The 288,358-nt window shown below is 40.8% G+C and overlaps 9 protein-coding genes and 1 pseudogene across 10 annotated transcripts; 5 read left to right on the forward strand and 5 right to left on the reverse strand.

Moving 5' to 3' along the window:
* Window positions 1–440: 440 nt before the first annotated feature.
* LOC124275579 lies at window positions 441–38,279 on the reverse strand. Its single transcript, XM_046711171.1, has 23 exons — window positions 38,096–38,279; window positions 36,910–36,992; window positions 35,534–35,685; window positions 33,849–33,979; window positions 33,555–33,690; window positions 22,362–22,492; window positions 19,551–19,690; window positions 18,900–19,071; window positions 17,662–17,846; window positions 16,827–16,937; window positions 16,422–16,493; window positions 14,426–14,476; window positions 14,180–14,244; window positions 13,211–13,357; window positions 12,252–12,453; window positions 11,787–11,833; window positions 11,640–11,681; window positions 10,475–10,661; window positions 9,943–10,078; window positions 8,300–8,406; window positions 6,800–6,924; window positions 6,078–6,197; window positions 441–1,150 (listed from the first exon to the last, which is right to left on the reverse strand). Exons 1-23 carry the CDS (start codon window positions 38,190–38,192, stop codon window positions 976–978), a joined length of 2,814 nt encoding a protein of 937 aa, XP_046567127.1. The 5' UTR covers window positions 38,193–38,279; the 3' UTR covers window positions 441–975.
* A 206-nt stretch (window positions 38,280–38,485) lies between these two features.
* LOC124275580 (glutaredoxin-related protein 5, mitochondrial-like) lies at window positions 38,486–40,065 on the forward strand. The gene is made up of 2 exons (XM_046711172.1): window positions 38,486–38,823; window positions 39,660–40,065. The coding sequence occupies exons 1-2, from the start codon at window positions 38,559–38,561 to the stop codon at window positions 39,830–39,832; spliced, it is 438 nt and encodes a 145-aa protein (XP_046567128.1). The 5' UTR covers window positions 38,486–38,558; the 3' UTR covers window positions 39,833–40,065.
* Window positions 40,066–54,538: 14,473 nt separating this feature from the next.
* On the reverse strand, window positions 54,539–125,595 carry LOC124275581 (cyclic nucleotide-gated cation channel alpha-3-like). Its single transcript, XM_046711173.1, is given in 26 exon segments — window positions 54,539–56,811; window positions 57,946–57,978; window positions 58,380–58,438; window positions 61,218–61,354; window positions 61,940–61,995; window positions 64,209–64,278; window positions 65,518–65,627; window positions 68,884–68,921; window positions 69,876–69,909; window positions 69,911–69,985; window positions 70,478–70,574; window positions 74,312–74,404; window positions 74,549–74,667; window positions 76,760–76,838; window positions 78,567–78,631; window positions 81,613–81,712; window positions 85,098–85,179; window positions 86,414–86,458; window positions 87,556–87,661; window positions 90,282–90,389; window positions 91,369–91,446; window positions 92,459–92,542; window positions 94,044–94,191; window positions 98,322–98,365; window positions 124,248–124,275; window positions 125,079–125,595. Coding segments are annotated over 26 exon segments (2,619 nt in total). The 5' UTR covers window positions 125,138–125,595; the 3' UTR covers window positions 54,539–56,139.
* A 40,849-nt stretch (window positions 125,596–166,444) lies between these two features.
* LOC124275585 (plasminogen-like) lies at window positions 166,445–185,934 on the forward strand. Its single transcript, XM_046711175.1, has 4 exons — window positions 166,445–166,992; window positions 179,182–179,266; window positions 184,140–184,449; window positions 184,727–185,934. Exons 1-3 carry the CDS (start codon window positions 166,684–166,686, stop codon window positions 184,412–184,414), a joined length of 669 nt encoding a protein of 222 aa, XP_046567131.1. The 5' UTR covers window positions 166,445–166,683; the 3' UTR covers window positions 184,415–184,449; window positions 184,727–185,934.
* Window positions 185,935–212,768: 26,834 nt separating this feature from the next.
* Window positions 212,769–221,403, forward strand: LOC124275520. The gene is made up of 3 exons (XM_046711099.1): window positions 212,769–213,032; window positions 220,627–220,747; window positions 221,147–221,403. Exons 1-3 carry the CDS (start codon window positions 212,769–212,771, stop codon window positions 221,401–221,403), a joined length of 642 nt encoding a protein of 213 aa, XP_046567055.1.
* Window positions 221,404–229,884: 8,481 nt separating this feature from the next.
* On the forward strand, window positions 229,885–253,553 carry LOC124275586 (apolipoprotein(a)-like). Its single transcript, XM_046711176.1, has 3 exons — window positions 229,885–230,665; window positions 251,288–251,366; window positions 253,281–253,553. Exons 1-3 carry the CDS (start codon window positions 230,345–230,347, stop codon window positions 253,547–253,549), a joined length of 669 nt encoding a protein of 222 aa, XP_046567132.1. The 5' UTR covers window positions 229,885–230,344; the 3' UTR covers window positions 253,550–253,553.
* Window positions 244,305–246,768, forward strand: LOC124275582 (annotated as a pseudogene).
* LOC124275583 (myb/SANT-like DNA-binding domain-containing protein 4) lies at window positions 246,741–250,245 on the reverse strand. The gene is made up of 6 exons (XM_046711174.1): window positions 249,793–250,245; window positions 248,763–248,830; window positions 248,392–248,544; window positions 247,925–247,966; window positions 247,576–247,638; window positions 246,741–247,001 (listed from the first exon to the last, which is right to left on the reverse strand). The coding sequence occupies exons 1-6, from the start codon at window positions 250,005–250,007 to the stop codon at window positions 246,757–246,759; spliced, it is 786 nt and encodes a 261-aa protein (XP_046567130.1). The 5' UTR covers window positions 250,008–250,245; the 3' UTR covers window positions 246,741–246,756.
* Window positions 253,554–258,355: 4,802 nt separating the features above from the next.
* LOC124275590 (actin-related protein 10-like) lies at window positions 258,356–272,632 on the reverse strand. Its single transcript, XM_046711186.1, has 13 exons — window positions 272,484–272,632; window positions 271,013–271,085; window positions 269,961–270,040; window positions 268,730–268,838; window positions 268,339–268,446; window positions 267,702–267,769; window positions 265,416–265,495; window positions 264,984–265,019; window positions 264,484–264,563; window positions 262,377–262,450; window positions 261,869–261,950; window positions 260,144–260,345; window positions 258,356–259,000 (listed from the first exon to the last, which is right to left on the reverse strand). The coding sequence occupies exons 1-13, from the start codon at window positions 272,558–272,560 to the stop codon at window positions 258,858–258,860; spliced, it is 1,212 nt and encodes a 403-aa protein (XP_046567142.1). The 5' UTR covers window positions 272,561–272,632; the 3' UTR covers window positions 258,356–258,857.
* Window positions 272,633–275,171: 2,539 nt separating this feature from the next.
* LOC124275588 (serine/threonine-protein kinase VRK1-like) lies at window positions 275,172–287,101 on the reverse strand. 2 transcript variants are annotated; one of them, XM_046711181.1, is made up of 11 exons: window positions 286,994–287,101; window positions 284,217–284,290; window positions 283,694–283,825; window positions 282,979–283,028; window positions 281,826–281,895; window positions 280,753–280,946; window positions 279,912–280,019; window positions 279,043–279,172; window positions 278,010–278,130; window positions 277,665–277,735; window positions 275,172–276,982 (listed from the first exon to the last, which is right to left on the reverse strand). In XM_046711181.1, exons 2-11 carry the CDS (start codon window positions 284,248–284,250, stop codon window positions 276,240–276,242), a joined length of 1,653 nt encoding a protein of 550 aa, XP_046567137.1. In that variant the 5' UTR covers window positions 284,251–284,290; window positions 286,994–287,101; the 3' UTR covers window positions 275,172–276,239. The 2 variants fall into 2 exon arrangements, with proteins under 2 accessions (XP_046567137.1, XP_046567136.1); XM_046711180.1 differs by lacking the exon at window positions 286,994–287,101 and adding an exon at window positions 284,827–284,964.
* Between the last annotated feature and the right edge of the window lie 1,257 nt (window positions 287,102–288,358).

Here is a 288,358-nt window from a genome sequence, read left to right on the forward strand (position 1 = left end):
ACATATATTATAATTTTGTACAGAAGGCATACGTTAATGACGAATCTCAACACTCGTTTTCAGAAACAGCAAAATCAAAAACCAAAATGTCCATGATGCTGAAAAGATATGCTATGTAAAGGATGAAGGGCAAGACATCACTGAACTATCGTCCTCAAGTCCATAACACATTGTGTTATATGTATATACGTCCCTTGGTGTATATTGGTCCCTTGGTGTATAATGATGACTGACTGACTGAGTTTAGTTTTACAGCAATATTCCAACAATATCATGTGACACCAGAAATGGGCCTCACACATTGCACCCATGTGCTTTTACCGTGGTGAATAGCGCTTTAACCACTAGGCTACCCCGCCCTCATGCAATGATGATTTGTGTGAAGATGAGCATGTGGATGTAAGAATGAGGTGAGTGAATTAGGTTTTACGCAGCTTTTAGCAATATTCAAGCAATATCACGGCGGGGGAAATCAGAATATAGATAATGAGGGATGGCAGTTATGTTAAGCTTTGATTTATGAACATTTTCTTTATATAAGCACATTTAACTTAAATTACACATATTTAGGTTTTCAGTGATACTCATAGGTTGTTGGTTTTGTTGCAGGACCCCAGATATATTTTTGAGAATTTATGGTATTTAGAAAAGCAATCAGATGACAGATTATGAGCAATTTGATAAAGAGAAATTCTCTTTCTACCCAGATCACAATAAAATGAATGCGTAAACTTGGTATATCTGGAGCTCTGCAGTTGCCTCCAATGTGAAAATTAGTTGGCAAGAATCTACATGTTCAGCTTTGATTTCAATGTTAGTAGAAATGTCAATGCATGGAGGATGTTGTCCCCAAGCTACAATAGCGATGTCCAATATTGTAGAAAGTGAGGATCTTGGGTCCAGTCCATGGTTAGCATGATTGAGTCTACTGTTTCTGACTGAGTGGGTATTAGATGACCAGGAAGGATGACCAGCCTATGACTGTGGTAGTTCCTGAGTGTTAGTGAGGTGGTCCAGCTCCTCCTTGCTCTTGTCTGGCACCAGCTGTCGGAGGAGACTCGACAGCATCAGCAGCGAGTCATGCTGACCCAGCTCAGGCAGGTAGCGCTTGTTCCACACCATCTTGTAGATCTCCATCAACTCCAGGAGCCTACACACAGAGAAGATGATACTGACACAACTGTAACACCATCAGGTTATGAAGGGAATATGGTTCTCAAATGGAGCAGGGGAATGGAGGTTGTTGTGGCTTTTCCTTTTTAACTACAGCCAAGCACCGTAGTCGCGATATTCATGGGGACAAGAAAAAATATCGAGTTTTCCGAACTTTGAGACATCTGACCAGGGCATATCACCACATATCACTATGAAAGAAAACAAAACGCTTCTCAGTATGTTTTGATTTGCAACTATAATCCGTTATCAGTAGTGTTTAGTCATAACAGTGAGTACTTCCTAATTAATTCTTTATTAATTAATCCTTCTTAAATAACAAACAACTCAATTAACCCTAATTAGTTTGCACGACCACATCTCTTTGATTCATACCGCACCGTGTGTAAACGTGTGTAAACAACCTCCGTTCAGAGGGATACTTGCCCATATCGAATTTCTTTGCAAATATCGAGTTAAAAAGGTAATTTTGCTTGTTGGGACCATGACATTATATCGAGATATCCGAAATATCGAGACATCTGTATCGAGTTAAAAGAGCTAGAATAATGATAAATTGTGAAGAATTTTCCATGGACCGAGATGTTATATCGAGTTATCAGAGTTCAACACAACGGTGCTCGACTGTTTATAAAGTGGAGTAAGCTGTATTTGTGAGGTGTAGGTATGGATTGGTGTGGTGGTGTGGATTGGAGAGTGGATTGGTGATGGTTTGAAAGAAGCATGGGATGGACTGAGGTGTAATGGGACATGATGTGGATGTGAGTTGTGTGGGATGTATGATGTTAGGTATGTGTTTGGATGTACTGTCACATGGATATGGTGGGTAGGTGCTGTGTGGTGTGGTGTGGTGCAGAGAGTGGTGTGGTGCAGAGTGTGGTGTGGTGTGGTATGGTGCAGTGTGGTGTGATGTGGTATGGTGCAGAGTGTGGTGTGGTATGGTGCAGAGTGTGGTGTGGTGTGGTGTGGTGTGGTGCAGAGTGTGGTGTGGTGTGGTGTGGTGCAGAGTGTGGTGTGGTGTGGTGCAGAGAGTGGTGTGGTGCAGAGTGTTGTGTGGTGTGGTGCAGAGTGTGGTGTGGTGTGGTGTGGTGTGGTGGTGCAAGTGAGTGTGGTGTGGTGTGGTGTGGGTGTGGTGTGGTGCAGAGTGTGGTGTGGTGTGGTGTGGTGCAGAGTGTGGTGTGGTGTGGTGCAGAGCGTGGTGTGGTGTGGTGCAGAGCGTGGTGTGGTGTGGTGCAGAGTGTGTTGTGGTGTGGTGCAGAGTGTGGTGTGGTGTGGTGTGGTGCAGAGTGTGGTGTGGTGTGGTGCAGAGTGTGGTGTGGTGTGGTGTGGTGCAGAGTGTGGTGTGGTGTGGTGCAGAGAGTGGTGTGGTGCAGTGTTGTGTGGTGTGGTGCAGAGCGTTGTGTGGTGTGGTGTGGTGCAGAGTGTGGTGTGGTGTGGTGTGGTGCAGAGCGTGGCGTGGTGTGGTGCAGAGTGTGGTGTGGTATGGTGCAGAGTGTGGTGTGGTGTGGTGCAGTGTGAGTGTGGTGTGGTGTGATGTGGTATGGTGCAGAGTGTGGTGTGGTAATGTGAGGTGCAGTGGTGTGTGTGGTGTGGTGTGGTGTGTGTGTGCAGAGTGTGGTGTGGTGTGGTGTGGTGCAGAGTGTGGTGTGGTGTGGTGCAGAAAGTGGTGTGGTGCAGAGTGTTGTGTGGTGTGGTGCAGAGTGTGGTGTGGTGTGGTGTGGTGTGGTGTGGTGCAGAGTGTGGTGTGGTGTGTGGTGTGGTGTGGTGCAGAGTGTGGTGTGGTGTGGTGTGGTGCAGAGTGTGGTGTGGTGTGGTGCAAGAGAGCATGGTGTGGTGTGTGCAGAGCGTGGTGTGGTGTGGTGCAGTGGTGTGTTGTGGTGTGGTGCAGAGTGTGGTGTGGTGTGGTGTGGTGCAGAGTGTGGTGTGGTGTGGGTGCAGGAGTGTGGTGTGGTGTGGTGTGGTGCAGAGTGTGGTGTGGTGTGGTGCAGAAGTGGTGTGGTGCAGTGTTGTGTGGTGTGGTGCAGAGCGTTGTGTGGTGTGGTGTGGTGTGTGGTGCAGAGTGTGGTGTGGTGTGGTGTGGTGCAGAAGCGTGGCGTGGTGTGGTGTGGTGCAGAGTGTGGTGTGGTATGGTGCAGAGTGTGGTGTGGTGTGGTGCAGAGTGTGGTGTGGTGTGATGTGGTATGGTGCAGAGTGTGGTGTGGTATGGTGCAAGAGTGTGGTGGTGTGGTGTGAAGTGCAGAAGTGGTGTGGTGTGGTGCAGAAGTGGTGTGGTGCACAGAGTGTGGTGTGGTGTGGTGCAAGCGTGGTGTGGTGTGGTGCAGAAAGAGTGGTGTGGTGCAGAAGTGTGGTGTGGTGTGGTGTGGTGTGGTGTGGTGTGGTGCAGAGTGTGGTGTGGTGTGGTGTGGTGTGGTGCAGAGAGTGTGGTGGTGGTGTGGTGTGGTGCAGGAGTGTGGTGTGGTGTGGTGCAGGCGTGGTGTGGTGTGGTGCAGAAGCGTGGTGTGGTGTGGTGCAGAGTGTGTTGTGGTGTGGTGCAGAGTGTGGTGTGGTGTGGTGTGGTGCAGGGTGTGGTGTGGTGTGGTGCAGAGTGTGGTGTGGTGTGGTGTGGTGCAGGTGTGGTGTGGTGTGGTGCAGAGGAGTGGTGTGGTGCAGAGTGTTGTGTGGTGTGGTGCAGAGCGTTGTGTGGTGTGGTGTGGTGCAGAGTGTGGCGTGGTGTGGTGTGGTGCAGAGCGTGGCGTGGTGTGGTGTGGTGCAGAGTGTGGTGTGGTATGGTGCAGAGTGTGGTGTGGTGTGGTGCAGAGTGTGGTGTGGTGTGGTGCAGAGTGTGTTGTGGTGTGGTGCAGAGTGTGGTGTGGTGTGGTGTGAAGCATGAAGTATGTGTGGTGTGGTGCAAGCGTGGTGTGGTGTGGTGCAGGCGTTGTGTGGTGTGGTGTGGTGCAGAAGCGTTGTGTGGTGTGGTGCAGAGAGAGTGGTGTGGTGCAGAGTGTGGTGTGGTGTGGTGTGGTGCAGAGGTGTGGTGTGGTGTGGTGTGGTGCAGGTGTGGTGTGGTGTGGTGCAGAGAGGTATGGTGTGGTGCAGAGTGTGGCGTGGCGTGGTGCAGGCGTGGTGTGGTGTGGTGCAGAGTGTGGTGTGGTGTGGTGTGGTGCAGAGTGTGGTGTGGTGTGGTGTGGTGCAGAGTGTGGTGTGGTGTGGTGCAGAGAGTGGTGTGGTGCAGAGTGTGGTGTGGTGCAGAGTGTGGTGTGGTGTGGTGTGGTGCAGAGTGTGGTGTGGTGTGGTGCAGAGAGTGGTGTGGTGCAGGTGTGGTGTGAGTGAGTGTGGTGGTGCAGTGTGGTGTGGTGTGGTGTGGTGCAGAGTGTGGTGTGGTGTGGTGTGGTGCAGAGTGTGGTGTGGTGTGGTGTGGTGCAGAGTGTGGTGTGGTGTGGTGCAGAGAGTGGTGTGGTGCAGAAGCGTGGTGTGGTGTGGTGTGGTGCAGAGTGTGGCGTGGTGTGGTGTGGTGCAGAGTGTGGCGTGGTGTGGTGTGGTGCAGAGAGTGGTGTGGTATGGTGCAGAGTGTGGTGGTGTGGTGTGGTGCAGAGTGTGGTGTGGTGTGGTGTGGTGTGGTGCAAGTGTGTGTGTGGTGTGGTGTGGTGTGGTGCAGAGTGTGGTGTGGTGTGGTGCAGAAAGTTGTGTGGTGCAGTGTGGTGTGGTGTGGTGCAGAAGCGTGGTGTGGTGTGGTGGTGTAGTGTGGAGTGTGGTGTGGTGGTGTGGTGTGTGGTGCAGAGTGTGTGGTGTGGTATGGTGCAGTGTGGTGTGATGTGGTATGGTGCAGAGTGTGTGGTGTGGTATGGTGCAGAGTGTGGTGTGGTGGTGCAGAGAGAAGTGGTGTGGTGCAGAAAGCGTGGTGTGGTGTGGTGCAGAGAGCGTGGTGTGGTGTGGTGCAGAGTGTGGTGTGGTGTGGTGTGGTGTGGTGCAGAGTGTGGTGTGGTGTGGTGCAGAGTGTGGTGTGGTGTGGTGCAGAGTGTGGCATGGTGTGGTGTGGTGCAGAGTGTGGTGTGTGTGTGTGGTGTGGTGCAGAGTGTGGTGTGGTGTGGTGTGGTGCAGAGAGTGGTGTGGTGTGGTGCAGAGTGGTGTGGTGTGGTGCAGCGTGATGGTGTGGTGCAGAGCGGTGTGGTGCAGTGTGTGGTGTGGTGTGGTGCAGAGTGGTGTGGTGTGGTGTGGCGTGGTGCAGCTTGGTGTGGTGCAGAAGAGTGGTGTGGTGCAATGTGTGGTGTGGTGTGGTGTGGCGTGGTGTAGAGTATGGTGTGGTGCAGAGCGTGGTGTGGTGCAGAGCGTGGTGTGGTGCAGAGCATGGTGTGGTGCAGAGTATGGTGTGGTGCAGAGCGTGGTGTGGTGCAGAGCATGGTGTGGTGCAGAGTGTGGTGTGGTGCAGTGTGGTGTGGTGTGGTGCAGAACGTGGTGAGGTGTAGTGTGTGGTGTAGAGCGTGGTGTGGTGTGGTGCAGAGTGTGGTGTGGTGTGGTGTGGTGCAGTGTGTGGTGTGGCATTTACAGGGTGTAGAGTGTTGATGTGATGTGGTGTTTGATGAGGGTTTGAGGTGCAGCGCAGTGAGGTGTGGTGTGGGGATTTGCGGTGCAGAACTTTTCGGTGTGGTGTCTACAAGGTGTAGTGTGTTAAATAGATGTTTAGTTAATATATGTCATGTTTGATGAGGTTTAAAGGTGCGGTGTGGTGTGATGTGATGTGTGGTTATTGTATGAGTTACTATATGAGGGTCTGTAGAGTGGTACGGTGCAGCGTTGTGAGTCTTCAAGCTCTTTCTGAATTAGATCTGCAGTGTTTATATGCAGTGTTTGGTGAGGATTTGTGGAGTGTTGTAGGGTTTCATTACTGCCTACTTGAAGTGAATACAGTAATGTAATATAAGTCCTACCTGTTTGCCAAATCTGTTTTGTTTGTGGGTGTAAGCATATTGATCCCAAAGTTGACAACATTGTAGCCAGACTCCTTGGAGTTGGGCTTCTTGCCTGAGAGGACCAAGGCACGTCCAACCCTACAGGAAGAAAAGACACATGAGACAGTAGTTGATGAATGACGTCCTTTAATAACAAACAAACTTTACATGATATAACTAAAACAAATATACTCATGACCTACTCAATCGCATTTTCTTTAACATGACTGCTATTTTGAAATGTAATTTAACATTTGGCATGTTGGGTATGTTTTTTATTTTTGAATGCCATACTCAAAAATATTCCAGCTATATGATGGCAACCTGTAAATAAGACAGTCAGGTCCAGTGAGTGAGTGAGCTTTTAGTTTTAAGCCGCTTTTAGCAATATTCCAGCAATATCATGGCGGGGGACACCAGAAATGGGCTTCACACATTGTACCCATGTGGGGAATCGAACCCGGGCCTGTGGCATTTCAAGCGGACGCTTTAATCACTAGGCTACCCCAGCGCCCCCAGTCAGGTCCAGACAATCCAGTGACCAACAGTATGAGCAATGATATGTGAGGACACACGTCAACATGTGAGCGAACCCACCAGATCTATTTGGTAACCTCTTATGACTGGCATAGACAGCTGGACTGAAGTACTACTCACTGATTCTCATGGATTTGTGTTTAACAGCTAAACAAATGACTTACTTTGCTGCTAACATCATGAAGTCACAGGTAAGGTTGATTTCTTCTATAATCTCGACAGCCTGTGCACAGGCTAGTCTTGCATTAGGTAGGATTGCTTGGCACTTCTTGATGTGACGAATGGCTCTCTGAGACAACAGATAGAAACAAGGTATAACACTGGCTGTGAGTGAGTGAGTGAGTTTAGTTTTACACTGCACTCAGCAATATTCCAGCTATATGGCGGCGGTCTGTAAATAATTGAGTCTGGACCAGACAATCCAGTGATCAACAGCATGAGCATTGATCTGCGCAATTGGGAACCGATGACATGTGTCAACCAAGTCAGTGAGCCTGATCCGTTAGTCGCCTCTTACGACAAGCATAGTCACCTTTGTGGCAAGCATGGGTTGGTAAAGACCTATTCCACCCCGGATCTTCATGGGTCACACCGGCTGTGTGCGCCTAACGGTCTGACTCATCAGTGACACTCCTCCAAGAAGCTTGAGGTCAGAAAACAAACAACTGCTAACAGTGCTGACAGAGGAACTCAGATCCTTTTGAAATGATTACACACTAAGAACTTGCACAGAGGCATTTGCTCCCCATAGCCATTAAGCAATTTCAGCATAATTATTATCATGAAAAAAATCATGATTCTTAGATTGACCAAATTCACTGAGGATCAGGTCACATTGTTTTAAACTGAGCTGGCATTGTCAAGTCTGCAATCGCCTTTAAGTTTTGTGTTTGTCGTTCAACAGATCACACTCGGCAGCAAAATTCCAGATACATGAGCGTGGATTGTCAACAATCAAGACTGGACCAGACCATCCACTGATTGAGATCACTCTAAGTAATTGGAATATGACTAGCATCAATCATATCAGTGACTCCAAACTCCTCATCCAGTTAGTCACCCCTTTTGACAAGCATAGGTTGCTGAAGACCAATTTTAACCTTAATCTTCACCGCAATGTAACAGTCAATCATTTGATAAGGTGAGGTGAGGTGAGGTGACGTGAAATGGGGTTTAACATCGTACTTAAGAATATTTCAACGGCTCATATGACGACATGCATGCATGTGTATGTGTGGCTGCTTGTACTAGCCCAGACTTAAGCTGGTTCCATAGTGCTAGCTCACTGAGAAACTATGCAGCAATCAAGCATGAATACCCCACTCAGACACATTATACTGACTCCGAGCCGACCAGTTTTTGTTGTACCCATTTATGCCGAGGGCCAGGCAGGGACCAACAAGTACCAGATGTTAACATCTATTGGTATGATGCGGCCAAGGATTAAACCAGCGACCTTCTGCTCTCTGGGAGGACGCTCTAACCACTACACCACGGAGGCGGCTATTTCCTAAGACTGTTATGACAGTGAATGATAATTTCATAGCCATATCACCTGAAACTGGCTTTGCACAGTTTATATCGAACCTTTTATATGAACACTTTAAACACAAGGCTTCCCTACTAGCCCATGACAGCCAGGTGTTAACAAAGCCTGTATTTACCTGTATGACATCAGGAGCCAGGTATTCCAGGGGGACACCATCAGGGGAAGACAGAAACTGGAACAGGACAGATCCGTGCTCATCCGGCAAGTCCCTCACATCATTGCCTGGGGACAAACAAGAGGCATCAGTTAACATGAACAGATCATTTTCATGAAGCGTAATACAGATGACACTGTGATACATAAACATACCTCAACCAACACTGTGATATCAAAATGTACCCTCAAACAAACTACCATGCAGATATGTACCCTATCTGATGATTTAATGCTGAAATGTACCCTCAAACAAATGGTAATTAAAATATGTACCCTCAACTAAACTGTAATACAGAAATGAGGGAATCCCACAGTTCTAAGACGAACTTATTCTGCTCCACCCATAACAGATGACCAAAGGTTTAGTCAGATGATTGGCCAAAGTACCCCACTGTCCATCACATCATTAACCATGGAAAGTCAATAATGTCATTCACCACAGAACGTCAATAATGTCATTTACCATGGAAAGTCAATAATGTCATTCACCACAGAAAGTCAATAATGTCATATACCATGGAAAGCCAATACCTGCATTTACCATGGAGTGAGTGAGTGAGTGAGTTGGTTTTTACGCTGCGATCAGCAATATTCCAGCACTATCACGGCAGGGGGACACCAGAAATGGGTTTCACACATTGTACCCATGTGGGGAATTGAACCCAGGTCTTTGGCGTGACGAGCGAATGCTTTAACCACTAGGCTACCTCAACGCCCCCATTCACCCTGGAATGTCAAACTTGTTCATATCATGTGAATCTGCCTCTATTCTCAAGACAAACACGGTTTCAATGATGCATCAGCATCAATAGCTTCATGGACATGAACTGTTGCACTCAACAGGCTAATTGTATACACATGAGGTAAGTCTCGTGCCTTTCCTAGCTCGACCAGAGCATGTCCCAACACCATCATCTGTCTATATACCTGAACCATGGTACTCACCTGGCTGATTACGTGCACAACGCATGAGGTATGTCTCTGCCCTTCTTAGCTCTACCAGAGCATGTCCCAACACCATCATCTGTCTATATACCTGAACCATTGTTCTCACCTGGCTGATTGCGTGCACAACGCATGAGGTATGTCTCTGCCCTTCTTAGCTCTACCAGAGCATGTCCCAACACCATCATCTGTCTATATACCTGAACCATTGTTCTCACCTGGCTGATTACGTGCACAACGCATGAGGTAAGTCTCTGCCCTTCCTAGCTCTACCAGAGCTTGTCCCAACACCATCATCTGTATATATACCTGAACCATTGTACTCACCTGGCTGATTAGCGTGCACAACGCATGAGGTAAGTCTCTCTGCCCTTCCTAGCTCTACTAGAGCTTGTCCCAACACCATCATCTGTATATATACCTGAACCATTGTACTCACCTGGCTGATTGCGTGCACAACGCATGAGGTAAGTCTCTGCCCTTCCTAGCTCTACCAGAGCTTGTCCCAACACCATCATCTGTATATATACCTGAACCATTGTACTCACCTGGCTGATTGCGTGCACAACGCATGAGGTAAGTCTCTGCCCTTCCTAGCTCTACCAGAGCTTGTCCCAACACCATCATCTGTATATATACCTGAACCATTGTACTCACCTGGCTGATTGCGCGCACAACGCATGAGGTAAGTCTCTGCCCTTCCTAGCTCTACCAGAGCATGTCCCAACACCATCGCTCTGTCTTTATACACATGTTGGTTCAACAAGTCAGCTAGGTTGCCAAGGATGAAATCCTATTGAAAAAGTAACAGATAAAATGTCAAAACATGCTTATAGACAAGCATGAGAATCTATTAATATAGAATTACCTTCTGCACATTGTGCAATAATTGTGCTCAATCAGGCTTAAAACCAGTCTTGCTATAGATATTGAGCACTGTTTTTGATGACATTATGACTTCATGTTCCAAAGAGAGAAGTGACCATGTCTTGTGCATTGAATCCAAGCTCATGTTTTTTCTTCCTAACAGGCAGCCGACCAACACAACAATACACACATAAACTTCTTGGAAGTAGAAACAAAGGGAGGTAACTGAGCTATCCAGAGTTGTGTACCACACACTCTGACAAGAGAATAAGGCTATAATTACAAATTTTATAAATTGAGTTTTTCAAATCATGGACCTTACCCAGTGTACATCAGTGCCCCAGCTCAATCCAGCAGCCATCAGTAGACCTGCCCAGGAGAAGGGGAGGTGGGTGAGGTGTCCTTTCCCTGTCCAGTTGCATACAACCATCCCCATAGCTCCCTGTGACGTTGCACACTTCATGGCGTTGAAGATGTTACATAGAGCTGCTTCAGGACATCCTGCCAAGCTGAACAGAGGGAAGTGAGGATGGTCACCAGACAGAAGATAACACATACTTGGTGAAAACACTAAATTTGCAAACTCGCAGATTTCCCCTAACATTAAACTGACCACTCTGCCAATCCTCTCACATCAATCACAGAGTATGTCTGGTGTCCACAACCCAGAGTCAGCTGACTGTTTCATACATCCTTCTTGTATTACATGAGAGTCCGTTCTTGAGGTGGGATTAAAGACCAAAGTGATCCATATGATGTTTACAAAAGAAGAATCAACATGATTCTGAGATTTCAACCCACACAGACTCAGAAATGTTTATGATCCAATCCTTAGAGTTATGGGAAATATCTCTTCACAAGTGAGTTGTGATCTATTACAGCAATGTTCCAACAACAACTATACCACCAATAGACTAAATGCACCCATATATGGAAGTGAACCCCGATTCTGTTTGACCCACCAGGTGACCTTATTATCCCTCTTTATGAGAACATTGCACGACTTTTCACAATGTAAAACTGATGAATTATCATCCCAAACTGGCTACCACAGTAGATAGCACTTTGAGTGAGTGAGTGAGTTTAGTTTTACGCTGCACTCAGCAATATTCCAGCTTTATGGCAGCGGTCTGTAAATAATCGAGTCTGGACCAGACAATCCAGTCATCAACAGCATGAGCATCGATCTGCGCAATTGGAAACCGATGACATGTGTCAACCAAGTCAGCCAGCCTGACCACCCGATCCCGTTAGTCGCCTCTTACGACAAGCATAGTCGCCTTTTATGGCAAGCATGGGTTGCTGAAGACCTATTCTATATCGTATCCTCATGGGTCAGATAGCACTTTGAAGTACCAGCACTTGTCCATAAAACCCCTTAGCAAGTCTTGGAATCTAAACATCTAATGTCGTGCTGATATAACTGATATTGGGACGCTCATGCCACATAAAGCTGTGATGTGCCATGACACATTTGTCCAACTCACCTGTTCCATGCTGCAGTGCCGGGACAGGCCATGAAGCTGATCCTGCAACACACAGGAACACACAATATTTTCTTTAATCACATTCAAACAATAGGTGTAAACTGGTACTCAGGCCATTCTCGGTTTGATAATATGAGAACTACTTACCCAAGATCAGCAAGTGGACCACAGAAACTGTTAAAGTCATGATCTGCCTGCAAGAGAAGGAGACACTTGTAACAATTTTCAGAATTGAAGGCCTTTTCAGGGTTTTTTCAAGACATTTTCATTCCAATTCCATGCAAAATATAACACAAATATGATTCAGTGCTATGATGTAATATCAAGGAAAGTAACTTATCCCTGACTGCAATCATTCAATGCAATCATCATGTAAATGAGGTTTGTATTGTTGTAAGTAATGAGATACATAATGTTGGCATCGGTGTTTCACTATCAGCCATAGTTATGTACATTATGAAAGGTGCAAGTTCAGAAAGCTAAGGATCCATACCATAATGTTACGGTTGAAGCTGATTGCTTAGTGAACCATTTAAAAGAGTGTTGCTTAAACGGGCACTGAGCTACTGACCCATAAGAGTGAATAGCTAGGGAGTATAGGAGGTAGCTCACCTTGACGCCAAACTCATTAAAGACAATATGTGGAGGCAGCTGCTGAAGTAGGGATGTGCTGAGGCCGTGGAGGGGATAGCCACACAGCTGCAGGGTCTGGTCTCGACTCAAAGGCAAGAACCGACTCGCATCATTCACGTTCAGATAATCTTCTGTCACGTCCAAAAGGAAACTGCTCAGACGAGGTCCAGCACTGACAAACCTGTACACAGATGACACAACATCTAAGGTGGACAGTTTGGATGGTATGGATTGGGTTGTGTTGCATCAGTAATATGTTAATTCAAGATTACTATCAATTGTTTGAGACAAATCGCACATCATGATAGCTAAAATCTGATGCCATGAATGCCTCAAGTTGTTCTATCTGTTTTGTTCTGGGGAAGGAGTGACTTACACATCATTCCCCTCAGTTCACAGAATAAGTCAGATATAGTAAGTGAGTAAGTTTAGTTTTACGCCACATTCAGCAATATTCCAGCCATATGGCTGCGCTCTGTAAATAATCGAGTTTGGACCAGACAATCCAGTGATCAACACCATGATCATCGATCTACACAATTAAGACATGTGTCAAGCAAGTTAGCGAACCTGACCACCCGATCCCGTTAGTCGCCTCTTACGTCAAACATGAGTTACTGAAGATCAATTCTTACCCGGATCTTCACGGGTTAAGTTAGATATAGAATCTTGAAAACACTGAGAGGGGACACCTGCCTATAACATATTTAACAGTTAGACTCAATATTATAATACTAAACTAGTCCTCACATACTACTAAATGATGAGCAGTGTAGTACAAAACCAGGTTCCCTTTGGTTAACACTGCTCTGATATCCATCATCAGCTCAAGTCTGGGACTGACTCACAAGATATTCTCTTTTGATAAGATGCAATTAAATGTTAATCCATTAATTGAGTTGTCAGACTGACACTTTGACCTCTGAGAGTATTCTTACTCTGAATGTGAGCAGCATGTCACAAAGTCCTGGAATGCTGTGTAGAGAAGAGGGAGATCTTCAAACTGGACCTTGGGACCGACCTCCAGGACCGGCACAAGCTGCAAGGCCCGGGCCGAACACATCATGTCCAGATGCAGCAGGTCACTGCACAAATAGTCAGAAACTTTCACCATCATAAAACTTTAACAGGATTCGGCAAGGAATGAGTGAGTGAGTATTAGCAATATTCCAGCAATATCACGGCAGGGGACACCAGAAATGGGCTTCACACATTGAACCCATGTGGGGAATCAAAAGCTTCAACCACTAGGGTACCCAACCGCCCTACTCGGCAAGAAAACCAAGTGGGTCTCACAATGCTATTTGCAATATGGAAGGTGTTACCAGATAACACAAGGATGAGGAACTACTGACACATTCTACCCAGAAATCCCACACTAGTAATGTTCATATCACAACACGCTAATCATGTGTAACATGTCTAAGTGTGCAGCAATACTTGTCACGCACTATACATGATCATGTGAGAACCACTAAAGTGATCTTGCTTGGGTATAGACACTCAATTCATTCTTGCCAATCTTGCTGCTCTCCAATCTACATACTTTCTTTCTCTGGGTCCATTTGGACCACCCACTCCTCATCTAAGACACCTTAACACATCATATGAGTGAGTGAGTTTAGTTTACGCCACCTTTAGCATATATTCCAGCAATATCACAGCAGGGGACATCAGAAATGGGCTTCATACATTGTACCCAAATAAGGAATCGAACCCAGGTCTTCAACTTGATGAGCAAACACTTTAACCACTGGGCTACCCTACTGTCCTAATAATACCTCATATGAAAAGCAGGGGTAACCTGTAAGTATGAACAGTATTTCAGCCATATGGTAAGGATAGGCTTGTTAGGGCCCCTTACACATGAATGATGAAAGTTAAAATCAGACAATGTCTAGTCGTACCTTCTGGAGTAACACAGCTGCCACTCTGTTGGGTTTTTGCTTCTAAATCTTGAATAAAGATAAATCTGAAAATATGACAGCTGACATCAGAACAAATGCTGAATTGGACAACGTTCAGTTAATGGACAATCTATTTCCAACAAATACCCGTATGTTGTTTAAACAAAATCTGGCTTCTCTTCTGATTGACATGGATGGATAGAACAACCAAGAATGCACTGTGACCCTATACGTCAAGAAACTTACTTGATTCATCTTCAGTAAGGACAATGTATTCAGTAGTTCCTGGAGTGTTTCCTGTAAAATTCAAGAAAACCAATAAATGTTAAACAAATAACAATGTTGATACTATGAATACACAATGCCATTTAGAAAGTGGACAAATGTAACATATTATATTTGGGATTAAACTTTCTCAGTGAAGAACTGATTCTAGTAATTTTTGGGCAGAGTCCCATCCTGGAATCGAACCTAATCGCCAGTGGTAATACTGGTTGGTTGTTTGTTGTTTAATGCTTCACTCAGCAATATTCCAGCTATATCACTTCAGGTTGTAAGTAATAAAGGCCGAACCAGAAATGGATGCTGTGAGCAAACACCCATGCCATTCGGATACAATGACACGCCATCAATCAATTTATCGAATCAACAACACTTGTTAATAAACAGCAGTTTATCTTCCGGATGTGTCCCCAAGTGTCTGAAGATCGCTGTTGTTAAGCCACTCCTGAAAAAGCCTGGCTTAGACGCTGACACACTATCGAACTATAGGCCTGTCTCTAATTTATCCTTCATATCAAAATTGCTTGAGAAGGCAATCAAGGTACGCCTTGTTGATCACTTGACCGTGAATGATCTCTATGACGTGCATCAGTCTGCATATCGCTCCGATCATTCCACAGAGACTGTACTTCTGCATGTGATGGAGAGACTTCTTGCTGCAGCTGATGCGGGCTATGTTACAGTTTTAACGCTGCTTGATTTATCAGCGCTTTTGATACCATTGACCATGTTCAATTAACTGAGTGTCTGAAAACAGAATTTGGTATTCATGGCACAGCTCTTGGATGGTTTGTCTCATACCCTCAATAATAGGACACAATCTGTGGTCATTCAAGACGGAAATCGTAATGCGCATCAGCTTACATACGGAGTGCCACAAGGTTCCGCTCTTGGGCCCATTCTCTTTTCACTCTATATGAAGAATCTCGGCAATATCATTCGCATCATGTTGTGATGTACGAGTCATATGCTGATGACACCCAGCTGTTATGCGTTCCACTAAACCGACTCACTTCCAGCCGATATGTCTATAATCGAAGACTGTATCCTTGACTCCAAAGCATGGATGATACAAAGGAAGCTGAGATTAAATGACAGTAAGACCGAGGTTTTGCTGTGTGGATCACCCAGTAGCACTGCTAAGGTGGATGTGTCTTCGTTGGTAGTGGGTAATGAGAAAGTTCCTTTCAGTGATTCCGTGAAAAGACCTTGGTGTTTTTCTAGACTCAAATTTATCCATGGAAACACACGTAAACTCTGTTTGTAAGTCATGCTATTTTCATCTCAGAAATATTGCTTCCATTCGTGATATTCTGACATTTGATGCAGCTCACCACCTAGTTCGCTCACTTGTTCTCTCACGCGCTGGATTATTGCTGCAGTCTTCTTGTAAATATCCGCCAAGATCTATTGTCCAAGCTCCAGAGGATTCAGAACTCTCATGGGGCGCTGATTGATTTGCCGAGTCAACAAGCGCAGTCACATTACACCATTGCTGATACGCTTACATTGGCTGCCCAATGAAACAGAGAATAGAATATAAAATCCTCACTCGCTTTCAAGTGCCTCCATGACAAAGCTCCAATCTATCTGAAAGATCTCCTCAGTGAATATGTCCCACCACGGCTTTTAAGATCAAGTTCTAATTGTCAGTTGAATGTCCCCAAGGTCAGATTAAAGTCATATGGATATAGACAGTTCTCTTACACAGCTCCCCTTTTCTGGAACTCACTGCCTCTTCACATCCGACAAGCCGCGTCCGTGGAATCTTTCCAGTCCCAACTGAAAACTTTCCTTTTTAAACAAGCTTATGAACTTTAATCCTTTCTTCAGATCACTCTATCTTTTAGCGCCTAGAGAAATTGCCTTGCAGTTTGATTTGTGCGCTATACAAGAACACTTATTATTATTATTAATACTGGCTAAAAACATCTACTCCCCCAAATCTGACTGTACGTACCATATTAGGTACTCGTCCTTGTGACACATCCAACAACACTCCTCGATAATGCAGTGTTGGCCAGTCATCGATCTGCAGAGATATTTTCGCATTAAGATACATGAAAACAATGTGATAATCTGCTTAAATGAACATCCAGAATTCTATAGACAAAATTGCAAAGTTTGTTTACTTGTTAATTAATGCCCAATCAGCTTTATGACAACTGTTAATAAACATGAAACATAACTGAATCTGGACCAGACAATCCGATGATTGATTGTGAGTGGTGATCCATGCTGTGTACAGTGATACACAGGAGACAGTTACAGGGTTTATCTCCCAATCCAGTAAGTTGCCCCAAACAACCAGCAATTCTATCATTCCCTCAGGGTTCTAAACATGTGATAGGTGTGGCATCAGTACCAGTAATGTCGGGATGGAGATTCCCTCCGCGGTCCTGTAGAGCTCCAGCAGCTGCAGCACTGTACACAGAGCATAGTTGAGGCTCTCCAGGCTCCCACACACAATCTTCAACTGAAAACAAGGAAATGTAAAGTCTGATTCACAACAAAACACTTACACACTTTTGGGATGCCTAGTGGAAAGCTAGCATATCTCATTAAAATCAGATCTCGCTACAGTTAAATACAGATACAAGGACATCTCATGAGGACAGATCACTTTAGAACAACCTTTCACAAACCTTGAAGTCCATTTAAATGACTAACAATGACACTTGCCAATCAGAAAGCAGGTTACTCAAGTTTCATGGTAACTTCCATTCCAGACAAATAAGAGCTAATCAGAATATGAGAACTGAATAAAAGAACATTCTAGAATGTCTAAAATATAGCCAGTATTGTATGGCCATATTTCTCATGGGTATTCTTAGAGCTTCAGAAATAGTAATTGCCAAAAAACTTGTCCAAACTTACGGTATAATTAATGAAACAATTTATATACACAGATTATGTATCACGAACTGTAATGACATCTTCAAGAGTACATCAGATCTACTTGAAACATTCATTATAGTTTTCCAACTATTATAATGATGAATAGCTGCTCCCCGGTAAGTACCAGGGTCCCGATTCACAAAGCGTTCATAGCATTATGAGCTATCATTACTATATAGTTCATCATCGGACTATGAATGATGTAATGCTACGAACACTTTGTGGAGCCAGCCCCCCTCCTTCAACAGTTACCTTACCTATCCACTGACAGACACCCCTCCCACACCACACTTCCTGCCTACCTGTTTGGGAGAGATGGTAATCTTGTAAGAGCCCTTGTTCTGGCACAGCCTGTGGTTGACATGACACAGGACATGGGGCATGTCACATATATTTAGAGGTGACAACATCTCCAAACCAAACTTTACACCCACTGCCTCAAACTGGCCTTTGTGTGACTCCCACACTGAGATGATTCTTGTGTGACCTGTGAGACACAGAGGAATGGTACCAAACAGTCATGGTGAGGTGAAATTGGGTTTAAAGTCGTGCTTGAGAATATTTCGCTCATATGACGACGTGCGTGCGTGTGTTGGTGTATGTGCGGCTGCTTGTACTAGCCCAGACTTAAGCTGGGTTTTTTATAGTGCTAGCCCACTGAGATACCATGCTGCAGTGAAGCATGAATACCCCACTCAGACACAATATACTGACTCCATATTTTAATGTCTTTTTGGTATGACGCAGTCGGGGATCGAACCCGCGACCTTCCGCTCTCCGGGCGGACGCCTAACCACGGAGGCGGTCCAACAGTCATGGTAAATCTGTCACACATACAGTTACTTTTCTGTGATGACTGGATCATGTCTACACACATTGTGTAATATATACACAACAAATTTAGTAAAGCACCTCCTGACATATCTCATGATTGAATTAGTGAGTGAGTGAGAGAGTTTAGTTTTACGCTGCACTCAGCAATATTCCAGCTATATGGCATCGGTCTGTAAATAATCGAGTCTGGACCAGACAATCCAGTGATCAACAGCATGAGCATCGATCTGCGCAATTGGGAACCGATGACATGTGTCAACCAAGTCTGTTAGTCACCTCTTACGACAAGCATAGTCGCCTTTTGTGGCAAGCATGGGTTGCTGAAGACCTATTCTACCCTGGATCTTCACGGGTCCATGATTGAATGAGACCCAATCATAACCCTTTGGAGCATATCTGGGACATGATCAGTCGTCGTGTGCAACAAAGGGATCCTCCTGTACAGAACCTTAATTAAGGCACTTAATTAAGTTCTTTGTGTATATTTGCCTCCAAGACTGAGATTAATATTACTATGATTATTGGTAACTATTAATCAATCTTTTAAAGACATGGTCCTTTTCCACAAACTGAGTTTCAGGCTATGACTGATGTAGGTCTATGTTAAAGTATTGGAGTAATAGGTGCATAGATAACTTCATGGAATCAGCCTTGGGTGACAAAACTCAAACTTCTCAACTAATAACACAATTATCTACAAACTTACTACAGATGGGGCCTCCAGCTACCATGACTGGTAGATGGTCTTGAATAACAAATGGCTGACCACCACCCTGGACAATACTCTGTGGCTGTGGCCACAACAGGTTCAGCTTCTCCTCCGTCACCACGGCTCGGAGCGGCGACATCATCAGGTCATCATACACATGGGGCTTTGGCTGGAGAACAAGCATTTTGTTTGTTTAACACAGCACTCCGTTATTTCCCAGCTTCAAGTCACTTCTCCTGACCAGGCTGCTGGGTCTATGTCTAATCCCCATGTAGTGGGTAGCAAGTAAACCACAGGTATTGGCTTTCAGTACAAGAGAGTGCTCAACAGTAATGACAACTTCAACAAGGCGTTCAGAAGTGGACTGACTGACTGACTGAGCCAAAGCTTTAACCACTAGGCTACCCCACCGCCCCTCAGAAGTGGAGTTCAAATATAATGATTTCTCTCATTTAAACATTGTCATAACTGATACATAATTTCTCTGTAATTTTTCAGAGATGACTTACAATTGCATCGTAAAGAATTCAGTGCATCAGTGAATTCTTGGCTCAGAATATCCTTATAATGTTTTAACAATTGTTATTTATCCCCAATATCTATTTCAGGGGAAAGCAAAAAGTCAAAATTCAAGATGATTTTGTATACCTTAAACGATGGCGAAGCGAGCTGTGGGACTGGGGACTCAACACCATTCGCGGCAGTACCGTTGACCATACCCCCATCTCCTGCACCCACACCACTCTCCACTGATGCCGAACTGTCCAATCTGGACAGTGGACTCTTCTCTGATAAATACAAGCACATCAGTTACAACCAATATGCTATACTTGCATGTGTGCCGATTTTTGTAAACAACACAAGTCTGCCTGTTAAAGACTTGGCAGATTCAAGAAGCACTCATCCTTGAGGACTATCATTGTTACAATAAGGTAGATGGCAAATTTGCAGTGGCTAAGGAAAATCAAAATTAACTTTTAAAGGGCCACTGATCCAGAGCAATTTCCGTGGACTGGTTGTTGCTTTTGTTATTGTTTTTCTCCCGCGAGTACCCGGATGAAATCCCAGAATTCATGACTGGTTCGTTACCTCTGCCGCGCAACCCTCATGTGCAATTAATAGTATAAGTATAGACTGATCAACAAAGATGAAATCTTTTTTACTTGTTGATCTTGATTTTCTTGAAAAATAATGTAGCCTGTGATGAATAATTTGGTTTCTTATAAAAAAGAAATTCACTTTGTTAAAATGTTGATTTTGATGTTAAATTTTGATTTCATAGTAATGTTGACTTTATAAAAATGTTACCGTAAATGGATGTAGAACTTGATTTAAGAAACAGTTTGACCTTGAATTTGGTGAGAAGACTGATATAATAGCATTGTTTGAAAGTAAGGCTAACTAAGTACATGGGGAGTCTTGGGGAGAGTAGTGAGGTTGGGTTCACTACTAGTCAATCTGAATGTTGTATTAAATGGCATTATTTTGATAACAAATGAAAACAATTTAAGTTTAACCATCTGCCAGTGGAAAAAAATGTTAGGACTGAAATAATGAAGTCAATATGTCTTTATATTTTGTCTTATAATCCTAATTAGTTTATTATCATATTTGTATGCATTTGGAAACTTAATAAAATGCACACCATCTGCTTATACTTAGTGAATTTATAACATGACTGTAATATCTAGACATCTTGTAGATTGCCGACGTGTATCATAAGTGCGACCTAGTGTATGTTGTCTGTCTCATTACACTTCACGGCCTAAAAAATGATTCTGTTGAATGTCATAACAAATAAGTAAAAATAAAATGCAAATATTAAACTTAAAACAGACTAAAGTTAGCAACAATATTAGGCTGTTACCTTGTTCGGGGAATGTATCCATCAATATCCACATAAAGGAATGAGATGCCATTCATCTGCAGCTGACAAAGAATCCTTTTCCATGTCATGTGTCTTTTAACAGTCTAATATGCGAAAAAGTGAACTACCGTTTCAGGTTTTTCACATTGGTGTATCCCATTGGTCACCCAAGATAGCACACCTGGCAATTAATTGCATGATGTCCGCAATCGTTTCAGGGTTTTCACATTGGTGTATCCCATTGGTCACCCAAGATAGCACACCTGGCAACTAATTGCATGATGTCCACCATTCTTTAAAAAAGTAATTAGCCAATAATTAGCAATCAATCGATGTATTGTCGGCTAATCCTTTGAAGGAAGGACGTTGTTTTTACAAAGAGACTTTACGACAGGGTGTATTCAGTATAGATTAGTAAATCTACATGCATAAACACTACCTTTTGACAAATCCGCTGTGCAGGATAAAAGCAATTAATCAATCAGCGTGTTATCAGTTAATCCTTTGACAGGGGTGGAAATAACTTTAAAATTGATAGTGTACTCCGGTACAGTGGCACATGTAAAGTCACTTGCCCTGATAATTTTCCCACTATACCGACCGTTTTCTTGCTGATTTTTTAAATAAACAACATAATTAACATTGGAAAGTCAACTGGACACCGGTACAGTGTGATATACAAATTTGCTTGCCCGACAGAAAAAAACACTGGACTCAGACGTCGGGCAATGGGTCATTTCCACCCGTTTGATCGATGTTTGTTTATTTATTATGATGAGTATTTACTCCAGACACAAGAAATGCCAAATGGGAACCTTCGTCGGGTAATCTGAGTGGTGTTATCACTAACTATACCTGTTATAGATTCATTAACTGACCACCAAGTGAATGATGACAAATAACATGTGCAGGTTTACCACCAAACAAGGGTTACAGCAAGAGAGTAGTAATCGCTGTATTGCATGCAAGTTGGATTGTCTGAAAAAGACCTTATGGGACGACACTGTTTTGAGGATACGAACGGATCGAACTTCATTGTTACATAAGAAATATATCTAAGCATTTGCTGTGTACTTAGTTAAAAACTGTATATGCCTAAGTAAAATTTCAGATTTTTTTAGCAATGGCAAAGTGGGGTTGTTTAGTTTATGGATTCAAATATATCAAATGTGTGTTTTTGACATCATAGCATACGAAATAGACATGATATTTTTACATGATTAAATATCGAGGTAAAAAAACACAGAAATAGGATCATATTGGATCAGTCACTATACCATCCAAACATTTGAAAATCTGAAAAAGCCTACACTGCTGGGATACTTTATTACAATCAGACAAGAACTACCGGGGATATTTTCAAATAACTGCATCTACCCTTCCTAATGTCCCACTGATTAGGTTGAAGAAATTCTGCCAAGGTGGACAGTAGCCCAGTCCCCGTGTCCGTCACGGTCGAGGGAGCAGGGGATGACCAGTTTGCAGCTAGGTTTCGTAACTAGACTGTTGGCTGGAAACATTAATCGCTCTGGATCAGTGGCCCTTTAACCCTATTACTTATATAGATCTGTCTGCTGTATCGATGTCTCTACCTATATGGTTGTTGAGCTCCTGCTGAGCAGCCTCGGATGATAGGGTACGTTTTCTGGGAGGCGTATTCATCAGCTGTTCAACCTTCTCAAGCCCTGAGGCCAACTCAAAAGCAGTCTTCCCAACATCAGGGCTGTAACAAACAGTGCAAGATGGCAATTTCACTCAAGGGAGGCAACTGGCAAATCAAACACATTGTCAACTGTCAAAGCATGAAAACAAATGCAGTCCATTTCCAAGTTTCAGTACCGTATATTACCGTAGATAAGCCGACCCCATAGATAAGCCGACCCCCTAGCTTGACCCTTGAAATGAGTGTCAAAATGGTATGTTTCGTATATAAGCCGACCCCCCGCGATGAGTCGCGGCCAACTCACACCACTAGACATCTGGCAGTCGGATGTAAAACGTACACAAGCCGACCCCACGCTATGGCCAGCTCACACCACAAGACATCTGGCAGTTGGATGTAAAACGTAAGTATGTTTGGTGAAAATAGTATCTAATAAAGATTATACTGACCATTATTCTAGAAACCTGTATTTGTTTTCTTTCTTATAATCCCAACGATCACTGTAAAACGTACACAAGCCGACCCTACACTATGGCCAGCTCACAACACAAGACATCTGGCAGTTGGATGTAAAACGTAAGTTCTTTCTTATAATCCCAACGATCACTGTTTGTATGCATCAACAACAAGACGCCATTTTGTGAAGTCAGTGCATGTAGAAATATGAACCCATGAGAAAACTTACCCACGGTAAATAAAACTGAAGTCATTTTTCATTCAAAACACTATATTACTGTTTCTGTGTTATATTTGTTGTAAGTCGACAATAATACAGAATGAATACAGTGATGAAAATAATTTGTACATTCATTGAACATTCACATCTACCGGTAATTTAGAAATCGTCCGCTGTGAAACCATCAAACTCTGTGTCGCTGTCTTCTCCAGCCAGTGCCTGCCAGGCCAATTCATCTGTGTTGTCATCATAATAGTCATCTAAGTTTTCACATCCAAGGACGTCATCTTCATCAGCTCTAGGATCATAGGTGATAAAATCTTCAAACAGCCTCGTCCTGTGATCCATCCATTGCATTCGAAATGCCACACTTTAGGAATGATTTTACAACCATGTCCTTTGGGATCTCATCCCAGGATTCCTTCACCAATTTGGCAACTTCAGGTAGAGGCTCTCTCCTCATGGCGTTTGATTTCGTGAAGGTATGATCCCCATCCACCATCCATTCAGCCCACTTCTTGCGAATGTTCAACTTAAAGGGTTTATTAAGTGACACGTCTAGTGGCTGTAAGAGAGACGTGCAGCCCCCAGGTATAACGGCCTGGTGTGTTTTATTCTCTACCAATTTCTTTTTCACAGACGCGCACAAATGGGCCCGGAACATGTCCCATACCAGGAGCGACTTGCATCCTCTGAGGCTACCTGGTTTCCAATTTGTGATAGATCATAGTTGATCGCCTTCCGTTCTTTAATCACGGATGCGTGGAATAAATCCACCTTAGTATTCACCTGATCCGGAAGTTTCTGGGCAATATGTGTCCTCTGCCTTAGTACCCGATTTCTCCTGTTCATGAAACGTGAACACCATGTTGAATACGCTTTAAATGACGAAGGCAAACTGAATTCTTCTATCTTGGCCTTGTATATTCTGCTCATATGCAAATGAGGCAGTGAACTACGCATGTAGTAAACAATAGTGCCCCACCCCCATCCCAAGTTTCATAAATACCTAGGGAGGGAGAGACATCAAATCCCATGAAACCACAGCAAAGCCTAGACTTCTAAGGAATAATGTGCAAAATTTAACCAAACCTGAAGAGGTTTTCAATTCTTTGAAGAGAGTCGTCCTTGGGGTACATATTATGCATTTTCTGGCTGAAAAATGTCCTGTGACAGTTGTATCAATGTTTTTTGAATAAAAAGATTGAACAATAAATAAACTCTTTTATTTATTATACGGCCCCTACCTCACGGAGTTACCTCCCTTAGCGCATGCGCACCAACTGGGTAGGCTCCTAGACCCGTATCATCATTCCTTCTGCTGAATATATCAGTGAACAGAATTGCGGGAGGCGGGAGGTTCTATTCTACCCAGGATCGACTCTCTTCAAAGAATTGAAAACCTCTTCAGGTTTGGTTAATTCTTTTCAGAGAGATCGCCCTTGGGGTACATATTATGCATAAACACAGACTCCCAAAGACCGAGGCCAGGGTGGAGGGAATTCTGTCCAAGCACACACAAATATAGCGATCGTATCATGGAAAAAAAATTGAACAGACGCCATAACACTCACCTGTCACTTGACCCAGTTTCGCCTCGCCGAGAGGCATGCTGGGAGGGGAACTGACAGGGAGGAAGTGTACTCAAAGACGACCTCCATTTAGCATAGGGAGACAACGACGGGTGCGAATGTCAACAAAGCCCCACCCACCATGTGTCTTAGTGAGCACCGTGGGGGAAATGTAAATACCGCCACATTCGACAAATAACTCCTGAGAGAATCGAAAGGGGGTACATGTAGTTAGCTCACAGTAGCAGATATGTCAATAATACGCAATTATTGTACAGCAGCGTCAATAAACAAACCAATAAACCAAGACTCACTCGGTCAGGGTGGCAGGACACTGTCCACTGGAGAGAACCGTACGGCCAAAGCTCGCACGATTACGGGAATGTGTATCGAGCTGGTAATGCCGTATAAACGTGCTTGGCCGGCTCCAAATAGCAGCAGAGCAGATCTCTTCAATGGGGAGTGCCGATGCAAAAGCTTTTGATGCGGCTACTGCCCTGACCGAAAGTGAGCCTTCAACCCCTCAGGGGAGGCTTGCCCTTAGCCTGATAAGCGCACAAATATATTTAAACTAGCCAGCGAGAAAGTCTGCTTGCTCGCTGGCACACCAGCCTTCCCGCCACCGTAACAACAGAACAGCTGGGTACCCGTGCACGGATTCCCTGCGCTTAGCTTGATATAGACTTTGAGCGCCTTAACGGACATCCAACGGGTGAGTGCTCGTGGAGTGGTCCCCGGCGTGCAAGGCTGGGTAAGAGTAGGAAGTTAGATAGGAGCTGTCACATGGAAGCGTGGATCGACCTTCGGGTCGGTAAGTATCTTGGAGGCTTAATACTGACACGATCCGCGGTGAAACACAGTCAGCACCGGTCGGACGACATAGCATGTAAATCGCCCGACCCTACGTCCAGATGTTACCGCCACCAGAAAACAGCTTTCCAAGTTAACAACTGAATGGAAATAGCCAATAGGTGTGAGAAAGTTGGACCGACAGCCAATCTAGCACAATTGACAAATCCTAAGGTGGACTGGTTCGCCTGAGCGCAGGTCGAATCCGTTCAGCGCCAGCAAGAAAGCGCCAGTACGAGAGGGTGCTGCCCCAGAAGAGCACCATCGACAGGGGTGTGAAAAGTGGAAATAGCGGTGGAGTAGCCACGCAATGGTCGGGCCGCCAGGCCTTCTTCCAAACGAGCTTGCAAAAACTCCAATACTGACTAAATCCGCAGAAAAGGGATCTGCAATGCCCCTATCTGAACACCAGCGCCGCATAGCGGGACCACCTATCCTCGTACTGAACGCTTGTCGAATCCCACCGAAGCCAGAATTGTGTCTGCAACTGCTGCAGGAATTCCAGCGTGCCTCGAGGTTAGACCTGACAGAGGCCAAGCCACCCACTGAATCCGTGGATTTGGTTGGGGCACTCTGCTCTGAGTAAAGGTAATAGAACAGGAGGCTGAGCCAGAAACCTGAGAATTACCGGAAACCAGCTCTGTGGACGGCCAAAGCGGTGCCAGTAGCACAAGCAGCCGAGCTGGCTGGGTGGACAGCTGTGAAAGGACACGGGAATGAGTGGTAACGGGGAACGCCCAGAGCACTTTGCCCGTCCAATCCAGCAGGAAGGCGTCGGCAGCCAACGCCCTGGGTCCGGTATCCGAGAGCAGAACACGGGTGTCTGATGCAAACAGATCCACCTGGAACGACCCGTACAACTGGGAGATTACTCTGAAAATCTGCCTGTCAAGCATCCACTGCAAGGGCCAGGATCCGCGAGAGAGCGCGATCTGCTCGCGACGCTCTCCAGCCCCGGAGATAAACAGGGAGTACCTGACAGTCGCACTGATCGCACCAGAGGAGAAAGTCCCACGCCTCCCGGAGGAGCTCTGGGGACACCGTGCCTCCCTGCTTCAGGATGTACGACATGGCCGTCTGGTTGTCCAACTGAAGACGGACTACCTGGCCACGGACATGCTCTCTGAAGCCGAATACCAACCGCACAGCTCTCAGTTCCAACACGCTGATGTGAAGGTGGGCTTCGCTTTGGACCAGAGTCCGGACGACAGACTGCCCAGAACACCCCCAGCCCGTGAGGGACGATCGGTCTGAACTGTGAGAGCTGGCGTCGGGATTTCCAAGGGGATCCCCCTGGTGAGATTCCCGACATTTGTCCACCACTGAAGGTGAGGTGTCAACCACTCGGGGACTGTGAGACTGCGCTCCAGATCCTCCACAGCCGAGCCAAAGCTTGCTGTATAGGACGCATCCTCAACCGCGCCCGCCACACTACAGAGATCGTCGCCGCCATATGGCCCAGTAGACGGAGCCAAGTCCGTGCTGGTGCCTGGGGCTGGGAGAGGAACGAAGATACCATCTCCCAACTCTGGTGATCCGGGTCGGGCGACAAGGAAACGAGATCCTTGTTCGCTTGAATCGCGCCCAAGAAAACCAAGTCCTGGGTGGGTACCAGGTCGGATTTCTTGAGGTTGATGATCCACCCCAGTCGAAGTTAGAATGTCTATCACTGTGTGAGTAGCATCTTGACTCGCTGGCTGAGTTAGTGATCCGAGCAACCAGTCGCCTAGGTAAGGGTAATAACGCCTTCCTTGCTAACAAAGCTAGGGTAGCTGGGACTAACATGAGCTTGGTGAACACCCTTGGGGCAGTCGATGTGCCGAAGGGGAGCACCCTGAATTGGTAATACATCCCGTCGTAAGAGAACCGAAGGTACTACTTGAACGATGGATGTATTGGTACATGCAGACACGCATCCTTTAGGTCGATTGACGTGAGCCAATCGCCGGGCTGAACAGATGAGATCACCGAGCGCAGTGTCTCCATCTTGAAGAATGGTACTTCTAGCATGCGATTCAACCCCTTGAGGTTGAGAATCGGACGGAACCCGCCGTCTTTCTTCGGGATGAGGAAGTACGTGGAGTAAAATCCCGCCTGTTCCTCTCCCAGTGGAATGCGCTCGATTGCGGACTTGTCCAGCAGAGCCTGAACTTCGTCGCTCAATATGTCCGCCCTGGCTTGACATGACGGCACCGGAGTGCGACGTATGCCGGCGAAGTCGGGCGGACCTCGCCTCCACAGTGGTAAATGGCCTATGCTGACCGTGGCCAGCACCCAAGCGTTGTTGGTAGCCTTCTCCCATTCCGGCAGGAATAGAGAGAGGCGGCCTCCCACTGGGATATGGGGTAGGAGCTGCGTCGCGGACCCTAGTAGCGAGCTGACTGGGTGTGACACACGGCTTGAGCGGCAGCCTGATGGGTTAACGGGAGGTCGGGCAGACCTCCCGCCGCTGGTGGCTGGGAGCTAGTCGAGGACTGCTCCTTGCCCCTACCCTTGGCGGACCTGCTCCTCCGCCGCACTCCCTACCAGCGGCCGGCCAGCCGGCAGACTCGGGTGTAGGCTGCACCCGGGCGGAGGAAGGTGGAACGGAGCTGGGCGAGACACCAGCTGGTGCTCAACAAGGCCTTAGAATCCTTGAAGGAGGTCGCTGCAGCTGCAGCCTCCCGTATGACCTGCTGGGCCCCTGGAAAGAGGGTCGCTCCCAGACGGAAAGGGAGGGCCAGCAAGGTCTGCTGCGTCGCTGCCGAGTACCTAGACGTCGACAGCCACAGCTTGCGCATCCCCATGACTGCGCACATCACCGTCGACGCTGCAGACCGCAAAGAGTCGCTGCGCAGGTGTGCCTGAACTTCCGAGAGCTGACGGAGCAGCACGACATGCGGCGAAACGTCGCCAGCATGCCCCTCCGCCTCCAGGGCCGACCTCTGAATCGAGGAGAGGTAGGCCTCGTGGACCACCACCCGCACCTGCTGCATCGCGTTCCGGTAGACCTCCTCGTAGGGCCGGTACGCGTGCAGCAGGGGGGGGCCCGCGAGGGCAAAAGGTGGAGTGAGGCGCCTTGCCAAGCAGCCGGAGCTGCTCCGAGGAAGCCGAGCCTCCCCAGGGCGCACGGAAGTGAACACGCACTCGTCAACGATGGGAACTACGAACAGGGAGTCCTCCCTAAGCTGGTAGCGCCGCACGAGATCCGGCAAGTCGAACCGGACTCGGGCACCAGACAAGAGGGGATCAACCACGTCCGAGACCAACGAAGGCAAAATGCGGAGCTGCATCTGCGAGGGTTGCCGAGGGGCAAACGCCTCGCCAGGCAAGCGGAACTCAGCCGAGTCCACGCAACCCACAGGCACCGCGGCTTGGGGTAGGCCCTCGGCAATTCTTTGCCGGACCTCCCGCAGAGCCGAAGCAAAACGGAAGCCTCCGTCATGCTCCTCAACCTCCCCAAGCTCCATCGCCTTGGCGCCCGAGCCCGAGTCAGAGGCTGGGTCTCCTCCGAAAGAGGACCCTAACCCCGACCCGGTGGGCTGCCTAACGCTAGGAAGCACAGAAAGGGAAGAGCAGACAGACTGCTCCACGTCGGTCCCGAGACGCTGGAGGCAGGCCAGGCAGAACTGGTGCCTCCGCTCTCATGGGGCGGGAGGGCGCAGGGACCGGAACACCAGGAATACTCAACGGTCCCTGCGCCAACTCCGAGAGGGGGACTGGGAGCACCTCCCCCTCCGGGGCAGCCGAGAGGCGCCCAGACCCGAAGCCAGAGGCAACGGGTCTACAGATGGCTCAAGGCTGAGGGATCGAGCCGAGCCCGGCGATCCCACCCCCTGACTCTCCGCCCCCCGTCCGGAGTGAGCGAGGAACTCCTGGCGGAGACCTCCAACAGACTCACGAACGAGGGACTTCACAGAGTCCATATGCTGCTGAAACAATTTGTCCATTAGTGTCATATCAAAACCACCAGTACTAGCGGGAGAGGGGGTTTGGCCTCGGAATTTTTTTCCCTTACGCTTAGACTTAGACGGGGGAACCTGCGTCAGTTCCCCACCCGCCTCTCGCATTTCTTTATAGAATAGCGTGTCCACCGCCCTCCGCTTTTGGGCCCGGGGGGAAAACCCAAGACATATTGTACATGTGTCCGCGTCATGGCCAGTCTTCTCTAGACAGGCGACGCACATGTCATGCCCGTCGGCCCGTGGAATACTCTGTCCACAGACCGAACAGGATGAAAAGGCCTGAAAGCAAACACGCAAGCATGTAGCTAACGGCGGACAGCAGCATATATACACGTAGAAAACATTGAAAAATACGTGAAGGCTACCACGGAAAGTAATAGTTGGTTCAATACGCAATATTACGACCACATGGCACGCTAAACTTCCCGCCATGGCAGAGCAACACATGCGTAAACCACGGGAAAGTTCGCGTATTAGAATTAATACAAAGTCACAATTATGAAACAACCAACTGTAAAGCTTTACTGTTCCTTTCATGAGCAAATAAAGACCATACATACAGGTGGTGTCTGAGACATATTCAATTTCTGGTTCGTCAGAAAGTTCAGCTGCGTCCGGCTCATGAAGTATTCAACATACGTCTGTTCATGGCAGTGACAGCAGAAGGAATGATGATACGGGTCTAGGAGCCTACCCAGTTGGTGCGCATGCGCTAAGGGAGGTAACTCCGTGAGGTAGGGGCGGTATAATAAATAAAAGAGTTTATTTATTGTTCAATCTTTTTATTCAAAAAACATTGATACAACTGTCACAGGACATTTTTCAGCCGGAAAATGCATAATATGTACCCCAAGGACGATCTCTCTGAAAAAGAATGATATATGGGGGGAACAAACCATCACCATAAAAAAACCAACACCAAGTAAGGGTAAAAAGGGAAGGAAAGTTGACCGCAAACCTGCCACGACCTGTTACGACTCTGCCCACTGGAGAGAACTGACTGACTGAACCGAGCACGCTCACTGGAGTGTCTGTCAAGTTGATAATGCCGGATGAACGTACTCGGCCGACTCCAGATAGCCACAGAGCAGATCTCCTCAATAGGCAGAGCCACAGCATAAGCCTTAGATGTGGCTACTGCTCTAACCGAATGAGTTTTAAGCCAGTAGCTGGTGTTAACCCTTTCTGTGTATAGCTTGTACAAAAGGTAGAGACAAGCCACCTAGATATGGTCTGCTTGTTCGCCAGAATACCAGCCTTACCTCCACCGTAACAGCAAAACAATTGGTTATCTCTCTGGATAGCCAATGTCTGCTTGTTATAAGCCTTGAGGGTCCTACACACATCTAAGACGAGAGCATGCCGAAGAGAGGTACCCGGTGGGGACGGCTGAGGGAAGGCTGGAAACTCAATAGGCGTCGTGACATGAAAGGCGCTGTCTCTCTTAGGACAGTAAGTATCCGGCAACCTAATGCTAACTCTGTCTTTATGGAAAACAGTTAGCTGGGGGTCGGCCGACATTGCATGAATGTCGCCTACTCGCCTGCCGGAGGTTACCGCCACAAGAAAAGCTGCCATCCACGTCAACAGCAGGAGGGAAAGAGCCGACCGATCGTAAAAGAGAGAACGATTGACAAGTCCAACAGGGGACTGATCCGCCGACCAGCCGGACGGATTCTGTCCAAACCTGCTAAAAAACGCTGTACAAGAGGGTGCTGCTCCAAGAGTGCAGCGTCGACAGTTATATGAAACGCTGAAATAGCCGTTGAGTAACCTGGAACAGTTGAAGCGGCTAGCCCTGCTTCCAACCGAGACTGGAGGAACTCAAGCACCGTGACTAGATCTGCAGAAAAGGGATCAAGAATCCCCCTGCCGACACACCAGCCATATAGCAGGCCCATTTATCCTCATATTGCACGTTTGTCGAATCCCTCCGTGAAGCCAAAATTGTGTTTGCAACTGATGCAGGAATTCTGCTCGCATGGAGGCGATTCCGGACAGTGGCCATGCCACCCACTGAATCCAGGGATTCAGGTGTGGTGCTCCGTTCTGGGATAGAAGGTCCGGTTGAAAGGGTAATAGTACAGGAGGCTGAGCCAGAAACCTGAGAATTACCGTCCACCACCGCAAGTGAGGGGTTAACCAGTCGGGCCTCACGAGAACCTTCTCTTAGCTCTCTGAATTGGACCACAGCTGAACCACTGCCTGCTGTAGGTCTCATCCTCAGACGTGCACGCCACACCACATCCACAGTCACGCTATGTTGCCTAGCAACTGGAGCCACGCCCGAGCTGAAGCCGTGGGAGTCCCAAGAAACTGTAAAACAGTTCTCTGAACTTTGGCACTGCGGTCCTGAGACAGGGAAACAATCCCCGTCTCTGTATTGAATCTCGCTCCCAAACAAACCAGATCCTGTGTTGGAACGAGTTCTGATTTCTTGAGATTCATGATCCATCCCAGCCGTATGAGAATATCCATCACGTGATGTGTGGTATTCCTGCTCAACTGCTTGCCTAACGCCCGGAGCAGCCAGTCGTCGAGGTACGGGTGACAAAACCTGCCCTCTGACCTGGCTAACTGAGCTAGGATTAACATGAGTTTGGCGAACACCCTTGGCACCATGGAGATGCCGAAGGGGAGCACACAAAACTGGTAGCACTTCCCGTCGAAGGAGAAACAAAGGTACTTCTTGAAGTTGGGGTGCATTGGTACATGTAGGTAAGCATCTTTGAGATCGATTGACGCGAGCCAATCCCCTGTCTCGATGGAGGTAATCACTGAGCGCAGTGTCTCCATCCTGAAAGACGTCACTTCTATCATTTTGTTCAGCCCTTTTAGATTGAGTATGGCTCTGAACCCCCCGTCCTTCTTGGTCACTATGAAATACGTGGAGTAAAATCCCTCGTTGTCGTGACCTTCCGGAACCACCTCGATGGCTGCCTTGTCCAGAAGAGACTGGACCTCGGCACGGAGAATGTCCGCTTTTTCCCGGGAGATGGGCACAGGAGTGTGCCGCACCCCGGTGAATGGTGGCGGACCTCACTTCCACTGTGGCATATGGCCATCCCTGAGTGTGGACAGGACTTTCACACATTCCGGGAGGAAGAGTGTAAGCCGGCCGCCTACAGGGACGTGTGGCATGAGGCAGTGCACTCCCACAGTCGGCAAGTCTCCTCTTGCGTGTGTTGGGAGGCAACAAGGGCGTCCGAGGGAGATTTAACGGGAAGCTGGGGCTGGCTTCCCCTTTCCCCGAAAAGACTACTGCGCAGCTGCAGCCTTTCCCTTGCCTCCTGCTCTTCTTAACCTGCAGTGGACCAGTCCACTTTGCAGGCTCCTTCTCCGACGCAGTGTGAGGGGTTGCTCTAGTAAGGGCTTAGAGTCCTTAAAAGTGCTTAACGCCTCGGCAGCCTCGCGCACTACTTTCAATGCCCCAGGGAAAAGGGTGGAACCCGTAGTGTAAGGCAGAGAAAGTAGCGCCTGCCGACTGGCTGGCGAATAGCGCGCAACCGACAGCCACAAATGGCGCAGGCCCACGACAGTGCCTATCATCATGCTAGCACAACAGCGGATACTGTCACATGCAAGATGTGAATGGACGTCTGTCAACTGCTTCGCCAACGAGGGGGATGACGCGTCATCCCCACATGCTCCCTGATCTACCAGTTCCCCCTGCAATGCAGATAGGTATGCTGAGTAGACTGCCACCCGTAACTGCTGAGCTGCCGTCCTATACTGCTCTATATAGAGAGCGATAGGCCGACTTCAGAGCTGGGGCGTTGGCAGGGAATGGTGGCAGCATACCGATACAGACGAACGACACCATGGAAAGTGAGGTACGAGGTTAGCACCTAGAGTTACCTGTTCTTGGCGGACGGGTCCATTCTGGGTTACGTAGGGGTGGTCGAACAAGACAAAAACATTGTTTTTTGTTTTGTAAATATTTTATTCAAAATATAGCTACAAGTGTCATAGGGATTAAAAATGGACATTTTAATGCTTATATGTACCCCAAGGAGGATCTCTCATGAAAAAGAATGATAAATATAACTGCCTGTCAATGTTGTATGTAACCTACAGCTTACCCTTTTTTCACTGTGAGGGATGGGTCAGCCCCATAGCTGAGAAGCACAGATATGATGGATATGTCTCCTCTCCTCACTGCTTCATGGAGTGGGGAGCGGCCTTCTGCATTTACAGAATTGGGGTTAGCTCCACGGGCTGTAAGAAAACGAAATTCATTAGAAGACAACCAACTCCTCCTACCTAGTGTGCAAAGGTGTGTAGGAAAGCTTCAATTCAACACACAAAATTACAAAGAAATGTCAAACTGCTCAGCTTGACTTAAAAAGTATTTGACAAAAGCCTTTGTTTCTCACTTGAAAGACACTGCACCATGTCGACGGTGCTGTATGTGACGGCCCAGTGCAGCGGCGTGTTCTGCGTGGTAGCTGTGTCATTCAAGTTCACGTCCACTCCTCCAGCCAAAAGTTGGCATACTCTCCCCAGGCTAAAACGATACATCAGAAAATCTGCTCATAACTCAAACTCAGTTAGCATGGTTAGTGGGGGAGTTAAGTTTCATCAACAATATGTTTTAAGCTTAAGAAATATGAGCAACATATAAGAAATACTTCGGCCACATTAAAGAAATATTTCAGCAACATATGACCAGTGACATTATTCTAACACTCCTCATGTGCAGAATCGACCTCTCTCTCAGATGTTTAAGACTACACCCTGGCACATTTTGTGGTCAAAATTCCATCCTAGATCAGTTTGTACCCTTGGTTACTCATACAAACTTTAAAAGACATGAAGTAGTGCTAAACATTCTGTAGAGGGTAATGTCCGAGTAACTCTCCATTCCTTAAAAATAATGGAGCCGAGGCCCTGGAGGGGCCGGGGCACATTATTTTTAAGGAATGGAGAGTTATGAGGATATTACCCTACTTAAATTACATTCAAAGTATTGGGAATATTTCTATTATCAAAATTAAATGTGAAAACGACAAAATGAAGGCTTTAATTTAAAACTGGTACACATCGCTCCATTTCTGAAAAGTAATGGAGCGAGCAACAATGGAATGACATCACAAATGTAATTTAATAACAGTAAAGAAACTTTGCACTAATTTACTTTGGAGACAAATATATGGAATTAGATTTGTTGAGGCAAACAGAGAAAGCTTCATTTTTGAAGAAATAATATTAAGTGAGCATCATTAAACATTGTATGCTAAAAACTCCTATACCACCCAAAATTAAGAATGGATGTAAACAGTGTCTACTGCAAGTCCCATTGGATGAAAATGATGTCAACTACTTTCATTGAAACATGTGACTTGGGCATATATCTGTGAAATATATATCTGTTCTAATATAATACAATCTAACTATCTATTTTGCATTATTAATGTTCACTTTACTGAAGGACTTTGGGTGTTTCCCCTTCAGACTTTACCAAACGGTAACACACAGACATTATACTTGTTTTGCTGTTGGTACAGTCACTATGAGACCTCTTTAATGCCAGGGACTCCAAACATTTGTAGGTACAGAGGCCTGTGGTCCATTGCACATAGCAATCTTAGCACTAAGACAATCACAACTACTGTAAACGTATTATGTTTCGCGCAGGTTTTATTTTATTTTTAGAAGTTAATTCGTCAGATCGTCAGAATTCGGAACATAAGACTGATGTGTTTTTCATCTCTTCCGTGAGTAAACGGATTACTGTGTACTAGTATATCGCACAGATAGGGATTTCCTGTGAGTAAGCAATAAACGCCGCCTGACAGGTTAAGCCACTCTGTTTGTTTTCACTGCTATTAGTGGCGGCCAAAGAGACAGCTGGCAGTTCCAGCAATTACTGATTGCGCGAATAATTGACCGTGCGATGTAGTCTAAACTGTCAATTCCGCGAAAATTGCACCACGCGAAAATAAGTACGTTTACAGTATTACCGGTATACCTGTATTTAAGATCGTCTTATGAGTCACATCTGTAAAATCACTTTTTGAAAATGTAAATCCCTAGTGTGCTGTGGTTTTACGAGACTTACTTTGACTGAGCTGTTGACTGCAGTAACTCTTCATTGTACACCAACTTTATCTGGTCATTAGCGAGGTCCAGTGGTAGTTTGCCTTCACTGTTCTGTATACCGGGATCGGCGCCATTTGACAGCAGGGCACGGACTATGTCAGCTTTGTTAGCCTGGGGAACATCAACCAAGTGCCAATCATCTCAACCGAACATATCAAATGTTGCTGATGTAGCTCAATTTCTGAGCCCTGTGCTGGGATTCGAACCACGGACCTTCTGATCTGAAGTCTGCCGCCTTGTCCACATGACCAAAGAGGTTAACCCATGTCAGCAAGCTGACAAGGTAAGGATGTCACATATTGGATGACTCCTAGCCCTGCTACACTAGCTAAACATACATTAGACAAAGAGATGGAATATAAGACTTTTGAGCACTGAAAACAACCAATAGGTAGGAATGAGAATTGTAAATTAAAACTACTGCGCAAATTATTGGAGTACACAGCCTCTGCATTGCAGTAAGTAACAGTATATATTGCAAACAAGAAGCTGGTACCTGACAAGACGTTCCTCTACGTGACATTTAGTACCAAGGATTGGGAAAAAACAGGGGCCATGGGCCATTTTGCACATTTGAAAAAAAAATGGCCCCTTAAATTTTGAAGTTTACTATTGATACAAGGGCAGTGGCCCATTCTAAATTCAAAAAATGGCTAATAATCCTGAAAATGGCCCATTGTCAAAGTTCTCTTTCCCAATCCCTGCAGTACCCTTCTGTACAAGCAGTTAGGCTACATCCTACCAAATTATCAGCTCTGTTTTACTTAGTATGAATGTTTCAGTGTCAGAGAAGAACATGCCTACATATTTTCTTCAAATGAAGAATAGTTTTTTTTCAATTAAACACCACCTCCCAGTCCCATTCCATGAACATCTAAGTCAAACCTTGATTAAAGACATCTTTAGTTTCAGTTTGGTACTTTGGTTTCTGAGGTTATTCTCAAATAGAAAGTCTGTGCATTTGTTAATGCCAATCTATTCAATCACTTAACCATAGTAAAACTTTGTTCCTTTAGGGTTACCATAGCTCTTCCCCCTCATACATATGATGACTTGTCACATGTTCTACTACAAACACTGGATATATCCAGCAGCCCAACTTCTGACATGCTGTTCTGCAGAAGTTAACAGCTTATGAATGGAGACAAGCAAAACCACTGCTTGGTTTGCATCTAAATTTTATCACTTGAAATCAGTGTTAATTCAGGCATCCATTGAAGATTAATTCTGAAATATATTACTGTCATGTATTTGTTGATTACTCAATATCATTTAAACTGCTGTTGGCTAGAAACCGTTTAGACAAAGGATTACAAAATTCCCATGGTGGTTTACCTTGGTAGCATAGTGAAGTAAGGTCCCACTCTCCAGTTGAGGCTCATTGAGTACATGCTGCAGTAAGTCTTCATCAGATGGGCCTATAAATACATATAACATGAACTTACAGGGATTTTACTGGACTTGCTTGGAGGCCTTATTTCAGACAGAAGTCTGCAGCAAATGCAAAAACATAATTCCAAATTGTCATTAAAGGCACTATATCACACCACACTTCTCTAAAAATATATCATGTATTTCTCTCAATAATACTATCAGCCCTCAGGGAAGCTACCATATAATTTATTCACAAAAGAAACACAGATTTAGCATACAATATTAAATTAAAATGTTCAACGAATTAATGCAATTTTAATAAACCTGCCGAACATTATTTCAAACGAACCCCATAGTTATGTCTCTTTATGAATATCCTATGCACAACTTGCGATTGAAACCAGTTTGGCAAACACTGATAACACTGTGTGCGACAGTTTTCTATGTACGGAGCAACTGTTTACAAATTACATATATGGCAAGTGTTCCCTGTTTGGTAGCTGTCTGCCTCGAAAATTCAAATATCGTTTTCAGGCAAGTCGTAAGTTGTTGCATCAATAGGAAGCTAAAGTGAAGTGCATATGCCCCAATATATATAATATAGGCCAAAATATTGTCGAAAATTGTGACATTGTGTCTTGAAATTACCTGTTCATGAAAACACCATTTTCATAATCCCACTGGAAAATGGAGTGGGCAGTAAGTTTGTTTTTACAGGACCATGAACGTGGATGTTAAAGCCCATAGAAAGAGTGCTCAACATTTTTTTAATGGCTACTCTAAGTTTATGTGTATGTTGATATTGTTACATGGTTCATTGTAGCTAGTGGCAAAAGGCAGGATTGCAGTTGTTTATGCATTCGAAAGTTTTCGCTTCTGTGAAATAATTCACCACTAATGTTAATTCTACCGTCAACAGCTCTGATCCTTCACGTAAGCTATCTGTATGGCAACAGTTTGTCACAGCAAATAATCATTAGCATTTAGCTTTCAAGACGGCACTCCAATGTCTTTATCAAATTTAGATCTTCGTAGTTATATATTAAAAGTTAAAAGTATGAAGACGCATTGATGTGTCACTAACACCAGTAAGCATAATGATTATTGACAAGCCGGCGAATGACAGAAAAGTTAGCCAAACTTTTACTTTTTTTCCACGTTGATATGACCGTGCAGATAACGTCAGTCCGGTTGGAGTCGATAGCTGTCTTCAGCTGTTCGACCATGTCAGCTACTGAAGACATCCTAATTTTTTTAAGATCGAATTAATTCATGCCACACAACTTTAGTTCGGCCCTCGACCGTGACTGCCACAAAAGCGGAAGCGATTTAACGGAAGTGCACATTTCTGACATGCGTGTTAAAATACGCGTAGTAATATATTTAATATGTATTTGTAATATGTCGTGATATTTTTGTACCCGGCTCATACGAAGTTTATTCATTTCACATGTAGATAATATTGTATGCAGTGACGATATAAAATACACGCTTTAAATTCCCTACATTAAAACTCTTTTTCGTTGTTCACACTTCCCGGAAGTTGTTGTTAGGCTCACGTTTTCACCCTTGATTTATTTACATCATTTGCGTGTTACAGACAGCTAAGGATGAATCGATTGCTGTCCAAGTCAGTCTTGTCAAGAGCTCACAATACATTTTGCCGCTTGGCAGCAGCTAGATACGCATCAGATGCCGGCAGTAAGGAGAATCTTGAAAAACTGGTGCAAAACAACAAAGTGGTGGTGTTCATGAAGGGCACACCTGATGCTCCAAGATGCGGATTTAGCAATGCTGTCGTACAAATCCTGAATTTCCACGGCGTTGATAATTACGACGCACACAATGTACTCGCTGACGAAGATCTCAGACAAGGTAAAACTTCAGAATTTGATAAAATGGCAGTGGTAAACACATATATTATAATGGCTAAGCAAGGAAAATATTCTTTAATCAGCTATCATTGCATCAGTTTTTAATGTAAAATCACTTCTTTGAGTGGCATTTTTGGAAAGATTTCCGCCCGTAATTCCCGGGGTTTTTTTTATCATACTATGCCTAAGAATAGATGTTTTTTTCCAGAAAGCCTACCCTAACCCTAAATCTAACCCTAAACCTCACATACCTAACAAACCTTACATAAGCCGTTGTCATGTAAATATTTCATGAATAAAATACGTTTATACCTAACATAATGCTAAATCTGATCGCTTAACCTAAACACTAACCACTAAAAATAATCATAATAAATAGAATACATTTTAAGCGTGGGTTGCGGGCGGAACTCTTACCACATTTTTTAAGTTGGGAAGTACAATATTGACAGACTGTATGGATAACAACTTCTTTTATCATGTTTATTTGGTGACATTTCGATAGGAATTCTTGTACCGTTGTCAAGCAGGAATGCATTATCACATTATCCTCCTCAGCAGCAATAGTTGATGATAAAATACTGTTACATTTTTATCCACCTTATACCTTGACTTTGGGGTTGTGTTGACCATGTTCGCAACATGTACATTTTCTTTATATATCTGTCATGTACATGATGTAGTTCTTGAATAAATACCACCATATTGCTGTTAAACAACAAACAAACAAAACGTTAATCATGTGATGTGTATTTTTCAATAACTAACTTCTTGTCATATTTGCCTGTAGTGTTTATGATAACACAACTTAACAAATTGTTGATGTTTCACTTTCAGGTGTGAAGGATTTCAGTAACTGGCCAACTATTCCCCAGGTGTATTTGAATGGAGAGTTTATTGGAGGCTGTGATATTCTACTGGACATGCACAAAAATGGAGAACTAATTGAGGAATTACAAAAAATTGGAATAAGATCACAACTTCTTGACCATCCGGACAAGCAAGCCTAGTGCTAACGTGTGTAGGTATGATGTGGCCGAGAGTGCAGAAAACATATGGATATTGTCTAAAATATATTAATGCTGTACCCAGGTTAAAGATTGTGTCTTGAATATTCAGATCTGTGTTCTCCATGATATTGTTCATAGTTGTGCATTATAACAGAAATGTTTCTGGATGGATCTGAACAATTGTTTTAGTTGTCTTAAGAAAAGGGTTTGCTAATAAAAATAGTTCAACACTTTCTTAGTAGTTGACACTTTCATTTAACTGATGGGAGCATTTGTCCACTGGTCCCAAACTTTATGTCTATATGCATCATGATGTATAAGCATGATCTGTTTGATCGTGAGTGCAGTTTGTGTTTACTAATATTTCTATCCTGCATCACGGGACAGCACATCTGTCTGTCCATCATAAAATGTCATGTATAAAATATATCATAACATATCTTTGGTATATTGTATATTGAAGTTAAATGATTCCCTAATAACCTCATTTTGAAATGTGACTGATTGATATGATGTTATTATTTTTTTATGCCCCCGCCATATATGGCTGGGGGCATATAGGGTTACCCTCCGTGTCCGTCCGTACATCCGTACGAAACAGGGAATGTACTCTATCCACTTCTCCACAAAAAATTCTCTGTGGACTTCAATGAACTTATACATGGGCTTTCTTGGGACTCTAATGGTGTGCATCTCATATTTTGTTTTTGTATTTTATTGTTTTTTTGTAAGTTTAGAGACATTTGATCTTATGTACATTTTGCTGAATTTCTCTATGATGATAGTGTAATAGGGGATGAAGTCTATCCACTTCTCCACAAAAACTGCTCAACGGAATTGAATGAACTTCTACATGTCTTTCGTAGGGACTCTAAAGGTGTGCATTTCATAATTTTTTATGCAATTTCTTAATTTTGTCACTTTTACAGATGTTTGAACTTAGCTCAAGTTTGTTCTATTCAGCCTGTTCATTCCATCCAACAGGGGGTGTACTTTATCCACTTCTCCTCAAAAACCACTGCACAAAACTCATTTAGCTTACATATGTGTTTTATAGACTCTAAAGGTGTGCATCTCATATTTTGTTTTTGTATTTTATAGTTTTTTGTATGTTTAGAGACATTTGAACTTAGATAAATTTTGTTGAATTTCTCTCTGATGACAGGGGATTAAGTCTATCCTCTTCTCCACAAAAACTGCTCAAGCTTATATTGATTAAGCTTATACATGTGTTTCATTGGGACTCGAAAGGTGTGCATCTCATAGTTGCATAGATTGAACTTGTTCGTGAATTTTGTACAATTATTGATCTTTATATGATAATAGGTTGTGTTATCTAACCCCTCAACACATTGTTTTAGTGTTTTCAAGTACTTAAGTGGGACCCTGAATGTGTGATAATTTATTTATGGTTCCATTCATGTATACAATTTTCGAGACTTTGTCTGAAATTAAGGACTTACCACTTTAGCTTCTACAGCAATCTATTGCTTTCACTTGCCTCCACAGTGATATTGCTATTGCTAGTTTATTTACCCTTGTACCATGAACCTTCATGATATAGGCTTAATTGTACTGTGGTAAGTTCATTGTGACATACGTCATGCCGAAGACCCGGGTTCGATTCCCCACATTGGTACAATGTGTGAAGCTCATTTCTGGTGTCCCCCGCCGTGATATTGCTGGAATATTGCTAAAAGCGGCGTAAAACCAAACTCACTCAGTCACTCATTGTGACATACATTTACAATAAGTATTTACCTTGGACACTTTGGATATATTTATTTTATAATCAACCATGGTATGTATTTAGTAGAAATTAATCACCAGAGCACACTCAGTGTAGGGAACTCTTCCTACAGCAGCGGGAGCATCCGTGTCTTTGGACACAATTTTTTCTTGTTTACATTTATTTTTTTCACTTTCTGAGTGTTTGGACGGAAGTTGTATGGTTTCAAATTATCAGTGTAATCAGCAATGCTTAGTCGAGATCCTTGAATAGAATAAGAGTATAAAGTAAAATTTTGTTTCAAGTTTGGTCAAAGAGAAGTCATCGTCAATATTACAGTAATTATTGCTGTAGTCAGTAAGGGGCTAAAACAGCAAGACACCTGACACTGTACTGATGACTCAACAAAAGGTTGAGAATTCAGCTTTTTTTACATTCCACAGAGTTTTACATTTGGTCAGTCAATTCCATATTTCATCTAGTAGACGATACTGTCATTTAAGTGGAAGATACTTTCATCTCAACAGAGGATACTTACATCTATGTGGATGATACTTAAACTTACATATATGATATTAACAATCTACTTAGAAAGTATAATCTAGTATTGAATTACATGTATCAACTTGGTAGCCATATTTTCTCGAGTAATCAACAATAGTTAAGTGTCAGTTTTACGTAACTTCTGGCTTAATAATTACTGACTTTCAAACATGACGTGTCTTTATTGGCATACCATCGGAATATTCAACATGTTCAGTTAACTAACTCTTGATACGAATGTGGATCTTTAAACGATACACTCCTATATATTTAAATGTTTGGCCCGCATGTTTTGGGTTTAGTATCAGTTGTCTTTTTCTATATTTTGACAACTCAACCCTTTAAACATCTCAGCGTTAGAGGGGCGGTGGGGTAGCCTAATGGTTAAAGTGTTGGCTCGTCATGCCGAAGACCTGGGTTCGAATCCCCACATGGGCACAATGTGTGAAGCCCATTTCTGGTGTTCCCCGCCGTGATGTTGCTGGAATATTGCTAAAAGCAGCGTAAAACCAAACTCAGTCAGTCTCAGCGTTAGAATGCAAAAAAAAACCCACCAGCTTAAATAAGACAGTTCATTTAACAAGACTCTATACATATTTGTATAAACTATATCCAACGTTTGTTTAAACTATTTCCAGCTCTGTTCATAACTTAAACTTCAGAACACAATATCACTTTCAGAGATGTAGATGTTAATACCCATTATTATCTAGGTTAGAATTGGTCTTCAGTAACCTATGCTTGTCATAATAGGCGACTAGGGATTGGGTGGTCAGGTTCGCTGACTTGGTTGACACATGTCATTGTATCCAAATTGCGTAGATTGATGCTCATACACTGGATTGTCTGATCCAGGGTCGATTATTTACAGACAGCCGCCATGTAGGTGGAACATTGCTGAGTTCAGCGTTAAACAACAAACAAACACACCAAGATGTTAAAGTCTTTTAGACTGGCATTAATGTGCTTCCACAGGTCTGGTTATACTTGAGTGTGGACCAGACATCCCGTGTTTGACATCATGTTCATTCATCTCTGCAACATGGCATACACAGGCAAGTCAACCAAGTAAACTAGTCTGACCATCCGATCCCATTGGTCACCACATACGACAACTATGGGTTTTAGTAATTCAATTCTAACCTGGATCTTGGCGGTGGGGTAGCCTAGTGGTTAAAGCGTTGGCTCGTCACGCCGAAGGCCCGGGTTCGATTCCCCACATGGGCACAATGTGTTAAGCCCATTTCTGGTGTCCCCCGCCGTGATATTGCTGGAATATTGCTAAAAGCGGCGTAAAACTAAACTCAGTCAGTCAGTCTAACCTGGATCTTCACCGATCCAGAATTATCCATACCCACCAGCAATGATGTATGGGAAAACTGAAAATATATGATGGAGCATCATGTAATGGGAGCAAAAACCATACAGAAAAAATAAATCGTTTCACAAAATTCAGAAAGAATACATCAGATTTGCCTTGATTGTGATTCATGATCAACTAGCACGAGGTTAGTGCTTGTTATTTTTACCAGAGAGATAGGGTTCTATATACTCCGTCACCGTAACCTCATGTCCCTGCATCTGCACACCAGGCGAGATTGAGTAACGCAAGCGTCTATAAAATGTTTTTCTGGACGCTTGTGGACCTGGTGTACAAAATATGCGTCATGTTGGAGAGCGCACGTAAAATCTCCAAAAGCCTCACGTAAAATCTCCAAACAATCATCCCTTGTGGACCCTCACACGACTACCATAGCTATTCAGATGAGTGAGTGAGTTGGGTTCCTGCAAACAGCAAGGAAGCGGAATCTGTGATTCAGAACCAGGTGCAGAAATTAGCATCCATCAGTCCTCATGGTCCAAAAATAATCCTGGGAGACTTCAACGGAACACGCATGGAATAATCCTTACCGCATTATCAGCAGTATGTAAAATGTTGGACACGGAATGACAGAACAATCGACCTCTGGTATTGAAACATTAAACAAACGTACAAGGCAGTTGCCAACCACCAGTTGGACTGTCTGATCACAACTCTGTTTACCTCATCCCATTTTACAAACAGAAGCTAAAAACTGATCCAGTTCAAACCAAAATCGTGAAATCGTGGGACAGCGATTCTCTTGACCGTCTTCAGGGATGTTTCCATTGTACAGATTGGGATGTATTCATTAACAACACCAGTGACCCCTGCGAGTTGACTGACAGCATCACATCGTATATTAAATTCTGTGTGGATTCCAATATTACAACCAAAGAATTAAAAATCTATCCAAATAACAAACCGTGGGTTACGAAAGAATTGAAATTGCTTTTAAATGAGAAACAGAGGGCATTCTGTACAAAAGACACCGTGAAGCTGAAAGTTATTGAGAAAGAAATTAATCTAGTAGTAAAGAAGTGTAAAGATGACTTTAAAAGCACAGTTGAGGCCCAATTTCGGAACCACAACACCCGACAAGCCTGGCAAGGTGTGCGGACTATGATAAGGAATGAAAAGAAACATTCTCGCCTCAATGTCACTGATGACAGGCACTATGCTGAACAATTAAATACACTTTACGCGCGCTTCGATTCACACGATTTCAGTCAGGAGCGGAAACGTGGCATCAATGATGAACAGCATTATAGAGATGATATAAGTGACTGATCATGGTGTGAACATAATTATCTTCAACCATGAAATCCTTTGTTCCTGCCAGTATTAAGCTTTTAAATGATTCCTAGTGTTTGTCTTACCTTGTTAGCGTGCTATATGTGTGTTATTTATTGTATGAAAATAATTGAATTTTTTTATCAATGTTTGAGCTCTGTACTTTGCACAAGAATTCCCTCACGGGTAATAAAGTATTGTCATTGTCATTTTACTCCGCCTTTAGCAATATTCCAGCCATATCACGGTGGTGGTTGGGGGGGGACACCAGAAATGGGCTTCACACATTGTAGCCGTGTTGGTAATCGAAGCCGGGCCTTAGGCGTGACGCTATCCAGATGAAGCCTGGACTCGTTTTTTGTGGTGAACCACATACTGCCCCAGTTTTGCCGTCTAGACCTCAGATGCCGATGTTATGCTTCTATATTGGAGTGAATGAGCATGGCTTTACGCCACCTTTAACAATATTCCAGCAATGTCACGGCGGGGGACACCAGAAATGGACATCACACATTTTACCCATGTCGAACCCGGGTGTTCGGCGTGACGAGCGAACGCTTTAACCACTAGGCTACCCCACCGGTGGATGTGAAAACGCCTGTCAATGACACTTCGCGTATGCCAGAAGTTGTTAGAAGATAAGTGCTTTCCTTACCTACGTGTGTGACAGACCTAATTCAAACATTTAACATATTCCATTTGCCCATGCAATGTTCTGTGTGAAAAAAAGTAATGTGTGGAGTTAATGGAAGCCGCTTTATTGAACGGCGCCATGCAGTATTTGGTATTATGCAGTATTGCGAGGGACATGGGTTGAAGTCGCATTGGCTTGTATAATGCAAACATTAGCAGCTACAAGCTATATGGCTATAACCTGTGTCAGTACTGTGTGGTACTGCTCTTGTACAATACTGACAATATATCTCGTAACCTTTCACGTTAACGTTCAAACCAGTTGTGGGGTAAGCATGGGAAATACATTACAGAGGAAATCAATTTGAACTTGAATTTTTTTTTATATTAGGTGGAATTTGTTGTATGCAGGGGTCTATTGATTAAAGATATCAGTTGTATTTAAATACCCCTTAAATCCCTGGTTTTAAAAGGTATACAATGTTTCAGTAATGAAAGGGAGACATCTTATGACAATACACATGATCGGTAGACCGGAGTTAAGACAGGCAAACACCTGGGCCCACCTGCACAAAGTGCTCACAGCGCTATACGACTTAAGACTATGTTATACTGTAGGATCGTCGAAGCGCAAAGATTGCTTTGTGAAAGTGGACCCTGGTTTGTAGTCCAGTGGCCAAACCCGAGATAATAAATATACTGAAAAATGAATCCAAATCCAGTCTAGAATAATTGGGCAAGTCGAGATTTAAAAAAAATGAAATATTATCATGGGCTGTATTTTAATTTTCCATATTTTGCATTCATATGTTCTTCAAGTACGATACGTATATTTCTAAGAAAAAATGTCAGTTTTCCTGGCTTAAACAGTCATGTGACGGCACAATATTCTAAACCACATTTCTGCATTTTGGAAAACGTAACTTTAAATTGTTATATAGTATTTATTCCATCGAAAAATCAAATGCAACAAGTAACTGGGAAATAACCCCCAAAACAACATCTCCACGGATTATAAAGATCACAAAAACCCTAGGGGTAAAATACCACTAACTGTCGTTATTGAAAATTAAAACTACTCATTTCGACCTTTAATTGACTTAAATCGACCTTTTTGACAACAGTGCACAATTCTCACCCGCGAACGAAATTTCAACCAATCAGAGCGGCGCGACTCTGTGACGTCATATGAGGAATAGCTTTGAGGGCCGATGCAGAATTCATCTACATTTTAGGGGTAAATTATCTTGTTTACAGGCTTGTATAAACCTGAAATCGTGACAATTGTTGTGGAAAATGAAAGCTATATGTTCTCACAATCTACTGTCATTTAATTTTGTCTCCTGCTTTGCCTAGCTTCCGAGTTACAACTTGTTTTCATAGACGCTTCTGTCACAATTGATTGGTGTCGTTAGGCCCTATTTGTATAATGACTGATCCAAATTGATCCCATTTCGGTGTTTTTTACCTCGATATTTAATCATGTCATGTAAAAATCTGTTTGTATTCTCAAAACAGTGTCGGCCCATAAGTTTTCACATGCAATACAGCAATTAATACTCCTAGTTGTAACCCGTGTTAGGTGGTATAAACCTACACATGTTATTTGTCATCATTCACTTGATGGTCAGTTAATGAATTTATAACAGGTATTATTAGTGGTAACACACTTAGATTACCCGACATTTGGCATTTCTTGTGTCTGGAGTAAATATTCAACATTATAAACATCGATCAAAGGATTAACCGATAAGACGCTGATTGATTAATTACTTTTATCTTACACAGCGGAATTGTCAAAAGGTAGTGTTTATGTATGTAGATTTACTAATCTATACTGAATACACTCTGCCGTGTCGGTGTCTGCGTAAAAACAACGTCCTTCTTTCAAAGGCTTAACCGGCAATACATTGATTGATTGCCCATTATTGGCTAACTAAATTACTGTTTTTAATGAAAGGCGGACATTATGCAATTAGTTGCCAGGTGTGCTATCTTGGGTGACCAATGAGACTATACACCAATACCTGAAAAGATTTATCACTTTTCGTATATTAAACTGTTAAAAGACACATCATTTGGAACAGTTTTGTGGATATTGATGGATACATTCCTCAAACAAGGTAATGGCCTGATATTGTTCCTATAACTTTAATCTGTTTTAATTTTAATATTTGCATTTTGTTTTTATTCATTTGTCGTAGCATTCAACAGAATCATTGTTTTCGCCGTGAAGTGTAATGAGACAGACAACATACACTAGGGTGTGTGTGCGAATTATGATTCACATTGGCAAACTATAAAATGTCTAGATATTACAGTTCTGTTATAAATTCACTATAAGTATCAGCAGATCGTCAGCTTTTATTTAGTTTCAAAATGCATAAAAGTATGATAATAAACTAATTAGGATTATAAGACCAAATATAAAGACGCACATTGACTAGTATCTACATACTGGTGAGTGGACATTAACCATGTGAATGTAGCAAGAAATTTATCGCGCAGTATTGTGACTTCGACCCCCACCTCGCTTCCGTGGAAGAAATCGTTATGTTATAAGTTGTGTCATGCAAAATCCTTTTGGTTATGATTCCAATACATATTTAACTACGAGTAGAAAGTAGTTTTGATTTTCTAACTTGATGAAAACAAACTATAATCTCATTAATTCTAACAGCCTTTACGATTTTCAAAAAATGGCGGCGCCCCGTCGGGAACATCCGCCAGTCTGTGGATAAATGCTATTTAGGTTTGTTTTCACCGAGTTACAAAATCAAAACTACTTTCTACTGGTAGTAAAATATGTATTTTATTGATAGCCAATAGGATTTTGCATGACATAGCGTATAACATAACAATTTCTCTCGTGGAAGCGAGGTGGGTGTCAATATAATACTACTTACAATATTATTGTTACTTCGACCACAACCTCACTTCCGAGGAAGAAATCGTTATGTTACAAGTTGTGTTATGGAAAATCTTTATGGTCATCAATCATATACATATTTTACTATAACTAGTAAGTAGTTTTGATTCTTTAACTTCCGTGAAGCGATCTGAACACAAGTAAGATATCGTTTCAGGCTTCCACAACGCTCGCTTCGCACTCACAAACATAACCCATTTAGCACAAACTGCGGGGTCCTGTGGAAATCTGTGCATGGTGACACCATCACCCGACCCCCTAGGAGCAATTGACGACAAAGCAACGATTCGGCATGTCGTCGTTGATGTCGAGAAATCATCAAAATGATGAGCGTGCTACACACTTTCTATACAACTAACTGAAAATCGTTCCTCATATGACGTCACTGCAGTGCTCTGGCGACAGAGTTACGTAACCTGTCTGTGGTTTCGTTGGCGGGCGAGAGGGAAGCAGGCGACTTTTTGGCCACTTTTAATCGCTCGGTATTAATTAACCACAAGTTTTTTAAAGAATAAATTTGGTGTTCCGCATAAGACTAACCACAAATCTTTCATATGTAATGGTTAAAAGAGTAACAAAAAACAAAGTTTAGTGGTTCTTTAAGATGTAATGGGCCTTACATAGCCGTGTCAATTGTATACACACACGTTCAAGGACACTCGGCTAACCACAGTCTTAATACATCAAGGCAAACATTGTAGATTTCAAATTTGAGATGAAGATAATCAATTCATGTACTTATATCCCACATTACACAACACGATCGCTCAAATTACGCTTTTAATAAAATTTATGGATACACACATACTCTCTCTCATACACCACCCCCACCCACTCTCTCTCACACACACATGCTCGGCTTTATATAGTATTTTATTATAATCACCCAAAGCTTGAAAGCTGTACAATATTAGGGATCGGTTTGTTTACGGTTCTCAGTGAATTATGCAATACTACTCCGCCATTGCGTCTCGAGGTATTGTATGTAGGTAAAAGAATAAGACACAGGTCATGAGCTGTATAAATACGTTATAACTATACACCACTTACAGTGGTTCCCTAGACACTTTAGGTTCTGATAGATAGATAGATAGATGTTTGCTTACGTCTCGCCTCAACATGGTACAAAAACAGCTAAGTACATAAACATAATGTCACCGTAAAAAAGTTGAGCCATTCCATATTGAATTATGAGAGACACTTGAGCTAAAAAACTATACAAAGTATAATATGTGAATATTACATATACAACAAAAAAAGAGAGTACAATTTACATTAAGAAGATATATACAAATTTGCAGTGCGCTTTTTAAGAATATTAAGGCAGGTTTTGGCGGATAAAAACGATACATCTGGACAAGATAGAATAAAACTAACTTTTTCAACATCCCCCAGATTTAAAAAAAAACATCTGAAAGACTTGTACATTTAGATAGTTGCAATCGCTCCTCAGCATACAAAGGACAATGCAATAAAACATGACACTCATCTTCAATAAAATCTTTACAGTAAAAGCAAATTCTTTCAGTTAAAGCACAACCAACGTAACGGCCAGTTTCGATTCTAAGCGGAGCTACCCCACATCTGAACAAAGCTAGTGCTTTTCTCATAGAACGCGACATATTACAATTAACATAAACTTCACTGCCAAAATCCAACTTAAAAGTACAGTACGTGCGTAACTTATTACCTCCCCCTACCAGTTAAACGACCAACATGTAACAGGTCCTGTTTTCATTTATAAACGAAGTCGCTAAAAACAACCTCTGTAACTTTTGAATCTACAAAGGGAATACGGTACACAACGTTGATATCCTTAAAATGATCCAGTTATAAATCCGACAACTTCTTACACACTCTAAAATTCCAATTCCGCTTATATCTTAACGCTAAGTCATGACTCCATCTAAATGTCTTACATGTAACTCGAAAAGCTGAGAAGTCTGAAAAACCTCGACACACTCCTCCACTGATTTACAATTGTAGGGTACCAGCCCATATCTCCGATAACAGCATTATTAGGAGCAAACTTGCGCAGACCCAGAAAAAACCGCATAGCTCTGTTATGAACAGCATTAATACAGGAGAAACTATAAGTACCCCATATTGCCCAGCCATAATCAATAGTAGACCATACCATAGAGTGATATAACTTAGAGTAAGTTTGAAATTACATACCGCCTAAAAGCTTATACATGTACTTGGTTAAAAGTAAACCTAAAGCCCTGCTAGCTGAACTCGCTACTGCTTTAGCCATGAGACCATAATCTAGATGTTCTGATACAAGCAGACCTAAATACGTATAACTGTCAACAACTTCTAATTGTATATCACCACAAAAAAATAAAACGTCAGTTCTGTGTTGGTTCAAATACGCGTGAGCTGTTATGTATCTGTGTATTGGCTTTGAAACTGCGACTTCTAATGCCTCGCTACTGCAGGAAATTGACAATAATATGGAGACATCTTGTGCGATCATTGACGGCATTTATGTCATTATTAGTTAATTATATATTCCAATCACATCATTATCATCATTATCATAATACTCTCATTGTGTTATGTGTGTTGTTGCACGATCGATTACATACATATTCATACATGTACTTTGATCTCATTGTAAACTGGGCTCCTCTCTGCGTTATGCCTGTTACGCAAAGCAACTCTGGAACCAGTTTTAAAGTCGTATTTTCCAGTAAGCCTTGAGAAATAATGGTATATTCCAGCTGCTAACACAAACGACGTAGAATCATGCTTCAACTTGTCTTATGCCTTCACCCTTCCAGTGATGATGTTTTAGCTTAGACTCGCGTTCATGTTCGAGTTCACTGCAGTAATCACGAAATCGTTTTCTTTTTAACTAAACAATGTGTTTATAAATATATATGTCAACTGTAGCATTATTGCTGTAGAAAATGATTGGTACTGTTTAGACTTCACAACATTTGCACGAATGTCAATGTCAAGATGACCGCCTCCGTGGTGTAGTGGTTAGAGCGTCCGCCCGGAGAGCGGAAGGTCGCGGGTTCGATCCCCGACCGCGTCAAACCAAAAGACGTTAAAATATGGTACATGTTGGTCCCTGTCTGGCGCTCGGCATTAATGGGTACAACAAGGACTGTTCGGCTCTGAGTCAGTATAATGTGTCTGAGTGGGGGTATTCATGCTTCACTGCGGCATGGTATCTCAGTGGGCTAGCACTATAAAACCAGCTTAAGTCTGGGCAGTCTAAGTACAAGCAGCCGCACATACACATACACACGCATGCACGTCGTCATATGAGCGAAATATTCTCAAGCACGTACGACGTAAAACCCAATTTCACCTCACCCCACCTCACCTCAATGTCAAGATAATGAGAGGCTGATTTTCCGAGATAACTAAAGTATCCGATTGTAAAACAACGACTTACGTAACATAAGTGGTCGTCTGCTACCAGATTGGCGGATTGTCGAAGATAACAAGAGCGGCCGGTTGAAATTGACTGTCTGAAATTGCACGAGTGGGTTATTGTCGTACAGAACGACAGCGGCTTAGAACTTGACCATCTAGTTCGAACAAAAGATATTAGGGTTCTAGAACCAATCGGATGTCAACTTTCAAAAAACGACTAGTCTTGGACCTCTTTACCTCAGAAATCTGGAACTAAGACGAGACCCACATAAAGGACAAATCTGCTTTTGGTAGTTCAGGCCTGTCGGCGTAGATGACAAGCTCAAGGCGCTAATAAACACGTTAGTTAGTTAGGTAGGTAGGTAGGTAGGTAGGTAGGAATGCGATAAAACACCGCGTCGTCTCCAGCATGTTGAGTATTTGATATGTCACTTGGTTGATAACATACAGGAGTAGTGGGGTAGCCTAGTGGTTAAAGCGTTGGCTTGTCTCGCCGAAGGCCCGGGGTCGATTCCCCACACGGGTACAATATGTGAAGCCCATTTCTGGTGTTCCCCACCGCGATGTTGCTGGAATATTGCTATCATACTCACTCATTCACATAATGTTTTGTAATAGAGAAGTCTGTATATGCTGTTTTCAATACTTTGCTGACTCGTACAGAGAATTAAGAAGCCTCGACGCTGATTGGCTGATACAATGGTTCATCTGCCGCGACTTCTACTGGATACGTCCTTAGGTCTTTTTATTTAGATGTGCTGTGTCTGTTGTGATTTGAAGGAGATCTAAAGCTGACGAAACTACACGTGTATGGTAGAGTATGTTCAGTACACGTGCGATGTTTTTGCAACCAAAGGTTACCGAGGTCTCGAGGAGGGGACTGATATAACCCGGAGCAAAATACGCCGGGCCGGTATACATGTATACATGTACCTCACATGTATATAGTGATACAAGTCTATGACCAGCGAAATACTATGACCATTAAAATGAAACGTGCGTATCCGGGCAAATACATCCCCGTCGTTCACAAATGTAAAGTTTCACCCAAGAAACTGAGTTTGAATAAAATCGACCGGACGTTTAGGCAACGTGTGCGTCACAGGGACCTTTAGAGCCATCGTCGCATGGTCGGAGTATTGCTGTCTGACGTCAGGCAACAAAACGTGTGAATGGCAGGTGCTTCCGTTGGGGCAGGATAAGCTTACCCTTTCCGCGAACACCTGGTGTCATCACGCATTTCCGGTGACCCATTCATGTAATGTTCACCTTTACTTTGACTTTTACTCCCAATGGAATCTCTTTCGGCGGATAACCGAGACGATTTTCTGTGGCGTTGACATTTCATATTTATGTGTCAGAAGTTTTTGTAGTTTTACACCGCACTCAGCAATATTACAACTATATGGCGGTGGTCTGTAAATAATCGAGCCTGGACCAGACAATCCAGCGATCAACTTCTTGAGCATCGATCTATGCAATTAGGATACGATGGAATGTGTCAACCACAGGCAAATTGTAGCGCGGAGTGAAGGAACAAGAATAACACAAATATCATATTGCATAATTTTACCGTTAAACTGTTGATCATTTTTCTTATCTGCCGTCGTTATTGTTAGAGTGAGTGAGTTTAGTTTTATGCCATACTCAACAATATTCCAGCTATATGATGGCGGTCTGTAAATAATCGAGTCTGGAGCAGACAATCCATTGATCAACAGCATGAGGATCGATCTGCGCAATGGGGAACCGATGACATGTGTCAACCAAGTCAGCGAGCCTGACCACCCGATCCCGTTTAACTCCCCCGTTCCTTCTCTCCGTTGAACCGGAAACTGGCAGGGGTAATGGAGGCGAAGAACGATTTGACATGCCACAAGTGGCGCTTACAATATTGAATTAAATATATTGCACGTGAGTAATTATTAAATATGAAGTTGGAAATCTGAGAGCACAACTCTGTGAGGAAATAGGTGTCTACCTTTGATGATGGCGAAATTTTATTTTGATATTAAAAATATTTTTCGAACCGAAGCGAGGGAAGCACGTTGCGCAACAAAGAGAAAATGACCAGTCTTCCCATATGCGAGCGAAGCTTCGCTCGCATTGGGAAGACTGGTCATTTTCTCTTTGTTGCGCGCTTCGCTCGCATATGGGAAGACTGGTCATTTTCTCTTTGTTGCGCAACCCTATTTGCGCAAAATTTGCCTGTGTTTCAACCAAGTCCGCGAGCCTGACCACCCGATCCCTTTAGTCGCCAGAAGGAAAGCGACGAGGGACGTTTGTCAAGGAAAATACGACCACTGGTCAATAGCAATTACATCGTGTCGGCCTTCTTTTGTTGTTTCTTTGTTGTGTAACGGCACACTGGTGAATATTACAGCTAAATGACCACGGTCTGTACAGACACAATTTGGACCATTCTTTTTCATCATCGACATATACATTTAAGGGATGAAATGTCATTCTACGACGTCAGTGATCCTGACTACTTGGTCGTGTAAATGGCCTCTTACGAGAGACATAGGTTGCTGAAAACTAATTCTAGTATCTTCACAGGGGGTTCAGTCCTCCAAGAAACCTGGCATACACGACACAGTGAGGCCTTGTTGGTTTTTCACTGCCTATTCTCAGATGACGTTCATCGTAGGTATACCGATGGTTAATGCCAACGAGTTCCGTTTCATAAAATCCGGGCCAAGACTTTCAGCATGTTGTTCCAAGGGGCGTGAAGTGTGTCTTTAGACTGAGTTTCGAAATAGACTACAATAAGATACCAATCGAACGAGCCTACATAGAAATAAAATAAAACAGACAAAACAATACTTCAAAATAGAACATAACGTGTAATTGAATGTTCTGAGATCAACAAACATATACAAATGTATAATACATTGTGTACAAAACAAACAAGCGACTCTGGAGTAATTGCGTATAGAAGTTGAAAATGCCATGATAAAACACATACAGGAATGCAGTGATCAGTCTGTATCAACACCTGTGGACCCGTTTGATGTAGCCCCTGTCCTTTTTACACCAACATTGGTAATACGATGGTTGACTGATACGTTCCGAGCCTCACCCAACAGGAAATGCGCACACTCAAAAGTACATGTGTATTCATTTCCCACATGTCACTAATCTGTGCTTATTTCTCTGATTTGTCATAAAGAAACAATTTTCTCAACTGACGAATGTTCAGTGGATAGACCTCCATGGTGTCGTCATTCTCCACAAAAATGTCTCCCCTTTTCCCCAAACTCATTCCTTGTAAGGCTCAGAGCGTCAATCAACCCTGGTACCATGTAACAAGCACACTGCTCTAGCATTTATGCTTGACTAGTTTCATTTAACAGCGACCAACATCCCACATGTTTTAAACATAAGCATTTCCATAATCCTGTTTTATGCGAAAGGAAAGTTACATGTCCTACCCCAGCACGCCAAGCTCTTTTCTTGGGAAACTCAAGCTGAAAGAAAAATATCACATTTCCTACTCTGTTTGATATGGTAAAAGAATCTCCTGTAACACACAGGCAGTAGAAAAAAATCGTCTGACAATTGGATTCCAGCGTTTCGAAAACGACAGACGTTTGACCGGTGCTGTCCATTTGACCTGTATCTTTATGAGTTCAGTTCTACAAGTTTTTGTGAATCAGTTGACAATTATTTGAATCAATGGATTTTATGAATCCACAGACTAGTATAATGAATCCATTGTTTGTTCAACGGTTTGTGTACACGAATCAACAGACAAGTCTGAATGAAGTCAAGGACTAGTCAGTACGTACGACCGTTTATAGGAATTAACGGACAAATCTGAATGAAGCCCAGGACTAGTTAGTACGTACGCCCGTTTGTAGGAATTAACGGAGAAGTTTGAATGAAGTCAAGGACTAGTCAGTGCGACAGTATATATGAATCAACGGAAAAGACAAAGTGAATCAAGCTCGAGTCTGTTTGAATCTGCTGACTAGTCAACGTGAAACCAAACAAAAATGCATTACTGAAGTCGGTCGAGGACTGGATATCATAACTGTAAGAAGCGTGGTGCGTCAACATACACCGCCTGAAGGTGGCACATGCTCTTGTCAACAACACAAACTTATACATATCACAGAATATGCTTTGGTTCAGCGACACTCAGTGAATGAAATATATCTGCCGTTCATTATGTCCAACCATAGAACCATATTGCGTAGGAATTTGTATAATGTCATGAAACGGTCATATAATCCATACATTTACTTCGCAAACACTTTCAATGTTCTAGGTTCAGAACAACTGTCCGAAAACCATTACATAAATGCCTGATTCTGAATAGAACGTGATCACATCGACATCCAAGGTATCACTGACAGTGCCTCTCTATGTACATATTGTACAACGGATGACTTGAGAACGAAAATTGGACATCGGGATGTGTATCACAAGTCGTCGATGTCGTCGATGGAACTGTTGTCACTGTTGGAGCTGACGTCGCTCAGGATCAGCCCTGACTCAGACACGGAAAGCAACGAGGAATCTCCAAACACGGCGTCTAGTTCCTCCAGGAAGTACTGATCTAATGGAGGCGGAAGTGGTTCCTGATTGGCTGGATGACTAAGAGAACCATTTCCGTTTGAGTTATTCTCCCGTGCGCATGTGTGAAAGTTTCCATTTTTAACAGAGTCGTGTTTGTATTCGTGGAGATGCGCTTCCGTTGAAAGCAGGTCCATTGAATGAGATTGAGACGAACTAGATGACACACTGTCTTGGTGCGAGAGACATCTGTGGCATCCGTCTCCGAAAGAATTTCCCCTTGAAGGCCTTCGGCCGAGGTAGACAATGTCTTGTGACCCTCGAGCTATCAAGGGGGACATAACTCCGTTATTGCACTCGCGCACGTCGTGCACGCACTGGCACGCAAAGTCTTGACCCCGGCTTGCATAAGAGTCATCGCTCTGTGTACTGTCTTGTCTTGGGATGTGATCCCGGACTGAAACTGGTAGGCTAGAACTGCGACGGATCCGCAAGACAGTTTCTAGTTCCGTTACACGTCTTGTGGCCTTCCTTAGACATTTATCTTTTTGTCGTAGTCTCCTCTGATATTCCTCACACTGCAAAAAGAAACCAAACAACAAATTATAAAAAACACCCCTGAAAATAACAACAATACCATATCCACTGCTAATCTTAAGCTCTCGATATGCAACTGTACACCCAGTCATAATCGTGATGTTAGGCTACGAGACGGTGTGTTCCCAAGATGTTGACAAATTCTAAAGTGTCGTAGTTACCAAAGTCAATCAAGTTTGATTACGCGGGCGTACCAATCATCTCATGTCGGCGCGTTTCAAATGAGTTAATGTGTGTAATGGGTGATGCTTATCTAAAGGAGCAGCTTAAAAACCTTGATACGAGTAATGAGACATATTAAGATGCGCATTGCTACCAGTTCAGACAGAATGTAATATTATTTATTTGTTCTTTAGTCCTGTGTGTATGTTACATTAACATATACCAGAATAAGAGTGTGGACTATTTACTGATGTCAGATTGTATTGTCGGTTCCCTAAGTGTTGACAACCCCGAGTTCACTCAATCATGTAATTTGCCATATGTAGATACTGATGTTAGACCAACAGCTGGTATTGGATACTACTGCCATGAACACGGTGAGACATGGCAGGTTGTCTGTCGTAATGCCTCGATGGTGTGGATTCTGCTTGTGTTGGTTGATCACTACTGTTTCTATATATTTATAGTACATTACCCAATTACTGTTTGTCTCGCAGCATCATGACGTTATTGGAGGCGTTCTAGTGGGTCTTACCAAAGTCGTAAAGACTAAACATGTGTAACACTTCGGGCAGATCCCCACCCACAACCTGCGATGTAACTGGCACACTGCTCAAAGCGCCCGTAACACAAAACTAATTCATAGCGTTATTGGCGGTATACCTTGGCGTTCATTCTATCCGGACTTAAAAATATTGCTTACTCGGAATACTTGACAATGTGTTCAGTGTGCAGTCAACAAAACGTCTCGATGTTAATACACGTGATTATTTCAACTTATGTCTGCCAAAGATTAGGAATGTGAATTACTGCACTAATTATAGAACGTTAATGACACTGCCAAAAGAAATTAGGCCAATAGCCGTCGATTGCCTTGTGGTATTTCTATCATCAGTCAATCTATATCAGTTAGAGTTATAGTCGCACCAGATCAAATACATACAAAGGCTCACCTGACATTTCGGTTTTGTGTTGCACTGCGAAACCTGAAACATAAAGCATATCTCGGATCTCATCAAATCTCATAATTTTTTTAATAATTGATATCAGGTTTTAACAGTTTATATAAAAACAACACATAGGCTAATAGATAATGTTCTTTGTACTATGAGATCCGACATTAACGAAGCCTCTCGTATACATGTATCTGTCCTGAACTTTCATTTATTAATTCTTCTTGCATAAACCTTCGACCATTATTCTATTTTGTTCTGGAATCGAATTATTTCTCAAAAGACATTTGACACCACTTTCATATTCCTGATAACTGCACGTTCCGTATTATTGAACATAACCGAAGACAACATACGTGTCACGGAGAGGTGAACATCATCTTGTAATATGTTGTTTGGCGGAGTAGGAATCATGAGGTTGGGAAGATATTTACCTGTAAGAGAACAGTTTTCATATCGGCGATCACCTTGTGCAGCTCGCTCATTTCTTGACCTGAAGATTGATGGAGAAAATGAAAACTATATGATATATAATATAATCCATCGTGTACGAATACAATATATTGCAGTTGTAGTTGTAGTTCTTGGGGATGTTGCTTTTAGTTATGTAGAGCTATATTTGAAGTTTCAGTAAGGCGAAACACATACCTTTCCATATCGTTTCATGTAATTGCACACTAATAATATTTTGTATCGGCTGACAGCAGTGTAACAGCTAAGTTCAAGTTTCCGTTTTCTCCTGATGCCAACTGACTTATGCAAGATATTCTACTTGGAACATCTGGACTATCAGTAATATTTAATGTGAAGTCTGGGTAACCAGTGGATATACATTTAGTCTGTATGATATTTGTGATGCCGGATCTTTGTGTTCGAAAATTTTATATGGCTGAAATCTTTCTACAAGCGGCGTAAAACAATCTCACCAACCCACTCACTGTAACCAATAGTAACTACCTGCACACCCCTTTGTGAAGGACAACCTCAATATGGACTTACAGGTGAGGTGAGGTGAAATTGGGTTTAACGTCGTGCTTGAGAATATTTCGCTCATATGACGACGTGCATGCGCGTGTATGTGTATGTGCGGCTGCTTGTACTAGCCCAGACTTAGGCTGGTTTTATAGTGCTAGCCCACTGAGATACCATGCCGCAGTGAAGCAGAAATACCCCACTCAGACACATTATACTGAATCCGAGCCGACCAGTCCTTATTGTACCCATTAATGCCGAGCGCCAGGCAGGGACCAACAAGTACCATATTTTAACGCCTTTTAGTATGACGCTGTCGGGGATCGAACCCGCGACCTTCCGCTCTCTGGGCGGACGCTCTAACCACTACACCACGGAGTCAGTCTGGACTTACAGGAGTAGTTTCACCTCCTTTGAATGTTTAGTAATTAACTGCTGCGCAGATGAAAGTTTCGACATGGTTGATGATGGGCAAAGATGATGGAAACTAGAAATGGATATTAGATGGTGATGACTGTGATAGGAGAATCAGTTGTGCGTTTTGAACCTAACGTTTACAGTGTTTCGACAGCTGCTTCATCATAGTAGCAGTTTAATTGTTTGGTCAAATCCATTTGCCAAGTGTCTACTTAAGTTTGCCATGCCGAGAGTTTACTTAAGTGTACCAGTAGGACATACACATCTCACACAATGTACATACTTCGAGAACCCTACTTTCAGGAATTTAAAAGACTAGGGCATCAGGCTCTCCTTGGTTCAAAACCAATTGCTGAAACCTAAGTATCCATTGTTCAATATTCGAAAACGTCTGGCGAGCTTAAGAACATCATAAAGTCAATCTATAAAACAGTAAATGTACCTTATGATTATAAATATGATTCTTCTAAAGTATGATTTACTCCTCTGGTGCGAAAGTTACTGTTTCAAATACCAAGGGGTTATAAATATGAACCTACCTACCGATAAACGAAATAGTTTAGTGAGGAGTAAGCATGGTTTAACATTTCGGGTACATCACTGCATGTCATCTTAATCAGAAAGAACGCACCCTTACTGTCCTCAGATTACCACTTTCATGGAATCCGTGAGCGCAGGGATCCGTGCACTGTCAAGGGGCGCAACTCTGCAGAGTATATAGTGGCGCCTTAGATGTCTTAGCAATCTGTGCCCAGTGTCAAAGTACGGATTCAGTTTAACGATGTCTGGTCGCGATCGTCGCTTAACTGGTCTTTAATGTGCATATGGAGTTGTGTGGCGGCGTGTATCGATGTAAGGTAACACTGGTTTGGATCGATTTAACGTTTGACGGCGCCAGATGGTTAGTGCACTGGACCGCCAGATGTCGCATACTGTCGCAAATACCACCGAAATGAAATTGACTAGTGTATACTAAAACGCAGGACTGACACACACGAGACCAGACCAAACGTACAGTTAACAACCCAGGAAGGTCAGGCTTTAACTATAATGTATTGAAGCCCCGTGTAGGGAATAGTCGCGTGTCTTTGGTGTCGTGTTCTTCACAAACCAATCGATTTTCCTTTTTCGTTTTAAATTTGGAAAAAAATGTGGAATTACGATAAACCGGACTACAACGTCAATTCTTCACAGGACTTGATAGATACTTTCCACTACATTTAATACATTGTAATACTGATTGTGGACTGTGGTCTGAAAGCCACATTCACTCATTCACAATGCCCTGGTGGGCGAGAGTGGCACCAGCGGTCCTAATCTTTTCTTACACATACATACAAAATTGTATCTCGAAATACGGGTTGTCTGGAATATTGATTCATCTGGGAAACCAAAGGTTCTATTTACTTATAAAACACCTCGAGATGAGTGATGGTGTGCGCTGGTCAGCAAGGATACACGAAGTTGGTCTAACACACTACTCCTGTGAATGATCGAACCCTGATCTTCCTTGTGATAAACCGATAATCCCCCTACTCCAACATTGTTTCATTGAGGTAAACCGAAATCATACATTTTCATAAAATCCTTTTTCACTGGTAACTAACAAACTACGTGGCACCATGAGTGAGCGAGTGAATAAGGCTTTATGCCACACTATCACGGCGGGGGACACCAGAAATGGGCTTCACACTTTGTACCCATGTGAAGAATCGAACCCGCGCCTTCGCCGTGACGAGCAAATGCTTTATCCACTAGGCTACTCCACTGTCCCATGACACGAACTGCAGCTGCATTTTAATACAAACTCCAATTCCTTCATCTTAATAATCTGTTGGCTCAAAGCCAGGTATCGCACATTACTTGAAACAATGATTACATACCTCGCGCAGATATGAGCTTAGCAAAACCTTCTTGTCTCATGACGTCAGCAAATATGTCACGTGCCCGCCTCTTGGGGGCGGTGTTTGCCCGGCGGGTGCCGGCGTCCGACTTCTGCACTCCCTTGGTCTGCATCATCCTGAAAATAACATGTGACCATTCAGTCCGTACAATAGATCCACACATAAATCCCGATATATAACGCTCAAACTGTGACTCTACGACTTTAAATAATGGATGGATATTTTCTATGTTTAACACAAATTTAATTCCAATAGATCCCCTTCAAGTATATAACGCTCAAAATGTGACTCTGCAGTCTTTAACATTTAACACAAATTTACTGAATGGTACCATTTTGACAGTTTTTCGTGTATGTTTTTCTTTATGAATCGGAAACTTACCGTGTGCGTAAACTAACACAAGGTACCAACACCGCATATTTAATATATACAAAACTATCGATCACTGATTCATAGTATATAGTATATTTCTTGCTAGATTTTCGAAGCTCTCTTAGCGCTAAGATAGACGTAAGTTAATGCTAATGTATGGCACTTAGGACTATCTTAGCGCTAAGAGAGCTTCGAAAATCTAGGCCCAGTACTACAACTATGGTTCTTAACATGGGTAACACTTAGAAACATCTGATCTAATTGGAAGCAATAGTTCCTCTTGACAAGTGGCACTGAGAGACCTGTCTGGTCAGAAGAAAGGTACTTACCGTTCCTTCGCTTGGGCTTCCAGTATTTCCTTTGCATTAGGGTATTCCACAAGGGCCTAGAACAATCACCATGCTTATAAGTAATGTTTGATCATTCATTTGTTGGTCAAGGCAGCACTGAGCAATATTCCAGCTACATGACGACCCCTTTAAATAATCGTGTCTGGACCATACATTCCAGTGACTCATTGTATAAACAAAGCTCCACTCGGTCGGGGTACACATGAAATAGTCACAATAACCTGACCACCCGATCCATTTGATCGCTCCTTACGAGGGGCGGTGGGGTAGCCTAGTGGTTAAAGCGTTCGCTCGTCACGCCGAAGACCCAGGTTCGATTCCCTACATGGGCACAATGTGTGAATCCCATTTCTGGTGTCTCCCCGCTGTGATATTGCTGGAATATTGCTAAAAAGGGGGCGTAAAACTAAACTCGCTCGCTCCTAACGACCAGCATATGCTGCTAGGGTCAGTACCCACGGGGTATAAATACCATGTCTTACCGTATGGCGTCATACCAGTCTCTTTCTGGTCATACGCAGCTGCGTAGTTATACAGGCTAGTGATGCTACTACTCATTTGACTGAAGTCGGAGTCAGTTAAATGCTTTTACTTTGTCGATAGGTACATATAAAGAAATACTTTCAACTACAAAGTGAAACCTTGACATCCCTATGAACGTCTGCGCACGTACGAGGACACAGCCGCTGGCATACCTCCTGTCACAGTCTATACGTATCAGGGGCGGTGGGGTAGCCAAGTGGCTAAAGCGTTCGCTCGTCACGCCGAAGACCCGGGTTCGATTCCCCACATGGGAACAATGTGTGAAGCCCGTCGTGTTATTGCTGGAATATTGCTAAAACCAACGTAAAACTAAACTCGCTCACTATACGTATCATAACAGCACTACATTATGCACACGTAACAAACGAAATGATAATAAATTGGCTAGGAAGTATATTTCATTATTACTGCAGAGATCATTTAATAGTTGCAACCTTTGAAATTAAATAAAAATACTGAAAACAAATACATAAATATCCCCAGGTCATCTGATTTCATTGTTTAACGCCGTACTCAAACACTTTCCAGGCATATAACGGCGGGCTGTAAATAATTTGGACTGGTTCAGACACCCCCCCCCCCACCCCCACCCCCACCACCCCGTGGTTGACATAATGAGCATCACTCTAGCCAATTAGGGTATAAAGACTTGTATCAACAAAGTCTGTGAGTTTGACCACCAGATTCCAGTGATCATCTCTTACAAACATGCAAACATGGTTTGCTGAACACAAGTTCGAACACGCGTCTTATCTGAAGAAACAGGTCACAGTGGTTTTTAGGTCAAGGAAAACGAACAGGAACTGTGCTTACAAGTCCGACTGGCCGAGATAGGTGCTAGACACATGCGTTAATTACGCTGTCAATACGAACCAAGCCAGCTGTCTCCCCAGAGTTAGACTGTCTGTTGTTGGTTATAGATTTTTGCGATCAAATATCAATCAGTGATAGCGACGATATAGTAACAATTTCCTAGAAACATGATCCAGCTCAGTGACAATCATAGTTTACATGAAATATTCAAATCAACGACCGTAGGTCTCAGCCGTGTCCATAGAGACTTGTGGCGCCTCTGACGCCTCTGCTCCCGTGTCAGACATTTCTATATATGAACTCCTGCTTATGTTAATTAATTCATGTACTGTACATGGAAAATTGGAGTCAATGATGTATCATAGTTTTAACAAAAATGGTTTTCATGTATTTCATCAAAATTCACTCTCAGGCGTCACGAGTCGTTATTCACTTGGCTGACCAACTTCCCTTCAGCGTTCTTTGAAAGTCATAATAACCCATATTTATTGATAGTGATATAACAGTACTTATCTAGGAATAAAAACGAGCAGATAACAGATTAAATATCGTAAGTTAATTCTGGGGAACCAAATCGCATTTTTAGAAGACGGGGAGCTCTTGATCATTCTTATTCCATGATTCACCACTTTACTAAATTTCCACAATGGACATGTGACCTTCAACACTTCAAACAGTCCTTCTTCCAAGCGAGTATTAGACCTAGACTTAAAGCGGCAGCACCATACCTCCATAAAACGTCGAGACAGTAAATATCAAATCAAGAGGACCATCTTAGTTTCTTAATCAATGTCAAGGTTGAACTCAACGAAACATGAGAACAATCCCACCAGTGTTACTACTGTAAAATATTCCATTTTCGTTTGTTTCGCATGCCCAGTTTGTGACTCACCGAAAGGAGATCCCTACGAGACAAGCACAGTAGCTCCGAGTAACCGATAGCCCTCACGTCCGCTGTACGTCTGATACATAAATAACATACACATTTCAAACACGATCTAGAAAACATGGAATATTTTAGAGGGATGTTTTATTCCAGAACATAACATATGGCTCTTTAAACGGATTACACGAAGGTACATGTCTTGTTAAGGAGGTTTATAGCATTTATAAATTCATTGCGGATACATTTGGTTTGTTACCAATGCCCTAACGTGAGTGATAAATACAGACATGTCGTTGCTTGTTCCTGGTTTTACAGCGTATAAAACCTTAGATTACGTCTAGAATGGTTTATTGCAGTTTAAACTGTTGATTTAACACAGTTTGTATGCACGCAAGGAGGGAATATAACTGTTTGAGCTGTTTAGAGGGAACTAATGATTGCAGAAGGCATTGACATAGTGTCTGGTTGAGATATGCAGTGTAGGCTGGAAGTGGACTGTTGAAGTGCATTGGTGTAGTGTAGGGTGGAAGTGGACTGTTGAAGGGCATTGGTGTAGTGTATAGTAGGCTGGAAGTGGACTGTTGAAGGACATTGGTGTAGTGTATAGTAGGCTGGAAGTGGACTGTTGAAGGACATAAGTGTAGTGTAGACTGGAAGTGGACTGTTGAAGGGCATTGGTGTAGTGTCGGCTGGAAGTGGACTGTTGAAGGGCATTGGTGTAGTGTAGGCTGGAAGTGGACTGTTGAAGGAGAAAATGGTGTAGTGTAGGCTGGAAGTGGACTGTTGAAGGAGAATGGTGTAGTGTAGGCTGGAAGTGGAATGTTAAAGGGCATTGGTGTAGTGTAGGCTGGAAGTGGAATGTTGAAGGAGAATGGTGTAGTGTAGGCTGGAAGTGGACTGTTGAAGGAGAATGGTGTAGTGTAGGCTGGAAGTGGACTGTTGAAGGAGAATGGTGTAGTGTAGGCTGGAAGTGGAATGTTGAAGGGCATTGGTGTAGTGTAGGCTGGAAGTGGACTGTTGAAGGAGAATGGTGTAGCGTAGGCTGGAAGTGGACTGTTGAAGGGCATTGGTGTAGTGTATAGTAGGCTGGAAGTGGAATATTGTAGGACATTGATGACGTACAGGCTGAAAGTGGAATGTAGATTGCGTAGAGTAGGCTGGAGGTGTCATGTTGAAGTACTTCTGTGTAGTATAAGCAGAAATGGATGGAAGTCGCTGACTTTGTGTACCAGCTCTCTCTCTCTATCGGAGTGTGTGAGCATTAGAATGTTTACTTTATTAAGAAAGTGTGATCCCACCCTAACACATCTCTCACCTGTTCTGCCCGTCGTCCAACTTGAGTAGGCTTATCTCCCCGAAGTAGTTCCCTGGGGTGAGGACGGCTACCTGCGTCCTCTGACCGGCCACAGCGCTTGGGACCAGAATCTATGATAGACAGTCAGTCCGTCAGGCCATACATCTACCCCCACCGACAGAACACAAAAGGTTATATGGCCTAACAGCTTTTAATCTACATTTTCTAATAATTACATAGGGTTATTGCAAATATGTTCTCATTGAACATAATCGATTGTGTCGTTCAAATTTGGGTCCACATTGTCATTTATTTATTCATTCATTCATTCATACGTACCTCCACTCTTCCATGGTTCAGAATGTACATTTCCCGACCTGAAAAGAAAGAAGATGAATGTCTTCCTTTCCTGCTTTTAGTTTACATATATACATACAGACGTAGCACCGTCCCTGTACATGATTTATTTATTCCTAGGCGCAGACATTTAACAGTGTAAGTCATCTGATTTCATTGTTTAACGCCGTACTCAAACACTTTCCAGGCATATAACGGCGGGCTGTAAATAATTTGGACTGGTTCAGACACCCCACCCCCACCCCCACCCCACCACCCCCGTGGTTGACATAATGAGCATCACTCCTCTAGCCAATTAGGGTATAAAGACTTTGTATCAACAAAGTCTGTGAGTTTGACCACCAGATTCCAGTGATCATCTCTACAAACATGCAAACATGGTTTGCTGAACACAAGTTCGAACACGCGTCTTATCTGAAGAAACAGGTCACAGTGGTTTTAGGTCAAGGAAAACGAACAGGAACTGTGCTTACAAGTCCGACTGGCCGAGATAGGTGCTAGACACATGCGTTAATTACGCTGTCAACGAACCAAGCCAGCTGTCTCCCAGAGTTAGACTGTCTGTTGTTGGTTATAGATTTTGCGATCAAATATCAATCAGTGATAGCGACGATATAGTAACAATTTCCTAGAAACATGATCCAGCTTCAGTGACAATCATAGTTTACATGAAATATTCAAATCAACGACCGTAGGTCTCAGCCGTGTCCATAGAGACTTGTGTGGCGCCTCTGACGCCTCTGCTCCCGTGTCAGACATTTCTATATATGAACTCCTGCTTATGTTAATTAATTCATGTACTGTACATGGAAAATTGGAGTCAATGATGTATCATAGTTTTAACAAAAATGGTTTCATGTATTTCATCAAAATTCACTCTCAGGCGTCACGAGTCGTTATTCACTTGGCTGACCAACTTCCCTTCAGCGTTCTTTGAAAGTCATAATAACCCATATTTATTGATAGTGATATAACAGTACTTATCTAGGAATAAAAACGAGCAGATAACAGATTAAATATCGTAAGTTAATTCTGGGGAACCAAATCGCATTTTTAGAAGACGGGGAGCTCTTGATCATTCTTATTCCATGATTCACCACTTTACTAAATTTCCACAATGGACATGTGACCTTCAACACTTCAAACAGTCCTTCTTCCAAGCGAGTATTAGACCTAGACTTAAAGCGGCAGCACCATACCTCCATAAAACGTCGAGACAGTAAATATCAAATCAAGAGGACCATCTTAGTTTCTTAATCAATGTCAAGGTTGAACTCAACGAAACATGAGAACAATCCCACCAGTGTTACTACTGTAAAATATTCCATTTTCGTTTGTTTCGCATGCCCAGTTTGTGACTCACCGAAAGGAGATCCCTACGAGACAAGCACAGTAGCTCCGAGTAACCGATAGCCCTCACGTCCGCTGTACGTCTGATACATAAATAACATACATTTCAAACACGATCTAGAAAACATGGAATATTTTAGAGGATGTTTTATTCCAGAACATAAACATATGGCTCTTTAAACGGATTACACGAAGGTACATGTCTTGGTTAAGGAGGTTTATAGCATTTATAAATTCATTGCGGATACATTTGGTTTGTTACCAATGCCCTAACGTGAGTGATAAATACAGACATGTCGTTGCTTGTTCCTGGTTTTACAGCGCATAAAACCTTAGGATTACGTCTAGAATGGTTTATTGCAGTTTAAACTGTTGATTTAACACAGTTTGTATGCACGCAAGGAGGGAATATAACTGTTTGAGCTGTTTAGAGGAACTAATGATTGCAGAAGGCATTGACATAGTGTCTGGTTGAGATATGCAGTGTAGGCTGGAAGTGGACTGTTGAAGGATGTTGGTGTAGTGTAGGCTGGAAGTGGACTGTTGAAGGGCATTGTGTAGTGTAGTGTAGGCTGGAAGTGGACTGTTGAAGGATGTTGGTGTAGTGTCGGCTGGCTGAAGTGGACTGTTGAAGGACATTAGTGTAGTGTAGGCTGGAAGTGGACTGTTGAAGGGCATGGACTGTTGAAGTGTAGTGTCGGCTGGAAGTGGACTGTTGAAGGGCATTAGTGTAGTGTAAGTGGGCTGGAAGTGGACTGTTGAAGGGAGAATGAAGGTGTAGTGTAGGCTGGAAGTGGACTGTTGAAGGATGTTAGTGTAGTGTAGGCTGGAAGTGGACTGTTGAAGGGCATGTGTAGTGTAGTGTAGGCTGGAAGTGGAATGTTGAAGGAGAATGGTGTAGTGTAGGCTGGAAGTGGACTGTTGAAGGAGGATGGACTGTTGAAGGATGTTAGTAGTGTAGGCTGGAAGTGGACTGTTGAAGGATGTTGGTGTAGTGTAGGCTGGAAGTGGACTGTTGAAGGGCATTGGTGTAGTGTAGGCTGGAAGTGGACTGTTGAAGGATGTTGGTGTAGTGTAGGCTGGAAGTGGACTGTTGAAGTGGAATATTGTGGACATTGGTGTATTGTATAGTAGGCTGGAAGTGGAATATTGTAGGACATTGATGACGTACAGACTGAAAGTGGAATGTAGATTGCCTATAGGCTGGAGGTGTCATGTTGAAGTACTTCCGTGTAGTATAAGCAAAAATGGATGGAAGTCGCTGACTTTGTGTACCAGCTCTCTCTCTCGGAGTGTGTGAGCATTAGAATGTTTACTTTATTAAGAAAGTGTGATCCCACCCTAAAACATCATCTCTCACCTGTTCTGCCCGTCGTCCAACTTGAGTAGGCTTATCTCCCCGGAAGTAGTTTCCTGGGGTGAGGACGGCTACCTGCGTCCTCTGACCGGCCACACAGCGCTTGGGACCAGAATCTATGATAGACAGTCAGTCCGTCAGGCCATACATCTACCCCACCGACAGAACACAAAAGGTTATATGGCCTAACAGCTTTTAATCTACATTTTCTAATAATTACATAGGGTTATTGCAAATATGTTCTCATTGAACATAATCGATTGTGTCGTTCAAATTTGGGTCCACATTGTCATTTATTTATTCATTCATTCATTCATACGTACCTCCACTCTTCCATGGTTCAGAATGTACATTTCCCGACCTGAAAAGAAAGAAGATGAATGTCTTCCTTTCCTGCTTTTAGTTTACATATATACATACAGACGTAGCACCGTCCCTGTACATGATTTATTTATTCCTAGGCGCAGACATTTAACAGTGTAAGTCCCTTTTCTCGTGGGACTGTTGTAAGTTTAATTTGAATCTTACACATGCGATGTTTATGGTAAAGGCAGTTAGGTATTGTGTTTGCGGTTGACTTGCATTGTATTACGAATACGTATTCATGAATGGCGTCTTGTGCGTCTGTCTCAAGGTGCTTCCCAGATCAATAGCACTCGGGTGATCAATACTTAATATTTAAGACTTGTATGGTGATGTTGAGTTTCTCTCTCATTGTTCTAGAACATTTACATGTCTACCTGAAAACCACCTCTAACCATACACTTTAGCAACCTCAAAAGGACGATTCTTCGTGTACGATTGTGTACCTATCTGAAGGCCATATCCCTTACACGCTAAGCAAGCCCTAAAATGACGACTTTGTGTGTGTGAATGTGTACTGATCCCTTAACGTCCAAACCTTACATACCAGAGCCAGGAGCCCAAAAAGTACGAGTTTGTGTCAGTGTAAGACTGTTTATCATCCAAAATTGTGTTCCACAGGAGATATCGCTTGTGTGAGATCAGACGATATCTCCTAGGAGATATCGTTTTGACAGTAGATTTTGTACAATGTTCTGATGAACTTGATGACGTCACAATGCTATGACATCGCTGCACTGCAAATCTAATGGCAGTACTGTGTTCAGAGATGTACACTTTTCACTGAAAACTAATGAAGTGTGATTTTTTATGATAAATAGAATCTCACCCTCGTGTCTTCTGATATCAAATATATCAACACTCGTTGATAAAAGTAAAAAATCTGTTACTTTATCAACTCGTGGTGAAATATTTGATATCAAAAGACACTCGGGTGAGACTCTCTACGTACCTATCTCTCCAATGCGGCAAATGTAGTCTCCTGGGGGAGTAGATCTGGGGCCTCAGTTTCAGCACCAACTCCCTCAGCAACCCCTCTTCACACTCCTCGAAAATCTTGACCTGGACAACAATTCTTCATCTTTTATAAAATTGTACGAAAATATCACACTTAACACTGTTATTGTCCAGATAATTTCATCTTCCTTTAAAGTATAAAGACCCAATGACTTTATGATTGCTGCAGGAATAACAACCGATGCAATGGGATCTTGTGCATCGGGAATGTCTTCGATACTTCGATAGACGGTATACGTAGACGATGAGTGGACCACTGATCTAAGGCCTCGCAGTAATCTGGATCCGTTCCGTAGGCTTTCCAGAGCCCTTCGTATCTCATGAATGAACATCAGATTTGCAGGATCTTCATAATGGTTAATGCGTAAATCTGAATCCAGATTTTGTGTGAACTGACAGAGGTTACAGGTTACACCAAATTGTCTAACACTCGTGTCTTTTCAGAATTTCCTCTGTCAAATTGAACCAAGAAGCCGCGATAATGAATAACCCACTCACTTATAGTCATAGAGTGGTCATTCGGTCATTTTGTCTTACCTTCTTCAGTGTCTCCAGATGAACATGGATGGCGATCTCTGTCCGCAGTCTCTCTGGCAGAAGTTGCAATACACTGGGTTCATCTATAGCCTTGGTCCTACCAAACATAGACATACATGTGTATCACCTAACTAGCATCACAATGCTCGACTTTAGATTGGCCTACCAAACATAGACATACATGTGTATCACCTAACTAGCATCACAATGCTCGACTTTAGATTGGCCTACCAAACATAGACATACATGTGTATCACCGAACTAGCATCACAATGCTTGACGTAAGATTGGTCTTACCAAACATAGACATACATGTGTATCATCTAACTAGCATCACAATGCTCGACTTTAGATTGGCCTCACCAAACACCAAACATAGACATACATGTGTATCACCTAACTAGCATCACAATGCTTGACTTTAGATTGGTCCTACCAAACATAGACATACATGTGTATCACCGAACTAGCATCACAATGCTCGACTTTAGATTGGTCCTACCAAACATAGACATACATGTGTATCACCGAACTAGCATCACAATGCTTGACTTTAGATTGGTCCTACCAAACATAGACATACATGTGTATCACCGAACTAGCATCACAATGCTTGACTTCAGATTGGTCCTACCAAACATAGACATACATGTGTATCACCGAACTAGCATCACAATGCTTGACTTCAGATTGGTCCTACCAAACATAGACATACATGTGTATCACCGAACTAGCATCACAATGCTTGACTTCAGATTGGTCCTACCAAACATAGACATACATGTGTATCACCGAACTAGCATCACAATGCTTGACTTCAGATTGGTCCTACCAAACATAGACATACATGTGTATCACCTAACTAGCATCACAATGCTTGACTTTAGATTGGTCCTACCAAACATAGACATACATGTGTATCACCGAACTAGCATCACAATGCTTGACGTAAGATTGGTCTTACCAAACATAGACATACATGTATATCACCTAACTAGCATCACAATGCTTGACTTTAGATTGGTCTTACCAAACATAGACATACATGTGTATCACCTAACTAGCATCACAATGCTCGACTTTAGATTGGTCCTACCAAACATAGACATACATGTGTATCACCGAACTAGCATCACAAAGCTCGACTTTAGATTGGTCCTACCAAACATAGACATACATGTGTATCACCGAACTAGCATCACAATGCTTGACTTTAGATTGGTCCTACCAAACATAGACATACATTTGTATCACCGAACTAGCATCACAAGGCTCGACTTTAGATTGATCCTACCAAACATAGACATACATGTGTATCACCTAACTAGCATCACAATGCTCGACTTTAGATTGGTTCTACCACAAATACATACACAGATCTATTCTGTTAACTAGCATCGGAAAGCTCGTCCTACAAAAACATAGATAGACAGGTGTGTACACTTAACAAGTAACACAGTGTTAGTCTTTGACCTTAATTCTACCAGGGGCGGTGGGGTAGCGTAGTGGTTAAAGCGATGGCTCGTCACACCGAAGACCCGGGTTCGATTCCCCACACGGGCACAATGTGTGAAGCCCATTTCTGGTGTCCCCCCGCCGTGATATTGCTGGAATATTGCTAAAAGCGTCGTACAACTAAACTCAGCCAGTCAGTTAATTCTACCAAATGGCGATACACAGGTGTATAGACTAACACCAGAGTACTGGCCTTCAGCCTTGTCCTACAAAGCATGGATACACATGTGTATACACGTTACTAGCGACGCTAAGTATACATGTATCTAAGTCTTGATCTCACTGTTTCACTCAGACGCCATATGATTAAGCCATATTTACTCCTTCATGGAGGAACATTTAGAACATATAGGCTATATTTGATTTGATTACACTTGGCTTCACGCTAGACTCCCCAGTAGAAACATGTTTCAAGTAAACTACAGATCGTGTCTGGTCCAGACAATCCAGTGATCAACAGCTTGAGCATTGTTCAGCTGTGATACGATGACATAACAGACAATCCTGACAACAAGCAGTCATAATGGTTGTTATACTCGTGATATACTCATAGAAACGAATAAGGGGACACCTGAAACTACAAGTGTTCCAGAATTTCACTCACAGAGCAATACATACCTTGTAGAGAAACCTGGAAAATAATAAAGGAACACTTGTACTCTCAGGTGTTCCCTTATTCGTTTCCATGAGTATATGAACGAGGTCGACAGGTCGTCCAAATGTGTGATGTGATCGGCACAAGACGCCATATATATATTAACTTATATACGTCTCTACTCTGTATTTATGACAAGCTGAAGCATCAGCTGCCACCACCCTCTGACACATGGTACGTTACAGAGGAGTGAGGAGACAGTGGTATAGGGCAACGGTCATCGTGGTCATCGGGAAGATAACGGGATCGGTGCCATCATAGAAGGAAGCCAACATCACGGAAATATAATTGCCTCAAACAGTAACCGATACTACACTGAAAGATATATATTTCCGTTGGGCTTCCGATTTATTATCGCACGATGGTCGTAGAAAGGAGACGATGGATTAAACTGACTCTACTGGCGCTTAATGATGACAATGTGCGTTGTTATTTTCGCGGGGCGGAGAATTCTATACTGCAGTTGTCTGTAAAATGCCCCATCCTTGTCGTGTATTTGTTCTGAAACCTGCATTCTCCTTCTGAATAATCAATATTATTGGTCCACACGACATACAAACCAGAAGTAAAGTGCTCTCCTATTAAATCTATTACTGAGTAATGTCTGTTTTATAATCTTTCTTCCCATAAAACATGCCATTATCCCTCGTTTGTCGATCATCAAAGCATGGCTGTGTGCGCATACACGTTCTAAAAATTGGGTAGAGAAAATTACGTGACAGTTAAAAGAACCAGCTTCAGTGTCCTTTGTGGTAGTTCAGTTCATTTCCTACACTGCTCTTTTAGCAGGAAATCACTGCGAGTTTCAGATTGAGATTAAATTGGTCATGTGGGGTTTTAGGACCTTGGGGAATTCGTTCAGTTAAAGTACAACCCAGTTTTTAAGTGGAACTAAGATAATTTGTAAGAATTTCCAAGGATCAATAGACGTTCTAAAGCATTTCAAACGTCAAACCATTTGTCCTTGAACAACTGCAACACATCTATAGCGTTTGGATCGCTCATCACCGAGATATGATCAGATACATTGCTTACATTCACCAGGGGCATACATAGTTTGTTGTACTACGTGGTGCTACCCATTGTCTGCATCATTGTAACCCTGCTCCGGATCATCCAACCCGCGGATTCGAGATATCATCCTGAGGGTCATATAGAGTTAGTCGTATTGATTGGTAAAACCCGTATTCGACATCATTGTGACCAAGCTTCAACCTATGGCTTGTGCGTCCGATTAAGGTAGCTCTGTGGTTGAGGCGATCGCTCGTGCCGCCGAAGTCGCGGTTTTACTCCCTTAATGGGTCCAAAGTGTGTCAATATGTTGCTGAATTACTACTTAAGCGGAGATAAACGATATGTCACTCCCTCCTTCTCAACCAAACTAGTCACCCGTTACCAAACTGGACCATAACATTGCACGAAGTGCTGTATAATTAGGTAATCTTTGAGTGTAATTCGAACTGGTAAACACGTATAATACGTATCTCCAAAACAACCTCTGTCCAGTTTCTATTAAAATACCTCCGATCATACCTTCCCGAAATTTGTGTCCGAAGCTTTGAATCCTGTTTAGAATCTTTCAGTATTAAACGGAATATGTGACCCATATCCCACGGAATATCACAAAGTTAATTAGACTTTATAAGCATCAGCCCCGGACCTACCTGTTCCACGTATAGTCTGCCCATTTCTTCACCCGGTCCTGTAGATGCTCGGGAACGTGACGGTGCTGCATGTAGAACTTTATCTGGTCCATTCTGTTCACGGGAAGGAAAAGAGGAAGACACCGGTACGTTAAACTAAACTTTCATACACTTTCTACGAAAAACATGATTGTTTGTGGGATTTATTAGAACATGTTTTTTGTCAAAAGAAACACAAGATATTGCTGCCCCACATACCGAGCCTGGAAGTCCTGTCTCGCAGCGTGGATGTTGCTGATGACATCACCGACGTTCCCAACAACGGCGGCGAAAACGAAAACGCCTATGAGGAACGTCATACCAGTGAAGACATACTCCTGGCAAGAGACAAAGTTGAGAGGTCACTGCTAGTATCCTAACTAACTAAGACAAACACGTCTCCTCAGTCTAACTCGAATTTCAGAGGGCCAAGTTACACTTAGAGACAATCGGAGGTTAGAGATGGAAGTGAAAAGAAAACATGAGAGGTATGGAAACTTGAGAACCAATTTCATACAGGGTCTTGGGGATGCACTTACCTGATTATTTGTCACTTAAAATCGCCTCTTGCTCAGTATCCAAAGCTAATACGAAAACTAAAAGTACCTTTGAAGAAAACAGTACTGTATCATAATTCCACAGAATTTCGCGAAGGGATTGGACAAAAATCACATGTTCTCGTTTCAATTTTTATAAATTCCAATGTACTGTAACGTATTCGTGCTCAATAACGTGAATGTTATACATTAGACGAAAGAATTTCTAAGAGAAAATAATAAAATACATTCGCTCTTTTATAATTTTCTCTGTCTTTGGCTTAGCATTATAGAAAGGAAGCTGCCGCTGTCCATTCATTCTTCAGTTCAATATGTCTGACTTCGGCAACAAGTACGTCCATGTTGGTTCTTGTCTGAGGCGTGATAACCGGAAGTATCCCTCACTGTCAAAGCTTGTACAAGTATGCTCCTGTGACAGGTTCCAATGTACTTTAAGCGAATCCCCTCGGGGTCCGTGTCAAGATTTCACAAATTCTTCATGTTATTTCCGGTACATAGGGACGTTTGATCCCTTCGGCACCGCACGCCAGGAAATACATTCTCAGAAGCTGTCCGAGAAAAAGGTTGTCTTTCACTTGAGAGAAACCATTTACTTTGGCAGACATTCTGGGTCTGATTCCCATAGTAACACAGCTGGATGGAATTGGGCAACTTCAAACAGTGCCAACAAATGCGTCACAAGGACGGAGAGTATTCCATATTCAAAAATTAATTTCCTGTCGGCTCTCCTTTTCAAGTGGGATGCACGTCATAGACGACCTGAACATATACAAAACGCAAGTTACCTACTTAATTATTGCTCCAAGCTATCCTAGCGTCTACCTCCTGCTGTACATCACCCTAGAATACGTGAAGATCCGAGTTAGAACCGAGTCAGTAACCCATGGTTGTCGTAAGAGACGACTAACGGGATCGGGTGATCGATGCTCATGCTGTTGATCATTGGATTCTCTTGTCCAGAGTCGATTATTTACAGACCGCCACCATATAGCTGGAATATTGCTGGGTGCGGCGTAAAACTCAACTCATTCTATCACTCGCACACCCTAGTTACACCAGGTATTCTAACATATTCAGTTGTTAGCGTTGAGCAAAGACAGACCGTTACAGTTGTTACTGAAGGACGTTTAATGAGATACTACTGTTTGAGCCATACTATATGTATGATATCATTATCACTGATGAAGTGAAATATAATTATGTATACATTCCGAGAGTATGGTTGCGATCGGGTTCAAAAGAAATTCGTCCTAACAAGTGTTGGTAGTACATTAGTTATAACGGAGATCTATCTACGTGGCCGTGAGTTAATGCAAAGCAGTGTGCGAAATTTACGCTGGTCCTGTGGTCCCTGGGTAGTAAAAATTCACCAGGACCACTAAATAACCAGTTTGCAGTGGTCCTGGTAGCCAGTGAATTTTGTATTGATAGTTACGTAAATCTAGAATGTTATTTTGGACCAGTGAAGTACAGACAGGACCACTAATTATTGTCCACTCACTTGTCCTGTGGTCTAGTGGGAAAAACTGAAAGGTTTCTTTCCCTGCAAAGTGGTTCCAAATTCGGGTAAAATTGATAGGAAAACCACACTCTTGATATTAAGGAAGTTCACTTCAGAGTGAGACAAGTATTATTATATCCTCCACAGATCTCCATCACAGTGTCCCATTCCGTCGGAATCACTGATGTTACGTGTGCATTATTCGTTCATCCGGTCGTTTATTCTTCCGGACGATTTCACTGAGAACGGTACAGTCCGGATAAACGGGTTTCATTGCGTAAAGCGTTGTTATTCGGACGACATCCATTATATATCGAGATGCATGCTGGTCGTAAATATCAGACAGTTATAATACAGAGTAAACAAACATACCAGGTCTGTGATCGGTGAGGGTCTCTCCCCAATGGTTGTCAGTGTCATGGTTGACCAGTAGGTACACCGGATGTACTTCCTTGAAACAGAGAACATAACCTTGAGGACTGTATAGAACTGTGGTGTATGTAAACAAAGGACATTGTTTCATACATGCTCTTTTCTACTTCGGGATTTATATGATACAGGAAATGAGCTCATTTGCTACGAAGGTTACCTAACACCGTTGCCTGTTAAAAACTGACTGCAATAACTTGGCCAAGATTTCCGAGGCGGTCTTAGCGCTAATATAGTCGTAAGCTAATGTATGGCACTTACGACAATCTTAGCGCTAATATAGTCGTAAGCTAATGTATGGCACTTACGACAATCTTAGCGCTAATATAGTCGTAAGCTAATGTATGGCACTTACGACAATCTTAGCGCTAATATAGTCGTAAGCTAATGTATGGCACTTACGACAATCTTAGCGCTAAGAGAGCTTTGAAAATCTAGGCCCTGGATACGAATCAGTCGAGATGTCCATTAGCATGAATCAAACCAATTTCCATAGGTCTGGTGACATATGACGCAAAACCAAAAAAACATAAGCTTGAAAGACTTATTCGTAGTTAGATTTCTCAAAACACAGTTTTCTCTTCTGATTTTAGACAAGTCTTACGTAGTTTGTGTGGCCAGAAGTTCCAAGATTCCCTAGTTGTAAGAAAGAAAAGGTCAACCTGTCAGCCATATCTCATAAGTGTCGGGTCTATATTTCAAGAGTTTCTTTTACTTTCAAATTTGACATTATTATTCTGTCGTACTTTTCCCTCCCTACCTCCATAGCAACTGGGCCATCTTTAACCTTTAACGTAACTGTCGTAAATACAACTAGAACATTGACCTCCACGGGTTGTGAATATCAATACTTTGGTACTATGGCTTTTGATCAGATTAGATGAGATGAGTTATAAAAAACATGCTCTGGAAATATTTAATTACATTTCTCGGAAATGTCGAGACTACAGCATTGTATCGAACTGGGGATATCTTAATTCATGATGATGATGCGAGGGACAGCTATTCTGCATGGATAACTCGTTCGTTCTTTTCCACTCTTAACCGTAGGCTAGACTACTTCGGTAAGGGTGTGGTGTTCTCTTATAGGTGTTTTTCTTGAAACGACGCATTGCACAGGGACTCAATTTTCGGTTTATTTATTAGCCTCATGTTTCACCTTCTGAAAATATTTCCCTGCATTCATTGCTGTTTAGTTATTTACCTGACTGTGAAACTGTGTCCGTCATGCCTTAATGAATGTTTTGATTAAGTAAATATTTGGATTAAAAATGTGTTTTTGTTATGTTATATAAAAACCGAGAAGCTCTTCCATGCAACCGATATATACACCGTCACTGCGAAAGCAACACATCAAAACACAATGATCAGTACACATGATATGTTGTACCAGAGAGACGCGTTCTTGCAAACAGGAGCTTTACCAGCGCAATAACACGACACTTTTATTACAGCTGTTAATTCGACAATCTGTATATCCATGATCGTAAAAGAAACATAGTAGAATCTTGATCCCACAGGAACCCGATTCCACGACTATTAGCAGATAATACCAAAGCGTCGGTTCCAAAGACATGATAGCATTGGGCAACGCGGCCCTTAAATGCAGATTCAGTCTGTGATCTCAATGGTAGTCGGACGATGACAATTATACCATGTTCCGGCTGCTACATGAAACATCGGTAGTAGAATATAAAACTAAGCTTTAAAATGGTCCAGACAATTCGATGGCTATAGTAAAGATACTAACCGCATGAGGGCGCTGTACTCCTCGCCGTCGGGGTACACCCAGTCGTTGCTGCCGAGGCCTTCATACTGGAAGAAGAAATAAGTCTGACTACCTATGTTATAAATATCATAAATATATAATTTGACAACAACATGTAAAAACAGATACACCACACTGTTTTAAGGATAAAAAATATTTCTTCAAACATGTGTCATGTCGTTTCAAGGATATATAATATAGTTTAAGGATACGTCACAAGATACATCATATACATATTGTATACGTTTAAGAACATATTGTATACGTTTAAGAACATATTGTATGCTGTTCCCGTGGTATTTCGTGTCTAAATTGAGATATTATATTCTGCTAACTAATTTTGAAGATTAAGTAGGTATGTATCGATTCACTAAATGAATATTTATAGTATCAAATAAATGTCATGTAGAGGACAAGGTTGGATAAGAACCCTTTTGGCCCAAGGAAACTGTTAAATTCAAGAACTGATATTGTAGAAATCGTCATGAATATCCCCATATGAATGATCTTTTGTTTGAGCAAAGCAGATGTTCACTAGAGATTCACATAAAACTATTAAAACCTACATAAAGACAGTCTCAAGGATATATTATCTACAGTTTCAAATTATATAATATAATGTATAAGTACAACATACACTTGTACAACTCTCAACCAGGCTTAAACAATCATGCTGAAACAATAGGCAGTAGGTGAAGCAATACGTTTATAATTATTTATTAATATTTCCAGTGGTTTGCCCATTGAACATACGGATGCATCGGGGTTTATTAAATGGTGCCACTTTTATCTGTGACAACAAAGAAATCTCAATGTTACAACACCCGGGAGCTTATGCCTAACAACACCCGGAATCTTATGGGTAACAACAGCAGGCATCTTAAGGGTAAAACACCCGGAATAGTGCTTAAAACACCCGTAATTTTATGCATAACAACACCCTGAATCTTAAGGATAAAAACACCCGGAATAGTGTTTAAAACATCCGTAATTTTATGCATAACAACACCCTGAATCTTAAGGATAAAAACACCCGGAATAGTGCTTAAAACACCCGTAATTATACGCATAACAACACCCTGAATCTTAAGGATAAAAACACCCGGAATAGTGCTTAAAACACCCGTAATTTTATGCATAACAACACCTTGAATCTTAAGGATAAAAACACCCGGAATCTCTTATGCGTAACAACACCCGGAATCTTATATAGTGCCATCAACGCAAAGTGGCAGTAGCAACATGACTGTCGCAGTTTCGTGTAAAATTATCGGAGTTACGGTAGTCGGTAGCTGAGATGATATTGATAAAAGAATCCTTCAATGTATTCCGTATTAACTGAGACTTCCTGAGACTGCCTCGTGGCAACATGTGCAGGCCATGTACCACAGTGTTGATACCAGTCCACGCCACACACATACAAACAACGTCTCGCCCTTGATCTGTTAGTTATACTAACAATGTCTGGTCGCCTATTTGTAGAATCTACAAACGCAGTCCCCTCGACTAAGGATTCCTTCGGGACGCCAGGGGAAGTTAACTTTAATTAACTAAAGTGACAGTAACACGGGAACACTTTAGTTTCTTTGACTTGTGGTATATTGATCCCATGTAGATGTCCATTACTGGAAATGAGAAGGGGTTGTTCTAAGAGTGTGGACAGTATGTGGACGGCGGATTAAGTGGATTGAGTCAGCATATACATAAAGAGTGAGTGTGTTTGACTTAACAACGATTTGAACGGTGTTGCAGTGTCACGGAGTGTCAGATTTTAGTGGTAGGAACGTGCCAGCTGATTGCAGGTCTCAGCACTTTAAACTACAGGGCCACACGAGCCTGGTGTCATCACTGAGTTTTGACGATTCAATCACATAACCGTCATCCTCACTTTTACGTCCAGTGAAATCTGTTTCGGCAGATAATCGATATTCATACGTTGACGTTTTGAATGTTTATGTTCTCTTCACCAACTTCTCCATACCAACGACCCGTGAAGATCCGGGGTAGAATAGGTCTTCAGCAACCCATGTGCTTGCCATAAAAAGGCGACTATCTTGTCGTAAGAGGCGACTAACGGGATCGGGTGGTCAGTTTCGCTGACTTGGTTGACACATGTCATCGGTTCCCACTTGCGCAGATCGATGCTCATGCTGTTGATCACTGGATTGTCTGGTCCAGACTCGATTATTTACAGACCGCCGCCATATAGCTGGAATATTGCTGAGTGCGGCGTAAAACTAAACTCACTCACTCACTCCATACCTACAGCAGTGTAAGGGATCAGCATCTGTAGTATTCCGGCATCACAACCATCAGTGAACTTCAGCCGAACTCCGTTGTACAGTAGTATCAAAGTGTTTACAAGCGTGTCTGCCTATTACTTCAGTCAAAAGTCAATTTCTGGTGTCTCCTGCCGTGATATTGCTGGAATATTGCTAAAAGCGGCGTAAAACTGAACTCGCTCACTTAAGTCACCACGTTGGTTTGTGTTGATCCTCGTATACCTCGAAGTACTTCCAGGGGCGGTGGGGTAGCCTAGTGGTTAAAGCGTTGGCTCGTCACGCCGAAGACCCGGGTTCGAATCCCCACATGGGCACAATGTGTTAAGCCCATTTCTGGTGTCCCCCGCTGTGATATTGCTGGAATATTGCTAAAAGCGGCGAAAAATAAACTCAGGCAGTCAGTCAGTCGAAGTACTTCCGCAGATCCCTTAGTCTCGACTTTGACTGTATATGTTGACATACTAACCCAATTCTTGGGGGTTTCGGTTTGACCTTAAGCACGATATATCCCCTCTGCCTTAACAAGCTTTATGTATTACAGTGTTACGTAGAAACTGCGTTGCTTTATGGTGCAGCACACATTGTTTGACCGGCAGCTATTCATCTAACAGGCCAAGAAATACAGTTCAATACATATCCACACACCGAGACACTGACACATGAAGACATATAAAACACTAGAGAGAGAGACAATCAGCGACATAGATAATTGGTCAAGAGAGAGCGAGTGAGACGGACAGACTAACCTCTGACGTCATGTAGTAGATACAGCCAATCCAATGGATGACCATCCACAGGTGGACAGAGAGCTTGAAGGCCCGGAGTAGATTGGGGTTGCTAGTGTGGCTGAAACAAGGGATATGTCACATACTAGACGGAGCAGAAAACCTTACACGTAGATGTGGCTCTTAAAGCTGCTGAACGTGGAGAGTCGGGTTAGAACTAGTCTTTATCAACCCATGTTTGTCTTAAGAGGCGACTAACGGGATCGGGTGGTCAGGGTCGCTGGCTTGGTTGTTGCATGTCACCGTATCCCAATTGCCCATGTAGAAATAATGTAATGTTTGGCCAAGACTCGATCATGTACCTATCACATCGTAAACAATAATACTGCTGGGTGCGGTGTTTAACTACAAGAAAATACAATACACCTTAATTGCAGCTTTCAACCCGATTCCAGTTTCGATGTACTCAATATCAAATATATCAAAAGCCTGTCCACAATATTCAACAACAAACGACTAAGTGAGTTAGTGAGTTTAGTTGACGCCGCACTCAGCAATATTCAAGCTATATGGCGGCGGTATGTAAATAATCGAGTCTGGACCAGACAATCCAGTGATCAACAGCATGAGCATCGACCTGCGCAATTGGGAACCGATGACATGTGTTAACCAAGCCAGCGAACCTGATCACCCGATCCCGTTAACCGCCTCTTACGACAAGCATGGGCTACTGAAGATTCATTCTAACCCGGACCTTGACGGGTCACAAACGACTAAGAGTCTGTATCATCTACGTAAGTATTTGCGTTCGTGTGCCTATATTGAATGGTTTTTTTTATTATTCTCGACACAAGATTACTGTTCTCCGCAAGAAGGTCCTGTGAGCTGTTGGCAAATATCAGCATGAAACAGTTTCGGGAACGTCCTTATTTGAGAGTACTATGTATTAGCAGATCCCAAGAAGCCATTTGTACAGTGTGGGGTAATGAAGCAATCGTGGCGCATTTCACTCACAAGTAGAGTTCAGAGACAAATGGGTTTAACAGCAGAAAAGACTTGGATTAACTTATCCATCTCAAGGTTGAGTACCGTATTTTCTCCATAGCTCACCACTTCCACAGTTGTCCTTTGTCATGGTAAGTGTGTAATATGCAGCAGTTTGATTAAATTCTGTTCTTGCAGCATCAAAAGACAGGGCCGTTTAACACAAGGCCATTGTGTGATCGAGGATCATCTGGCAAGATGAAGCTTAACTGTACTTGGCTGTCCGATCGATGGCCGAGCTAACTTGCAGTTCACAAAGGTAATGTATGGAATCTATATACATAATCACGATTCACTCTGCAGCAAGAGCTGTGTTAAGTAATACTTCTAATGCTTCTAACAGTGACAGATAAACCGACACAATTTTGGTAAATCAAACGCCGATAAGATCAATTTTCCATTGAGGTTCATTCTGACAGGACACCGTGTCAGGAAACCTATTGAAGTATGGCTAATGATGGACGAGTGGTATGATGGCTTCATCAGGCGACGCACAACACAAACGCAGACAATATTCAGAGAACTATATTGACGTATAAACTTCTCCAGTCTGACAACCACATCCGGAACTTCTGTATTAACTCAGTGTAGTCAAGGTAAATTCAAGAGCGACATGTCAGTCGAACTTTGATTCAGATGTTTCCGTGTTTGCTAAGCCTTGATTCAGTTTCAGCCATGTCCGTCGATCTTTTATTCAGGTATGTCCGTGTTTGTTCAGCCGTGATCCAGTTTCAGCCATGTCCGTCGATCTTTTATTCAGGTATTTCCGTGTTTGTTTAGCCGTGCTCCAGTTTCATCCTGTTTGTTGAACGGTGATTAATATGAGACCTGTGGTTTAGGGACTTTTGTCTTTCTTGAGCCGCGATTCTGGAACGTCAGTATTTCCGGTACGTGCATGCAGTTTAACCATTATTCCGTTATACTGTGTTTCCGTTAGTTTAGCTGTTATATCTGTGAGGTTAATGTGCCGCGATTTTGTTTCCATCGACTTTGTGAAGCAATGCATTTGTGATTCCGGAATGCCTGTGTTTGAGAAGCTGTCATTCAAGTACATCCGTGCTTGTTATGAATCAGATGATTCGGCTACATCTGTTCTGTGAAGCATATCCGTTCTTTGGAAGCCATAATTTAAGTGCCGTGTTTGTGGAAGCCTGTATTCGGGTACACCAGTGTTTGTGGAGTCGTGACTTCGGTACATCTGTCTCCATGAAGTCGTTATTGCTTAAGTATGACTTCGTAATTCCGGTATTCAGGTACATCTTTGTCTCGGAAGCCGTTATTGAAGTATATCCGTGATTCCGGTACATCTATGTCTCGGAAGCCGTTATTGAAGTATATCCGTGATTCCGGTACATCTTTGTCTCGGAAGCCGTTATTGAAGTATATCCGTGATTCCGGTACATCTGTCTCGGAAGCCGTTATTGAAGTATATCCCTTATTCAGAAGCAAGCTGGATCCGTGCTTGGATCGGTCCGTGTCATGGGAAGCCCTGATTCGTGGACATTTGTTTCGAACAAGGAGTTCGGTATAGCCGAATGATTGAGCTACACCCGGTTCAGATAAATATCATGCATGATCCAGAGCACATTACGTGACTCTATCTTGGTCACATTTCTTACATTAGTTACATGTCGTTACAATAGTGCCGAGTCGTCATAGTGTTAAACCATGCATTCCATTGGTATTGCTATATCAGATTTAGCTGAATCGGATTTTCAGGTCACGTGAAACGCGAAATTGACGGATGAGCTGTATTTACGACATTATTTCCGTATTCATCAAAATGTTCAATCCAAAGGTCTTCATCTCAATTACACCCTTTCATTATGGTAGATACTACAGGAGGCAGCACACGACAGTTTGTAGTTTCAAATTAATCCAGAAAGTCATTTCTGAAATACTGTCACAGAACACTTTACAATCCCCGTATGCAGGAGCATGGCACGGATAGAGGCTGAACGCCGATCCTACAGTCTCCTCATGACATTTCGGGTAATGAATTTTAAAATGCACATAGCCACCTTGCCTGTGCTTCGATACAAACAACAGAAGCCGTATTTAGCTTCATCAAGATGCTGGTCACGTTTTGTTACTGACGTTGATCTTCATCCCCCACTTCCTGATGATGCCCAGACTCCACGCACCGAGATACAGGCGTTTACAGATTGCACTAATCCAAGCTGTCTCTTGGAGATCTGGACAATGTTTCTTTGGAGGAATAATTGAAACCCATCCTCGGTAACAAAAACAATAATTCCCCATGGCAAATCACATCAATATCGATTCCATGTTTTTTCGATTGAGACATGCCACGGAATTTACAGAATTTCTAATCGAAATGAACAATTTTGATAAAAAGAACCACAGAAAAATGTCACAAAGAAACAACCATAAAGAAAACGATCTTGTTTGTAACTCAGAAATAATGTTTGGCATGATAGAGTCCTGAAACTGATGTTTACCTGTCCGTTGCTTGGAAGAAGTTGGCCAGTGTGTGGTACTTGAGGAGGCGAGCTATCCTCATGATAGGGGCGGCAAGGTGAGCTACAGCGTAACAATGTAAGGGGTTAATCAAAAGCTTCATCTTTGAGTAATGTGATGGGTTTACCCCGTCTTTTCCCCTTGCAAAAAACAATTCTCCTCCTTTTTGTAGTTTGGAGAAAAGTAATTTCCTGAGCCCATCATTCTCCGAAATCACCTTTCAAATTCTTTACAAATATTTAACTCATCTACCAATCTATAATTTCTATCAATGTTTAGTTCAAATTGACATTATTTACGGTTTTGTTATGGAAGATACACGTGAACAAAGTATCATATTAATATAAAGGACTAAAACATAGTCCTGTAAATCCTAACATATCGTCAAGTTAGTGAGTATCACTTGCAGCATTGTCTAATAAGCAACGTGTAGCCTAGTTCTTTCTTTCACATCATACATTAACTACATATCAAGTTTTTTCAAAAGCAGTTGTGTGATCCTAGTGTAAACCATTACACTGGTAAAGGTGGAAGGCTAAAACAGAACGACAATTAAGTAAGAATGGTAACGTGTGTTAAGTCCATGTGCGCATGTTGCCCTTCAACAGGCAATTTCATTTCTACACAATTCGTCAACCAATCGCGAAGACAGATGATACGTGGCTAATATCTGACAACGTCAATATTTGAAACTGGATGCCACGAACAACATGCACCAGTTCCACATCCACGAGATGCTGAATTGAAGCATCAGTCGCCGGTCAGTTCCATTCAGAACAGGTTGATTATGCTGGATCAACACATCATAGTAACAATTATCATCATCAAGAAGCTGATATATTATGTGTATCACTTCTAAATACCAAAATAAAATTTTATGGAATGTGTTTTTACCAGTCCAGTACAAATATGTCAGGCGCTGACTGAAAGAAACCTTATCGAGTTATCTTTTCCGCAAGTACCTTTACGTACTTGGTTTTGGATGCCAACATCTGGATAGGCGTGTAGCGATCGCCATAGTAAACACTTCACACAATTACAAATCCCTGTCACGGTCGCCTCCCACCATATCCCCATTTGCAATTTACCAAAACAAAATGAAGAAAGTGAAGATGTGTCTGTTCCGGATAAAAGCGACAGTTAGAAAGAAGACCTTTAGTACAATACAAACATCTGTTAGAACAGGGTGAATATATAAACCAAACCCAGTTAGATAAGGACGCTATGTAAACTAGGCTCTGTCTTATCACAGAGAAATAGAAATGAAAAAAAAATATATGAAAGGGAGAGAACTCACTGGCATCGTGAAAAATGATGCTAAAGGGGAGAAGCTGAAGAACACCTGCAAAAAGAAGGATATGTCATCACGTGACTTCTACGTGACTTCTATATGCTTTGAACAAACGTCACGCGTACAAATGGTATATTTATTTTAAACGATTAACCACTTCAGGTGAACTTGGTTCAATTAATGCAACGTTTAATGCAGATTCAATTAGTGATTGACTGCTGTTCAATGTACGGAAGTCTCGTGTCAATGAAACTAGGTGAAGCTCCCTTGTCCATATGATCCCACCTATTCTAAGTTCAAGTCAGACATTCTCAGCAATTTAAGCATTGGCGTGTAAATCATTCTCGAGTGAGTGAGTGACTATACGCCACATAGTTCCATACACCGACAGTGCCATCAGAATGGACTTCACATTTTGTACCCATACTGGGATTCGAACCTGGATCTTCGCTCTTTACTCTAAGCGGTAAGTTAAACTACCGACCCCTTACTAAACCTGTCAGTATGCATGAGAATTTGAAAATGGAAATTACTGATATTGATTGTCTGACTTGGGCTTGAATAGTACTTATCATGCAATCGTGCTGAACATTTAACAGAGGTAAATCATTAGATTTATTAAGGTCCCTACTAAAGGACATCGGATGTATGTTCATCATTTACATAATGAATTGTGGACATCAAAATAACATCAATATTAATGGTGACATTAGTACGACTTTAAAACTCATGCGGTTAAGTTTCTTACTACTTAACAAACAAATCATGCATTTAAAGAGAGAACAACAAAAACACATACTTTCTGATACCTGCCCTTAAGAAAGTCTGGTATAACGATACTTTCAAATTTACGTAAATGTTCATATATTATATCTGGGTCTACACTTTCTTAAGAAAGTACAAATCCTAGTACAATGTGATTGAGCCCAATCAGGGATTCGAACCTACACTCTCAAGCGAGGCGCTTAATCGCCAGCACACCAGCGATCTAACCCACTCAGCCACCACTGTGGTACTGACACAAGATTTGAATTTTTGCTTTACTAAGAAAATGTTTCCCCAGATAGAATACATGTAATTCTTTGCCACTTTCTAAAAGACTTTATTCAAAGATACATGTTGCGGGTGTTCTTTGATTCAGACCTTACCTGTCAACATCCCATACGCTGTGGTGAGTGGAAGTATTGAAGACACATCCAACAGGAACCTTGTTTTCCTACGATAGTGACGAAACAGCTGTTCTGGGTCCCGAACCTATAAAGTCCGTTATGTTGATATTTAATACTGGAGCTCAACCAATACTTTAATACATTCGGCCCAACGGTACCGACAGTCAAAGTACATTCATGTCAGTTCTCGTCACGATATGGCTGAGATATTGCCGATGTGACGTTAAATATTAACTCACTCACTCATGTCAGTTCGACCAAATGAGTGTATGTGTAATATGGTTTTATCGTAATGAATCCTCTATGAAACACGCAACAAGGGCCATGCCGCACGCAATAGGGACAGGTCGTAGCTTTCAACAGTATGGTAAATGGTAGATTGGTCTTTCCTGCCACAGTGTAGGAGATGGGGTTTACGCTGTATTTTGCAATATTCCAGCAACATCAGTTTGGGGACACCAGAGTACTGTTTAGCATGTTGTACCCCCGGGAATCCTCCCACATTAACCAGTAGGCTATGGTGTAAATAACGGCTGTTCAAAGCTGCTTTGAAATCAAGTTACTCCCTCTCTCTATATTACTGCTTTGAAAATGTCGTTCTGCAATTATGCAGTATACATACCTACAGAACGGTGTCTACATGTCTGTGAGTGAGTGAGTGAGTACGGTTTTACGCCGCTTATAGCAATATTCCAGCAATATCACGGCGGGTAACACCAGAAATGGGCTTCACACATTGTGTCCATGTGGGGAATCGAACCCGGGTCTTCAGCGTGATGAGCGGACGCTTTCACTACTAGCCTACCCCACCGCCCCTAAATTTATGTTAAGATTTTAAAGAGCCTCAATCGATTCGTGCTGAAAAGTGATGCTTTCAGAAGGTTATTGGTAATGCATTTTAATTTTTAAAAATAGACTATATCATTGACAAAATGTATTTACAATCATGCAGTTCCCTGTGCACACAAGTACTCTGCGTTTCCATGGATTTTGTGAGGTGGACAATTGATTTGCCTCTTCATGTGTTTTTGATGGATGTCACTGGTGTGGCAGGAAAAGCTTAAATTTCCACAAATTTCCGTATATAAACACATGCTCGTACAGGTAACGTGTTTCCAAAGCAGAGCCTGTTTGATAAAGTGTGTTGTCGTTATTATATAAATACCTTGGTTCATACTAGTATATAATCAATGTGAATTACTTTGTTTAAGGACGGCATGTACAACAGCCAGGTGCTATGGATTTGCAGTGGGGCATTCATGAACTCTAAAAAGCAACGAAGCTCATGCATTGTTTATTCATGATTTTAAAACGTTCGATTGAAGTTTAGAAGACCACTGAGGTCATTTTCTGCTGGAAAACACTGGTTGCCATGATAACCGAGTTGTACTAATTGTGTGACCCTGTCATTTAGTCCATAGAGGATATTCTCAGCCATGAATATTTACTCCGCAAGCACGAGATAACATTAAGGTTTTGTCTCTCTATGAGGAATTGCCGTTTTTCGTAGCTGGTCCCATTAATCGAGCAAAAACTACCAGAAGGTTCCAAATTGATTAAGTTGATTTCCGTGATCAATGGAACAAACTTGAAACAATGATTGATAACATGTCAAAACGCATGGGTGCCATTTGAATATTATCTACTCTATCAGACACTAGCATAGCTGACAGCAATATGACGATGTTGGCCCAAAGCTGTCATTACTCGGCAATTATTATTATCCAACTTCTGTTGTTGAGAGAGCAAATGGTGAAGTGAACCATTAACAAGATTCTTAAATCATCTCCGTCCAATTACACGCTTCTACTGCACGCCGTGACCAGAATACTCTCTGACATTTTGCCGACGGCGTTGTCCACCATGGTTGCGCCAAACAAATGGCGTCATTGACGGTGTCTCTTATCTCTGTGGTACTAATCTCCCTCGGCAAATAATCTTACTCAAGCATTTCTAACCACGACTACTGTCCACGTTACATTTAACAGGGGGGCTCGTCCCGAATAGCTGCAAAATTGCAGTTGCGGCGTTAAGTAATATTCACTCGCTCACTTTTGGAATAGGAACCATCATTGTATTTATAGCATGTGACTAGCACGTGTTCTAGACTAGTTGCAAAAAAGTGAGATCTGGCCTATTGTGAGTGGCGGTTGCTACAGGTAGAGAAGGAGGACATGCTTACCCATTTTCCCAGAACACCTGGTGTCATTACCGTTGAGTGACCTATTCATATACTTGGTCTTTTACGGCCAATGAAATCCGTTCCTGATATTGTCAACACTGATTACTGTTTTGGCGTTGGCGTTATATATTCATATTGTATAAGCATATAATGAAGCTGAATGAAATATATGAATTTCCCTTTCGGAGTCTGTGAGTGAGTTATCTTTATTCCTGCTTTGAACAGTATTTCGGTAAAATCAGTGGGCCAGTTTTGTATGGCTGGAAAACCTAAAAGACAGCTTGAATGAGCCCTTAATAACAATCGAAGCGAATATCGGACTGGAAACATCGACCAGCAGATTCTGCTTGGTCAAGGGACACAACGTTAACACTGTTCGAATAACAGCGACAGTTTGGACCACAGGGTCCCTCGGACCTGATGTGGAGGTACATTGACCTTCCTACAGATGGTGGACAGTGGATGTTGTTCAGATGTATGCAAAGAGAGCTAATCCATCCACTGATACTGTCGCTAATCTCACCAAGCAGCCATCCTGCAGGAAGGCCGTCCTGGCTTGAACTCCGATGTCGACGAGGTAAATGACGTCCCCGATGTTGTCAAGTGTTGAAAAGATGCGCTGGTACACTGACTGCAAGTCATAGGAATAGATATATGAGCTGTCTACTAGACAAAAAAGACTCCGCTTTACATGTTTAGAAAACTCACTGACTATAATATATTGGGCGTTTAATGACATATGACGTATGACTCAGTAGTAAATTAGGAAATTTGTTTGCACAGATCGTAATCGTATAGCGTCATTGTGTCGTGAACTGAACTGAACTTTATTTACACTCCGGCCACGTTCTGTGGCATTAGAGGTACAAGTTTACATGATAATTTACAACTTAAATACAAGTATGAAACAAAGTGGTTCCAGGACCATCGACAATATGTCCATGTATCCATAGCTGTGACTACAGTGTGTGTGGGGGGTGGGTGGGTGGGGGCGTGTTCGACGAAAGTCTAATGCTTAACCAGAGCCCCGTTTCACAAAGCTCTCATAGTGCTACGACTATCGTAAGTCAATAGTTTCAGGACCCGTTTCACAAAGCTCTCGTAAGCCTAAGATCTCGTAACTTTTCTCGTAGCATTCGTACCTCCTATACTGTAACTATTGACTTACGATAGTTGTAGAGCTACGTGAGGGCCATAACGTTGGACACTCACACACACACACACACACACCCTGGATCCGCCACTGGTATAGTAACTGAAGATGACATTAATTGAAGGTGGTATTTTGTATTTGGTGCGATAAACAAGGGATATGGATATACAACTTCTTCATTACAATATTCGCGACGTTTCGGTGTAGATGTAACATCGTTATCACTCGGAAGACATGCTAACACCATTGTCACTTGCTTGATAACGGTGTTAGCACCTACAGCGAAACAACGCATACATTGTAATAAAACGTTGTATATCCATAGAACTATCTTCCTTGTTAATTAATTGGTTAGTAAGATTACAGTTTCATGTAATGTAGACATACGTCACTGACAACACTGACGTCATAATAATTACAAAGCCGTATGCGACGTAGGTGGCGCTAATATACTCACGTGTTCCCGGAGCTCCCGGAAGGCGACTCTCAGGATGATGACAGCACAGTTGTACATGACGGCGGACGCAACGACTCCCTGGCAACATACGACATCGTTAGTTTCATAAGAGAGCATCTTGCATACTGCCGCATGTGCGTGATGTAGTCAACAACAGTGTTTGGGAAAGTGAGTTAAAAGTTGTACTTAACAACAGATACTGTTGCTCTGGGTGGCAAATATATTGAGAGAATTGAAGTTATTTACATTATAGTATCTTTATTGTAACTGAAGGTATTTACATTATCGTAACATTATTGCGGATAGTTGGAAAATCTTGGCAGGTTACTCTTCACATAAACATTTGCCAAGATTTACCAACCATCCACAATGACTGACTGAGTTTGGTTTTACGCCGCTTTTAGCAATATTCCAGCAACATCACGGCGGGGAACACCAGAAATGGGCTTCACACATTGTACCCTTGTGGGGATTCGAACCTGGGTCTTCGGCGTGACGAGCCAACGCTTTAACCACTAGACTACCCCACTGCCCCTCCACAATAATGTTCGTTATCCACAATAATGTTACGATAATGTAAATGATACTGCTGAATATTGTATTTAATCACTAAATACATGATTTTTACCATAGTGAATGAGCGATTAGTCAACATTATCCTTACTTGAAAGGTCTATGACAATCACACACGCACCGACACGTTTCATTGCCACACCCGAACATCATAGCGCATCAACATTCGACTAAATTATTTTATCTAAGAAGCCGAAATACTGAAAGACCACAACCCAAAGACACGCCAAACCTAATCAAATACATCATTCCATCAAAACTGAAAACAAGTTGACATTGGAATAGAACAAAACATTCACTTGATGAGGGACATGATGGATGACAGGCACTGACTCTGAATCCACGCGGGTATTTCGTGGAAGAAGTGAATTAATTAATCGGATGGTCATCCTTGCTCAAAATATCGATCACTGGATTGTCTGGTACATACTGGATTATTTACAGACCGCAGGCAAATAGCCAGATCGCCTCTGAATACGCCCCTCATCGGTGTAGTATAAAGAACCAGCATACTTACCATCCAGTAATACGCCCATTTCCCGTTCGGGTCCAGAACAAGATCCTCTGGGGAGGGGTCTACTGGGGTCGAGTTTGTGACCTGCTGCAGATATAATTAAAACGTCTAATATGATAAGGATTATTGAGAATCAAAATCAACTGTCAGATACAAAAAGCTCTTTTTACCAAAGAAACAACAGGACGATTAACAAATTTTACTGTAGGTACGTCTTTCTAGTCTTCAGTTGCAAAAATAAAATACAACAATAATATATATATATATATTTCCAAAACAAATCGCGACGATCGAAAGGTAGCATCTTCCCTTAAACCGACCAAGCTGCCTGGATATTTTTGATGTTACATACTGAATCTTCAAATGATCAATACTGCTGTTCTGAACTTCGAACACATTATCACTTACATTACTCCTTACTTTATTATTCTGCAAACGCCTCTGTCTAAGTCTGATAATAACACGCCACAGATTAGCCCTGTTTTTGATAGCAATAATTGTATATTTGTATAAAATGGCTTGGCGAACACGGCAATGTCGCCAACTGGTCAATAACACCTGTTCGCTGAGACAGATTCAAGAGTCTGGACTGCCAAATGTTCCTAAAATTCGTGATAAACAAATCCGTTTGCTATAAATTCTGGTACTTTCCCTGAAACACTGTCTACGCCGCAAGTTGTTTCATAACTATCGCAGACATTGCTATCCACTGATCAACGTGTTATGTTAGGATTATTGTATTTCATGTATGTCTTTCGTGAAGCTATCATCGTTGATGGTTTCGTCTGCATGGAGATGAAATGCAGTTTAACTTCGAGTTGAAGTTATTAAAATAAATTTTAACATTTTATTATAGTTTTATTATTAGGGTTGACGTCAGTGTGTTATATGTATTTTATATTTGATGTCTGGACAGGCAAGTTAAGCCATGTGCTTGTTTAGAGGCTAATCATGTATTCAGGTTATGAATTCTAAACATCGAGTAAACATCGTAAGTGATTAGGTGAAATGGAGCTTAAATGTCTCGTTTAAGTTACGCGTGTCTGTGTGCGTACGTACACGCGTGTGTGCATGCATGCGTGCGTGCGAGCGTACATGGTTGCTTGTACTTGCCCTGGCTAACTTTGATTTTATATAGTGGAAGTACAAGAGCTACAGTATAATATCGACCCCACGATCTGTATACCGACTCCGAGTTGATCAGTCATTGTTTTATCGCCGTAGACACGAGCACAGAGGTACCAATAAACCACTTGGGATCGAACCACCCACCTTAAAATTCTGCTTTCTGGGCAGGAAGTTACATCTTTGTGGAGTATGAGGATTTTAACTACACAAGGCTGTCACTTCATCGACTAAAAAGCCTTCGAGATATAAAGTTGTACAAAAGATTATTTGGAATTACTCACAGACTTCTAATATAACTTATATGTGATGTTCGCTCGTGGTTTGCTTTCGCAAAGATACAAAGCAAAAACATAAACAGCAACATTCTTTTGAAAACCTGAGATTATCTTAGATCTAAAATATCCAGACCAGCTCAAAATACTACAACAAGTTAAAAGCTGGCAGTCACTGCTTGTGTCACCTTCTTGTCGTCCTTCGGGGAGTCTGGAATGCCGTCAGCTGACGTGGAATTAGAGGGGATATCTGATTGGTCCGGTTCGTCATGTGACCTTGACATTGTCATGGTGCTTCCCTCCTTCAGCAAGGTCGGTCGCCACTTGTCATGGGGTCTGAGCAGGAATGAATGCTGCGTATCACCATTAATACACACATAGAACAACTACGTAATAATCAGATATTGAATTGCAAATAGTCCAAACGTCCTGATCAAAATAGGACACTCGCGTCTGCCGTAGATTTGTTACTTTAAAGATTGATCACCCAAGGAGTCCGTATTGATGTAAGCTCCTGGGTATCCGTTTTATATAGTGAGTGAGTGAGTGAGTTTAAGTTAACGCCGCCTTTAGCAATATTCCAGCAGAAATGGGCTTCTCTTTCATATACCGATCGTAAGACTGTGGCAGTCGTAAATCTACGTTAAAGTATGGGAGTTACGACAGTTGTAACGCTAAGATCGCTTTGTGCAAGTAGACGTAGTTGACTACCATCGTATCCCAGTTGCGTAGATCGTTGCTCATGTTGTTTATCCGCCATAGAACTGGAATCTAAAAGTGCGGCGTAAAACTAAACTCATTCACTCGTTAATAAAGCATGCACTGCGGCAGTGTCAGTTTGCAATAAAGATAGTCATATCTCTTACTGACTACATCCAAGAAACGATTTATTTAATTTTGATGTAAATGGTTTTTCCATTCATTATGTGACAGAATTGTCTGCAGTAAATTACAGCTCAACCACAGCTATGTCAAAAAACACTAAAGCAACATCAAAACAACAACAAAACATCATTACAGCAAATGCAAATCAACATAACAGCTACATCAAAACATCATATCAACACCAAAACAACATCGCAACAAAACCAAAACAACATCACAGCAAAAACGAAACAAGAATACTGCAAAACAAAACATCATCCCTGCATCATCAAAACAACACCAAACCATCACAACGACATCAAAATAACACCACACAAACAACAAAACAGCATAAACTTAGAGTTAAGCGCCTTTGAGTGTTTTAGTTCCTAAATCATACAGGACGCTATGCAAATTTTGTACATAATTTATTATAGTAACTGCAACAACACAACAACATCACTGCAACATCAATAAAACACTAAACCATCACAGCAACACCAACACAACATCACAGCAACACCAAAACAACATCACAGCAACACCAAAACAACATTACTGCAACAACAAAACAACAGCACAGTAACATCAACACAACAGCACATCAAATACAAAACGGGACGGTGGGTTATCTTAGTGGTTAAGGCGTTCGCTCGTCACGCCGAAGAAACGGGTTCGATTCCCCACATGGGTACAATGTGTTAAGCCCATTTCTGGTGTCCCCCGCCGTGATATTGCTGGAATATTGCTGAAAGCGGCGTAAAACCAAACTCACTCACTCACTCAAATACAAAACAACACATGATAACAACATCACTGAACCATCACAACTATTTAACAGCAACATTATTTAAAACAGTATTATCGCTCAGCATCCTCCTAGCAGTTAGACATCTTCATCTACATCAAAACTACTTCAAAGAAACACCACAGCCATATTACAGGGACATATTTCTACATCAGAGCAACGTCACAACTACGTCAGATCATTATCATTCTTACATCACAGACACATCTCAACAGAATCTTGTAAAATATTCTTTTGAATTGCCTCGTTTAACTACAGTTAGAAAGCTATCACCGAGCCCCATCGGCAGCGAAATACACGTTTCACGATAACATTGTTTACTGCTAATTTCTTGTTTATTTAAACGTGTTTTCCTCGTGTCAACCGCTCGGGACATCCCTGAAACTGAAGATCGCTATTGACCCACTTTCACATATGTTTACCCCTGGGAGCTGTACAACCACAGCACTCCGAACAACGTGTTTGTATTTAAGCGCTATTCTTTATTCACCAACATTGTCAGTCCTACATGGGAATAAACTGAGTCATGTAATTTTCATGTTCATCTGACACGCCGTTCTTGAAAACCTATTCGATAAAGACAGTCGCCCGCCTTGATAGACACTGCCGTATGGTTACGTCTCTGCGTGGCCCAGTTATGTCTGAATACGGATAATGTGCAGGAAGCGACCAGACAAAAACCTTTCCATCCGACAAGATACGGTCTTTGTGCCAGCTTAATGCAACGGAGAAGTCACAAAAGCCTACTTTCAATACACTTTAGAAACCCACTCAACTTGAACATAGAGAGCTTACCTTTTCAAAATTGAGGAATTTAGTATGCTTTTACGGGTGATATTTATCTGGCCATTTCTACTTCTAAAATGAAATTCGAAACCTTTTGAGTCAGGTTAAGTGCAATGAAAGTAAACTAAAATTTCTCTAATTTCATGATAAAGTTGAAGATAGATAAATCAAATTTAGAGGATAATGCCAAATCCAAATAAATCACACCAAAAAACATGCACGTATGTACACATTATGTTGTTGAAACAAGCAATGCACAGAAAGATAAACAGATGTCCCGATCACTACTATCTATTCCACATTTAAAATACTTCTCAAAAATCATCCTACACAACAGCTGTTAAAATACTGAATTCACACAACAATTTTATTAACAAATATTTTTGCACATGTAATTTGTGAACTAAATCCAACAACCTACCAGCTCCACACAAACATGTTACGCCATTTGTCAAAAGAATGTGAAGCGCATATATTGTTTACGAGTCATTTGGACAACAATAATCAGTTCCGAAAAAGTCAATATTCCAATTTTCGCTTCAATATTTCATTTTGAATACATTAACATGCAAACACAAGGAAGAACATACGACCCACCGTGCAGCTGGTAAGATGATGGTCATTTCCTAATCTCTGACTGACTGTCCCCTGTGTCCACGATAATCAGAATACATTCGGGTCACTGTCTCAGATCATTGCATAATTGACCGTACACGATACTCGTGAATTCATGGCTGTGTATATTGCCGTAATTATACTGTATAATGTCCAGTGATGGTTTCGCCCTCGGCTGCAACCCCCGACGTCCCTTCCCAAGCGATGGGCACTGATAAAGATACTGGTATCCTTCAGTTGCCCACACTATGTAAGATCTCGCACCGACCATTCCCACCGTCACTGGTCTGCACAATCAGACCGAACTGACAGCATGACAAGGTTAGTATGTCAGCAAGACATATGCCAGGTGATAATTGACAGAGATCGGTTGCAGATGAAGGTACCATCCATTAATTGTTGAATTACAATCGGATACATAATTTATTATGCAACCCGTATACAAAGTTTGAGTTAATTTGTAACATGATCGTCCATTGGCACACTGAAAGGTAAGACCTTCGTGACAACAACCAGCCAACTGTGACCTAATCTGTATTATTTACCTATTGTGATTTAAACGCTTTATAAATCACTTATGGTCGAGAAATTAGAACACACACTACTTGATGAAAACTGTCCGTCTCTCTCAGGACAGAAGCGTACATTTACAGCAGTTTGCTATGCAGTGTAAACAAATTAGCACAATATGACAAAACTTTATAATTTGACAGACATGTATGTGTCTGTCTGTCTGTCTGTCTGTGTGTCTGTCTCTGTCTCTCTGAAACTCTCTCTCTGCCTCTCTCTCTCTCTCTCTCTATATATATATATATACAATGAAACCCCGTCAATCCGTCCCAAATGGAATCAGTATTATTTGTATTAACGGGGTCTAGGATGGCGACGCCTGACTATATACTAGTATATAACGGACTGACTATAGAACTATATATACTTTGGTTAAGTTAACGCAGAGAACTTGTAATTTTAAAAATACAAACGTGACCTCATGTAACTATTCCGGGGTGCTTAAATTTATTATTTCAAAGATTTGCCGTGTTCTGACACGTTTCTCACATCGACATATAGCGACAATAAATATTAAGCTTATATTTCTAATTCTAACAAGGTTATTGCAAAAAAAAGGAAAAAAGAATTTAATGTTTTCGACAAACAAACCCTTACACCAAGCGATCCCAGCCGCGTCGCTTTCGGCAATACAGGACCGGCCTCTTACACAAACAATGTACAAGAGGGACATTAAAAACACATGTAAACCATGACTTTCCCAGTCCACAGAACACGCAATAGCGCTTCATAGTGCACATGCACTCAGCCACTGGGTGTGATACATCTGGCTGAAGTACGAATTACACGACATAAAGAATGTTTGGCGTTAAGCTGGTCCTACCTGGAAGGGAGGGTGACTTCTTCCTCATCCTCTGGCGAGTCGCGCTGAAAGTGAGAGAGAGAGGTGTATTGAAGGGGAACAAGATCGATGAGGTTGTATTGGGAAATTCACTAGGCTGCTGTAGTGTCGCATAGAACAGTGCTAAGGATTTCGCATAGCAGTTCCACTTGTTGACGGTCTGATCTCTATTAGGGTAAAGTAGAACGTTTCGTCTTAGACAGGCATTAGGTATTGTTTTTACTCCGTAACATGTTATAAAGTTGGGGCAAGATACATGCATCTTTTCAGGAACACCTGGTGTCATCACATGATAGTGATTCTGAAACTTATGCTCATGATATAGGCATGAATTTACAATAAACTCTGTTTTTACAGAGTTTTCTTATGATGATGAAAAGGGTTTTATAGTTTATTAAACACGTTTTGTGATTATTCATGCTTGCATGAAGTGATTAATCACTATAGCATTGAGGACTATCCATCCGTGATATCCCGATGCTAATTAAGTACTAGTATCATATCTGCGTTAATATACTTCATAGTAGCTGTACATACCTAGTGTTTTACCAATCATTAGAATATTTACCTCGGGGCTACGTTTCACAAAGCGACCGTAGAGCTAAGACGATGGTAAGCTTACGTTAATCACGGAACTACGATTGTTTCCTGATAATGGCGTTTGTTGACTTAAAGTATTAAAAACGTCAACGCGAGATTATCTGCTCGTACAAGGTCAACTAGAGGTGAAGATCATAAGAATGGATTGCTGAAAATATATCCCAGTTGCGCAGATTGATGTTCATGTTGTTGATCACTGGATTGTCTGGTTCAGACTCGATTATTTACAGGCCGCCGCCATATAACTGGAAGAAACATGGTTGAGTGTGGTATTAAACCACAAACAAACAAAACTATGGTTCTGGTTTATTCTGCTTTACCGGTAGCACCGCACTCTCACAATTTGCATAAAGAGCGTTTGTTACATAAAACTACCAACAGTCTTCAGAACTATCTCTTTGTGCTTGCATTTTCAGATTCCATAAACTCACCAAATACCTGCTTTGTCCATATGGCCATGCCACTTTGTGTAACATCAATGTTTTCAATTGTAAAGTAAACTACTGATGTTGCTTTACGTTTGGCCACCACAAGTAACATTGAAATATCTGATTTATTCATTATCAGCAGTTCAGCTAAGTCGACATATGGTCTGAGATTAGTTCCTCACTGGCCCGGCCAAATCCTAACCATAATATAATATCGGCCTTCCGTCCTGACGAACACGGGGCGGTGGGGTAGCCTAGTGGTTAAAGCGTTCGCTCGTCACGCAGAAGGCCCGGGTTCGATTCTCCACATGGGTGTAATGTGTGAAGCCCATTTCTGGTGTCCCCCGCCGTGATATTGCTGGAATATTGCTAAAAGCGGCGTAAAACCCAACTCACTCACTCCTGACGAACAAAGTGCAAATCATTGGACTTTTCAACAAAGCACTGACACGATCACAACTCCTATGCTCTGACACAAGTCTATGGAGGTCTAAGTGGGAACGAGGTTTAGATTCAAGTTAACGATGGTTCATTGCCTTGTGAAGTCTTATCTTTACTTTCTGCTTTAGTGAATAAACCGATATTCTGAATATATGTCACTCTGGGTTGGCTCGTCTCCCGTCACACAGGACTGATAGCGCCCAACAGTAGAATGAGGCAGGATAGGCTCAACATTTCGTGATTACCTGGTATTATCACTATTTCACAGTGACTCATAAACACGTGTCCACGATATTGTCGATATCAATGAATTTCCTAGGAAACGGTTTTGTCGCTTTTCTTTGGTGCATGCGGAAATACCGACTGTACTAACACAAGCCTGAGATAAAGTTATAACACGACATTGTCAGCAAGAGACATATCATGCTTAAACAAGAGAGAGATATTGATCATTCGCTACCCTGGTAATGTATCCAAATACTGATTATTCAAAGACAAGTCCCAGAGAATGCTAAGACAAAACAATGATTACTCGAAGCCGAGACACAACAAATGCTAAGACAGAACACTGATTATTCGAAGACAAGACACAAACAATGCGAAGACAACAAACAAACAATGCTAAGATAAGAAACAAATAATGTTTTGACAAGAAACAAATAATGTTTTGACAAGACACAAACAATGCTAAGACAACTCAGTAGTTATACTAAGACAACGGACGGATTATACTAGTACAAGACACATGACATTTCACTGGAACACCTTTACAACACACATATATTTTCGACAAAACCGCAATATCAGAAAGCGCAACGAGAAATGTAAGCATATTTCGCGTCAACACAAACATTTATGCTAATGTCTCGACAGTTCCTGAAACACCATTATTCGGACCTGTGAAATTCGACTTCCCCGTGGATTCGGAACATGTCGTGGAGAATATCCTACTGGTAGCCTCTTCTTCCACAGCATCCCTTGTGTCCAGACTGTCCAGCTGGCAATTAACTTTTCAACTAGATTAGACAGTAATCAGTCTGTAACGGTCATCAACGTTGCAGCTACATCATCAAGGCACGATTCAGCTGAGTCAACTGTAAGGTTCGAGGAACTAGCGATTGGTTTCGTGCTTGCAGGGTTTGCATATATGGTAATCTACCATACAATAGCTAAAGGCACTTTTTGAATAACACGGCGTCACTATGCCAGCGGCTGGTATGGTTGAGCAGGCTATATCAATGGTGATGAGTACAATATGAAAACCTTAACTGCAATGAAACTGTCTTTTACCTTTGGGAGTCGGCGAGCATGTAAAATTTACCACTGCTTTAAAATGACAGAGCATCCAAACGGAGAAATCTTATCGAACACAAACTGTTGTACCAGCTAGTGGTACCATGTGATTCCACCTTGAGACAATTTCCAACAATACATTAAAATTGAGTTAAAATAGAGGAAAGCAAGATTAACATATATGGTAATGTGAACGCTAACAACGCCGAGGTACCTACTTTGTTGACGGTTACTTGGAACTTGACCCTAGCCTTATCTGTGTATTGTTGTACGGTTTATGATCCTTTGTCAGTCATACTTCGGTCATACGATACCATGTTCGACGTATAGATTTTAGAAACTGAATCATTCTTAGCCACTAAATCAACACATCACCCCCCTTGTCTGGCCCGTCAAGATCGCAATATCACACACGACCCGACGAAAGAAAGATACACTTGAACATTGGATTTGACCGAAACATTACGAAGGTTATCAAAACGTTACTTGACTGAATGCCTGGCATCTGTGAACCAACTCAATACCTGCTTCACATTACACATTACAATACCATCGAATAAACATATTTTGTAGATTTCATTTACGACCATATTAAACTTCGGTACTTAGTCTCTTTTGCCCGGAAGTTTATGATTAATAAAAGACACAAGCTTTATGGAAATTTCTAACAAAACGTTTGAAACATATTACCATTTTAAAACACAAACAAATGTGCATTTTGTAACGTATTCGGAACACGACAGCAATGGAACATAAATAGGATATCAAAACAATTTTAGTTGCTTTACAAGGAATTAGTGCCCTGGGTGGTAAGCAGGTGCCAAGCTATATGGCACCAATTAAGTCTCACATACAATGATCAGTTGTATGGTTCCCGTCAATATTGTGTGAACGGTACCACAACATCGCACACTTCACTGCCAAGAGAGACAACGCCTTTGCTTATCTACTTTGCATTCCTGGTGTTTCAAATGAGTACCTTTCAGTAAAAGTGTCACAACTGACAATTCTCATCAGATTTTGAGAAGGACGTCGTTCTTGAACAGAACGGACTCGTCCATCAAACCCTTCCATGGTCATTAGAAGCAAAGACAGGGAAACATGATGTGAAACATAGTGAAATACGATGCACTGTGCCATACGGTGAAACAGCATCACATGTTTAAAGAGACAAATTACCTCGACTGTAGGACACTAACATTGCCGAGTCAGGGTGTGTCATTATTGTGAACACTATAATACATCTAAGCACAACATCAAAGACGTATTTAAAGAACAATCTATATCGAATGAGAACCGCAGCCATGTTAAAGAAATGTGAACCTGCAATGCTAAAATTGCTCTTTGTCATCTCTCTAGAAAGGTCTTGTGCATGTCCTTAATCAACTCCAAAACCGATTACGTTATAAACGTTTGTTGAACTCATGTGAATTTGCACTGTATATTATCCTTTTCAGTGGTCTAAATTACGTCTAAATTAAAATAATAATGCAATATTTTACGCACCATCTATCCTCCTTTAATTCATTCATTCAACAGAAAACATTCATTCTTCTAGTTAGTCATCAGGTACAACGTTCACACCGTCAACACATCATAGAAAGACACACTGTCATTATCGAATCCTTTTCTCAAGACCATCAGTATCAATAGTTACTGGTTCCACCTTGAATCTACAGATTTCCGTAATATACTCTGGTAATCATATGAACTATATAACTTATTATACCTTCTTCCTCTGCTGTCTTAAACTTGCAATATCGCTTCATGTTAGACAAAATATTTCATTTACAATTTTTCATCTGGTAAACGGAAATGACAGTCAAATTTCGTTGAACACGTTTTAATTAAGTCATACATTTGCCTATGTAACAAATGTTACACGTAACAAGTAAACTGTGTGGAAGCAACTGATCTCATGTCTGCTAGAAATAACACTTACCGACTCTCCCCTGATAAGATAAGCCATGCTGTCTCTCCTGCTGATCGGGCTACACTGACGATGACGTGCCCTGTCTCACGTCGCCCTCCATTACGTTACGTCTATAACTTCATGTTTTTACCACGCGCGTGATCTACTACCAAATCTCCATCGTGATTCAGTGTTCGATATAGATTGAAAGATCATTTCGTCCCGTGGAGGTATTTCCGGCGAGCTCTGATTTGAGAGAGCATATTACCGCAACACGCCCCGTCCAAACGGTAAACCAACCTTGCCACCGAGTTTCGTATCAAATGAAGTTCGAACCATTCTGAATCAGGGCAAAGAGCAGATCAAATTGCGATGTTGCTCTGGATAATGGCAATCTCTTGGTTTGGAACTAGGTGTTAGCGACGAGTGGGTCATTTGATTAATAAACTCTTAATCCCGAGACGCCCCTGTCTTCTTAATAGACATTGCCTTTCTTCCATAACGTATTAAATCCATTCAAGTAGCATCATTTGAAATTGGTATTGATCATCAGAATGTTTCAATCTTACAATGCCCAGTTCAAAGGCAGGACGTTTGTTTTCTTCTCGTGGACACGTATTCTTCTATTACCAAAGTAATTCCACAATTGAGATGAGCAGTGGAGACTGGGGAAGATGGTCGGATAAAGAATATCAACAGTCTGGCTTCACGAACTTCAGATTGGTCCACAAGCACTCAAATTAATGAAAGAGATTTGATTTGTGATGTTCCAAGTTTTGGAAACTAGTAATTGATCCAATAACCCCAGAAAAGCTCTATAGAATATAAACAAGATAATAGGCACGTATGTCAACACTATTCACAATACAAACTTAAATAAATTGAACATGTTTACCCCTTACGCGAAACCTGATTTCAGCCGTCCATTCAAACAGATTTCAAACATTTTGCCTTGCACGCCCAGTAGAATTTGTAACGGCAAAGATCGGAGACTGAATATTCTCTGATTTTGGCCATGGCTTTTAACTTTTCCTACTTGTACTATGATCCCATGCAATCGTTGACATCGCCTACCAATCCTGCTGGGAAACGTTACGAGCATACAAAAGGAAATTACCTTTGACGGGTATATTCAGAAACTTGCTAATGCGGACTATTTTAGTGGAAACGAGATTATAATCAGTACATTGGGCAGTGGAATCAACCTCTACATCGTCTGTCGGCAACATCGGATACAACATCGAAAAGAATCCCCATGTTCAAGTAGACTTGTGGGATGAGCACTGTGTTGTGGATCCCCATTAGCTGAGTTGGAAACTATTTGGCCGATTAGGGGCATAATGGGAACCATTGGCCTGGTGATTCTGCTTCAAATTGACAAGGAGCATCTACTCAGAGAGTAATTACAGGTTGTATTAGATGTTTGATTTGCGGGTATTCACAACTTGTGTATGTCATTAAATACCGGCAGTTGGGATATATAAACACAGAGCTGAATCTTACAACTGACTACATCTTTTACATTCCGTTTGATTTCATTTGAGACCGATGAATTGCTCTCTAACACTAATACTGACTGACTGACTGACTGAGTTCGGTTTTACGCCGCTTTTAGCAATATTCCAGCAACATCACGGCGGGGGACACCAGAAATGGGCTTCACACATTGTACCCATGTGGGGATTCGAACCCGGGTCTTCTGCTTGACGAGCCAACGCTTTAACCACTAGGCTACCCCACCGCCCCTCTAACACTAATAATTGCAGCAAGACCAAATTTTGCAGTCACATAAAATCGGCAGACCAACTCTGGTAGAACAGCCAGGTGTGCGAGTTGCACGTGTGAAATTTCAATTTCACAACAAACGCATGTTGATTACCTGGCTGTTCTACCAGTAATTGATCCCCCCTCGTTAAAAATAGCGAAAAGTGACAACAAAATAATGATCGTTTGTTAAACAACTTTTTTATTCGTGTGTCCAAAATTATGAGACAAATCATCAGAGTTGGTCTGTCGATTTCATGTGACTGCAAAATTTGATTTTGTTGCACTTATTAGATTTTGTGTTAAGTGATCATTTCATCGGTTTCAAATGAAATCAAACGGACTGTAGCACAGATTTCTCTTATCATTATGGAAATAGAGAATCTCACCCAAGTGTCTACTGATATCATTTATATCAACACGAGTTGATAAAGTTACAAATATCCGAGGCTTGCCGAGACTTGCGACGCAGTGATGTCATAGCATCGTGACGTCATAGCATTGTCAGGGCATTGTACAAAATCTACTGTCAAAACGATATCTCCTAGGAGATATCATATGATCTCACACAAGCGATATCTCCTGTGGAACATAGTTTGGGATGATAAATGGTCTTTCCGCTTCTACTCATCAGAACTTTCAGAAAGTACAACACGAATTATTCATGTTAATGCGGGTTTGTGTCTGGTAGTAAATTGCCGTTCAGATTAATGTGAATATATACGCCCTTCAGATTAATATTAATGTGGCAAAAAATGTCAGTTAAGCAAAACGATTTTTAGGCCTAAATTTAAATGCAGGTAACATATTTTACCTTCAACAGCGTATTAACTCTGCTACCTGAATGACTGAATTTGCCATTGCTGAATACATCAATAATTCATGTGTTGTAAGTGTGTGAAAATACTTATGAAAATAAGGAAGTTGCCCCTGCCATTGTTTAGGCGTCGAGTTATCGATATATTATATACAATCCATGTTGTTTACTTCACCTACATGTCACGTAATGTTATTTCCGTTTATTAATGCTAAGCTGAAATAACATAACAGGAACTGTGTTTTCGTGATAAAATCTAGCTCCCGTCATCATGAAATGTCAAGACTCTGTATATCTTCTCGTTTTAAAAAACAAATGTGCTTTCAAAAATAGAATGAGTCAATAAATTCATAAGACGTCAAGGGGCTGCAGGTTACGTATCAGAAGGAAGATAAGAGTACACAAAGCAATGTACTGGTGATCTGACCTCCCTTGACCCCCACCTGACACTGTGATAAGCGTGTTGCTGTCGCTGCCGCCGGGCCTGCTACACGGCGCATTGTCCACTACTGTACAAATTACATACTTACTTTATTCTGCGATTGATCCATGGCCGGTGTTATAGATTAGTATATTACCATAAAATGTGGTATATTTGAAATGACCATTGTTGTATGTGTTGTTCATGAGACATTTGGCAGGTCGTTATCGTCGTATGGAGGGAGTGTTTTGTGTGAGTGTATACTGCTGTTTTAGCACGGGTAAATTATTGTCACTGCGCGTACTATAACTACTACTACTACTGCTATTGCTACTACTACTACTGCTGCTGCTGCTACTGCTACTACTACTACTACTGCTATTGCTACTGCTACTACTTCTACTACTGCTGCTGCTACTGCTACTACTACTACTACTGCTATTGCTACTACTACTACTTCTACTACTGCTGCTGCTGCTACTGCTACTACTACTACTACTGCTATTGCTACTACTACTACTTCTACTGCTGCTGCTACTGCTACTACTACTACTACTGCTATTGCTACTGCTACTGCTACTACTTCTACTACTGCTGCTACTGCTACTACTACTACTACTACTGCTATTGCTACTACTACTACTTCTACTACTGCTGCTGCTGCTACTGCTACTACTACTACTACTGCTGCTACTACTACTACTACTACTGCTGCTGCTGCTACTGCTACTACTACTACTACTACTGCTACTGCTACTACTACTACTACTACTACTGCTGCTGCTGCTGCTACTGCTACTACTACTACTGCTCTGCTGTTGCTGCTACTACTACTACAACTGCTACTGCTACTACTACTGCTACTGCTGCTACTACTACTACTGCTGCTGCTGCTACTGCATACCAACATTATTGTCACTGCGTCTACTACAACAGCTGCTACTACTACTGCTGCTGCTGCTGCTACTACTACTAAAGGAATTGCAGCTGGAGTTACTGCTATTGCTACCGCTACTTTTGCGGGTGTTAATACTACTATAGGCACCACTACTACTGATACTTCTACTGCTACTACTACAACTACTACTACTACTACTACTACTTGTGTTACATATGGTGCTACTGCTACCGCTACTATTGCAGCTGTTCCTATTACTACTGGCACTACTGCTGCTGCTACTACTAACATTACCACTGTTTTTGCGGCTGCTGATGCTTTTGATGTTGATAACGACGATGATGACACTATTAATTTGACGGCGACATGTGCCACTACTACTACTAGTACTACTACTAATAATAATCTTGACGTAAGTGGAGACTAACGGGATTGGGTGGTCAGGCTCGCTGACTTGGTTGACACAATTGCGCAGTTGGATGCTCATGCAGTTGATCACTGGCTTGTCTGGTCCAGTCTTGATTATTTACAGACCGCCGCCATATAGCTTGAATATTACCAAGTGCGGCGTAAAACTAAACTCACTCACTCACTACTAACAATACTAATACTCCGAGGACGACTACTACTACGTCGATGCTTCATAGAACATTACTGTTGTAGTCAAGAAATGTAAACTCTGACTTTACACAGCTACACCGTTACTCCATGAAGGTTCCTATTTCAGGAAGCTCACTAAAAGTGAAGTTAAATCCTTATGACTAATTCATATGAATGGATATGAATTCTTATTCAATATCATTATTTTATTCTGCACATAACTTATGTCATATACCAACTGTGCTTTGCAAAATATAGCTTCTCAACACGAAAACATATATATTTGTACACAAAATGCCCTAGAATACCATTCTTTGAAGTTTCATAACAACCGACATATTTGAATTTCTGACGTAATAATTTCATGATTAGATGGGTATATCTTGTTGATAATTATCCAAGTGAGTTAATCATTTAGCGCGTCGTAATAAGCAAAATCGTGTCAATGAAATGGCTGATCATTTAAATTTGATATTAAATATGGGTCAAAACGGCGCTTAATTAAATTCATGCACATTCTGACGGTCTTGGTGGAAGGACGACCGTTTCCGTTCCCTTCATCTTGTTTACAAGGATTGATCATGACGGTTGTTTTTTAGGTGACGATTGACTAGCCTTTGCATGTATTTATGACGGGTGTCACCGGTGGGGCATGTCATTTCACCTTCTTGAGAACCCCTTGTATCATCAGTATTCCAGATTGATTTATAAACACATGTACAAGATATAGTCCATGGTACAATGGACTTTTCTTCAGTACAGAGTCCTTCTGGGTGTGGTTTTCGTCTCTTTTATTAATATCACAGACATGGGCACTCAGCCAGAGCTTCTTTCAGTTGGCAATGTTTGCGACAACCCGATCATTTCTCATTACCGTATTCAATCTGTCATGGTTTGGTGGATTCATCACAATATGGCTTTGTAGATAAACTATAGAAATATGGCATGGCAGATGACTTACAGTTATAGGAAAACATGGGGTCGTCTTTTCCTTGTTTTGAGTAGCTCATGCTTCAACTAGTAGCGTTAATATCTGTCATTACAGTCGCCACAAGTAGCCAATGCTTATAGTTGATGATTATTAGTCAGGCAGCGACACAATAGCTCAACTGGGTGTATGCTATACTGACGGGTAAAAGAAAGTATACCTACTTGATCTTTATGAACTTGAAAACTTAAAAATGAAACTGTTATCATATTTAATTATATTCAATTCCAGCAAGGAACATGTGGCAGGGTAAGTCTGTAAATAAATAAATCGGTTCATTTAAGACATTGGTAAGGAGTGGATTCGCAGCCACATGACCCCTACCATGTTTAAAATGTTGGAAATATGCGCCCAAAAAAGTAACCTTGTTGATTTACAAAAATAAAAAATGGTCTAAAGTACCCATTACTAGTTTTCAAATTGTCTTCCGATACAAATTTGTAAAAATAAAACTTCAATTATATTTTGTTTAAAAATAATAACTGTTTACATGTTTTCTTTGTTTGCTGATTAAGCCATGATATACTTTATTTGGATATATCGGTAACTTCAGATTTTTGTGAGATAAAATAAACTGAGAGGTATAGTTTCTTATTCCCCTCTGTATAGAAAAGGCAGGCCTGGCGTGACACTAGATACACCATTACGGTGACCACTCTATCAAGCAATACGCTATCAGTACAATGTCGGCCGACAGTCCACTAAATGAGACTGCATTGTCAGCTAATAGGACTACTTAAGGACGGGCTAGAGGACATTTTCTCTCTTCTAGATATTTTCCTAAAGACACACGCAGGCATAAGGACCATATGCTTTCGACTTATCCCTCACTGGCATGTGGTCAATTGTCCTTGACATGTGCAATCCACTGGGAGGGGGTATTTGGTAAGTGATTGTGAGGGTCAGTGGCCATGTGTGGTCAAAGATAGAGGCGTGACGGTGTGTAAACGTCAGTTGGACACATACAGTGTGTTACCAGAACGTAGAGCGATTTGAGCGGTGTTACAGTGCTATCGCTGTTATAATGTGTGGGCCATTGTTCCTGAGCTGTGTGAAGTAGTGTCAGAAATGTCAAGAAGCAGTATGCTATATTAAGAATACATACATTAATCATTTTGACAGACTTTGAAAATGTTGTAAAAAAGGAAATGACAAGTAGAAGTATGAAATAGTACACCGCCCCTCCCTTCCCCTTGTTAAGAAGCGGATCGTTGCACTGATTGTAAAACTTACAGTTGTTAAAATGCACTTACGGATATTCGTATTTAGTAATCATTTGACATTAAATTCGTGCAAACCCGTGAAGATCCGGGTTAGAATTAATCTTCAGCAACCCATGCTTGTCGGAAGAGGCGACAAACAGGATCGGGTGGTCAGGCTCGCTGACTTGGTTGACACATGTCATCGTATCCCAATTGCGTAGATCGATGCTCATGATGTTGATCACTGGATTGTCTGGTCCTGACTCGATTATTTACAGACTGCTGCCATATAGTTGGAATATTGCTGAGTGTGGCGTAAAACTAAACTCACTCAAATTCGTGCTTATTGGTACACTAAATTCGTGCAGATAGGTACTAACCTGAAATTGCGTTCGTGTGGATCCGTGCTCCTTTGGCATTAAATTCGGCCCACACTTGACATTGCATTCGTGCGGATTAGTGCTCTATGGCAATTGAATTTGGGCGGATTGGTACACACAGAACACTGAATTGTTGTGGATCGTACTCATTAGACATTAAATTCGTGCGTATCGGCCCACACTTGACGTTACCTTCGTGCAGTTCGGTGCCATCTGGACATTGAATTCGTGCGGGTCGGTACACACAGGACACTGAATTCATTGGATCCGTACTCACTAGACATTGAATTCGCACGGATCGGTATACGCTAGACATTACATTCATGAGAATACACACCTGTGAAACATTCTTACGAACAGGAGTGCATGATACAGTGCTCGAACGCAAATGTTGAAAGAAACGTGCCTAGTGCGGTGTGTGAGTGCGTGCGTGCGTGCTTGTGCGGTTGTGTATGGCGGAAAGGGGTTGGGCGGCGGGGGTAGCCTAGTGGTTAAAGCGTTCTCTCGTCACGCAGAAGACCCGGGTTCGATTCCCCACATGGGTACAACGTGTGAAGCCCATTTCTGGTGTCCCCCGCCGTGATATTGCTAAAATATTGCTAAAAGCGACGTAAAACTAAAACTCACGCGGAAAGGGACAACAGAGTATTAGTCATAACCTCACCCACGCCAAACCACCCACCCACACAAAACAAATTAATCCTAATAATAAGATAAACAAGAAAGAAAAAAAGACGGGTTCAAACTCGGGTCGTCGCAATGATGATTCAGAACATTCAACACAGAAAGAATGTGCTCAGCGGACATATTTCACCAGCATATAAAACTCATATTTCTTAAAGGCTGTTGTTGATATTCCCCGCCGGACAACTAGCCAATGCCTACAGGACCGTAGGGTATTGGCTGTATATAATCAACTGGGCGCGGTATACCCAATCAGCGCTGCAACAGTGAAAGAGAGCACTGTATCACTGTGAATGACAGTGACCCATATCTCGAGGCTATCATGTACTTACTCGAAACAGGCCAGAGTAGATCCATGTGTCGTACGTGCCCCCTTCCGTCATTGTTCAACAGATGCCCCCACATAATGTTCTGCCGTCTCGAGAGACCGAGTCAGTGAGCAGTATCCTTTCTTAGCGACAGGGTCTGTTTCATTGCCAAACTGTGTCAAACGACGACGTAACGACGTTATAAGCACAAGTGTAGAATATTGAAAATATTGACGAATACACCATTCATGGCCCTTCCTATTACTGACGCTGCAATATCAGACTAAAGTCCGAAAAGGCGGATAAAGCCCTTGTAAGTTCAGTCCCTATTATTGAGGCAATGAACGGTGTCAAGGATTAAAGCGCCTTATCCCTTATAGGCTAATGACGTCTTAGAGAGGTTCACGATCACGTCTTCACAACTACAGGCACACGGCGCTGCTGCCAGATTCAACCACCTCTGGGTCACAGTGATAAACCAACGCTGTGATCAGTGACGACAATCGCGACGAAAGTGTAGGCGAGGTCGTCATGGTGAATGTTGTTTCAGCCATAAAAAACGGATGATATATTGATAACGTGATCCTCAAATGGGCGTTGATTGAAACCTTTCGGGGAATCATACCCGGGTCTTCCACATGGCGGTAGACGTCATGGTGGACTATCAAATTACAATATCATGCACCTGATTATTTGCGTTCTACTTGACTAAAGGAAGTGTTCTTACCTGGCAGCTGGAAAGGGTGTTCCGGGTGTTTGTGCTGACTCGAACACAATAAATGCTGAATATAACTTATTAATCAGCATGTTTCAACCCCATATAATACTGCCCTGGACTTTACAGTACTAAACGTGTTTACGGCAGAAGCTGTCAAAATCCATTGTTTACGACATCATTTTGACGACAGGTGGCAGAACTCGTAATGAATATTGGCGTATCAATACAGACTGAGTGACCATTGGTGGGTCATTTATACAAGGTCATGGTCACAAGTGGTTTTAGCATTTATGGCACGTGAAGTATTAATTGATTGATTTTTCTCTCTTTTATCGCTAGCGGTCTTGATGTGTGTATGGAGAACCAAGATGGGACAACACCTGCTCGCGTTTTACAGACTTTAAAATATTGTAAACAGCATACTTAGCTCAAAGAAGCTACTTCAGCGACATAGATGTAGTAGAGGCCATTCACAAATATAATTTTCATTTAAAATTTTGATTGTGTTTGAAGACCGCTAAAGGTATCAAATGTAGAACCTAGTATATTTTACTAATTTACATCTTTTCACCATTAGATATTGATAATCATCTTTTCACCATTAGATATTGATAATTTGCATCTTTTCACCATTAGATATTGATAATTTGCATCTTTTCACCATTAGATATTGATAATTTGCATCTTTTCACCATTAGATATTGATAATTGCATCTTTTCACCATTAGATATTGATAATTTGCATCTTTTCACCATTAGATATTGATAATTTGCATACCATTAGATGCATCATCTTTCACCATTAGATATTGATAATTTGCATCTTTTCACCATTAGATATTGATATTCTGCATCTTTTCACCATTAGATATTGATAATTTGCATCTTTTCACCATTAGATATTGATAATCTTGCATTTTCACCATTAGATATTGATAATCTGCATCTTTTCACCATTAGATATTGATAATTGCATCTTTTCACCATTAGATATTGATAATTTGCATCTTTTCACCATTAGATACATAATCTTTCTTTTCACCATTAGATATTGACAAAATTGATAATTAGATGCATCTTTTCACCATTAGATATTGATAAATTTGCATCTTTTCACCACCAGATATTGATAATTTGCATCTTTTCACCATTAGATATTGATAATCTGCATCTTTTCACCATTAGATATTGATAATTTGCATCTTTTCACCATTAGATATTAGATATTGATAATTTGCATCTTTTCACCATTAGATATTGATAATCTGCATCTTTTCACCACATACGATAATCTGCACCATTAGATATTGATAATTTGCATCTTTTCACCATTAGATATTGATAATTTGCATCTTTTCACCATTAGATATTGATAATTTGCATCTTTTCACCATTAGATATTGATAATTTGCATCTTTTCACCATTAGATATTGATAATCATCTTTTCACCATTAGATATAATTTGATAATTAGATGCATCTTTTCACCATTAGATATTGATTTGCAACTTTTCACCATTAGTCTTGATAATTTGCATCTTTTCACCATTAGATATTGTTTTGCAATTACGTCTGACGATGTTGTAATGCTGACGTTCAACGGCACTGCCATGTCACTGTGGTAATAGGCCACTTGACATTACATGCACTCAGCTGTCTCATCGCTGTGGATACTTAATACCACCGATACCCCATGTAGTCCTCGACGAACAGTGTATAAATATAACAAAACACACCCTTCGGGACAATCGACATTTCCAAAGGACACTGCAGTCTCCAAACAGAATGGACACACCATTGTCGTCCGAGCCGCGTCGAGGCTGTTGCTCTCAATTAGCGTTCGTGGTATAGAGTGTTTGGGTGTGGATGTGTTAAAGATGAGATGTTCCAGACGTAATCTGCCTTGGGTGATCGTAACAGTTTTTACATGCAGTAAGATTATCGTCTCACGGGTCTCACCAGGGTTATTGTTTGGGGCTAGGTATATAGGGAATAGGTCGATCAAGCTTGTTATGTTTGCCTATTAAAATAAGCGAAATATGTTACCGCAATCGAAACAGGAAGTTAAGTAGTGTATGGTCTTTAACTTATTGTTAGAAATATACAAAACACATGTCCATAATCACGACACATATCTGCTCAAACAAGAAAATTGTACGATTCCGGGTCAACGTAAACATGAGTTTATGAATTGTTATCAAATGATAATGGCACCAGGTGTTCGAGAAATAGTGATCGTACATTCTACCATGGCCACGTGAAATGCTCGAATTTGATTGGTCAATCAATAAAATCAGACGGTATCAATTTGGATTGAAAATGCGTCTGATTTCACGGCGCTTCACTGCGGACGTATACAACACTGCCGCACTACTTCAGCTTGGCCACCAACATGACTAATATCAACACAACAGACGTGATGGAAATGCTGATGAAACATTTATTAAAACTCGAAAAATACAATTATACGATTTCTCCTCCACAATTATTAGGGAACCTTACTATCATAATTATTACCTTCTATTATATAAATATTCAAACTCAATTACAATACACAGCCCCAAACATAAACAAACGATATCTAACATATAAATCAGAAAACCTTGTAAAAATACATCCCTATCTATCCCTATTTGTGCGGCAAAACGTTCGTAAACATTTACCTACCTGGTAAATGGTATATTTGTTTCCGATTAGAATGAGAAATTCGCAAGATAACGGTTAGGCGAAACACAAAATTTAGGCCACTCATACTCCATCATGTCCCGTTGCATCGTTCAAAATGTAAAAAATTGAACCACGAGAATTCCGCCCTCTGCAACCTTCCCCGCAAGGCTGTCACTGCTATGTTCGTACACTTTGAAAAGCTTGGTCACAATCCAGTCCCAAATGATGAAAACAATGTTCCAAGGAATCTCAAGTTAGTCGCATGTACACAAAGCAGCACTGTCACTCTTTCGTCGCATGCGTGGGTGGAGGCACGTATACGTGAAATCATGATCGACACACGCCGGTCATAAATATCAACAGTCGAATTTCAACCTTTCGCAAAATGTAAACACTAGCTCATCCGCCATTTCAAACTGTAGCGTAACTGTCTACTTCCAAGAAAATAAGTAGGTCAGACGATTCCATTATAGTGTGGCCAGGGGGGTACAGTAACACGGCACACAAAACAATAGGCTGGTTTGGGTCGTGTGGAGTTATGCTTATAAAAACCAAGCTCTTAGGTGTTACATTATTGCATTGAATAAACAGTAGTTTGTTTTCTTTGGACAGAATATGTTTTATGTTGCAATGTTAACAAAAATACGATATATAGACACCTACCACACCCTTCACAGACGAGTTCAATTCGCAGGACGAGGAAGTTCGATGTTAAATCGGTTATGGTAGAATGGAGATAAACATACTGTGTTTGGAAATTAGATGAATGTTAGACCGAATTGATAGTCTCTAAATTTCATTTGAAGCCGAACGCGTTCGGCTTCAAATGAAATTTAGAGACTATCAATTCGGTCTACGCGTTCGGCTTCAAATGAAATTTAGAGACTATCAATTCGGTCTAACATTCATCTAATTTCCAAACACAGTACGTTTATTTCCTAAATGCTCCACCCATCACAAACACATGCAAAGACAAAACAATAATCGGTCTGGGAAAGCTCGGATCATTTGGCACAAACCAAAGCATCGGGCATAAACATGCCACTATTGCGTCGCACACCGTGTGCGAAGTACTCATTATGTCGGGTAGCGCACGTTAAATATCCAAATCATCATCATCACCATCATCATCATCATAGTCAAATTCGTAATGTCCTGAACATGTCCACCACAGAACATTTTGGAGGTGTACTGTCTGGTGCAGTCATATAGCGTTATTATTGCTGAGTAGGGAGTTAAATAACATACAATCAAACAGAGGCCTGGCAACAACGGACTATAAATTCTGAAATGCGACATGATACAGTGATATTTGTTCTGAACACAATCTCCAGATGATAGTGTCTTATCAATGTCAAGCTACAGATCACGTTGTTAGCAACGACGAACAGATGGCAGCGTCACACGATCCAATTCATCATCGCGACAGTGCAACATAACCGGGAATCCTTGAACATCGTTCACGATCAGAATATGGACACAGGAATCTTTGTTACGTGAACATACACACATTACCTAATCGGTTAGCTCTATGCCGGGTAACTCGCGTCACAAACTGTAATGTGTTCTTATCTAACGCCGTGCCCTGGGCCGTACTTCACGTGGATTTAAACAACCCCATCTAACAATGTACTACTATGTATAGCGCATTTCCTTCCCTTGAGAATCATAGTCCATAGATCCGATGTAGAGATTTAAACTCAATATGTAATAATGTGTGAATAGCGCAATTCCTTCCCTTTGAGAACCCTACATGGATAGATCACATGTTTAGATTTCCATATACCATCATTTCCTTCCCTTGAGAATCATAGTGCATAGATCCGATGTGTAGATTTACACAACCCCAACTCAACTGTATAGCACTATTTAGTAGTGTTTACCCCTCTTGAGAACCATACATGTATAGATCCGATGTATAGAATTAAACAACCCCAACTCACTATGATATGCGGTGTATAGCGCTATTCCTTCCCTTGAAACCGTATCTGTATAGATCCGATGTATAGATTTACACAACCCCAACTCACTATTACCCGTGAAGATCCGGGTTAGAATGTACCTTCAGTAACCCATGCTTGTAGGAGGCGACTAACGGGATCTGGTGGTCAGGCTCGCTGACTGGGTTGACACATGTCATCGTATCCCAATTGCGTAGATCGATGCTCACGATGTTGATCACTGGATTGTCTGGTCCGGACTCGATTATTGACAGACCGCCGCCATATAGCTGGAATATTGCGGCGTAAAACTCAACTCACTCACTCACCCAACTCACTATTTAATACGGTGTATAGTGATTTTCTCCCATCACAACCATTCATTTATCGATCTGATGTTATGTGTAAATCATATATTTCAGCACTGTATGGCGATATTTGTTATAAATATGTTTCTCATTTCCAATCTCAACAAGCAGGCGAACGGGCGGGCGAAAACATACATTAGAATATAGAACTCACGTTTTCACTAATTGTGTAACTTATTTGATTAAATGTTACAATTTAAATCACTTTAAAGTCTTTATAATAGTGTATTGTGCAGATCGAGTCACTTGGCTTCAGAAACATTTCTTTAATAAATGTAGATGAATTAAGTTAGAACTGATCTGGGTTTAACGAACGCGTGTTCAAGGGTGAGGTAATGTCTCTTTTTATATCTGGGCATACATTACCTAAGATGGGAGAATTGAGGTACGAAAACTTCATCACTTCACATCGGAATGAAAACGTACGGCGGGGTGGAGCCTGATGCACAGAATAACACCGACAACCCGACATAATAACACAATACTTCTGTAAATCAGTCCCGCTGTAAGACGTTTTCCAAATACCATCGTCTAATATATCATCCTGTTTACTTAAAAACTCTTGAAGTGTGTCGATAGCAGCTGGATGACAGATAAATGAATAAAGGTTTTAACCTGACAGGATTATATAGAGGTATACACATACATTGAAGAATTATCGTCTAACATAAAACCCTCGTGATTGTAATCATAAAGACTGTGATGGGTTGTGTGAACAGGTAATACCGTGCCAAACAATTCGTAGTTTGTTATTTTCGTAGTTTGTTGTTGAAGTAAAGAGATTAAATTTCACGAATGTAGGTTTATGGTTGGAACTTGACATCATTCAAATGTTCTATTTGGTTAAACTGTGTTTATTACCTACACGTTGAATGACACGGGGATTCATTTAACATTAACTGTGAAAAAAGTATGAACCTATTTTTAATTGTGGTTAAACATGAACCCAACACATCTAGGTTGTATCTAGATGTATCTGGAACCTGGGTTTGCAGTGTCTCAGTGACTGCTTTAAGCCTAGAAATATTTCGTTCAAATCAAGCTTTAGGTTTATACTTCTTTTTCTCAGTAGTATATCTTAATGAAGCATACGTAATGTAGACAGATAGAAATAGTTTAATATCCATAGTAGTGCACAGTAATTTCACTGAGATGCTTTCATTCATCTTTGTAGATCTAATATTAGACTACAATAATGCAGTTAGCACATCGGACCATAAAAAACAATCTGCACCTCCTATCGATGTATATATAATTTCTGTTGATGACATGCAAGAATGAATAAATGTAGCCCCGTTTCGGATTATACTAAACACAAAGGCTGGGTGTCTAGAAGATATTTCAAGACATGCAACCATTACTACTACTACTACTTCGACGACGACGACGACGACGACTATTACTACTACTACTACTACGACGACGACGACGCCGACGCCGACGCCGACGCCGACTACTACTACTACGACGACGACGGCGATGGCGACGACGTCGACGACCACCACCACCTTCATTGGTACTACTATTACTGACACTACTACTACTACTACTACGACGACGACGACGACGGCGACGACGTCGACGACCACCACCACCTTCACTGGTACTACTATTACTGACACTACTACTACTACTACGACGACGACGACCACCACCACCCTCACTGGTACTACTATTACTGACATTACTACGACTACGACGACGACCACCATCACTACTACTGATAATGTTAATCATCACCATTATCATATCTCGTGAAAATGCAGATCTTGCACCTTAATTACCCTCTCTGATTTCGGATCCCGCATACAGAATCCTAAACCAGGGACTTGTGTAGACGAATATTTGTTCCATCGTTCCAATAAACATTCAGTCGACTAAGGTATATCATAATTACAAAAAAGACAATATCTAATTGCACTCCCTGATTGAATGATGATTTTTTCAGATTTATATTGCGTTTGCAGTTATTTAATGTCGGTGTAACACAGCAGGGTTGCTAGATAACAGATTATTAGATCCACATAAACGGATGGAAGACTGCCACGGTCCTGAATATACGACTGCATGTTGCTATTTTGGCAGTCAATATATCACTTTTCGGAACGACAGTGATTAAAACACCACATAGATGACATTAATTTCGTTCTTTACAAGGCCACAACTCACCCAGTTCGTGGTAGTATTGATTTATACTAATATGTGGATGTTGTAAATTCTGTGTAATGATCACGTAGCCTAATACAACAGCTATATCATCAACTGTACAATGCGTTACTGACAATGCGATGATATATGTATCCCTAATCGATTAAGCTGAAGGGATATACCACTGAGTGTTTAAGAGATATACATCTATCTTTGTAGTAGTTGTAGCTACGGAGGTCGTATTTTGATTAAAATTTAATCTAGTAGTAAAGTAGTTTGTTTTATTTGTTGTTTGACGGCGATCTCAGCAATATTCAAGCTGTATCCGGCGGTCTGTAAATAACTGGTCTGGACTAAACAATCCAGTTTGAATAGCAGTGGCAGAACAACCACATGCAGAGCAGTGGTAGTACAGTTTGAATAGCAGTGGTAGAACAACCACATGCAGAGCAGTGGTAGTACAGTTTAAATAGCAGTGGCAGAACAACCACCTGCAGAGAAGTGGTAGTACAATTTAAATAGCAGTGGTAGAACAACCACCTGCAGAGCAGTGGTAGTACAGTTTGAATAGCAGTGGTAGAACAACCACCTGCAGAGAAGTGGTAGTACAGTTTGAATAGCAGTGGCAGAACAAACACCTGCAGAGCAGTGGTAGTACAGTTTAAATAGCAGTGGTAGAACAACCACCTGCAGAGCAGTGGTAGTACAGTTTGAATAGCAGTGGTAGAACAACCACCTGCAGAGCAGTGGTAGTACAGTTTGAATAGCAGTGGCAGAACAAACACCTGCAGAGCAGTGGTAGTACAATTTAGATAGCAGTGGTAGAACAACCACCTGCAGAGCAGTGGTAGTACAGTTTGAATAGCAGTGGTAGAACAACCACCTGCAGAGTAGTGGTAGTACAGTTTAAATAGCAGTGGTAGAACAACCACCTGCAGAGTGGTAGTACAGTTTGAATAGTGGTAGTACCCGCAGTTTGGATAGTACAGTTTAGAATAGCAGTGGTAGAACATAGCCAACCACATGCAGAGCAGTGGTAGTACAGTTTGAATAGCAGTGGTAGAACAACCACCTGCAGAGCAGTGGTAGTACAGTTTAAATAGCAGTGGTAGAACAACCACCTGCAGAGATGAGGTGGTAGTGGTAGTACAGTTTGAAATAGCAGTGGTAGAACAACCACCTGCAGAGTAGTGGTAGTACAGTTTGAATAGCAGTGGTAGAACAACCACCTGCAGAGCAGTGGTAGTACAGTTTAGATAGCAGTGGTAGAACAACCACCTGCAGAGTAGTGGTAGTACAGTTTGAATAGCAGTGGTAGAACAACCACCTGCAGAGTAGTGGTAGTACAGTTTAAATAGCAGTGGTAGAACAACCACCTGCAGAGAAGTGGTAGTACAGTTTAGATAGCAGTGGTAGAACAACCACCTGCAGAGAAGTGGTAGTACAGTTTAAATAGCAGTGGTAGAACAACCACCTGCAGAGCAGTGGTAGTACAGTTTAAATAGCAGTGGTAGAACAACCACATGCAGAGCAGTGGTAGTACAGTTTGAATAGGAGTGGTAGAACAACCACATGCAGAGCAGTGGTAGTACAGTTTGAATAGGAGTGGTAGAACAACCACCTGCAGAGCAGTGGTAGTACAGTTTGAATAGCAGTGGTAGAACAACCACATGCAGAGTAGTGGTAGTACAGTGGTAGAACAACCACATTCAGAGAGGTGGTAGTACAGTTTAAATAGTAGTGATAGAACAACCACCTGCAGAGCAGTTGTAGTAAAGAGTGCTTGGGAGGACAACCACATGCAGAGCAGGGATCGTAAAGGTGTATAGTAGAGGCACATCAAGCACCGACGGAGCAGTGGGTTGTCGGACGTAATGTTTGAGGTATGTAACACAAAGACTAGCTTGATACCTTACTTCCAGTGTACGCGTCGCCAGGTCATTGACTCAGATAAAACAAGGGTATCGGATAAAAACAGATAAAACACGCACCTTACCTTTGGCAGTATGATTGGCACAATACATAAACAAATGAAACAAGACATTTTCTAAAGCAGACTAAACGATTCCATTGTACATTACACTCGCCAGATGACCAAATGCACTACAAATGCCGGACAACTATCCCCCGTCGATAATGGACACTGAGTGAATGAAAGAATGATCTTTACTTCCTCCAATGGTTACGGGGAGTACAATTATTACAAATGCTGTGTATATGTTAACATTAAATCAATTCAAAGGCTACTGAAAGAAAATAGTACATCGTTAGATTTACTGTGCGAGATAGAGTCACCCCAGAGTTTCCCCGGGAATATTATTTACACACAGAATGTACATACTACAGGTACAGTACGGGCTGTAGGTTCCAGGAACTGATTTCTCGACAGACGATGAGACAGAGTCACCCCAGAGTTTCCCTGGGAATATTATTTACACACAGAATGTACATACTACAGGTACAGTACGGGCTGTAGGTTCCAGGAACTGATTTCTCGACAGACGATGAGACAGAGTCACCCCAGAGTTTCCCTGGGAATATTATTTACACACAGAATGTACATACTACAGGTACAGTACGGGCTGTAGGTTCCAGGAACTGATTTCTCGACAGACGATGAGACAGAGTCACCCCAGAGTTTCCCTGGGAATATTATTTACACACAGAATGTACATACTACAGGTACAGTACGGGCTGTAGGTTCCAGGAACTGATTTCTCGACAGACGATGAGACAGTCACCCCAGAGTTTCCCTGGGAATATTATTTACACACAGAATGTACATACTACAGGTACAGTACGGGCTGTAGGTACCAGGAACTGATTTCTCCACAGACGATGAGGCAGAGTCACCCCGGAGTTTTCCCGGGAATATTATTTACACACAGAATGTACATACAACAGGTACAGTACGGGCTGTAGGTTCCAGGAACTGATTTCTCGACAGACGATGTTAATGAAGGTCGTCCATGTTGTAAGGTGTTACAAAACAAGTTTCATATTTATCTTTAACAAGTTTATGGCCTCGGCGACATTGTTCAATCAACGACATTCAACGTCCATACACTCAGTAATACAATATTCCTAATTATCCATGCATCGAATCTATCTCAAATAACGGTAATTGGAATGCAGTTTACCATTGAGATCATATTTGCATTGTACATGGACACGATCGAGAATTGATGACGTACTACGGCGTAGAGATAACAAGCCCCTTCAGAACAGGGGTAGTAAAGGTGTTGAGTAGAGGCTAATCAAGCACCGAGGGAGCAGTGGTTTGTCGGACGTAATGTTAGGGGTATGTAACACAAAGAAAAGACTTGCTGGATACCTTACCTCCAGTATACAAGTCGTCAGGACAGTGACACTAATAAAAGAGTAATTATTCAGAGGCCCAGATTAGCTGCGTATTTGGGTAAAATACGCACAGAAAATATCCAATTACGCATTGAAAAATAATTGTTGCGTACCAATTACGCATTTAAAATGTTAGATAAGCACAAAGTTTAAAACATATGCGTACGGAATATATCTATAAAAATCACTTGCGTAATGAAAAAGACATCGATTGATATCAAGTTGTATTGTTAGTATAGGACTAGTGTTGTACTGTCAGTACAGGATGAGTGATTTTTTATGAAATCATTTCCCTAATATTTAAGTTGGTTTTCATTAGGTATGACGTAAGGCAGAACATAACTGCTTGGTAAACATACTCAATGACATATACTTAGGTGAGTAAAATCACTGAAATACCCACATATTTGAAAGCAGTGGGTAACGGAAAATGAAATACCCACTCAACATTCATAATACCCACTCCAAAAAAATACAGTGGGTACAGTACCCACATGAGCTAAATCTTATCTGGAGCTCTGCAGTAAGATATAAAAAACTAAGATAAAACACACACCTTACTACTGAGAATATGGTTGTCACATGACATACAGAGGTTAAACAAGACCTTATAAAGCAGACTAAACGATTCGGTCGTACATAGTCTGTCTCACAGTCCCCGAACCATATTATTTCTCCTACAGCCTAGCCCTCCCTGCAATGCTATCAAGAGCCCTAAATGAAGCAAGTCTGGATTTCTCCAGGTTCGAATCTCTGGTCTCCCTGGGGCTCCTTTTCAATTTAAATGGGTTTATCTGTCACAAGTAAAAATGACATATATTCAGAGACTTAGCGTTAGTCTAGGTTGTACATTATACTCGCTGAGGCCAAATGATCAAATGCATACATGAGCCGGACAACCATCTCCGTCGATAATTGACACCTCTCACCATATTTGTCCTGAACAGGTTTATGTCCTTTCTCGGCATTGTTCAACCACAACATTCAACGTCCATGGACTCAGTAACACAGTATTCCTAATTATCCATACATGCAGGTCTATCTCAAATAAAGGTAATTCAAATGCATTCAAGTTTACCATTGAGATCATATTTGCATCGTACACGGACACGATCGAGAATTTATTACGTACAATGACGCAGGCGGTGGGACATGCGTCAATAAACGCCTCGACTGCAATGTATGTACATACAGACACGGACATGGAAAGTATGTTGTTGATGTTATGTATTTACATCTTGGTGACAGCATGTCAATCTCTAGGTAAATATACAATACATCTGTCGTTCATACGAATATGTCACAATGACATTCTCAAACCTCTTGTGTCAGTACACAGTGCCCGCTGTGATTTTCAAATGCCTCTTAAAACTTTAGACAACCGCGTGAGAAGAAAAACAATAAGGAAATGAAACGTGATGTGACACATGCTGTTTGACAACATGTCAGCAACGTGCATTACAAATACTCTAGACTAATTAAACTCCTATAACCGTCAGGTACAGTGGTGAATATTTAATGCAAAAACGTCGCGTTGGTGTTGTTAAAGGATACCGCGCTACCTAGCAGATACGACAACTATGCTATACAACTGTTTCTTAACTATCCTATGGGGTCGTTTTCTTTAAAATATCCAGATTGTATAATGTGTCAGGGGTGAATTATATCATCCAGGTTTTCACTTTATTCTTGTTTTCGTGACAATCATTACTGATGTATGAGATGCATTAACATAATTGTCACCGCTAATTTGCCTTTCACGTTCAATGGGATCTGTTCCGGCAGATAATCGAAGCTCATTATTTTCTTGATTTGTACATTATATATACAGACGAGGCCGGGAATATGAACAAAATCACAAATGTTTTGTGTAGATTGGTGAAATTTACATCATATTGACTTGATTATATCAGATTGAAATATTTAAATACAATTTATAAATATTGTAAAAGAAAGGTTTTCAACACTCACCGTATCACTATTTTCCTGACTGTCATTTCTGAAACAAGAACACTTCGATAACTGATGGGGACAGTAAGGGAGAACGTAACACAATATCCTGGCAGCTGTCACAGCACGCCGTGTGACCTCAAATATCGGGCTTGTGTACATTTGCTAATGTTGCCATGCTTGACATAATTTCAACTGCTCAACCAGAGTAGCCATTACGACATGCTATGCTGCACTATGTCCCAACAGTACGTGGAGTAACATATCCCGTATTTACCTCGGATGTCAGTAAACTGAAATCAGTTTCTGTGTGTGTGTTGTGGGATGTTTTGATTGACAAGTTCGATTGTCGTAAATCACCCTTGATTGACAACTATATGCAAGTCTTAGATTAAACTGAAACATGCAGATTCTGTGACTACCTTCAATGTTGTGACCATGGTTCATCAGTTCAACACTCTATAACTATCGTTGCTCTCGCTCGGAACAAAATTAATAAAAGCAAACTGAATTGAAATGTTGCATAGGCACTACATACATGATACAAGCATATCAATTAATGATGACAGAAGCATTCCATTAATGATGATAGAAGTATTCAATTAATGATGACAGAAGCATTCAATTAATGATGACAGAAGCATTCAATTAATGATGACAGAAGCATTCAATTATTGACAGAAGCATTCAATTAATGATGACAGAACCATTCAATTCACGCTATCATTATTAAACTACTTGTTGATATGACATGCTTTACATAGGATTTAAACGCACACTTTACTATGATTAAATGTCCACATAGGTTTAACAGTTTTTAAAAAAATTTGATTAAATTTAAATTTTTAATACCTTCTTTTAAATGTCTTGAACCGCTTACCGCGCTCCCCAATCTGCCACGACTGTGGCATGTCGCTTCGTTCCTCGTTTGTTGCCTTCCAGAACGTTTACGATGGCGTACATATCCCGATGTCTCCCACTGAAACATTGAAAACACTGTCACATGTGGCGAGCTCGCGAGGCCACGACGCTACCGGTGACTTGGCAAATTGTACCCCCGATGATTATTATCCGCCCAATGGTGACTGGCCTGTTGAATGAATAGGCGGATTAGTCTTGTATTACCGTGGAAAGTAACCAGGCGTTGTTGTCTCCAGCAGGTGTTGATTTGGTATGTCAATACAGCTGGATTGTGTACTGAATGGAGATGCGGTGACAATGGCAGGTTATGGATTTCCATAGGCTGCAAATTCAACTGAGTGATTTATGTCCCCGCCAATAAACATGTCCCCAGGGATTAGCAACGTTTGAATAGAGTTATGCCCCTTGGTCACATAACATGGGATAAGTACAATTGCAACGATGGATGTCTTTAAACTATGTTCAGATGAAGATTCCATTCATACACGCCCCTCCATGTACTCTCAAGCCGAAAGCTGCTACGGCTCAGCAATCTCCACTGAACTGGATGAAAATTGCAACAATAGGAAACATGAAACTTTATTGCAATGAGTAATGTACATGACAGAGGCCATATAATAATTATCTGTTATACGGTCTCTGGGGTTGCTTATTGAAAATGTTGACCTGCTTTGAATCGGAACCTACTGGAACAGCTGCAGCGTGCAGTGCTCTGTCATGCATTCAAAACTCAAGCAACATATCTGTAGAGGCGATGTGAGAGTGCTTACACTGAGACTAAACCTATGGCATGCGACTTGTGGGGTAGTAGCAGGCAGTAGCATTCCTATTTACTAGTAGTTAGAAGTCCTTATGATACCGTTGGTGGCTGAGGCAAAATGGGGATTCATACACATGGAATTACAGCTAGTCACATCATAGACGAGGATGTGCATTGGGGAATTGCAGATGAAAGCGGTATAAACTGGTTCCTACATACGGGATTTATATATATGGCATTATGCATAGGGATACATACGTGGACAGAGGCATTATATGCCGGAATTCCCCGATCGGAATTATGGAAAGAAGCATTATAAGCTTGGGATACACCCATAATAATCATAGACAAAGGTATTTTAAACGAGGGTTATACTGAAAGAAATTACAGATGCATTTTAAGTGAGGGTATAGCGGTAAGAATCACAGAGGCATTATACGCAAGGGATATAGCGATATGAATTACAGAGGCGTTATAAACACGGGATATTCCGATATGAATCACAGGGACATTATAAACAAGGGACACACTGATATAAATCACAGAGGCGTTATAAATAAGGGGTATACTGATATGAATCACGCAGGCCATATGACTGACTGACTGACTGAGTTTGGTTTTACGCCGCTTTTAGCAATATTCCAGCAACATCACGGCGGGGGACACCAGAAATGGGCTTCACACATTGTGCCCATGTGGGGATTCGAACCCGGGTCTTCGGCGTGACGAGCCAACACTTTAACCATTAGGCTACCCCACCGCCCCGCAGGCGTTATGAACGAGGGATATACTGATATAAATCACAGGGGCATTATGAACGAGAGGTATACTGATATGAATCACAGGGACATTATAAACATGGGATATACTGATATGAATCACAGAGACATTATAAACAAGGGATATACTGATATAAATCACAGCGGCGTTATGAACGACGAATACACTGATATGAATCACAGATAAACATGGGATATACTGATATAAATCAAGGGGGATATACTGATATGAATCACAGAGGCGTTATATAATCACGGGATATACTGATATGAATCACAGGAACATTATAAATCACAGAGACATTATAAACAAGGGATCTACTGATATGAATCACAGGGACATTATATACAAGGGATATACTGATATGAATCACAGGGACGTTATGAACGAGGGGATATACTGATATGAATGAGGGGCACACTGATATAAATCACAGAGGCGTTATGAACGAGGGGTACACTGATATGAATCACAGGGACATTAAAAACAAGGGATACACCGATATGAATCACAGGGGCATTATATACAAGGGATCTACTGATATGAATCACAGGGACATTATATATAAGGGATACACCGATATGAATCACAGGGACATTATATACAAGGGATATACTGATATGAATCACAGGGGCGTTATATACAAGGGATATACTGATATGAATCACAGGGACATCATATACAAGGGATATACTGATATGAATCACAGGGGCGTGATATACAAGGGGTATACCGATATGAATCACAGGGACATTATAAACAAGTGGTATACCGATATGAATCACAGAGGCGTTATAAAAAAGGGATATACTGATATGAATCACAGGGACATTATATACAAGGGATATACTAATATGAATCACAGGGGCGTTATAAACATGGGATATAGTGATATGAAACACAGAGGCGTTATGAACGAGGGATATACTGATATGAATCACAGGGGCGTTATATACAAGGGATATACTGATATAAATCACAGGGGCGTTATGAACAAGGGGCACACTGATATGAATCACAGGGGCGTTATGAACGAGGGATATACTGATATGAATCACAGGGGCGTTATATACAAGGGATATACTGATATGAATCACGGAGGCGTTATAAACAAGGGATATACTGATATGAATCACAGGGACATTATATACAAGGGATGTACTGATACGAATCACAGGGGCGTTATAAACATGGGATATAGTGATATGAAACACAGAGGCTATATGAAAGAGGCATATACTGATATGAATCACTGACATTACATACAAGGGATATACTATTATGAACCACAGATACATTGTGAAAGAGGGATGCATTCATTGGATTTATATACAGAATCATATGAGCGGGGACTCTTCCATATCAATCACAGTGATACTATAAACAAGGGGTATTCTGGTGTGAATCACAGAGGCATTGTGAACAAGGGGTATACTGATATGAATAACAGGGGCGTTATGAACGACGGGTACACTGATATGAATAACAGGGGCGTTATGAACGACGGATATACTGATATGAATAACAGGGGCTTTATGAACGACGGATATACTGATATGAATAACAGGGGCGTTATGAACGACGGATACACTGATATGAATAACAGGGGCGTTATGAACGACGGATACACTGATATAAATCACAGGGGCGTTATGAACGACGGATACACTGATATGAATAACAGGGGCGTTATGAACGACGGATATACTGATATGAATAACAGGGCGTTATGAACGACGGATATACTGATATAAATCACAGGGCGTTATGAACGACGGATACACTGATATGAATAACAGGGGGCGTTATGAACGACGGATATACTGATATGAATAACAGGGGCGTTATGAATGACGGATATACTGATATGAATAACAGGGGCGTTATGAACGACGGATACACTGATATGAATAACAGGGGCGTTATGAACGACGGATACACTGATATGAATAACAGGGGCGTTATGAACGACGGATACACTGATATGAATAACAGGGGCGTTATGAACGACGGATATACTGATATGAATAACAGGGGCGTTATGAACGACGGATATACTGATATAAATCACAGGGGCGTTATGAACGACGGATACACTGATATGAATCACAGAGGCGTTATGAACGACGGATACACTGATATGAATAACAGGGGCGTTATGAACGACGGATATACTGATATAAATCACAGGGGCGTTATGAACGACGGATACACTGATATGAATAACAGAGGCGTTATGAACGACGGATATACTGATATAAATCACAGGGGCGTTATGAACGACGGATACACTGATATGAATAACAGAGGCGTTATGAACGACGGATACACTGATATAAATCACAGGGGCGTTATGAACGACGGATACACTGATATGGATAACAGGCGTTATGAACGACGGATATATTGATATAAATCACAGGGGCGTTATGAACGACGGATACACTGATATGAATAGCAGAGCGTTATGAACGGGATCATAATTGGCTAGGCAGAAAGCTGATGAAGCCAGAGAGTAGACAAAGGACATACTCTGCTGTATAAACATCTCATTATTATTTGTACATCATTGGCTTCCACGCCTGTCCTTTTGTCTACTCTTTGGCTTCATCAGCTTTCTGCCTAGCCAATTATATTATTTATGTTATTTTCTTTGTTATATTGTTACATCCAGCATATATATACTTCCCCCCTCTTCATGTTCTATTATGCTTGACAACGGTACAAGAATCTGTATCGAATCGTCGCACTCACGAATAAAAAGAAGTTGTTATCCATAAAGTGTGTTCTATATTGGGTATACTGATATAAATCACAGAGACATTATAGACAAGGGGCATACTGATATAAATCACAGATGCGTTATAAACAAGGGGTACACTGATATGAATCACAGGGGCATTTTAAACAAGGGGTACACTGGTATGAATCACAGGGGCGTTATGAACGAGAGATACACTGATATAAATCATAGTGACATTATGAACGAGGGATTCTCATAGGATTCAAAGATAAAAGCACAAAAGCGGGAATACTCTTACCCGAATCACAGACATAGACAATAAGAACTGCGACATACAGAAAGGAATTACACATACTGGCGTTCTATACAACTGGCATTATAAACGGGGAGTCGATGTGAAGGACATCTTGTCTTCTGATCATAACAATACAATGTTCGGATCACTCTTACACGTGAGGTGAATTACCAGGAGCATATTGATCAGAGACTACAGATAATGAATCACTTGAACATCACATACTCTCTAGTTGTTTCCTTTCACTGTGTCCAGCGAGTCCTCATCACCCAATCATCACGCCATCACTGACGTGCCACATCACCAGTTAGATCATGTCAATAACTCCTGCAGCTGGTGCACGCGACGTCTTCAGATGCAGACACAAGCAGGTTCCGCTCTTTGACGACACCATTTACAGCAGCAGTGTAGGCCTGGTTAATCTGCCCCGTGAATGTGGTGGAGGTTTATCACTACTTGCAATTATTCGGAATATGTGTCCTTATTAATGAATGTTTGTTGTGGATTATGGCTTTAAGTACGATGTAAATACACGGAACATAATAGAGGTCACTGTTATTGTGATTAGGGTATTTAAAAGCACTGGGCCTGATCGCGGATTAACACTGGGCTCTGTCTATACACAATACATGCACTGTTCACCCAGCGCTGATTTAGAAGAAACTCAGTTCCAGTCGTCGACTTTGTCGAATGTTTCACTTGGCTTAGTTAGAAATTAGTAAAATTATAACGTGCCGAACAGTGAAGTTCCGGCGTCAATATTGTATACAAGCGTAAAACTCTAATATTTTCGGAACAAAGCTGGAGTAACCGCCGGTGTCCCGATTTCATTAGTCTGTGTATCATTTCATGTTAGAACATTATATATTATGTCAAGATCATTCTGTATAATATTCTTTTAAGGTACTAGTACAAAAATATTAGATCAGTGTGTGTGGATTAATGCCGCGTCGAACACTATTTCGGTTATGATAAGGTGTGTCTTAGAGGTTATACTACACTAAATGAGAATCGCTTGCTCGCTGAGCGAGAGCCGTATGTAAACAAATGAAGCGATAGGGACATGTGACAGCTGTGATTGGATGAAATAGTGTAAGATGTTTATGTTTTTTAAAAGCATATCCAACCAGTAATTAAAACTGACCACAATTTTAAGTATTCAGTGCTTTGATTTTCATCACCATGACTTATGCTTATTGTGTGTACAGATATTTTCCAGTAGGTGACATTTGGTGCGGAACTGGGGTTGATGTGTTCCGCTTCCTGTGCTCGCAAAACAAGCCGGACAAGTTGGCCAGATATTGTGTTTTATTGTAGTTTAAAGGCCAGAGTGTACCCATGTGTACATGGAATGGCTGTTGATAGCCTGGATAATTTTAAAAAATATATAAGGCTACTATAGAAGTCTATGGGAAAACATTTGGTGTTGTGTAACCTAGAAGCGTCGGACTTACCCAAGGGACGTAACTCTACACGACATATTACGGCAATTTGGAGACGCCTGAAAATATCGAACATTATATAATTATATGCCCTGGGCATAACAACATAAGACATAATCTCAGAAGTGCTGTACTTGAGGTTGATGATGTATTTTCCTTAGAAACAGTTTTGGGCCCCAATATCATGTATGGGTCTGTGCAACGGGCAGTTTTAGATTTTGTCTCGTCATCTGGAAAATATGATGTAATCTAGACAGGCTCTCGAATGGCTCAGACAGATTTAGTTCTATGGTTTTAATTCACATTTTAATACTCTGTCATCTGAACCTACTGCTTTTTTTAATGAATGAGTATTTCATGTTTCAGAAATAGAAGTGATTACTTAAGGTGTTTAATCCGTAACACAAAGCAGAGGTTAATAGATATATGTATACATCTATCCAAATTAATATTAATAGTGTTGTCGTTTCTTTTATCTTAACTGAACGATTCCTTTTGGCGATGAAATTACCTTTGATTGATTATTAAATCTAGTCAATGTGTTGGGCGCAAATACTAGTAGGCCTCTTATTGGCCCACGTCGCCCTAAAATTATAAAACCAAGCAACTTACGACAACTAACCTGTTGCGCCACCGTCCCCATGTGTGCATGATACTGGGGAATCCCCGTATTTAAGTCCCAGGCTTAAATACGGAAAATGCACAATGTTTTGATAACAATGAAAACAATCAGGATTTTGTTAAACTCTTTAATCAGGAAACTGGTCTATAAATTCAAAATTGAAAGTTATGAAAATGTTTACTCGCGTGAGTAAATGTGAACGTGAATGATGAAGTTAACAGTCTATTTAATGCAAAACGTGAACTTCAAACTAATATGACAGGAGTGACTGACTGATCATGATATCTATGGCAGTGGCACCATTCAGAGTTAAAGTCTCCGCGTTTGGAAAGGGACGTCACTTTAAACACCCAAGAATTTAAACCAAATTTAAGCCCATTGGCTTACATACGGAAAAAATCCCGGGAATTCCCGGTACTTGTTACTATCATAGGCAGATCCAGAGGGGGGTGCTGGGATGCGCACCCCATCCCCCACCCCCACCCCTTTGTCCTGAAAGTTTATTAAATGACCATTGAAACTCTCGTGAAAAAGAGTGTGCACCCCCACCCCTTTCGCAAGAGTGTTGCACCCCATCTTTCTCAAAAAGCTGGTATCCGCCCCTGATATATATATAATGAAAAGGACGGTTAACTCCTGGTTTTTCATTCAGATGCAATTTCTGAAGTTTAATTGGCGAAAGGATTCGATTTTTTAAAGTTTGATATATGACTTAGTGCTGCGGTGTATTCCCGCATCGTAAGCATCTCGCGTTTGGTATATAAACCACACGTATGATACTCCCCATAGGCTCTCATAATGCAATAATACTCATAATATACGACATTTTCCCTGCGAAAATACCCTCGGCTAAAAATCGCTATTTACAGTTTTGTTTTCCTTTTCGTGGCCACATTACTGCACATAATGAGTGAGTGAGTGAGTTTAGTTTAACGCAACACTCAGCAATATTCCAGCTATATGTTTTAAATAATCAAGTCCGAACGAGACAATCCAGCGATCAACATCATGAGCATGGATCTGCGCAATTGGGAACCGATGACATATATGTCAACCAAGTCAGCGAGTCTGACCACCCGATCCCGTTAGTCGCCTCTTTCGACAAGCATGGGTTACTGAAGATCAATATTCTAACTCGGATCTTCACGGGTTTTACTTCTCATAGACCGCGCACCGTTTAGTGGTATACGTAAAGCATCACTCCATGACCTCTGTTATCACAAGACTCGGGTTAGAACTGGTCTTCAGTAACCCATTTATGCTTGTCGTTAGGATCGGGTGGTCAGACTCGCCGACTTGGTTCATGCATGTCATCGTATCCCAACGACACTCATGATGTCAGTTATTGGACTGTCTAATACACACACGATTATTGTCAGACCGGTGTCATATAACTTGAATATTGTCAAGGGCGGCAGCAAACGAACAATCAGTTCCTTTTTCAGAGTGAGAAATATCCAGTTGCCTCTTTTACGGACACACACACGCATGCACGCGCACAGACACACATCTTTTACGTGCGCTTCATACTGCTGTGTTGAAATTAATACCACTCCGTTGTTATGTTGAAGTGCTCCATCAATCGTTCTCGTGGTGTTCTATGAAGTATAGAATGTTTCAGCATAGACATGCAGATTAGCTTGTTGTGAGCGACTGCTGTGTAACCAATTTTATGTACAAGCAACTTTGCTTTGAGGCATCATCAACGGCGGCAACACAGTGACATGTCTTCATTAAAATGGTAAACAAGTTAAGTGAACAATTTAACTTTTTTTCCAAAAAAGTGTAATCAAAACTGTCAACACAATATAAGTAATACTGGTTTAAGTTTTCAGTTCAAAACTGTGTTCAAATTTTATGCATTATATGTTTTGTTAAAAATATGCAATTCTCAAAAGATGGTAATGTGTCAACAAATATACCTAAACTGAATTGTTGCAGATAACTATCAATAAAATGTGAAATACATGAATTTCCTATGCAGTTAACAATATACCCCATGTCTTCACAGACTCAATACAGAGTTGCATAGAATAAATAACTACTTCTGTACGGTTGTGTGACCCCTCTACAGCACTTCCTGATTATGTAAGATATAACGCAATACTTACACGATCAATACACGTGTGAGAATGACTCCGTGTTTTTAACCTGAGCAGTTTCTTAAAAAGAGTGTGTACATTTCAGTGACGTAAGGAAAGTGTATATTGCGGGTGAAATTTTTTCCTTGCACTTGGACAGGGAAAAACATCAAACATTATTATCGATGATCTTGCTATTCTTTCATGATCTCGATGTTCTAAAAGCACAAAACTTCAATTATCATGTAAAATTGAGGTTTTCATATTTTGTGGGAAAATATATGAATATATGAATATATGAATATATATATATAGTCCATTTCTATTGACCCCTCCCGTGATGTTGCTGGAATATATCTAAAAGCTGAGTAAGACTCACTCACTCACTCACTCACTCACCCAAGGCCCACTCACTCACTCATGCACTCACTCACTGTCCTTAAAGGGACCTTGTGCTGCCATGGACTGGTTTAATCCATTGTTTGATTGGATATATATAGTTCCTTATGCATTTCGAAACTTCATATCTGTCGCACTTGTAAACTTTGAAGGTAATTTAGTCCTAAAGTATGATCTAAGCTGTGGGTGTATCGATGATCTGACATTGTTAAATAACCGCCAAATAGCCAGTTCCCTTTATTGATCTTTTATTTGATTTTCTTTAAAAAACGCCACCATCATCACGCGAAAATTGTTCTCGACCGCTTAAACAGAAGGTTGTCCCTTGAAACTGGGAACATTGCATGAACAAAATTGGTATTAATCATATGTATGTATCAAAGGTTTTAGTGATTGCAAAGTTTAACTATGGCTGCATGTTAGTTTAGTAGGCAGGGACTGTGACTGAGTAAGAGGTGAGGTGAAATTGGGTTTTACGTCGTACTTGAGAATATTTCGCTCATATGACGACGTGCATGCGTGTGTATGTGTATGTGCGGCTGCTTGTACTAGCCCAGACTGAAGCTGGTTTTATAGTGCTAGCCCACTGAGATACCATGCCGCAATGAAGCATGAATACCCCACTGAGACACATTATACTGACTCCAAGCCGACCAGTCCTTGTTGTACCCATTTATGCCGAGCGCCAGGCAGGGACCAACAAGTACCATATTTTAAGGTCTTTTGGTATGACGCGGTCGGGGATGACTGAGTAAGAGGTGACTGGGGTTTGAAATGTAATACACTCTTAAAAAAAAAGAAACGCATAGGTGATTTTGAGAATATTGGACTCATGTAGCTGCGGCAAGAACAATACAAATGTACTTTTCTTTCCAAAACGTCATATTTGTGTGATTGTAAACAGCTTCAGTGCCAAAACGCGGCAGTTTTAACTGTTCCCCTTGTTTTAGAAGCGTTTGAAGAAATATTCACCAAAACTTCACCAAGAAACATGCAAAGCAAAATGCACGTGCAAGTAAGCGGAAAAGCATGCAGTGTCGATCACTATAAAAGGCAAACGTTGTGTTTAAAAGCACAATGTCACACATTTTCGACAATATTATGAGTGAGAGAGTTAAAATTTATCGGCACGTCGGCAATATTTCAGCCATATCGTGACGAGAACAATTAATTTTGTACATAGTAATTAATGATAAATTGTAAAAACGACAATATTATGGCATATATATATATATATATATATATATAGAGAGAGAGAGAGAGAGAGAGAGAGAGAGATAGATAGATATATATAGATATATATATATATATATATATAGATATATATATATAAACAAGTGATTTTCTGCAGGTGTATAAGCAATAAATATATAAAATATGAGTCCAGATATTTCCTCTTGCCAAATCTCCTTTATATCTGCACAATATCTTACACATAACGGTAATGTCACATAACGGTAATATATACTGTGGCATATGCACTCCCTTTAGCTTCCTATTGATGCAATATAAGACTTATTATCCCTAACGATATGCCTGAAATCGATAATTGATCTTCTAAGCGAACTGCTTCCAAACAGAAAACACTTGCCATATATGGCATGTAAACAATTGCTCCGTACATCGTCTCACACAGTGTTGTCGGTGTGAGTTGTGCATAGAATAATCGTAAAGAGCGCTCCAAGGGACATAACTCTGTGGGGTTTGTTTGAAATAATGTTCGACCGGTAGAGGGTGCAAGAGTCGATATAATGCTACGTCGTGGCATTAATTCAAACTATCAAATTTAATTTTGTAATCTAAATACGTATTTTTTTCATTTAATTTTTTTTTTTTGGGGGATAAATTATATGGTAGCTTCCCTGAGGGATGATAGAATTATTATTGCGAGAGATGGAAGACAGCGTGTTTACCGTCGGAGACATAAACGTTTTGCCCCTAATTGCATTCGACAGGTCGACAGATTCGATAGAGGCAGTGTCATGGTGGGGGTGAGATATCCAGCATGCTAAGAACTGATTTAGTGGTGGTTCAGGGGAATCGGACAGCAAATCGGTACATCAATGAAGTCCACGTCACATATTTCCGATTATGGACCACAGGAGTTGTTCCAGCATGACAACGCTACTTCACATACACACGCGTCACGGTCCGCTACCTTGCCAATTCTAACGTCAATGTCTTGCCATGGCCTTCCCGATCGTACGTCAACTTCAAAACACGCCTCCACACTTGCAGGAAGAGTGGGGAAGAATTCCGCAAGAGTAACTTCGGCGACTTATCCAGTCTGTGCCGAGACGGTGCCGAGCAGTAATTGGTGCCCTCGCTTAACGCACAATTGCAATAAGTAGAGAGAGGTGTCAAGCTATTACAGAAAGATCTGTAAATTTCTAGACCCCTCTCCCAAATGGCAAAACCTGCTATACTTGCAAAATAATGCAAATGCGAAGGACTTACCATTATTCTTGCGCCGCATGTTCGTCTTTCACTGTCCAGCGAGGAAATGGAGTTGCTTTTGGGGCAACTCCACATTTCGCGTGGACAGCGCTTCCACCCTGTGATACACAGTACTGACTTTGACGACATCTTGTGGACTCAAGTAAACAGAAACACAACAATAAAGACTGCTGTTGTCTATAGACGCGTGATTTTTCACCTTTTACCATTGAAACTACATCAACATACTGGTCTTTAACTAACGCAATAATTTCTTCTAAAATGGCTTATGCGTTTCTTTTTTGAAGAGCGTATTATGCTGTAGTGAAAGCTAAAACGTAGTTTAGTACAAAAGAAAGTGCCCTAAGCCTGTGTAAAAACTAAGGTTCAATACTATATGCATGCTGTTCAAAGACAAGCCATTGTGAGTCTCTATTCGGTATGCACAATACAGTCACATGTGTTGTACTACTACTTTCTGACAAAACGGTTTTGTTGAGGACTGGATGAGGCTTTGAGCAACAAATAAACACAATACCGAGAGTTCATGGAAGACAAGGGCCGCTTTCGAACATTTTTTACCTGACTTTGTCATGACTGATTTTTTAATAATCCATTCATGTAAATTCATCACTGTTTTGCGCTTTTCGCCATTGAAATCTGTTTCGGCAGACAACTGAAACACCTTTACACTGGTGTTGAGAACAAATGTGATACCCAAAGGACTCTATCCTTGTAAACATCTTAACTTCCTAAGGTGCAATGAGCAAGCGAGTTTAGTTTCACGCCGCTTTTAGCAATATTTCAGCAATATCATGGCGGGGGACACCAGAAATGGGCTTCACACATCGAACCCATGTGGGAATTGAACCCGGGTCTTCGGCGTAACGAGTGAACGCTTTGACCACTCAGGCTACCCCACCGCGGTATATTCCCTGAGTGACCACCGTCCTCTTACATAATAGGGGAATACAGTGGTCACTCAGGGACAAATGCATAGGGGTAATTAAGAGTGGTGGTCACTCAGGGACAAAGTTAGATGAGCAATTAAGTTACTCTACCAGAACAAGGCTGTTGTTGTGTTGATTTAAGTAACTACTGTGTCAAGTGATTAACTACTGTATCAGGAGAAGGGTGTTGTTGTGTTGATTTACTGGCAATAGTGAGAGAGGGAGAAAGAACATGGATGTTTTGTTTATTTAGTGATTAAACAACTACTGTGTCAAGTGATATACCGGTAAAAGGGATTAAATAACTACTGTGTGAGAGAAGCGTTAAGTACTTAATCAGGAGAAGGAGGTTGTTGTGTTGATTTTCCGGTAATAGTCAAGTGAATCCAGGTGAGAGAAGGATGTTTTAGTGAAATTGTTCCTGAAGTCATGGCTGGTTATGAGCTTGTTCTTACACATACCCCACGGTTCATTGCATGGGTGGCCACTCAGGGCATAAAGCCCCACCGCCCTATGGTGTTATGAACTATATGATAATTAAGATAATTATGGCGATCAGTCATTATCGATCAGTCATTAATGGAATTATCAACGTGTGAACATTTTCATCTTTTACTCTATACGCAGAAAAGTTCTATTCGAAAGCTTTTGCTTCTGTGGGAATATTTCATACAACGGGTAAAATATATCCATATGCCTTGAGCTACCCCTGATTGTCGTAAGAGGTGACTTATGTAAAGGGTTTCAGACATCCTTCATAGTGCTGTAATATTGTTTGAGGCGGCGTCAAACAAACACACAAACAACACTCTGTTTTTGGTGACAGTGGGAAATATCTATTAGCACAGATCGATGCTCATCATGTCAATCAATCGATAATTTCCATACTGCTATATTTCCTGCTTTCAAAATGCATACAAGTAGGATAATAAACTAATGAGGATTATAAGACCAAGCATAAAGACGTACATTGACTAGTATCTACATACTGGTGAGTGGACGTTAACCACGTGAATGCAGCAAGAAATGTATCGCTCAGTATTGTCACCCTAGTACATTGACTAGTATCTACATACTGGTGAGTGGACGTTAACCACGTGAATGTAGCAAGGAATTTATCGCTCAGTATTGTCACCCTAGTACATTGACTAGTATCTACATACTGGTGAGTGGACGTTAACCACGTGAATGTAGCAAGGAATTTATCGCTCAGTATTGTCACCCTAGTACATTGACTAGTATCTACATACTGGTGAGTGGACGTTAATCACGTGAATGTAGCAAGGAATTTATCGCGCAGTATTGTCACTTCGACCCCCACCTCGCTTCCGTGGAAGAAAAAGTTATGTTACAAGTTGTGTCATGCAAAAACCTTTTGGTCATGATTCAAATACATATTTAACTACGAATAGAAAATAGTTTTGATTTTCTAACTTGATGAAAACAAACCATAATCTTATTAATTCTTTAACAGACTTTAGCCCGCGACGTCATGATTTTTAAAAATGGCGGCGCCCTGTCGCGACAACCCGCCAGTCTGAGAATAAATGCTATTTAGGTTTGTTTTCACCGAGTTACAAAATCAAAACTACTTTCTACTGGTAGCAAAATATGTATTTGATTGATAGCCAATAGGATTTTGCATGGCATAGCTGATAACATAACAATTTCTCTCGTGGAAGCGAGGTGGGTGTCAATACAACACTACTTACAATATTATTGTCACTTCGACCACAACCCCGCTTCCAAGGAAGAATTCGTTATGTTACAAGTTGTGTCATGGAAAATCTTTTCGGTCATCAACCACATACATATTTTACAGCGGCAGTGTTGGGTCATAAAGGTAAATGCACGTGCAGTTCATGATAGTTACCTGTGCACTGCACAGCGATAGACCGTTTGGATCATTCACCATTGACTACTTCTAGCTGTCATCATGAAAGCTTATTCAGATTATGCTAAACGTTTAATTAGAAATGTGTTGATTTTTTTTTATAAAAAGAGAGCAAACGTAGCAAACCGATTTATAAGGTGTTGGATTACATGAAACGTACAAGTTTTGCTCTTGGCATGAAAAAGAACATCGTGCTAAAAATTGTGAAAAATAAACCAACAACCAATAAACAAAACCTTGTACAAAAAGGTAGGCATCCAAAGTTAGATTCTTTTGACATCAGGGTCATCAGCATAGCTGACCTACATTGACGAACGTTGACCTTTATGACCCAACACTGCCGCTGTTACAGGTCATTGGCTCCCTCCCTCTGCAAGCCTTCTGCGTTCTGCTGTTTATTTTGTTGACAGTTACATAGACAGATTCTTTAATACAAATGCATAAAATCGGTGATTTACAATGTGATTAGGTTGTCTGACAAAACATCCACTTGCACAGTTTAAGATCGATTGGGTCATTGGATGAAGAGATATTTACAAAAAACCGGGTCCACACGCATTTCATGCCAAACTATAGTAAGTAGTTTTGATTCTTTAACTTCCGTGAAGCGATCTGAACACAAGTAAGATATCGTTCCAGGCTTCCACAACGCTCGCTTCGCACTCACAAACCAGGGGAGAATAGAAGATTGCTGTAGATTATCCCTGCACAAACTTAACCCATTTAGCACGAACTACGGGGTCCAGTGGAAATCTGTGCATGGTGACACCATCACCCGACCCCTAGGAGCAACTGACGACAACGCAACGATTCGGCATGTCTTCGTTGACGTCAAGAAATCAGCAAATGACGACACTTTATATATACTAGCCACATAAAGAAACTGTGCATTGTCAAAATATTATCCCAGTTGATAAGTACGAGAACAATGTCAAAGGTACATGTAAACTTTAATGGAGGGATCATGAGACCATAACAAGTCGGGAGAATTTCAATTGAAAAGTCAATCACAATGACGTCACGAGTCCACAAGCGGGACAGGGGTCAAACGACCATGTCACAAGCTCAATAACGGGTATGTCCACCATCGGCATTGAGAACAGCAGTGCATCGACGACGCATAAAGCCTATCAAACGGGCAAGGAAGGCTTGTGGGATGTCACGCCAGATTCTCTCAAGTTCTGTTGCAAGGTCAAGGACGTTATCTGGCGGATGAGGAAGACGGCATAGACGTCGATCCATCTCGTCCCAAACATGCTCATTCGGGGAGAGATCCGGTGAATTTGCAGGCCAAGGCAGTAAGTCAACGTTGTGGTGTTGCAAGAAATCCATAGCAACCCTTGCCGTATGAGGGCGGGCATTGTCCTGTTGGAATGTTAACCCAGGGCCATGACGTTGCAGAAAAGGAATTGCCACAAGTCGAAGAATCTGATCCCTGTAGCCCATACCAGTGAAGTTGCCCTGAACAAGCGATTCCTCTCCAAGACACAGGCCTGTGCATAACGTTCTCCCCGCGGACCTGATTTCGGCACCATATTCGGCGAACTTGTCGATGACGTTGTGTCAGGATAGGCCGTGGCGGCACGTCGTGGTCTGATCCCGTGATGACGTAAACGTTGTCGAACTGTGTTGGGGTGGATACGGCGAAGTCCTGGGATGGTTCGGGCAGTCATCACTGCAGTCTGAAACCTGTGGCGAAGATGGGTCACCCTTATCCATCTGTCCTGTCTTGGCGTTGTTACACGTGGACGTCCAGAACGTGGCCGATCGATGACTTCATTTGTGTTCTGGTAGCGTCTCACCAATACAGGAATGGTGTTCCGGTGGCAGTGGAAATGTGCAGCCACTTGTCGTTGAGACATTCCCCCACGGACCATCCCAATGGCCTCATTGCAGACGTGAGCCTTGGCATGCTATGCATTTCAATAGCCGTTTAATATTTTTAACGATCGCAAGGGCAGGGGCTGAGCTTTCCAAAGTGACAGTATTGTGTGGCATTCATTTGCTCTGTTTCTCTTTCCCGGAATGCACGTACAACAACGTATTGCACGTCTCAAAGACGAACCCACTGACGTCACGGAACGTGGCACGTACATGCATGTTGGATACATGTCACTAATCTCTGAGTTTAAATCCTTATGTGTCTACACAGGTTTGATAAATTTAGATTTTAAATTTTTGTATGCACAGTTTCTTTATGTGCCTAGTATACAACTAACTGAAAATCCTTCCTCACAAAACGTCACTTCCGGTTCGCTGGCGACATAGCTACGTAACCACTCTGTGGATTCGTTGGCGGGCGAGAGTGAAGCAGGCGACATTTTGGCAACTTGTAATCGCTCGGTATTAATGAACCACAACTTTTTTATGAACGAATTTGGTGTTCCGCTTAAGACTAACACGTTTTTCATATGTAATGGTTAAAAGAGTACACAAAAACAAAAGTCTATTTTTCTTTAAGTTCCCTGAGCCCGAACAGGCGGCATAAAAACACAAACAACAATCTGTTTTGTGTCACAGTGGGAAATATCTATTAGCACAGATCGATGCTCAGCATGTCAATCAATCGATAATTTCCATACTGCTATGTTTCCTGCTCTCCTCCTGGGACTGAGGTAACAGTTCTAAGACATTTCGTTTATATTCAAAAGCATTTATTCATGAATTTGTAATTTCTCATTTTTATAAAGAAATAAACAACTTGCGAAAACTGAGAATCCTCAGGTACTGTTACGTATTAAATATTGAAAGGTGCTGACAGCTTAAATGTCTGGTTAAAACATGTCTCTACAGTCGTAACAGTACTTTAGGGTATTTCAGTGTTCGATTATGTAATGATCAATTTTTGTAAAGGTAGCAGGGTATAGGCGTCTTTTGCCAGAACATGCCTTAACAGCTGAATGCCGTGTATTCGTCGTATACTCCTGCTACAAGCTTCTTTTCCTTTTATTTGAACGTGAACGTACAAAGACGACATATACCTTTGCACAGTTGAACATTTGTGTGCCTTGACATCTGTACAGTGTCATAATTTATTAAAACCTCTTGAGGGGATTTGGAACCACTGCAGCATCTCTGATGTTAGCTTTTATCATTTCTTTGTGTAAATTCTAACAATATGTTTTATTGAAGACCGAATACAGTGCTCAATCAATTTCCAGCAGTTAGTCTCCATTTACAGGTTTTGTGGCAAACTCGAGCATGCTCTGTCTTGGGTGATTTCATAATTGATTGCTCTAATGTTGTTTGATCTTGCATACCAAATTCAAGACCACAATACTGTTTTATAAAGGTTTCATGGAAGGTATGTTGGGGGGATATTCCGAAAGTTGAAGCAGTATTGGCAAGTCTCTAGTCTGACTTGTACTATATGTGTAACAGTTGACTGTTGGATGTGTATGTAATGAGGGTCACCATTGGGGAGGATACGCTCACATTTTTTAAAAAATTGGATATCCCAACCACTTAATAGTTTTGATACTGATTCATAAAGACATGCTCATATTATGGTCGGAGTTGCTTTAAGCAGACATTTCTTACGAATGTGGAAGGGGTTTGTGGCTTGTATGTGTAATTAAATTGGTGAATTTGTCTTGAAAAACATGTTTTCTGATAACCCACGCTTGTTAGACGACAACAACTAGTATATGTTCTCATAAGTAGGGTGCACAGTCTCAATTCTTTCATTTCTCTAAAATGGGAACACCAATACGAAATGAACATCATCCCCAATTGCCGTAAATCAGGTTTCTTAGAAAATGACTAAAATTCACATTGAAGTTAATGTTTCACATTGGCGGAACTAAGGGTGGGTTCAGGAGGTTTGAACCCCCTCCCACCTTTGAAAATTCCTAGATCCGCCTTAGATATACCCAAATTTCTCTCTGATGAGAACCCCCAAATTTCCGAGCTAAATATACGAAACGGAACTATTCTAATGTCAAATAATTTGACACTACTTAAATTGGGAGAAATGGATACACGTTTAATAGTCTAAAAATAAATATCAAGGCCTTTATAGCTTGAAACAACAGTGTCTCGGTGTCTTTAACCAAATTAGGCTAGATGCAAAAACTATTCCCTAGTATGTTTGAAATGAAACAACACAGATATATGATACTGGTTTCCTTGAATATACCTCCTCCGTTCTACCTTTATCAGGTACCCACCATTTCTAAATACTATAATATTGGACGTTTGCGAAGTTGCCTCTAAATTCCATTTAACACTATTGTCCTTTAACAATCCAATTTCGTCTTGAGACCAATAACCATTGTCGAAAATAACGACCTCGTCTGCTGAAAGGAAGAGAATTTCCTCTATCTGTTCAAAATAAAAAAACCCATCCTCTTAAGGTACAGTTTGTAATTTCTAAACACAATTCATGTGTGAAGAGAATGAACACTATTGGGCGTAACATGCATCCTTAATGGACCCCGGATGTAGAGAAAAAATCCGTCTGTTAATAATACAAATGCAAGGTTGTACTTTACCATATCTACTTTGCAAGAATCAAAATAATTTACCATTTAAACTGTGTTGTGTAGAATAGTTTTGCCGGTCATTCAAAGCAAAGACTTTCCGAAAATATATAAACGCAGCATATAAACGGTGTTTAGATTTTCTCAAATATTTTGACAAAGGTATGGTAAAATAGAAATATTATCTGTTGTTGAACCTTTATTCCTAAACCCTGTCAGTGCGACATAAAGAGTTGGATTGGGTTTATATCTAGCCAGGTTCTTATCCAGAACCAAGAATACAGGTAAATACTTTCCCAACAGCATTAAGAGTGAAATACCATGATCTTTATAACAGTCAAAAGCATCATCATTCCCACAGTCCCAGAATCTGGAAACTGGCCGTTGTGTAATATGGAATTATACAGTACTTCTGAAGCTGGAAACATAAATGAAGATCTCTTTTAAAATTCAGGTTTTTATGCGATCACATCCGTGTGTTACCCATTTACAAAGAGTGGATGATTGAATTAATTTCAAATTGCTTTAATGGTTCCGAAAGAATAGAGTGAGTGGGTTCACATTTATAGTTACATCGGAAGTATTTCAGCCATATTGTGATTAAGACTACCTTCATGCAAAATACTTTAATTTCATTGGTCAAAGACGCTTCCACGGTAACCGCCAAACTCTCCACCGAGAAGCTGTATCGCTAACTATCGTATGACGTCATAATATGACGCATGCAGTGCGCGGAGTTGGAAAACCGTTCGATTAGCTGTTTTTGAGTTCACCGAGTACACATTTATTTTACCTTTCACTGCTTTATTAACTGTTTTAAACATTTGCACACTCAACTTAAACATAAGTAACCATTTTATAGCAGTTTTAAGCTTGTCAGAATATGTTTCATATGTTTCAGAATATGTTGAATATGTTCCAGTCGAAAGGTAGACGCCATTTTGTTTCCATGTCACATAGTCGGTAGCGAGTATATCGATCTTCAAAATAAAATAAAAACATAGTTTGTAATGTAACATGGCGATAAGATAAATACGCTGTAAACTTCTCTCTCGGGTAATACGGTCTGATGTAGCAGTGTCACCCGAGCAGTTTCACTCGAGAGAAGCATACAACATTTATTAAATAATGAAAATCTGTCGACAAAGAACATGTAAAAACAACTAGAATATCACAGAAACTGAATTTTAAACTAGTATTTATCTCTAAACTTCGATTTCAGTGCATCACAATACAATGTAAACAGTCTGTAGACAGTTCACCACACAAGAGACCACTTTGACCTTTGCTTTTGCTGCCTGCAAAGGCCCTAGCTGGATTTACATGATCCCTTCTAATGTTTTCGATTATAACAAATTTAGCCATGAATTAAACGAGCAAATATTCTAGGACTAAAATTGTAGTCGGATTAGATTTACTTTGAATGACGTGGTCTTACATACCCTCTCTAAAGGACAAGAATTTTACAATTCTTTAACTGTAATAACTGAATGAAAGTTTACCTTATTATAATTATACTTCACTACTTTTAAATTAAACTATTTATTCCTTGTGATGGAAAAAATCAATAAAGTCCACCAAGTTATGCTTGACCATGATTCTTTCATCACAATGGATACAAAATGGAGGGTCAGTCAATATTCATTAATGTATTCAGAATGGGCACTACGCCATCGTCGAATAATGAGCTCCTCAAATCTGAACTGACATCCAAAGTAGGTGTAACCGATAGTTGGTTTAATAGCATGTAACCTATTGATACCTACTTGGGTGTCCCACTTCTTTAGCATTAGATCTCCCATGTAACATCCAATGATTGGTTTATAGTCTGTGTGGCGGATGAGATGCGTTGTGTGCTGATTTAGCTGCATCGTCAGCCTTTAACGTCGTTTTGGCCAGTATCATGAATATTTATTTTTTTATATTAAAAGTTGATGTTGACAGAATTGATTTGTAATTTCCTGAAGACAAGAAAGACATCCCGAAAAGATAATAAATTGCTTATGGTTGTATTATTTAGTACTAACATCGTTTAGTCATGTCAATATGGCATTTGCCTCTGCTGTAAAATTGGAGCAGTTTTCTGATAGTCTTGGTGATATAGTCCTGGATCCAGTGGCCCAACTCTCTGAATATCGAAGAAATTTCATAGTATTCAGCTCAGACACCTCGCTTGCAAGGCCAACTTCGTCTCCTTGTCCAGATCACGTTATACAAATATTGATTGATATTATTGATTCTATCTCTTTAATGTGCCATTAAATGGACACTCGTGTGTTTCAATCAAAATGCGTGGTCATTACAGGTTTCAGCAGTACCCATTGGGTTTTCTTCTTTTTGTTTAAATACTTATCCTGATTGCGTTGCGGAAGCCTCCCCCTCCGTATTGAAACTGGACGCTACAACAGACCCTCCACCCCCTTGGAGTTTGCAACTTCTGACCAAATAAAATTGAAAACGGAATTCACTTCCTCTCCGAATGTTCACTAAATGAAGACAACAGATACGACATTAAACAAACATATATTTACAGCAGCCCCACAGGCCTATTTGTTAAAACCATGAGTGATAACACACACACCCCAAAAAATAATAAATAAATACATAAATAAATAAATAAAAAATATCAACCGCACTGCAGTTAATGTCCGATATATGTTTTTTAGACGCCAAATATTCATTTAACTCCCGCCACATCTCTATATCCCTTTCTCATGGATAATTTTACCCATTTTATATCACCCCTTTATTTTTTACCTATGTGTTATAAATATGTTTTAAATGCTAGTGTGTCATAAGCCAGGATATGGCAGGATGTTAAACATTATTTAAATCTTATGTTTAACATTTGCCATTGGTACCATCCGAAAATACATCACTAAAGAGAGTGCACATATCCTGGTCAGAAGTCTTGTGTCTTCCCGCCTAGACTACTGCAATAGCCTTCTCACTGGAATATCCAAAGAACACATGAAAAAACTCCAGAAAGTGCAGAATACAACCGCTAAAATTATATCTTTGAGTTCTAAATATGATCATATAACCCCTGTGATAAAGTCTTTGCACTGGCTTCCTGTTCAATACCGAGTTGACTTGAAAGTTCTGTGTACAGTCTTTAAGGGTCTCAACAACCTTGCACCTACATATCTCTCATCTCTCCTAACTCAGTATGTGCCTTCCAGAACTCTACGTTCCCAGGATAAAAAGCTCCTCAAAGTACCCCAAGCTCGGCTCACTTCTTTTGGAAATAGGAGTTTTCAGCATGTCGCGCCTCTCTTATCGAACCTCTACCACTCCAAATCAAACTCGCCCCGACCCTGGACTCTTTTAAGCAGGACCTAAAGACATTCCTTTTAACTAAAGCCTTTAATTGACATTTTTCCTTCTTTTGTAAATAGTTTTAATGCGCCATGAGCATGCATGAGTGGATAGACACTGGCGCTTTACAAATATCCACTATTATTATTATTATTATTATTTGACACTATAATAAACTAATTCTGTCTGTTTGTCTGTCTATAGCCACGGGTTGATGCTGGTTTGGAGTTTCTAGGATCCTTGTTGGGCTGTTGATTGTTGCTTTCTTCTTTCTCAACGTGGTTACCATTTATTGACCAACGTGGTCAAGGGTCAACTCACTGTTAAAAAGCCCTGTAGAAACACAACTTCTTCGTTTTGAGCAGACATTTTCACGAGATGTTTAGAGGACCAGTAATACAGCCGAACACACACCTGGATTGCTGTAGATCTCCCGTAATAGGATTAAGACGGACGCATGCGCACTGACTGGAACAATAGTAATTGCATCAGTCACAGTCGATTTACTCAGCCGTCTTTGACATTCTGATTGTTCTGTAAGAGTGGTGTTGGTTTAGCAATAGTTTGTAACTGTGGTGAAATGTACTTCAGATCACAGCTAACCGAGGTTCGCTCTGAGTATAAATAGTCGTAAACATGTAGCATCATGAAAAACATGTCAGTAGAGTGATCTCCCTCGGCTGCTGTGTAATGGCCACTATGCTGATCACACGGTTTCTGAATAAATGACCTTTTTAAGTCCTATGAGTATTACAGTAACAACGGTTGTAAACTTAACGAACTTGCAGACAGCCTTCTTTGAGTGGCATTTAGAAGTTAGTGTGATGAACCTAGAGGAGGGTTCTATGGATACACAGCGTGTTTATTATTAGTGAGTGAGCTAGTGATTTTAGTTTTATGCCGCTTTCTGCAATGTTCCAGCAATATCACGGCGGGGGACACCGGAAATGGGCTTCACACATTGTACCAATGTGGGGAATCGAGTGAGTGAGTGAGTTATTATTTAACGTCACATCGGCAATATTTCAGCCATATCGTGACGAGAACATATGTGACATTGAAATGGAATAGATCTATATTATAAAAACCTGTCGACGAAGGACAGTAAAACAACTAGAATATCACTAAAACTAGTGTGGAAAATTAAAACTAATAGCACTATTTGGACCATACAATATAAAAACTGGCTATAGAACGCCAACAACTGAAGGTAGATCACCAAACGAGGGACCATGGGGACTTACAGTACTTTTGCTACCTGCATGGACCCTAGCTGGATTTATATCATCCCTTCAGCCGATGGCGATTGAAGTCAAATTTATCCAAAATTAAAATGACAAAGATACTACATTTAAAACAGCTGGTAAATTTAAATTCCTTTGAATGTTTCGGGACTTACGTACACTTTCAGGAGGGCAATAATTTTACGCTACTTCAACCCCCTTTGAGGGTACAGCCACTAACAATCTCAGTTACTAATCTAAACTACCAATAATAAAATATGTATCTATACTGAGTCAAAAAAGAAACTTCACATTCTTTCTTCAGGGCACTATAAAAGAACAAGAGATGGTAAGATGGTGAAATTGTTATTATTTCATTGCTGAGATCTGTGTGACGTACTCGATACACTGACAGTGCCATAATCAGTTCCATTAGAGTACACCGCCGTTCCAAAACATGGGTATACAGAATGTCAAGTCACACGGATAAAAATGCGAAATTTCTCAGTTCAATATCGTGTATGGCCGCCCCGCGCATTCACCACTGCCAAACACCGTCTCCTCATCGACTGCCTGATGCTTGTGAACACGTGGTTGGGGATTCTGCACCATTGCTCTTGCAAGGCAGCGCCAAGTTCCTGCAAATTCTGAGGTTGGTTCCGAAGACCACGAAGCCTTTTCCCAAGTGCATCCCAAACGTGCTCTATTGGATTAAGGTCAGGGGACCTCGATGGCCAGTCCATGACGTTGATTCCAGCGTTTTGAAGGAAATTTCGTGTCAACAGCGCGGTATGCGGCCGAGCATTATCATGCTGGAACTGTAGACCTGGGCCATGAGCCGCCATGAAAGGAACGAGTTCAGGGGTGAGCACCTGGTCGCGGTAAGCAGCAGCTGTGAGGTTTCCACGGATGACCAGAAGTCTCCAGACTCTATGCCTGCCGTCCGCGAATCTGAGGGTAAACCTGGATTCATCGCTAAAGACGACTCGATTCCAGTCTCTCTGGGTCCATCGGCGGTGACGTTGGGCCCACAGGAGACGTTGACGTTGATGAAACGGCGTCAATATTGGCCCACGATATGGACGTCGAGAATGGCGATTGGCAGCCCGCAACCGATTTCGAATGGTCTGTGAGGACAGTCGACCTCTAAACATCTCAGCCCTGGTTCGTGTAGCCGGCAGAAATCTGTCACGTAGGTGACGTAGGACGATTTGACGGTCTTCTGCTCGTGACGTCACACGTGGACGACCCGACCTTGGGCGATCAGAAGTTGTGCCAGCTTGTTGTAGACGACCTCGCAAGTCATACACAGTACGACGGCTGCATCCCATTGCTCTTGCGACGTCAATAACTGATCTTCCCGCTTGCAACATGCCAACGGCACGTTCGCGTTGCACATTTGACAATCGTGGCATTTCAAGTACCGTTAGAACTGTGGTTTAAAAGCGTTTTTTCAATTCTTGAGGCCAATGCAAACATGTGCATATGAAGAAAACTTCGATGCGAAGATCACGTGATCGACTGCACGTGCAAAACCTGATTTGGCACTAACGTCATTTGCACGACGAATGGATGGGTTTGAGTGGGTTTTGCTAACGTTTTTCTAGAGTCGAAATATAGGGATCCCATTTCGGGTACATAGATGTATCATCAGAGAAAAATTATTCATTATTTTTCAAATTACATTTCGTGACTTTTTGACTCAGTATATTTACAAATTATTTAACAAGTCTAATTCTTTTAAGAATGCAATAATTAAATGAGAACTTATATATTAGAAAGATCCTTCATGGTTCGTGATTTGAAATAGTTATCCCTTGTGATGGAATATTCAACAGAGGCAAACAAGACATGCTTGACCGTGATTCTTTCATCACAAGGGATACAAAACGGAGGATCCTCACCTTTTATTAGGTACTCATGAGTATATCTTGTGTGGCCAATACGACATCGTCGTATGATGACCTCTTCAAATCTGGACTGACAACCCAAGTATGTGTAACCGATTGTTTGTTTTATTGCATGTAATTTATTGATACCGATTTGGGTGTCTCACTTCTTTTGCATCAGATCACGGATGTAAGTTCTAATGCTAGCTTTGTGATCCGAGTATGGAATAAGAAGTGGTGTCACAGATTTGTTGAGTGCTGCCTTGGCAGCAAGATCGGCCAAAGTGTTCCCAGAAATGCCAACGAGGCTGGGTAACCAACAGAAGACGATGTCGTAATGGGCAGTTGCAAGATCATTATACAATTCTATAATTTCTATTAAAAGTGGATGTTTACAAGAAAGATTTTTAATAGCCTGAAGGCAAGAAAGAGAGTCGGAAAATATGATATACTGTTTATATTTAGCGTGTCTATTTATTTATTTAAGAGCTGTAAGTATGAAGAAATTGTTTTGGACCCAATGACAGTGGCACTACCCACTGCGCCACCATCCTTGGACCCATCTGTAAATAAGGATTTATATGTATTATATTTACTTTGCCAAGGAGGAGAAGAAAGAAGTCGAGAAGGAGCTATGTTACAGCTCAATGCCGGAAGCAGTAATGAATGGCCTAATTCTTAGCCCTAGAGGCGGAACAAGAGAAGGCTTCTTGTTATACAAATCCTCATAAAGAGGATTAAAGACACATTTATAAGCAGGGTTAGACCCGTTAGCATGTAGTTTTGTAATATATTGTAAGCTAATTTGATACGGCGTTGATTAAGTGATGGCTCATCAGCCTCGACGTAGAGACTGTCAACAGGAGAAGTTCTGAAAGACCTAATACAAAGTAATTTTAGGTTGCAAGCTCCACCATAGACGATGGAGCTGTAATCATGCTTGGACGGGACCAATGATCGGTATAGATGTAGGAGTGTAGCTTAATCCCTTCCCCACTTTGAGTTGGAAACAACTTTTAACAAATCCAGTGCCTTCAGGCATTTATTTTTTAGGGATTTAATATGCGGTAGAAAAGTTACATGGGTGTCGAAAATAATACCCAAGAACTTGCATGCCTCCTTGACAACCTTGATGGGTGTACCATTTAGAAATAGTTCTGGGTCTTTATGAGGTTTGTATTTACGGCAGAAATGTATACAATTAGTTTTGGATGTAGAAAATATAAAGCCGTTTTCAAGACACCATTTATTTATTTTGTTTAAACACAACTGCATTTGCCGTTCAATAGTGTGCACATTTTTACCGCGACAAGACATATTAAAATCATCCTAAAAGAGTGATCCATCGATTGAATCATTTAAAACATTTGATAAACTGTTGATCTTGATGCTAAATAGTGTGACAGATAAAATACTGCCTTGTGGGACACCCTGATCCTGATTGTAATGGTCAGACAGGGTAGAACCAACTCAGACTTGAAATTGCCTGTCATTTAAAAAGTTGGATATAAATTGAGGCAATCGGCCTCGTAATCCAAAGTCATGTAAATCTTTTAAAATCCCATGTTTCCATGTGGTGTCGTATGCTTTTTCTAGATCGAAAAAGATCGACACTGCATGTTGTTTATTAATTATAGCATTCTTAACAAAAGATTCTAAACGCACTAAATGATCGATGGTACTTCTGTTTTTGCGGAAACGACATTGTATATCTGTTATTAGGTTATTGGATTACAGGTACCAAACAAGTCGATTATTTATCATGCGTTCCATGGTCTTGCAAACGCAGCTAGTAAGTGAAATTGGCCTATAATTGGAAGGATCAGTATGATCACGTCCAGGTTTAGGAATGGGAAAAATTATAACATCACGCCACGACGAAGAAAATTGTCCAGATGTCCAACTATCATCAAAAATATGTAAGAGTGTCTCTAAACATGATACAAATGTACTTGTAAGTGCTTCAGGAGTCGATAATGTATGTTATCAGCTCCTGAAGCAGTATCATGAGCCTGGTCAAGAGCAGTATGAAGCTCATATATCGAAAAGGTTTCATTGTAGTCTTCCCCATTATCGAATTACAATTAATAGCTTTCTTTTCTTGCTGTTTTTGGTATTGTTGGAATTTAGGTTAATAATTTGACGAGGAAGAATGTTTAGCCAAAGTTTCGCCAAGTTTATTAGCAATTTATTAGTTAATAACTGGTTTCCATCTTTAAGATGGTAAATGGTAGATTTGGAGCCCTTTACCTTAGATTTTTTGGATCATATTCCAGACTTTAGACATTGGCGTACGCGAATTAATGTTTGATACATAATTTTGCCAAGATTGGCGTTTACTTTGTTTAAAAGTTCGCTGTGCTTTAGCATTTAAAATCTTCAAATTATTCAAATTATGCACCATGGGGTGTCGACGGAAATAGTGTTCTGCCTTTTTCCGTTCCTTTCTAGCTTGTTTGCATTTATCATTGAACCATGGTTTGCGAATATGAGGAATTGCAGAGGACTTTGGTATACACTCGTCAGCAATGATATTCATTTCATCAGATAAACGTTGAATAGGAACATTATTAAAAGCTTGAAGGTTAAGCTTGTCAACACACAGCGTTTCATATAAAGACCAGTTAGCCTTTTTAAAGTTCCATCTTGATGATGGAGGAACATCAGATGGATTCACAGGTTTTAGTATTGTTGGGAAATGGTCACTTCCACAGAGGTCGTCATGGATTGACCATTCAAATTCATTTAAAAGGTTTGAATCTGAAACTGATACATCAAGGGCTGAATATGTTCCTGTGCCAGGATGTAGATTTGTCTTGGATCCATCATTATAAATACATAAATCATTATCTGAACAAAACTCTTCCAATAGTTTACCTTGAGCATTAGTAGATGTACCACCCCAAAGTGGGTTGTGGCCATTGAAATCGCAGATAATAATACAGGGCTTCGGGAGTTGGTCATTTGGATGTTGAAGTTCAGTCTACTGAAGATTTGAAGACGGCTTTGCTTTTTTGAATAATCAGGCTTAGGTTTATTTTTTTCTCTAGGAATTTGCTGTACATTAGATAACGATTGAGACCTTGTGGGTGAGAAAGCTGACCCTGATTGACTTTGTGAAATGCCAGGGAGTGGCTCAGCAGTCTGAGTGGATATTGCGGGTGAGAAAATCTGTGGAGAATCGGTGTTCACCCAAGTCAAGTTTGTTTGGGAACCTGAAGAAGATTTAGAATCTTTAGTGGATGGCTCAGATTGTGTTTTGGCTTTTGAAGCATATGATTCTTGTGGGTCGCATCTTTGAACAAGTTGTTTCGCTTCGGCAAAGCTAATATTTTGAGTAAATTTGATACTGTTAATTTTCCATCTGGTGCTTCCAAATAGGACGCTCTTTAAAGAAAGAGGAATGATCTCCTGAACAATTGGTGCAATTTTTGTAATTACTGTCACAATCTTCTGTTGTGTTGGTCTTCTCACCGCAGTGAGCACACACAACAGACAATGTGCAGGTATTTACACCACAGCAAAAATAACTCGGTTTCCGCAATGCGGAAACCTGGTAGAAAGTGGACTGAAACTTAAGTTTCCACCTAGAATCCAGTGAGTTTCCGTTCTTTTACATTGAGTTTCCGCAATAACGGAAACTTACAATTACCCACTTTCCAAGGGTTTCCGCAAGGTTTCCGTTACCCACACTCCAACAGGTTTCCGCAAGGTATCCGTTACCCACACTCCAAGAAGTTTCCGTTGAGTTTCAGTTAACTTTGAATCCATCAGGTTTCCGCAAGGTTTCAGTTATTAAGACTCCAACAGGTTTCCGCATAGTTTCAGTTACCAACAATCCGACATAGTTTCCGCATAGTTTCAGTTCCCAGCAATCCGACATAGTTTCCGCATAGTTTCAGTTCCCAACAATCCGACATAGTTTCCGCATAGTTTCAGCTACCAACAATCCGACAAGGTTTCCGCATAGTTTCAGTTACCGGTTTCAATTTCAGGTTCACGGGTTTTCATATGCGTTTCAAAGAGCTAAATGTAAACATTCTTCTTTATTTATATCATAAACTCTTGTTCAAAACAATATAAGCAATTTGTTATTATCATGACATTTACTAAAAGAAAAACAGAATATATAATAAGATTCATTGTTTTATTTTCTCAACATGGTATGGATTAGCATTTAAGGCAAATAAAGATCATACATATAACTAGTAATATAGCACTAAAGAACAGGGCAAAACATGTTGGCATAACTCAATCCAGTTTTAGAAATCATATATCATTTATAACAAAGTTGTAATTTTTCATCAGTTAAACTTTCATTCACTTATTATCTTGAAATAGCATGTTAGATACGAAATTTATTTCTAAAATCAGGCTAATGATGAAAAATAACAATAACATACAACTTAACACAGTGATAAAACATAGTTGCATCGGACATTTATTTGCACGCCTTGGCATTCAGCCACACACTCTATGTCACAACTATCGCCAAACATCCACTATGATATACAATAACAACATACAGCTTACAATACAAAAATAAAATAAAAATTACATTATGAAATTGAAAATAAATTCAATTAAATTGCAAGAGCTAGTCAGTGGGCCCTGTAAGGGGCATCCCTGGGCGGAGATCCCTCTGTTACTTTGGTTGGATGCCTCATCCTCGTCCTCCTGTTGGCCTTGACGAGAGCAGTGGAGGTGTAGATTCTTTCCAAGTCCAGTGTCGTCGTGTATGCCATAAGCTTGCTGGACTCACAAAGGGGACGGAATGCAACTAATTGACGTCATCTTCGTCACTCACGACTGGTGATGTCATGTCTATGGTGAGTGTTGTCGCTACCTTTTTCTATCGTCTATCTGGCCAATCAATAGATGCAAGTCTGTTTGGGCGTTGTGCAAGTTTCTGAAAATGGCAGATTATAACGAATTACTAGGTTATTTTGATAAATTACACAAACATCAATCAACAAGAAACTGACAATGCCAAGGATGATTTAAAATGAGTAATCCACAAGTAAGTTTGAATAAAAGAGAACTAAATTGAACAATCACACTTTGCACGAGTTTTCTCAAAACTCAAATTATGCAATTCATCACACTTCATTGACCGAATGTAATATCTTATTTTCTAAAGAGGACACAGAATCTATACAAACTTTGCTCTGGAGTTACATGATTCCCAGACCAGAGGTAGTAATATGTTATATATAATATCTGAACATTTATTGCATTTTCTATGTAGTAATAATGGTACTAGTAATAGATTTTCATCAACGTTGTGGTGTCCACCTCCGTGATGTTGCTGGAATATTGCTAAAAGCGGCGTAAAACCAAACTCAGTCAGGCAGTTGTATTGTTGAAGGCACAAGTATATTCACCCAGTAGTGACTGTATGTTTACACCATTACGTCTTTGAGGTGTATTTAGAAGTGAATAATACAAGACGCGAATGTTTCCGGATGTCAAGGTCTTTATTATGTGAAAACGCAATGTTTCGGAGTGAATGCTTACACCTGACGAAGGGGTAAGCATTCACTCTGAAACATGTTTTCACATAATAAAGGAGTTGACATCCATAAACCTTGTCTCTACTCTATGAATTGGAAATAATTTACTTTTATAATGAAAGTCACTACAGATAGGTCAAAATTACCTTCACACATGTTTCAGCTGACCATCCTTGGTCATTCGTTATACAGTCTGCAGACTCATCATCAGCTGAAAAAAATAAACAATAACACGTTACTTTTCTTTGCATTTCTCCATTCATTCATTTGAGGTTTAACAAACCCCAAACAATTGCAGCGACATTTATACCAACAAGCAAACTACAGATTTATCACTTTAAGGTTATGCAATGAGTAAGTGAACGGCCTGACATAAACATCCTGATGAATGAAGTTCAGTTATCTCATGTGACATAACCTTGGAGTAATTACGGTATTGTAAAATCAAGGGGTCAGTTTTACTGCCATTTCACACAGGTGTGAAGTTTATTTGGTCCAATTTGAAATCATGATTAAGTTACCGGTTATTCAAATCCATTTGCAAATGTAACTTGAGTATGGTTCATTTTGTGAAAATGTATCTAGGGAAGCATAATAATAAAATATTCAAAGTGAAATTACGTCTATGTTTCATAGTACCATAAACACATACCTTCAGTTAGAGAGGGTGATCTTTTCTTCCAGGAGTGGTCGTGACACGTTTCCTCTCAACAGCCTAAATGGATAAAACAAATCAATTAATATACAATCTATTTGCTATATTTTCAAAATTGTAGTATATTTTTCGATAGACACTTATTTTACTTCACCAACCTTTGAAAATAGTTCGTGCAAAACTGTTTATACAGTCAGGGACTTAAATATACGTCAGTCGGCAAAATTCTCATAGACTTGCATGCTATTTTAGTGTAGCTATGTAATTTTCATTAATTCAGTTTTCCATATTTGGTTGTCAAATTATGCAGGCTGTTAGGAAATAATCTTGGTCACAGATACATAATTTTCCGCATTGTAGTTACATGAGCAACATATATACAACATTGCGTATTCTTTCCCCATAGACCGCCATGTTAAAAATTGCCATAACCACGACACGCATTGAATTGAAAATAAAACGGAAATTATGTCTTTGAAGCTGAGATGATTCAGAACCCATGTGCAAAATATGAACAATATCAAACGGATATCAAATAAATTCAAGACATATTTCTAGCTGCACCAAATTAACATGTAAGTCGAATAATGCATAGTGGCGAATACCTATGGCCACTGGCTGTAATTCGATGGATTAGCTTGATTACCAATCCGGATTATCTGTACGTAAAGTAAATAATTCATAAAACGTTATTTGACAACAAAACAAATTGGTCTTACCTGACAGGGTCGTGGTACTGCGAGTTTTTCGCAGTCATTTCCATCTTTCTTTTCCAGGTAGCGAATTCTCTCTTTCCAGTGCTTTGAGGAAAACTGAGGCGGCTTTGAAAATCGCGACTCGCAAAGGCTCACGGGAAAAACACTTTGTTGTTGTTTTTCAATCTAAATCTAACATTACAGTTTGACAATATCTTTCCGCGTTATACAACAAAATAAACATACACTATACACATAAAATGTCAGCTGTGTGTTTTATAATGATTTAGGTAGTCTCGCGTGGACGTGATCCGGTCGCCATTGTTTTATTTGTTTACATTGCCGACATCAAAGGGGACCGTGAAAGGTGGAAATGAGCAGATTGAATGTGAGTACCCAACAGTGGGCTTGTATGGGCTTAAGGGTCTTCTCATCGCATTATGGGCACTAATTGCTCCTCCTCAGTGTCAAGCATCAACATGTAGGCCTAGAGAAGTGAATAAATCTGAAAACAATATTCACGTTACTTTAAAAGTCCTCATCGAGCTCCATGAGTCCTACTCATGAGATTGTGTTAGTGGCAAATAGGTGATTTTCAAAACCCTGTCAGGAGTAGGCAATATACGTTCTGCTGGACGTAAAACTTCACCAGGTAAGTAATTTACCTATTGAGCTCAAAACATGCACATGTATTAGACATGCTTATATCATGTTCATTCTTTTCAGTTCTACACGTAGATCTACGTACATTCCCTGTATTATAACTTTACTTATCTAATTATATGTGATGTCAGCTCAATATATCTACGTGAGCGAGTTTAGTATTACGCCGCACTCGGCAATATTCCAGCTATATGGCGGTATTTATCCAATTATACCAGTACATCTTTTTTATCATTTTATTACCATTAAAACAATTATAACATATACTTTACACTCATAGCTTTGTGTAATAATTTAGGTAATCAATTATTGAACCTCTTAGCCTTACAATGCATTGACACAAGTCACGTATAACATTTCTAAAGAATCATTGTTTCAATTATTTGATTTACAGATACGTATTGTGGATCCACTGACTTGTTGGAGATTGACAAGAGGCTTGGCTTGGTAATCATTTATAGTTACACCATAGCATGCTCCTAATTTCATTAAAGGAAATCTTAAAACAATATTTTTATTCATCAGCATTTAGTCAAAAACAAGTAAACACTAAATAGATACATAGAATAAATTTCTTTATCTTTGTGAAAAATATAATCACTCAAAATGTAACAGTGCGTGGATTCCAGTGTAACCATAAGTTTAACATATGTTATATATGGGATTACACTTTCATAAGTTAAGATATGTTGATATGTTTTTCAGTTCCAAGAAAAGACCCAGTTTTCTGTCCGCACTGCCAGTCGTTTGTTTCAAGGAAACAAGGAATCGTCTGGAATGGACGGCAGTTTCTCATCAGGTTAGTCCAAAATACTTCACTTCATAGGTTTCATTTAACGACTTCAGTTTGATCTATCCCATTGCTATCCATCATATATCAATAATGAATATATTTAATTATTGTAATTTGTTTGATTGGCATTTAGAAGTTGGTGACAAATAAGAAAGTAAGAGAGTTTATGGATAACAACTTCTTTATTATATAATGATGCGACGTTTCGGTATGGATTCTTATACCGTTGTCGAGCAAGAGTGTAATTATTGTATACCAGATTAACTGTAACTGAAAGTGAATAAGTTGTGTTACACATTTTACAGTTTTTAAATTAAATTAAAGGTCACATAAAAAAATAATATTTTATGTTACTATATTGCTGGGAATGTTTCCTTAGAGAGTTGATAAAACTAAGAAATACCCACGATTTTTCATTCATGGGAAATGTTAGGTTTTGTATGCTTTTCTCAGTTGAGTTGGTCATTTCAATTTGAATAAGATCACATATATAATTATGTGTTACATTCAGTGTTTAAACATAATTCGTATCTATTTAAAATATGTATGTACCGTTTTACATATGCTTCGATTTCAATTGGCGATTTGGTAGTAGATGTTACCTTAAATATGAGTACAGTAACAGTAATAAATATTACAACAATTTGCTTCAGAATACTGGGTTGGCTGCTATTTTCTGGTACCAATCAATAAAATAAGTGACATGTCAAATGGAAGATACAATATACATGTATACTACATATCTTTCCTTTGTGATTGTGAAAAAAATATTTTGGTTACATATACAAATTAGTCGTTCTAATTATATAATTTCATTGTGATCAGATGTACCACTGTGCATGTTTACGAATATGTATAAATGTGTTACTTTGGCTGTTTTTGCAGTTTTACTAAGCATTGTATGTATTGTATTTGCAGGATGATGAAGAGTCTGTGTGGAATGATAAGGATGGCAACGATGTTGTGCCAGACATCAACCAGGACTCTTCATATTCACCCACAAATCTTAAGTAGAGCATACACCATCTGTTTGCGGTTGTGGACTGGTTCAAGCCTTGTTGTAATCAACTTGGTTATATTTCCCCTTTCTGTGTGGCAAAACTCAGGCTCAACTCAAGGCTCTGCGTCATATGTACCACATCAGAGGATTGTTGGCTGCTCAGTGTGAGTGCAACAGAAGCTTCATGGTTGTAAGCAAGTTGCCAAGTCTTTACTACGTGAGATTGTTAGTGTGTATATGTTAAGATACATTGAGACAGCTTCAAATGTACACTTCATGTATATGTATATGGGCCCATGACCTTTCATACAATAAACATTTGAATTTGAATTTGAAATCTGTTTTATAAATACCACAGCAAATATGTTATGCCTGCACTAGTAGACCTCATTTCATCATATGCATAAAATGTTGTAGGGTTTTGACATATTTGTATTTGCATATTCATACAGAATTTGTTTTCTCCAATGCTGAAAATTCCCTTTTGATATGGGCATGCATGCATGCATGCATGCATGCATGCATACATACATACATACATACAGACAGACAGACAGACAGACACACAGACACACAGACACACACACACACACATTGTTGAGTACTGTTGAAATGTGAGCTATTCACAATAATGAAACAGATGAATCATAACAGTGCATGTGTCACTGTGTTTGTTGTTTTTCGGGTACAATGTAATAAATTGTACATTCACAAGTTATGCAGAATGGTAGTGAGTGAGTTGCATAGTCACATCGGTAGCCATATAGTGACTATGAAAGTCGTAACTCTAAATTTGTAAATGTGTACATGAAATAAAAACAAACTTATATACTTACCTGTCTTCGAAGGACAGTAAAATAACTAATCTATCACAAATGTACACTAAAAACTGGCATGTAACCATAAACACTTTACCGGTACAGTATAAAATGAGCTATAGATTGCCAACACCTGAAGGTTAATCAACATACTAGGGACTACGGCACGAACAGTACTTTTGCTTCCTGCATTGACCCTAACTGGATTCTGTAAACAGAAATTATCTTGCAAATGTAACAATAAGTAAATATAGTCCCCCAATGGAACAGCACAAAGCTAATTATAAGTTTGCCATTTCATCTAAGCTGAAACCAACTGAAACCTAGCGGAAACCTACATTACCCAGTATCCAATAGGTTTCCGCAATAGCGGAAACAAAGTCATTTCTCTTTGAATGTTTCAGCGAACTGAAACTAAATGGAAACGCATAATGACAGTTTCAGTTGTAGAAACTTGACGGAAATCTAGATTTGTTAGTTTCAGTTTTGTAAACTATGCGGAAACTCGCATTGTCTGTTTCCGGATACTGAAACCTAGCGGAAACCTACATTACCCAGTATCCGTTAGGTTTCCGCAAAAACGGAAACTAAGTTATTTTTGCTGTGCACCATGACCATACTTTTGGCACTTGAAACATCTCAGTGGATTCGGAATATACGTTTCCACTTTGATGTGACAGTAACCAGCCTTTATTGATTTAGGAGCAGTTGGAGTTGAAAATGAAAACAAATAGGTGTTGGTTTGTTGGATCTGGTTGTTTTTTCGGGTAGTGAAACGTTTTACAAATATCACACCTTGGTCCTTCATCTCGGAGGCAATATCAATTTCCATCATATCAGCAAAAAGTCGGTCTCGGTCTCTCACTATGCCCTTGCTGGTGTTAAGCGTTCGGTAGGCAGAGACTGATACGGGAATGCCGACAAAGGATTTAGTTGACAGGAGGTTGGTTGCCTGTTGCCTCTTACTGCATTCAACAAGTAAAGAACCTTTCCGTAAACGTTTAACGTTTCTGACATCTGCAATGCCTTGTATGCCTTCTGATACGGCGAAGGGGTTCAGCTTTAATGGAGTATTGTCAATGGTCTCAATTACAATAAAACGTGACCAGTAATCAATGGATGTGGACAGTCTTTGGTCGTTAACATCACGATCAGTAGTTTCAAGAGGACGTTTTGTTTTTTTGTGGGAGGTTTCGTAAGCCATGGTAAGTTTATATTGTTTCATCATCCGAGCTCCCCACCCTCCACGGAGTATCACAAGGACAATGCTAAAAACAGGCGGGTTTCCAGCCTGCAGCACCCGGGATACCTGGATGATATACTCAAGCGGAATAATACAAAAGTAATTATTCCACCTGATCGGCCCATGATCCACCGCCTTCTGGGCATACGACTCTAGGCAAAAAAATGAAAGTGTGTATTTGAAATTCTAAAGTTCTAAAAATTCGTCAAGACTTAAAAATAGTATGTTACAATTTTCAAACTTTTGTGCAACATTACATAATTTAATGTTCAGGGCTTGGCGTGACCAGCCGATTGGTTGAACCGGGCCCATTCAACCACCCGTCTAGGTGAAGTTAGGGCCGAAGTGGTGTGTTGGGCAATAGGAACACTGTTCCTGGTTCCTATGCCCTCAACCACCAGAATCCCTTCCTCCACCGACACAGGGGCGCAACCCACGGCAAACGGGTTGGTGGACCAAATATACCCCCGGGTCTACTACAGGGGGTTGAAGAGCGCTTAGCGTTACCCAGCACCCACCACGAGGAGGTGGCTCTTCACGGGTACCCGTGGGGAATCGAACCAGGGTCTTCGGCGTGACGAGCGAATGCTTTAACCACTAGGCTACCCAACCGCCCCTCTTTATTATTGATATGAGCGACGTTTCAGTGCAGCTACAAATCACTTGCTTGAAAACGGTGTTAGTAGCTACACCGAAGGTCGCTCATATTAATAATAAAGAAGTGGTATATCCATAGAACTCTCTTCGTTGTTTGCAGATTGCGCCATTCAATGCCAGTGACAAGTTGATTCCAGCCACTTTACATCTCCTCTCCTTGCGAGTGACTGTGACGTGCAAACTGTGTCGCACTATGATGTTTTCTACACTGAATTATTTCTCGGTGAATGTACACTGTGTGTTTCAACGTGAAAATTTACATTTAGATATACATGGAAAAAGTTTTGCAAAACCTATGATTAGTAACCCCGATATAGCCATTTATATTCATATCATTATTATGTTTGTCCGTATGATTATTTTGAACACGGATCCAGAATTCAAACTGTACCAAAAATAGCATCTCAGTTTCAGCTTACCTGCCTGACTCGCAGATTAAAATCATATTCTAGTCAGTATTCTTTATTTAAAGAATACTGAAATAAAGAATACTCATATTCTAGTCATATCATTATAATTTGTCATCAAATACAGTATTACAGTCACCTCTGTGATTTTCCCATCTCATTTGCACATTCCTAACAATAGAAGATGTCTATCTGAATGCATTGTTAATGCACGTGTTTCCAAATGTATCATTAAAATCTGTCACAAAATGATCTAATGTCGTTTTAACGTCATTGAACCTCCCCCGTAGTTTAATGGGTGGGGCGTCTGTCTGGAAAGCGGGATATCTGTGGCTGGAACCCCTACCGCGTCTTCCCCTGGGTGCCGTTTTACAAAGCAATCTTAGCGCTAAGCTGACCATAGCTCCCATACCTTAACATGGACTAAGGTAGTCTTAGCACTAAGGTTTTTTTGTACAACGGCACCATGGGCCTCCTTTCACAAAGCACTAAGGTGATCGTAAGCCACTAAGGTAACCTTAGTGCAATGTTTAAGAATGAGAGTTAAGGTTAACCTCAGTAAAGGTTGCTTCATGAAAGAAATCCCCGGACATGAGAAAGATGGTACTTACTGAATGATTTATTAACATTTTGCATCCTGCTGTATTAGGCTTTTATCCCCCATACATCTTGAGGAGCATATGGCCTCAACAGTCCTATAGTAGAGCATGATTTTTTGTCTGGGGATATTCAATGCACGTGCAACCCCCAACATCATGTTTTTATTGATACACAGGGCTATGTGTGATGTTGAAGATGTCACCCAGTTCTTGCAACAGAATGCTGTTGAGACCATGTCCAGCCATGAGTCCAGATCTGAATCCCATTGGGCATCTGTAGGACAGACCCACATGTCGAGATTCTCAATTAATCGACTGCTGCTGTGCATGAGGAATGGAACAGGATTCCTCAGAATCAAATCCCGAGACTGATCCAAGGATTGAGGAGGCGTCTTGAATCAGTTGTTCGTGCGCAGGGAGGTTACACGAGATAATAATAATAATATGACACATTTTTATAACGCCATGTTTGAACTACTTCTTGATCACTCTAAGACGCTTCACATGATAAACACATCATTGAGCATGGGCAATGTCAAATAGATGTGTTTTGAGCCCTTTTCTGAGGTGTTGATTGTTGATCCTCTCTCTGACTTCGTGAAAGCTTGTTCCACAGCATTGTGGCTTGTTGGAGCTCTTTGTAGTCGACTCAGCACAGCTTGGGGGACTCCATAGAGAAGGGAATTGGCATAATCCAGTCTGGATGTGATCAACGAGTGAACCAGAGTCTTACAACATTGCTCCGTGATCATGATATACTGTCTTATGGAACTGATGTTTCTGGTCTGGTGGAAGCAAGACCTCGAAGCAGCGTTTACTTGATTCTCCATCGTAAGATACTTGTCAACCTGGTCGCCGAGATTTCTCACTCAGTCAGCAGCCTGAATGTTGCTGGATCCAAGTTGGAACTCATGTCTAGGACACTCAGATTTGCAGATTTTGGGTCTGTAAAGAAACAGTTCTGTTTTATTATCATTGGGTTTCAACAAGTTTGCACAAGCCCAGTCAGAGTTCTCCTCCACACAAGTTTTCATCCTCACCATAGCAGACTTGATATCATCTTTGGGATGGATGACCTTATAGATGTGCTTGTCATCAGCATAAACATGATAGTGCATGTAATAAGAATTACAGATCTCCCCATAGCCTTTGATTAGAGGACAGGTCCTAATACCGATCCTTGTGGTACACCAAAGCTCAAGCCTTCATGTCCAGACACTGCCGATCTTGCTGAGACACACTGTGTTCTCTGACTCATTTATGACTGTAGCCTCAACACAGCATTGCCTGTTACACCATAGCTGTACTGGAGGCGTTTGAACAGTATATCGTGGTTAACCAGATCAAAGGCTGCTGATTGGTCAAGGAGAACAAGCGCAACAGATCACTTATTGTCCAGAGCCTTGGAGATACTGGTGAAAGTATTTGGACTTGCAAGACATTATTCTTCAATTCCAGGATCAAGACATGTGCATGGTACTGACAGTTTAGTCTGTGGGAAAAAAAAAGTGAAATTCGTAATGTTTTGGCATAAAATGACGCCATTTTGCTAACCTGTACAATCTTGAAATAAACCAGATTATGTCATGGCAATCTTGTCTATGTTTCTCCTCAACCCTTTCTTTTCACAAATTCATATGGTATGGAAATCTTTGACATGATTGCCTGGAAGTCGTTATATAAGTCATTATTCATAAACCAGCCGCAAAACCCGATTTAACTTCATTTCTTCTCCATAGCCATATTGGCTGTCCGTAGTTCTTGTGAAATGACTAGCTGACATCTCGACTTTTAAACAGTCAATCAGTTATTATTAATAGTGATGTTTCGATTTCGTTGTTCGGCAAATGGACGATGACGGCTCGCGAACGGCGAGGTCAAGCCTTGTCATCCACGAATGCCGGATGACTGGGCAGGGTGATGGTTAGCACAATGTGACACGACAACATATCCTGTAAAGAACGCTGACCATTGGCTGCCCCAAGTACTGTAATGAGCTCCAACTTGAAGTGATATGAAACACAACCACATACTATCATTGAGCCACCACCAAAGGGTTCAACATCATGCATCATCTACTGGTTATATGCCTCGTTACTACAGCTCCATACGCGTCAACGGCCGTCAGTAGAAGACAGTATCTCTCATTAGACCAATTGACCGAGTACTAGGGTTGCGGTTTTCTCGGAGCCCGCACCTCGCCAAACGTTCAAGTTTGCGCCTGTCTGAGATGAAGGGACGTCTGATCGGACGACGTTACCTCAGACCAACAGCCCGCATGCTCAATCTGATGGCACTGGTGGAGAGTTAGAACATTTCTTTGAACGGGTCATGGGATTGCGTTTTGCCAGACGAATTAGGACACGTTCATCACAAACATTGGTCTTCCTCGGTCTTCCAGGTCTTGAACGACCCTTCACTTCATTGGTTACCGCGTGCTTCCTCGCAGGTCCACTGATAACCTTGTTAGTGTTCAAATCAGCACTGATGCCACGATAGGACATCCCTGCGTACTGCCATCGTGTATACTCTGAAATGTCTGAGTCTGCCATGTCAAGAAAAGTGCATGTTTTCAGCTGCGGTCTTTATATCAGTTCAGAAAAATTGTAGTGTGCATACTGCACATATTATGAAATGTATTCCCCAATGTGCATGACGCCTTCCGAGTATTGAACGTGTTACCCATAGCTTTTGAGATCTTGTGTGGAGTACCTGCTGTACAAGTGCAATCCAGTATCCGAGCATGGCAGCCTGTCTGGGCCAACAGATGAACAACTGCCTTGTGCTTAATTAACACTCATGTACAATTAAACACGTGTTTGTTAAAAAAGGTTGGTCTGAATCAGCCACCGCTACATCCTTGAGAAGTGTAAAGAGATTCTAAGATCAACATCGTTTGCCCAGTGTTATCAATACGCTTTGGATGAATTCTATTTGTCATATGCTTCAATTACAATGCCTCGTTTCTGCTATTGATTATTAATGAGACAAGCAGAACCTGTTCCCATTGTTCGTACACGACGACGCTGTGATGGAAGCTTTAGATACCTGTTCAGGTGTTCTGTTAGTCTAACATTTCTCACCTGCAGATTATACACACTTCAAACTGGATGACTTTTTCCAAGTTCCTTAGGGTGGTTCGGATGTACACCATTTAGCCATTTCACATGAGACAGGGATATGTGGGTGCTTAGTCTTGGAGTACTATTCTGTGGAGTTCCTGTAGCGGAATTGTCTTGTTTTGGCGTCAGTGGCAACATGGGGTACCTGTCTAGTCAAAGGTTGACTGACTATACCTACATCAATGACACCACTGCAACTGTTGATGTGTGTGCTCTTCTCTGTGTCGTCGAGCCCCTCTGTAAATCTTTTAACTACCATGTACTTTCTGGAGCGTGTGAAAGGAATACTGAAACGGGAGTTACCAAGCCGACTAATCTTCAGTCGGTTGCAAACTGGGTGAATACGGAATCTGTGCAAATACCGAAGGTATACTTTGTTTTGTTTGATTTTTTTGCAGGTGCGTTTTTTTTTGTTTGGTGTCCTTAACCATCACACGGATGCAATATTTTCAAAAGCTGATACTGTCCAACCTACTGCTGTCTTTTGATGTCTCGGTATGGTAAATCAAATTAACATCCTTTTTTGTGAAAAATATGTATTTTCATTTCATTGATCGATTGATTTTCTGTATTACGTAACGAAATATTCTAGCTGATTTCATAAACAAGTCTACAATAATGTGACTTTAGTACAAAACAGTTCAAAACCACAACCTGTGGTGTGTTTTATCACTGGGGTGTGACGAATTTCACGCAAAACCTATATAGTCGTGATTATGTATCTGGTAACATCGCTAGTAACAAGTGGATGAATCATCAATGGAGTGTACTGCCGCTTTGAACTGTGTTTTAATTGTTTCACAGCGTGTTAGTTTATTGAGGGAGGTTTACCACAAAACACCTGTATCATAATTACAGATACCAGCAGCAATGGCGCCAAAGTCCCATGTGATGAATTATGTAAAATGTCAGCATATATTAAACAGAAAGATATAGTTAAGTCTTATAACTTCGCCATTGAACACAATAGCAAAGTCGCGTATCCATGGATTATCTCCGTAAACAGATAAATGGACGTTTAAAAAGTTTTTAAAAAACTTTCCTATTTTACGTTATGTTATGTCATATTGTCTTATACACCTACCCACTTTGGCCTAAAAAATATGTTTTAGCAGTAATTGAAAAAAAGTCAACAAAAGAACAATGAACAAAAAATAGATTATACATCATAAACTGAAAATAATTGTTCATTTATCTTACAAAATAACAACGATAGTCCACGTCCAAGTGTTGTATATTTCCAATACATCATACTAAGTACACCAAATTAGTGTTTTGGGAGGCTGCTTAATTCTCACACTAGAAAACACTACTTCCCTAACGTTTACAACATCTGAGAATAACGACATTATATAAAATACAAACATCCAAAAATAACTACAAAATGAGAGGGGCGGTGGGGTAGCCTAGTGTTTAAAGCGTTGGCTCGTCACGCCGAAGACCCGGGTTCGATTCCCCACGTGGGTACAGTGTGTGAAGCCCATTTGTCGTGTCCCCGCCGTGATATTACTGGAATTTTGCTTAAAGCGGCGTTAAACCGTACTCACTCACAAAATGAGAAACGTCATCATCAAAGAAAAACTACCTTAGTGGTGGGGGATACATTGGTACTAGTTGGTTATGTGGGATTTTCTGAGTCCAGTTTTAATTAGAAATATACCTAAGGCATTGAAGGTTTGGTTTAGTGGGTGAAGACTGATGTTAGGTGTGTGTTGGTATCCAGTGAACTCTGAAACACCATACTGTGTTTGTTGTCATATGAGCTTGTAACTCAAATAACTGTCATCAAGGTCTATATTGTCACTATCAAGGTCTCAGATATATACTGAACTACTTTAGAAACGCACCACCGGAATAAAACGTTTAATCTCCGTGATAAATGACGAAAACTTGTCACTGCTGACACTGAAACTGTCAATCAAGATGGAAACATAAGAAAAGGAAAAGGCAGTCATTCATCATTTAGTGCCATAAATTAACGACAACATTGAAGGGGGTCAAACTTAAATTTCACGCCCGCTCAAAACTTCCACACAGTCATTGTCAGTAATGGGTATGGCCATCAATTGCGTCGAGCCCAGCCACGGCAGGACAGGAAGCTGTTTTGCTGAAGAAAGTTCATTTCATGTCCAGCAGTATGGGGCCGTGCTTTATCCTGCTGCTAAATGTGAAGAAGCTGAGCTGCCGCCATGTAGGGAACGACTGTTGTTCGTAGTACCTCCGCTGTATATGTTTAAGCTGTAACAGTAACAGATTTGTAGACGTGTCCAGCCATGTCTACTGTAGCAATCCTTCCCCAACACATAACGCTTCCACAAACCCAGCGGTTCAGCTGCTGAAGTCAACAATCTCCAAGTCGACGCCGGACTCTTATCCTTCCAACCATCCTTCTGACTGAGATGAGATCTGGACTCAGTAAAGAGAACATGTACGCACACACAGTCCTAGCTGACGTAATGGTAGTGTCTGTTCTGGATGCTGGCTTGAACCTGTTCCTTAAATGAGTGAGGACGACGTGACGATCTCGGGCCGGGGTCGTGACACATGGTTGCCCTGGGTGTGGTCGACCACGTTTTGCCAGTTTGTCGTAGGTGCTGTGATAACCTGACGATTTTGAACAATTTTGACAATTAAACCTTCTGGCCACTTGACCTGTAGACAAACGTCTCAGCAAAATGGTGGATCACGTGTTTCTCGGTGTGCATCTCGTTGTTCCGTCATAGTCATATTCCTTCAGGCATAGTTCGGGTTCTAAATTCCTTCCTCTTATTCCATGATCAATGATGATAGGGTGATACGTTTCTCAAGCAGTTCAGAATAACAAAAAAGGGGTGAAACAAGGTCAAAACAAAGTTCATTTCACGACAAGTTCAACAATGCTCACTGTACATACCCATATTAAACTATACACGCATTTCAAACAAATGGATTTGCCTACAAAATGAGACATAAACAAGCCCCCAAATCGAAAACATACTTTGGAAGCTATGGTGTTTGGAAGCTCGGAAAATCGTGAGTTTTCGATTCCGAGCCAAAATCCCTGCTCAGAACATGCACCGCTAATTTCTTGTTTATTGAATCGTGAACATAAGCTGCTATAAATAATATATGTTCCATCAGATCGCAGGTTCTATTCAGTGCGGGGCAAAATGGTCACGGTCGTCAGTGGCGATATAGGTGTGTTTGCAATGAATGATGTACATAAGCTCATTGGCAGTTAGGTTCATGTATAAGTTAGTATGATATGTTTTAAGCTTTTTGAGTATATTTCTCAGTTTAATATTTGCATTTGGCAGTTACTGTGCAACTTTGGGAAGAGGTTTATTTTGATAGTCTTTTGATTTATGGCATGTTTAAGTTAACTTCTGGGAGTTTGAATGCCACTTCTGGCAGTTTGGTGGACATTTTCGTTACTAAACACACCGACATGGGCGGGGATGAATGTGAACTCCACCTTTTTACCTAAGCCGTGTAGATCCTGACTATATACATGTACTCAATATACTTTCACAAATCACCGTCATGCAATACATCGATATCTTTTAATATGTTTGCATACTTTATCTCTGTGTGTCCAATAGTGGTGATCATGGTAATACTGATTGAATACACTTGCAATATGTTTTCTGACATAATATTCTCAGTAAATAGATTATGGAAAGATGACCAGAAGGTAAAGAACTCGCTGTTATTGCATGTAGAGTAAGCATTATATTTTGTAATTTCATACTATTTTTATATCTCCCCTACTACGTGCTTGAAATTTGGAACGTGTTGTTTTATTTTTTGTGTATATATTACCTGTTTCTCAACAACACATATTGCATTTAAAGAATTATTATTTCCCCCTTTAAATAAAAGTAAAATGTTTTCTGGTGTAAAGTCGATGTTGCCTTCCGTTACAGTCATTAGTCAAACTCTCCCAAATCTTTTTAACATGACAACAGCTACAGAATAGATGGACAATTTTTTCTAATTCTTTTGAGCAAAATGTACATATAGGAGTGTCTTTTAGACTGATTTTATTTAAGAAGATTTTTTTTATGTATAATATCATATAAGATCTTCATCAAATTACTACATATTGTAAATCGATTTTGGCATCATATATAAGTTTCGTAGCATTGTGTTATCATAATGTGTTTCAAAGACTCTTTCCCACCTTTCATGGGCATATGATTCATTGTAAATTTCCACACTAGTTTTAATTGTAATTGTGATACTCAAGTTGTTTTACTGTTTATGATATACATATATTCCATTTCGATGTCACATATGTTCTCGTCACGATATGGCTGAAATATTGCCGATGTGACGTGAAATAATAACTAATAACTAATAACTCACTCACTCACTACTACTCACACTTTGCTAAGGATCACAAAAATCGCAAATTTTCTGAAACGTAGATTTATAATTTGAAATTGTATCCATTTAAAACTGGATAAATAATGATATGGTAACACATCTTAAGGAAAACAGCCACTTACTTTAAGCTAACCCTTATGCACTTGATACACGAGTAACCATAACAATGGTTTTCATGGCACCAATCAACCATTTTGCAAATCATAGCACGGGTCACTTTTTCAAATTTAACCTTTTGTTTATTTGCCCTACTTTGGCCCAAGAAAGAATATATATATATGTTAAATTTACAATATTTCCTTTTATCAAGTTCAAAATTTGGACAAAGTAAAACGAATTTTAAAAGAACACTACTTCATAGACAAGTTCAAACCAATGTTAAACCATTGCAAGCTGTGACCTTGTCGCTCTAGTATGTTGACCCTATTGTGACGTCACAATATATATGTAATGACGTCATACTGTAACTGATACAATCTCCCTGAAGAGTAAAGAACGAAACATGTTGGAGAAAAACGCATTCTGTTTTTATTTATCTATGTGATAATATATATATAATTATTAACAGTTATTTCTGTAGAAATCCGAATATGCACAAAATGAATCAGCTTTTTCACTCTAACAAACTAGGAACAATTAGCAAAATTGGAAATATTTTGCAAAATAATAATGTATCACTTCAAGCAACGCCCCGACAAAAATAATCAATAACGGACGAGTGTAACATTGTTTATTTAACTGGTTAAATGTATGTACAGACAGTTTATTATTGCAACCAAGCAATATATATATATATGACCACTTTATGTTTCATACTGGTATTTGAGCTGTACATTATGATGTAAACTTGTACCTCTAATGCCGCAACACCTGTCAATAGCAGGTATGGGGTATGGGATCTACCAGATGAAATGACATACTGAAAACTTGGATCCATGCTTACAATAGGCTTAGATATTTAAACCAAATTTGACCCCACATCATAGTTTTCTGTTGAATCAATGATTTGATCCTTAGCAAAGTGTGAATAGTATATATTGGAAATAATGATATCAAAGAAAGTCTTGTCACACTGAAGGTTATGACGTATGTTGTTTGTTTATCGAAATACTTAGTTAAACAACTCAACCAACATGGACATCCTCAAATCTGTATCACAAAACAACAAACTATTTCAATGACCATAATTAAACTTTTTCTTATCGCTGAAAGTAAAATGATTTCCAATTTGCAAAACTGTTTCACGTCTACACCTATAACTCACAAGTCTTACTTTGTTGACCTTTGAGGGTTTTTTCAATTTAAGTCTTGAAACATGTTTACATCAGTCTTATTGTTCATTGTTACCGGGGCGGTATTGAAATAAGTATTGTGCATGTTTATCAATCCCGTGTTTCTTTTGGAAATACAAATATGTTTAAACCAACTACAAAACATCGAAACGATTTGATGATTATCCACCGAAACAGTCCACTGAACGAGAAGCCAAAAAAGACAAATAAAAAATAAACAGTGATGTAGTTTAGTGGCAACCGTCGTAGAAAATCAATGACGACATCGCCAAGAGATTATTGTTGTCACTCACAATAATTGCATAAAAACGAATGTTTGTTTTATTATTGCTTGACGCGGCACGCCCACCTGCTACCAAATGGGATTTACTCATAAGAAACAGAACAGGGAGCTTAGGGTTTCATGCATGGTTTGTAAAATATTTATTTTACACTACACGGCCTATTCTTGCAGATTACGTTAAAGTAATGATCGGTGTGACTAAGTTCGTATTTGGTCCTTGAAGATCCGCATGTATTCCGGGTTAGAATTGGTCTTCAGTAACTCATGCTTGTCGTAATAGGCGACTAACGGGATCGGATGGTCAGACTCGCTGACTTGGTTGACACATGTCAATATCACTAATTGAGCATGTTCATAGATCGATATTCATGCTGTGGATTACTAGATTGTGTGGTCCAGACTGGATTACTTACAGACCGCCTCGAAATAGCTTGATTATTGTTGATTGCGGCGTAAAACAACAATCAATGAAGTTCGATTTTCGTTAAAAAAAGTGAAGTGCGTGGGTCGATGTTCATGAAGCCAAACAACTGAACGTCAGGTGATAAGGAATAAACCCCACAGAGACACACAAAGTCGTTAATTGTAATCTTTTAAATAGTGTATTGTCGAAGCATCGATGCACAACAATCATTTATCATTTGCGTGACCGTCTTGAGCAGCGAAAAAAACCCTCACTTTCTCTTCCGTCAGTGATCTGTATTTGCAACCTCCTGAAAACTTGAGACCGCCTCCGTGGTGTAGTGGAACGTCCGCCCGGAGAGCGGAAGGTCGCGGGTTCGATCCCCGGCCGCGTCATACCAAAAGACCTTAAAATATGGTACTTGTTGGTCCCTGCCTGGCGCTCGGCATTAATGGGTACAAGGACTGGTCGGCTCGGAGTCAGTATAATGTGTCTGAGTGGGGTATTCAAGCTTCACTGCGGCATGGTATCTCAGTGGGCTAGCACTATAAAACCAGCTTAAGTCTGGGCTAGTACAAGCAGCCGCACATACACATGTATACACACGCACGCACGTCGTCATGTGAGCGAAATATTCTCAAGCACGACGTTAAACCCAATTTCATCTCACCTCACCTGAAAACTTCTTGTGGCGTTTTTCGAAGTTAGAGGGTCACATAAGGACAAACGTTATTGATGAACATCTTCATTATGTGATGCGACAAACGTGTTTACAGTAGCTCTCAGCCAAGCGGTATTCAACACTCTCCCTATACTTACTTGTTCAAAGTATGTCCACCACTGATTACAGCTGAAACCTAGGAAAACATTTTTGTGTTACCGTCCTTACAAAACATTCAAAGCAAAGCCTGTCAAAATTGACCAAAGCGCGGCAAAGAGAACGCAACCCTTTGCCTAATTTGTAGTATTTAAATATGTATTTATGTTTTGTCATTTTACAATATAAAACGACATTTTGTGATAAAACATTTTCAAAAATATAAGTAGCAATGGAAATATGTTATGGTGTTCTCAAAATAAGAACAAAGTGTTTCTGAAATTATTTGACACATTGTAATTACCGTCGTTTGTGAAGCAAACATGTTTTCACATGAAAAAAACTAGCCTCTACTTATATTAAATAAATACATTTTTTCAAATCGATAAGTGTACAAGATTGGACTTGTTATTTGGGGAGTTTAGAATTCGCAGTGCAGACCGTGGGTTAAAATCCAAGTATCATACACACGTATCACTGAGATCCACCTTCCCTCATCAAGCTGACACACTGTGAGTAAATATTGCTTGACGCCGCAACAGCAAGTTTGCAGCCATTCGCCGCGAGAATTGTCTTTTGATGTACAGTATATCAAAAACAAAAGTGATGTTGATAATCACTCAGTCTCCTTCGCATGAAGGCTAACAAACTGACTGTTGAGATAAAATCTATATTTTGCCATTGTTTGATTTCTTTAACGTATGCTAAGACCAAGTGGTTAGAAACTGTCCTGTAAAGTATGATTCTACCATGGCTACGTGAAATGCTCGAATTTGATTGGTCAATCAATAAAATCAGACGGTATCTTGATTGAAAATGCGTCTGATTTCACGGCGCTTCACTGCGCACGTATACAACACTGCCGCACTACTTCAGCTTGGCCACCAACATGACTAATATCAACGCAACAGACGTGATTTATTAAAACTCGAAAAATACAATTATACGATTTCTCCTCCACAATTGTTAGGGAACCTCACTATCATAATTATTATCTTCTATTATAAAAATATTCAAACTCAATGTACAATAATACATCTCTAAACATTAACAAACAATATCTAACATATAAATCAGAAAACTTTGTAAAAATATATCCCTATCTATCCCTATTTGTGCGGCAAAACGTTCGTAAACATTTACCTACCTGGTAAATGGTATATTTCTGTTTCTGTTTAGAATGGGAAATTCGCAAGATAACGGTCAGGCGGAACACAAAAAATTATGCCACTCATACTCCATCATGTCCCGTTGCATCGTTCAAAATGTAAAAAAAAATTGAACCACGAGAATTTCGCCCTCTGCCACCTTCCCCGCAAGGCTGCCACTGCTATGTTCGTACATTTTGAAAGCTTGGCCACAATCCAGTCCAAAATGATGAGAACAATGTTCCAAGGAATCCCAAGTTAGTCGCATGTACACAAAGCAGCACTGTCACTCTTTCGTCGCATGCCGGGCGGGGTGGAGGCACGTATACATGAAATCATAATCGACACTCGCCGGTCATAAATATCAACAGTCTTTGATGAGTCACAGGTCATAGGTCGATCAGAAAAGGATGTATTCTTCGATTCTGCAGGGTTCAGGTTCGACAGTCAGTCAAGTATTTTCCCCTGTCACTTCGAATTTCAACCTTTCGCAAAATGTAAACACTAGCTCGTCCGCCATTTCAAACTGTAGCGTAACTGTCTACTTCCAAGAAATTAAGTAAGTCAGACGATTCCATTTTAGTGTGGCCAGGGGAGTACAGTAACACGGCATACAAAACAATAGGCTCGTTTCGGTCGTGTGGAGTTATGATTATAAAAATCAAGCTCTTAGGTGTTACATTATTGCATTGAATAAACAGTAGTTTGTTTTCTTTGGACAGAATATTTTTTTATGTTGCAATGTAAAAAAAATACGAACGGCACCTACCACTCCCTTCACAGACGAGTTCCATTCGCCTCTCGTCCCATGCTTGATTACGCAGTGTCTTCCGCAGGACGAGGAAGTTCGATGTTAAATCGGTTATGGTAGAATGGAGATAAACATACTGTGTTTGGAAATTAGATGAATGCTAGACTGAATTGATAGTCTCTAACTTAATCATTTGAAGCATCACGCTACGCGTTCGGCTTCAAATGAAATTTAGAGACTATCAATTCGGTCTAGCATTCATCTAATTTCCAAACACAGTACCTTTATCTCCTAAATATTACCATACAAACGTTAGCTCATGAGTGCGAAATAAAAACATCAAGCGAAGGGTGCTTGGTAGTAATTGGAGTGTTGCACGGGGGTACAGGACGAAGGATCTTTACCTTTCAACAGATATGAATGCGTGTAAAAACTGTGTCTACCGCTGCAACAGAAGTTCATCGTGGTGATGTAGACCAGAAAGAGGATGACCTCCAACCAGTGGCTTGAATCAAGCTTATTGGAAACCTAGTATCCCAGCTTTGTTGCCAGTGATCATTCACATTATGTCATTTATAAGGTCTGAGGTCAAACTGCAGGAACTTTATGTTTCAAGTGGACATACTGAGAGAAGCTTTGCCATGGCATCTGCTTTACAGTTACCACTGATGCCAATACGACTTTGAAGGCAACAACACATGGTATCTCTTTCGGCTGATCATAAATTGAGGTGTTTCTCCTATATTTCAGCTAAGAGTGAGTGATTTAGTTTTCGACTTTTGATTGTCTGTAAACATGACCGACTATCAGAAAAATCAGATGCACCAGTTTTGGATGACTTTTCAAGTCATCAGGGGCCATCCATTCAAACTAATTATACAAGTAGGAATCGGTGAGTGACAGATCGATGGCAGAATATGCTCCATCATTAAATATACATTATGTTACTCTGAAATACCTTGCTTGATTATTCCTTTTGTATTCGTACAATTGGCTCTTCCCCCAAGCGTGTCGAGTCCGTTGAGATTACCCATGATGATGCTTGGCTTTTAAAGCTGATGTTACAGTGGGCCGTCACAGTCGGTGCGCTCAAGGCGGTCTCCACAGTGTGGACACACAATCGAGTTATGACATGGAATGGGCGAAATGTTGAAAATTGTAAAATCAGAGTGGACTGGGGACATACACATCCACTACGAAATCGAAATAACTGCTTTGTTAGACTGCGTAAGGGATGATTATGTAAACGTCAAGAGATAAGTATTCGTTTCAGTGATGATGCTCGTCGTTGAAACCATTTACCGCGATAACACCCTGATCTGCATGTTCCGAAATAATGTCCTTCTTAGGCCCATCATCGAGACTACGAGCCCTGTCACGCACGATGCCACAGACACATCAACCTCTGTATTGGCAAATGTCCTGATTGATAGCAAAGAATGCTGTCTCCGTGCACACTCTACAAGAAGCGAACCACTACAGAGACGAAAACATTCCTGACTTCTCCACAAATCCCAGAGATATCCTGCGAAATAGCAAAAGGTTTGAGTTTGAAGGCTAGATAATATGTAGTTCCAATAACTGAGAATCTACCCCAACTTTAAACATCATAAACAATATTTAGTGGTTTCAAATTCCTCACTGTTGGCCAATATCAAATTCCTCACCCATCGGAATCGCCTCATCTACCGCCACAGGGGCGTAACCCACAGCTAACAGGATGCCCACTTTAGTCACCTCTTACGACCAGCAATGTGGGACGTATTCTGGCCATAGTCCTCACAGGGAACTGCCCTGTGGGACACCCATTCCCTGATCATATACTTCAGAAAAGGTGGAGTCCACCTGAAGTCTGTATTTTCTTTCTTGGAAAAATCCTTTGATTTCCTCAAGATTCATCGACAATTTCTTGGAATATTCTTCATTCAGGCTGCGTTCCTGGAGAATGCTTCCGACCTTTCTTCTTAGGAAAATGTCTCTTGAAGCTCATACTTCCATGCCCTCTAGAATATCAAACCTGTTTAAATGGGCACGGGGTATCATCATTCACAATCTTTCTTTCTTACAGCTGGTCTAGGTGTAGTTTGAATTTTAGATGATTTCGATGGTGTGTGAGGAAGATTTAGGTGTTGCAGGTGATGTGAGATCACGAACGCACATGACATAAGTGTACATTCACCCAGGTCAAGTCAGTTTCACATTCAATGGATTTCATGGAGCGTATCATCACTTCAGCGAATGTTGGCATGGCTCTCAAGGAGGCGTTTCCAGAAGCTGTAGCTGAAGCGACCATTTGCCCTGCTTCTGAAAAAGCGAATCTTCTTTTGGACACTGTTAAGAGGGAAGACGTGTGAAGCAATCCACATATTTTAAATCAGATGCATATGTATTGCTGTCATGATCTTTGCCAGTGCAACGGTAACAGGCAGCATGTAATTAAATGTGTTCTGTTCATGGTTAAATGGGGAATTTTTGTTTGCTCCCCTGTGGGACATACCGACGGCTCTCTCTCGTTATTCTGCTGTTAGCCCTGGCATTATTTTTGTGTACTTTTCGTTGCAATAATGTCAGTTCATCTCGCGGATCACCTTTTATACCGTTATTGTATGAATTGCACGTGCAGTCACCAATAAACATGAATTTCGAAAAAACATCCATCATAAGCAAAAAACACTGAAGTTGGTGTGTTTAGGCTAATGATTCACATGTTGTGTGTTTGGTATATCATACTGACCACAGATGTCAAGTTTACTTTATGGGTTTTCAAAATAGTTTCGAAATTACGGGTGTAAAGTTTCTATTGTACGTCAGTTTAGTTGTGTAGTTTGGACATACTATACAGCAGAAGACCATTCTCTTTTAAATACATCTGTGTATATCTTGGTTTAACCACACACACAACTTCTTGTGTACAAAGAACACATGGAATGGTCAGCAGGGAAGGGCAAGGGTCTCTAACCGACTGCACCAAGGATACCATGAGGGCATACTGTAACAGTAACGCTGTATAATGTACCCCCAGATTGGCCCCTGGGCCACCACCATTTCGGCATACGACCCCAGTCATTGTCTTTGTTAACGTGCGTGAGTGAGTTTAGTTTTACGCCGCACTCAGTAATATTCCAGCTATATGGCGGCGGTCTGTAAATAATCGAGTCTGGACCAGACAATCCAGTGATCAACAGCATGAGCATCGATCTACGCAATTAGGATACGATGACATGCGTCAACCAAGTCAGCGAGCCTGACCACCCAATCTCGTTAGTCGCCTCTTACGACAAGCACGGGCTACTCAAGATCAATTCTAACCCGGATCTTCATTGGGTCCCTTTCTTGAAACATTGCAAATAATCAAATACATGTATGCAGTAATGAATATGAGCCCGGCAATACGACAGTGCAAGGTATTGCTGAATTTTACACTTGTTGTAAGGGCGCCAGTGCGATAGTATCCCCTCCACGTCACATAGCTTACACAAATCTTTATCTTTCAGAGTCTGGCGGGAGTCTGCGAGAATCATATGTGTCAGCCTGATGAGCAATGTAGGCCTCTAGGTGGCGTTGCAACGTGTATCAAAGGTAATTATATCATAAAAATCTAAATTGAACATGTTACCAAGTGATCACTGCGAGTAAAAGTCTCCGTAGATTGAGAATCAAGCTGCAAATAGTCCAATTACAATATATGTAAAGTAGTTAGACAAGCGTAGTTAATGAACACTTTAGGTTTCAAAGAAACTTTTGTGTAATCATGTTATGTTCAAGAAGAAACATCTCGGGGGCTATATTGTCTGGGCTATATTGGCAGTACTCTCGCTGACCATGAATAGCGAATTCTCAAAATGGCTGATCACAACGTTTATTACATATCAGAAACTGTTTATGGTTAAATAGTCCAGGAGGAGGCAGCTGAAATATTTTAAATCATATCCTCCCCCAGTACTGATTTTATTTGACGCTATTTTCAGTTACTTTGATGTCTTGGGCTCACGAAAATGCCTGTAATACTCTCAGATTGTGGTATCAGTTTGTTTGACAGGCCATTATATGTGATGGGGTCTGGGAGCATTTTAGCCACATTTGGTTTGCTGCCCAACAACACCTCAAAGTTAATCATGGATAGTTTTACTACTATCAATCTGATCACATCCACTTTTACTTCTGTGTATTGCTAAAGGATATAAACATTATTTGACTTATTTTTGTTTTTGAAAGAAAATCAAAATGGCCGCCATTTTGGACGCCATTTCGTTTTGTCGTGTTTTGCCTTCTCAGCGCTTCAATTCAACTAAAAATGAACACCGAATGTTTCCATTTACATCCAAATGGATACTTTTGATGGTTTTTGACACTTGTCTCTCCTACAGTGATGGCTGGAGCACAAAACAAGTCGTTTTGTATGGTCATATCATGGTAATACTTTTCATGGAACCCATGAAGGTCCGGGTTAGAATGAACCTTCAGTAACCCATGCTTGTCGTAAGAGGCGACTAACGGGATCGGGTGGTCAGGCTCACTGATGTGGTCGACACATGTCATCGGTTCCCAATTGCGCAGATCGATGCTCATGCTGTTGATCACTGGCTTGTCTGGTCCAGACTCGATTATTTACAGACCGATGCCATAAAGCTGGAATACTGCTGAGTGCGGCGTAAAACTCAACTCACTCATTTTTCATGGAAATGTGTGGTGGTGATGTATTTATTGAAAGATTTTGATATCTTAATTCAGAGGGGGCGGTGGTTAAAGCGTTCACTCATGACGCCCAAGACCCGGGTTCGATTCCCAACATGGGTACAATGTGTGAAGCCCATTTCTGGTGTCTCCCGTAGTGATATTGCTGAAATATTGCTCAAAGCGGCGTAAAACCATTCTCACTCACTAACTTAACTCAGAGGAACCTTTTCACAAGGCATGATTGACGCCTTTCCATCGTTTCTACTAATTATCCCCCTTTAACTTCTTTGAGCGATCCAGAATAACAGTTCGCTGGAGCAGATCGAATGTTTTTTCGCATTCTTAAATTGAACAGAAGACAGACACTAGAAGATGCAACAATAAAAATTAACAACATAAATTAATCCAATTTTTTCGATCTGTCATAAGACGCTTGTGTGAAAAAGGTCCAAGCCACATGTTGTGCCCAAGAAAATAACCGAATGTCTGGTAAACCGTATCAAAAGCCTGAGAGGAATCCATGTTGTAGCGCTGAATAAGCAATAATCAGTCAAACTTTACGTTTAGTGATTGGACCAAAAGTTGTGTATATTTGAAGAACGCGTTTGAGGGCCTAATGTATGGTTTTGCCTTCTGACTAAGACAACCTGGCTAACCAGTCCAAATCTGACAATGGCGTACGCACTTAAAAGTGGCCACCACGAAGCCCAGACATCATTAACATAGAAATCGTTCTCTGGTGGGTCTCTGCAAAAACTACCATTACTTATGAATGCTAGTGCTTTCAATCACATGAGAGACTGACTCTGATCTGTTACACAGCATGAAACTACTCTGAATAAAACATGCTTGTTTTCACTTTCATCATTCACACAGCGTAACGGAAAGTTCCTGATGACGGGCTGAGATAAAATAATACTATGTACAGATGACAAGATTTTATGGATGATCAACATCTTTATTTTGACAATGGAGACGTTTCGGTATATATTCCTATACCGTTTTCAAGGCTATGGGGGAATGAAGGAGTACACCAGTTTATATACAAGATAAGATAAAGAGATAACAATAACAAGGGTGGGAAAGCAAAGCATCAAAGAAAGTTACATGATGAGCTACAATAGCATGATGAGTGAGTGAGTTTAGTTTAGTTTTACGCCACACTCAGCAATATTCCATCTATACGGCGGCGATCTGTAAATAATCGAGTCTGGACCAGACAATCCAGTGATCAACAGCATGAACATCGATCTGCGCAATTGGGAACCAATGACATGTGTCAACCAAGCATAGTCGACTTTTGTGGCAAGCATGGGTTGCTGACGACCTATTTTACCCCGGATCTTCACGGGTCAATAGCATGACGATCAGCTAAGATAATTAGTGAATGAAAGTTAATTTGGCAGCAGTCAAGGTGGGAAGCCAGTGGTGAGGAATGTCAGTTAGGCAGGTGATGAGAAGCCAGAGTGGGTTGAGTGGATGATTATTTGTGGATTAGGTGGTTGTAAGCTGATGGGATGTAATAGCCCTGGTCCCTGTTAATAGAGGGGTTACAACGGCGTATAATTAATGCCTCGGCCAATTTACGCTGAGTGTAATCATGCTTGTTGTTTGTAGGTGTTTTGACAGTGTCTCAGTTGATGTTCTGTTGTGGAAATTTACCGAAACGTCGCCATTGTCAAAATAAAGAAGTTGATCAACCGTAAAGTCTTGTCATCTCAATACTACAACTTCTAGAATGCCACTCAAACAAATAATACCATGTACATGGGAGACTGTTAAATGAGGACTTGGCGTCGGATTCTTTGCAAAAACATGACTAAAATTGTTAGAGTTTGGAATACATCGGATATATATATATGGGGGACGCCAGAAATGGCATTCACACAATGTGCCCATGTGGCGAATCGAACCCGGGTCTTTGCCATGACAAGCGGACGCTTTAACCACGAGGCTACCCCCACCGCCCCGGAACGTAAAGGGAGTTACATGGTTACCTTCAGAAACCTTCCCACAATATATTTATATTTTGTGGTGTAATTGTTTGAGTTAAATTGTGAAAAAACATTCGAAATGTCGTAAAATGTGAAGTAATCAAGACAGTACTGGGTAAATTGAAATAGTTTAGGTATTTTTGTTAGTGAGTGTTAAAACTAAAGTATTTTTTTCTCTTCATAACAAAAACTAAGCAATAGGTTTGATTAGGAGTCATACAATACGGAAACTTTAAAAATACCTTTCATTATTCGATTCGAGAATCAATTTCGATAAATACATATTTTGTCAGGTTAAAAGATCCCTGCGCACATGGAGCCAGCCTTGAGTGAGTGAGTTTAGCTTCACGCCGCTTTCACGGCGGTGGACACCAAAAATGGACTCCACACATTGTACCCATGTTGGGAATCGAAACCTTGTCTTTGGCGTGACGACGACCGCTTTTAGAACTAGACTGGAGAAGCATTGTACCAGCTGCAATGATGTTCTGTCAGTATCATGGTCAGTGTCGCCTGTTTTCAGTATCCCCGGAGCAATGTACACCACGAAAATCTTATTAGGCAGTTCGTAATTGTCGTGTCACTCTCATCGCCCAAGAGGAAACATGTAAATAAAAATACAGAAAAAATCACTAATTGTTGAATGTATTTCGTTAAATCACTTGGTAATAGTATGTAAGTTAATTTATGATGTAGATTAAGAAAGATCAAGCTGACATGTTTTCTCATGAGTGTGCAAGGTAAGAGTGTATCTTAACATGGGGACATACATTTCCACAGCGGGCTGTTTTAATGAAATCGATAAAACCCTTCTTATAAAATCTCTGCTAAAATCTGTGTTGGTGAGCGGATCCTGGTCCAGCTAGATTCAGGCTCACACATCTGCACGCCGAATTTCAGTGCTTTAAAATCTAGCTAGGCTAGCTGTGCTTCTTATACGGTACACGTGTCCACGCGAGAGTTTCCACGACAATTAAGAATTTTTGTAGGCACAGTTTTACACCTCCAGTGATTACCAAGATCCATTCACTCTGGTCAGCAATGACAGGGGATACAGAAACAAGATTACACGACGTTCTCTCATTAGATAAGAAAAGAAAAACATTTCATAACTTCGTTATAATGAAAGGAATGAAAAGGGTTCTGTGAGTTACGCCAAGGTAAGCAGTGTTCCAACCATGTCTTATCGTCCCGCAAATACTTGCGTTCACTTGCCTACCAATGTTACCATGAGACTGCTCCAGGCTACCACAATCAGCATATCACAAAACACAACCCATCCAGATCCACAACCTCTCTAAGATCTGCAGATAAATATTTATTGACAATTCTGCATCGAAAAACTCAAATCCTTATGCTCCGATCATTCAGCCATGGAGCTTCAAAACTCTGGAACGAGCTAAGACTTTCTGCTTCTGTTGAAACTTTCAAAAGTTCTATAAAAGCCTTCCCTTTGAGAACAACGCTACAAAGTCAAACTTTAATTCAGCCACTTTATTCCTTTAAGCACTGAAAACATTTTTTTCATCATTTGTATGTTCTTGAAATAGTAGCTCTTTGCCGCCGTGATGTTGCTGGAATATTGCTAAAAGCAGCGTAAAACCAAACTCAGTCAGTCAGTAGCTCTTTGAGCATACATTATATATGGAATTCAGCGCGGTAGAAATACACATATTATTTATTATTAATTTACGCGAGGAACATTAGGCCACCAGTGTTGTCTATAGGATTCGAGAAAAAATATGCTCTTTGAAATCATGACATTATATGTTGTTTTTCAGTGAATCGATGTTACACGTTGGTGGATGGACGCGCTCGTTACGCTGGGACACGGTCTACTACAAGTATGGGCTACACGTGTCAGCGATGGGACGATCACACTACACACTCCCACGTCGGCAATGGTGACGACTCTGCATTCTTTCCTGATGATGACAGTGTGGAGGCAGCGGCCAATTATTGCCGTTCACCAACCTCTGACGGGGTAAAAGATCTCTGGTGTTATACCACAGACCCACATAAGCGTTGGGAAGCATGCGACGTGCCTCAGTGCTGAGTGGCACATTCGACAAATGCACCAAACGTCTATAGGCAGTGTAGGAAAGATAGCCCGTCCCAACGTCCGAGACGGATGAATTTTGTGGAGGACGGGTTAAAAAAAAATATCTAGTCCGTCCTCATGTCGGGTCAATTTTAGCAAACCAATGACATATATATAATGATTATAACCTTTTTGAATATTTACTGCCGAAGGTGTTTTATTTATATTTGGAGGACAGGCTAGATTTTGGCAGGACTGGTAAAAAAATTTGACCTGCCAGTCCTGTGGACAGGCTAGATTTTCTGCATCTTTCCTACACTGCTATAGGCCAACTGGCAATTGCCATAATTTTGAAAGACACAGATCTTTAGGGACAAACTGAGACGTAATACTGTAATGGGTAAGTGGATAGTTCTCTATGCACAAATTGGTGTGCACTATGCTGTTGACAGACAGAAATCTGCAATCAACACTAAATTCAGAACTATAGCTTTAAGATTTACTACATGACAAAGTCTTTCATACATATTCACATTAAGATAGCGTCATCGATGCCAATGCAACGGGAAAGATAGCAAGGTAGCCTTCGTCAGACATTTTGAGTGGGATTTCAACTTGGATTGAAGAGACGAATGAACGAGCCGTGGGTATCCAGTGGGCCAATGTCTACCAGGTCTTAATGGCATATTGCCGGGAACTACCCGAAGCAATTTATACTGAGATGAAGCCCGTGATGAACATGTCGTCTCTGTAAGCAATACAGAAAGATGCTATTCTCCTCCTTGAAAACAACTTTGGACGAAGCGATCCAGCTGAAATAATGCAAATATTTGTTTCATATCTTTGTCAGTTTCGATTAATAACATATCAAGAGACTCTTTCATTCCCTAGGGCCTGTGGGGTAGCCAAATGACAGTGTTTTATCGGCAGTTCCAATGGGGAAGGCGATCTAAATATAGTCTGGAAGCGTATGAATACAAATACGGCAAGGTCAAGGTCGCTGCGCACTGACGACTAAAAATATTGCGCCAATTTAAAAGAGTCAAATTCTGACAAATACATCTAACACGTGACACAGTGTCCATTTCAATTACCATATACCTCACTTTCTAATAATAGTTTTTAAAATCACATGTAAAATTTTATTTTCTGATAGTAACCTTACAATTCGAGAGCAGGAGATCGAAGTCACCCGCTGTCACTTCATTCGAGAGACTGGACTCCCATGACTTATTTTAACACATATGGATAATAAAAGAACTTATGAAATCGTACTACATGAGGATTAACGAAATAGCAAAATAGAGGGCCCGATCTGATATGTAGCTTAATTCCCAGATTCCCACATTCTCCTGCTTGTATAGTTGCATTTTGCCTTAAGTTAGTTTACCTATAAGATTATATGAAACTGCTGTTCACTAGTAACTTGTTAATATGAAATTACAATGCTGAATATTACACATCATAGGAACTGCGTACTTGTTGCAGTTATGCCTGCCTTTCATGTATAAAGATTAAACATATGGTATACTTCACTGAATGTGTCAATTTGTCATGCAAAAGTTTTGTCAAACAAACAAAAACATTCAAGGGTTAAAAAACGACATCAAATTCAATCCTTTTATTGACAGTTACATGAATCATGACAAAACCATCGATTCAAACCCCAGAAAATGTGAGAGTAAAACTGAACTGCCAACTATGTTTGAAAAGAAGAAATTTGACAAACAAGATTTACCGAATGGAAAGCCTCTCTCTATATATTCCCGACACAAGTAGGGTGAACTTTGCGACAATGTTCAGGAAGTTTTTTGTTACTATAGCCATGAGAATCTTATGTATGCACAATATCTACAAGCCTTAAATCACTTACTTTCTCTCATTCACATATAAGTACACACACATATATATATGTGTGTGTGTGTGTGTGTGTGTGTGTGTAAATGGTTGATATACACAACCATGTATATTGCATACAACTTTTAAGTCAGTATAACTCATATAAATAAAGGTGTGTTAGGCACCAAAAATATATTAAAATATATTGTACAAGTTTTTGTCTCGTGAAAATATTTGTATGTTATCCGCCATTCTACCATGGCTGCGTGAAATGCTCGAATTTGATTGGTCAATCAATAAAATCAGACGGTATCAATTTTGGATTGAAAATGCGTCTGAATTCACGGCGCTTCACTGCGCACGTATACAACACTGTCGCACTACTTCAGCTTGGCCACCAACATGACTAATATCAACACAACAGACGTGATATAAATGCTTACAAAACATTTATTAAAACTCGAAAAATACAATTATATGATTTTTCCTCCACAATTATTAGGGAAACTCACTATCATATTACCTTCTATTATAAAAATATTCAAACTCAATGATACAATACACAGCCCCAAACATAAACAAACAATATCTAACTTATAAATCAGAAAGCCTTGTGAAAATACATCCCTATCTATACAAAATTTGCAGCAAAACGTTAGTAAACATTTGCCTACCTGGTAAATGGTATATTTGTTTCCGTTTAGAATGGGAAATTCACAAGAACGGTCAGGCGAAACACCAAATTTATGCCACTCATACTCCATCATGTCCTGTTGCATCGTTCAAAAAATAGATGTCAAAACTTGAACCACCAGAAATCTGCTCTCTGCTAGCTTCCCCGCAAGGCTGTCACTGCTGGAGATCTATGTTCGTACACTTTGAAAAAACTTGGCCATAATCCAGTCCCAAATGATGAAAACAATGTTCCAAGGAATCCCAAGTTAGTGGCATGTACACAAAGCAGCACTGTCACTCTTTCGTTGCATGCGGGGGTGGAGGCACGTACGTGAAATCATGATCGACACTCGCCGGTCATAAAAATCAACAGTCTTTGATGAGTTACAGGTCGTAGGTCGATCAGAAAAGGATCTATTCTTCGATTCTGCAGGGTTCAGATTCGACAGTCAGTCAAGTATTTTCCACTGTCACTTCAAATTTCAACCTTTCTCAAAATGTAAACACTGGCTCGTCCGCCATTTCAAACTGTTGCGCTGTCAACAACTACTTCCAAGAAAATAAGTAGGTCAGACGATTCCATTATAGTGTGGCCAGGGGTAGAGTAACACGGCACACAAAACAATAGGCTGGTTTCCGTATTGTGAAGTTGGGATTATATAAACCAAGCTCTTAGGTATCACATTATTGCATTGAATAAACAGTAGTTTGTTTTCTTTGGACAGAATATTTTTTAAGTGGCAGTGTTAAACAAAATACGAACGGCACCTACCACTCCCTTCACAGACGAGTTCAAATCGCCACTCGTCCCATGCCGGATTACGTAGTGTCTTCCGCAGAACGAAGAAGTTCGATTTTAAATCGGTTATGGTAGAATGGAGATAAACATGAAAACTGTGTTTGGTCACATCCCTGATCTATTTTTCTAGATCATCTGTGCCATTTGAGCTAGACCTATGCGGGGTTTGGGATCACCGTGATTAGGTGATATGTCCAAATGTGTGCATCTGTTGCAATAGACAAGGGTGATTGGCCCAACGTTAAAGAACCACTAAACTTTGTTTTTTGTTACTCTTTTAACCATTACATATGAAAGATTTGTAGTTAGTCTTATGCGGAACACCAAATTTATTCATTAAAAACTTGTGGTTAATTAATACCGAGCGATTAAAAGTGGCCAAAAAGTCGCCTGCTTCCCTCTCGCCCGCCAACGAAACCACAGACAGGTTACGTAACTCTGTCGCCAGAGCACTGCAGTGACGTCATATGAGGAACGATTTTCAGTTAGTTGTATGGAAAGTGTGTAGCACGCTCATCATTTTGATGATTTCTCGACATGAACGACGACATGCCGAATCGTTGCTTTGTCGTAAATTGCTCCTAGGGGTCGGGTGATGGTGTCACCATGCACAGATTTCCACAGGACCTCGCAGTTCGTGCTAAATGGGTTATGTTTGTGAGTGCGAAGCGAGCGTTGTGGAAGCCTGAAACGATATCTTACTTGTGTTCAGATCGCTTCACGGAAGTTAAAGAATCAAAACTACTTACTAGTTATAGTAAAAACATAACGATTTCTTCCTCGGAAGTGAGGTTGTGGTCGAAGTAACAATAATATTGTAAGTAGTATTATATTCACACCCACCTCGCTGCCAGGAGAGAAATTGTTATGTTATACGCTATGTCATGCAAAATCCTATTGGCCATCAATTAAATACATATTTTACTACCAGTAGAAAGTAGTTTTGATTTTGTAACTCGGTGAAAACAAACCTAAATAGCATTTATCCACAGACTGGTGGATGTTCCCGATAGGGCGCCGCCATTTTTGAAAATCGTAAAGTCTGTTAGAATTAATGAGATTATAGTTTGTTTTCATCAAGTTAGAAAATCAAAACTACTTTCTACTCGTAGTTAAATATGTATTGGAATCATAACCAAAAGGATTTTGCATGACACAACTTATAACATAACGATTTCTTCCACGGAAGCGAGGTAGGGGTCGAAGTCACAATACTGCGCGATAAATTTCTTGCTACATTCCCATGGTTAATGCCCACTCACCAGTAAGTAGATACTAGTCAATGTGCGTCTTTATATTTGGTCTTATAATCCTAATTAGTTTATTATCATACTTTTATGCATTTTGAAACTAAATAAAAAGCTGACGATCTGCTGATGCTTATAGTGAATTTATAACAGAACTGTAATATCTAGACATTTTATAGTTTGCCAATGTGAATCATAATTCGCACACACACCCTAGTGTATGTTGTCTGTCTCATTACACTTCACGGCGAAAACAATGATTCTGTTGAATGCTACGACAAATGAATAAAAAACAAAATGCAAATATTAAAATTAAAACAGATTAAAGTTATAGGAACAATATCAGGCCTTTACCTTGTTTGAGGAATGTATCCATCAATATCCACAAAACTGTTCCAAATGATGTGTCTTTTAACAGTTTAATATACGAAAAAGTGATAAATTTTTTCAGGTATTGGTGTATAGTCTCATTGGTCACCCAAGATAGCACACCTGGCAACTAATTGCATAATGTCCGCCTTTCATTAAAAACAGTAATTTAGTTAGCCAATAATGGGCAATCAATCAATGTATTGCCGGTTAATCCTTTGAAAGAAGGACGTTGTTTTTACGCAGACACCGACACGGCAGAGTGTATTCAGTATAGATTAGTAAATCTACATACATAAACACTACCTTTTGACAATTCCGCTGTGTAAGATAAAAGTAATTAATCAATCAGCGTGTTATCGGTTAATCCTTTGATCGATGTTTATAATGTTGAATATTTACTCCAGACACAAGAAATGCCAAATGGGAACCTTTGTCGGGTAATCTAAGTGTGTTACCACTAATTATACCTGTTATAAATTCATTAACTGACCATCAAGTGAATGATGACAAATAACATGTGTAGGTTTATACCACCTAACACGGGTTACAACAAGGGAGTATTAATTGCTGTATTGCATGTGAAAACTTATGGGCCGACACTGTTTTGAGAATACAAACAGATTTTTACATGACATGATTAAATATCGAGGGTAAAAAAACACAGAAATGGGATCAATTTGGATCAGTCATTATACAAATAGGGCCTAACGACACCAATCAATTGTGACAGAAGCGTCTATGAAAACAAGTTGTAACTCGGAAACTAGGCAAAGCAGGAGACAAAATTAAATGCCAGTAGATTGTGAGAACATATAGCTTTAATTTTCCACAACAATTGTCACGATTTCAGGTTTATACAAGCCTGTAAACACGATAATTTACCCCCCTAAAATGTAGATGAATTCTGCATCGGCCCTCAAAGCTATTCCTCATATGACGTCACAGAGTCGCGCCGCTCTGATTGGTTGAAATTTCGTTCGCGGGTGAGAATTGTGCACTGTTGTCAAAAAGGTCGATTTAAGTCAATTAAAGGTCGAAATGAGTAGTTTTAATGACGGGGTTTCATTTATAACGATGCCAGTTAGTGATTTATGTATTTTTACCCCCTAGGGTTTATGTGACCTTTAAACTTAACACAAACTCAGTGTCCACAAAAAACAACTCCCAGTAGGTCGTATGTGTGATGCGACCACAGCCTGTCATCGGCGTCTCATGCTCAGAAGGTGTCCCGGTGGTTGCCAAGGGAAGATTGTTCCACTCTTCAGTAAGAACACTGTCTAGTTCCTGTAGTGTTGCCGGAAGGAGAGGGCGTCGTGAGTGAGCGATCTGCCGCTCGCTGCATATGTGTTCGATATGGCTGAGGTCTGATGACCGAGCTTGTCACTTAACGCAACTGTCTCCTGTCCTGAAAAGACCTCAACTAACCACTTCGCAAAGGCCGATCCGATTCACAATCATGTCCAGAATATCAACCCTGTAGCGCACACCTGTCATCATACCCCCGGCAAGACATGGAGATCGCGTCTTCCAGCTCTACTGATCCAAAATCACGATGGAACCGCTCCATAGTGGTCATGTTCGACTGAATTCTGATACTTCACTCTTAGGCACGGCAATCTGTGAAGACCAGGCAGTATCTCGCATCTGAAAAGTAGTGGAGACCAGTACTGAACTGTCGCATTTATTCATCCCAATCCTAATGTGCCTGTCGCTGCTGTCGAGTCATTGGGTTGCGAATGCATTCCCTCCATCGAGTAATAAATAACATTAACACCATCGGGTTTTCGCGGGCCATGTCCGAGTGCGGTGGCAGTCTTGAGGCAATCTGTGGTGGAACGCTGTCGACCACCTGCATATCGCCGTGCGGCTGATCCAGACATCTGGTATTGATTCAATGCCATGCCCATAACACTATGATTGACGCCAAAATCATTTACAAAGTGACGTTGTGCTGACTAAATTTCATCTGCCTAATTCGTTGGTCGTTAAACGACATCTTGGGCTGTGAGGGTGCATGAGTGCATTCAGTTGTTGGAGATCTCAGTAGCAACAACAGTTGTTGTTAGTTTTTGAAGCACCTCGTGCAGGTCGTGCCCATGCCTACATGCCTGCGGCTATTTCACATGAACTGTAGTGAATGAGTGAGTTTAGTTTTACGCCGCACACAGCAATATTCCTGCTATATGGCGGAGCACATGAACTGTAAGTCCCAGCCATTGCCTATTGGGCTAATTCAATCTTGGATGATTTTTTATATCATGTAAACTTTCTCCTCAGCAAAGTTTGCGTAGTGCACATGGCCGACACACGACTCGAGTTTTTACACATCCTAAGCTGTAATAATGCAGAAAGCATATTACAAAAAAGTGACAAGAAGATTTAATCTTTTCACCTGCCCTGTTGAATAGCGTACTTGACACGTGACAATGTCGGGGTGATCTTGGATGTTTGCTGTCAGATCACAGATATCGAACGTCCAATGTACCTAAACATGTCATTGAAAAGTTGACACTAAAAATAGATTCCATTGGACGTAAAAGACAAAGAGTGATGATATATTAATGGCTCACTGAAAGTCGGTGAAAACACAAAGCATATGCTTATTCAGCTCTACCGGTAGTGGCGCCACTCTGTTTATTGCCTTTGACGGCGGTTTTTACAAACATCGACCGAAACATTGCTAGCAAAACAATTAAGTAATGTCTTTACGAGACCTTTAGGAGTTTAAAGAAGCAACGTTAGCACACATATCAGTATATAACAGTATATCTCTCATGCATGTTTCTTCAGGATGTGGAAGGAAACAAAACAGTTATCCACTGTATACATCTGTGCATAAATTAAGCACCACCCTATATTTTTACCAATTAATTTTGTCTGAAATGAAATTCTAAACTCTTTCCAAAAAATAATCTTTATAATTTGATAGAGCAAGCATTTAACATTTCAAAAACGAAAACATCATTGAAATTACCATGTATTTTAATTAGAATAATTGCCTATATTTAAAACAGGTGTTTTTCTGTCCTAAAACAAGTTACCTTATTTTGAAAAGTGAAAGCAATAATTGATTGTTGTGTGGCCTATATTCGTTATTTATTGTGAATGGATGAAAGATTGTAAACTATGATTTAGGAAAAGTTACAGTCAAACTAAAAAACCGGAAAGTTTCAAAATGCATTAAAAGTTGCTTTACAAACAACACAAACAGATTTTAGCTGTAATTATCTGGCAAGAAGAAGTGTTCATTCATTCCAATAAACTCAAAATCATAGAAATAATTATTCCAAAATCTTATTAATGTGGCCTTTTTCGGTTTTTGTCAATTAGCAATCTGAATTGTTGGAAAAAGGTCTGAATCTTTGACATTCGGGTTCTTCCTGATTATGCATAATTAAAGCTTACTTGATGTGTAAATGTCATCTTGGTATATCACAGAATTGTTATTTTTAGTCAAAACTTAATTTAATTGTGTAGTTTGATCAGGAGAGGAATAGTTATTTTGGGTAAAAATTAAGTCCCATCACATTTTCATCAACCTATTCTTTCATAAAGAATAGAAAAGTTTATGGTATTGGTAAAACTGTCAGTGGATAAAGCTTCTTTAACTGCAGGTTGATTAAAATGAAGACTATAACCTAACTTTTCTGTAGCATCACATCTTATTTTCAAAATAGGGTGGTGCTTAATTAATGCACCGGTGTATAGTTCAACCAGTTTTCCGATCGATTTTTCTCACTATATGTCCCAGTGAAACAGGTATACTGACGTAACTGACATGGAGATACAGCCGTTACTGAAGACGTCCCTGCCCTGGCGTTGTCGTCTCGTGTAACCTTGGTTCTATGAACGTGCTTGTTTGAAATACTACCGACATTACAGCAAATCAACAAACCAATGTGATATAATTAACAATTTGTATTCTAAAAGTTTACAAAAGTCGCAGTGAAAATGTAGAGAGCGAGTTTAGTTTTAGCCGCAATCAACAATATTCCAACTATATGGCGGCGGTCTGTAAATAATCGAGTCTGGACCAGGCAATCTAGTGATCAACAGCATGAGCATCGATCTACGCAATTGGGATACGATTACATGTGTCAACCAAGTCAGCGAGCCTGACCACCCGATCCCGTTAGCCCTTCTCTTACGACAAGCATGGGTTGCTGAAGACCAATTCTAACCCGGATCTTTACTGGTTGAAAAAAATATAGATAAACGGTACAAATTCAAAGGCAGTATAATACAGAAGCTGTTTTATGGCAATAAAGACAGGGATGTCAACATTCACCTCACTGCAACAATAGTAAAGTTCCCAAAACATGCTGAGTAAACATGGTAGGAGCGACCTCAACACAATTGCTAGTCTCCATGTAAATTGAATTGTAATGTGAAATTTGAAAGTGGTCAAATGTAACACATGTTATATTTGGAATTACGGTTTCTTAATAAAGTACATATTCTAGAGGAAGCTGCTGTGGCTGAGAGTGTTAAAGCGCCTACTTTTTGTGGTTCCAATTAGGTTCCTGACAAAAGCATTAGAATCTCTACCTTAATGAGAAAATGTAATCACAAATATAACATAGGTTACAGAAGTTACCTCCCCTTACACACCTAACCAGATGATATCCAACTCAGGATATGGTAAAGAAGCCCATAGGATTGTAGTACTCTGAACTACCTTCCAGAACTCTATCTTAATATCAGGAATCATTTTGGAACGTAAATAGCAATCCGCTACGCTCACGCTTCATCCAAATAATCATGCTTCGGTTCAAACATACCCAGTAAAATAACTTCAAACATTCTTGATGCTGTGATCGGAAGAATTGTATCTTAAACTATTGTATCAGGCTAAATATACAGTACAACCTGAAATTATTTTTCACTCATTACTCACGGATTAATTGTGAATATTAGCAGAACATAACTCCAGATTCAAAGACAGGTGAACAGTTAGTATTTTGTCAAGTCACCATGGGCAGCAATGCAGGCTTCAATGCGGAGGGGCATACTACTGATCAAAGAAGTTGTAAGTCGTGGTCCATGCTGTCCCAATATCGGACCACATCTTCTTCCATTTCAACAATATTTGTCAGAATTTTCTTATTGATACTTTCCTTCATAAGTCCCCAAACATTTTCTATTGGATTTAGGACAGGGCTATAGCTTGGCCAATCTAATAATGTCATATTTTGGGTCGTTGTCCTGCTGGAAAATCCAAACATTTCCATAGAACACATGAGCAGATGGAAGTAAATGTCCCTCGAGAATATCTGTGTATCGCTCACTGTTCATATCCCTTCTAATACACAGAGGGGCGTTGCCCCTAACAAAGATATGCCACCCCACACGTTAAATTTCGGATTGTACTTTGGGCGCTGATACAAAGGTTTTTCAGTTTGTTTGGTCCAGAATTTCAGTGTATTAGGAAACAGCCACACAGAACTTTCATCTGAGAAACTCACATTGTCCCAGTTAAAATTTCTATACTGTAAGCACCAATTCAACCTTCGCTCCTTTTGTTCAGATTTCATGATCGGTGATGGAATTCCTCCACTTTTCTGCCAACCCATTGCATGCAGCTCAGTTCTAATTGTCTCCTTACAGACAGCCACAGTTCCTCTATCAATCATATCCAGCCTTAAGTTTTCTAAACTCTTTCGTTTGTTTATAGAAACAAGAATACCAAGCCGCCTCCTGTCACTGACAGTCAATTTTCTGGGACTACCTGCGCCTCCCTGGTGCTCAATGCCATATCCATTTGCAATATTTTTCAAAACACGATAAACCGTGGACAAAGGGATGCCTGTTCTACTTGAAATCACTTTAGCTGATCTGATGTCCTTGTTATAATACTCTAAAATCAACTTCCTCTTCTCTAAATCATCCATACTGAGGATCACTGAAAATGTCGTCTGCTAGCAAGTAAACAAAGGGGGATAACTCTTCACAAACTAATGGAAAAGGGTTAACGGAGTTGTCTCTCTTGAATGAAACCAAGCACTTGATAGGTTGTTTATACTAGAAATCCAATTAAACATATTCTTAAAATTCTCAATAATTTCTGGTCATACTATAATACAACACACTTGATATGGATGTGCAACTTCTTTATTATTTACACACGACGTTTCTGGGGTAATACTTGCCCCTTCATCATTCACCTGATGAAGGGACAAGTATTAGCCCAGAAACGTTGTGTGTAAATAATAAAGAAGTTGCACATCCATAGCAAGTGTGTTGTATTACCCTACCAACTTCTAAATGCCTATCAAACATCTGAGGCTAAAAATATTCCAAATATTGTGTTATTTCAATAACATATAATGTTTTATTATGCGAAAACATAATGTAGTCTAGTCTTTTGACAAATTGGTGGCTTTCATCGAGCCAAAGCTAATATATTTAACATAGTCATGTTTACGCTGGAATAACAATGACCTGTCCACTGTAGCCTGACAGTTAAAAATTATGACAATGCTAAATAATGACGTTGCTTTTAAGTATCGAACTGAGAAAGTGAAAGTAAGAAGAACGTGTGGTGAAATAGTCAAATGGAATAAATTATTATATAAACAGTTAAATCCGATTCGGTAATCTAGAGTCTGTGAAATATCAACAAAAGTCAAAACATTAGAAAAATAGCTTACTTCAAAGCCTACTCCGAGTACTCACCGCAAGCGAAGGTTTTCCATCTTGAAATGTCGAACGCCTCACTGGTTGACACATAGCTGAGTAGATCTAGATCCTTAACAAGGTTCTTTTATGTAATGAGTAGATTATTTACTATTTGTTGTTTGTGTACACAACCAAGATTAGACTACACCTGCTCACGATCTTATAATCCGGGCATCCTGCTTCAAGCTGCGCCAACCTATTCACTGCACTCATAACACAGCTGTTGAAACCACTTTTCACCCCAGCTGGAGTGATTTTAGTGAATCGTTTGAACTCCGATTTCGCGGGGTTTTTTTATCGCATCATTTTTCAACTTTATAAGTTGAATTTGCATTTTTGATAATTTGTTACTGTAAATACATACCGAAAGGTATCAGAATCTGCAAAGTTGTCTTTTGCGTTGCATGTAAGCTTTAAAGTCACCTGATTCCTGTTGTTGGATCTGAACTCATGATCTTCCAGATTGGGTTACTCTGCTACAAGAAGGGGACTCTCTTGCGTTTTTTGGTGCCGTGACCCGGATTACCTCTGACAAAGGAACACAGGAACGAGATCGGATTGAGATATTGACAGGTATCATCAAACTCTCTCAGACTTACTGAATGAACATGCACCTCCAACCTTCAAAACTGTGAAGGTAAAATCATCTTTCCCATGGTATTCTAACATATGTTCAGGCAAGAGGGAAAGGCTTATTGCAGAGCGGAAGTAGAGGCAATCAAAATTAGAAGTTCTCCGACATATTTGCAAAAACCGAGTACTGCACGAGAAGGATCGTGGGATTAGAAAGTAGATCTGGAGCTTTGCACAAATTCTTGTCATCTCTTCTTGGAAAGAAGATTGATGATTGTCTACCAATTTCAGAGAATTTATATCGCAAATAGTTTCAGTCAATATTTTGCTGAAATAATATCTAACATACACGATTATGTTAGAAGTGAGATGAAGGACAATCAAAACCTGTCTGCACGCCAGTTCGATGGTTCTGTCATGGACTGTATTCAACCATTCACAGAAGTGGAAGTTTTCAAACTGATTAAGGATAGACAGCCAACGACATTTGTCTTGGTTCCTATGCCGACCAAATTTTTGTTGGAATTTACTGATGTTCTTATTGTTCCAATAACTAAACTGGTAAATTTGAGTTTAACTTCAAGCGCGGTTCCTACAGCCCTGAAGGAAGCGGTCATCAGACCATTGATCAAGAAACCAGGATATGATCAAAATGACTTGAAAAATTACCGTCCGGTCTCCAACTTACCCTTTCTATCCAAACTTGTTGAAAGGGCTGTGAAAGTGAGACTCGACTCAAATCTTACAGCGCACGGACTTATGGAAAGGTTCCAGTCTGCTTATAGACCACGCCATAGTACGGAAACGGCACTCATTCGTGTTATGAATGATTTGCTTTGCTCGGTTGACAGCGGAAAGATTGCCCCACCTGTACTTCTTGACCTGTCGGCCGCTTTTGACACTCTTAATCACCATACTCTTCTGAGACCACTTGAGACTTCATTTGGAGTAACCAGAATGGCACTATCATGGTTTGTTTCATACCTCAGCGATCAACAGTAGTCAGTTATTATATTAAAAAATCATGCATCTAAGAAAAGACCTTTATCCTGTGGAGTACCACAAGGATCGATTCTAGGACCAGAGTTGTTTACGCTTTACACCAGAGATCGTGGAGATGTAATCAGTACACATGATGTGAGCCACCATTTTGACACAGATGACACCCAGTTGTCCGATTCGTGCGATCCCAGTACTGCAGAGCAAATGTGTGAGCGACTGTCAGAGTGTACAAGTGACGTAAAAAACATGGATGACGACACATTTGCTGAAACTGAATGAGACGAAAACCGAGGCGTTGCTTGTCGGCACTAAGAAGAATCTTCATCTGATCTAAACGTTGATAAATGTAACAGACACATTTCCGGTTTGGTTTGGTATGTTTGGTTGTTGTTTAACGCTGCACTCAGCAATATTCCTGCTAAATGGCGGCGGTGTGTAAATAATCGTGGATATTCCAGTGATCAACATCATGAGCATCGATCTACGCAGTTGGGATACGATGGTATGGGTCAATCAAATCTGACCTCCGATCCCATTATTCACCTCTTACGACAAACATGGGTTGCTGAACTATATATAGGTTCTAACCCGGATCTTCACGGGTCGACACATTTCCGAAACATATAACTGGTCATGTGGTTATCACCGTGAGGACGCCCTACATTATCTGTTCACATGATGGTAACATTATGATATTAGGGAAAATGTCTTTTTACACTGAAGGTAAAACTTAAATACAGTTGAAAATGGAAGTACTTCGTTAAGCAACTCAACCAACATGGACATCCTTAAATCTATATATCATATCATATAAACCCAAAATATTTCAATGATCATACTTATGCTTTTTCTTATCGCTGACTCGTCACGATATGGCTGAAATATTGCCGATGTGACGTTAAATATTAACTCACTCACTCTTATCGCTGAAAGTAAAATAATTTCCATTCAACAAGTCTGTTTCACGTTTGCACCAATAACTCACAAGTCTTACTTGTTGACCTTAGTGACTTTTCTATCTAAATCTTGAAACATGTTGAGATCAGTCTTATTGTTCAATGTTAACAGAGCGGTATTGAAACAAGCACTGTTTTCGTTTATTAATCCCTTGTTTCTTTTGGAAATACTAATATGTTTAAACCAACTTCAAAACATCTAAGGGGCAGTGGGGTAGCATGGTGGTTAAGGCGTTCGCTCGTCACGCCGAAGACCCGGGTTCGATTCCCCACGTGGGTACAATGTGTGAAGCCCATTTCTAGTGTCCCCCGCCGTGATATTTCTGGAATATTGCTAACAGCGGCGTAAAACTAAACTCACTCACTCAGTCAAAACATCTAAACGATTTTATTATCCATCGAAACAGTCCACTGAGCGCAAAGGAAAAAAACCAAGCAGTGGTATACATTATTGCCATCTATCATAGAAAATCAATGACGACATATATATATATATATATATATATATATATATACAGAGAGAGAGAGAGAGAGAGAGAGAGAGAGAGAGAGAGAGAGAGAGAGAGAGAGAGAGAGAGAGAGAGAGAGAGAGAGTCATCAAGTAATGGTGATTCCCGTCACACACAACATGCTTGTTTATTGCTCGACTCAGCACGGCGCACCTACTACACCTGTTACCAAATGGGTTTCACTCATTAGAAACAGAACAGAAAGCTAAAAGGTTTCATGCTTGGTTTGTAAAATATTTATTTTACACTACACAACCTCGTCTTGCAGATTGCGGTACAGTATATAATGAACGGTCGCTGTAAGTTCGTTGTTCATAAAAAACAGGGGTCTATGTGAACGTCAGGTGATAAAAAAGTACAAATCATTGATTCAAACCTTTTAAATAGTTTATTGTCGAAGCATCGATGCTCAAGTAGTTCGAACAATCATTTATCTTCTGTGTGGCCATGTCTTTAGCGGAAACCAATTACCTTTTCTTCAGTCAGTGTTCTGTATTTGCAATCTTCTGGAAACGTCTTTGGGTGGCATTTTTAGCAGTCGGAGAGTCACATAAGGACAAACTTTGTGGATGAACAACTTCATTATTCAAGCGAAGCGAACGACCAATGCCAGATATATATAGCATTCGAAATGACAAAAGGTTGAGTTTAAAGCTACACATTATCTGTACATTATTCACTGAGAATCTACCCCAACCCCATATATCGTAAACAATAACAAGTGATTTCAAATTCCTCACAGTTGACTAAGATCAAAAAGCTCCCTTTAGTAAATGTGCTGAAAGTATCTTGTGTGCAGGGCTTGGGGTGACGAGCCGACTGCTATCTAGAATCGGGTCAAAAGGAATACGCTTCCTGTCTCCCGTACCCTCTCCCATCGGAATCCTTTCCTCTACCGCCACAGGGTCGTAACCCACAGCTGACAGGATGCTCAATTAAGTCGTCTATTACGACCAGCCATGGGCTGCTGCGGACTTATTCTGCCCCAGGTCCACACAGGAATTGCCCTTTGGGACATTCATTTCATGATCATATATTTCAGAAAAGGTGGAGTCCACCTGAAGACTATATTGTCCTTCTTGTAAAAATCCTGTGATGAAATTAGGTATCCGACCTGCAACAGCTTGCAAGTTACTATCAATTGCAGTATGGCTATGAAATGTTCCCTGTTTAACTGGTATATTTGTGACACCAGATGCCTATAGTTACCATAGGCGACTAACGGGATCGGGTTGTCACACTCGCTGACTTGGTTGACACATGACATCGTATTTCAATTGCATAGATCGACGCTCATGCTGTTGATCACTGGATTGTCTGGTCCAGACTCGATTATTTACAGACCGCAGCCATGTAGCTGGAATATTGCTTAGTGTGGCGTAAAACTAAGCCCACTCACTTACTTTCATGCCTCCTAGAATATCAAACCTGATTAATATGCTCACAAGGTATCTTTTACCTTTTGGTATCATTCACAATTCACAATCTTTCTTTCTTACATCTGGTCTAGGTGTAGTTTGAATTTCAGATGGGTTTCGATGTTGTGTGAGGAAGATTTAGGTGTTGCAGGAGACGTGACATCACGAACGCACATAGTTGTGCATTCACCCAGGTGCAGTCAGTTTCACATTCTATGGATTTCATGGAGCGTATCATCACTTTAGCGAATGTTGGCATGGCTCTCAAGGAGGCGTTTCCAGAAGGTGTACCTGAAGCGACCATTTTCCTTGCTTTTGCAAATGCGCATATTATTTTAGGTTTTGGAAAATTCTTTAGAGGGGAGACGTGTGGACCAAGCCACACATTTTAATTCAAATAATGAAAGTGAAAATCGATAATCGCAAAGAAATTATTTTACCTCATTCACATTTTAATACGCGCGATTTGATTGATATACTAACTGTAATAGTAAAGTTATATACTGAGGGAAAAAAATAAGGGATTTCATGAAAGCACAAGTGTTCCTTTATTTTTGTCCAGGTTTCTTTACAAATTTTGTATCACCTTATCCCTTACACAAATCTTTCAGAGTCTGGCGGGAGTTTGCGTGAATCATATGTGTCAGCCTGATGAGCAATGTAGGCCTCTAGGTGGCGTTGCAACTTGTCTGAAAGGTAATCGTACAATAAAAATCTGAAGTGAACATGTTACCAAGTGATCACTGCGAGTAAAAATCTCCGTAGATTGAGAATCAAACTGTAAACAGTACCATTTCTAGTTTCTGACTAGTTAACAAACCCTTTAGGTTTCAAAGAAACTCAACAAACATATCTAATCTGTGTAATCCTGTAATGTTCTAGAAGAAACATCTCGGGGCTATCTTATCTGAAGTTAAACCTTTGGCAGTACACTCACGGTATATACGAATTCCCAAAATGGCTCACGGTAGCAACGTAAATCACATAAGAAACTGGTTCATCAGAGGTCTTGACATCTTCACAAGGCAGGTTTTATGCCTCTCCATTGTTTCTGCTGACTATCCCCCTCTAGCTTCTTTGAGAGGCATTGAACTGGTGGAGCACGGAGGAAGGAAAACAATACATTGACATAAGTTCTTTATCACAGTGAGAGTGACGTTTCGCTTTACACCGTTATGAAGGAGACTGGTCGGTTTGTTGTTTAACGCAACACTCAGCAATATTCCTGCTATATGGCGTTGGTCTGTAAATAATCAAGTCAGGACTAGACAATCCAGTGATCAACATCATGAGCATCGATCTACGCAACTGGGATACGATGACATGTGTCAACCAAGTCAGCGAGCCTGACCACCCGATCCCGTTAGTCGCGTCTTACGACAAGCATGGGTTGCTGAAGACCAATTTCAACCCGGATGTCGTATAGGCATATTGCATAATTGAATTTCTAATCTTGTTTTGAGTATCCTGATAGTTATGAAAACATCCTAATTAGCTTAATTTTACAATGAATTGACTGATAACACAGTCTGACTGTAACATATACACTGATCTCTCTTTACTCATCTCTCTTACCACGCTCATGCTGCCACATACGAGAAGTGTTGGTTTAAGGCTTTATCACCTATGCTCAACATGGACAACATTTGATGTGATGGTTGTTCCAATTCTATTGTATGGCTCAGAGATATGGGGACAGGAGAACTTAGAAATAATAGAAAGAATTCACTTATAATGTCTGAAATTAGCTTCCGGTTTGAGAAATAGCACCCCAAATTAAATGCTTTACGGTGAATTTGGAAGAGAGCCTTTGAGTATCAAAATCTATAAGCGATTTATTTCACATTGGCATAAATTAGCCATCCCAGATTATATATAACTGTGTTTACCACATCTGTGACAATACAAATAGAATTCCATGGTTACGTTTTGTGCCATAATCAGTTCCATTAGGCTACACCGCCGTTCCAAAACATGGGTATACAGAAGGTCAAGTCACAATAATAAAAATGCGAACTTTCTCGGTTCAGTATCCTGTATGGCCGCCCCGCGCATTCACCACTGCCAAACACCGTCTCCTCATAGACTGCCTGATGCTTGTGAACACGTGGTTGGGGATTCTGCGCCATTGCACTTGCAAGGCAGCGCCAAGTTCCTTCAAATTCTGAGGTTGGTTCCTAAGACCACGAAGCCTTCTCCCAAGTGCATCCCAACCGTGCTCTATTGGATTAAGGTCACTGGACCTTGATGGCCAGTCCATGACGTTGATTCCAGCGTTTTGAAGGAAATTTCATGTCAACATCGCGATATGCGGTCGAGCATTATCATGCTGGAACTGTAGACCTGGGCCATGAGCCGCCATGAAAGGAACGAGTTCAGGGATGAGCACCTGGTCGCGGTAAGCAGCAGCTGTGAGGTTTCCACGGATGACCAGAAGTCGGGAACGGTTGTTCCCACAGAAACCCCACACCATGCAACTTCCGCCCCCGAATCTGTCGACTTCCTGTACACAACATTGGGCATACCGTTCACGACGTCGTCTCCAGACTCTATGCCTGCCATCCGCAAATCTGAGGGTAAACCTGGATACATCGCTAAAGACAACTCGATTCCAGTCTCTTTGGGTCCATCGGAGGTGACGTTGGGTCCACAGCAGACTTTGACGTTGATGAAACGGCGTCAATATTGGCCCACGATATGGACGTCGAGAATGGCGATTGGCAGCCCGCAACCGATTTCGAATGGTCTGTGAGGACAGTCAACCTCTAAACATCTCAGCCCTGGTTCGTGTAGCCGGCAGAAATCTGTCACGTAGATGACGTAGGACGATTTGACGGTCTTCTGCTCGTGACGTCACACGTGGACGACCCGACCTTTGGTGATCAGAAGTTGTGCCAGTTTGTTGTAGACGACCTCGCAAGTCATACACAGTACGACGGCTGCATCCCATTGCTCTTGCGACGTCAATAACTGATCTTCCCGCTTGCAACATGCCAACGGCACATTCACGTTGCACATTTGACAATCGTGGCATTTCAAGTACCGTTAGAACTGTGGTTTAAAAGTGTTTTTTCAATTCTTGAGGCCAATGCAAACACGTGCATATGAAGAAAACTTCGATGCGAAGATCACGTGATCGACTGCACGTGCAAAACCTGATTTGGCACTAACGTCATTTGCACGACGAATGGATGGGTTTGAGTGGGTCTTGCTAACGTTTTTCTAGAGTCGAAAGATAGGGATCCCATTTCGGATGCATAGATGTATCATCAAAGAAAAATTAATCATTATTTTTCAAATTACATTTTGTGAAGTTTCTTTTTTGACTCAGTATACATATTCGTATGGAGATAGCGTGATTGATGCCAATGCAACGGGGAAGATAGCATGGTAGCCTTCTTCAGACATTTTAAGTGGGATTCCAACTTGGATGGAAGAGACAAATGAACAAGCCGTTTATACTGAGATGACGCCCGTGATGAACATGTCTACTCGGTAAGCAATACAGAAAGATGTTATTCTCGTCCTTGGAAACAACTTTGGACAAAGCGATCTATGTAAATAATGCAAATAATTTGTTTTATATCTTTGTCAGTATCGATTAATAACATATCAAGAGATATGAGCATGCATCCGGGGACCTGAACGTTGTTGGTTTAAAACCATGGCCGCATCTTTCAGAAAAACGTGAAAAGACTTTCCTTCAAAGAAGAGTATCAACTCGTAATTTTGGATTTGGAGTAAACTGCAATCAGCAAGGGTGGTTTCCATCATTGTTCATTCATTTTAAAACAATATCCCGTATTGGGCTCGCTCCCAAGAATCTGAATAATCAGTCACCTCTAATGGGAACGCCCTATATTGGGTGTATTTAAATTCACATTTAACAGTTTGTCAAAGCATAAGTCGGGCACAGTTGGTTGTGAAAGTTTATTTCCTTAAATCTTCTATCATGCTACGATTTGGAATTTGAAGATGTACATTAATCGTGAGTTTTGGTTTGTCGGCCTATAGCACACGGCACGTGGAAGTGTGTCAATTAAAAACCCTGAATTGCGTCAATCTTTACTGGGCACTCGTGGTGAGTGCTGGGTAACCCTAATAGGTCTTCCCACGTGGGGGATACTATGGATTAGTTCAGAATATACCCCGGTGTATAAACTAGGCTAGCCGTGATTATACCTGGGGTATATTCTGGGCTAGCCCAGTTTAACCCCGGGTATAGTCTGGAACAGGGGTATACTCTGGCCTGTTACACCGGGGCAGAATGTGTCCACAACAACCCATTGCTGGTCGTAAGAGGCGACCAAATTGGGAAACTGTTTGCCGTGGGTTGCACCCCTGTGTGGGTAGAGAGCGGTGGTCTTGCGTTCTATATGTCTCCAGTTTATTGTTATGAGCCGCAACAGCCTGACATGTCATTTGGTAAACAAATATAGCTACTTATTTTGTATTTACTGGAGTATAGCACTATCCTTGTTGACACTCGGTTGCGGGTGTGGAGCAGGGGTGCTGAAACTATTATCAACATCATGTCAAATGTACATTCTGGTTCCATGAGAAATAAGAAAAAAAGCGACTTGCGGCTCATCATCCTTCCAGTAATGGAGATGTTTCAGCTGCAAAGCAGCAAGAATATGTTGGGCAAGATATGTTGTAATTGAATCTACCTCGGTACTTGATGAATGTGCTCAAAGAGAGCAATCAATCAATTTATTGCAACAACATCAGTTTGCAAATGTCAGTGTTGCTGTCTCAGCTTACAGAACACTCAACTCAAGAAGAGGGACAGAGGGACAGAGCACATTGCTTGGCAGTCATGTCCGAGGATGAAATTTAGGATGAACTCAAGGATCAAAATTTAACTTCAGTGAAAAGCTTTACTGTTAAGAAGCAGGATGGTACAATTGTACTTTGCCATACCTATCTGTCACAAGTTTTGACAAGGTTCCAAATCCTGTCGTAAGGCTCCTCGTTGCCACCATTGCAGTGCGAATCATCAGAACTCTGACCGCAGCAAAGGTATTAAACGCAGTCATCTTTCATTCTCCAAATCCTGTCCCGAATGACATATGCAATCTAAACTACTTAAAGTATGAAACAAATATTTCTTTCCCGGAAGCCAATAAATAACAAGTCCTCAGTCAGACTCAATGTAAAAGCCGCTCACATACTCGCTACAATGAACTCTCTACTGGCCAGTTGGAAATCGTCTTTTGTTGGTTACCACGTCATGTTGGCAGTATACAAAAGCAGCGAAAGCAACTCTTGAGAAATCTGTCGATCAGCTTCAAGTTCCTTACACTGCCTTTAAACCCTCTATTAGACGGTACGTCAGGGAATTGATACAAACAAAGTGGAACACCCATGTTTTTGAAGGTGAAACCTTTTTGCTTTGTACGTCAAGGCACGATGAGGTCGTATAAAGACGATGTCGAATTGGCCACACACGATTTACTCGTGTGAAGATCCTCCATTTTGTGTCCCTTGTGATGAAACACAGTGAAGCACATATTGCTTGACTGTAAAGATTTCTCTCTCATAAGGGATTCTTATTATCAATCATCTTCTTTACAGGATCTTTTTATGAATATCAGTCCTCATTTAATTCTTGATTATTTAAAGAAATAAAATTATTTGATAAATTTTTAATAGCTAAATTGTTTCAAAATTTAGTTTGATGTTATTACGAACTGAAATTATTAATGTCAGTGCCACTCAGCGGGTTAACGTAGCGTAAAGTTATTGTCCTCATAACAGTGACACGTGAGTCCAAGCTAACTGAGGTATATAACATCAACTGGTGTTTTAATTGCTCGATTAAAGTAAAGTGTTGTTTTTAATATTGGTTAGTTTTGGATACATCCACTGGTGGACAAGGTGATGACGTAAGTCCTCCTGGGAATCATGTAGGAAGCAGAAGTACCGTAAGTCCACTCGATTCCCAAGAAGGTGGTCCAACTTTGGTCACTAGTGGTCTGTAACCAAGTTTACTAAATAATAGTCTGAGAATGTTATATTTTTAAATAAAAATGGATTTGTTTTATACCTAAATTGTGATCCTAAACATACTGTTTTACTGTCTTTTGTAGACAAACTTTTGATATTATTCAAATTGTTCCCATCGCAATATGGCTGCAATATTGCCGATGCGATGTAGCATTTTAACTCACTCACTCACAACCTTTACTGTCCTATTAAATGACAATAACGGAAATGCATTTCAAAGCTGCCAACGAATTTACGGTATTTGTATTCTCGAATAAATATTACACATACATACATACATACATACATACATACATACATACATACATACATACATACATACATACATACATACATACATACATACATACATACATACATACATACATACATACATACATACATACATACATACATACATACATACATACATACATACATTTGTATAGCGCCGATATCAAGCTCAGCTCAGCTGCTCAAAGGCGCTTTGTTTTTCCCTCGTTCACTGGATGTCAATCTCAACGGCACATCGTATTGTCAATCTCAACTCCCTGGGGAGCATACAACTATTGCAGCCACTAGGCGCACCGAGTTATTGTGGCATTCCCATCCTTACGAGGTACCCATTCACAGCTGGGTGGACTGGGACACATAGTCACAGTACTTTGTCCAAGTTTACTGCACGTTGCTCTACCCGCAACTGGGTGTTTGCACGTATTCATGTGGCCACCATCTGGTCATATACCAACGGATTCGTGGGTTCTTTTAAGTGCACAGGGTTGTGTACTGTACACTAGGGGTTGTGACAACACTGAAAGAGTCTGCACACAAAGTTGACTCCAAGGTTTTTACACCCGGTCACAGGTGGGCTCGAAAGGTTGTACTTGGTCTCAATCCCTATGCGTCGATTTTCTGAAAGTTTTTTTGTTTTGGCTAGTGGGATTTTTAATAATTGATGGAATCAATCAGCCCAGGTGCTGTGACCCTAAAGTTTTTGTTTTGTTAGTCTAAAGACAATAAAGTGTTTGAGGACTCGGAGATTACATCTTTTCAACATGCCTTCAGGGCGGATTTGCTGGAAATGAAATTTAAAGCTATGTTTAGTTCTTTTGATCGCCGTGCTCTGTCCAAACGCAAAGCCTGATTTCAGCAAGTATGTCCGTGAAGATCTGGGTTAGAATTGGCCTTCAGCAACCTATGCTTGTCGTTAGAGTAACGGGATCAGGTGGTCAGGCTCGCTGACTTGGTTGACACATGTCATCGGTTTCCTGTTGCGTATATCTATGCTCATGCTGTTGATGACTGGCTTGTCTGGTCCAGACTCGATTCTTTACAGACCGCCGCCATATAGCTGGAATCTTGCTGAGTGCGACGTGAAACTAAACTCACTCACTTACTGTGGAATAGTATTTCACAGGGCTGTCATTGTAAATCCCAGTTGCCAGGCCAGTGGTCATGCTGTGGATTACTAAATTATCTGGACCGGGCTCGATTATTTACAGACCAACGCCATATAGTTGGAATAGTGCTGAACGTGGCGTAAAACTAAACTCATTCACTAAATCACTACTGAATTTCAACAGGTACCGTCACAGTAATTTGGGAAAGAGAAGAAAATTCCCCTTTCAACTCAGTTATAGGGTGTTACCACTTATCTTAACACTTGAGGATTCGGCCATCCTGTTCCCTCTCCACTCCCACACTACCCTACAAAAAACTCTCATAAAACCAAGCTTCAATTTGAATGTGCATCAGATCATTGACAGTTTCTTTAGGCAGTCAGTTACTGATTGCAGTGTGTACGTTGTTGTGTGCCGTTTGTCATAATCGGATGTTTGTAGTTTCATGTGGATAGCCATCCAGGTTGGCTAGCTTTGACAGATTTGCGAAAGTGTGCTTGTGGAGACAGTGAATAATTATCTTCTCGGATATCTTACCTTCTCATACTGCACTCTTGACAAGTGTAAATACAACGAAGCATGTCTTTTCACCCACAGGAGGGGCAGTTATTACATCTTCTGAATTTCTCTCTTTCCGCAAGGAATCTGCTGAAGTTTTGATCCATTCAACACCATGTGTCCTGCACAGCTTTGGTTGAAAAGGACAGTGATGATGATGATGATGATGATGATGATGATGATGATGATGATGATGATGATGATGATGATGATGATGATGATGATGATGATGATGATGATGATGATGATGATGGTGGTGGTGGTGGTGGTGATGATAATATCTTGATTGCCATCTTGTTAGTGTCACCATAGCTAGTTCCTGGTGATACCCAGACCCATGGCTCCATCATCACTGGCTGCTTGTTAATCTCGGTAGCCATTATATTCATAGGGGTTTGTAACGCAGACTGGTATATAATGGAACTACGGTCTATTGTCGACCCTTGAAGATCCGGGTTAGAATTGGTCTTCTCCAACTCATGCTTGTCGTAAGCGGAATGGTGATCAGGCTCGCTGACTTGTTGAAACATGTCATCGTATTGCGAAGATCGATGCTCCTGCTGTTGATCACTGGATAGTTAGTACATGCTCTCATTGATGCTGACCTCGCACTATTTGAAACGAAAGAGACGTCACGACCTCCACACAAGTTTACTTCAGACGAATTCAACCATGCTCTCAGTATATACGCATTTTAAGCCAATAGATTTACCTACAAAATGAGAATGACACATAGATCACAAGAAGTTGGGAGTTAGGGACTTCGAGGCCGGAAATATAATGTTGTTTCGATTTAGAGCCAAAATCCCTCCTCAGAGTTTGTGCCGTTAACTTACCGAATTTCTTGATTATTGACCCTTGAAGGTCCGGGTTAGACTATTGATCTTCAGTAACCCATGCTTGTCGTAAGAGGCGACTAACGGGATCGGGTGGTCAGGCTCGCTGACTTGGTTGATACATGTCATCGGTTCCCAATTGCGTAGATCGATGCTCATGCTGTTGATCACTGGATTGTCTGGTCCAGACACGATTATTTACAGACCACCGCCATATATCTGGAATAGCGCTGATTGCAGCGTAAAGCTAAACTCACTCAGTCTTGATTATTGCATCGTTCACCTGTACACCGTGCCCCAAAACATTCTGAATTGATGGCACCTGTCAGTGAGCAAATCCCTACTCTGTCCGAGACACACATAACTGACTTAATGACTGTACATGCACTTATTCAAGAATACGTCACCACAAAAACGTCCATCGTTACTCTTACATAAGGAAAACGTTATTTAAGCAGTTTCGAAACCCGGAAGGCGTCGTAAACAATGACACACACCGTTTTCTACACCGATATATGCCTTGATATTTCGGTTTAACTCGCTATTGTCACGAAATTGTATCCACAATACAAGGAACCGAACGACCACATTAATTATTCATCGCTGGTTATGTCCCGTATCTTCCATCGTTATATGGTGATAAAGGGGAAATATTGTTCGAAGGCTTTGTAAAATAACTAGGATAAAAACGTTTATTATATATTCCTTTTAATATATTTAGTCGCTGGACTTTTGTTCATATTAATAGCCATTTGTTTGGAAAAGCATACTTGATGAATTTCAATCCGGTGTTTTTGAAGTATGGGTGTGCTTTATGAATCAGACAGACAGTTTATTCTGTAACTGTAGGCTATGTGGTTCATAGTTACAAACTGAACAAACAATAAATGGAGACTAATATCACCAGTGTGGGAGTTATATTTTATAAGCGCTTCACTTATTTTACGTTTCAATAAGTTTATCTCTCTCATCCAACTGAGAAAAGGAATTTACGGAAAGTGTTAGTGAGTGAGTTTAGTTTTACGCCGCACTCAGCAATATTCCAGCCATTAGGCGGCGGTCTGTAAATAATCGAGTCTGGACCAGACAAACAAGCATGAGCATCGATCTGCGCAATTGGGAACGGATGACATGTATCAACCAAGTCAGCGAGCCTGACCACCCGATCCCGTTAGTTGCCTCTTACGACAAGCATGGGTTACTGAAGATCAATTCTAACCCGTATCTTCACGGGTTTACTGAAACTGTAAACAAGTCATTTTGTGTATAGTCTGTTTGCAGTGAAAACGTACCGATGAATTTCACTTTAAACAAAAAAGTACATCAAATAAAGTGAAATTAAGATTGCGAATCCTCATAATTTTACCTTGCCAATTGTGCATTTAAATCTCAGAATTTTATTCAACTTAGGGTAAAAGTTGTTTAACAAACGATCATAGTTTCAGATCGCTATTATTGGTTTGTATTACAAGGGGGTAAGCGCAGTAGTTGGAACAGTGAAACAAATGCGCGGGCGGTACGTGATGAACGTTAACTTAGACCATCCCTACTTGTTCTCGGTGTTTCATTTGATGTGCATACCCCCTTGTAATACAAACCAATGATAGCGATGTAAAACTATGATCGTTAAAGAACTTTTATCCGAAGCTGAATCAAATTCTGAGATTTAAATGTTCAATTGGCGAGGTAAAATTATGAGGATTCGCAGTCTTTATATCACTTTATTCGATTTACTTTTTTGTTTAATGTGAAATTCATCGGTACGTTTTCTCTGCAAACAGACTATAGTAGTACAGAATATATTTATACCCTTTTTGTTCAATTCAAAAAGTGTTTTTCTTGCTCTTTAATACACAAAGATGACACGGTGTTCTATCTTTAGGCTATTGCACTCATTACATCTTGTTTCTTTGTCATCAGTTAGACATTTTATCCTTCTTACATTTTGAACTCTTGATTTTAACTGTGAACAGTTAGATTTACTTATACAGTTGATGATATTTATATTTTTCACAATCTAATAATGGTTTGAAAGTAGCGTAATGACCAAGTGTTTTTCTCCTACTTAAGTATGCCAATCATGTGAGAGACAGTCCATAACTCGTTGTTTGAAAATTGTGAGAAACAACTGTTGATAACCTACTCCATGTGACACCCAATACGATACCAAAACCAAAAGTACGTTACAAATGTTGGATACGTTAAGGCCCAATTGTTTCACGGGTTTTTTATTACAGGCATCTCCCAGCATTTAGTAAATGACATGGATATCAGTGTCAATACGTTAGTAAGTTAATGCGTAGCCAATATGTATTGTATTTTATAAAATAGATAGATTTCAAAGGGAATCTGCCACGCTCCCCGTATTGGGTAGACTATAAGAAGGTTAAGGGTATTCCAGCTATATGGCGGCGGTCTATAAACAATCGCGTCTGGACCAGAAAATCCAGTGATTCTGGTCCAGACAATCAAGTGGCGTGATCGCGCGTTTACTTATACCTGTGCCTCAGGGACCAGTTCTTGAACGTTCACATGCCATCAGTATTAATTTTGAAAGAAACTCCTTTGACATTTCACGAGCGCTTCAACTAGCTGCCACAAAATACACGTACCATATAATATACTGCCGCGATATGAAATATTTAGAATATATTTAGGTTATTCTTTTCGAATGAGTTTCCGAGACCTTTGATGATGAAACCCTAAATTTCCCACAGCCTGTTGACCCTCATCTACTGCCACATGAAGTAATGAAGTGCAAAAAATGTTATAGTCAAATACATGACAAAATCATATTATAAGAGTACTTCAAAATTAGTGTTAATATTATTAAAAGATATCTTTTGTTTTATTTGGAGGATAACAATAGTGTTTATTCATCAACTCATTATTACACCTATAACACACACGCGCGCACACACGCGCACACACACGCACGCACGCACGCACTTAAAACGGCCTGTCCCACAGAAAACGCAGCAGGTTCAAACATAAAAAGGGACAGTAACACGGTTCACTTATCAGAACCAATCTCTTTATAATGTTAGCTGTTGCCAGCCTGAATTATATCACGATAGTGATAGAAACACATTGATTTGCTGATACAATCACTGTGCTTCTGGAAATGTGGACACCTTTAGCATCACTTGGATACCAAGTCGCACACTTAAGGACAGCTCTGACAACTCTTGACACAACTTTGTATTGAAGTGACAGATTCTTTATGCAACAGATTCGGACTGGCATATGATGTAACGTTATCGCTAGAGAATAGCTGTTCGCCAAGATACAAACCTTTAAAGACGTTTCCTATCACCAAAGAGTTAAGTGTTTCATCGCACTGTTTATTTGAAGAGGATCAACCCTGTAACCCTTGTAAAGATCAGCGCTGTGTCTCTTAGGCTGGAAGGTACCAACGCTGTGTTTCTAAGATAAAAACAGAATCGTGTGACACAATCAGCGATGACAAAGGTCGTACCTGTTGTGGTAGTTTTGTTTCTGTGTGTCACTCAAGTAGTCATGACCTGCACCGAACTTTCAGAGAGACTGTCCGGCAGTGTGTTCCAGAAGCTGCGTCTATCGGGCTCCACCTATGTTGTAAAGTCCTCCCGCACCCAGTACCACTGTGCCATGCAGTGCATGTATGATGCTATTTGTGCCTCCTTCAACTACGACACAGCGACGTCTTCGTGTGAGCTGAACTGCGAAACATCCACAACAACACCGAGACAGGTAGTCAACGCACCTGGGTGGATTAACGCCAATGCAGAAAGTTTTCCACAGGTATTGTCATTGTCGGTGACGAGGTTAATGAATGAGTGGGTGGACGCCGATGCAGGTATGACAGTTACATACGCTAGAGAGTGGGAGGCCGGCAGTTCACGTTGATTTCGGACAGTGTACTGAGAAAATATGTGAAATGCTGGTCCTTCATTTTGATATCATCTTTGTAAAACTATATAGTATAGACATTTAGGCAAGAAGTATTCATGGGCACCAGACGTACTCTCCCTTCTTCTGATGTGTCATTGTATGCATAGGAATCGTCATGTATGCATTAATACATACCATAAAGCATCCTGGAGAGGTCTTGAATGTTGTAGCCTTGATTAAGAGGTATGGTGTTACGCTGTTTAAGCAATATTCCAGGAATGTCACGACGGGGACACCAGCAATGAACTTCACACATTGTACCCAGGTGATGGGCGAACGCTTTAACAACTTGGCTATCCCACCGCCCCTTTTTAATCAAGAACATTATAGGCAAATTACAACCTAAATATTATCTCTAGAATGAAAAACTGTTTACCCATGAACAGGACAATAAGAACATGATTAAAAACTATTCTACCATGACTTCAGTAAACACTGGATTGTGATTGGTTAATTAAAGTCATTCAGAGGTATATAATCACGTTATACAGGTCTCTGTTTTCCGTGCGCAATCATACATGGTTTACGGTAATGCACTATTTTTGTCTGCCCACTAGATATCTAACATGGCGGACACCAAACAACCTACCGATGCATCGATAAATTACGGCGATTTACTGTCGGAAATTACACATATGTCTTTAAAGATGGATTTAGCGATGACGGGCTCGACTCACTACTTGCGTAAATCACAGCAATAGGTGTTTATACATACAAAAGTACTTCGAAAGCATGGAAACAAATATTCAGTCGAACAAGATCAAAACACCGTCTGCTTTCCGAATAAAAATTCAGTTTACGTTGATTCTATGTTACGTCAGAATAGATCCAGCAATAGACTGCTACATAATTTCCGTGTTAAATTTATTATCAGCTTTCGTCAACGATATCGCCACTGATCTTGATCCGGTAACGGAGGATGTATTAACATCGAACGCCGAAGAAATTTTAATGCCTTCCGTCCACATAAATAAACAGTTGGGTTATCAATTCAAACAAAATGATATTTTGAAATTTGTACTGTTTCAAATTCAGCGGTAGTAAAAACACAATTACTGAATCTGCAAACCGTTCTGTTTAGCCCAACATATATTTTTCTAACAGTGTAATATCGTTGAAAAAGTTATTTGGCTTAGTCATGATCCCTCTTATCCGTTACACTGCTTGATCTAAAGTAGTCTATTAAAGTATAATTAATTACCTTACCGTGTTTATGCCAGAGGTACACCCTCATGTCCTGGTCCATCCTTTCGGAAATATCACCACAAATCTGGCTCTTTGTCAACAGACTCGCGAACATGCCAGCGAATCCGATTCAATTTGAATTCACTACACTTTGAAGCCACTAGGTCACAAAACACTTTCCAAAATGTAGAAAATAATATCCGTAGAATCGAATTTGAGCACAAAGTACACACATGAGTGTGTAAGTCACCACAGCTGTCGCACGCAGACGTAGAGGTGCGTGAAATCGTCAAGTTGACAGGGCGCAATATTCAACAGCATCTAATTCGGTACAACCCGGACTTCTCGTTACAGCAAAAGCGCCTCTACTCTTAAATTTTGTACCAGTACCAGTAATTAGATATCAAAGACTATCTCAGTCATACAATCAGGTTAACCTTGCTCAAACTGTCAGTGGCTCTCCTGTCGCATCTTTCCAAATGTAAACAATGACTTCGAGAAAAGGTCAAGGCCATGAGGTTGCTACCACTATTCTGGTGGGGAAAGGGTCTACGGTGGAATTTTCAAATGTGAACCAAGCTTTTGAAACTTATTTGATATATGTTTTCCAACTTATCAGTTAATGATTGGTGATTGATGCATTGAAAAAACAAAACGTGATTTGTTATTACTGAATCTGGAGTTTGTTAGTCATTGACGGTTTGCCACCAAACACCCCGTTTCGGACGATACCACTTGAGATTGGAATGCGAGGCCGCTTCACGTATTGACTCGTAACCAAAGAAAGAGCTCCACCTGAAATTGTTCATAAAATTGTCATGGTAGAATGGAGATAAACCTACTGTGTTGGAAAATCAGAGGTATATAACGAAATTATAATAGCTCTAAATTGTTCATTTAAAACCTCACGCTACGCGTTCGGTTTTAAATGAAATTTAGAGCTATTATAATTTCGTTATATACCTCTGATTTTCCAACACAGTAGGTTTATCTCCTAATTAAATCTTTTTTTATTTAATTAACTATTTTTATTTTATTTTTTTTCTTATTGAATCAAACAGGTACAGATAAGGTTTTCACATAAAATTAAACGTGCAGACGAAAGGAATTGAAAAGAGAAAGATAGCGGTATAGACACAGGGTGCAGAAGGGTTTCACTCACAAGGGATCAGAGAAGTCCATTTTATACGAAATTTTTCATCATTTTCGCCGAAAATAAGTTTTTTCTAGTTTGAAATGATATTTTATGAAAACTATAAGTTGGTTGATATTTAATTCCGTAAAGGCATACCTTGTTTTGTTAATGTATTTATTGATAATGATAAAAAAGATGGTTAATCAGGACAGGTGCCTCCGAGTCTCCCAGCAGGAAATGTTCAACATTTATACTTAGATTGCAGCTGGTTTTGTATCGAGAGAAGGCGCTTTGTTTTTTTCACAGAAAAGAATAAATGTTCTAAAGTTTCTGTTTCTTTATTGCAGAGGGTACGGGCATTATTATCACTGATACCTATCTTAAACAGAAATGACTTAGTTGTAACTATTCGGTGAATCAATTTATACTGAAAACTCCTGGCTTTATTTGCTATGGTAGTTTTATTTATCAATGCAAAACAGTCACGGAGATAGTCATCTGCTAGAGCAATATTAAGTTTGTTTTCCCATTTCAGCTGAAGATTATAGAGAGAGCTTCTTTGACTTTCACATAGCTGAGTATATATGAATTTACAGTCACCTGTGTTGAGTATTTGTGTGAGAGTTTTACATTGAGTGTTTACTGATTCTATCTTTTGATTTGTGTCTTTGATGGCTTTGATCCAATGTTTGGGTATATATTTCAAAAATCTTAAATAAAGGAGATATGTTTCGTTAAGATTAAATTCTTCTTTAAGCATATCAAAGGACTTGAATTCACCATTGTTCGAGACAATGTCTTTCATATATTTAATGCCTTTTTTTAACCATGAGACAAACAACCCAATATCGATAACAGGTAAAAAATTAAGAAGTGTCAAGCACATATAATCATCGACTCTTTCACTAATTTTAGAATAAATACATGCATAGAATGAAAGAACATCTTTCCACTTAAAAGCTGAATAGATTAATGTCACCAAAAGGTGATAATATCTCGAATGCTAGGTGCTGCCACAACCCTTTTGGTGTCAGTAATCTCATTTGATTTTCATGTACTTACAGAATGATATAACATCGTTCATTTTTAAGCCACCCTTACAGTAGTCAAAACTATAAAATCAGCTCATCTGTTTTAGTTAATCTTCACTCTCAGTGATGAGTCTGGGTAGGATTGGTCATCGGCAACAAGGCATGTCGTAAGGAAACAAAAACAAACATTTTGCAGTACTGTTACACAATGGTTTCCTTTGTAACCTTCGTCGTACTTCCTGGCATGGCATTGCAACACAGAAAGTGATTATATTCAGTTTGAACATATGTAAACATACCAAACACGACACATGAAGCTCTGGGCGCACTGAAACGGGCAGGTTGACATCTTTACACAACGTGTAAGGGACGGATGTGACCAGAATTGTGTCAATTGGACTTTTCTAAGATTGTGTCCTGAGGCTTTATGTTGGGCTCAAGAATGCTCTGCGTTCAGTTGTGGCACATGTATCAAGCTTTGAATTACACTGAATTAGTGGATCATGGAACTGCATTAACGTTTTCATAAAGACAGTACAAGGACATACAGATTATCGGAAACGTGCGATTTATGTTGGCTTTGTACAATGTGTTTGTTGAGGGGTGAAATATGATGACTGGCAGCAGGCCTTGGTACTGAATGTTGATTCTGGTGGACGTTGGGGCAGGTTCAAGATTACCACATCCAAAACAGGTCCTATCAGCCATCAGATTACCCGCCCCATGAACAGAACCAACCTAGATGTCATCTTTTCCTTCTGCAAGACCCTTGTGCATGTCAATGGCAGATACACCAAAAGCTCTAGTCACAGGCCCACAACTACGGGGACCATTACATTGGTAAAACCTTCAGACCCCTCAACATCAGATTCAAACATCTATAAATCATAAATTAATATAAAAAACCTAAATGTTTCACAAATTGTTAATGAAATTATTTTAGAATTTAGATTAGTTTGTAGTATTCTATAAATACATGTATGATGTAGATAGAGTCGCCTTGCTACGGAAAAACACACCTTTAAACTCATGTAGATGGAGAAAGATTAAGCTGATCTGTTTTCATTGAGTTTGCAGTGGAAGAGTATATATTTTTATCACATCAGGACAAACATTATTACAGCGTTTGGACAATTGAGATAAGATAAGGGGTATCGTTTTTCATTATTTCACGTTGGAATTAAAATTATGGCGGACAGGTGAGATGAGATGAGGTGAGGTGAAATTGGGTTTAACGTCGTGCTTGAGAATATTTCGCTCATATGACGACGTGCATGCGTGTGTATGTGTATGTGCGGCTGCTTGTACTAGCCCAGACTGAAGCTGGTTTTATAGTGGTAGCCCACTGAGATACCATGCCGCAGTGAAGCATGAATACCTCACTCAGACACATTATACTGACTCCGAGCCGACCAGTCCTTGTTGTACCCAACAAGTACCATATTTTAACGTCGTTTGGTATGACGCGGTCGGGGATCGAACCCGCGACACAAGGAAAATATGGACAGCCTAACAGTAAGAATAGGCGTTCGCATCGATCTAAACCTGACAGGTCGGACGACTTGCAGTCAAGGAGGAACAGCGTTTCCTCAAGAGGGACGACTTTATTACCTTTCAAAGAAGCTCTGAGCGGAGCGTGCATGGATAACTGAGTTTACGAGTGAAAAGGGTTTTTGATAAGCAATTTTGTTAAGCTACAGTTTTAATGGAATAGAATTGGTCGTTCAGTTAATGGTAGAAAATCCTTCAACGTTATTCCTATGAAGCCTACAGGTGGTGACGGCTGGAATATAGGGGCGCTGACATCGCTGGAGTTTGGAATCCTGGAAGGGACATTATCGCGTTGTCGCATTGTCGCGTTGTCACCCTCTCAAAAAACAAGCAAAATGTGGCAAAATTAAACAAAGCGCGACAACGCGACATTTCGGCCATTTGTCGCATGTCGCGTTTTGAATAATCATTTTCTATTTCTCCAAAGGGCGACAATGCGACATAGCAACAATTTTCAAGGTCAAAATATGTCGCATTGTCGCGAACTTTTAGGCTTTTTTTACACATCTTAGATGCGGCGACAATGCGACAACGGGACATATTTTGACCTTGAAAATTGTCGCTATATTGCATTGTCGCCCTTTGAAAGAATAGAAAAATATTATTCAAAACGCGATATGAGACATCGCGATAATGCAACAAATGGCCGAAATGTCGCGTTGTCGCATTGTCGCACTTGGGTTAATTTTGCCTCATTTTGCTTGTTTTTGAGAGGGCGAAAACGGGACAATGCGACAACGCGACAATGTCCCTTCCAGGACTCCATACTGGAGTGAGTGAGTTTTGTTTTACGCCGCTTTTAGTTATTCATGTTAGACTGTGGCATATTAGACCCGTGAAGACTTAGAACTATTATTAAGCAACCAATGCTTGTCGTAAGAGGCGACTAACGCGATCGGGTGGGCAGGCTTGCTGACTTCGTTGACATATGTCATCATATCCCAAGTGCGTAGATTGATGCTCATGTTGTTGATCACTGGATTGTTTGGTCCAGGCTCGATTTTTTACTGACCGCCGCCATATAGCTGTAATAGTGCTGAGTGCGGCGTAAAACAACAACCCAAAACCAAAACAATCAGTGATGTGTATGTTGCGAAGGAAGGAAGGCGTTGTAACAAGTATAACCATTAATCATTCTCCTATTCATCTATTGCAGTCTCTAATATCATTAATCATTCTCCCATGCATCTATTGCAGTCTCTAATATCATTAATCATTCTCCCATTCATCTATTGCAGTCTCTAATATCATTAATCATTCTCCCATGCATCTATTGCAGTCTCTAATATCATTAATCATTCTCCCATTCATCTATTGCAGTCTCTAATATCATTAATCATTCTCCCATTCATCTATTGCAGTCTCCAATATCATTAATCGTTCTCTCATTCACCTATTGCAGTCTCTAATATCATTAATCGTTCTCTCATTCATCTATTGCAGTCTCTAATATCATTAATCATTCTCCCATTCATCTATTGCAGTCTCTAATATCATTAATCATTCTCCCATTCATCTATTGCAGTCTCTAATATCATTAATCATTCTCCCATTCATCTATTGCAGTCTCTAATATCATTAATCGTTCTCTCATTCACCTATTGCAGTCTCTAATATCATTAATCGTTCTCTCATTCACCTATTGCAGTCTCTAATATCATTAATCATTCTCCCATTCATCTATTGCAGTCTCCAATATCATTAATCATTCTCCCATTCATCTATTGCAGTCTCTAATATCATTAATCATTCTCCCATTCATCTATTGCAGTCTCTAATATCATTAATCATTCCCCCATTCATCTATTGCAGTCTCTAATATCATTAATCATTCTCCCATTCATCTATTGCAGTCTCTAATATCATTAATCGTTCTCTCATTCACCTATTGCAGTCTCTAATATCATTAATCATTCTCCCATTCATCTATTGCAGTCTCCAATATCATTAATCATTCTCCCATTCATCTATTGCAGTCTCTAATATCATTAATCATTCTCCCATTCATCTATTGCAGTCTCTAATATCATTAATCATTCTCCCATTCACCTATTGCAGTCTCTCATATCATTAATCATTCTCCCATTCATCTATTGCAGTCTCTAATATCATTAATCGTTCTCTCATTCACCTATTGCAGTCTCTAATATCATTAATCATTCTCCCATTCATCTATTGCAGTCTCCAGTATCATTAATCATTCTCCCATTTATCTATTGCAGTCTCTAATATCATTAACCATGCACCTATTGCAGTCGCTAATATCATTAATCATTCTCCCATTCATCTATTGCAGTCTCTAATATCATTAATCATTCTCCCATTCACCTATTGCAGTCTCTCATATCATTAATCATTCTCCCATTCATCTATTGCAGTCTCTAATATCATTAATCATTCTCCCATTCGTCTATTGCAGTCTCTAATATCATTTATCGTTCTGTCATTCATCTATTGCAGTCTCTAATATCATTAATCGTTCTCCCATTCATCTATTGCAGTCTCTAATATCATTAATCGTTCTCCTATTTATCTGTTGCAGTCTCTCATCGGGCCGTGTGCACATCACACTTGCCTCCGGGGCAGTGTCTGCACGTACGGAGGCGCCCTGTCACAGTGTGTAGAAAGTGAGTACGGTAGCAATCTGCGACATTATAGGGAACGTGAGTACGGCAGCTCACAGACACATTTTATGAGACGTGCGTACGGCAGCACTCTGCCTCATTGTATGGAACACGAGTACGGCAAAGCGCTCCGTCACACTTTATGGAACGTGAGTACGGCAGCGCTTAGTCACGTTGTATGGGACGTGAGTACGACACAGTTTTCTGGTATAACGTATGGAACTTGAGTACGGCTATACACTGTCACGTTATATGGAACGTGAGTACGCCAAAGTTCTCCGTCGCGGTGTACGGCAGCACTTTGTCACATTTGTACGGAACGTGAGTACGGCAAAGCTCTGCGTCACATTGTACGGAACGTGAGTACGGCACAGTTCTCTGGCATATGATATGGAACGTGAGTACGGCTATACACTGTCACATTATATTGTTCTCCAGGTGACCGCTGTGTGACGGGAACTATGTACTTGGGCAGTCACAACATCACCAAATACGGTCGGACATGTCAGCGATGGGACTCCCACACACCTCATGGACACTTCAATATGTTTGACTCGCCCAGCAACATGCAAACAATCACCAGTATGGAGGAGGCGGGGAACAGGTGCTTGACAGAGTCAAACGATACCATGCCGTGGTGTTACTCTACAGATCCCATGGTGCCGTGGGAATACTGCAGCGTACCCCAGTGTTAGGATGTTATAGTATGACCAGAAATTATTGAGAATTTGAGGAATATGTTTACTTGGATTTCTAGTATAAACAACCTTGACCAGCTATCAAGTGCTTGATTTCATTCAAGAGAGACAACTCCGTTAATCCTTTTTCATTAGTTTGCGAAGAGTTATCCCCCTTTGTTTACTTGCCAGCAGACGACATTTTCAGTGATCCTCAGTATGGATGATTTAGAGGAGGGGAAGTTGATTTTAGAGTATTATAACAAGGACATCAGATCAGTTAAAGTGATTTCAAGTAGAACAGACATACCTTTGTCCACTGTTTATCGTGTTTTGAAACATATTGCAAATGGATATGGCATTTAGCACCAGAGAGGCGCAGGTAGGCCCAGAAAATTGACTGTCGGTGACAGGAGGCGGCTTGGTTTTCTTGTTTCTAAAAACAAACGAAGGAGTTTAGAAAACTTAAGGCTGGATATGATTGATAGAGGAACTGTGGCTGTCTGTAAGGAGACAATTAGAACTGAGCTGCATGCAATGGGTGTGTAGAAAAGTCGAGGAATTCCATCACCGATCATGAAACCTGAACAAAAGGAGCGAAGGTTGAACTGGTGCTTACAGCATAGAAATCCTTAACTGGGACAATGTGATTTTCTCAGATGAAAGTTGTGTGTGGCTGTTTCCTAATACACTGAAATTCTGGACCAAACAAACTGAAAAACTTTTGTATCAGCGCCCAAAGTACAGTCCGAAATTTAACGTGTGGGGTGGCATATCTGTGTTAGGGGCAACACCCCTCTGTGTATTTGAAGGGAATATGAACAGTGAGCGGTACACAGATATTCTCGAGGGACATTTACTTCCATCTGCTCACGTGTTCTATGGAAATGTTTTGATTTTCCAGCAGGACAACGACCCAAAACATCGTTCAAAGCATTCACAGTCCTGGTTTCGGACCCAAAATATGACATTATGAGATTGGCCAAGCTATAACCCTGACCTAAATCCAATAGAAAATGTTGGGGGACTTATGAAGGAAAGTGTCGATAAGAAAAATCTGACAAATATTGCTGAAATGAAAGAAGAGGTGGTCCGATATTGGGACAGCATGGACCACGACTTTCTAACTTCTTTGATCAGTTGTATGCCCCGCCGCATTGAAGCCTGCATTGCTGACCATGGTAGGTGACTTGACACAATAGTAACTGTTCACCTGTCTTTGAATCTGGAGTTATGTTCTGCTAATATTCACATATAATACGTGAGTAATGAGTGATTTTTTTTTTAAAATTTACAATCTTAAATTCTCAATAATGTCTGGCTGTACTGTACATTCACTCTCCATCAAAAGTTTAGACTCACTAGTGTAAATGTAGCCACTTACTTCAGTCAACTGTTCTAAACTAGATTTTGCAAAATATTCCATACTGTTTAAAGGTACTGTTTACACATGAACTGATGTAATGTAATGCAAATTCGTAGAGTTGAAAAAATTATTGTCATGAGTTCAATATATGATGAAACTCCGTGAAAATTGGCAAATTCTTAACAAAGCTTTACACCAAAAACGCAGCTGTTCACATGCACGATATTTGCACTTGCTCTTTTCAAATTTCATGCATGATCCTGGTGCAATTCATCTACATAAAGTTTGCAGTTGGTTCCCACAAGTTAGTGGAGAAATTCATCTTCAATGTAACCACATGTATATACATAACATATAGTGAGTGCTCTAAGTGAGTCTAAAGTTTTGATGTGGTATAGTTTCCCGAAAATAATTGCAGCGTACCTCAGTGTTAGGATGTTGCATAGTTTACTCTGTATACTGCAGCGTACCCCAGTGACAGGATGTTGCATGACCCGTGAAGATCCGGGTTAGAATGTATCTTCAGTAACCAATGCTTGTCGTAAGAGGCGACTAACGGGGTCGGGTGGTCAGGCTCGCTGACTTGGTTAACACATGCCCATGCTTTTGATGACTGGACTGTGTGGTCCAGACTTGATTATTTACAACTGGAATATTGCTGAGTGCGGCGTAAAACAAAACTCACTCACTCACTCATGATGTTGCATAGTTTATTTGGAATACTGCAGCGTACCCCCAATGTGGCGCCGGATGCGCCCACCCTTACCCGAACACCTGGAATCATCACTGTCTGATAATTAGTCATAAACACCTACTCCCGATATACTCAGCATATAGTCAGAAGGTTACCCTATTTTATTATGTGTAAACAGAAAGATGGTAATCAATAACTGTATCATGGTATAGAGCCTATAGCAACTACCAGCAATTTCAATTCGAAGAAACAGCTTACTGTAATATTGATAAAAAAAATATTGTATAGTATTTATTGATAAAATATTTATGTTATTTCCAACGAACGCGGAATGAATGAAAAGGGTATTTGGGGTTTTAAAAATATATTGAAGTCTTATAATTACTTGAACAGGGCCAATGTGTCAGCTAGCGGGCTGGGGTACTTGAGATTTATCATAAATTTACAATAATCAATAATTACAAATAATAAACCATTGCTTGGGCCAAGACTTTGACCCTGCCATGAAGTGTCCATGTTTCATTCATGCTTGACAATGGCACAAGAATATGTATCGAAACGTCGCACTCACGAAATAAAGAAGTTGCTATTCATAAAGTTTGTTCACTAATGTGTTTAACTTTGTTTATAAAAAAGCAGAATCTCTGCACCTGAATCCAACAGAAATACTTATAAGTAAACATTATCGCATATGTAAACTGACGAGCTGAAGAAACGTTACCACTTTGAAATTGAAACTACCCCAAACTCCAACTTCAGCTGTAATCACCATCACATGAAAACACATCGCCCAAACGCAACAATGAGTTTTCCACTTGGAAATAAGGCATGCAACGGATGTTTTTTCAACATTTTGTCCAAATAAGGTTTGCATTTTTTCAAGCAAAGCGAAAAAATTTAATGTCAAACGGGTATAGAACCAATGCAAACGGGTTGTCAGATACTAGTATTCATTTTATTCAAACAATACCAAAAGAATGGTTCGATTAACTTTGCGACAACGAGAACGGGCGATCAGAATGATCGATATGGGAGCCTCCCACACCCACGTTGCAAGAACGCTTGGCTGTCAGTGTCATCGCGTCACCGTCACTCATGCAGCGGTACCGTCAGACAGGACTGACCTCAGACAGGTAGACTTCGAGTCACAACTCCCCAGGAGGACCAGTATCTGCACACGCTGCATCTCAGAAAACGTTTCCTGGCGGCGACGTCATCAGAGGCGCGGGGCCGTGTAAGCCGATACACAGTAGCCAGCGGACTGAGGTCCCATGGAATCCGGCCTTACAGACCTTTCCGAAAATCGTCGACGGAGACTTAGATGGGCCCGGACGGTTCGACGTTGGCAGCGATGTGAGTGACAGATGGTGCTGCTCTCGGATGAAAGCCGCTTCTCTCTGTTCAGAGCTGACGGAAGAGTGCGTGTTAACCTCCGTCGTTGAGATCTATGTAGTGTGGTTATTTCACAATAGTGTTTTCAATCTATGATAGAGTTTCTTTAGCCCGTCAGGTTATTTTCCGCTTCATCGATACACATGTCGTGTCATTGGAATGGTTCAGACTCACTAGCACTGGCTTTTCATGGTCTGACTATTGTTAAAATATTGGAAAACAGGCAGGAAATTGCTTTTCTGGTCAAATGGTGCAGATAGAGAGTGCTGCATTGGAGGAGGACATGCTCACCCTTTCCGGTGCCATCACTGCGTTCCACTACTGTTTTGACTTTTTCTACTGACTATTTTGTCAGTTGGTGGACAATAGAACTGGATATTTTCTGGTGATGGTGGCGATAGTACCCTGGGGCCCGATCCACAAAGCGTTCTTAACGTTTCGACCTGTCGTAACTCTATAGTTCATCATAAGCTTACGAATGTCGTAGCGCTACGAATGCTTTGTGGATCGGGACCCAGGGTTCCCGACAGGTCTTGTCATGTAAACTTTAAAATTTGCGCTTGATTATACGGAAATGATGTGTTTGGAAATGAAAGTGTTTGTCACTTTAATTATCATAAAAGCTCCGTCTCCTATTCTCGCGGGTTTCCTATTCTCGCGGTAAACACGTTTTCTGCCGAAATCGCCGATGCGCGACACTTACCGGTTGTTTACATCACCGACTGGTAACTAGGAAGTTGACCAAGTCTGTAAGTGATCAAAATCTTGCAGTATCATGAATATTGGGGATTTTATACCAACTTGGACATATCATTACTTTTTCCCGCCCTTTCCGGCAGGATTGCTCTTACATACACTCAATAACGTTAATTCCTGGTAATACCGCGAGAATGGGAGAAGCCTCGTTTCGTCAATGGCGGATGGCATTGTTTATCACCGGGCTCACGAGTGGTAATTCACCTGATGGATCTAGCAGCTGATAGATGTAGATGTTAGAGGAGAAGGCCCTTCATTTAAAAAACAACAAGCATTCATGAATTGTTTGTGTTATTTTTTCAGCCGATATCCGTAAGTACCGCGAGAATAGGAAACGCCTTCCTACACTTAGCTGCACTCATTTTCAGCCATTGTGTAAGCCGATAATGTTAATTACCACATAGGTTGTGGCAAGTCACAACAGTTGCATGAAAGTTTATGGGAATTGAACAGTAGAACATTAAATGTAAATAATTCATGAACTGTGTTGATTGTTTCCCCTAAAACGTAATTGCATCCCGTTTCACATGAAAAAAAAATTTGTTACTTAATGGTGAAATATTGAACACACGCAGGCTTCCAGGCAATCAAATGTCAATATAAAACTTCATGGTAGATATCCGCCTACTCAGTTGATGCAAAACTGAAAACCATTGAAACGAAAATCAACAATATCACCGCAAGATCTAAACATACAAGTGCTACAGAGACCAGAACTACAAGTACTAACTGTGAAAATCAAGAAATTCAAAGCAACTCTGAATCTACAGAAACAACGAGAACAGGTTCATGTGTTGTGCCAAGTCCCCCAGTTGTGCCCCAGCAAGACAGGACCAAACAACAGGACGTCACATTGCAACATAAAACAGCTGAACCAGTGCGGCAAGCGAGGAACACTACATCTGGTAACAACACCGTCTTAGATCTTACTGATAAGAATTATCAATATGACTTTACGTATACACAGAACAGTAACCAATGCGACCAGTGTGAAATAGAGCCATGGGAAATTGTCAGTTCTGACAAACATAAAGACAAGCTACATAGAGAACGTACGACACAGGGTAAGCCAACTTCCTATCCTATCAAATCACTTGCGAAAACTTACAATACTTTAGAAGGAGTTCCAAGGCTGCGTAGTAAAAGGATTGTGCTGTATAACATTAAAGCTGATGATTCATTTGAATGTGTAAAGAACTTAATCTTTGACTATGCACATGAACGGCATGTTCGTATAACGTTTGTGCGACTTTTGAAGAAGAGACAGAACTATAACTACCAGGATACTTATACAGTGCAAGTTAACATTGACTTTGATGATTATGAAGCTGTTGTGTCAGGTAATCCAGAATTCTGGCCAGCGGATATTAGAAGTAAGGACTATGTTCCTAAAAGCAGGATGAGATACTCATATGATCAAGCTGACAACCACAACTTTTAAGGTGACTATGGTTGATATGTTATTTAGACAATATATCATGATGTATATAATTTGTATTCATATCCTTATGGCGCTATCCTTTCTGACATGGAATGTGAGAGGTGTTTTACATGGTTCGGACTATATAACCAAAACCTTGTCACTTCCGGTTGACGTCATTTGCTCTACAGGAGCACTGGTTGTCGGCAGATAACATTGAGAACTTAACAGCATTTCATGACACTAACCTAATGGCATACAAAGCTGTTCTTTCATGTTCTAGGGGTTCAGGTGGATTAGCCATTTTAATTAATAAGCAGTGTAACTGGAAAGCTGAAGCTGTCTCAACTCTCTACAAGTCATGCAATAGCAGTCAAACTGTCCCGTAAACATCATACAGATGTTTTATTATTGCATGTAGACTGCCCTCAACAAATGTACTTCACTCTGTTTATTGTGATGCACTTAATGAGATTTTTAGACATTTATGATAACCTCTGTCAGCTTGGTACTACTATTATCATGGGTGATCTCAATGCAGATATATGTAAACACCCCCTGTCTACACGGGCCAAGCATCTCAATAACATGGTACTTGATAGATACCTTTCACATATTGTTGATGCATTACGATCCAGAGGACCCGGATTTACATGTCGATCCAAAGATAACCTCTCAAAGCCTAATCGATTATTTTCTTGTTCCATCTTGGGTTCAGGGCTATGTTACAAATTGTGAAGTGATAGACTCATGCCCTTATTCAGTATCCGATCACTTTCCTTGTCTTATGTCCCTTTCAGAACACGCCCTACGCCGTGATCATTTTAACAAAAACCTAAAGTCCCAAAATGGAACAAAGCTAACAGGGACAACTTAGATATGTTTGAGTATGAAGTAGAAAAATATATCAGTTTTGTATATCACCAAAGCACACAATCTACAACTGACCATTGTCAAATTATAGAAAACCATTGTCAGATTATTACTAAGGGCCTTATACAGGCCAGCTGTAAATGTATCCCACAAAGTACATTTCAAGCCTTATCTAAAGCCATACTGGAAACAGGATGGTTTAGATAATGCCCACTACCACGCGTATGAGAGTTCCTCGTAGAGCATGGGTTAACAGTGGTAAGCCCAGAGGTGACGACTCGGATGTATTATTATCATATAAAACTGAAAAGTCAAACTTTAGACGTCTGCATCGAAAATCTAAAAGATCTAAAAAGCGTGGGATTTTGACTGAAATTGAACATGCAGCTGAACTTGATATCAATACCTTTTACAAAACTGTCAGAAAACAAAGATCCACAACTGATGTCATAACCACACTTAACTATGATAATGAAAATGAATCAACACCTGCTGGTATATGTAGATTGTGGGGTAAATATTACACGGACTTAGCTCAGCCACACACCTCACAGATGTTTGAAGATGACTTTAAAGATGAAATATGTCAGAGGGTTGAATCTATTGAAGCATTAGATGACTATTTAATCGATGAAGGACTGGAAAAGGATTTTACAGATAACGAGGTACGTGAGACTGTCAAATCTCTCTGCAAAACAAATCTCAGGCCCAGATAACATTACAAATGAGCACATTATCCACGGGGGCAGTGTCTCATTACACCTTTGTGACCTGTTTAACAAAATAATTAAATTTCGCTATGTGCCTTTTAACTATAGACTTGGTATGGTCATTCCAATCTATAAAGGTAAAAGGAAAAATCCGATCCCCGAAACTATAGGGAATTACTCTAACGTCATGCCTTGGAAAACTTTTTTGAGAAGCTATTACTCAAACGAATAGAAACTAAATTACTTGAAAATAATCCTTGCTTCCCTGATGTAAATTTTGAAATGTTGGAAGACGACGAAATGCTCTCAACTCTCAAGGTGCAGCTACACAGTTCACACGATCCCTAGTGCGGGACACATACCATGCTGTCATTATAAACTTTGCAAACTATGTCTATCATTTGAAACAATATCTTGAGCTTGTATTTTTGGTGAGCTTGTATTGTAACGCAATCCCTTTGTGAATGTTTCTGTACATATCAATTGTCAACTTTAAATAACATTGTCCTGTTTGTAAATACTATTGTATTGTATGTTTGATTGAATTACCGGTTGTTTACATCATCGACTGGTAACTAGGAAGTGGACCAAGTCTGAAAGTGATCAAAATCTTGCAGTGTCACGAATATTGGGATTTTATACCAACTTGGACATATCATTACTTTTCCCGCCCTTTCCGGCAGGATTGCTCTTACATACACTCAATAACGTTAATTCCTGGTAATACCGCGAGAATGGGAGAAGCCTCGTTTCGTCAATGGCGGATGGCATTGTTTATCACCGGGCTCACGAGTGGTAATTCACCTGATGGATCTAGCAGCTGATAGATGTAGATGTTAGAGGAGAAGGCCCTTCATTTAAAAACAACAAGCATTCATGAATTGTTTGTGTTATTTTTTCAGCCGATATCCGTAAGTACCGCGAGAATAGGAAACGCCTTCCTACACTTAGCTGCACTCATTTTCAGCCATTGTGTAAGCCGATAATGTTAATTACCACATAGGTTGTGGCAAGTCACAACAGTTGCATGAAAGTTTATGGGAATTGAACAGTAGAACATTAAATGTAAATAATTCATGAACTGTGTTGATTGTTTCCCCCTAAAAACGTAATTGCATCCCGTTTCACATGAAAAAAAATAAATTTGTTACTTAATGGTGAAATATTGAACACACGCAGGCTTCCAGTCAATCAAATGTCAATATAAAACTTCATGGTAGATATCCGCTAACAAAGACGTCGTCTCTTCACTTCACAATGATTAAACAATACCCTATAGATCCGTCATGGTACAGAATTCCATTGCATGCATTAGCATATGTATTTCTGGCTTTTTGTTGGCTGCAAGACACACTTCAGTTTGTGACTGAGCAAGAATTGAGATCATCATTCGCCGTGTCTTTGACAAAAGAGGCATCCAAGACAAACTTCAAACATCGATATAGTTTGAAGATTCTTTACACGGCGAACTCAATAGATGCTCAGGCCGTCCAGCTTCTTGATTGGAAAGCAATTGACTGATGGACAACGCTGAGTCAAGATGAGAAAGTTGAGAGTTTCTTACACAATGCATGCTTAAGTGGTATCAGCGTTGTAAAAGAAGAAAACAGTACAGTGTTTCTGGACCATAATTGTGCAGTGTTATGGATAGCTGCAAAACACACTGACATTTTCTTGCAATTATTATAGAGAGGTGTTTTTCACTCAACGCATTACTGACCGTTGCCCACCCTGTTACAAATTCAACGATGAAAAAGGTGATAACTGTTGTGGTAGTTTTGTTTCTGTGTGTCACTCAAGTAGTCATGACCTGCACCGAACTTTCAGAGAGACTGTCCGGCAGTGTGTTCCAGAAGCTGCGTCTATCGGGCTCCACCTATGTTGTGAAGTCCTCCCGTACACAGTACCACTGTGCCATGCAGTGCATGTATGATGTTATCTGTGCCTCCTTCAACTACGACACAGCGACGTCTTCGTGCGAGCTGAACTACGAAACATCGACTACAACACCTGGAAAGGTAGTCAACGCACCTGGATGGATTAACGCCAATAAAGAAAGCTTTCCACAGGTAATGTCATAGTTGAGGGTAGATAATTGACTGTATACCTGCTATTTAGTATTTAGTAGTTTACACCAATCACTGGCTTGTCTGAACTCGAACAACAACAAACAGCCTTATACATTCGGTACAGAAACAAATGTTATCGTTAATATATACAGCGTATTCAGGATCACCCACTAAACAGGATACTCTTGCAACCACCTGACCCTCGTCATGACATGGTACTCAACACTCATCTGCTCCTCACAAGATAATAAAGCAACCATTTGATACCAAAATAACATAAAAGAGTCACTATCCGATCCCCTTCATAGCACGATACATAGCAACAACCTGAAACCAGTCTTAGTAAGATCATCAACGATGATCAAAAACGCGCTACCAAAATAAGTAAGATAATACAGTTAAAACTCGATCCCCATCTCGGCCAGATAATATAGCAACAATCCGATCCCATTTTCATCAATGTTCTATCGTAGCCATCTCCTCCGCACAAGGTATGGAACCACTGTCGTCACTTGTCAGTGACTAGACAAGGTAGTACTGTGGGATACATATTACCTTAAAAACCTCCTGGATTGGCCGTCCTGGTGGTCCGGTGATGTTTCACAGTTTTCTGGAAACACAATTCAGGTTTTAACCACCTAAAGTGATTGTTCGAAAGACACGAAAATATATGAATACACAATGTCAATATGAAAGTGTAGGTCAAATGTAACACGTTTTATTTGCGATCACACTTTCCCACTAAAGGACAGATTCTGCAATATAATTCACCTCGAAAGATTTTTTTATTATGACTTAAACTGGTGCATATCAGTCCTGTCATGACATCGGCAGTTCAGTAAATCAGGACTTCGCTTCGAGCATTATTCCAGTTACATCACCTCGGTTCAGCTTAAAGTGGGAAGCTTAGAAGGTCCCGGTTAGAATTGATCTACAGCAACACATGCTTGCTATAAGAGGCGACTAACGGGATCGGGTTGTCAGGCTGGCTGACATGGTTGACACATGTCATCATATCTTAAGTGCGTAGATAGATGCTAATGCTGTTGACCACTGGATTATCTGGTCCAGACTCGATTATTTACGGACGGCCGCCATATAGCTGGAATATTGCTGAGTGCGGCGTAAAACAACCCGAAAACAAAGCCTGAAGTGATGCAACTGCCTTGCTAGTTTAGAGGAAAGGTATAGTGCAAACCAGGATTAGAACCCACAGGAACGGGTTTCAGGCAAGCCAAAGGGGCGCAACTCTGTGTAGCGAAGTGCGGGGTCTTAGACTACTGGCCCACCTGCAACCTCACACAAAATTATTGGCAATAGTATTTCTTTTTAATTCTACTTCAAATATATAAAATTTGCTACGGTGAAAACCCAAGAAATTAGTAGCACAAGGAGTTAATGTGTTTCAAATCCTACGGATGTTACTTCAGAATAAGTGGCCTGTATTACATGTTTGTCTACAAGCCGACCAAAATGGAATCGGATGGTTAAACATTGTCAAGGCCATTTGCGTATCATCGTTGACCATGAAATGGTTTATCTAGTCCAATATTCACAAGCCATCCTTTCATGACAACAACATTCATACAATGTCATGATTGACTTTTTAACTTCAAAAAAAAACTGGTATGTGTTCTAGCTTACCTTTAAGGTACGAGATACATTCCAATCCTGGATCAATATCGAGTCACATGACAGTGAAATGTAATGTTAAACAACGTTGTTATTTTGCTTCTCCTGCTGTTGAGATTCAGCACAGAAGTTCACAACTGTGTATTTCTGCAATAATTAGTTGTCAGGATTGAATGACTGTCTAATATAATCGGTTGTGTGGAAGTTATTACATTTTTATGCTTTTGGAGGTAAGTGGAGTCTGGAATCTTCTAGAGTTGATACAGATTAATTGACAATTGTAGGGAACATTCTTGAAGGTTTTTCTACTACACTGTTCAAAAAAAGAAACGCATAGGTGATTTTGAGAACATTGGACTCATGTAGCTGCGGCAAAAACAATACAAATGTACTATTTCTTTCCATAACGTCATATTTGTGTGATTGTAAACAGCTTCAGCGCCAATACGCGGCAATTTTAACTTTTTCCCTTGTTTTAGAAGCATTTGAAGAAATATTCTCCAAAACGTCACCAAGAAACATGCAAAGCAATATGCACTTGCAAGCAAGCGGAAAGCACGCGGTGTCGATCACTATAAAAATTTAATTTTGTCATTCGTTATTTGCCTGGAAAAGAGGAAATCATCATGTTACGACTGAGTGCCGCTAATCGAAACATCGCCATAGGCTGCCTTGAAGCTGGGGCGTCGCTGTCTGCAGTTGCCCGACATTTCAACGTTCACCAGAGCATCATATCTCGCCTTTGGGATCGTTTCCTGCAGACCAATTCCACCCAGGATCGTCCACCCAAGAGTTACCGGGATGTTCACTTGCGTCATTGTCTTGCCACAGCCGTGGAGACTGCACGACGCATCCCTGGTTTGAGAAGAATTCCCTAGCAAACTGTCAGGAATCGGTTGCGTGAAGTGGGGATACGACCACATTTTCTTCTTCACCGTCGAGATGGAAGACAGTGTGTTTACCGTCGGAGAAATTAACGTTTTGCCCCTAAATGCATTCGACGGATCGACAGATTCGGTAGAGTGAGTGTCATAGTGTAGGGGTGCGATATCCAGCTCACAAAGATCTGATTTAGTGGTGGTTCAGGGGAATTTGACAGCAAATCAGGACATCAACGAAGTCCTTGCACGTCACATTATAAGTTGTTCACTGGTCACGAGGGGGGCATGGATTGATGTACCCTCGATGTCTGTTGCTGTACCCTCGATGTTTGTTTATGTTCCCTAAGCCCGTATTTATCTTACCGAACACCTATATGTTAATTTTGAAATGTCTGAAGCACGGGTACAAATCTTTTTGTAGCCATCGCTAGATTTTGCTGACAAGATAAACAGATTTAGAGTAATCTCCCTTCCATCGATTTGCATTCGCAAAACATCGGTAATTTCCGTACATCATTACGTGATTCAATGTTCGAGATAAAGAATTACTACCACGAAGTACCAAATGAGTTGCCATTGACAGCGGGGTACATTAAAATGTTACTCGCTTGTAAGCGGGGTACATTGAAAATAAGAGATGAGCGCTCAGCCAATCAGAAAACGGCATTTATGTGTGAGGTAAGATAAGGGGAGATGTTCCAGCATGACAACGCTACTTCACATACAGCACGCGTCACGGTCCGCTTTTATTGCCAGTTCTAACGTCAATGTCTTGCGATGGCCTTCCCGATCACCAGATCTAAAGCCGATAGAACACCTATGGGATGAACTCGATGGATGTGTACGTCAACGTCAAAACACGCCTCAGACATTTCCACAACCGGCCATCGCATTGCAAAAAAACGTGGAGAATTCCGCAAGAGCGACTTCGTTGACTTGTTCAGTCTATGCCGAGTCGGTGCTGAGCAGTAATTGCTGCCAATGGTGGCCATACATAGTATTGACTTTGACGCCATCATGTGGACTCAAGTAAACAGACACACAACAATAAAGGCTGCTGTTGTGTTGGCGACCCCTTTGTCGTTTTACCATTGAACCGCCGTGATGTTGCTGGAATATTGCTAAAAGCGGCGTAAAACCAAACTCAGTCAGTCAGTTTACCATTGAAATTACATGAAAGAATTGCTCTTAAACTAACGCAATAAATTCTTCCAAAATGGCTTGTGTGTTTCTTTTTTTTGAAAAGAGTGTATACAAGTGCTTCTATCTTATGTCACATTGCATCATCACCAGCTATGGAATATAGAGTATTTTTCACCCGGAATATCCAGCACAAGCCTACTTTGGAAACTTGACCAATGTTTCTGCTACATGAATAATATTTTCTCTCACTATATTTCTATTACTATTATATATGGTCTCCTGCCATTTAATTGCAATGTAAGTGACATTTGTACTATCACTCCATTATATTCACTTTGCACTCATTTATATTGATTTATTAGTTGTATAGCATTTCTTTGTTGTTGGTGGGTTTCATACCAAAATCGTATGTGTTTAGCTTTCCAAGTTACTTTGACATTTTGATATTTTTTAAATGCCTGAAGTGTTTTCTGTGATCCTTTAAAGATGTCCCTCACGCGATGTAGTCTTTGGGAAACTCAAAAACGACAAGCATATCGACCTTTTCCACATGTTGCGTTTACATCGCGCAAAAGGCATCAATGTTAATATTAATACAAGAAAACTAGGGTCACATCACTTAAACTACTGAGCAGAAAGCATTCCCATATAAATACACAATGCCTTTCAGAAAGTGGTCAAATGTAACGTATGTTATATTTGGGATTACACTTTCTCAGTAAAGTACAGATTCTCGTACTTTTGTTGGGTTGAGTCCCCACCCGGGATTCGAACCCGCATTCTCAAGGTCAGGTACCTTATCGCGAGCACAATACAGCGGAGGATGAGAGGGTTTGTGTGCCGGCGATAAGGTGCTTCACTCTGAGAATGCGGGTTCGAATACCGGATGGGGAGGCATCGCATCTCATGGCCGGACACAACTTGGCATTGTCAATGGCAATCTGACAGGTCTGCGATACAGGGATGAGATCATTGGACCTCATGTGCACCCGCTCATTCAAGGACAGAGACGTAGCTTCACGCTTCAGCAAGATGATGCCCAGTCTACATGTCGCTGGTGTTGTGACAGATTTCCTCAGACAGCAGAACATTCCGTTACTCCCCTGGTCATCTATTTCTCCGGACCTGTCCCCTTATCAAGCACGCTTGGAATGAAATGGAGCGACGTTTACGTCAAGCCCAGAATTAGCCACTGACTTTAGCTGAATTAGGACAAGCGTTGGTTCAGACATGGAACAACATTCCTGTAGCCAATAGCTTAGTGTCGTCTATGCGTCGTCGTTGTCAAGCCTGCATCAACACCAGTGGTGGACACTAGGGCTTCGCAATATAACCGGTTTACCGGTATTTACCGGTTCTGACATGAAAACGATACGTATTGCGATACGCTGATCGAAAACCGGTATTTTGACTTGCATTCGGAAAATTTCGTAACACTCGGAAATCTTCGGATATTTCCTTGTTTCATTTGTGCCAAATAATATTAACATTTATATTTAATCATGATTAAAATTTGTTATTAAAGCTTAATCAAGCATAGTGATTTTGTTGTGTTTCTGCTCTATAAATCAAGCAGTAACTCGATTATAAGTAGTTTTTTTGTTTAAAAATACTTCATGCAATATATTGCAATGCATATCGCAATACATGCTTTCGCATCGCAATATATCGCAATATGAATATTCTCTGCAATACCCACCCCTAGTGAACACACACGATACTGAATTTGTGAACTGACTTTTGACACGTCTCTTTAAGGGCGTGTCACGATGCCTTGTGTCAAATCATACAGATTTCGATATTATCCTGTCAATAATTAAACAGTGTTCTATAAGGAAAACACCACACATCATGTTATTATCTTTTTGCATTAAAAATGAAATAACATCAAATAATCCACTGTTACCGTATTCCAGTAGTATATATACGTCAGATGAAAACAACAGTTATCTTGAATACCAAAGCAGAATGGACCATGGGATAGTGAATGACAGTTTACAGTGTGACAAGCCGACGCTTTACTCATTGAGGATCAATGAAATGAGTGTGAGCTCTGACTAACGCCCATAAGAAACTCCTGAGAAAAAGCAATTCCCATATTCTTTTTAACACTTGAATTAAGTTTACAACATTTGCGAAGCTTGAGGAGATTGATCCACTAGGTACGAGAGCCAAATTCCATGCTGTGTTGTAAGTTTCTGCACGCACCTGACAAACGAGATTTTGCCATTCCACATTCGCCATACTCAACAACTCAGTCATAGAATACATCAGATGCTGAATTATAGCTATCCATTGTTTTCAACTTCAGGAAGTAATCTGGTCAATATCTGTTTCCGCGGAAGTAACAAAGGCATGTCAGAACTGTAAACCTGACGAGATGAAACCAGGTTTTGCAAATGTCAAGTGTTGATAAAAACGGGTATTGACAAAAAACACCTGTATAACATGGAGGTAATATTGGCTCCTTTTTGTTTAGGAGATTCATGCACTTCAGGTAGTCGATTACATTCTTTTAACGGTTGCATGAATATTTTGACCATGTGCATCTTCAGTCGTAATAATAAAACGCTGGTATATTTTCCAATGTACGACCCTTTAATTCAACGCATGTAGTAATTTGTTGACGACTGATATTCTGACTAGTGCTGTAACGATGTATCGAACATCGAAATATTGCAAAAGCTGGCCGCTATAGACTATCGCTATCGCAATATTATGTTTCAGTAGACTATCGCTATCGCAATAGTTGTTTCCCCCTCAACAGTCACCCCTAATTCAAACCCATATTAAATCTAAATCATTCACTGCATTTTAACACTATTTTATTAACACTAGTTCTGACAAACTGAAAGTGACAAAACCGTTCCCAGAATGTTCCATCAGCTGCAAATGGCTTAGCATCAACATGTAAAGGATGTCTTTGTTCATTACACTAAACAGAATCCGGTCAATAATACTTCCTTGTTAAGTTCATTCCCATTACGCACCTGAATGACCCTTTCAGGCGGAAATTTCACTTCTGGTTTCATTTTTGGGTTCACACCTCGGTACTGTCTTGGGTTCAGTCCTTGGTCCTGGGTTCAGTCCTGCTTTCACTTTTGGTTTTACTATGGGTTCAGTCCTGCCTTCACTTTTGGTTTTACTATCAGTCCTGATTTCAATCCTGGTTCAGTTCTGGGTTCACTCCTGTGTTCACAATTGAACTTCTGTTGCTGTTTGAAGAGAAGCTGTTATGTTCTTATTCTAAACTCAACCGAACATAAGATATTTACAAACTCAAAACGATTTTATATGGACGGTGTCCACGGCCGCCTAACGGGGCAGATTTGTTACAGCGGAAGTATGCATGACGCGTACACACAAAGCCGCTTTATAACGGATCCTGTAACCAGCGTCTGTATAGCTTGAGTGATACTTGAGTTCTTGAAGGACTGTGACGTATTTCAACGTCTCCGATAACCAGTCCCTCAGGCCATGTCATCCACTGAAACACTCAAGGAAGAAAACTTTAATAGTTAATCAATAAAAATATTGGATTAATTTATAAATAAGTTAGGAACTTGTTCTTGATCACATGGCACGTCAACTGCAAAAGACAAACTGAAATCGAAACGAAATATCACCAGTGGGACCGATACAAAATGTGTAACCTTACACGTCCCGCGCTTTCTGATACAGGGGTCTTAAACGTCGGCGCCACATACTACTGCAAGACGTGTACAGTCCTTCAACTGTCGCCTGGGTGGGAGGGCGGTACCTTGGCGACCTGCGTAAATTGGACAGGACGATCGCCAGTGGCCATATCCTTCACAGGCGAGCACTGCTGTAAAGACTGTGGAGTTTGCATTGTCCTGTACGAGAAGGTTGATCATTAGCTGATTGAGAAGTGTCGCGCTGAAAAACTGACCTGACCTCACCCGGTGGGACTTGAGACCAAATTGGAATGAACCGGCTGCCACGACCTCGACTATGCTTTCCGAGAGCCCTGGGCCCAGTTTCACAAAGCTCTCGTAAGCCTAAGATCTCGTAACTTTTCTCATAGCATTCGTACCTCCTATGTTACAGTATAGGACGTACAAATGCTACGAGAAAAGTTACGGGATCTTAGCTTACAAGAGCTCTGTGAAACGGGTCCCTGGTTTCCGCCCTCTCAAACTTATGTCCCTCTTCTGAATCAGAGGCGATGTCATAACCTTCCAGCTCCTTGACCAACGCCCAGCCAGCTGGAGATTTGTCAGCTGAGCGAATATGTTTGTTCCTTTTTTCAGATAAGAGCAGAAATTGTGTCAGTCTTTTTCTCCGAAAGAAGAAAACTGAATTCTTCACCTCTTTGCTGAATCCGAGACAATGATTCCTCCTCTATAGTGTGGCCTTCCATATTTGAGATCATTATAGTAAATGGCACCCAGTCCTGTTCCGTCAGACGTGGACCTCACGTGATTCAAACTGCGCACCACCCTGATATCACCTGAGACTCACCTACACGAGACTCAACCATCACAATATCGATGCGTTTATGCGACACCACCCCAAAACATCTGTGAACAGTTAGTAAATATATTTGTCGCCAAATAATGCTGTATGCCTTTTCAATATCTAGAAAGAATTCACATCTTCTCCAGAGTGCAGTCCTGGGCCCGCTCCATGGTTCAGTCCTAGGTCCACTCCTGGGCCCACTCCATGGTTCAGTCCTAGGTCCACTCCTGGGCCCACTCCATGGTTCAGTCCTAGGTCCACTCCTGGGCCCACTCCATGGTTCAGTCCTAGGTCCACTCCTGGGCCCACTCCATGGTTCAGTCCTACGTTGACTCCCGAACTTCTGTCTGTAGCCTTGCACAACCGTTTACATATTTATAGATAAGAGAGGGATCTTTACATGGCTTGGGAGTAGGCTTGGGAGTAGGCATGGGAGTAGACATGGGTATGACATGTAGTCCGGCCTTCGGAACTATACCAGAATGCCAGTACTTAAATATAAAGCTGTCAAAAGAGGAAAAATGCAGAATCTGGCATTTTTTAACACTTTTTAACACGAATCATCCGCTTCTGGCGAGGAGATGTATGTTATTCAGATTTTACCTTCCAGCTCAGATGAAGTATATTATAAGAAAACTGATTTTCATACAGTTCGTTGAACTATCTAAACAGTTTGGGGAACCAGTTCTAGCAATATGGTTGACCTAAGCGCGTTTTTTTGTCTCTGAACTTCATTAGAGCACGCGGGAGATATTCCAAGTCACTTCCCTTGTGCTGTTGGCCTTTCCACATTCATCGTTCCACCAAGATACGGAGACTAACGCTGAAAGGTTAGTGGATGGACACCTCTTCTGTTTCAATAATCTCATTTGAAACCTGTTCGTTTGAAAGCTGTATAACACCAGCGAAGAGAGGAGAGTTGTATGCTGGCGAAATAAAGAGAAAAAAACACATGAAAACCGTTTCAATTTCCATCTAGGCATATACGTATTATATTACTCAGTAGATAGGTTTGGTGCATCTGAATAAATAATGGGACATGTTCAACACCAAGAGCTTCATCTTAAGAAACATCTCAATTACACATAATTACCAATGCTCACAAATTCAATGCAGTCTATGTGTGAAAAGATGAGTTCTTGTTGTGCATACAAATCAGTCGATATGTTCTTGTTTTTCTTTTCTTTTTTACTGGCTTGTTTTGATGCAACCGCCAGTGACCTTAAACAACAAAGTCATGAATGTCATTGATGAACTATCTAGGAATACTGTTTGAGACAAAAGTTCAGAAAGAAACCATTGTGACGCATGTGTCTGACAAGAACAAGAACAGGAACAGCAGATAGGGGAAATGGCGCTTGACGAGGATTTGAAGCATGAAGCTCTACTGATAATTTATGAGCTTGGGGGTAAAGAACATCTATGTTTTAAAAAATACAATTTCATAGATGAAAGAATGACCATAACAATCAGCCTAGTCTCAGTATGTGAAACCTTATGTGCAAACTCTTGACGAGACCACACCTGCGTAAGAAGTGCTGTGACCACCCCAACAGATCCTGTATTTAGGAGCACTTGTCGTACAAGCTTCGACCTTTTAATTACAGAAACAGTGGATTTGTTTCCAATACACACAGGCTTTTTTCGTTTTCCACATTGAGGAAATGGAACCAAGGTGTTGTAACAAAGAGATACTCACTTAATGACTGGAAATATATCTTGGCGGTCTTTGGGGAGCAAATCTGAGTTCTTAACTTCTTTTTCTTTCCCCTCAGCGTTGATCTAATTAACATTTTACCTTTTTCATCAAGAATTTCCTCGATGTTGACATCACAATTAGTGTTATAGATCAACCCTTACTTTGGCTCCAACTCTTGGACACACTACCTTTGACACGGATGCCACAGAATGTCCGTAAGGTCATGGTCTCTTTCAGCTGCATCATACTCTAACAGTCAAGTTCTAGTTTTGCATGCATTCTAAATCCTAGATATGTTTGGCCACAGTGTTTGGGCTCAGCGTGTTATTGGTACGTTTTGGCTTAAAAGGCGTAAGGAAGTGTCAACACTGATGTTTTAGAATTTTCATTTTGTTTACACGTTTTTGACGCAAAAATCAGGTAATTTACAGCCCAATCAGGACCAGTAGACGTTTCGTCGAATGTGTTTAGGTAATCAATATCAAGATGACGGTCAATATCACTGTTCTTAAAAACTATAAATGGAGGTCTCGCCCAAACTAAACCACCACTTTGGCTTACGCTACTTACCTCGATTGTATAAATTATTTACCCTATTCACTTCCGAAGACCCCAAAGAAAGAGTGACAAACAATATGTCCGTCAAAAAGGGTCCCAAACTTATATATAGATTTATCATCGAAAAATTGGGTTCCACAGGAGATATCGCTTGTGTAAGATCATATGATTTCTCCTAGGAGATATCGTTTTGACAGTAGATTTTGTACAATGCCTGACAATGCTATGACGTCTCAACATGATGATATCACAATGCTATGACATCACTGCACTGCAAGTCTAATGATAATACAGTGTTGAGAATTTTTCAATAAAAACTAATGAAGAATGATTTTTTATGATAAATAGAATCTCACCCTCGTGTCTACTGGTATCAATTATATCAACACTCGTTGATAATGGTAAAAATATCCTCGGCAAGCCTCGGATATTTGTAACTTTATCAACTCGTGTTGATATAATTGATATCAGTAGACACTTGGGTGAGATTCTCTATACATCATGACCCAGTCATATAGTTTTCTACATTACTTATTACCATTTATCATATGTGTCAGATCTTCAGCTTACGGTAGAAACAGGAGCGGTGGGGTAGCCTAGTGGTTAAAGCGTTCATTCGTCACCTTGAAGACCCGATTCCCCACATGGGTACAATGTGTGAAGCCCATTTCTGATGTTCCCTGTCGTGATATTGCTGAATATTGCTGAAAGCGGCGGAAAACCATACTCCCACACTGACTATGGTGGAAATATAGGTATCCGCTCGTATGTGAATATTGTTTTATTCACAATCATAAATTTTACAGCTGTATCACTGAGGCCTGGAAGTAATAGAACCTGGGCCCGTCAAATAACTGACACCGTAAGTCTGTGCGGAACAGCTGCAACAAGTGAGGAATTCGCCGTTCTGGAACGATGACAATATCAAAAAGGGCAAACACTGAGATTCCCGACTCCACAACGTGTCACAAATATGACTGTCTACTCTACCTCCTGGGACCCTATCCACAGAGCGTTCGTAGCATTACGCTATTCGTAAGTCAATGGTGTAGAATGGAGTTACGATAGGTCGTAACGTTACGAACGCTTTATGGATCGAGACCCTGTTCTTCTAGTGTGGCATATATACTACTGAACGTTTGGTAAAGACAAAATTTGTCATCTGAAGTCAAAGGTGTGATCCTTAGGAAATGTTGAGCAGTATACAACATCTAAACCATGATGTCTTTGATAACGACGTGGAACGAATAACTGAGCCCGTTGTCGACGTCAATCGTCAGCATCAATATACGGAATACGAATACAAAGTCAGCGAGTCTTGTCACCGGATCCCGTCAGTCTCCTTTTACGATAAGCGTGGGTTGCTGAACACGGAACTATTCATATAGTAGTTCATGGGGAGGCTTTCAGGTGCAAATTACCTGTACCCAAAGTACAGATGGTTCATGTATTGTCAACCATTCTTCCGTTACACAATCAAGGAGCGGAGCCCAGTGTATGAATTAATTTTGAAATGTCACTGGCCAGGAGGGCCAGTTAAGTCAAAATGTTGCTAGCCAACATCATACCGCACTGACCCTGCAAAATATCAATATCAGAATGCACATCGATCATGATTGGTATGATATTGGTAAGTGAAGATGTTGCACGTTACATATGTATTGTAATGGTTCCGATCCTCTTTTGCGCAACGCTGTTAACATTTTTTAAATATAGCGATCTTCGTCTGACAAGAGATAATGAATATCACGGAACTTTCATGTGCATTAAATAATGAACAAATTATCTGAGATTTTCAGCCAGCCAGTCGGGATAGCTTTAACGATATGTTACTGGCCCGATTCACAATCAACTAGCATTTGGCTAGCCGGCCAGTAACTATTTCGAACGCTGGTTGAAGTTAAGGTACACTGTTTGAGAGGTAGACTTACCACAAGACACGTGTCCATGCAGTTCCGTACACGTGCCCAAGATGGTCTATCAGCCCTTCATACTGCAGCGCTTTACCAAGGACAAGACAGACACTGAATCTATTGTGCTCAGCACTTTCGTTCACTTTGATGGTGGTGGGGTAGCCTAGTGGTTAAAGCGTTAAAGACCCGGTTCGATTCCCCTCATGGGTATAATGTGTGACCCAGTTCGAATCCCTTCATGGGTACAATGTGTGAAGCCTATATCTGGTGTAGCCCGCCGTGATATTGCTGGAATATTGCTAAAAGCGGCGTAAAACTAAACTCATTCACTCACTCGTTCACCTAGATATTTAGTCAATATTTTAATATACGATAAGAGACAGTCACGTCTCAATAGAGGACAACGGTGTTAACACGTGAGTATAACATAACGAAAATACCACAGTTGGATCTGCAAGAGTGAACGTTCCATTTTAAACAATCCCAACATCCACTGATGTTTTAGTACGTTATTTGGGTGGTCGGCGGGTTCCACATTGAAAACTATTGAATTAGCGATGTCTCAACATGTTTGTGTCTTCAGATATCTGAGGTCATGCCATCAGACAATGTTTCCAAAACACTGTCCTTTCTATGTTTTGAGAATATGTTGAAATTTAACACTCAATCCGTACTGCCCATTGGCATTGTTTTCAAAATGGATTCAACATTGGTATTTTGATATTGAAAATAGTTTGAAAAATGATATTATTTTCAACATTGATTTACCTTTTGCCTCTTGGTATGGAACATGAAACGATCTGATATTGTTTTCAATATTTGGACGTCGGATATTAGAGGTGAGGTGAGGTCAAATTGGGTTTTGCGTCGTGCTTGAGAATATGTCGCTCATATGACGACGAGCATGCGTGTGTATGTGTATGTGCGGCTGCTTGTACTAGCCCAGACTTAAGCTGGTTTTATAGTGCTAGCTCACTGAGATACCATGCCGCAGTGAAGCATGAATACCCCACTCAGACACATTTATACTGACTCGGAGCCGACCAGTCCTTGTTCTACCCATTAATGCCGAGCGCCAGACAGAGACCATATTTTAAATTCTTTTGGTATGACGCGACCGGGGATCGAACCCGCGACCTTCCGCTCTCCGGGCGGACGCTCTAACCACTACACCATGGAGGCGGTCTTCGGATATTAGAAACTCATCAAACACTCCTGTCCATAAACACATAAACACAAACGTTAGATGTTGAGTGAAATTACAAGAGTAGAACGAGAATGAGTTCATAACGCAAACTGGCCCCGAGGTTATAAAACTTTCTTGAGTACGATCTCATGCTCAAATCGGGTTTCGTGCTCAACTCAAAACTCAGACTCGGTAAATGGAGGTTATTGAAAATTCTGAGTACGTTTTCGTGCTCAACTTGAGCATGAAATGCTATGATCTCAAGTATGCTCTGGACCGTGCTCAACGCTGAGTTCGATGTCAACAATGGCAGCTCACCTGCGTCAGATTCGGCAAGCTCGGCGGACATCCCGTGTACCGAGAGTGTTCCGAGATCGCACGAACCCGCTCGAAGATTTAGGAGTCGATGAAGTGTTTGAGAGGTATCGTTTTAGACCAAGAACAATAATATATTTGCTTGGGCTTCTGGATTTACCCATACACACAGCTCGGAACTGTTCACTGCCACCTCTGTTGCAACTACTCCTCTGCCTTCGCTTTTTTGGCGACAGGCGCTATGCATCTGTTGGTTGGGGACAGTCTCAACATTTCTAGATCAACAGCGGGCAGATGTATACGGGCAGTGTCAGTAAAAATAGCCGAACTGTCGAAGGATTTTATCCAGTTTCCAGTTGGAAGGGGCGCCGTTCGTGCAAAGGAGGCATTCGGCAACATTGCAGGTACGTACATGGGGTTTTCCCAATCTAAACATACATAAATGATTTCATTGGTGTGGTTCGCGTCAGTGATATTTTGATTGGCCAGTGTATTGGGTCAGGGGGTCGAGGACGTGTCACAGATAACAACAAACCCTTAGAATTTAACGATGATTTTAATCTGGGGCTTTGGTTGCGAATGAAAACTGTTTTAAAACTGAAAAATAAAATATGCTATCTATTGTGAGACTATGATATATTGTACTTGCAGGATTCCCGAATGTCGTTGGGTGCATCGACGGTACTTTTATCCGAATACAGCGGCCGACTGCAAACGAGGGAGACTTCGTGAACCGGCGAGGTTACCATTCCCTAAATGTTCAGGTAACTATCGATATGAATAACATAATTACAATACGCAATGAGTTTAGGGTTCGTTCGAAGATGGTGTAGGTGTTGGGTGTGATTTCTGATATGTACATTTGGAATGATGATATTAAATTTTCTCTTCTGTTATAATCCTACAGATGTGCTGTGATGCAAACTTTAAAATCACCAGTTGCAACGCCAGCTGGCCCGGATCAGTGCATGACAGCCGCATCTTCCGGACATCAACACTGTGCCGTCTGTTTGAAAATGGTAACCTATATTTCAGAACATTTACCTAACAGTATTGTGCAAGTAAAAGCAAGATATAGTTGATGTTTTTTTTACATATAATGCCAAAATATTACAAATAATGTTATTGTTATTATTGGTTAATATGTAGAGTGAAAGTATAGTGATTAATTCTGAAAGTAGTAGATACTTTATTGAGTTTCAGTTGATATACTATGATAAACATTGTCTTTAATCAAGATGAATATAAGTATTCCAGCAGAAAGTGTTATTTCACACAATATGTATAATTTCAGCATTGCAATTCTTAATATCTGAAATAAATATCACATATGTTATATCTACACATTTCGCTTAATACATTATGCTGTCATATTTTACAAGTTTTCAAATTTTTTCGCTTAATACATTATGCTGTCATCTTTTACAAGTTTTCAATTTTTTTCGCTTCATACATTATGCTGTCATCTTTTACAAGTTTTCAATTTTTTTTTGTTTAAGGACAGTACACTGGCTTTCTACTGGGGGACTCAGTCGTTACCATGTCGTTGGTTCCTCCTGACTCCTTTACTGAACCCAACCAATCGTGCTGAGGAGAGATATAATGGTTCTTTGTGCAGGACAAGGGTGCTCATTGAGCAGACATTTGGCATTCTGAAAAGGCGGTTTCAGTGCCTGCACAATGAGCTTCGGGCCACACCTAAGAATGCAGTCACCTATGTTGTTGCATGTGTTGTCTTACACAATCTGGGGATTGAAAGGGGTGATATAATTAATAATGAAGAAAATCTTGTGCCTCCAACACCAAATGCTAATGACAATTATGTACCATTAGTTACAGGTCAAAATGATGGAGCTGATGTGAGACATCACATTATTCGGACATTTTTCAATCATTAATCATACTGCCATTGCCTCATTACAATTATATCCCTTTTATTGATTGTGCACGTAATATTGCTCTGCAGAAATTATTGTCACCCCTAAAAATACATGAATAAAGCTGACATTGTGTAACACTATTCCTTTAGAGGGAATACAATACTGTCAAAAATGTTATTAAAAACAACTGACAGAACTGAAGTAATATGGTACTTAGTAGACTTAATGAATTCTGCAGCAATACCATCTGGACCAGGAGAGTGGTGCAAATACTGTTTCAATTAAAGGTTAGGCTGATGAAATACTACAATTTACATCTTCTTGATGAAATAGTTCTTACTTTCCTATTTCAAACATTTCTGCTTAAAAATGTAAGACAAAATCTTGAGTAAAATTTGATGTCATTTATTCTTCAGTTTTACAGTTTTCCAATGACACTCCAAATTCGGCATTCATCTTAAGTTGATAGTATATTGATCTGACATGGAGCAACTGAATTTCGGAATCTAATTTCTTTTGATTTTTTGCTAACATTTCAATTTCCATTTGCAGCTTCTTTTGTTCAAGTTTAATCCTTTTAGTGTCCTCTATTGTGTTGTGATATGTTGCCTCAGCTTGATTTCTTCTCTGCTTCCGGCTTTTTTTTATCACTGTAAGCATAATGAAACAGACATTTGATATGTTTAGTGTAAAGTCAATTATCTAACAATGTTCTATCATACGTTCTGTTAAAATGACAACTTGGGATGATATTCCATGCAAATATGTTACTGTTTGCTAGTATTGCACTTGTATTATGGTAACCAAACTGTAACTTTGATTAATGTAACATATAGTTATGTGTGGGATTACACTTTCTAGTAAAGTACAGATTCTAGTATCTTTTCAATTGAGTCCATCCAGGATTCGAACCCACACCCTCAGAGTCAGGCACCTAATCGCCAGCACACAAAGTCAGCCGCAGATAACCCATTCAGCTACCGCGTGTGCTGGTGATTAGGTGCCTGACTCTGAGGGTGTGGTTTCAATCCTGGATGGGACTCAATCCAAAAGGTACTAGAATCTGTACTTTACTACGAAAGGTTAATCCCACATATAACATATGTTACATTTGACCACTTTCTAAATGGCATTGTGTAATCATAACTTTGACAATACTGAAATATGCACATTAGTTCATATTTTGTTTTTTTTACATATATTAGTATAACATTTCAAATGTACCATCTGAATCGTTTTCCTGTTGAGGCACTGCCCTTTCACCTTGTGGTTCTTCACCTACTGGGCCTGTAAAAGATGAATACCATTTTTCACATTCAAGGAATTAAAGATAACTTATCTTTTTCCAAGACAGTATACTTATATTGTTCACATAAATGGAATTGATATTTTCACAAAATAAAGGTTATTGGTAATACTATTAGTTGAGATTTTAGGAATTATGCTCTTGAAATATGTAATTTAAGGGAAACAATCCAGCAAGTACTACAGATGTTTCATGTTATACATGAGATGTGTATATTACTGTATTACATGTAAATAGTATTCAGAGACCATAAAATGTTTGTTTTACCTTCTGCTGCAGTGTCAGTTTCATCTGCACAGGCATAAGCATCTGTTGTAAATAGGAAAGCAAAATGTATTTTTCAGCTATTTTAACTTTTTTCAATTTATTACAGTTACATACAAATACCTGTACCTTCAAATGTTATGACTGAGTAATTGTCTTCAAATATATTATTTGACACAGATTAATCATTACCTGAATGCTTTGAAATCGATGTAATACACAAATGTATTATTTACTATGATCACATGAATAGCAAGCTTTGTGTCTTAAAAATAGTACTTGTTGTATTTGTCTCAGACAGTACTTGATTTGTCCATGATGGTGGTGTCAAGAAAGTTTTTCTTATTCCTTGTTTGGTCATCAGAATGAAAATGTTCCAGGTTTTAAGTCTCACCACAGGCAGCAGTATTATCTGAATGTTTGCACAAAATTGATATCATTCTTTAAAAATATGGAAAAAGACTCCTTACCATCAGTGTCAATGCCATGGTCTAGGCCATGAATGCCTGGCCTCCCTTCCAATGACTGGGAAAGCACCTCATCTGCACTTGTTAGTGCTGGTGGTGGAGGCCCTCCTCCAGTAACGGTCATTGACCTTTTGAGGCCATCGATCTTTGCTTTAGCTACAATAAACAAATTGCAGGTTAAATTCACTTATTAATACACATATTTTATATTTGGAATATATCTGAATAATAAACAATGATCCTTACGTTGACATGTGTTCATGTGTTATGGAGAGATTAAGAATCATTTTCTGTATTTAAATAATAAGTACCTAATACATAATCATGGATGAAAAACAAACCCACTACTATTTACATCAAATGTGAAAGAGTACCTCTTTGCTTCAGATTAAAATACTTCTTCTTCACCTCCAGTGTCTCTCGTTTGGCATTGATGTGTCTACTGAAAGTATACAAGTTTTATTATCAAATTTGATATCTCCACACACAAATGATCAGTTACATAATTATACCACCCATCAAAAGTTTAGACTCACTTAAAGCACTCACAATATGTTATGTGTAAAATATATAAGTGGTTACATTGAAGATGAATTTCTCCACTTACTTGGGGGAAACTTATTCAGATGAATTGCATGAGGATCATGCATCAAATTACTGAAAAGAATGTGCAGATATCTTGCATGTGAACAGCTGCATTTTGGTGTAAAGTTTTGTTACGAATTCACCAATTTTCACTGAGTTTCATCATTTATTGAACTCATGACAATAATTTTTTCAACGTTATGGATTTGTTTTGCAATACATCAGTTCATGTGTAAACAGTACCCTTAAACAGTATGGTATATTTTGCAAAATCTAGTTTTCCACAGTTGACTGAAGTAAGTGGCAACATTTACACTAGTGAGTCTAAACTTTTGATGGGTAGTATACATTTGTGGGTGGGGTATGGGAACAGGTTACAGTTTCACACAATACAGGTCACACAATATATATTCATCTCATTTAACAATGACATTTGTCAACAGTAAATAAATTCATAGCTATACAGGCATTGCTTTGAACAGCTGATCCAGGCATAAATCAATAATCTCAATGTTAACAACATGAACAAATGGGACCATTCATAAGTTTTTGACTGGGGGTCAGGGGTTTGGGAGTCATTCCCATTGTACATGCTTCTCCAAGAAATTCATCAACCACTCACCCCGTAGCCATAAATTATGAACAGTCGCATAGATCGCCGAAATTGTTTCGTTTTTGGAAATGTTATTGTCTTTACAAACTAAGATAATTTGTTATTATTTTCATTGTTGGAAAAATATGGTAGTGGGTGGTGAGGGCTTTGGTGATCTTTTCGAGGAACAGTAAATACAGAATATGGAACGATGTTGAACAACTTACGCGTTTAGGGTGTCTGTGATTTCTTGCCATCCATCGGTACGCTGTCGATGGATGGACTTTACTCCACACCCTTTTATGTCTCCAAAGAGAGTTTTCTCTCGCTGGAGCACTTCTTGTATGAGGCAAACCTCCTCCGCCTCCGACCATCCTTTCCCACGTTTCTTCAACTCGGGCACGCCCTCCGTTGCCATTGTAAATATAGCAGACGACAACATCCGGGTCGTTTTTCTTACCTTTCTTGACAGAAGAGTTCCAAATTGCCGCTTGTGTGATAAACAAAGAGTACCTTGAGCATACTCAAGCCGAGTGTGAGTTGTACTCAGTTGAGTACGTGCTCAAAACGTTTTATAACCTCTGCTTGAGTACGATACTCAGCTGAGCGCGATTTTGAGCATGAGCACGAATTTGAGCATGAAATTGAGTTGAGCACGAACATTTTTTTATAACCTCGGGGCCTGGTCTCCTACGACTGAGGTTCGAACCGGTTGCGGTATTAGGTTTGTCAGCATCTCTGATGTTTGGTTTGGCTAAGTGATAAACGTCTTAGACCTACAACACTTTGTGTGTCCCTCCCACAGAAATCTTACACACCCTGGTGTAACTACATTAAAACTCGAATTCGTAACCGCTTCTTGAAATACCTCGTGAAACACGGGATGTGCCAATCCCGAATGACGAGCCCTGTACCGTAAACCCTGTACATCTGGGTGCCATGTCATATCGATCTGGATGCCAATATTTTAATGCTGAAACATATTTTTACATGTGTTCTTTGTTGCCTACACTGTAAAATACATGAATATCTAGAACGGATAGATGAAGGCAGATGCATTCCATGTTGAATTTGCATACTTAATACATATATGTATATCAGCAGAGCACACTTAATTGATACCTCAACAAATTAGGTGATATGCCTCGTGTGCGGGTTTGCAATCTACAATCTTAATCTTAACACGTACTAGTGTACATACATAAACCTAAAGTAAGAACGAAATTCTTTACACAACTCATAGGTTTGCAAGGTTTCGAGGCTGAAATGAGGTACCGGTTCCATCTTTAGTCACATATAATACTCATCGTGTAATTAGCCAATTATACAAGCTCCAGGTACGTTATTCCAAGGACACAAGTCTGTTGCTTATTATTTTTTATAAATTATAAGTTAAACTATATTTGTTTACCTCAGAGATTTGTGCAAGTCTAAGGACTCATGTCTGTTATTTATTATTTTTTAGACATTATCATTTAAACTATTAATTTTTACCTTAGAGACTTACCTTAGAGTCTAGTTATCACAGGAAGCGATGTAATTACATTTACTTTAAATCATAAAAACAGTCGAGTGACTGTTTGTATTGTAAATATAAAAAAAATAAGACCAAATTGTTTAAAACTCCAGATAACTAAATCTGTTTTAATCGTCAAAGTGTTTTAGTCGAGAAAGGGATTTGTTGTTGGTATTAACAATGTTTTCTCTCTTTCTCACTTACAGGCTATGGTCGGGTCATGTGCTGCTCACCCTTGCCCCCGGGGAAGAGTCTGTGCCCACGGCACCACCCAGTGTCTAGAACGTAAGTCCCTCCTCTCAAGACTGAACATACATCCGTGCTAATTTAGAACAGGTTCATTACATCTTCTCTTAATGGTGCCAGTATCTTGTGAACTGAAGGAATGTTAATTAATAGGGTTTTATGTAGTTTTTGCAGTTTTATTTCTCCCTTCTGTCACGGTAGAGGGCCATTAAATTAAGTACAACACGTGAACGCGCGTACTTGTCTGTGCTTGTCTTGGTGTCTGCCGGGATTATGGTGCAAGCCTTTGAAAAACTATGCCACAGTGAGTGAGTTTAGTTTTACGCCGCACTCAGCAATATTCCAGCTATATGGCGGCGGTCTGTAAATGATCGTGTCTGGACCAGACAATCCAGTGTTCAACAGCATGAGCATCGATCTGCGCTATTGGGAACCGATGACATGTATCGATCATGTCAGCGAGCCTGACCGCCCGATCCCGTTAGTCGCCTCTTACAAGCATGGGTTACAGGGCCCCGTTCCTCAAAGCGATCGTAACCCTAAGGTGATCGTCCCATACTTTAACATAGACGGGTGTGCGAGAAAGGATGGAGACGGCACAGCACAGGTTAATGAATCAATAACTTTGTCGGCACTTGTGCCCGTGCTTCTCTGACACCTGGCTGTTCCTTTTCTGCACTCCTCCCTCGTAACAAATAGTGAACTGTGTCAATATTTTAATGATAGTTTGTTAAACAACTTTTTTAATTTTTAGGACATAAATTCTGCAAACAAATCACCGAGTTGGTCTGACGTTTTTATTATGATCAGCGTTTCATTGAGTATTATATGTTTATTAGTTTTTGAGTTAGATTGCAATTCATCGGTCCGCTCTTGAGCCAAACGCACTATTTTATTTTTTACAATAAATGGTCTGAATACCTACAAAATCAGTATTACAGGAGAGTTGAATTCACAGTTACTTACATTAGGTTCCCATCTGTAACAAGTAAATATTTATGTTGCTCAGAAAGCTACCGATAATCTTGTAAAACCATTAATTGTCATGAAATTAATAATTTTTGATAAATAATCGGTATATTATGACAAATGACCCCATAAAGAAGTGTAAAAATAATACAAAGTGTTCCAATTAGGGTTTATCCCCTTTCATCATAAAGCATGGGCTGTTTTATCAGCGAAAATAATCCCGTACATATCAACTCTTGTAATATTGATTTCGTAGGTATACAGGCCATTTATCTTACCTTACCCTTCCCTTGCTGATGCTAAAATCACAAAGACTCCACTCTCACTGTAACCAAGTTCCCTACCAGTGGTAAGGCCCATCACCAGGCAGGGTAACAATAAGTTGAGTCATTTACGTCTTTTGGTATGACGTAATCGGCGTCCGAACCAACTCAAGTTCCTCTCTTTCTGCGAGAGCTCGAAGGCGGTCTTACTTTGAGATTAATGACATGTGGAGGGGCGGTGGGGTAGCCAAGTGGTTAAAACGTTCGCTTGTCACGCCGAAGACCCGGGTTTGATTCCCCACATGGGTACAACGTGTGAAGCCAATATATTGTGCCCCCCGATGTGATATTGGTGGAATATTGCTAAAAGCAACGTAAAACCTAATCTCACACACCCGATGTTAAACTGGTAGGTGTAATATAACTGAAATACTGTTGGAAACCGCAAACAGCCTGTCTCGCTCACCTTCATGAACATGTGGGGCGGTAGGATAGCCAAGTGGTTAAAGTGTTCACTCGTCACGCAGAAGACCCGGGTTCAAATCCCTTATATGGGTACAATGTGTGAAGCCCATTTCTGGTGTAGCCCGCCGTGATATTGCTGGAATATTGCTAAAAGCGGCGTAAAAATAAACTCACTTACTCATGAACATGTTGACAGGAGAAAACCCTCATTCCCTTATTATTCGATGTGTCCTAACCTTCAGTTTCGTCCGTCAAGGTGAGCTGTGTGTGCAGTTTGAAGGAGCAAAGGCTTTCTACAGAGGAACGCACAATGTGACCAAGAGCGGCAAGACATGTCAGCGATGGGACTCCCACACGCCCCATGAACACCGCGGAATGAACGACTCGCCTAGCAACATGAAAACAATCACCACTATGGAGGAGGCTGGGAACAGGTGCTTGACGGAGGACAATGACAGTATTCCGTGGTGTTACACTACAGATTCCTCAATACGATGGGAACACTGCAGTATTCCGGCTTGTTAAGAGCTATAATGATAACAGGGTTGCAAGGGTCGTTGTTTTATTCTTTTATGAGTTATACTTGTATTTGGAAACTAAATCCAAAATATGGCATTATTGATAGTGCAGCATGAAAGGTCATTTAGGGGTGTAGCAAATGTGTACGTTGATGCAGCGTAAAGACATCCCGGAACCAGCCTAAGCGGTCATGCATCAAACTACTTACTCTTTCATTATGGAACTTGCGGAGCTTTGGCAATTCGTGTCTTTGTAGTCCCTTTCAAAAGGGTAGCCAAAGAAATAAAAATAGTGCATGTGTTAGCAGACAAAACCTTTGTAAGGACCCAGGAACCATTCAGATAACGAGTATTATTGTAATTCCATGTCCAACATTTTTAGTTTCAGTCTCTCGGCCTCCGTCGGCGACTCCGCCACACTAGGATTCTGCTGAATTTGCTGACGCCGAAATTTGGCAGATTTCTGCCGTTCCTTGAACTTTTCAACCTTCTCCTGTCGCTCAATCTCATTCTTTCGCACTTGCTCGTCGTGACGTTTTTCCTTTTCCTCTAGTTTCCGCCTCAAAGCCTCGATTTCGATTGGCGGCAGTCTTGATGCACGAGCAGCGTGTGGACCAGCGTCCTCGTCAAAATCAAGGTCATAGCTGGTGCCGCAGCTTGTTTGTCGAACAATCCCCATCTGACGCAGCTCGCGAAGGACCACGTCCGGGTTCTGCTGGTCGTCGGCTCCAGTTCCGAGAATTCCCTCCCTCTCGAGCTCTTTTCGGATAGCTCCCCCTTGTAGTCCTAGCTTGCCATATCTCAGAGGTCCCAGTGAAGGCCCCAATTTACCAAAGGTCTTTTCTGGCAAAGTGCCCATCGGATAGTCACATGAAGGCAATTTCGGATATTGTAAGATGTGGTCCAACTCGTGTGGACGTTTGTGCTGTACACTAGAAGATGAATCACACATCAACCAAGGTGGGGGGGTATTCAAACCAATTCTGTCCCTTCCGGATTCTCTCTTTTCAGATAAGTGATGATCCAGTAACGGAGAACTAGGAACATGCCCAGCTTCACAATTCTTTAAAGGACCTGACATTCCTGCTGGGTCTTTTACTTTGAGTGTTTTGTCTGACACTTCTCGGAATATATTCTGGTTCGTGACTTCTCCTTTGTTTGTTTCGTGAGTACTAGATGACGTACCAGCGAAGATATTCCCTTCTGCTGGAACTGGACTCGGAGACATCCACAACAGGTCTGCTGCATCCTTAATATGGCCGTAGCTTTCTCTCGCTGCCATTAACAGCTGAGGGGATCCAACCCTCCGATGGTTTTCAAGTCCAACCAAACACTTATCCTTTCCAAAACGAGAGGCACGGCGGCCCCCTTTATCCAAAACTAATTTGGCTGTATTCCTCAGCGGTGTCTGTTCATGAACGTTGGATACGCACGGTTTGGTTGCCACGAGAGTCACATCAGAGATTGCATCTTTGTTTCTAATCTCATCAATAGATCTGTTACCTGTAGACAGAGTATTCACAAATCCTTCGACGATGGTATCGCTCTCAGAATCAAGACTATACACTTGCACAGCACCATAATCAATGCCCCTTCTTAATTCAGATGTTCTAGAAGTCTCGCCTTCCTTTGAAGACGCGGACCCCATTACAACAGATGATCAAACTGTTCACAGCCAAGAATTTATCAGTGGAACTGATAATTCTACACAATCGGCAGTGGCTGTTACATGTATTCATCGTGACGTCGTTGTTATTGTATAAGACGTCACATCCTGATTCATGACGTCACCCCTCTGTGCCTTGTTGCTAAGATGACGTCACCACAATCCTGATTCATTCTCTTGATGGTGACAGCCGTACAGGCCGCGTGATGGGTGCGGCCGCTGGAAAAGAGCAAGCCCCGAGAAAGGGGAAGACTTGCTGCGACCCTGTGCAACATACATCCATCAAATCAGAACTAGCAGAGACTAAAATCATTCCAAGTAAAGCAACGGTTACGCCAAAGTGTGCAAGTAAGCCTGTTGTTCGAACAAATAAGGTTGTTCTAACCCCGAACAATTCGCGGCCAGTGAGGAGCACATGTGCTTTGAAAAACAAACATCTGAAGTGTTCGCAAGAGAATAACACCATGAATACGACCCGCTCCCTCTGCAAGCAGTCTGTCCCTGAAAGGAAGCGCGAACATGAGCGATCACCACTGTCTGCATCTGGCAGCGCCGGGTCCTTTTGCAGAAGCACAATCCAAGACAGCAGGCAGGCGTCAACGAAAAGATTTGAGGATATTCCTATCGCTCGTATGTGGCGAGACGAATGCGTGAGGGAGATCACACACAATGACGTTTTCAGTCCAGGAAGCCATGCTAAGAAGGATATCATTTCCCAGAAAAAGAAACCAATAGATTTGGACGAATCCATTCTAAAGGACATCGATGAAATAGAGAGCAACTACATGGCTGGACAAAAAGCTATGCAGACACGCCCGCGGTCATATCACAACCGCGTGATGGCTCTTAGCATGGAAGCAAATAAGGCCAGCTCAGATCAACAGATAATTGACTCTGCTTTAAGTGATGGCATGAAAGATCCCCCGGCAAGAACGGCTTCTGATACAGGTGGAATCAACTCTGGCTGCACGGGCACGGCCTCCTCCAACCAGCCAGCTCCTGGGGTCTGTAGGCGGCCAGCCACGCCGGCAGAACCAACCTGGTTAAAGCCGCGTCATCTCTACGATTACTTTGAGCAGCGACGCCTTGGAGAATGCAATGACAGGAACAATGCTCCCCCTTCTTCTAATGGAGAAGACCGGCGTTGGATGCAAACCATTCCAGACGGAGAGGAAGCGACAGGCAGCCGCTCGATCCAGCCACCTCCACGCAGACGGGCGAGAAAGGACGCCGAATTTCCAAGTTTCTTCACCTTCTGAGGAAAATGTTTCACTGTCTTTGAAGGATCGGATTTCGATGATTTTTGTATAGATATTCATGTTATTAACTCTGTTCTGCTGTGGGGGAAATATATAATGCAACATAATTTGATAAATATTGCCATGAACATTGATACTGTGATTAAATGTACATATTAGGGACAACAAAATATTTCAAAGTGTTCATAAAGCTTTACTCAGAATACAACGCATGTATAAATAGGTCAAGGAAGGCGAGGTACATAGTGGTGTTGTGTAAGTGTAATCTGAAGGTTTTTCTTATAATGATATTGGTGATACATATTTTTTAATTATAGACCTATTGGTTAACTCGCTTTTATTGATGTATATATGTGTTGTTTTACATAAAGCTTGTATATCTATTGGCGCTATAAAACCACGTTGTGGTGTCAACATGTCTGTACATACTGAACATGCTGGGTTATTAAAACTGTGTTTACCTCCTATCTGACTTTTTACTGTTATTCATGATTATATTTGAAATGTCAGTGGGAGTGCTAAATGATGCTGAACGCGGATAATAATTGGAATACCAATGAGTGAGTGAGTGAGTTTACTTTTAAGCCGCACCCAGCAATATTCCAGCTATATGGCGGCGGTCTGTAAATATTCGAGTCTGGACCAGACAATCCAGTGATCAACAACACGAGCATCGATCTGCGCAATTGGGAACCGATGACATGTTTCAACCAAGTCAGCGAGCCTGACCACCCGATGCCGTTAGCCGCCACTTACGACAAGCATGGGTTACTGAAGATCAATATTCCCGTACCTTCACGGGTGGAATACCAATGATGTATGTTTCACAAGATTTATATTCCATGTGGCAAAAAACTTACATCATCCGGTCGGTCCAGTATATTGAGCATCAGCCCGAAGAGCGGTTTGACAGTAGTTATATTTTTGACCGCGTCACACCAAAAAATGGTGCACAACATGAAGATGATATGGACTGATCAACTTGGAGTCATTATGGTGTGTCCGAATAGTTTAAACATGTTAAATGCCATGGTATCTCAGTGTGGTGGCACCATAGCTGGAATGTGTCTGTACAGTACAAGCAGCGAGAAACACACATGCAACTTCAGATGTGTTACTTTATGTCCAAAACACACCCATATAACACACCAACAAGTGTGTTCTTTGTGGATAAATTGGCTTTATGGACGTACGTAGTGAATAGGGCTGGGACGGGTCCATATTTTCTACCTGGGTACCCCACACCCTATTACCCTACCCTACCCGGATACCGGTAATGTTAATTCCAGACATCAAATTTGTACAAAATGGCAATATATTCTTCAGCTGGGAGGCTAAAATTTCTGAGTTTTTCAATATCTTAACCATGTATTATATTCAAAAGATGTGACTGTAATTACAACCTTTCAATCATGGTATTGAGACGGGTACCCTGGTTCAACTCATGAGTTAATGTGGCTTTCCCATCCTTACGAGGTACCCATTCACAGCTGGGTAGACTGGGACACATAGTCACAGTACTTTGTCCAAGTTTACTGCACGTTGCTCTACCGGCAACTAGGTGTTTGGAAGTATTCATGTGGCTGCCATCTGGTCATTTACCAATGGATTCTTGAATTCCTTTAAGTGTACAGGGTTGTGTACAGTACACTAGGGGTTGTGTACTGTACACTAGGGGTTGTGTACTGTACACTAGGGGTTGTGACAACACTGTGTCTGCACACAAAGTTGACTCCAAGGTTTTTACACCCGGTCACAGGTGGGCTCGATCCCAGCACCTCAAGCTCGCTGGGGTCACTAGCCTGGCAACTTAGGCAGGTCACCGACCACTAACACAGGATGAAGCATCGGTGGTGATCAAAGTTTTTCAACACAAACAAGCAAGTCAAAGTTACCATAATAGTATATTGCACTTTGTACAGAATTTATCAATACATGTATGTTTTAAGCTGCGAAGAAAAAGGATAAATTAGGCAGGAAAGTGTAAGCCTCATACTTCAGCACAACAGTTTCTATACTTGCAAAAACAGAAATACCTTTGGACTTTGTTTTTTATGTTTATGGTTGGGACGTCTACATTAATAATATAAACCAGCACCTACTCTGTAATTAGCCAAAAGGAAATATATTTAAAAAACCAACTTAGGTACCATGTCTACACTTGACCCATGATTCAATAAATAAATAGAAAATGATGCTTCAGATGTAATACTACTTGCAGTGATTGAAGTATTTCATCCCATGTTCGCATTACACAATGTCATCATAAATGACAACAACTCGCAAACAGGACAGCACCATACACTTCACAAAGCATGACATCACAGTTGTCAGGGTGACTTATGAGAATTGTTCAATGTGCACAGTTCACCAGTGTGGAAGTCAGGGAACTATTTAGCCTTTACAGGTGAGTGGTCTTCTGTCTCAGGTTCTTGGGCAACGTTACACCAGTCTGCCACCTTGCCTGTCTGGAGGTACATCTCCCTTGACATGGACTTGCTCTGGAGGGTCTCTAATGCTCCTATTACAGCACCTGGCACAGAGAGACAACATCATGTATCAGTGATTTGTGGGTCTCATTTCATCTGTTATTGTTTTATTAGCATTCTAGAAGTTGGTGAGTCAATAATGAAGCACACGACTTAATGGATGACAACTTCTTGTTTAGTCCATAGAGTGACGTTTGAGTGTATATTAGGGGTGGGTATTGCAGAGAATTTTCATATTGCAATATATTGCGATGTGAAAGCATGTATTGCGATATGTATTGCAATATATTGCGTGAAGTAGTTTTACACACAAAAAATACTTATAATCGGGGTAATGCCTGATTTATAGAGCAAATACACAGCAAAATCACTATGCTTGATTAAGCTTTAATAACAACTTTCATTCATGATTAAAAATAAAAATGTGAATATTTGGCACAAATAAAAAAAGGAAATATCCGAAGATTTTCGAGTGTTACGAAGTTTTCCGAATGCAAGTCAAAATACCGGTTTTCGATCAGCGTATAGCAATACGTATCATTTTCATGTCTGAACGGGTAAATACCGGTAAACCGGTTATATTACACAGCCCTAGTGTATATTCTTACACAACTATCAAGTTTGATACAATCTACATCGAAACGTCACTATGCAATAAGTTGTTATCCATAAAGTCACACGCTTCGTTAAAATACTGGTCATATTATACAAGGTTGAGATAATTTTGTGTTTTCAACAATATCACAAATATATTCCAGTCGTGAGTTGTTATCTACCTCATGATAGCAGCTGCATGTCACACGGCAATGTCACTACACCTTCCTTAGCTGGACTGGTCACTAACTGATGTGAGTGAGTGAGTTAATATGTATCGTCACATCGGCAATATTTCGGCCATATCGTGACGAGAACAATTAATAATTATATTAGAGATCAATCACTAGCTGATGTGAATTCTGACTCAACTTACTGTTTACCTGAAAAGGCTATACACTTTCAGTTACATTTAATTAACTACTAACATAATTCCCATTTAAATGATACAAGAGTTCACTTCATAAAACATTTCAAGAAGACATCTGCCAATTATCTTCGTCAACAAGTAATCATTCCTGTATTTCAAGAAGGTCAGGACAACTGAACACAACTTTCCATATGACATCAGCCAAGCATTCAGTAAGTCTCACCTCCAAGCCAGGCAGTATAGTTCTCTCTTGATGGAGGCTTGTGGAACTTAAACACTTTGAGAGCAATGGCGTCCTTGTACTTGGGTTTCTGCAGAAGTTCGTACAACTCCGCCCTCAGCCTGTGATGGAACCCTGGCAGCATGGCAGTTCCACCCATTACCACAATATTTTCAGACAGGCTGCGACGCAGGTCAATTGGACACTGCAAAATTAGTTACAATCACTGACTCATGTTTTAAAAGATATTTTTAGCTGTAGTTAAACTAACTTGTTCATAATGATGACATGTTAACTAATGACCTCCTCTCATAGTCAACACATAGTGAGAGGTATTATGGTGTACCATGAAGTACTGATGAAAATCACAATACCTTGGAAAATATCTGTCTACAGCATTTTTCAAAATCATGCATATATCCATCTTGTCAGCAAAATTATGTTTAGTGTCAATGGAAGCTGAAATTATGAATTCAGAAACTAACAACTTGAATCCTAAGACCAAGAAGTATGAACATGTGGTTTACATAACGTGTCCATTTTGAAACAAGGAAGTTGTCATAAATTGCTGTCCTGTGTACTGGGCAATTTAGGTTTAGGTTTGTAACAGTGAGTGAGCGAGTTTAGGTTGATGCCGCACTCAGCAATATTCCAGATATATGGCAGGGGTCTGTAAAGAATCGAGTCTGGACCAGACAATACAGTGATCAACAGCATGAGCATCGATCTGCTCAACTGGGAACCAATGACATGTGTCAACCAAGTCAGCGAGCCTGACCACCTGATCCAGTTAGTCGCCTCTTACGACAAGAATGGGTTACTGAGGGCTCATTCTAACCCGGACCTTCACAGGTTTAGGTTTGGAACAAGTTACAGTAATTGTTGTAATATCTACCACATTGTGATATGTACATCAGAACATGAATCATTTCAAAGATTGCAACACAAACTTCAAGCCAATACCTATGACGAATAATGAATGAGTATTACTACTACTTCATGGCCATGAGAAATGTTGCAGCTGTTTGCATCATAAACTTATAGTGATGATTTTCCAATAATACACAGAAAACAATAGCCTTACCAGATCCTAACAATTATAATGAAATCTTTAAACATTAAAACTCTTCATTCTGCTTTAGAAGAAAATCTTCTATCACTTTTCCACCACCTCTGCCATGTTTACCCACTTCAAGCTTAATCTATTACAATTCACTTCAGCTGGTATGTATAAACATCATATAATGAAAACCTGATACTGTAAATCATGAAATTAATGCGTCACGAATTTAATGCGAGTGCAAGGGTCTAGTCAAAAATGCGTCACAAAATTAATGCGAGCTCAGGAATCTGTGTTGATGATAAAATGTGACATCCTGAATCTTTGGTGTTCTTTTCTTTTCACACTGTAATGAGGAAGTGACCTGTATTGGTGTAATGTGTATTGTCAACAGATTTAAGTTTTCTGTCTTTTAATAAGTTCTCAAAAGTAGACATGGTCAGACTGAAATGCGTCATTATAATAATGCGAGAGGAGTACAGACGCATTTTTCGCATTAATAAAATGCTCGCATTAATTTCACGATTTACAGTTTAGAAGTTTAGTAGGTGAACAGCTTTAGTTTTAAAAATTAAAAGTTTTACTCTTTTCACTCCCCTGGTTGAACAGATGTGAAACACACCAGTTTTACAGTCAGGGAATGCATTTAGAGATGATTTGTTACTGACCTCAATCAAAGCATCCAGGATGAGTGTAGCCACCGATCTTTCATCACGGTCTTGCTCGAACAGAATCTCACAAACATGTTCTCTGCAGAGAAAACATATAAAAAATTACCAGGTTAATTCCCATAGATATTAGTGAGGCAGTATAGTCCTATATTAAGATAGTAGAAAGTCTCAGGTCCAATCAACAGGCTGTGTCATACCAGAAGATGGTTCTTGTTACATTGGTCAAGCACAGAAGGTGGTATGATGTGTCTGTTGAGGACCCATGTTAAACTATGCCATGATGGGCTAGCACCACAAAACACTGCAAGTCACAGAGGTAGATGCACATTGGATTACAAGTGAAGTAATCTTCACAGCAACATGAAGCACCATTTCACCTCATCTATACAGAAGACTGTCACTGTACTGACATCTGTCCAACCCTAGATCATGGAGGCCCTACAACAGTATCGTTCCACCCCTTTAATCAAGTTGGTCCTATTTCTGTCTAAATCTACATACATACCTGAGTTTACCATTGATGTGTAATATTTTCTTCCCATCCAGTGGGTAGTCTACATCTGGAGGAGGCGTTGGCAACTGACAACGGTAGAAAATTATTGTTTTACTTGACAAGGTCTGCAATGCCCATGATATCTGACATAAAACACTATGCAACCTATAAACAAGTATGGAAATTCTTTGTATATGAAGATCGCCTCCGTGGTGTAGTGGTTAGAGCTTCCGCCCGGAGAGTGAAAGGTCGCAGGTTCGATCCCCGACCGCGTCACACCAAAAGACGTTAAAATATGGTACTTGTTGGTCCCTGCCTGGCGCTCGGCATTAATGGGTACAACAAGGACTGGTCGGCTCGGGGTCAGTATAATGTGTCTGAGTGGGGTATTCATGCTTCATTGCGACATGGTATCTCAGTGGGCTAGCACTATAAAACCAGCTTCAGTCTGGGCTAGTACAAGCAGCCGCACATACACATACACACGCATGTACGTCGTCTTATTAGCGAAATATTCTCAAGTATGACGTTAAACCCAATTTCACCTCACCTAACCTTTGTATATGACAGTGTTATTCGATCATTGTAAAACAGTCTTATATTTGTTTCACATTATTTTCGCTGCAAAGCAAATAGGTCTATTTTGGAAGCTTCATCGAGGTTAAGATTATCATCATGGTCTACAAAGTTACAATCACTGCTTCTATATTTTATTGTCACTGTATTTGTACTGCCTGTGAATCTGAACTACACTCAAATTTGAACAGTTTTGAATTGCCATTGTATTTCCTTTGTAGTGTTTTGTAAAGTGAGATTTTAGGTTAACTTATTGTTTCAACATGGGAATGTACACATGATATAATTCACTGTTATTTCTTGACAATCACATATAATAATAGAAGTAAAGACACACTTCTATTAAGTTCATCCAAATTTAAAACGGGCGGTGGGGTAGCTTTGTGGTTGAAGCGTTTGCTTGTCATACTGAAGCCCCAGGTTCGATTCCCAACATGGGTACAGTGTGTGAAGCCCATTTCTGGAGTCCCCTGCCGTGATATTGCTGGAATATTGCTGAAAGCAGCATACTAGACTCACTCACTCTAATTTAATAATGGATACAGCTAACACATCATAAGTGAAGCCAAAGTGAAGTGGTGCTGTGTGATCCTGTGCATAGAGCTCAGGTCACAAATCAGTAGAAGTTCAGCAATGTTTGCCACGAGAGTCCTGGGATGGGTGACCTTGTTTGGCAGCTTTACTCCTGAGAGTTTCTAGGACTTCAGTCCTGCCCCCCAACGAAACACATGTGATACATGTGGTCTCACCTAAGGCGAGTAAGTTTGTTAAAATTGCCTCTGTTTACCTAGCAGAAAATGGGTACCCAGTGGGATAAGTCATGTGACTATAACCTTCTAGCACCTAACAGGCAGCTTGGGTTATCTTGGGTTATAATGTGTTAGGGCTTTGAGCATACACAAGTGTGTGGAAACAGGCACTTTATAAATGGCCATTATTTTTATTTAAAAAAATACTCCTCAATTCTCCAGTGTATCATATTTCACCTCTATAATAATATACCAGTATACCCTGGACCCTTCCACCACCTGAGTTTCATTTTGAGGTCACTTCAGACACTATGCTGAGAATGGACATTCAACAACATTCCACAACACTTCACTAATCACAGTACGCAGTGATGCTACTAGTGCTCTTCTCTGCTTGTTCATGCTCTTGCAAATACAACTTGCAGCATATAAGGACATTTCCCTATTCCACCTCTGAACTGATGTCATCTCTGCTTGTTCATACTCCTGCAATTACAACCCAGGTTCGATTCCCCACATGGGTACAATGTGTGAAGCCCATTTCTGGTGTCCCCCGCTGTGATATTGCTGGAATATTACTAAAAGGGGCGTAAAACTAAACTCAGTCAGTCAGTCAGTCAGTCAGTCTTGCAAATACAACTTGTAGCATATAAGGACTTTTCCCTATTCTGTCACAGAATTGATGCTATCTCTGCTTGTTCATGCTCCTGCAAATACAACTTACATCATATAAGGACATTGACATCTCAGAACTGATGTTTAAAACACAAACCAGCTATGTTCATAGCTTCTACCTTGTTTATGTCTGCTCCTTTTACAAGGACATCCTGAATCTGCTTGGCTCGACTGTGGCTTGTCACAAAACAACATTGCACTGAAAACAGTTCAAATCATTACAGAGAATGTTCACCATTAATATCACGAAAACTTCCAACAACTCTAACTGGTAAACAGGGTACTCCAATAATTATTTAGAAATGCAAATGTTCTCAATGAATCTCATACAGCATAAACACTAATGAATAACCATAAAATCCAAAGCAGTAATCCTTCAGGATGATCAGTTTTTAACAAATTTTAAAACATTACTTTATGTATTTGTTACGTTGTATGAAAATTTAGTTTTACAAAAACAATACATTATTGCGGTTCCCCAAGATGTTGTCAGCTCCTTGGAATATTTTGAATGTCTTATAGCATAAAACAATGTAAAAGGAATAATGTTTAACTCCCAACAAAAATCCCCAGCATCGCTTGAGAACCAGGGCATTGTTAGCATTAAATGTATTGTTACCTTTAATATTTTCCAAAACTTCTTCATTCAGATCATCTGAAAACAAAACCCATTTCTGTTAGGCCATGACGCAGGCACGAGGGCTCCAAAAATATATCTATCAACTGAGTATTAACTAAAATTGTCAATCACACTGGGTATTGAGTATACTTTTCATCAATGAGAAGATAAAATCATTGTTTCAAATTGTTTTTTCATGCACATTTGTACACAAGCACCAAAGTCGTAATGGTATTTATTGTGTATTGTTTGCAATGATCAAGCAGATTTGATGCTCAAACCACTGCAATCAATCAAAACAGAAATTATGTTAACTGTTAAAATCCATTAATTCAGGCTATTTTAGTATCCTTTATTTCAATTCAATTCAAATCATCCCCAAGGACTTCAAGAACCAATGCAATGGGCTCTCAATGCCTGTTGGACACGAACCTGCACAGGAGGTGAAGGGTTTGTTGGTTTGTTCTGACGTGGTCACAGTAGCATGTTCCTTCAACTGGGCCTCGATTTGGCTGAAAGGTAACCATGGAAACCATATTGTAAAAATCATGTAACTGCTGGACAGTTTCGCGAGACGACAGAATAACAAACAGTAAATGAGGCTTTCAATGATAACCACTCAGTCAGATCAACCGAGCTCAATGCAGTGTACCGGTATAAAATAGTTTCAAAATGTGGCCTGTCCAAGGACTGGCTGTCCCAAAAAATTACCAGTCCTGAACGAACACAGCCAGTCCCCAAAACAAAAACACTTCATTCAAACCAAGTTAAGTTTATTTTTTCAAATATTTCCCCCGACCAAAGGACGACCTTACTTATTTAACAGACCGTCCTTCACAAAAATGGACCGTCAAGGACGCTGGGACGAGCTGTAGTTTATACACTGCTCAATGCAGGGATGTACAAATATTCAGTTTGGCAATTTGGAAGAGTGAGTGACTGAACAGTTATACAGAGTAATGTCCCTTTGTATGTGGACATTCCAAGCTTGGATCCTCTGGAGTCCTCTAGAGACAGGGTTTCATTGAATACAAGGCACATGTGATCCCAATCTTTTTGTTACTTACTTTCTTGCCCACTATAAATCAGAATAAATCGATCAGAACATCATGGCACTGAATACCATGTGTGTGATCACTGATTCGGTTTTAAAAATTGGTAAAAGTTGAAGAAAAATCACTGGTCAAAAAATACATATGAGGATTAACCCATGATTAATTAACAATCATTCGTAATTGTGAACACAAAAAACATGAAATTCTTTTTTGTATCTGTACCAAAAAAATCACATAATGTACATAATAATTTCAAAAAATGCAAAAACTGAATAAGACCATTCCTTACTATGCTACACGAACATGACTACAATTGATCAACAAGACACATTGAAACAGCAATAGGCCTCTGAAGCTTCTGTGTAATGCTAGGGTTACACAATGATCCCAGCGGCCACGGCATCCCCGTTTCGCCAAAACAGGGACAAAATGGGATGGGCATGAGATAACGTGGGGGGAGTGAATGAGCAAACATGACAGTCTGTGATTGCCGTGGATGGCGTGCCATATTTTTAAACTGTTAAAAAAATTGACAAAGCAGTCGCGGTACTAATGAAAAACCTAGTACGCCGTAGTAAAACGAGGGGAATGCAACAAAACGAGACAGCACATAATAGGCTGTAACAAACTTGTAGATGGTCCGTAGTGAGATGGGAGGCATGTGTATTCCCCGGCATCTCACGGTCCTTTCAAGTTTTGTCATGTTCGGCCATGTTTGTTAGGCACTTTGTCACGGTTGTTTTACCCTTAATGCCCGTTTTGTCCGGGTTCTCACAGTAAGCTAGATTGTATGGTAGCCGATTCGTCCCACTCTATTACGATGCATCCAGGCGTGTGACAGTTTACAGGGCAGGCGAGATATGGCATGTTGCGTTCTCTGGCAGTTTTTTCTCTGCAGATGATGCTAGGAATTCTTGCTGACGTAAGGACACAATGTATAACCCAGAAGCTTCTTCATCTTAAGGGTTTTATGCTGCTCTTGTGTCTCAGGATACAATGGCTGCAATTGCTTGGGAGGCCTTATTTTCATACTGTGGGCGCAAATGTGGTCCAAAGCTGGCTGGCGTCCACGTTTCACAGAAAGTCTTGACAGAACGTGCAAAACACGTCAAAACCTTGATCAAAACATGAGAAACGTGAGGGAACCCATCCGAACGCGACAGGAAGGGAGGAAACGTAATGGCATCTGCAGTGGACTGCGGGCTGAACTGTAGTACGCCTTTGAGCTTCGGGGGCTCAGCAGCTCGTTTTTCCAAATAGCCCAGTACGGATGCCATGATAGACTGAGAGAAAACTTATCAGGTACTAACAAAACTTGACTTTGGAGGAAACAAATGGCCAAAATCCCAAAGCGCACTATGTTTCGGGGAAATGGGGCTCCCGTGGCCAGCGGGAATATAGTGTAACCCTAACATTATGAATATGTTGTATTTTAACTTGTTATACTCAACATGAACATCATTTACCCCTCCAAACCCCTGAAGATTTATTAACTGTTAGACAACACCGTCATAACTGGTAAAAATTTATCACAGATCTTCACGATCATTTCCAGTAAATGATGCATGAAATCAATGCCTGGTAACAACACAATTCTAAACTGATTAATTTGCATTATTTTGCATCATTTACTATCTTTCTAAGATAAATCTAAATCACTCACCTGTGAATTGCCTTCCCTCCAAAAGGAATGGACTGCCATGCCTTGAGCACTGGAATTCCTTCATATACCTTCACCTGGTCAAGGGTGTTGTAACAAATGTGGATGGAATCGTATCAGCATATTCAGTCCTCAGAAACATTATTGTATAGCATTCATCACGACAAATCTAATGTACCAAGATATCTATACATTACTAGATACATATTAATGTCAATAAATATGTAAATAAATATGCATTAAAGAGGCAAACAGTAAGAAAATAACTATATTTGTTTTGCTACCATTTGCCATGTTTTAAGTGATTAGACTTGACAAATCTACTGCCTTATGGATTTAAGGATTCAAGAACCCCTGAGCACTGAGGTGAAGTAAAAAAATATCCAAGCTACAAAATTTCTGTTAATGAAATACTGAGCATGACAATTATTTACAAAGAAAGTTCCATTGTCATGTTTATTACATTCTTCTTTTTGAGCATTAAAATGTGTACGGAATGTGTGGCGCAAATTGAAGAAACCTGACACCAAACTGAAGAATAATTCTGCGTTATTCTTCCAGGCGTAATAAAGACCAAGAACATGAAGAAGCGCAACAGAATTGGGTGGAGCCATGCTGTGCTATGCAGCGAGAAGGATACAGGTATGACCAGCGCCTCCTTGTAGCCAATGTCCATCACCATCCCGGTGCTCGTCCCCAGCACCAGAAGACACGCCATATGACTCGGAGCAAACAGCACGGAGCTTGCCTGGCAAGAACACAGCGCCATAATCACATGTATGTCAGATTTCAAAATAACTGGCAATTCAAAATATTGGCACCATATTGTTCAGAATTTAACTTTTGCAAGTGACATTTTCTTTATTTGTACCTGAACTCTTGAGCTTGTTAACATGGTTATCAAGGAAATTTATAATCTTCTTCCCCTCCATCTCTCACAGACACTAAACAAACACACCGACACACTCATAAACAAACGATACAGCCACACACTCTTCTAAACCTTTTCATCGTTACTAAAATACACAAACCTCATAATGTCTGAAGAGTACACTGGCTAGGGCATCTCGGAAAGTTGATGGACACAATAAAGACTCCACCACCACAACACGGCGATCTTTAGGATTCACCAACAAGTGCCTGGAAGCAAACATTTCAACATAACCAAGTTAGCGTCACTTACAGTGACTGAGTGAGTGAGTTTGGTTTTACGCCGCTTTTTAGCAATATTCCATCAATATCGCGTCCGGGGACACCAAAAATGGACTTGACACAATGTACCTATGTGGGGAATTGAACCCGGGTCATCAGCGTGACGAGCGGACGCTTAAACCACTAGGCTACCGCACGGCCCCGCCTCACTGACAGGTTTCATGCACATGTCAATACTTAGTCGTAACAACTGTTTGAGAAGAATGTTGCATGCATGTTAGTACACAGCGCTTGATAAATAAAAGTGAGTGAGTTTAGTTTTACGCCGCACTCAGCAATATTCCAGCTATATGGCAGCGGTCTGTAAATAATCGAGTCTGGACCAGACAATCCAGTGATCAACAGCATGAGCATCGATCTGCGCAAATGGGAACCAATGACATGTGTCAACCAAGCCAGCGAGCCTGACCACCCGATCCCGTTAAAGTCAAATCTTACAACAAGCATGGGTTACTGAAGATTCATTCTAACCCGGACCTTCGCGGGTCTTCACCAGTGTTATAAATCTTACAGTTAATGTTACTCAACTTGCATGTGAAGTATATTAACCCTCAGTGAGGACACATACATCTATCCATCAAGAGTGTGTTTCTGGTGCTTACTGCTGGTGCTTGACCCAAAATAATGTGATGGCATAGTTTCTGTTGTTTTTCACAAGCTAATTTGCATGACTCACCAACCCTGCACAATTTGTGTATGCTGGATCATAAAAACATAGTTGTATCCCAAACTCTCTGTAGTGTGATGTCTGAACTGTACTTGACAAGCTCAAAGGCCTTAAAATCCTCACCTACAGATAAACTACACCACATGAGCGGCATTGTGCATCATACAGTTACTAAGTTAGCTGGAAATCAAGTTAGAGTTATCTGCCCCTGGCTAACAGAAGCCTTCACATAAAAGTATTAAAACAGAAACAGACCAACACTGGTTGTTGAAAGTGACAGTAGTGGCAACCAGAAACATAATCATACTTTAGAAAACTGACATCATGTAGAACACGTTTGACTGGTAAACTCAAATCACTGAAACTACCACTTAGTTACTCACTTAAAGTAAAGCACATAGAGAAAATCTTTCAGGTTGTCATGTAAATCACTTGTACATGTGTAATCCCATAGCTTTGTAATCTGAAACAGAAGCACAAGATACATGCATATATCCATGATCAGGTTGATAATGTAATTACTTGATGAAAGATATGCTTTATCATGTTTATATACAAGAAATACAGTCATTTGCTAGCCCATTATTTGATGCTATGTTTAAAAACTTATGATAAGATTTCCTACGATAAGGAAGAGCTGATATATTTTCTCAAAATGTTTGAACACCTATAAAACATGTTAAAAGAATGATTTTTTATTTAGCACTGACCTCACACCAAACACACTTGAGCATGAGTGAGTGAGTGAGTTTAGTTTTAGCAATTGGGAACCGATGACATGTGTCAACCAAGTCAGCGAGCCTGACCACCTGATCCCGTTAGTCGCCTTTTACGACAAGCATAGTCGCCTTTTATGACAAGAATGGGTTGCTGAAGACCTATTCTACCCCGGATCTTCACGGGTCCACTTGAGCATGAAGTGTAGTATACGCGAAAGTGCTGTAATGAACCTTACACAAAATACCAAAACAATTACATAGTTACAGATTTGTCTGAATTATTTTGAATGTAATGATGGCATTGTGCAGATCAAGACACTGTCACAAATATTCTGAAACATTTCTTTAATTTGAAAGTACCGTATATCATTTTTACGATTATTACTTTAAAATAAAATGGTTTCATAGTTGTTGTCTTGTTTTGAGGGAGAAAGGAATTCAACCATGGCAAACTCTCCTGTGGTGACAGGCGCATGACAAATATCAAAGATTCACTGGGAGTCTGAGAGCATGACAATTTTGAAATCCTGTATCAAAAGGCAAAGTAATGATGCTAATAAGTACCAATATCAACCACTGTACCCATAATGAACCAAGACATCATATCATCACACTGCTCTGCTTCCCTGGTCATAGGTAATTCATGTTTCAGTACAATTCCTTGTTTAGATGGCTTTGGGTAATCACTGATGAACTCTCATTGTGTAACTCTCTACCTTCCCAGTCCTGGAACTCTTCACTTCACTGGGGATGATGCACCTTGGACCAGTCTCTCCTGCCAGACCACACCTATAAGATGAACCAGTCCAATCTCTTTAGAAAGTTCGATGAGGATGATACAGTATTGACAGTATCAGGATAAGCACCAACTTTCATTGCGTGGTTTGAATCTAATACCAATTACATGTAAACTATCATTAAAGCATTTTTAATATTGCCATTTGTATATTTCATGAGATTATTATCATGTATCCTGGATTCCTCGAGTTATGGAGTTTTGGACACTAAGAAATATTTGTGTTAGTTCTGTGATCACATGAACGACTATAAAACATCTCACTAACCTGTGCTAACCTAAACCATAAGAATGATAGAAGGTGTATATCCATCTGTATCCCTTCATGAATTTAATTTGTTATTTGTGATCACTCTAGTTGAATATCCATGATTTTTTTTTCAAAGGGAGTATTTTAAATTGAATTTAAGTGATAAAACAGGATATGCTAAATGGAATAGATCCAGACTGGTCACGATGATAGTCAAGAATCGTATATATTGGATTTGACAGTAAAGCGGTCATTGTCATGATAAATTTATGCTGTCAACATGGTAAAACCATTTTAATTAAGGTTATTGGTCATGAAATGTACTGAATAATCATCATCATCTGCTGACTTCTTATTGTATCTGTTAGCCAATATTCATATTCGTTGCCAACCGCCTCCGTGGTGTAGTGGTTAGAGCATCTGCCCCGAAAGCCCGACCGCCCGCGTCATACCAAAAGACGTTAAAATATGGTACTTGTTGGTCCCTGCCTGGCGCTCGGCATCGATGGGTACAACAAGGACTGGTCGCCTTGGAGTCAGTATAATGTGTCTGAGAGGGGTATTCATGCTTCACTGCGGCATGGTATCTCAGTGGGCTAGCACAATAAAACCAGCTTGAGTCTGGGCTAGTACAAGCAGCCGTACATACACATACACACGCATGCAGGTCGTCATATGAGCGAAATATTCTCCAGCACGACGTTAGAAACCCAATTTCACCTCACCTCACCTCATATTCGTTGCCCATTATTTGTGATAGATATCATATTCGCCTCGTAATGGATTAGCTGCAGTCCTAGTCATCAGTAACTTACTGAGTAAGGGATCTATGTTTGCGAGTTGTTGGTCAGCAGACATGAAAGACCAAAAAAGACATGTATCTTCTAAGTTCTTTTGATAAGCATAAAAATAGTAAATGACATCAATGCTATTCCAGCCATGCTGTTCAGCATAGCTCATTACAAATAAGTTGATGTACTGGCAGCAGTTGAGAATTCGTACTTGTCTGCAAGTACATCTACATTTGGCCCCCAACACACAGACACACTGTCCAGCCTCCAGGGCTGACTACCTCATTCGCCGATAGCAGGAGAAACTATGTTTACTGTGCACACATGCTCTTAAGTAAGAAGTAACTTACTTAGTATAGGCATTGCCAATGTCAACGACAACTACGTTTTTGTCCCCACCATACGCAAGACCTTCGTATAACGGCATTTTTGTTCCCTACATGTATTTATAATAATTCGGTGACAGTTCTCTCCCGGAAGTTCTTGGCGCCACCTGTCGACTAGGGGAGGCAACTGAGGAGATCGTTCTGTAAATTTATATTGTTATGCTGAAACAGCCTCCTGCTTGTCTTCGTAGAGATTTAGTGTATGGCGCGTTGGCTGTCAGAGTAAGAATGACAATAGGCCAGGTGTACAGGTAGTCCTACATCTAAACTACTGAAATCATTCACTTACAACCTCTTGCTCAAACGTCGACGTCGAATTCTGTTACTCGTTTATTACACACGCGACCATTCTGAAATGTAAAATCACGTTCATTTTTTGTCGTTTTTTATCCTTTTAAACCCATCACAATGAAAAAGAAATCGGACATTTTGCGTTCCACTCATTCTCAATAAAAGGGCGCATTTGTGTCGCCTCACTTCGTGTTTTCTTTTTTAGTGGGTTCTTTTGCATTTTGCAACATGTCACTAAACTTACTACATATTGAAACAGCACATGCCAGGAATACATGAAATATATCCAATGGATTGTTCATTTTGAAATAGACGTGACTGGTGCCGCAAATAGAATATACACCTTAAAGGACTGTCTGTATGATAGTATATAATTTTCATTACAGATAACCCGGTAGTATTTTGCTATGATTGACGCTTCATTTGCCTATCAAAGAAACTAAACAGGAAGTTAATACCTTTACTGTCAAGTCTAACCTGTCCGTCAAAAGTTTGTAATTTACGAAAATTCGTGTCAGCTTTCTTTAGTTCATAATGGATTTGGGGCACTGTTTAAAACATATGCGAGTGTGACGCATCTGTTTTGAGGTAGCCATTAAAAAGACCTGTGAAAAGAAGTTTGACGGGTCCTGAAAGTTTGCATGTGTCTACTCTGTCCCTGTTTGAACTAGGCCTGTCAAATGCGTATGGTACGTGACTATTATAATATCAAAGTAAACAAAATATATCCAAATTTAACTTGCATGACAATTATGAACATTAATGGTCTTATCACGAGATCAATATTTTGTGTTTAATCCTTAACATGTTTGTATAGATATGGGGAAATTGTTTACAGAAAGAAATGTACGATACCAGTACATTTGGAATTTTTATTCAGACGTTGTTCAGCTCAATACTTTTGCAAACGTCACTGTTTTGACCAACCACGTGCCATGGAGTCATCAGGTGGCAGAACTGCGAATGAAATTCTATAGTATCGCTCGAAATATGATCACATGGTGAGTGGAACTTTGTATCAATGTTTCTTTGTCTCATAGAATGTAAGGGGAACACAGAAACCCATTTGTTCATATACAGCGGGAAAACTGGGGTGCTGAAACACACCAACACCATGTTTGATTCAAACGCCCAAACACAACAGCCTAGTGCATGTGGAAGACAGACTTGCCATGCAGCTTGTGGGAGATACTCCAGATACCTATATAGAATGTATTAAGGGTAAAACATGCGAATACGTAAGATGGTAACGTACATTTCAAGTAGATGAAGAGGATAATGAAGTGGAAATATCCTTTTTGGGGAAGTGAGTGGGTTTTACGCCGCTTTAACCATCAGGCAACCCAACCGCAGCCTGCACAAATGAAGGGGCTCAAGAACCAACTATAATTACCTTTATCTACCAAATCTGTATCTTATCCCTTACTTAAATTTAGAACTACAAATCATAAACTACCAATTGCAAAAGGTGGCTGGACCAATACACCAAAAGAAAACAGAACCTGCAACCTTTGTAATTCATCAGCCATAGCAGACGAATTTCATTGCATGTTTCGCTGTACATCACTTGAAAGTCATAGAAAGAATCTTATACCAATTTAATATACCAAAAATGCCAGCATCCACTCATTTCAATTACTCTTTTCACCCAGTAAAAGAAAGGAGTGAGGGAGTGAGTATAGTTTTACGCCGCACTCAGCAATATTCCAGCTATATGGCGGCGGTCTGTAAATAATCGAGTTTGGACCAGACAATCCAGTGATCAACAGCATGAGCATCGATCTGCGCAATTGGGAACCGATGACATGTGTCAACCAAGTCAGCGAAACTGACCACCCGATCCCGTTAGTCGCCTCTTACGACAAGATAGTCGCCGTTTTATGGCAAGCACATGGGTTGCTGAAGACCTATTCTACCCCGGATCTTCACGGGTCGTAAAAGAAAGGAACTGAAGTCCCTTGCAAACTTTATAAATATTATTGCAACAAGAGTGTCATAGCCTCTTTCTATCGTGTTTGTTGTACCCATTATATGTACTGTCATCTTGCACATCATACTGCATTTTTATACCTTGTAAATCACTCTTATACCACCTTTGGTGGTCCTATGGAGAATAATGAGTGAGTTTAGTTTTACGCCGCACTCAGCAATATTCCAGCTATATGGCGGCGGTCTGTAAATAATCGAGTCTGGACCAGACAATCCAGTGATCAACAGCATGAGCATCGATCTGCGCAACTGGGAACCGATGTCATGTGTCAACGAGCCTGACCACCTGATCCCGTTAGTCGCCTTTTACGACAAGCACAGTCGCCTTTTGTGGCAAGCATGAATCTACACTAGTCAACGTAAACATGATACGAATAAAAGAGGATTTTTATTGTCACATTATTTATTGAATCTCCATGGACAAGAAAACAATTAAAACATAGAACATGATGAACATTCACGTCTCACTGCTAAGGACATTAGTTTGCCCGTCTGTCATTCTCTGCTTGATCTACACTTTAGAAGTTGGTAATTATAAAGGCAAGATACTCTCTGGATGACAACTTATCATATAATGATCGACGTTTTGGTATAAATTATTATGCCATTGTCAAGCAAGAGTCTTCACAACAACAGAATACTGTCTCGTCATAATGCATAATACACTGTATTGCCACCATGTTCTATGAGGTTTGTAACAACCATATTTAATATGGCAACATGAACACAAATATAACACAGCAACAGGAAAACACTTTCATATACAAATACATGATTTCTATCCAATATATATATATGCTGATAGTTCACATATCATCAACATTCACCCAATAACACTCCCGACTCTACACCCACCGGTTGCCCCACAATTATCAAATATGTGATGAAATTCATTTGTGACTGGTAATCTTTATGTTGTGAACCCTAGTTCACTGGTTCACCGTTGTTGCGGAGGGATTACTCCCCAACATATTTTGGGACCGAGAGTGGAATCAAGCATACAAATTGGCGAGGGATACCTGGGGAAATGTATACATCAAAATATAAAAAAGGAGCTAGTAATCGGGTCTCAAAATGTATCTAAAATAAGATGTATAAAAGAATGAGAATGTTTTGGCATACACTCACCCATTCATTCTACGTTAAAATTGCCCCAATGTACTTCACATAATTAGGCGTTGATTTGGTCAAAAATTAATCTTGACCATATCCCTTACCCATGACTATAAACATAATACTGAGAACTTACTTTATAATGTACGATTATCTGAAATATAATTAGAACTTTATTCGCACTCAGCAATCTGGCTCTCTTCAAAAACGTTTAGATCGGTTTTTATCAAAAAATAGAGGACAGATGTATTATCAACCCCAAACCACCGTGCACAATACTGGTTCATTAAAACCTTAAAAGCAAACAAAACGTCAGTATATATTGACCTATTCTAAAACAAGACGGTCGATTTTATCTGTCAGGCTCGTGAGGCTAAAGTAGCGAGCTTCCTGTCGCAGTTTTCTCAAGTCCTGCTTGGTTTCAGGTAGTGTCGTCTGCCCGTCGTCTCGCAAGAAGTTGAGAATGTATGGGAACAATGTCGGGTCACGATCAATGAAGGGGATGTCTTGATGCTCTGCAGCTTCATGAGCAATGTCGGCCAGCCTGGAGGGATACTTCTCAAGGGTCTTCGAATATGTCACAAACTCTGTACCTCCGACATTAAGGGTAAGCCTCGTGTTGGGCCTCGTTTTCACGCCGTGTTTTTGAAAAGGTTTAGACTTCTCGCCTGTGTCACTCCCACTACCTCCACTTCTGACTACGGATTTACTAATACTGCCCTTGATTTTAGGATTCGTTTCTTTGGTAAGGGAAGCTCGTTTTGGAGATTTTAGGTTTGGAGATTTTATTTGGGCGTCGACCTGTGCTTCCTTTGGTTCACCAGCGCCTGCAGCCTTACTTGTCCTGGTTGTTTTCACATCTGCAGTTGGTTTAGATATATCGGGAGCGGCTAGGGGTTCTGGGTTTTTGTACCGGACTTTAGAACCCTTGGATTTTGCAAGAGGAGCTGTCGTCTCCTTTTTCCGTGGCTCTGTAAGAAGCTCCTGAAGTAACTTCTTCGAAGTGCCATAGTTGGGCTTCTCCTCATAGTCTAGACCACAGACATAGTCAAAGTAGGACATCAACACTCCTGGAACACAAAAAAACTCAATTAACTTGCAAAAGTATGGTAGGAGGATCCGATGGTTGGGGTCCTACTTTCGGTATGACAATAACCATTGATCACTCATCCCAATATGACCAAAATTGGAAACGACTCGCCTCATTCAGTTGTACCGGAAATTACCGGCCAGATATCACTCGTTCATACAACTAATATCTATAACCGATGTTTACGACTAGGGGGGTCGACAATCCAACACTAGTTTTATTCGCCAAAATACAATCTTCAGGTTCTCTGTCTCGCCTAAATAGAATTATCTTCAGGTCGGTCTGCCTCGCCTAGATAGAATTATCCACAGGACGATATACCTGGCAAAGTGATGATCGTGACGTATTGTCAATGGCGATGAGGCCGACGAGAGAGTGATGTAGACGTCTTTTAAATAATAAACCAATCTTAAAGTGACCCTGGTCGCTGATGTTTACCACTACAGTGAGATCAGTCAGCACAGTATTTATTAAACGAAACTAAGTGAATATGAGATTAATTTGTGCGTTGTAGTACTACGATATCTTTAAACCCACTGGATGCCAGAGGGACTATCTGTCCTTCCTCTTATTATCCAGGGAGTTAATCCTCATTATCTCACAAACCCGTGAGTATCACTGAATCTACATTTCCACTGAATTGAAAATACTGTAGCTAGTACCTCTTGCCTGGGAGTCATCCATCCATGAAAGTGAATCCGAGTGAACATTTGAAGTGATGTCCTCTTTGAACCTGAACCAATGTAAGATAAGAGCATGTATTACAGGAATAAATCTATGTACGAACGTGTCTTACAACAGTAAATCAAATGTGCAAAGACACTAGTCAAGAACTCCAGATTTCTACTGGCACCTGGCGAACCTAGTTAATATACTCATAGGCTAATGTATGAACTATAAAAGTCATGGTTGTTCGCTTACCTTTAATGAAATCGCGTATGTTTGTTATTGGTTGCTTTTTGTACAACCTCTATGGCATAGTTAACGTGCGTGCGTGTGTATCTTACTTTATTTTTGAATCTCGGACATAGTTTTTTTCCTGGGGTTTGTCCTCCCATGGTAACCGCCCACAAAGCCACTGTAGCAGACAGTAGCCCAGCATCTCCAGGTCCCCTCGTCGTGACTGGTCTGTATAGGAGAGATCAGTGGCTATAGCAGGGATCAAAGTTGTCAGGGGGAATTGTTTCGCGATATATGTAGGGAATAACCTACCAGATAGACATAAGGATGATAGATTACATGTCCTGACTGAACGTACGATGTAAGTCCTGAGCCTTTGACAAACGATTTATTGACGAGGGCTAATTACTGTCGTGTAGACAAGTCTACATGTTAGGTATTGTCATACAGAAAATGAGGAAAAAGGGAGAGTGAAATGTCACCTCTACTTCACATTTAATATACTGTTAGGATGATGTGATGACAGTCTATTCGTGTTACTGACATTTGAGGACATCTTATCGGATTCTTCTCAATCAGTGCGACGGTCGGGACTTATGCCGGTTTTATAGTGATGGTCTACTCAGCCTGGTTCCCTGGGTCCGTTGCGTCTGCGCGACGCTCAGTGTCGGAGCGTAGCGCAGGCGCAACGGACACGGGGAACCAGGCTGATGGTCTACTGAGATACTATAACACAGTCTGACACAGACATACTCTATCCTTGTGTGGATAGACCTCCGCAAATGGTGGTGGAGGTGGAACTGGGTTTAACGTCGTGCTTGAGAATATTTCACTCACATGACGACGTGCATGCGCGTGCATGTGCGGCTGCTTGTACTGCTTGTACCAACAAGTACCATATTTTAACGTCTCTTGGTATGACGCGGTCGGGGATCGAACCCGCGACCTTCCGCACTCCGGGCGGACGCTCTAGCCACTACACCACGGAGGCGGTTCCTCCGCAAATGGCATAAGATGACATGCAGAAACCAAGTCAGCCGAACCACACGACCCTGTTCATCGCCTCTTTCGACTTGGGCAGCTGAAGAATTCTAACTCAGATCTTGACAGATGTAATTGTACAGCTTATTCCTAGCTTACCGGTTCCTCTGTGGCCGTCCGTGCTCATGTACAATGTGGGGCAGTCCGGGATGAACTTGCTTTCCTCGTACGGCTTATGTTTGCCGTCTACCATGTACTTTCTGGCCAGGCCGTAGTCTACAAGGTGAACCTGGAAAAATAAATAACCCTGGCAATTGTGATTCTCCACAAGACTATATGTATTGACAACGGAGTTTATTGTGAACATGGTATATTTGTTTATAATGCGCAGCTTCCAGCAACATTACAGCTGTATGACCGGGCCTGTGACAATCGAGTCGCATACACAGTAGATCGATGCTCATGATTCGATTATTTACAGACTGACGTTATAAAGCTCGGGACCCGTGAAGGTCAGGGTTAGAATATCGATCTTCAGTAACCCATGCTTGTAAGAGGCGACTAACGGGATCGGGTGGTCAGGCTGGCTGAGTTGGTTGACACATGTCATCGGATCCCAATTGCGCAGGTCGATGCTCATGCTGTTGATCACTGGATTGTCTGGTCCAGACTCGATTATTTACAGACAGCCACCATATAGCTGGAATATTGCTGAGTGCGGCGTAAAACTAAACTCACTCACTACATGATGCTGGAATATGGCTGAGTGATCAACAGCATCAGCATCGATCTACGCAACGATGACATGTGTTAAATACGTCAGCGAGCCTGACCAACCGATCCCGTTAGTCGCCTCTTTGGACAAGCATGGGTTGCTGAAGACCAATTCCATACCGGATCTCAGTTCACCTGCCTAAAAAACAGGTGTTTATTTTCTAAAGGTAGATCAGATCTGTACCGATACATGTTGATAACGAGTAGTGCACGGCGCTAGCTATTACCGCTCCATTGATGGAACTTTTACTAACAGTTTTCTCTTTGTCAGAGTTCCCTTTCCTGTCGTCGACGATGATGTTGGCGGGATGGATGTCACCATGAACATAGCCATGCTCGTGAATAAACTCTAGACAGTCTATCTGCAGAAAGGAGAGGCAAAGAAATGAGTTTTTTGTCTTTGTTAAAGTGAAGAAAGAGAAAGTGTACATTTTGTGTTTTATGATAGTTGAAGTTTAGTTTGTGAAAACAGATCCATCATATCTATAGTAAATTGTTGCAAGAACATCCAAAACATCCCGACACCTCACTAACACAAAACAAAGTCATGACACACTGGCTATACTGGCTGATTTCTATCAACAACATGTTTTGTACTGACTTAAGGGGACAAAGAATTAAAACAAGATAATACTCCGCCAGTTATCCATTGAACCTTAAAACAGAAAGGGGGCATCATCTGGTTTCAATGATGACGAGAGAATCTTTTTTTCCAAAATGAGCAAGAAATGTGCTCAAAATGAATAGGGTTTTTTTTGGTAGGGGTGGAAAACATGTAAAAAATTTAGCCAATCGTCAAATTGTTTGCGTTAACAGCAAAAATGAATGGATAGTAACTGTAGAAGTGAGGAGATTTGTTTTGCAACATAGTGGCGACCAGTTGTTACAAACATTTCTTTTGAAGTTGACTCAGCAAAGTCTTAGAAATAATGATGAAAATCGGTGCAAGCACCAGAACAACGATTCAAGTGCCACGTGGGCATGATAACGCCCATGACCACAACACCCTATCCCTACTGCACTGGCCCCTACGACAAACATGATGTACTGGGGATCTGTTCTAACCAGGGAAACATAAGGTATTGTATATAGTACCAGAGCCATGGCCATTTCGGAAACGTCCTTGAAGGCCAGCATCTGCTCTGTCCCCATCAACGTGTCAAGGTCAGTCCCGAGCCGCGGTAACACCAGGAACCTGTAGACTTCACCCTCATGGTTATGCGTCCCCTGCCCCCGGGGTACAGGGATTCCTAGATGGGACAAGCCCCTATCCTTAGTCCACTTCTTCGCTGTAATAGGAACAGTCACATGACATCATACTACAAACACATGTAAGATAAGTGATGGGACGTTCTTCTTGTCGCTGATTGGGGTAGCCTAATGGTTAAAGCGGCTCGGCACGCTGAAGATCCGGGTTCGATTCCACACATGGGAACAATGTGTGAAGTCCATTTCTGGTGTTCCCCGCCGTGATATTGCTGAAATATTGCTTTAAAAAGGGCGTAAAAACCATACTTACTCTCTCCTCGCTGATAGCTGTAAAATACTAGTGCCAAGTCTTATATTGACTCAATCACGACAAGGTACTTTTATGTATTTCTAAATAGATTCTGGTGCTGTTAAACAAAACAACCTAAGACTACCTTAAGTCTATGTTAAGGTATGGGAGTTATGGTCACCTTAGCGCTAAGATTGTTTTGTACAACGGCACACTGAACTCACAACATGTTGCTTATTGTGTATCTGAAACGGGGCGGTGGGGTAGCCTAATGGTTAAAGCGTTGGCTCGTCACGCCGAAGACCGGGGTTCGAATCCCCACTCAGTCAGTCAGTCAGTGTATCTGAAACGTGTAGATGCCGCCCATTGCCATATCCGCACTGTGAGCAACTGGGGATATTATAACGTCGCCTCACTTAAGAGGGTTTCACTGAAGCAAATCCTACGCGTTTTCTCTGTCAGTTGATTTGTGTACATATATTGTGTGCTACAGGGCCATCTTCCAATCATCAATACTGAATGGGTAATATGTCATCAACCCCGAAAGGTTAAAGCCGAAGTCCGGGTTCGATTCCCCACATGGGTACAATGTGTGAAGCCCATTTCTAGTGTCACATAACACATTCCCGAGGATCAACTCTATCCTAAAAGATTATCACTGTATACAGACCTAACTTGGCAACTCCCATTCCCTGGTAAACCACGTGCTCATTAAACAGGTGACCACTGCTCTTTTTTTCCTGAAAACATAAACAATAAGAGACAATGTCATAGTGTCACAAATGCTGTATACGTCAGGGCTTGCCAACGTCCCCATTTCCTCTTTGCACTACGTTGTCTGTAACTTACATCTTTCATAATGCCGCGATAAACAGTTAGGCTGAAACAACTCCGGTAAATACGTCTCCCGATATTATGCATATAATACGTAAACCGATACCTTGTACACTATACAGTGCGTGTACAGACTCATCACAGACTATGTAGGCTGAGAGAGAGAGAGAGAGAGAGAGAGAGAGAGAGAGAGAGAGAGAGAGAGAGAGAGAGAGAGAGAGAGAGAGAGAGAGAGAGAGAGAGAGAGAGAGAGAGAGAGAGAGAGAGAGAGAGAGAGAGAGAGAGAGAGTGTGTGTGTGTGTGTGTGTGTGTGTGTTCGCCTGATATTAAATTCAGTCCTTGTATACGTATTCGACTAGAAAATATAGATCTGCCATGAAATACTGTCAAGCAGGCTGCGAAGCCTTCATTAGCCGCAGTTTCTGAGCCAGCTATCCCTTGAAGTTTTTATAATTGCTGTTGAGTACTAGGACGAAATCCTCATACCTTTGCTAATGGTGATTTATTGAGCCAACGATAGGGTCTCCTACTTAGGCTAACACGCAGTGATATAGCTGCAATAATGTTCAAAGTAGCCTTATATAAAACTGATTGATTTATTATTCACGCTACTAATTCTTCTATATATACTTCACATATATAACATATCGTATTAATATGCATGACTGGAATAATATCCTTGATATATATTGACCTCACTTATAGCCTACAGTCCATCTAAAGAATGTATACACCAGGTAATATATGTGGCACGCCAACCACATCTTGAATCAACGAACATGCACTATCAGCATTAGGTGGCTAAACGACACCAACTGCATGGTCTGAGACGCCTACACGGTGGGGTTGCCATGGTACCACTATATTACTGACATTCCTGGGAACGACCCTGGGGACATGCTTAGTGCATTATACAAACAAGCTGCACACTTTACGAAAGAAACAGTACACAGAGAGCTACGCTAAACAGTCAATGATAAAAGTCTCACTATTTTGACGACATCGTCTTCCACGTTTGATCCAGCGTCATCTGATGTGGCTGAGAACAAAAATTCATTGCATTAAAAAAAATATATTGAAAATCGGGTCATCATGTAAATTTCGACAGCAGATATTACGAATCAAGACATCTTGTTTAGTTTAATCAAGAGTGTGACCCGGCAAAAGGAAGTATACACCCATGGTTTATGGAAGTAACAATGTATATGATATGTATTATAAACGGTATTTAATGCATGATATCAGTTAGGGTCTCAGAACAGGTGATGTGCAGATGACGTCTCTGGGAACCTGAGCGCAATTTCACAGTACAAAATAATGTAGTATGCTGAGTTTAGTGCATACTTTTTTCCCGCAGTAGTTTATAAGTCTATTCATAACATTATATTTTATACAACCTGTACATATGGAGATCTGGACCAGGAGAACAACCTGCTGATGGCATGTGAAAAACGACCCCTTCCGGTGGGGTACGGTGACATGACCCAGTGGGTCACTGACCAATGACAAGCATGAGGACAAGAATCCAGGCTGGGGTGACATCTGATTTCTATTATCTTTCAAGTTCACCAGCTCAATTGTTTCGAGCGCGTATTTTTACCATATGTGAAATCCGTACTGGCTGTTTCCAGATCAAATTAACCATACAGAAAATATTTAAATTCTCAAACAAAAGCATGGTATAAATTTTAGCGAGAAAACTACCTGCATATATAGGTCCCATGTGGCCCTCAGCTAGCTCAGATACCAGACGCCATTTCTTTCCCAGTGTGTCTTGTAGTACCTCGCCCGTCAAGAGTGGGCGGGCCTTTTTTGCCTTGGGCGATTTCACTAGCTCTGCAAGTACATTTAACCACACAGGTCAAAATAACTAAACATATGAAATACTATCTAAATTAAGGTTCAAGCACACAAACTATGATTTTAATGTAAAATGTTATTTTGTTTTCAAAATGGGTACAAAGCTTAGATGTCATTATAGAACAATTTTTTATGGAATAAGGAAGTTGTTATCCATAAAAAAATTGTTCTATAGTGTACGTCTCAACTTCTAAAATGCCACTCAAACAAGTTAGATGTCATTGCAGGCAAATCGTGGATTCGAACACTCGACCTGCGAGGAAGGCAAGGGGAAGCAACTCTGCATGGCCTGTTGCGGCTTCTCAGGTACCCATATTTGTAAACAGTAACGGATGATCTTATAATTAGGATTATTATAGACACGAACCAGCTTTTTTGCTTTTGGGGAGTCGTCGCTTCATATCGGTGTACTTGTGTTATCGTCGTATATACAAACATCGGCTGAAAGAAGAAAAAACAAACACTTTTTGTCAACACGGACGCATAACAATTGAAAAGAGTTTTATATCCATTTAATGTACTTATAACGTTTGTGTATTTAATGTAATTTCCCTTATAGTCATTTGAACATATTAAACAAAGTAAGAACTAATATAAAGGAGTGATTACTACGACGATATGGATATGATAAATTTCCTGGCTATAAGCGGTGAGAAACTTACTGCAGGAGGGAACTGTTTTAACAAAACATCATGTTCGTCATGCGAGTTATTGTGCATATTGACAAGAACTTGGAGAAGTGTGTGTGTGTGTATGATGAGCATACGCTTGTCAGTACTCTACCCGGACCTACCGACAAAATAATTTTGAAACCCTATGTCGTATATCGATCTGGGCTATGTTAGTATGTATGGAGACAAGTGTTGTATCCGGCCCAGCTGCACGCCATGCGTAGTGCTCAGATAATGTGGTCGAAATATAGCGATTTGTGGTGTGCAAATACTGCATCGATCGTGGGATTTGGTTAGTTCAGCTACCTTAACAGATGCAGGTATAGTCACCCAACTCGATTGTGTTCGTCATTGGTAACATCCCTGCCTAAAACACTCGCTGCCGTTGCGAATGTTAGGGTCGTCCGCCATGTGTGAAAGTGAACTTCCGGGTGTCACCTATTTTCGATATAGTCACGTCTTACGCCAGCCAGGAAACGCACAGCAGCCCAGATACCGGACAATGTTTTTACTGTAGCAGTAACATACAAAGACAATCCGTTTTTAAATAGCCATAAGGCTTCCAGAAACTAAGCTGAAACGGTTTAATACATAGATACCCTATGTATGGATAAGCAAAACGCGAAAGATTTGACTTTTAGTTTAGCAACACGTGTATGCTCAGCTGAGGATTCTCATTTGAGAAATATTCAAAGATGAAGACAGTTTCCCCCATCCGGATGTGTGTCAACTATACAGTTGAGTTTGTATACAAACAGTCCGTTATGACGAAGTGAAATTATACGGTTCTGCGAAAAACATGTAATTTATTCCATTCTAGAACTTTGTGGGTAAATAAGAATACTTATAAGGACAACAATATCTGGTTTGTGCATGTAGCAACGATCCTTACACTGTTACCACGCTGAAGTTACTACAGCCAAGCAAATTAAAGAGGCGGTAATATAAACATGGAAAAAAGTATCGCAATACCTATACGTTTCATATTTATCAATATGTTATCATTACTCAAAGCAAAGGAAATATAATTAACTTACAATCTATGTAAATTGACCCTAAGAAACAATTCAATATCATTTTAAAACGCAAGAAGAACGAAATCTGTAGTTTATTAATAGAAGCAAACAAATGACTCATTTTATAATGCTGGTCGTATGGCGTTAACAAGTCGTTTTCAAGATTCTGGCATTTTATCCTCAAGAAATCACATAAGTATCAATAATCGAGATCAACATCAATACCTGGTATATAACCATAGGTGGATTCTCTTTTGTCCTGAAAGTTTATTAAATGACCTGTGAAAACGGGTGAAAATGAAGTGTGCACCCCCGTTCTAAAAAAGCTGATAACATCCGACAGCTGCAATAACGTCCCTGACCCTCCTCATTGATTGTATCCATCCTTGATGGAGGCCGGGCTTGTTCCAATATATAGAGATTACAAAACGAGTGGTATTTTCCATATTCAACATCCACGAGTTTTGTGATCTATTTATTACACACAGGACGGGAAAATAGTGTCATCCATGATGACAAATCAAGCAGACGATGCCGGATGTAAACAAAACAAAAATAACTCCCTTGGGGAGATACTCTGTAGATGAAAATATTCAATTTTAAAAAACTTACTAATCCCCAGGACACCGAACTTGAATTTTAATTACCCACAAACCTAATGTTTGGTTTGGTTGACATTTTTGGTGAAAAACTGCTAGAATGGAGTTATAATGTTAATTTATAATATCGAGGTGGTAACAGAAAGTGACGTTACTATCGTTCAATAACCTAGTTTGGTTACACAACACTTGTTGGATAACTTTCAACTGGTTACACAACACCTGTTTCAAATAACCAAACTTATCTCGTAAAGATATTCAGAACATGTGTGTAATAAATTCAAGATTTCTGCAACCAATATTGTCCAAAACATGCTCTGCTGGAAAAGCAAGATTTATGGATGTCAACTTCTTTATTGTGAATAACACGACGTTTCTGTGTGCATGCTAGCTCTTTCCTCAGGTGATAAAGGAGCTAGCATACACTCCGAAACGTCGTGTTATTCACAATAAAGAAGTTGACATCCATAAATCTTGCTTTTCTTATGCATTCCTCTTCTAAATGCCCTTCAAAGATTTGATGTTCTACTGGATTGAGACCTGCGTACTAATGTAGAGTTGCTACCGCCTCTTGACGTAAGAAATCACCAACGTGTGTGTGTGTGTGTGTGTGTGTGTGTGTGTGTGTGTGTGATATGAGTATATACTTGTCAGTACTCTACCCGGACCTACCGACATAATAATTTTGAAACCCTATGTCGTATATCGATCTGGGCTATGTTAGTATGTATGGAGACAACAGTGTTGTATCTGTCCCAGCTACACGCCATGCGTAGTGCTCAGGTAATGTGGTCAATATATAGCGATTTGTGGTGTGCAAATACTGCATCGATCGTGGGATTTAGTTAGTTCAGCTACCTTAACAGATGCAGGTATAGTCACCCATCTCGATTGTGTTCGTCATAGGTAACATAACCGCCTAAAACACTCGCTGCCGTTGCGAATGTTAGGATCGTCCGCCATGTGTGAAAGTGAACTTCCGGGTTTCACCTATTTTCGATATTAATATAGTCACGTCTTACGCCAGCCAAGAAACGCACAGTGTTTTCGAACCCCTTAAAACAAAACCTTCTTTCAAAATTCCTGGATCCGCCCATGGAATGTACAGTTTATAAGAAATAAAAAACAGTTTTAATAACTGACCAGAAACTTAAAACCCAGATAAATTAAAGAGTTAAAACGTAACGTTATTGTTATTCACAATTTTAAACTACGAGTCACATGCCGTGTTTGCCGCCAAGTTTGTAACAGGGGCGGATAACCCAAAATCAAAGTGTACAACAAATTCGTGATGTTGAAAAGATTGTTGTCATAAGTCCAATAAATGATGAAAATCAGTGAAAATTGGCGAATTCTTCACAAAACATTTACACTAAAACGCAGCTGTTCACATGCACGAAATTTGCACATGTGTTTCAGCAATTTGATGCATGATCCTCGTGCAATTCATCTGCATAAGGTTTGCAGTTGGTTCCCGTAAGTTAGTGGAGAAATTCATCTTCGATATAACCATATATATATATACATAACATATAGTGAGTGCTTTAAGTGAGTCTAAACTTTTGATGGGTAGTATATGTAGAACAGCAGAATATTGGATAATGGTGATCTGAAGTCCACAGTGGGATTCAAATAGAAAATAAAACCCGGAAGCCATAATCTTGCCAGTTGATGTAACAGATTTTGTCTATTTCTTTCTGGAAGAACCGTCAGATTTTTCCTCTGCTTACACTGTTAGTTTAGTCTCCCGCTATCAGCAGCGAATAGAAGACTCGCATAAGCTTACAAAATAGTTTAGCAAAATTAAGTGGATCTTCTTGAAACGATATATGCACACGGGCATTAGTGAAGCAGCACCCACCATTTTATATGATAATTACGAAAACACCACATGTTGTTGTATTTGCTTAACTTTAACATAATATTTTCTGATGAAAACAATAAACAAAACTCCGACTGAAATTAGGTATCAATTTACTTGAAATCAAGTTCTGCAGATTTTTTAACAGGAGGATCTCTAGCTCGAATCTGGAGCCCAGGAGAGTCCAATGATATTCGATCGTTCCTTTCGGGAGATGGGTCGTTTCACCCCTAATCAAGAGTTGTTTCACCCCAACTAATTAGTGTATTAGTGCTTAAATCTCTTAATCCTAATCAGGCAATGTTTTTACAACAATCAGGTAAGTGGTACTGTGTCTGTGTTGAGATGGCACATCAGACTTA

Source organism: Haliotis rubra, unplaced genomic scaffold (assembly GCF_003918875.1).
Source record: "Haliotis rubra isolate DU_JTF1 unplaced genomic scaffold, ASM391887v1 Scf20, whole genome shotgun sequence".
NCBI classification, from domain to species: Eukaryota; Metazoa; Mollusca; class Gastropoda; order Lepetellida; family Haliotidae; genus Haliotis; species Haliotis rubra.

Bases quoted from the DNA above. Each gene is read 5' to 3' on its own strand.
- LOC124275579 (XM_046711171.1), bottom strand. From the start codon at position 38,192: ATGTCTTCAGTAGCTGACATGGTCGAACAGCTGAAGACAGCTATCGAC. The intron at 11,834-12,251 runs GTGAGCTACCTC...CTTCTCTTGCAG, and splicing joins TTAATGAGTTTGGCGTCAAG to GCAGATCATGACTTTAACAG. The intron at 10,662-11,639 runs GTGAGTTGGACA...CCCTCTGTTCAG, and splicing joins GGCACTGCAGCATGGAACAG to CTTGGCAGGATGTCCTGAAG.
- LOC124275580 (XM_046711172.1), top strand. From the start codon at position 38,559: ATGAATCGATTGCTGTCCAAGTCAGTCTTGTCAAGAGCTCACAATACA. The intron at 38,824-39,659 runs GTAAAACTTCAG...TTTCACTTTCAG, and splicing joins TGACGAAGATCTCAGACAAG to GTGTGAAGGATTTCAGTAAC.
- LOC124275585 (XM_046711175.1), top strand. From the start codon at position 166,684: ATGTGGGTGCTTAGTCTTGGAGTACTATTCTGTGGAGTTCCTGTAGCG. The intron at 166,993-179,181 runs GTATACTTTGTT...TTTATCTTTCAG, and splicing joins AATCTGTGCAAATACCGAAG to AGTCTGGCGGGAGTCTGCGA. The intron at 179,267-184,139 runs GTAATTATATCA...GTTGTTTTTCAG, and splicing joins CGTTGCAACGTGTATCAAAG to TGAATCGATGTTACACGTTG.
- LOC124275520 (XM_046711099.1), top strand. From the start codon at position 212,769: ATGACCTGCACCGAACTTTCAGAGAGACTGTCCGGCAGTGTGTTCCAG. The intron at 213,033-220,626 runs GTATTGTCATTG...TATCTGTTGCAG, and splicing joins ATGCAGAAAGTTTTCCACAG to TCTCTCATCGGGCCGTGTGC. The intron at 220,748-221,146 runs GTGAGTACGGCA...ATTGTTCTCCAG, and splicing joins TCTGCGACATTATAGGGAAC to GTGACCGCTGTGTGACGGGA.
- LOC124275586 (XM_046711176.1), top strand. From the start codon at position 230,345: ATGAAAAAGGTGATAACTGTTGTGGTAGTTTTGTTTCTGTGTGTCACT. The intron at 230,666-251,287 runs GTAATGTCATAG...TCTCACTTACAG, and splicing joins ATAAAGAAAGCTTTCCACAG to GCTATGGTCGGGTCATGTGC. The intron at 251,367-253,280 runs GTAAGTCCCTCC...TCGTCCGTCAAG, and splicing joins CACCACCCAGTGTCTAGAAC to GTGAGCTGTGTGTGCAGTTT.
- LOC124275583 (XM_046711174.1), bottom strand. From the start codon at position 250,007: ATGTTGTCGTCTGCTATATTTACAATGGCAACGGAGGGCGTGCCCGAG. The intron at 248,831-249,792 runs GTAAGTTGTTCA...GTATACTTTCAG, and splicing joins ATCACAGACACCCTAAACGC to TAGACACATCAATGCCAAAC. The intron at 247,967-248,391 runs GTAAGGAGTCTT...TATTTACAACAG, and splicing joins CCATGGCATTGACACTGATG to ATGCTTATGCCTGTGCAGAT.
- LOC124275590 (XM_046711186.1), bottom strand. From the start codon at position 272,560: ATGCCGTTATACGAAGGTCTTGCGTATGGTGGGGACAAAAACGTAGTT. The intron at 261,951-262,376 runs GTATGTATGTAG...TTTTCTCTGCAG, and splicing joins CACATCAATGGTAAACTCAG to AGAACATGTTTGTGAGATTC. The intron at 259,001-260,143 runs GTGAGACTTACT...TCTCTGTGCCAG, and splicing joins CTATACTGCCTGGCTTGGAG to GTGCTGTAATAGGAGCATTA.
- LOC124275588 (XM_046711181.1), bottom strand. From the start codon at position 284,250: ATGAAGCGACGACTCCCCAAAAGCAAAAAAGCTG. The intron at 280,947-281,825 runs GTCTGTATACAG...TTCCTATTACAG, and splicing joins AATGGGAGTTGCCAAGTTAG to CGAAGAAGTGGACTAAGGAT. The intron at 276,983-277,664 runs GTACTAGCTACA...TTTGTGTTCCAG, and splicing joins GGATGACTCCCAGGCAAGAG to GAGTGTTGATGTCCTACTTT.